Source organism: Oenanthe melanoleuca, chromosome 1 (assembly GCF_029582105.1).
Source record: "Oenanthe melanoleuca isolate GR-GAL-2019-014 chromosome 1, OMel1.0, whole genome shotgun sequence".
In the NCBI taxonomy this organism is placed as follows: domain Eukaryota; kingdom Metazoa; phylum Chordata; class Aves; order Passeriformes; family Muscicapidae; genus Oenanthe; species Oenanthe melanoleuca.
In genome coordinates, this window is record NC_079333.1 from 65,186,976 (window position 1) to 65,475,333 (window position 288,358).

Genomic DNA, 288,358 nt, shown 5'->3' on the forward strand with positions numbered 1-288,358 from the left:
AGCATATTTTTAACAACCAAGACAAAAGCAGAACAAATGAAAACAAGGAATGACTTCTGTGGTCTCTGTTATCCCAAGAGGACTCACAAAAAGTATGAATTAGGTCAGAGGAAGTAAGATAAAAAGCATAACATTAAACTGAGAAAATAAGTGAAGTAAGACTTTTTCTTTGAAAGGATGAGATGTGAATCACTGAGGTCAACAATTTCAAGATATGTTAAACTAGATGTCTGTCTAAACACCAAAGCATTTTTGTTAGCTTCTTTATTACATAAATATGAAACTGGTTTTGTTTTTAATCTGAATTCCTCAAATGGAATCTGAGTTAAATGATGCAATGTCAGCAAAATAAAGAAAACCCTTGACCTTTCCCAAAAGACATATCAATCAAAGATGAGAGATTTGAAAGTTCCTCTCTGAGATGATTTCTAAAATTTATTCCTGTTAGTACAGGTGTCTTATGAAATGCTTTTGTCAGAAAGGGCTTGGATAAGAAGTAGTATTTTGGTGAATCAGCTGAGAAAAGCAAGGGCAGACAGAAGTGGGAGAAGGAAATAAACAGAATATGCTGACCCAATGTTCACTGCCAGGGCTGAGAAAGGTGAGATAATTTGTCCATCATCCTGCTTTGGACTGAAATCGACTGCCTCTGGCAATGGGGTAAACTGACAATATTAGCACAGATCAGCATTCCACGAGTGAAATTAAATTAAATGAACACACACATACAGATGTCTGGAAGAAATACCGACCCGTCTTCAGAATTTTGTTAGCATTTTCAGAGAATCACAGAATAGTTACTAAGATCATTATTAAGTCCAACCATATTTTGTCCTTTCCTATTCCCTGCGTCAGTTATTACTGCCCTTCCCACTGAATTTTTCTTTTAGTACTCCCAGCCATGTATCATACTGCTGGATCAGGATCACGACAAAAATACATGAAGCCCAGCAGGGAAAAATATGGGAGATTCCCATCTGAAATAGAGGAACTGTTCATTCTACAATGTTTCTGCAAGCTTCAGTGTTCTCACACACAAATGGAAAGAAGATGCTAATGTTAAAGGGCAGAATGAGGAACAAGTTGAAAAATAAAGTATGGTGCGTGTCACAAGAGTTTGTCAGTGCAGCCTTCTGACTGGTTAGTTCACAGAGCAGTGAGGTCTTTTGAAGCTTCCTCTCCCTCTTTAATCAGTCCTTTTAGAACAAGCAGATCCCAGCTTCAAAGGCTGCAGAACTTGTCAAAGAAGAAAGCTGCCTGCTCCTCAAACTGAGAATGGCAGCTTAATGTCCCACAGTGTGGTTCCCATGTGAGGCTGCCCAGCTTCGCAGGGAGGGCGTGATTGCACAGCAACTCCTGTGCTCAGATGTCTTTGAAGGGTTCCTGTGCTCTCCCTGCATTAGTATCGATCCTCTCCATTTGACAGGACTCCCAAAGACTTGAAAAGATACTTGGTAAAGCATACTTCTCAGTTTGATCCCTCCCCCAGAAAGTCTAGATGAATCCCCAGACTTGCTGCATTTGAGCTAGTTTTGTCTAGTTCTTTAAATAATAAGTTTTCTTAATTAAAGGGATTATTATATTTTCTTAATAAATGCCTCTGCTTTTTCTTTTCTTGTTCTACCTGCAAGGCTTTTCCCAGAACTTACTTGCAGTAAAGTGAGTAGAGAATTTTGTATAAGAAAGCTGCAATGTTTACTCTGTCTACAAAACATTTTGTTAGAGAACATCAGTAGTAATGACATTTACTGATTCTGGGGAGACAGAAGGTTAAGTGCATTTCAGTATTTTCCAAATCTGTGTGTGTTGATCCCACAGCCTGTCATTTCTGGTAGAAGTTTTTCAAAGGAAAAAAAAAAGTCCCTAATACGGCACCTCTCTTTCTCATTTGATTTCCAATTTTCCATTTCTGCACTACTGTATTTTAAATGTGACACCAGTTATATTTGAACAAAACTTTACTGTTTGCTATACTTCTAATATATAAATAAAATTGTATATCTCAGCATATACATTTTGCTGTTTGGTGACCCTCCTCTTCTATTTACAACTGGATTTCTGTCATGCTTCAGCAGCTACTTGCAAGTGCTGCAACCCCATTTGCAGGACATATCTTTAACCTGGAAATCACCACTGATATGTGACTTGTTCTTATGGGTTTATTTTCATTTTCATTTTATTTAGAGACCAGCTATGCCAGCCTAGAAAGTTTTCCAGAATGCAAAACAGATTGTGAGAAGTGTGTCTGGTAATGTGTCCATGAGCAGTGTATTCACAGATACTTCTCTGGTCTTCAACAAAATATAAGTCAAACAGCAATATTAGAATCTGGCACTGTTCTTGTTAAAGCCATTTTTTCAAGCACTATTGAATTCTGTTAGAGCTAACTCAGACAGGATTGGCAAATCGTGAAGTCAGAAAAAAGGAGGGATAGAATGAATCTCAATAGATCATTCTCAAAATCCACATCTGCCCCAAGGCAGGATAAAAATCCTTGAACTAATCCTGGCAGATTAGGGTGATACATTGGTAATGATTCCAGTGAAGGAAATTCCACAATATTCTTACATACAATATTTTAATACCCTTCCTGTTGTAAAGGAGTTTTATCACATCAGTCAAGAATCTGATAAATATTTAGCAGATTTTTTTTTATTTTCTTTCTCAGGAGATAGAGCAAAGTTGCTCAATACTCTCCACTTCTAAAATATACAGATTGTATTTCTGTATTGTGTATAGAAATACACTTCCACATTAAAGCTATGCCAATCTCAAGGTCAGATGCTGCAAAATGAACCACCCTACATTTTTCCCCATTCAGCCAGCCCTTGTGATTGTGATGAACCAGTTCAGAGGATAAAGTGGAGAAGCATTCAAATAAATAATAAAAATTGTTTCCTGGTGATTTAGTTTGCTAGATTAAGCCCTAAGGAGGGCATCAGACAAGTGCCAGTAGTCAGACTGGATTAACTGTGATGTATGTGGAATGGAATAGTTTCCCTTTTCTAGGCCAAATAAACCTCCTCACACCTTTTTCACAGATCATGCTTTCTAAGGCTGTTATTGTTCTTAGGCTTCTCTGAATCCTTTCCATTTTTTCTGTGTCTTTTTCATACACGGTATATATAATGTATTTCTGTGTCTGAAGAATATTAAAATGTTTGATTCAGCTGTGAGGCCATCAGAAGCATAAAAGAGATCAGTTCTTCCTCATATACTCTTCTGCACAGTTTTCCCTAATTTGTGTTACTGTTACCATGACTTTGCCTGCCTGTGTAATAATTGTTCTTACAAGATGGATGGATAAACACAAGTGTGTCACCCTGTTCTGAGCTTTTTCAGTTTAAGAAATTCCAATTCCTTAAATTCAGTGCAGTCATTCCAATGTGCACCTTTCCCTATGTGGTCACTGCTCATGTGGCCATCTTATCATTTTCAGTTTTAACTTAAGACATCAAGAAGAACCTCAAGCAAGAGTTTCTCTAGATGGGGTATATAATTTTCCTCAAGTTTCCTTCCGTTTCACTCTGTGTGTACACTGACCTACATTGAGAGTAGGCACATGACAGATTCTCAGTCTTTCATGTAATCAGAACTCTTTTGGGGTTAATGGCTTTGTGCAAGTATAATTTTGTGGCACTCTAAAGGAATAAGATGTTAAGATTTGCTGTATTCTTTTAGATATTTATACATTTAGATTTTTATAAATAATTTATATTTCCCCCTATAGATTCACTCCTGATTCACATTCATATATTTCTCTCAATACATGATCTAGAATCTTGAAACATTTTTTTTCTTTTTAAGCCATCACCACCTGAAGCTATGTAGTCAACTGAGAATTTAAGTTTTTATTATAATAGTTTCTCATTATTACCATTGGAAAAATGGGAAGCATTTGATACACCCACCACCAGCATTTGATACAGCAACAGCAAAGTTAAAACAGTAAAATTCCAAATACATGCAGCCTTATAAATCTCATCAATTGTTAACAACTGTGAGGTTGGAGTTTGTGCTAGAGTGTGCTGTGGATGAAACTCACACTGTAAAGAAGGGTGCACCAGTTATGGTTCCATCACTGACTAGTATCCCACCACAGGCTCTGGTAACCTGGGTGTTGCTCCATCATTTGTAATCAGATCTGGTCTGAGATTGTTCAGAAACATTCTGAAATGCCTGCTCTGAAGATAAGGATTGCCAGGCTTGCCTGTCCTTCCTGTGAAGGCTCTCACGTGGTTCTGAGTACAGGAACAGCAGAAGCCTATGGGCAGATGCTGGATACACTGCCCTGCAGGCTCAGAGATGATGTGGGACCTTTGGGCAAGTTCTCTCCACTCCTGGCTTCTTTGTGGTGACCTGGAGGAAGGAATCCTGCTCACATTCATGTGCTGCTCACCCTCTTGTGAGAGCTCGGTGAGAAAGGAAAGGGAAAGGGAAAGGGAAAGGGAAAGGGAAAGGGAAAGGGAAAGGGAAAGGGAAAGGGAAAGGGAAAGGGAAAGGGAAAGGGAAAGGGAAAGGGAAAGGAACAAGCTGAGGGTGCCAGAGATCTACCAGTATTGTTCACCTGGACTCAGTGAACAAGCTCACCACACATCTGACTCTGTGGGTCAGTGTTTCTAGGGCCTTAGAAGAGAAGACCTATGAGCAATCAGGGGATCTTAGTGGATGGGAATATTTAAGGGCTTGGGATATCTTTCTTCCTCCTCTTCTCTGTCCCGCGATAATGTGCTTTTCTAGTGTCCTTGTGAGCCATGTCATGTTTTATCCCACACAGCCATATCTTCTCTTTTCTCTCCTCCTTCACTGTCACCATCCATCTTCACTAATTGATTTTGACTGGAGAGGCTTCCCAAATCTGCACAGAGCAGACAAGCACGGGGAAATATGCCTGGCCCTTACTAACACAGGAACAGAAGGGGCAGTGCAGGGCTCAGCTGGGCTGGGCAGGTCAGGGAGAGTCCTGTTGCCAAGGGTTGTAGGGTGAGATAGCAGGAAGCTGTGGGGAAAATCTGCTTCTCTGCATCAGCCATTGCCTTCCTCCTTAGGAGCCCTTTCTTTGGCAGAAGCAGCTGAGCACAGAAGCACAAAGCAGCAGGATCAGGCTAAAAACCACTCAGATTTATTTTTTCTTTCACAGGCAACACAGGCACCACCAAACTATCTCCTTCAAGTTGCTGCCAAAGGCAGCTTCCTGCTTTTCTTTTATGGTGAAACAGCATTGCATTGGCCCTACCCTGTGGATGGCTGGTGGCAGGGTGACTTACACCCCACTGCAATTGTGTTGACAGTCTAGGATGGGCAATAACATTTCACTGCTCCTTCATTTGAGACTCATTTAATTCTCTGGGGGCAAAAAATGTACTTCCTGTTTTCTTGGACTCCCCCAGCCCCCTCTCCTTGACTTTAGTAAATACTATAACCCATCAAGGAAAGGAAAAGGGAAAATAAATGCTCAAAGAAAACACAGACTTCAAAACAGACTTTAAAAACTGTCCAATTTGATAAATAAGGGAAATAGCCAGATTGCAGAAATAGGGAAATCATCTGATTGTGGAAAGGAGAAATAAGAATGCTTTATTTCCTTATTACATAAACCCCAAAGTCATAGTGATGGCATTGTGCCATGCAAACAAATTACCAAAGTGGGGAGGATAAGCTGTGTGTGCTGGTGGTACCACTACCACCATCTATTCTCCCTGAGTATGACCTTATTAAATAAATAAATGCAAGGCTCAAACATCACATTATTTTCCTTACAGCTAACCTTAGTGCTCCTGCAATAATTCAAGGCCACACTTGCAGGGAGGGAAAAGGTGAATAAAATACTGTCCACTACATCTGACAGTAGGTTTCATTTTTAGGTGAATAGTTTTAAACCCTGCCAGTGCTGAAGCATCAACATGGTTGATCATTCCTATCATTTTGTGAAAGTAGTTATTTTTCTTGATTTTTAATTCTTCCTGCATCTGGTTGAATCTACTATGCTGAAGATGAGTAATCATAGGGAAAAAATAGTGTCATTATAAATTCTAAAACCCACAATTCTTCAAATGCCACTTATGTAAAAAGGACCAATTTAAATCAAATCATTAGCTTCTGCTTAGATGCTCAATTACAAGTGTAATAATATAAATGTTTTATGTATTCACAGCTCTTGTGTTCAAATTTAACCTTTCTTCCATTTTTGCTGTTATTTCTCCCTTTTATAAATGTTGGTGTAATTAAGCCCATTTCCTCTTTAGAGGTGAATACACAATCACAGCTAGAAATTCCTCAGTATGTTTTACAGTCTGAAATATGTGATACTCAATCTCAGAGCTAATAACTACCATGACATGTTTTATAATTGCACCATAAATCAGAGACTGCTGCATTTAAAGTGTAATTTCAGGCTGTTTTGCAATATTTCTTGGCACTTTTAGGGTGGAAAATGCACGATCTAGCTGGGTACAGCCAAAAGTTTTTTTTGCAGTTGTTGGAGTGCCCCAAAAGGGCAGGAACATACTTGTCACAGATGGGATACCCAGGCTGCCTCGGGGATCTCAATGAAAGCATGATGTCTGAACAGTTTCTGTCCAGCAGATAGAAGGGATGGGTGGAAATTAACTCATGGCAGGAGTTTGAAGAATGGGCACTCCATTAGCATCAAGTACTCTGTGGCTTTTGTAACATGACTCATTGTTTAAATCCTTCCAGGAGGGGCTGTGTTTGGGAGGGACAAAGCTGAGAGCAAGAGAGAAAGCATCTGCTCTGAAAGTTGGAGGCACAATTCTGTTAACTCACACAGCATCTTCCAGTACCTGTCTCAAGCCTTCTGCAGCTGCTGCCAGGTAAAATGATGGACTCCCACAAAATCAGGTGACTTTTTTGTCCCAAAGCCTGTTTCTGTTTGAAGAATGCTGCTTTATTTTTCATTCTGGTTTTGCTGTATATTCCATAGGTGTTATTTTAGCCCTTTCAATGCATACAAAAGTTTGTAATGAGTCTTGGATAATTTCTTAGGGATTCCAAATCCCTAAGAACTAGTATAGACGCAGAGAGGCTCTTTTGTGCCTTAATTAATGGTTAAGCTTGTTGTATACTAGATCTTGATACCACATCTCCCCACTGGACTGCCACCACAGCCTTGCTGGGCCCCTTATGTCCTGACATCTGGTCTGTCTCTGAAGTGATCAGGAGCATCAGTTTGCTTGGTGCCTTTCTGTGTATGATGCACAGCCCAGCACAGTGAGTAATGCTTTGTTTGCACCACCAGGGTTCCTCTGATAATTTAATTAAAATTGCCACATCCCTCACATGTGCTCTCACTAGTTTGGTTTCTGCTCATCAAACTCTGAATTTATGCTAGTCAAGTTTTATCGTCTCCCCAAATAGCACAAGTCATGCAGTGATACCTGGCTGCATTTTGGACATAATATAGACATCATGGGCTGCACTTTGATTAAGAGAGCAACGTGTGCTACAGGCTGCCAAAAACAAAAGCAAGAAGTAGTTATGCAAACTGCAGGAACACAAACCCTATGTGATCTCCCACACCCACTGCTATATTCATGCTGGAGATCGTTGGGAGAGACATTAATGGTTAATGGCTCAAACATCTGGCCATTTGCAGAGGCACAGGGTGCTTTGCTGGGGTAAGGGTAGGGTAGATGAGTTTTGGGGCATGTGGTGGCAAAACCTCTGATCCAAATTAGACAGAGGGGGAGAACACCCACACACCCACCACCAGTGATTCTGGGGTTTGAGCCAGATAAGATAGAAGGTCGATAAGAAGCATGCCCTGTGGAGGGGGGTGATGTTTTTTACCATGCCAGTTATCCTCTCTCACACTTGTGACTTAGGTGTGAAACCTCCCCCCTTGGGGAAGATCACTTTCACATGTAAGCCTGAAGGTATTTATTCCTTCTGATGGGGCATTACTGGCTCCGCTGCATGAGGTGCAACTGTCCTATCTTAGAAGGTGTCAAACTATCTAAGACACCCCACAGCACCCCCAGACTCATTCCCTAGTCCTTCCCCCAGAGGACTGCATGTGATCCACAGTGTTGCAGCAGAGCCTGAGTGTGCTGCAGAGGACAGGGTTAAACTGTGTGCTGTAAAGGTAAAGGTTGTAGCATTGGTGAAAGCTAAAATGCACATTGGATCAACAGGAATTTCATGGAGCTGCAGTGTCTTCTCATATGCAGACCAGGTCTCTTCACTCTACTCCATAAGTAATGCTGTCTTGAATGTCATCCTAAGGGAATATCCCAGGTATGTCTGTTGCCTCTTACAGATCATTTAAGCAACATTACAAGTTAAAATGAACCTTGAGGTCTTGCCTTTAGGAATAGCCCTGCTAATTTAGGAAAGCAAGAAGGGTAGTGTAATGTAGTGCACTGACCAGCACACTGACTCCTAGCAACCTTTACCAGAATATGGCCAGGAACTTCCAAGATTTGCTGTGGGAACTTTGAAAAAAAACAAACAAGGGTGATAACTTCTCAGAGATTTCACTGCCATGGCCACTAGTTGTGCAAGGAAGTGAGTAAGAGAACTACTAGGCTAGAAATTTCCAGGATGATACCTTTCATGGTGCAACCATTGCCTGTTGCATTTGCTGTGTGTTTTTGCTGTCTGGCTCAGTACCCACTGTTGGGGTAAATATGGGAAGGTAGGCTTGAGGAAAAAGAAGCACAGGACTATAATGACAGTGACAACAATATTACAGCATCCCAAGAGTTATGGCTGTAGGGCTGCTAACAGGTTTAGATCAAGCCATCTACTCCAGACAATTCATTAAGATTCTCACCTTTTCATTGGAATTAAAACATCCCAGTAGAAGGAAAAGGAGCGAGTTCTGCACTTGAAGTTGTTTTCAGACTGTCAGCAACAGCAGTGTCTGTAAACACAACACACCTGTCTCCTGTTTCTCATCTAAGCACAGGCTGTGAACAAAGTTACTTCTTGAAAGCTGGCTTGGAGAAAAGGAAGCCTGGACTCCATATTTTGCCATAATTTTTAATATTTCCTTAGAATAAAAAGTGCATAAGCTAGGGCCAGAATTGCTTTCAGTTGCAAACATAGAGCTTGCAGGTGTGGGCAGAGTTTAGCCTAAAATAACTGGAGGCAAAAGAAGGAAAAAAAAGCAGCTTAAAAATGTGATGTCAGCAGGAGAAAATTGACTCTGTGGGGCACTGGTTTTCTAAAGCCTTGTTCTATAATCAACACAGCTCATTACTGTAGCTGCATGCAATGCTGCAAATGACATTTGGATGAACACATTTTGTCTTTCCACCACACTTGCTAGTTAACAAATTGTCTGCCCAAATTGCTGAACCATGCATATTGTGTCAAAGAAGAGGAAAGCAGCAGATTCCCTTTGTCAGGGTGGACAGGCTGTATCAAACTCTCAGTCACTGATTTTCAGCCTTTTTCTGTTTAGACCCCTAGGAATTCTGCTGTGGAGGTACAGGACTTTGCATAGATGCCTCTTCCCCCTGCAGTGATAATCATATTGCTTTCTTTTCCCTCACAGTCTACAGTGTACACCTGAGCCTCAGGTCTGCAGACCACAGTTTAGAAATTGGTTTCACAAGCAAATGTACAGTTTCATTTCATTCTTTTCTTAACAAAAAGTCACTTTCTCATAATATCTCAGTTCAGCCCATAAATAGTACTAATGTTCTTATTGCAATGCATGGGACAGTCCATCCTGCAGTCAAGATCACAGAAGGAAGTGGCCACGTATCTGAGATCAGCTGGGAGCATGTGACTGCACATCACTTTGCAAGGCACATCACAAGTTCTGGGTCCCATCCAAATTCACTTTGGAGTCTCACATTGGATTAAGGCAAGGGGGACCACTATCTCACTTGAGGAGGAGAAAGAATTGAGAAACAGAATGGGGTTATAATAATATCCCAAAGGTAATGGAAAAAGAGGATGGACTTTAGGGTTTGAATATCTATTTATCTGTTATTTAATGTGTAATTTTTTGTGGTTGCCTAGGGCGCTGTGGAGTCTCTGTCCTCAGACATCTTCAGAACCTAAATGGGCACAGCCTGCTCTGGGTGGCCTTGTTAGAGGTTGGACAAGATGGTCTCTGGGGGTCCCTTCCAACTGCAGCCTCTCTGTGATTCTGTGGTTCTAAATTTAAATATTTTCTTCCAATTTTCAGAAGAGAAGAATGAGCTGAGAGAACAAAAGCAAAAGTTAACAAAATCTTTCCCTTTTTCAGCTCAATAAGATTAACTTCTATTAACCTTTTTAACTACTGCCAACATTGTCAATGTGAGCAATCCCATTATGTTGGTTGGATTTTTATCAGCACTAAAGTTCCTCAGGCTATCTCTGAGGTTTTCCTCAGCGTGGAAATATGGGGGCCAAGGAAAAAGCACAGATGCACATTTTGGATCTCTGTCCTTATGGGGTCAGGATTTGGCAAAACATACCCAGGACCTAGGACAAGTGCTGGGATGTTTATTGTAGATGGAAGTTAGGGTGAGGAAACTGTGGCATACTCATAGAGGAATGTGTGGGAATAGGTTTAGCAGCCACACTGAACAGCTGCTCATATTTAAAAGAAAGACAGGACAAGGGTTTAAATGGAACCTTCAAATGATGCAGGTTAGCCTGTACAAAACTATATAGTGTTTGTAGGACTGGGTTTTTAGGAGTCCCAGGCCTCAGGCTCTTTGGCTGTATCCATGAACTGACTCATCACTGCTTCCATCATTTAAGGCCCTTTGTTACCCAGCACAATTTTTGGCATCAAATTATGCACCAGCAGATGATATCCAATAGCAGAACTGGCTAAAAGCCTGGGCAAAATAGGCAAATATCTTGCCTAGAGCTTGCTGGGGAACAGCTGATTCCCTCTTCTTTCATGATACCTGTCTGTGCCCTCCCAAAATTTCACAGAATATGGCTAGCCCTACTCCTCTCCCCTTCTGCTTGTGCTGCAAGATTTAATTTTGCATTTCTGAGGGAATGAAACTCAGTTATGCCTGATTGCTGAGAATCACAGAGCTAGCTCTGGAGACAGGCTGGACCAGCTCAGAAATGGGTCTGCTCAACACCAGGGCTGGCCCAGGGAGGAGGAGGAGCACATACCCAGGGACAGGAGAGGGGGAAGGACACAGCCTGAAACAGGACCTTTCAGTAGTGGTTAGAACCACTCAAATAGTTCAGCTTCACCTCTAGACTCATGCTGTTATCTACCTGGAAGCACTCAGGAGTCAGATAAGGCTTTACAAAATTATTTGGAGCTATTCTCAGTAAAGGGCTGAGGTTCCTAGACTATTTTAGGCAGCACTTTTCATGGAAGTGCAAGCCTGCAATTCTGAGATTTGATACTTCCCTAACCAAGGTGATTCCCATACTTCAGAATTATCCAGTGGACCCTAGTCATGCTCCTGTGGGGTCTGCTCCCTTCCTGATGGGATAGGCAGGAATTTCTCACTCACTATCTCTTGCTAACACACAGGGATTCGTGCTGTTAAAACACTGCTAAGTGCCAAGAACTGCCTTAATCCAATTTATGGTCTGAAATTCTTATGGCACACATTTCCCAAGGCTGAATTGTATGTGTTAGGGAGGAGACATATAGCAAAAGAAGAAAAAAACCCCAAAACAAATTAACAGCAAGTTGTTTAAGCTAAAACAGCCTTTGCCATCCTGTAGTCTAGTACTGGACTTTCCCAACTAGTAGAGCTATCCATGGATTACTGTGGTTCCACACAGCTCTCCATGCCACCTAATGAATTAGTTTATATCTGGTAATGAAATATTGTATGTATTCATTTACACAACATGTAAACATGACTGGCTAAGTCCTATCATGTGTCCCAGAGGTTCAGAGTGCAATTAGTCAGGGGAAAGTTGAAAGTGAAGCAAAAAGAACAATAACAGGCAGAAGAGGAAATGGGCAGGACGAGATGCATGAGTAGAAAGGCCTAATATTCCTTCCCCCACCTCAGAGAGACACATATAAATAGTGAGAGAGTGAGTTCCCTGCTCACTGGCCACCACTCACTTTCTGCATCTCTCTGGGACGTGCATCACCCAGCAGGATGTGGGCAAAGGTACTGTCTTGTTTCTTTGCACTGTAAGATGCAATTCTCTAGTTAAGCTTTTGTATCCTCACTCCACATGCTGCAGTAGGTGCTCATCACACCACGGGATATGTGGTTCATCTGCTTTAAACTGCTTGTAACTGCTTCCTTGGGATAGTCTTAGTGCTTCACTACAGGTGTGAGTGAGAACTTGTTGGTCATGATGGGTACAGCTCTGGTAGAGAAAGAGGAATGCAGTGTGAACAATTCAATGAAAATATATGAGCATAGCAGGGGTGAGTCCATATTGTAAAGAGAACAGCACAGTTTGGTTTGTTTACCTAAGCAAAATGAAGGTCAGAAGGAAATAATACCAGCACTGTGTGGATATGTGCAGGGGAGTAAAGGAAGGGGAAGGAAGAGAGGAAATTAAAGGAGACCATTCCCAAAGTGAGAGAGGATAAATATTCACTACTGCCAGTATAAAAAAGAAACTATGTGCCTAGACTGGTTGTAAATAATGTGTACCTCTACAGTGGGACATTTCTAATGGTCCAGGAAGGGAAGTTTTCGCTTATTTTCTAATACAGATACTAACAGCAGCTCACAGCCAAGAAGCAGGCTGAATTTGCATAATAGGTCATTGCTCAATAGGAGAAGGAAATAAATATGTATAATTCCCAGATCAGCAGGATCCAGGAACAAGGAGCCACTGCTTTTCAAAAAGGCAAGATCTTGTCTTGGAGAAAAGCTGGAACTCCAGCTGAGAGTGAATTCAATGGGAGCTGGGAGCTATGAGCAATATGTACAAGGTAGGGCTGCCAACTCCTGCTTCCCACTGAGCTCCAAGCTCAGCAAGATTTGGGATAGTAAGGCTGCCAATCAGCAGATTAAATCTTGCCTTCTTGTGTGGTAGTGGGTGCATTGGCTTGAAATGCTACTCTCCCACTGATTTCAATACCAACAAGTAGGTGGCATGGCAAAGACAGATGTTTTTATTTCTATTTGGGGGGTGGGTATGTGAGAGTGTGTGAATAGTCATTAGAGATGGAGATGAGATGGGGATGAGGTAGAGATGACTGAGATAATCTTGCATGGTTATAGCACTTGGAGTGCATACTCTCAAGGACTCAGGGAGAAAGCAGAAGAAATACAGAACAAAAAAGGATAATGATGAAAGAATAAATAAAATATAAATAACACAGTGACATTTCTGGGAATAAAAAGAGGAAGAATTCTAACCTTGGTTTTGCTTATGCAATTCATGTAAGCAGGGAAAGAAATGGCCAGTGTGCTAGACAGTAGCCCAAAACTGAAAGGAAAAAAAAAGAGGAAAGAAAAAAAAAGAAGAGGAATGAAAATAGTGTTTACTTTAAATATAGAGAAATATCTATTTCTTCTTTTTCTCCATTTTTTCCCTTCCCAGACAGTTACAGGAAATTTTGCCAAGGTGATTCATGGTTTGAATGCAAATCAGTTGACAGATCAAGTAATTCAGAGAAGTAAGCGAATGATTCTGGATACTCTTGGAGTGGGGCTTCTGGGCACCAGCACAGAGGTCTGCCACAAAGTGGCACAGTACAGCAAGGTAAGCTGCCTGGCATTTATAACACACCCTAAGGTTTAGCTCTAAGACAACAAGGGAAATCTTAGGCTAGGAAAAGGAAATTTTGCCATGATGGTTGGAAAGAAAGAAATTGTGTTTGTCGCGCTGAAGACAGTGAAATTTCAGTCCTCAAGTTGTTTTTCACTCTGGATGGGCAAAAGTCTGTGTATCAGTCTGTATGCTAAGATCCCTCTCCATAAACACAGTCAATTAAGAATCCCTTCCTTCCTTTCACCTATGATATTTTACTAAAAGCATCAACAAAGTAAGCATCATTTATCACCAGCCTTTCAAATCAAGGAACTGTTAAAGAACTGGGGAGTTAGAGTGGGTTATTTGCAGTCCATGAAACATAATTATTGTCTGCAGCATCAGCCATCCTTCTCCTCTAGTCTTGCTGTCCTCAAACTAGCAGAGTAATTGACCTTGAAAAGAAGCTTTCCCAGCATAGGAGTGCCTCAGTGAGGAGGAGTTCAGCCCACTGTTTTATCATTCAGACCTGTCTGGGTGGACTTGTGCTCCAGAGCTCTGTGTGCCAATTAGTCCCTTCCCACAGAGCATTCTTCTTTCCAAACCAGGGTAGTTTATTCCCTTTTATTTAGTTTGCAGCACCAGGAGGCCATCTATCGTTTACTCAGGATTTTACTGAAACACAGAAACAAAACCCTCTTCCCCAAAGAGATGATGACAGTCCTGTCATCATTTAGGTAGGACTTGAGGATCTCAGAGGTTTTTTCCAACCCAGATGATTCTGTGATTCTGTCAATGGATGGTGCAAAGGGGCATCAGTGGTCAGAGATTGTAAGTGTCCAGGTGGGTCGTGTTGGTCTGCCCCCAAGCTGTGTTTGGGGGAATAGGATACAAGCCAGCAGGAAGCTGACCTTCTTTTCAGGCTTTCTGAAAGAACAGTATTTTTCTCATAAAAGGGAGCAGTTAGGTCCCAAGAGAACATGGTCTGCTCTCAGTTACATCAGAATTACAATGCACATTTATCCTTAGGTTCAGGACTTTGAATTAATTTATGTCAATTTGTTTCAGATCTACAGCTCAGATTTATCCAGTACCATCTGGGGCCACTTGGATTTCCGACTGCCTCCTCTGTATGCAGCTTTTGTGAATGGAGTGGCTGTAAGGGATGCTCTTTTATTTGCTCTGAAATCATACAAATTGGTGCCATTCTTGCTCTATAGAGAACAGAATGTCCCAAAAATCTTAGCTTATTCTGAAGCCTGCTACAAAACTTTCCTAGACTATTCTCTTAATGTGCTTCAACTTCCATCCAGTGAGATTTAACTTAAGGTATAATATATGTATGATCCAACTCAGCAGCATCCCAGGGTACCTTTAATGTGAGACCTGGGACTGTTGTCAAATGTCAGAACTCTAAAGCTTAAAACCTGATAATCTTGTAGCAGGGCTACAACTTTGCTGTAGCTGCTAAAAAGGCACCCTCTAGCTCTAGCTCATTTCACTGGGATCTGAATCTCCTGCCAACTGGTAAAGTACAGTTACAGGAAAACACAGATGCACATATAGATACATACACACATAATATCACAAGGCAACTTAATCTTCAGTTACACGGTTTCCAAAAGCCAGTGATATATTTTGGATGCACACTTTGTTATTAAAGCAATAACTAGCTCCCCAGACATTTGTCTAAATTCAGACTGAGGCTGTAACCTGTTTGAAATTAAAAGATGCACAAGAGGTGGAGTAGACAAATTTGGCAATTATGCAAAACCAGGGAAGGTGACCAACCAAGGAAATAGTAATATTAAGCCTATTTAAATTAGTGTGACAACAATATCAGAGGTCCAATTTAACAGCTCATTTCCAATGTAGAGAAAATTACCTTGGAAATGAGATCTGGTACTGCTCAGCTCCTAGCAGCCCTTATGATATTCAGATCTGGCTGTTAGCATATATATGATCAGTTCAGTTTACATCTTGGTCACAGGTCAATTTAAGCACTTACTGAAGACACCAGAAACACGGCTTACAGGGTATTGCCCACAACTTTCCTTATTCTGTACTGCAGGGCGTCTTCCCTGATGGCATCAAAGTTTTTCAAGGCAGACACTGCATTTTCTTCTTCTATCTGCTTCGAAACAGTCCTCAAAAAACCACAATCACAGTATTACAGGGCAAAACCTGACTGCTGAGCCTGACCACCTTCCTTCCCACTTTGCTCTGAAGTTAAGACATGGATGTGAAAGTTCATTTTTTGAGGTGTTACTATGCTATATTGAAAAAATGCTGTCCCTGATGCTCTCAGGTCTTTGGGGGTTCTCAAAACTTTGCAGGAAGAAGGAATGTGTCTGATAAGCAGTACATTGCAGACACTGACTGCACTATTGGGGACCATCTGCTACCAGATCAGCAGCTGTATGTCATGCTGGGATCACCTAAAATCTTCCTGAACAGCTGGGCTCTGGGCATGGGAAAGAGAAGGCACCATTTGGGATTCTCTCTTGAGCCAAGCAGCTCATTCAGCATTGAGACTGTAGCTTTATCCTACTCCCAGCAGCTCCAGGGAGTCTGATTCCTTGTGTGACGGGTCTTGTTTTGGTGTGCTGAAAATTCAGGCTAAAGCCTCCTGTACATTTGCAGGCTTGTGCCTGTTACCTGTGGATGGTTGCACCAGAGAAGTAGCTCTGATGATATAAATTCCATTTAGCAGTATTTAACTGCTAGAGTTTTATGGTGCGAGTCCTAATGGCAGCATCAGTTGAAGCACTGGAGAAGTAATTTCATTGTGTTTATATTTATTATGTTTTGGGGAAAGTGAAAATTCACTGTTCACGTGGTGGACCTAGAACAGCTGCTTGTGGGAGTCCAGAGTATTCCTCTGGCTTCCTTGGAAGGTTTAAGACCCCCCTGGCGGGGTCCCCAAGGACTCTGGAATGGGACCCAGGTGTCTCGGGGGCTGGATTTGGCTCCTTGGAGCAGTTTGCCAACATTGAGAGAAGAAATGCAAGCCACAAGAGTAAATAGAGTGTAAATTAGACTGTTAGAATGTAGAATTAGCAGATTTCTAGAATTTTTGTGATAAGGGACACGTGGCCAAAATGGAGAATTGGGGGTGTGGATATTCTTCCTCCTTCTTCTCCGTGTCATCCATGCTGGGTGACACGCTGGCACATTTAGATTGGACAAGAACAGATCTGGACCATGTAACAAGATTGTATTGTATTTGGGGTCATTTGTAAATACCTAGTACGTAATTTAGACTATAAAAGATAAGTCCTGCCTCTGCCAGGCAGATTCTGCCATGGACGTCTGGCGAGCAGACTGCTGTTCGCTGGACAAAGCATTCCTGAGATAAGCAACAATAAACAACCATGAAAACCTCTAAGAACAGCCTCCTGCAGTCTCTCATCGGCGGGCATTGGAAAGAGCTGGGTTCCAGACCACCTGCATGTCCACCAGAGGTGATCTCAGGTCTAAGGAGACACCTCAGGATGTGACACTGCTTTAATTATACCAGTCTAATTAAGGCAGCAAAAGCCAACCGCAGAATAAAGGAATCATTGTCACACTGCTTTCAGGCTAGTACAAGTTGAATTAGAATTATTCTCCTTTGAGGTAAGATCTCTGTTTCTTTGCCACTTCTCAGACAGCCATGTTGGGAGTAAAGGTCTTTAAAAAACTTTTGAAATTTTTGCTTTCTAAGGAAGATCCAGTTCTTTGGTGCTTTTTTATACCAGTTACAGTAGTTTCATTTGGTCGAGGCAACCTTGCCAAGTCAGTTTATTTCTAACATATCAATGCCTCTCTTTCCATTAGGTGCACTCAATGGACTTTGATGACACCTGGCATCCAGCCACACACCCATCTGGGGCTGTGCTCCCTGCACTGATTGCACTCTCAGAGGCCTTTCCTCAGAAGAAAAAAATCTCAGGTCTTGATCTGCTCTTAGCTTTCAATGTGGGAATCGAGGTGCAAGGCAGATTGCTGCACTTCTCCAGAGAAGCCAGGAATATTCCAAAAAGGTACATAGAAATGTTTAAAGTAGAAAGTGGAGTGGAGGTGGTTTTTAATCAGTGCTAATATACATAATTAAATGTCATTTCAAATACAGGTGGGACAGTTAGTCGTATTTCCTAAGCTGTTCATCTGGAAATTTAGGGAAGGCTCATCACATACATACACTTGACTCCTAACTCTTTAGCTAATAGGTTTCTTTTTGAAAGCATTGAGCAATTCACAATGAGGCAATGATCTCCCTACTTTGAATTTTTATAGATTGATAATCATATATAAATTTAAATAATAATAGATATAACTTTATATTTGACTATAAATTTGCTTGGAACTATGAGCAACACTAATGTTTCTGTTGCTTTTTGGGAAGGATTTACTGCAAGCAGTACTATTCCAGTTTTACTTTTTCCTGGGGAAAAGTGACAACTCTCAGTTAGGCCTACACATGAATGCTGAACGTATGTTTCTTTATGGTCCAATCCATTTTCCATGGCAATGAATTAAAAGCTTTTGAAGATAGTGAATTTGGTGAATTTTTGAAATCTGGTGACGAAGATACTTTTGTTTCCTCAGGTTCCACCCACCAGCAGTGGTTGGTACAATAGGGAGTGCAGCAGCTTGTGCTAAACTGCTAGCTCTTGACCAGCTGGATTGTAAAAATGCCTTGGCTATTGCTGCCTCCTATGCAGGTGCCCCACTGGCTAATGCAGCAACTCAAATAAAGCCCCTCCATGTTGGGAATGCTGCCAAGCACGGACTGGAAGCAGCTTGCTTAGCTTCACAGGGCCTTCAAGGAAACAAACAGATCTTGGACATGGAGTCAGGGATGGGTGCCTTTTATACAGATTACAGCCCACAGACTCTGCCAACCTTGCAGTCCTACCCCTGGCTCTTGGACCAGCAAGATGTGGCCATCAAACGCTTTCCTGCTCATCTGGCAACACACTGGGTGGCTGATGCAGCATCTTCTGTTAGGAGCAAGCTTGTGGAGAGCACTGAGAACTTGTTCCCCCTTGATAAAATTGAGAAAGTCATTCTCAAAGTCCCTGAGGTCAAATATGTGAACAGACCCAGCCCAGCCTCAGAGCACGAAGCACGACACTCCTTCCAGTTTGTTGCATGCTCTAGTTTGCTGGATGGCAGCATGTCAGTCAAGTCCTTCACCAGTGAGAATGTTCACAGGCCAGCCCTGCAAGCACTCCTCTGCAGAACACAGCTGGAGCACCCTGCTGACAACACCCCCAGCTTTGACAGCCTTTACTGCGAAGTCAGCGTCACGCTTCGGGACGGCAGCACCATCAGCGACCGCTGCACGACCTTCTACGGGCACTGGAGGAAACCTCTGGAAAAGGAAGACCTGGAGAGAAAGTTTCAATCCAATGCACTCGGCACCCTGCCTGCAGAAGCTGTGGAAGGCATTATAGAGACTGTGTACAACCTGGAAAAAGTAGAGGACTGTTCTGTGTTAAGTACATTTCTATCAGGACAGCCAGCTAGAGCACTTCCAGAGAAGCTGCGCCTCCTTTGAATGCTCCAGCCAACAGCTACATGCTCTTCACAAAGCCAATGCAAAATTCAGGACAAACTCCTACTTGGTGACTCAAGCACTTTTAAATAAGACTCCTGGAACACAAGAACCATATTCAGTCCAATATTGTGGGCTTTGACAAAGTAAATAATTTGGTGATTATGTGCCCAGCTTAGCCAGGCTGAACAGAAGATCCTCTGCTGGCACAGCCAACTCCAGCTCTCTTTGTATCTCTACAGGCAGAGCACTCACCGCTTGCACATGGCACAAAAATCTCCCTGCTCTTCTGCCAAAAATCTGTGTTCTGCTTCTCCTAAATAACTCCATACAGGAAATCCAAATTCTGGAAGAATATGGAAGCGCTGTGTCTGTGAAAATCATCATGGTTAGAAGTACAGAGAACAAAAGCCTTTATATATTTATTTCTGTAGATTTATTTCTACAACCCCCTTGAAGAGGGCACCTGTTAGGTCTGAGCATTGACATTTGTGCTAAAATAAACACAGCACCCATAGGGAGGGGTAGCACTCAATACTCTACAGCGTGTCAGGTGTCACTGCAGCCATTGCCCTTGCACTGAGGCAGCAAAGGCCTGGGCCCAGCCTGATCACAGGAGTGCTGAGCAGGAGGGACAGCTCCACACTTATCATCATAAAGGTTTTGTTTCCCTGTTTTATATTCCACCTGTTGGCTCCTCTGTGGTACAGGTCTATTCCTGTTTTATTCCTGCCCCAGTTCCATAAGACACAGAACAGGTGATGTCAGTTTAGGTTCCTTCAGGCCCAGCAGTGTGGGCTACACTACCCTGGGCAGGAGTGACAGAGACCTGTGAGCACCAGGGCACTTCTTATGTGAGACAACCTGGTGTCCACAGTGGACCTTGATAATGAATTCTGGGAATTTTTCGTTCCTCCAGGTGTACAAAGCCTTACCAGATTGACCTTCTATAATAAGCTGCCAAGCCTTTGTTCACATTTGTAAGATCAAAGCACGTGCTCTAACACATATAAAATTTGTCTTCCTCAGGGCACTGAACAATGTACGCAAAAAAAAAAAAATCACAAAATAAATCTAATTCATTTTACCAAATAAATCTGAAATTATTTCATTTATTTGCACAAAATTTGAGTATTTTCCACAGGCAATGCATTAATTTGTGCTGGGTCTTGGTTTATAAAGTTGGTTTACCAAGGGGCTCTGCAAAAATTTTGGAAGTCCATTAGTAATACTTGCTTAAAGACTTGCAAGGGGAAAAAAGAAGCCAAATAACCACATTCTTTTATTTTTCCTTTCTGATTAGAAATCAGAATTTAATTACTATACTGAAGGTAAACAGACTGATTTACCCCATTGCCCATTCAGTATTTTAAAAACTGAATACATCTGGATTCATTATAAGAAATAAAAGGACTCCCCCAACTAACTTCAACATATGGTTTCTATTTTAAAAGATAAATAAATAGGTTAAATTCAGCAGTAACCATCTGATGTATTAAACAATTAAAAACACCCCACCATACCGAACAAACCAGGAACTGTGAAGTTTAGCAGTTGCATTATTTTATTAATTCAATCAAAGGAAGCTAAATGTTTATGCTTATCTACACTGATTTCCTCAGAGAAATCTGTACGCTTCTACTCAGGCAAGCTTCAGGACTTCTTGTACCATTGTTCCAATTCCATCAAAAATTTCATGCAGAGGAGCCTTGCACATGAAAGCACAGGTAGTAACTATTTTATTGGCTTTATCCACGTGGGATTCATTTACATTTTTGCAAATGTGCTTACATCCAAGCTCTGTTATAGCAGATGCCGTTTCAGCATCAGGAAATCTGTAAATAAAAAGACTTTAATTAACATAAAGCAATGATATAGCCATAAAATTCTGCACACATAAATTGACTGAAAGAATTACAATAATATCTATGTGACTCTTTAGCTGATGATGACAAGGGAGTTAAAGAGGCTGCTACAATCAGATTCTCCTATCCCCTATGGACACATCTAAATACCTTTGAAAACAAGGCCTGAAATGCAGAGCCACAATATGTAAGGTACAATAGTTTTTAACAATCTGTCCATAAGTTTGGAAGATGCTACCAAGTGCAGCCATAACTGATCTTTAAAAGCTTGAGAGAAGTCAACTGAACCTGCAACCTCTTCCAACTCTTCCATGTAAGGTGTTCCTCTGAGTTCTGTAGAGATTTTGATGGTTTTTCCCCCTTCTGATAAGGAAGGAACAGATGCAATTTGCTCTGAACAGAATCCCTCGCTACGGCTGCTGATAAATTTAATTCAGAAGTTTTATTGGGAGCTGACACTTGAAGCAGTACTGATTTCTGCCAGGCCCTGTTCTCATCTCCCTCCCCTAAACTGGCCCCAAACCACTACCACCAGAAAAATTTTATTAAAAATCCCTGAGTTAACAGCTAGACTCAACCATCCTAGAGACTCTTCCAACCTAAACAATTCTGTGATATCACAGATCAGTGTATATCTGGTTATAACATCACAAGTCACCTGACCTCATGGATTCATTCTCTCTGCCCTGTGTGAGTTCTGTGCCTACTATTAGTATTCTAGTGAAAACTGCCACTAATTTTTCTTAAAACTAAGTTCTCCCAGGTTTACTGGTACCAAAGAGACTTTTGAAGAGTAGCCTGTCCATTCTCCAACCTTAATTCCCATGTAAATCATATCCATCCATTTCCTTCTTACCTTCCATCTATGTTTTTATCTTGACCGACTGTAACTTCACAACCAGGAAACACTTTGGCTGCCAGGACTGGTGATATACAGCACAAACCAATGGGCTTCTTAGCACTGTGGAAGGCTTGGAGTGTGGAGTTCACATGCTCATTGACAGTACAGTTCTTGCCATCTACAGCCCAGGAACACAGATTCTTTGCCACACCAAAACCACCTAAAAAAAAAAAAAAAAACCAAAAAAACCCAAAACTAAAACCACAAAGCTCAAATATAAGGCACTGCTAAAAGCTATTAAATTTGATACCAAACAGAAGCTCTTTTTTACAACATTGTCTTGGTATCTGTGGAACTCTTTAGTAACTGTACTGAAAGCCTTACAATGTTACCATAACCTGTAAACGGTGGGTTTACAATGTTAAAAGTTTAACTGCACACTTTTTTTATATCATGTAGGTTATATATAGGCCAGAAAGCTTAACCTTGTTTCCAAAAGCAACAAATAAACAAACAGGAAACCTCACATTCATTTGCTAGTCACTAGAACAGCTGCACCATCTCTCCAATAAGGAAGAGGATCAAAAGACCAATACTAGTTAAAAGCAAAAGTACGGAATTCATGGGAGTAATGCAAACAGTGATTTGACCCTCTACAGTAATGAACTCTTAAGTTTTACTTTGATGCTTAAGCAATTATAGAAGAACTTTTCTTCTTCCCTAGAGCTACTTTTCAACTTTAAAAAAAGAGATTAACACAAGAAAAAAACACGGGGGATTTTACACAAAACGGACATTATAACATATGGTATACTGAGACCAAAAAACCCTTGTAAATGATAACATAATTTCCTATTAAAAACAGTGCCAATTTGTCTTTCTATAACTTAGTTTTAGCAATCCTTTAGGTGCATTAAATCTTCACTTAATTGTATAAGCAGATTGTATTTTACAGCTCCTTTGTCTGCTGGATTTATAACCATCAGAATAATCAAAGTAAGGTTATTCCATACGGAATGTGCACAGCATCAACTTTTCTCCAACCCGAATAAGGAAATTTCCACAAGTACTTCAACAAACAGCATCAAGAAGCTTTGCATTTTTAATATTTTTCCTTTCCTGGTTTGCTCACTTTCAAGTGTTATCTGAAATCTCTGAGGTAAGATTTTAATTTTCAAACTTAATAGGGTTTATTCCCCTCTAACAGTTATTACAGCAACCCCCTGAGCCTGAGTTATAACAGCATGAAATTAACGTGGAGAACATCTGTGAGCCTCTACTCCCTCCTGATCAGCCCTGACATCAGGGCTCATTCACAGTGCAGGCAGAATTGTTTGTGTTATACACACACTCCCTCTGCTGGCCTTACAACAGCGTGAAAACTTCAAAATAAACACTGAGGCCCAATCATGAAGGCAGTATTTAACAGTACTATGAATATTCTGGAAAGAGATCTTCAGCAAGTCATGATTTCCTCGTGATGCTCCAGCTTCTTAATTTCTAAAAGTGATTACAATTATCTCCATCTGGAAAGCAATTCTGTGGTCTCTTAAATAAAAAATTATCCATAAACACATTTTATACAACTTGATCAGCAGCTGAGTAGATACATAATTAAAACAGAATGTACTCCCATCTGACATGGAACATAATCTATCTGGCAACCTGCTACTCTGCCAACATTTTCAGAGGCCCAGAAATTAAGGCATTGCCATGTAACTGAGCTCTGCCCAGTTTTTGAACTGGGTCAGGGTTCTTGTCCACACATAAGTAGTGAAGTTTTCACAACCTTTAGTAAGAAGGAATGGAATACCAAAATGGAATACCAAAAGAACACTCTAGCTTAGTGAACTATGAATCAATAAATATATTGAGTGAAAAAATCACAAATAATTTTCTTTTGAAAGATGAGCTCAGCTGGTCAGTGCATGGTGCTAATAACACCAAGGCTGTGGGCTCAACCCCTGTGTGGGCTATTCACTTAAGAGCTGGACTCAATGATCCTTGTGGGCCTTCCAACACAGAATATTCTGTGATTTTATGGTACCTACCAGGGAAAATGACAGCATCAAATTCACTAGCTTTCAGTTCAGCCAAATCCTGAATGTTTCCTCTTGCCAACCTGGCACTTTCAACTAACACATTTCTCTTCTCTTCTGCTGGACTTCCTTTTAGGTGATTGACTACATCCCTTTGCTCAATATTGGGGGCAAATATCTTCACCTGGGAAGAGAGATGAAGCAATGTTGTGAATGTAAATAAAACTCATACATATTTGTCACAATAAAGACCAATTAATGAAAACAGGTTTTGTCCCTGAAGCCTCTTATCTAAGTTAAGCAAATCTAGCACATTAAATATCTAAAGTAACATATGATATATTAGGATGAGCAAACACAGCTATTCTTCCCATTCTATTCCTGCAGCATTTTGACAGGAGAGTATTCTTACACCAACATTAAGCTTACTGATTTTAGAACAGCAGATAAGCCCAAGGACAAACAGGACACCACAATTTATGCCAGCAGCCCAACTGGACATACAGCTGACTTTGAAGAAAGGTTGCTCTTAACTGTTATGGGATGAAAGTGTGCCAAAAGTTTGACATAAAAAAGTTACAGATGCAAACTGTACAAGCATTAGAGTTGCCAGCTGTCCTAAAACACCAGCAGCAGAAAGGAAGAACAAAACACAGGAGAACCAATTTTGGTTAGACACAAAAGGAGAACACTCCATCAGAATAAAAAGCTCTGTGACAGGTGTACCACAGGGTTGTCTTTCTGTGTCTGTTTTGAAGCTTCCTTTGCAAACTTCTCAGAGATGACAATTTTGTGCTAAATGAGGGTGCTGTTACCATCAGACACCTGAATGTGGATACACACAGACAGTGACCAGCCTCTGCCATCTGAAGCCACAGATGGGGCCAAAGCACACCACTATGTCCTGGCCCAGGCTCCTCTGACAAGTCCCAGTTTACCAAAGAGAACCCAGAAACAGTGGGCAGAAAATAAGTAGGTGAATCCCAGTGAGGGCTGCAAAAGCAACTGGAGGTAAAATAAAGAATTTTAACCCATCCTCAGCTCCCCATGGATCACAGAATTGTTAGGGCTGGAAGGGACTTCTGGTGATCACCCAGCCCAACCCTCTGACCAGGCAGGGTTACCTAGAACAGGCTACATAAAAATGCACCCAGGTGAGTTTTGGATATCTCCACAGACAGAGACTCCAGGACCTCCCTGGGCAGCCTTTTCCCATGCTCTGCCACCCTCAATGTAAAGAAGTTTTTCCTCATGTTGAGATGAAACTCCTTGAGGATTAGTTTATGACTATTGCTCCTCATCCTGTCACTGGGCACCACAAAAAAAAGTCTGGCACTGTTGCCCACAAAATTGGATTCATTACCTGGTGTGTGAATCAAATAATTACACTATCAAGAGAGACATCGGTTACTTATTTCAGAGTCTGCAAGCCTGGGTGTTCGGTGGTATTCCACAAATCAAGCACACCCACTGGACTTTTTTGGCATTGTCTATACACAGAAATTCAGAGCAACTCTCCAAGAGCAGCCCCTCTATTATGATTGTTTAGTCATTTCCATGCAAGTTCTGTAACTCCACTTAACTTCTACACACGCTCAGGGGAGCGGTCTTCACCAGGGGTCTCTTCGACCTGCAGGCATGACTTTCAGGATAATAACTGAGCTGTACTCATGAGGCCCCTTTTCAGTCTTGTGTCCAGCTGCCTGTGCGATCTCAACTCCCGTCAGGAGGCAGGGCGGGGATGAATAAAGCAGGAGAGGGGGCAGCACGAACAGGGAGATGATGGCTGAAGAGGCTTTGTAGGGCGCAGGGAGCACCGCAAGCCGGGAGGGGCTCCGGTCCCATAGACATGGGGACTCCAGGCTGCTGTGTGGCGCACCGCACGCCAGGCCACACACACACACACACATACACATATATAAATATACATATACACCCCACAGGCCGCCGTCCCCGCTACCTCCGCGCCGCCGCGGCTCAGGTGCACCAGCGCGGCCGACGCCTCGTGAATCTCGCTGCCATCGAAGACGCCGCAGCCGGCGAGCACCAGCGCCACCCGCTTGCCCATGGCCGCCGCCCCGCAGGCCCGGGAAGCAGCTGCGCCAGGCGGCGAGGCCGGGGCTGCCAGCACCGCCCCTGCTCCTCCTTCCTCCTTCCTCCTGCCGCTCCTCCCGCCGCGCCTGCGCCGCCGCGCCCCGCCGGCTCCATCTTCCGCCCGCCCGGGAAGCAAACGAGGGGAGCCGGAAAGCGAATGACACGTGCCTGCAGTTTTAAACAAAACAGGCTCAAGCGCATTTTCGGCGCCACGCCTGGGCTGCGGCTGTGGCGGGCGGGTGACCCTTGGTGGCTGCAGAACGGGCGCGTTCTGTCGCTACGCACAAAGTTGCCGCGGCTCGCAGAGCCTCAGGGCGGTGCCCGTGAGGTGGTTTTGTGAGGTGGGTTTGTTTTGCGCCTAGGGTTATAACTGTGTAATGAAAATCGGCTTTCAAATTGCTTGGAAAGAAAAAAAAAAAAAAAAATAAAAAATAAAAAATAAACAACAACAACAAAAAAATACAAACCGAAGTGGAGTTTGGTAAGAGGCCTGCGGTACTGCTGGGTCCTGATGCTGTTTGTTTCCGTGACGCCTCACTCAGCCCCACCTAGTCCCCTTTTCTCCCTTAATCTCATACCGGATTTTAAGGAGCTGCTTCACTTTATCAAGAAAAACAGAGACCTTTTAGCAAACCGACCTTTCTTCCTTGACCCACTCCCAGCTTAGGGCCTTTCTTTAGTGAACCAAAAGGGAAAGAATGCATCCCATGTCTCCTTAGGACTGTGCACACTAATGCCACACAGGGATCAAATGTATTGAATTTTAGTAAGATTTCTCAGCTCTTGTTCCTTTGTTTTTCATGAGCTGCCTCTCTTATAATAAGAAAAAGCTTGTGTTCATTAATGAAAACTTACTCTTCTGCTGGACCTGAGGACTGAAAAGCTGGATTTTGTAGAAAAATTAGAGTATCTTCTAAAAATTTGGAGTATGGGTTTTCTGTAGAGGACATGAGAGTGAGTAGACTGAGCAGAACAAAAACAACATTTGAAAGCAGAGCCTTTTCCTGCAGCAAAATGCATTCAGCTGAATCCTGGTTGGTTGGGAGTCTGTGTGTCATGATGGACAGGGAGATTCTGGAACAGGACAGGGCCAGGATAGGTAAATTCCTTGCTGAAGGGCGGACTCCTGTCTGCTGGGCAGTGTTTACTCCAAACAGGTGCAGGGCTTCAGCTCAGTCTACACCACAGCCCACACTCTGCCTTCTTAGGACTGAGCAGGACTACAGCATAGCTCCACTGAGAGTCTGCAGAGCTGGAATCCTGCTGGAATCATCCTTATGCTTGAGAGCTAGGAGAAAGCTTCTGCCTGGAAGGAGTTTAAGCTCAAGGCATGTTTGGAGGGAGGAGTGTAGTCCAAAATTCTGCTGTGTGTTAGGGCCTGGGTTGATGTTAGAGCTAGGGAAGTGAGCATCTTGAGAATTCCCTGCTCCTTGCTGACCTGACTTACTGGCTAGTCTTTCTGGATGGATCCCAGGATCCATTTGAATTGTCAGTAACCTCATCTCCAGTCTTGTTTCTGGCCCTGGATCTTAGATGGAACTCAGATTCTCATTATAGGTCATCTCTTTTCCTGGATGGACCCTAGACTTGAGTGGGATATGATAGTCCTATCCCACTTCAGGTTCTCTGTGTCACATCTCTGTGCTCTGTTCCCTGATCCAGCTCCAGCCTGCTCATGCCACATCCCTGCCCTGCCTGTGTGCCCTTGTCATGGCCCTCTGTGTCTTAGGTCCATGTTTTCATCCCAGCTCATGACATGTCCTTGCTCTAGCTCTCTGTAACCCTGAAGTAGCCCTAAGAGGACACTTCCCTATCCTGGGCCCACAAAAGCAAGAGCATTTCACAAGGAGTACAGCTCTGAAGCCAGATGTTTGCAAGGTGAGAGGTCACACCTTGATGGGAGAAGCAGCGGTGGCCAAGGCCCTCAATGCACTAGTAGCCCTGTAATTACCCTGGCCAGCCTCTGCTGTGGCCTCCACCCACACACCCTCCAGCCACAAATCCATGGGCACTTAGGCCTGGCATCCAGACATCACCCGAGCCGTGCTGCAGACGTGTCCTGTTTCCTGGTGTCCTGATGTGTGGGTCCCTCTTCCTGCATGTTCTGTGGATTGACCTTGGCACCAGTAGTGTAATCCCAGCCTCTACCCTGCTGTATCTGGGGCTGCTGCTGGATCCAGACACTACTATGTGCCTGTTCCCTTTCAGAAACTGAATACCAGTGAGGTTCCACCAAGACTCTGATCACTAGAAAAATCCATGGTGATGAGGCAATGAGAGGTTATGCTGCAATGACCTATGCATGGATTGGGTCTGCATTGGGTAGGGTACACAGCTGGCTTCAGGTGTGGCTGCAGTGTAGCTCAGGTAGGAGGCAGGAGCTTTGGCTTAAAAGCAGCTTGCCAGGAAAGGAGCAGGGAGCCTCTTCTGAGGTGTCTCAGTGGAGTAGAAGCAGTTTCTGACTTTCCTCACAAGTTTTTATCAGACCTTGAGCAACCAGCTGCACACCCTGAAGGGAAGAGAGCAGGTATTGTCCCCTCCGGACTTCAAGGGGTTCAATTACAGCTCTGTCCTAGACTCCAGCCTTTTTCCTGCTGCCCAGGATTTGACAAAGATGTTTTCTCTAGTGGAAATCTTGCTTTGAAGTGCCTTAGTTGCCTGACAACAGCTGTTATCTTAAATTTGAACTTGGACAGCTCTTTGTATTTCACAGGTACCCAGCTGACTCATTACTTCACTTATCCTTACCCTGCAGCAAATCCCAGAGGGTTCATCTCAGTTTAAAACTCATGATGAATTTCCTCTGCATCCTTATCCTAACCCTCATCCTATGTCTCAGGCTTCAGCAGACCCCCCCTAGAATTCCAGCTTGGAAAGAAATAATTTCCATTACCTGCCCCCTAAGCTGGCAGACAAAGGAGGAGCTTCCCTGCAATCCCAAAAGTTTACTGAACTGCACATCTGTCCCAAGCACAGCTCTCATCCTAGCTATCAGAATCAAGAAGGTCCTGAGGGGAAGTCTTAGCAGTATCTTACAAAGACAGCCCAGTCATTCCCTGCTCCTGTAAAAAGACATGTCTTTCTCCCAGCCCAACTCACAGTTCAGCTGGCATCTCAGGCTACGTAGCAAAGTGTGGGTGCACAGGAGCTCTGTTTCTGGCTCTTTTTCTTAAAATTCCTTTCTTGCTCCCCAAAGGCAGAGACTGTGCCTCTGACTGATGAACTCCTGTCTTTCAGAGCAGCTTCAGCGTGACTTCAGGTAATGTTTGTATTTCTCAATATGCATCCAACTGACTCAATAGCTAACATATGCCAGTGTGAGTGGGAAAAAAAACCCCTGTGATCAGTAAAGCTGTCAGATGTGTAGCTTTATCTGCTGTAATCCATAGATATAACTGTGACTTTCCTACCAAATGGCCCACTGCCAGTGTATGCATGGGCTGGGAGGTGTGCAGCTGTGGTGTAAGCACCATCCAGAGCAGCCCATTTTTGTGAGACAGGGGCTGTTATTTCAGGTGCAACATCCTCTCTGCTGTGACTTACAGTGTGATGACTCGAGTACATGTTCAAAGCCAAACTATCTGGTTAAACCCACGATTTCTGACTGAAGCAGCAGGATTTGTTTTCCCTTTTCTCTCAGTCCCTTCCATCCTGTTCTTGTCAAGGGTAAAGATGGAGAAGGTACTGATTTGTAATGAGAAACCATCAAGAGTCTGTTGTTTCAGGAAAATGTTGTTTTCACTAATCAAAGAAGAAAATACTCCTGGAGATAAGAAAAATTTAGGAAACCTGTCAGGTCTAGAATTTGATCTTTGTAGCCAGTTTCAGTATTTCCTCAGAGCCTGTTACTGGTCAAAGATCCAGATCAGCTCTGTGGGTTTGTAATGGGGAATTTGACATGCTTCTACATAATAAACTAGACAATGTCATTTTAGTTCAAGTTTCTTTATTCATAAATGTATTAGTGGTTTATTTTCTTTGTTCACAACATAACTTAGGTTGCATGAGAAAATAAAACAAAAATGGTACCTTGCTGCAAAAGTTTCCAGCGGGATGTAATGAAATGAGATATAAAAATGCTACTAAAAAAAAAAAAATTAACGCCTTCAGCATCTACATAGTGGAGATTTAATAATCCACACTACAACCATATACTGAGCCAGGACTAAGAACCTGTTTATACCACATTTCTAGTTTGGCTAGTGAGCAGGTATGGCACCTTCATTATGCCATTTCACTTCCTTGCATCCTGCTTTCAAAGAAGGGATAAATTAGCCTTCCTTCATTTCATAAAGCACTTCCAGAGTTACACATCCAGATCTCTAGCACTAGGAATTATTCCAAACAAACACATTTTTTTTAACAGATTAAGAAGCTGGTATATTGTACTACACTCAAGCAATGAAACACGCGTGATTACTGGCACACTTTATTTTCTAACAAATTAACCCAGAGATTTTATAAATCAGACACCATTAACATGATAAAAATGAGATATGGAAATATTAGTATGTAAGCATGATCAAATTAATGTATAGTGCTGAATGGCATGGATTTTAAAAATAAATACAATAGAATCAGACAGCAGGGAAGTGAGATAAATAAATGTTGCTGAAATTAAAGGTTTTAAGGTATTCTGAACATCTTTAGTACCCCCAGCATTACTGAACCTGATATTCAGAAGCCCATCCTGCATTTTTATGAAGGATGCAGGATTTTCCACCTGCAACTTTATTTGAACATATAGCCTAGCATAGTGCTGACTAGAGAACAGATTGTTCTTTAGGGGCTCACATGAAACAAGCTGGCTCCTGACAGTCAAAAGTCCACAGCACAGTTATTATTTACTCAGTGACGAGCATACACCAGTGTTTTCACTCTGGATGCCAGCTACTAAACTTAGCCTCCTGGACTCTGACACATAGCCAGTTTTGAACTCTACAGAGCTGGAAATAGTTGTGTTTTCTGCAGGGATGCTGCTGGCAAACCTATCTTCACAGTTTCTCTTAGTTAATCTGCAAGATAGTTCTCACTATTATTATAAAGATGAGAGAATAAATTGCTATATGATTCCTGTAATGTAAAGTGTTACAATTTGAAAAAGTGTTCTGCAATGGGTGACGGATATACAAACTTAGCTTGTAGCCCTGGAAAGTTTCAGACAAGACTTCTGGGCAGTCTGAAGAGGCTCAGGGTTACAGGGTTGATCGCAGCAGAAGCCTCTCTGCCCTTTGGTGGGGCCTCACATCATCATCCTGGGGCCACACCCAGAGGTGATCCCCTCAGTAGGTTCTGGATGTGAGGATGGGCACTTGATGTGACTTTTACAGAATCACAGAATCAATTAGGTTGGAAAAGACGTCTGAGAACATCGAGTCCAACCTATGATCGAACACCCCCATGTCACTACACCATGGCACTCAGCGCTCCCTCAGTGCTGCATCCAGTCTCTCCTTAAATGCCTGCAGGAATGGTGACTCCACCACCGCCCTGGGCAATCTATTCCAGTGTGTAATCTCCACTTCTTGTCAAGAAATTCTTCCTAAGGTCCAACCTAAATCTCCCCTGGTGCTGCTTAAAACTGTGTCCTCTCATCTTGCCACTGGTTACGTGGGACAAGAGGCCAACCCCGACCTGGCTACAACCTCCTTTCAGGGAGCTGTAGAAAGTGATAAGGCTCCCCATGAGCCTCCTTTTCTCTAGGCTAAACACCCCCAGTTCCCTCAGGGGCTCCTCGTAGGGTTTGTGCTCCGGACCCTTCACCAGCCCTGACACGTCTCCAAAGCAATGCGCTACTCCAGCTAAACAACAACACCGTGTAGTTGCTGTAGGACAGTAAGCACAGTCGCGGCTCAGCCCGCTGACTTTCTTCGGGCGATTCGGCACACGGCCGGTTCCCCTCGGGAGGAGGAGCAGCAGGAGGTGGAGCAGGAGGAGGGGCAGCCCCGCTGGGCCAGGCCCTGCTGCAGCCCGGGCTCGGCGGCACCGCCGGCCTCCCCGGCGCCGTGGGCGGGCGCGGGGGCGGCCCCTTCCCACCCGGCCTCCTCCGGCCCTCCGCTTTCCCCCCGCTCCGGGCCCGGCTGCGGCTCCGCCATGGGCCCCGTTCGCTGCTCCCGGCTGCCGCTGCTGCTGCTGCTGCTGCTGCTGTGGGGGCCGTGTGTGTCGGGGGAGCTCCGCTGGCCGCGGCGGCGGTGGCCCGTGCCCTACAGGTGAGTGAGCGCCCAGGGAGGGCCCTGCCTCCGTCTCTCTGTGTGTGGGACTGGAAAGGCCGCGGAGGGATTCCCCTTTTTCGGGGTGCTGATCAGTGACAGGGTGTTTGGCGTGTCCGGCTCGCCGGGGGAGCCGTAGTGCCATCCCAGGCAGAGAGCTGTGTTTGATCTCTGGGCAGCGGGAGGTATTGGTGCCCCGGGGATGACTGCCCGCCTTTAAACACGCTTTCCTTCCCCGGTGGTGATGAGGAAGTCAGGGTACGGCTTGTTTTGCTTTTAAAATGTAACTTAACGTCATACTTGGCGGCAAATGAACGGTACAAAATCCCGTTCGCAGCTGCGTGAGCTCCAGAATTCCTGGTGGAGTCGGGGGCAGAAAATTGCGACAGATCTGGCTGTGCCGAGGACATGAGCCCCTTCAGAGGAAGGGCTGCGCTTGATTGTGTGTTTTGTGCGGGTTTGCTGTTTGTAAAGGGAGCAGTTATCAATGTTTAACTGTAACTTAATGCACACCTGAAATTTTGAGAGCCTGTTGTGTAATTCCCAGTAGTTAAATTTGCGTCAGGTGATGCCTGAAGGAGCTGATCTTGCAGTCACGAGTTGTTGGGATTTTCCAGCAAGTTCAGGAGTTAAAAGACTGGGTCACATTTGGAGAACAATCCTGTTGGTGTGAGATGCTCAGAAGTGCGGGGTTTAAGTGTTTAACATTCTTCTTACCTTCTTGTCACATGCAAGGAGTAATTGAAAATGTGGAGTGCAAGCTAGAAGCAGGACTTGAATACGTGGTTAGCCTAAGTCTTTGTTTTCTGTTTTTTTCAGGCATACTTGTTAGAGTTTGGGGATTGTTTTTCCCTCTCTCTTTCCCAGGTTCTTCCTTCTCTCTCTAGTGGCAGGGAGATGGGGAATGGGGATCATGCTCATTTCATCAGATGCTGTTCCTGCCGCTGCTCAGGGAGAGGAGCCCTTCCCCTACTCCAGCGTGAGGTCCCTTCCACAAGAGGCAGTTTTCCATGAGCTTCTCCAACCTGAGTCCATCCCACAGGCAACAGGTCTCCATGGACTGCTCCAACATGGGTCACTCTTCCATGCAGTCCTTCAGGGACAGCCTGCTCCAGCATGGGCTCCTCTCTCCATAGGTTTACAGCCTGCTCAGTAGGTTCAAAACCTTCTTTAAGGGATCCACCTGCTCCAGTGTAGGTTTGTTCTGTGGCCTGCAGGGGAATCTCAGCTCCAGCACCTGCTCCTTCTCGCTCCTCCTTTGCTGACCTTGGTGTCTGCTGGCCTGTGCCTCTCACATATTCTAATCCTGCTCTTCTCTGGCCATAATTACATTGCTGCAGTAACTTTTTTTTACTTCTTGCATCTGTTATCACAAAGGTGTTGCTGTCATTCCTGATTGTCTCAGCCCTGCCCAGTGCAGGGTCCATCCTGGAGCTGGCTGGCATTGGCCTTGCCTGACAGGAGGCAAGCTTCTGACAGCTTCTCACAGAAGCCACCCCTTAGCCACCCTGCTACTAAAACCTGGCCACATACTCCTCATATACTTGTCAAAAAGGTTCTTTGCTATTTGTATATACTGTGATAAGGAAGCGGATTGGGCCTTTGGTTTTTAAATTTAATAGGAATGACATAGAAACAATGATCCCAGCTACATTCTTAGACCTCTTTATCTAAATTAGCATAGAGATTCTTTTTCTGATCTTGGCAATGCTGTAGAGTCAAACAGCTACAACTGGGGACTTCTTACTATAGAATAGCAGGAACAAATTGATCATTCCCTGTGTAAATAAATTGCCAGGAGAATGTTTTTGAGGCAGATCTCAAACTATCTTTTACCCAACATCTGTGTGTCTCTGATCTTGTATGTCACCCTTTATAATCTGCATTATTTCCACTCCTTCATGATCAGTACAACATGAATTCCATTTGTGAGACTTCAGTCCTGAAGTCCTGTTTCTGCAGATGTGCACCCCAGCAGCCTTATGAACTTGTGAACGTGTTGTGAACAAGTGTTGCAGTGTCTGGGTCACAGAATCTGTCTTTGGGAGTGCTGGACACTGTTCCCCTCAGGAAGCCATGGCAGTACCTCCAGCTGCAAAGTTGTGCTTGTCATTCCGTGTGCTTCTCTTTCTCAACACAGGCGCTTTGACTACCGGCCAAAGACTGATCCGTACTGCCAAGCTCGTTACACCTTCTGTCCCACTGGCTCTGCCATTCCAGTCATGAAAGAAGAGGATGTCATTGAAGTGTATCGATTACAGGCTCCAGTGTGGGAATTCAAGTATGGGGACCTACTAGGACATTTGGTAAGGTGATGTTTTTAACAAAGTAATAGTGACAAATTCAGCTGAATTTAACTGCAGGGGTCGAGAATGGGAGCTGTAAAGTTGGGATATGCTTGCATGGAAGAATATTAGAGCACACAAGCTAGGCTGGCTGTAGGGAGGATACTCAGAGAGCACTCAAAAAGGTTTCAAACAAAATGTACAGGATTTAGCTCAGCTAAAGACAAGAGCATGAACAGCATTGTTGGTGGGTTTGAACATGTTCCCCTATGTGGCTGCATGATGATACTTTGTATACACACACCATTATGTCTCGGATATCTTTTCTTCTGTGCTGTCACTGCATCAAGAAATTAATTTTATTTGTCCCCTTAGATAAAATAGTTGCTTGGTATTACTTTTTCTCTTGTTGAAAACTCACATATCTGCTTGGACATTGGTATCTGTCAGGAGCAGACAGCCAACTGGACAGAACAGTGGATCATGAGGAGCTGGTTGCTTTTACAGTTCTTTCTATGATCAGTATGGAATTGAAGTCTCCATTCATGGAGTCATGCAAATATGAAGTCTCAGCTTTATTAATATTTATAGTTACAGCAGTAGCAAAATTAATCTTCAAAGCATAATTCCTAATTAATAAAGAAATGTTGGTGGATCAAAACTAAGCACGAAGAGTCAAAAATAGAAATAGATTCAACTATTATTATCTCAGTTGTTAATTAAGTTTGGATTTATGTTTTTACTGTACAGCTTTGAAATTAAGTATTTATCTCATTAGTTTTACGGCATTCATTAGCAAGATCTGGTTTTGGTGACTTGGTTCTGTTCTTTATTTCTCTAATACCTCCATGAAGTTAAGGATTCAAAAGTCAGCTTGAGTCTTGATGATGAGCTTCCACTAAGTATCTGCCTCCAAGTGACAGAATTTACAATGGATGAATAGACAACCACTGAGACAGCATGATGCTCTGATAAAAGTATGTGTGTCATGCAGTCTGGTGTGCTGTGCTGTAGTGTTACTGAATCCAAGATGTTACAGGAACTCCCTCCCCTCTTCTCACCCTGTTACACAACAGCTCCTGAGCATCTTACCTTCTGTACAGGTCAGGCTGAAGTTGTTACGAAATCAAAGTTTTGGTGGTTTGGTTCTTTGTTCTTTTCTTTTCCAGAAAATTATGCACGATGCTGTGGGTTTCAAGAGCTCTCTGACAGGCAGAAACTACACAATGGAGTGGTATGAGCTCTTCCAGCTTGGGAACTGCACATTTCCACATCTGCGGCCTGGCATGGATGCACCGTTCTGGTGTAACCAGGGAGCTGCCTGCTTTTATGAAGGAATAGATGATGCACACTGGAAGGCAAATGGAACTTTAGTTCTTGTGACCACAATATCAGGTAGATTTTAGATGCTTTGGATATTGTTAATACAAAATATAGAGTCAGCCTTGTCTTGTGTAAAGCAGTATCTTTTAATTTATGTTCTTTATGTTATTTGCAGTGTTAGTCAATGATGCTAATTTCAAACACTCTCTTGAATACAGAAAGTGGCATGAAGCTGCTGTGTTTTGAACAGTTCACACTGGAGAGCTGTTAAGTGAGAGTCATTTGGTGTTGCTGTACAAAACCACTTGAGTCTCTTGAGTGTAAAAATAGCAAAACAGCTTATACAGAATCATTATGGACTCTTTTCACATGGCCTCACCAAAACAAAAACTTCTATTGTGAAGTGGCAGATGACTGCTGAGATAGAAAAACTGTTGAAAAGATGCTCATTACTGAGCAAACAAGGCATATTTAGAAACAGTCTCAAAGATAAAAAATATTAATCTCTATTTTTGTCCCACTCATTATATGTCCTAAAAACTATGGAAACATCCCCAGTAATAACTCTCTGTCATATGTTGTAGAACAAAGCTAGGCCTTACACCTCAAAATACATAGGTGATCACTAGGAGAGTTTCCTGGTATATACTGATCACTGCAATCCTAAAGTAAAAAAGTCACTCAAATAAATCTGATTGATTGCTCTAGCAATAGAGTGAATAACTTACAAAAAAAGTTCACTGAGGATTGGAGAGCTAATGTTTTGTGTGACCAAAACCACTTAGTTTCTGAAGCTGGTAGTGTGCAAGACACAGTGGAGAGTCAGCTTATAGCTCCTGTGATATGTTGCTTTGTGTGTCCCCACTTCCCCTCTTAGCACCTTTGCTGGCCTCAGTCTCTGCATAATCTATCCAGTGCTGCTAAGAAATTCTGAGCAGTTCTGTAAACAAGGAAGCAAAGTGGAGCTGCTTTCCTGTAAGTTTGTAGTTCGTGACTGAAGTATTTGATGCCTGATATGGTTGGATGCTTTTGTATGAATACCAAGTTAAAATTTTTAATACAGCTGGGGAACTTGTCTTGCTTCCTCTCTCTGTGGGTTATTTGATGCCCAAGAAAGGTGAAGCTGCACTGGTGCCTTGTGGAGGCACTGATACAGTCCTCCTCTCTTGCTTTCCACTTCCATGAAACTTTTAAGGAAATAGCATCTCTGAGAGTTTTCAGTTGTCTGAATTTCACAATAACTTTCACATTTCTAGTCAAAGATGGTGAGTGGATGCAAGCACAGATGAACAGCATCATGAGCTGAATGTTCTCCCTTCAGAGTGCTGGCAAAAAGCATCCCATCTTAGTGGTATTACATCCCACTCATAATTTGGCTCAATTCAGCTTTGCCAGCTGCAGAGCTGCTAAATCAGCAGGGTGTCTCAGTCTGCATCTCTTTTGTGAAGAGACGTGAAAATTTCTGCTCTGAATTTTTGAATTTAGTTAAAAAATGAAGTGCAGAAATGTCTGTTGGTCTGGTGATTATTTTGCCAGCATCTCTTGTAGATTGTACTACCTCTGGCCTGTTTGTCTGCATGGATAAAGCAAAATGAGAAGTGTCACTATTCTCTAATGTTTGAATGTTCTGGTGTAGTAGGAGGAAAAAGATCAGAAAAAGGATAGTTTGTTTAGTGGGTTATCCCTTGCCCCTCCAACCTAAGCCTTGTGTCTGTGTATGAGGTGTAGGTAAACTTTTGCAGGGGAGGCAGGTGAACCTTGAAATAGATGGAAAACATTTTGAATCTTGCATTTGTTACCTCATCTCTGCAATGATTATTTTCATCTCTTACAGGAGCCATGTTTAATGACATGGCACAATGGGTAAAATATGACAATGAGACTGGCATTTACTACGAGACCTGGACAGTTCAAGCAAGTCCTGACAAAAAGTCTACAGTGTGGTTTGACGCTTACGAGTGCTCCAAGTTTATACTGAGAACCTACCAGAAGCTAGCTGACTTAGGAGCTGTATTTAAGAAGATACAAACAAACTATACAAGCATAATTTTATTCAGTGGAGAACCTGTTTATTTGGGGAATGAAACATCTATTTTTGGACCACAAGGAAACAAGACACTGGCAGCAGCTATAAGAGACTTTTACAGTCCATTTAAACCTCATCAGAGTGTCAGAGAATTTTTTGTGGATATTTTCAAAATAATTGATCATGTTGTCTTGAATCATCAGTTTTACCTCTTCTACAACTTGGAATACTGGTTTTTACCTATGAAGTCCCCTTATCTCAAAATAATTTATGAAGAGATCCCCTTGCCTGTTGGAAGCAAAGCATCCTTTGGTGTATGACTGCCTACTGAAGAACAAAACTTGCCTTTAAGGCAGAATATTCTTAAGGATTTTGGTGTTGAAGAGTTGTTATGTTTCACTGCTGACTGTAAGAAACTGTGTCAGGAAGGCTTTGCTGTACGAGGTAGAAGACTCTGCATTGTGTTCTTACTACCTGTATAACACATTAATGAACGCTTCAGCATCTCTGACCTGGCCAGCTTCTGTGTAACCATGGCCCCCTGCTGCCTGTAGGGAGACTGCAGTGGCTCCTCTGGCTGAGCTCTGCAGTGCCAGAGGGGGAGTGGGGAGGCAGCTGCCTGCTCTGGGCAGGTGCTCTCCACATGCATGGCCACGTGGCAGCAGATGGCACCTGGCCACCAACAGAGGTGGGACACAAGTTACAAGGACTGACTCGCTCAATGTGAGTGTCTTGATGTGTCCAGTTCCTTCAACATGTGCCTTGCCCTGGTGTTCCTATAGTTCTTTGGTTTGTACAGCTGGGACCTATGAACCTTTCTCTGGTATTCTGGGGCAGTGAATGTAATGGAGGATGGCATGGGTGTTGGTTTTTCACCACTTTGCTTCCTTCTACTGCACTGTAAACACAATACAGATGGCTCTTCTTCAGATTCATGTGTATTCTGTGGCACAGATAAAAGTCAAACTGCCTATTTTGTTGTCGACTCATACATAATTGCAGTGTTCTACCTGTCTGTCTTAAAGTCTACTTGAGGCTTCAGTTGGGTCATCTTCATAGAACTTGTAAATATTCCTTTCCATTTTTTTAAGAAGGCATAGAAATCTTAATAAGCAAAAAGTAATGACAGGTTGTAGGGCATCAACATTGTAGTTAAAAATCCATGCTTGTCACACAGCTGCCTCTAAAGTGTGACTGCAGCCTGTTGCTGGCAGTGATGTTTGCATAGTGGTGCTGTGAGTCCTGTTCCAGACTCAGCCTAGAGCACTTTGGTAACTAGTTGGTCCCTTGTGTTTAAAGGGAACTAAAGCCAGAGGAACACTGGCTTTCTGGAAACTACTGTGGTGCCTGCGCACAGAAAAACCACAGCTGCAGCAGTGTAATCATCTCCAAGTGTTCACTGCTCATTTTGATTTTGTTTCTAAAACTAGCTGTGGAATGAATAGTGCTCCTGCAGAGGTTATTGCTGTCTTGTGGCCAAGCAGGAACACAGGAACCCAACTCTGCAGTTTCATTTGGCTTGAGCCAAACTAATAGCCAGCTGCAGCCAGAGAGCAGAATACACAGTGCTTGGATTCAAATAACAAGAATGGCAGAAAATTACCCTTGTATTCAGAAAGTCACTAAAATTAATTCGTTGAATTGCATTATCATGTAATGGGATGAGCGTGAGAGGTACTGAGAGAGGAATGAGGGGATGAGCATACCTCTCTTCCACTGTTAAGTGAAACTTTATCTTTTGCCTCAGACTGAAAGACTTGGGTCTTTTTAGCCAAAGTCACAGACCCTTGTGACTGAGCTCAGCTTTGGATTTTGTCATGCTTTCACCCCAGCCAGCAACCAAGCACCACATAGCACTACTAGGAAGGCAATGCAGGAGGCTCTAGGGAAGTCAGAGGGGTTGCAGCAAGCCTGTCAACAGAAGTCACATTCTCATTAACTCATGTTTTTATGGCTTTGTAACCCTCAGTGTTGTTAAACCCGCATTTACCTTTCCCAGGAAAAAGCCTCAACATCACAAACCAGCATTCAAAGCTCTGAAGGGGAAACAGGACCACAGAACCAAGCCCATAGATCACACTGCCAATGATGTGGGGATTCCTCCATGCACCCACATGTGTCTGTTTCACACTTTGTACACTATCCTCGATTTAAAGGTACCAATTGTCAATGTAGGAGTTGACCTTTATGAAACATACATGAGTTCCTTCTGAGTATTTATTCCTTCTAGGCACAGGGGTTGGAGAGAGAGTGCTCTCATTTTCTTTTTTTCTCTCAACTGGGTGGGGGTTTTTGTGTTAATTAATTGTTCAGACTGAATGCACAGCTGGGTGGGAATAAACTCCACCAGTACAAACTGCAGTCCTGAAAGAGGGGCCATCGTTGCAGTTAAACTGCAACAACTGCACTGGAATGAGTTGAAGTTGTTGAGTGCAGTGCTCTCTTGTAGGCAGAGTCCATAATCCTTGAGTTAAGCCTACAGAGTAAGATCCAAGCCCAGAAATAGATCCATAAAAATGACACTTTTGTAACTTAAAAAGTGTTAGATATTGCAAACAGCTTCAGTGCCCCTCACGATCTGTTTGACTGAAAACCACCTATTCACCTCAAACACTTAAGGATGGCCTCCTCCTCAAAGTAACACAGGGAGCAGAAATAGGTAGGATCTCATGTCCTTGCACTCACAGCCAGGTGGCATTAGCACTTGACCAACACTAGGAACCAGGGGACTGTCCAAACTGCCAGGCTCAAGAATAAGCCTGGCATTGTGTCACTGTCACTCAGTCTTTACTCACACTGAATACAGGACTTGTTCATCACTTTAGACTGTGCCTGGTTCTGTTCCCTGCTCTTATGCATATTGCACTTGAGGACAAAAATACAGAAGTATTCTGTGCTACCACAATTTCCAAGTTAGCACAGTAGTCTAGTGCAAAACTGCTGCATTGCTATGCCTGTGGGCTGCTTGGGGTTCTAAGCCACACTTCATTCCAGGAAGCAGATCCTGGCTCATCATCCATCAAGGTCAAATGGAGTGTGCTGCTCCTGCTTCCCAAAGGGCCGTGCAATGGACAGCACTGGTACCAATGCTCTCTGCCTTCCCCCTCACAAACCCACCCACAGACGTTCTGGATTAGGAGAGCCGCTGCCTTCAATATCCTAACTTGTGATTCACACTTGGATGCAGAGGTAAGATTTGTTACTGCACACATCAGCTCCTAACCAAAACTGGACAACTGAGCCAACAATGAGTTCTGTTATTCTGAAAATAAGAAATGAAGGTGAACTCAGGGAAAAGTGACACTATGAACACATCTATGACACTCATGTTCATGTTTCTAGTGAAGTTTGTGAGTCTGTGGTACTCTTTACCACTTCTGCCATGTTTTTAATGTATTTATTCATTTGCTTGAACATGTAGAAGACAAAATAAGATGTACAGAATTTGCTCAAAAAGCACTGTAGGTTTGCCTGGCAAGTTTGGATTATCTGAACGAAGAGTGCAGTAATTGATTCAATGTATAAAATCTGCTGATCGCCACTGGAAGAGAGAGACAACTGCTTTAAGCAGTTTTCTTGTGCTGAACATCTTAATAACTGGTATAACGTGGTGTTGCATTCAGGAAGGACTTTTTGATGTCGGTGCAACAACACAGCCTTCCCCAGTTTACTCTGCTGGAGAAGCAGTTCTGCTACAACCAACCCTGCCACCTTCAGCTCCCACTATGTTCCTCACAGCAGGGTCTGACAGAGGCCTCTGTGAGCAGCAGAATGCTGGGTTTCAAAGGTGGGAATTCCAGGAGTGGGATCTGGTATCGAGGTTGTGCCTTGCCTTGCGGTTATTCCCATGACCAGCATGGACTTGACTTACCTTGCCAGCATGAGGACACCTGCAGTCAAGGTCCAGAGATGTTTCGGCTCTGTTACTAATGGTATTATTTCACATGAATGTAGTGAAAACTAAATCCTATTTGCCAGACTACATGTGTTACTCCACCATTCTCATACCGGCAGTTCTGAGAGTTGGGTTATAAAAGACACAGAGCTTTTTTACTTTTACGGACTAAATATATTGACACCTTTTGTACAAATAAAAGCAAATTATAGTATTACATTAATTTAACAAATTCTAATACAAAAACCGTGTATTTCATAAAATGCAATTTTTAAATCAAAGCTCTACAGAAACATACAACTCCCCTATAAAGATGTCCAGTCCGCTGAGCATTGTTTGCCCAAAATATAGTTATGAACTTAAATACACTCATAAGTGTATTACACTAAATTATACATTTGGATAAACATGACTGAAATCAGAGATGAAGGAAATCCACTTACTACCAGCAGGGGCTGTACAGCTCAAGAGAGAAGCAGCCACCAGCTAAGCTCAACCCAGCCTGCGGGGGCAGCTCTGCCTTGCTGAGGGCTGACCACATCTCTCAAACATGCAGTTGTCTGGCAAACACTTCAGTGTTACCATCAGTAACTGAAGAGAAAATAACTGTTGGCAGTAAGAAATGAAGTCACAAGCCACATCCAGATCACAGGCAGTGCCTTGCCTACACCACTTACAAACTAAAAACTTTCTTTAATAAAACTGATTTATCAAATGTTCAAAACAAAATTTTGCCTATTGCTCTACTTCACCAAGTCTACTCCTTTTGGGTTGTTAAATATTATGAAATGACAGAACTAGCTGAATTAAAGGTATACAAAAATTATTATCTATCAAACATCCACTTTATACATAAACATTTCTGAAACAGATTTACAGTATACAGTTAGTTTATACAGCGTAAGCAACTGTTCCAACATCATTTCTGTCAAACTGAAAGCAGCCAAAAGGTCTAAGGTTTTGTGAAAAGGTTCTTGGTCAACATTCAACTTTTACCTTTCTCACCTCCAACTGCTCACACCCACGTCATCAGAATAACATTGCTGGGTTCATTTCACAAACCATACATTATTCCATCTGGCCGTATGCTGCCAAACCGGTTAATGTGCAAGAAAAGCTCATTAACTCCAGTGTGGTTTTAAATACAATGTATCTACATTTTTCCCCAGAATGCTTTCGCTTCCTGAGCTAGACATAAAATACCTTAAAACAGGTTTAGACGCAGATCTGAGACCCCATAAGCAAACTACATTAAAATGCATAGAGGGTGGAAAAAACCCCACACCGCTTTTGGTAGCTCACACTACTGGTCATTAGCGCTCTAAATACATTTTAGATGGATGTAATAATCTGCTGAATAAGGTGGTAAACTTACTGCTTTAGATGTCTAAACTTATTATAGTGTATTGCTCTTGCCTTTATGACTTAACAGAATGTGTATATTTTAAGGGCTACTAAATACTTCTTATCATAGCCATCTTGTCATCGAGGTGACTGGACTTAGAAATGCTACAGTCTGCAACAAAAGCATGCAATTTTGGTGGGGTTTTGTTTGGCTTTTTAAGAACAAATATGATTATGTCCAATACTACTAATCTAAATCAAGGAAAAACAGCATATCAAAACTGGTATTTTGCAAGTACATTTCAATATTTTAAATAATTTTTTTTTCATTTCCAAAAATTTGAGGTCACTTGAAATGACAAAGAATAAAATAGAAAGCTGAATTTTGTTTGGATGAAAACAGGTTTTGGAGCTGTGAACTCTATTTCTGGTTCGTAAGTTCCAAAACAATTTTTGAAAGAAAAATAATTTTTTTAATCAAACCATTAATTAACTTGCAGTAAAATCTATATTATTAAATAAGCTTATACAGGAAATTGCAATATGGTAAGCTTGGGTTTAAGGTGCTACTCCATTCGCCCTGGAGTCTTTTAAGGACTTTACCAAGTGGGCATCATATCTGGGAACCAGACTCTACCAAGATGTTTTGAAACCTCCCAGTGAATCTGCTCTAAGCTGTATTTCTGATCAGGAATCAAAACTTCCTCCATAATAGAGAGCTGAGAGAGGCGACCGCCACACATCTTGACAAACTCAACAAAGGCACTGCAAGAGACTTCACATTCCCCGAGGCCCACGGCCGACAGGTACTTGCACCGCTCGGCGATGCAGATGAGCTCCTCGTCCAGCGGCCGCAATCCATTGGCACACACCACCAGTTCCACCAGGCGCGGGCACGTCAGCCCCACGCGGCCCAGCACGTCCTTGCTGACCGACCGCCCGAAGTACAGGTGAGTGACGGGGATCTCGTAACGAAAGAACGGGTCAAACTCCTCCTCGTACAAGAAAAAGTACATGACTAGATTCACTTTAGGAGAATGCTTGATGAAAGCGTCCCAGCTGCTCTTCTGAATCGTGTGGAACTGAGTCTGTCCGGGATTTTCACTGACAACGTCAATGCGCAAGTGTTCTAGCCTGACGTGTTTCTCAGAAGACAGAGCAAGCAGCAGCTCGTCGCTCAGCAGGTGGTAGTTCAGCGCCAGCTCACGCAAGCCGTGGCACTGGTCAGCCACACAAAGGATACCTGCCAGAGGAGAACACTGTGCCAGGGGTTACACAGACAAAGGCACTGGTAACTGAACGAGACACAGGAGGGAATTTGTTCATGTGTGTCAGGAGGGTGCTATGGGCACCTATTTCAGACGTGCAGCCAAGACCTTAAAACCAAACCATACTGGACAACCTGAACACTAATCTTTTGCACAAGCAAAAGGGATCTTGGTACCTACATGTAAGACAGACACACACAATGTGACTACATCTCTATTTTGCTGGGAATCATAAAGAAGTGAACAAATACATAAACAGAAGTGTCAAGTATACAAATAGCATATTCTGATTGTTCTGTCCTGTTGTAAGACCACATATACTCAATCTCATTTCTGTAAAAGGTCCTCACTCATGATAAAAGTATTGTCTTAGCCAGCTCTTTAAGAACTGCTGACAGCTCTGTGGGTGACAAAGCAACTGTGAATGAAATTTGTCATCTGAAGAAAGCAAATGTAAAGCAAAATAAAATGAATGTCAGATTTTAATTCAATAGAGAGGCTGCTGCTGTCAGTAAAGGCCTAAATTTGGAAAAGCTACAACAAAAAAGAGGCAAAACACTAGAAATTTGGAGCAGTGATTTCTAGAACAGCAACTTTCAGACTCTGTAATGACTCAATATAATCTGCTGCTCACAGAAGACAAAAACATTAAAGAGAGAATTCGGGTCAGTCTAAGGTTTCCACTCATACTATTTGTAGATACAAGCAATGGTATTATACTGGTAACAGGGCTGAAAAAAATAAAAAAGCACTAAGAAAAGCATACAGTCCTCTGCATTTCATGTGACCCAGAAAACTGCATGAAATGTAGGATACGGCCTTTCCATTAACAGAGGGGATGAGAGCATAGCATTTAACGTGGAACTGAAAACCCTGAGCTCAATACACTATAGTTCTGAAGCAACAGGTAGAAATTCAGAAAACAGCAGCTATTTTAAGGTACAGCTATTAAGTTTAAGAGAAGTCTATACTGAGCATAGAAACACTTTCTTTAAAAAAAAAAATCACTGCAAAAGCATTGCATGAATCAGAAGGGTTACTATGATCACTACCTAAGGAAATTCAGACACGCTTCTTCAGAATACCTCGGTCTGTTGAGATATTAAGTATTTTAGGCAGTTTCAAGATCCACATGCATTTTCTCATCTTGACAAAGCTTCTTGTCCTGGCTGCCATCCTTCCACAAATAATCTTTGTTAACTTTAGGAGTACATTATAGACCAGTGGAATGCAAAAAGGGAAGAGCTGGGGTTCTATTTACTGTGATTTCTATGGGTCTAGAACTGGATAGGCACAGCCTGTCAATTATGCATCCCACATACAGAGCTGACAATGAATACAGTGTAGACAGCTACTAGAGGGCCTGCCTGAAGCTCATGTACTTCACAGAACATCCCTAGGCACTGCCTACACCTTTGTGTCACTGAGAGGTTAATGGTTCTGCTCTCTCATCTTACTGCAGAGTTCCATCAAAAAAATCCCAGACCCATGATGTCCCTGATGCAGGCTCACCTGACACCTGCTCTGCTTCCCACTGCCCACTCCAAGAGAAGCAGCCCTCCTATCCCCATGCCACAGCAGAAATACCACCTTTACAGGAACGCTTTCCATTCCCTATGTTCCAACAGTTAGTATTTCAGAGCAGAAACAACAAACCGAAGAAACTTCAGATAAGCTCACAAAGATTAGAAATACATCACTGCCTTTGTTTCTCCAGCCCAAATTCAAACATGCCTTTTTATCTCTGTACAGTAACTTAGAGCAATTCACTGTTTGATATCAATCTTCTTCCTTCATCTCTGCAGTAGTGGAATCTCTCTTGCTCTACTTTCATTACTCTTATCTATTCTTCACTTGAGAACTGACCTAGTAATGAGAATTCCTCCTTCCTCCAATCTAAAGACATTTTAACTGCATCTGCAAGTAATTAGTTTTGCAACTCACAGTCCTTTTGGTTCAATAGTCTTTCCACATTTATAGCAGCCTGCTAATTATAATATTCCCATTACAAAAAAAAAAAAAAAAAATCCAGGTCACATTTTCCTTCAAGAGTTTCATTTTTGCAGTCTGCCTGCTCCTGAAGCCAACTATCCACATACCAGCTTCTTACTTTTTGTTCCACTTGGTGGAACACCCCTGAACACCAAAGGTGTGCAGTCACTTCCTTCCCCAGCTGGGTAGGGGAGAGAGAATACAATTAAAAACTCAAGGGTGAAGATAAGGGTGACAGGGAGAGATCACAAACCAATTACCACCACTGGTAAAATAGACTCAACTTGGGGAAATCAATTTATTATCAATTTAATAAGAATAGGGTAATGAGAAATAAAACTGAATCTTAACACACCTTCCTCTCACTCCTTTGTTCTTCCCAGGCTTAACTTCCTCATGATTTTCTCTATCTCCTTCCCTCCCAGCAGCACAAGGGGACAGGGGATGGGGGGCTGTAGTCAGTTCTTCAGATATTGTCTCTGCCTCTCCTTTCTCCTAAGGGGTAAACTCCTCACACTCCTTCCCAGCAATGGCATGGAGTCCCCCACAAACTTCTCCAGTGGGAATCCTTCTTGGACCACAGTTCTTCACAAACTGCTCCAGCATAAGTCTCTTCCATGGCATGCAGTCCTTCAGGAATAGACTTCCCCACATGGTCAATTCCCACCATCAAATGTGCTACAGGTGTGGGCTTCTCTCTCAATATATGCTTCCAAGAGACTCTTCCAGCATAGGCTTCCCACAGGGTCTCAGCTTCCCTCAGGCATCCACCTGTTCCAACACAAGGTCCTCCAAAGGCTGCAGGGGCACAGCTGCCTCATCATGATCTGCACCATGGGCTGCAGGGGAATCTCAGTTCTGGCACCTGGATCAGCTCCTGACCCTCCTTCTTCACTGACTTTGGTGTCTGCAGAGTTGTTTCTCTCATGTATTCTCACATGTATTCTCACTCCTATCTCCAGCTGCAATTGCTCTCCTCCAATATCTTTTCCCCCTTCTTAACCCTTCCAGTTATCCAGGAGGCACTACCAATGTCACTGATGGGCTTGGCCTTGGCTCTGTTGGACATGGGGAAGCTTCTGGCAGTTTTCACAGAAGCCACTCTAGTAGCCCCGTCACTGCCCCACAAAACAGTGCCATGCAAATCCAGTGCATCCACTTTTTCTCCATCTCAAGGCACACCCATACCTGAATTAAGCAATTAAATTCTCCTACTGTTTGCTTAGCACTCCCTGGTTGTGTTAGTAATGCATCTTACCCCAATCTGTTCATCCTCCATGAAGGAAAATAGCAGTTGTGCTGCTTAAACAGGCACGACCATTTCTTACCCACTATTCCTTCTATTTGCAACCATGAAAGATACATCAATCAGAACACACCCATGTCTCCTCCCAAATTATCAAGTGTATGATGTTCCAATGAAGCCTTCTAGCAAGGATTATCCACAAACCAGCAAAGTCTGCTAGAGCTGACAGGTTACTCTTCGATCCAAGTCCAAGGAAATTACTCTCTCTGCCTAGCTACAAATTACTGCTGAAGCCTTCTCCTCTTAACAGACAGGCTCTTGCACTTCTCAGACACAAGGATTCTCAAAAAACAATTTTAAGTTGGAAAAGCCAGTCCCTTAAGCTAATTTAAACAACCTCCATCTATGATTAGAAAGCTTTGGAGGAGGCAATATTCAGTTAATTCTGTGAACACTTTGCTGGACCAGGCTGCTGCAAAACATCAGTCCTGCATTTTCAGGACTTATTTATACAAAACCAAACACAAGGTTTGTCTGAGAGCTACACTTTTTAAAAGTATTAACTTTGTTTTGTTTGTTATCACTACAATAACACCCTCTGCAACAGAACTGCTCTCCCCTTTCAGGAATCCTGCTGGTGAATTTGACAGATAATAAATCCAGCATTTACAGCTGCAATATATTTGCATGGAGAAAGTTATGGTGTCATCCTCATTCTCAAAAGAGGAATCACACTAAGTTGCCAGCATTTCATTTACAATTCCTCTTTTCAGTGGAAAACTCTAAGTGTTAAGATGATGGGCTGTGGATAAATCTTAAACCTGCTGTGCATTGTGGAAGTCTACCACAAATGTTAGTTCTGTGAACTTCAACAACCTTGAGTGATTTCATTCTGGTATGAGCTGGCTTCATTGTTACAGACACACTTGACAGTGTCAGAGAAGTACATTCGGTGACAGTAGAAGTTTTGCACAGCTCAGTCTCATCTCCCCTTTTTGATGCTGTCTGCAATTATTCACCAGCAATGACTTTCTTTCAGAATGACTAAATCAGCATCTTCCTAACCCATGGCACGGCAACAGTCAAAACCCACACACAACAACATATAGAAAAGAAACTCATCTATTCCAAAAAAGCCTAATTGCATTGAAATACTTTGTCATTGCACAAAAAATGCATGATCAATTTTATAAAGTTCCACATGAGGTTAACTATTTGCCCACACCAGACATGCACTATTTTATTAGTATCCCAGCAGTCACTGTGAAGTGATAGGATAGATGCATTGACCACCACCTGAAAGTACTTTATTCAGGGACAGTTGCTGTTAACCCCACCCCTATTTTTTCAGACAAAATTTAATGCATGCATTAAAAAATCCCAAACAAGCTAACACCTGTTAGTAGCTCCACAGTAGCTTACCAGCTGGAGAAACATGAGGACAACTGCTCATTTTCAACAGTTTGAGTGTGTCGCTGTTGTTAGCCACCAGAACCTTGAGAGATGGATCATCTACTGGTGTGTCATCAATCTTCAGTGAAGAGAGAGATTTAGAGTTCACAAACACCACTGTCAGTGCAGAAATAAAGTGAGACTGAAAAAAAAAAAGAAAGTTTAAATGAAAGAGCAATATCTGAAGAAAAATCTCAATGGTTTTACACTATACAGAGCAGTCCTAGTTTTTACTTCTTGACAGAATTTGTTGAAAAAGCATTCTTTTGATATTGCATAATTTAAAAATAATACTGAAACTTACATTTTTAGTAGAGGAAGTGTAGTAATTTTTTGCTATCAGTTTATGAATTGGGCAAATCAGAATGTGTAACATTAGATGTTAATCAAGAACCTGACCCTGGTAAATTCTCTGCACAAATTTAGATCTACAGAAAGACCACAAGCAAAGGGAAAGCCTAGAAGCTCTAATTTTGAGGGTGTTTTTAAAATGTCCTTTGAGCAGATGAGGCAAGTCACACTCTAAAAGAAGCATCTTGTAGAAAAGGAATTCCTGCATGGCAAGTTGTGCTGCATTGGTGAGATGCAAACAGTCAGGAGTGTTTGTATCCAAAGCCAAAGGACTGTACTGCCTGCCTACCACCTACACTTGAGTATTCAGAGTTTGGATGGATTTCTTGGAAAGCTAACTGGAATGGTCCAAACAGAGCCAAGGAGCAGGAAAGCAATTAATTACTGGATAAGCAGTGTAGATAAAGTAGGACAAGTGCTCAGCATTTTTGCATAACCACTGAAACTTATCATTTAAGACAGAGCCCTGGAAAACTGAGCTTGAGAAACACAGACTAAGAAGTAGATACAGCAGTGATTCTAGAAACCACTGGTGGTATTAAGTGAATAGCTGGTTCATCTTCATGATTTCTTACAAGACTGACCAAAAAGAAGATTTGAAAAAAGTATTTTCTCCATGTGCTACATTAAGTATCTTAAAATAAATTATGTGCTACTTGGATTTCAAGCCTGTTTCACTCTGAGCTACAGGCACATATCCTGAATACAATTACATGAGAGAAGGCGTAGCAACAATATTTATTCATTCTTAGGTGATAAATTTGTGATTTTTGATAAAACAGCCACACAATTTAGATTTAGAATAGAACTTAACTGCTTTCATAGTTACACAAACTTTCAAAGTCAGTTCATACAATTGGAAACAAGAAGTTCAACTCAGAATCTTTAAGCACTTAGGATTTAGGGACCACTCCAAGTATCCTAACAGTATGTTACTCATATATGTTATGTCCAGAAGAAAAGATGCTTTCATATTATTTCAACTCTGTAGAGTTAGTACTGTGGTTTTATTCTCTCTATTTAGAAAAAGAATGCTGTTAAAGAGAAAGGCAAAGAAAGTTAACCACTCTTATCAAAGAAGGTAACTTGAACCTTCCAGTTTGAAGAGCTAATGGGAAACAGGCAATATCCCAACATGTAAAAACTGGTCTTTTCAGTATTGTCACATCTGTAGTATGATTCTTTAAAAGATTCTACTCACCTAGAGTGTACTTCATGAAAAGAAAGGCAACATAAGTCTAAATATGAGTTACAGATATTTGCCACATGTCAGGTCACTTGACGACAAAAGAGAACTGATTAGGATAATGCCAAGTACTTCAGACTTCCTATACAGGCTGATAAAAAATCCCTATCACCCCAAAAAAATCCCAAAACCACAGTAAAGTATTAACAATTTTCCAAATTAATTCATCTTTGTCTCCTTCTCTTCTAACAGACCTGTCACTAACAACAAGAATTCAGTCATGGCCAAATTCAATTCTTTAGTTTCACTACTTGTCCCTTATGCCAATGACAAACTACTGAAGTTTAAACACCAAAAGACAAATTATCCTTAGAGCTAATTTTAGCTTATTTTGAATCTATTTTTTTTTAAAGGCTAAATGTGAACTTATTGAGAACAAAAAAAGGAAGCCTGTCTTTTATAAACCTTGAAGCTGAGTAAGAACATAGCATTCACAATCAATACAAGTAATTACTCAGCAAGCTAGACATGACCCTAATATATCCCTCCAGTAAGAGAGCTAAAGTGGCAAGAGCTGAAAGCACAAAGTATTTTTAACACACTGTTGTTTTCACTACATTCAGGTTTTTTTATCATCACACCTTGAAGAACATCAGAAAAGGAAAAAAATCAGAGCAAAACTAATTAAATATCTGAAAAGCCTCTTTGAAAACCATGGATTAAAATTACTTAATTGAGAGAGCTACATGATGTGGCAGTGACCACTGCAAGGATAACAACTCATCTGTAGCTAGCCTTACCTGCAGCCTACTTCCTTTCCTGAGGCTGTCTCTAGTTCCTCCTTGTCCTTACTGCCATCAACAGCCATGACATCACTGGGATCTCGCTAATAGTCAATTTGTACCCGGCCCTTCACAACCACTTCCCTCCTCCTTAGCAATAGTACACTTCCACCTCACTAGCAGGAATGCTTCTCTAGAAGCACATGTAAGAGATCTGTTGCCTTCCAGATTAAATGCCTTTAGCAATATCTGATTTTTGGTAATCATGCAAGGTAAAAATCTTCTGAAAATTTCAGAAATAGAGTGCACTCCACCAAATATGCTGGTGCTTGACTGCATGACATGAAGCCCTCCAAATTATGATCCTATTTCTTTCTGAAGAGATCGTGTAAGCCCAATGGCAAGTGCACATGGATAAAACTCTACCACTCATTTGACTGTAATTGTCTCCTAAACAAACGCCACAATACAATCACACAGACCTGAACTGTCTAGCCTCTTGCACCATGCAGCTCAGCACTACATTGAGGTGGACAGACAGGAGGACTTGAAAGAACAAGGTCAGGTCTACGTTCTCACATGATTCAGAGACTGAATGGAACTTTATATATCCATCACTGTACATATCAGCTCCTCCCTTTACTAGAGACCAGACCACTAATAAACTTTTCTTTCATAGAAGATTCATATTCCTGCAATACAATTTTTCATAAAATTACAGAAGTACTGTATAAAACACTGCAATACTTTGCAATAGAAAATATGCATAATCAAATACCTTTGGTAAATCCATGAAGCTTGGCCGGGCAGTTGAAATTAGCCCAAGTGTTTTCAGAGAGCAATTCACAAGCTGTGATAAAATATCACAAGCTGCTTCTGCAGATTCCTTGCTACTGTCCACCTTAAAATAAAATGAATTTCGTGTTCAGAAAGCACTGCAAATACACTCTTTAACTTTTTTTTTTTTTACTTTACCTTCTGAAATGCGATGTCAAAAAAAAAAGCCTCATCATGAATCCATCAATGTTATTCTTTATTCCCCAAAAAGTATGAACCAAAAATTACCAAGACTATTTGCTATAAATTTACTACTCTTGTAAACACTTTGGTAAAATATAGCATTGTGAGGGGTCAGCTGAATAGTTTGTTCCAAGATAGTCATTCCACATTAAATAACAAGCAAGTGGAGGGTCCACTGCCTATTCAAATTCCTCTTTACATTCATCCTTAACAAAATCCAAGAATTCTATAAAGCCTTTACTATGTGCAAAAGCCACTTCTTTTTACAGTGGCTCAGTTCATAGAATTGAGCTGCTGGAGAGTTAAGTGCATTAGCATATGAACCTGGATGACTGGCCCTTCACCGTTAAAACAACAACAGATGCAATACTCAAAAAAAAAAACCAAACCAACACAAACCCCAAAACCATCATTAGTCAGGTTGCTACCCAACCAAACCACTCAGTATGTCTCCAGTGGATCTCCCCTGACACTCAGGTGTGCTTTCTAAATAACCCCTTATGTACAGCAGCCATGACAGCTTTGCAAACCTACAGAACAGCATAGAGCCTGATCACAGGGTCAAATTTAACCCCACCATAAGCCATGCCACCTGGGCAGCAACAGATTAAGTCCAATGAACGTTCCTTTTCTGCTCAAACGCAAGCTGAGAAACCTTGATTTTCAACAATCTCATCTTTCTTTGCCTACAGAAAACACTCCTCTTATTTTCAGCCTTTACAGAGGAATGGTGAGCATTATGCCCACTTCCTTGTGTATTCTGCAGCACTGAGGACAACTGAAGCAACACAAGAAAGAAATTATGGATCACTATCAGTAAAGGGCATCCTAAATTCTTTGGGTGTAAAGCAACATGGACAGGAGATAAGACACTGGGAGGTCACTCCACTACAGCCCTAGGTTTTCTTTATTTGGATGCTGATAAAAGCCCTGCAAACCTTGTGGTAACAGTTTGGATCAGCTATTGCAAGCAGCAGCTTGTGATCAGGCAGAGGTGACTCAGCTATTGACATGCTGATGATTCCAGCATTAGAACTCCCTGATCTCAGAAATAAGAATGCTGAACTTGCTGCAGAACACATTTCCTTTCCAAATTTCTCACACAGCAGATTCACAGAATCCTTCCAAAACACACTGGTATGTAAGCCCACATCAAAGGTTTCCATCTGCCGAAAATAATTCCACAGTGTGAACAAAACCAATTCTCATCAAACAGTATTTCTCAGCCAGGCACAATCAGTACATGCAATCAGTACATCCTATGCAAATCCCACATATTTTTTCAGTCCCCTGAAACACGGTTGTGCTGAGTACAGAAAATCCCATACAATCTAATATTAAAACTGCTAGTTGATGACTAGCAGAACTGAAGTCACTCTCTGTGCATTAGATGATTTCTAACCATGAATATTAGAGCCAAGTACCTATAGGATGTGAAATGGGGAAATGCTCAACTTATGCATCCTGACCTTAATTCTGGGGCAGTAACGCACACATGTAGTTGTATCAGAACTATTTCTGTCCACTTCATGAAGCAGAATTTAAGCAGATAAACTGCTACAAAAATACCTCAAAAAAAAAACCAAAAGCAACCAAAAAACACACAAAAAACCCCCAAAAACAAACCAACAAAAGACCCACAAAAACAAACCACCAAACAAATGACACTACCAACCAAAAAAATTCCCATCTAATAGAAATAAGACAATGAAAAGGTATGTTCAGAACTGTTATTACAAGTTTTGGTTCTGAAAATATACTCAAACAAATTAATTGGGAGGTAACCTCCTTGTCTACGTGTCCATTTAGAGAATACATTTCCTCCATATATTAAGCCTGAAAACAAGGCCACTTACCACACTGGCAGCTGCCCTATTCCTTTCAGGATAAAAGTAACTTTTAAAAGCCTACAAAATACACTACCTTGAAGCTAACATACTGCAGGTGGTTGGAATGCCTCTTTATTATCTGCTTGATGAGTTCGGGGTGTGTAGTCCTCAGGTTGGATGTGGCTGGTTGATTCAGTTCAAACTCGAAGCACCTCCAGAGATCAGGCATGTGAAACACCTGGTTCCAGCTCCTGCACACCTGGGATGCATGAGCACGATCCAGAAGCGGCAAGTACTGGAACACCTGCAGGATAATGTCTTGGAGCAGGTTTGCCCAGTCAGGAGTCTGCCCAACTGTGGTTTTCTTTTCTATAACCTTGTGTCTCTTGGATTCCTTCTCAGTTGTGTCTTCAGATGAACTGCTGTTGGCCTCATTAGTTTTCCTTCCTCGTTTCATTCTATAGAAGTAATAACAACAACAAAAAAATCTATTTATTTTGTAAACGTAAAAAGAGACGGGAACAGTATTAATAGAAAACTGTGGAAGTGAAAAAGGGCATTTTATGCAATAACACCGTGGCAGGGTTTTTTTCCTGACATTTATAAAGGAAATAAAAAAATCCCAAGTAACAAACCAAAGTGGCAGTCCAGAAATAACCCCATCATCTAAACTGATATCTTTAATATTACTTCTTTAATCATTAACAGTGCCAACCCATTTATAACAGTCACTCTCCTTTCAGTGTTTCATTTGTGTGTTTTGAGAACACTTTGAACCTAATTTGTTTTACTGTGTTGTTGATTATTACTCTACTGTTCTACTAATGGAAGGACAATCTTCGAAACAATTCTTTGAACACCAACATAAATATTGCTGCCCCGGTCCTATTTATTAGGAACAACACTTGGAACTGTGGAGATAAAAATCAGGCAAGGAAGTAAATAATTACTGAATGCATGCTTGCAGGCACTGCATATTGCAGATGTTGTATCAGACCAAATAATTTTTTCGCAGAAAGGAAGAATTTTTTCTTTTAAATTTATTTACTTAAAATACATTACTTTAATAGGCCTCTGTTTTAAATCAGCATCCTTAAAAATATATTTCATCAAGTTCACTGGTGTGCTTTCATTTTTCCAACTTATTACTAAGTAGGGATTACTGAAGAGTTCCAGTAAAAGTCTGGAAGCTTCAGCCCACAAAAAAACTTTAGAGAAGGGGCAGAAAAATTTCTTCAAAACTGTATTAAATTCAGCCGAATGCAAAAGTTTGTAGCATATGCTTTTTCCCTAATGACATCACTTAAACAACTTCTACCTTATATTACATTATTAGAGAGAAAAAAACCCTTCACATATGTGAAATAAATGTAGGGCTCAACTGGGTTTTAATTCAGAGGTGCTCTTTTGTACATGCCATCTTACAACTGAACTTGGCATCTTACCATTTATTTTTAAAAGTCTCAGTGTGATGCACATCATGTCCTAAAGGGCTCTGCTACCTCATACTCAACTACAATGTGCTCAATTCCAGTCTCTGAGGAGTTGAGAGAATTTGGGGGCAGGGTGAGCCTGACACAAAAAGAACCCATAGCCTCTCGGATTTCTAGAAGATAAATAAGGACTTCATACACAGCAGAATCATCCTGGTTTAACATTCAAGTACAATTACATGCCTAGAATTATCATATGCCCAGTCCTTCTGGGATCTGAAAAGTTAAGTTTCCCTGCTATGTAATGTAACAAAGTTTATAAATACTTCTTAAAACAAAATGTCAGCTAAAAATTATTCTATTCATACTCCAGTGCATCACAGATTATTTTCTCAAAGCCGGCACCTCCCTATCTTTAAAAGGTTTTAATCCTAGCTACTCATATGTCAGAATCAAGCTATCACTTAAGGTCTAAAGCCACTAATAAGGTGATGGAGACAAACCTGAACATACAAAAGACTGATGAAGAAAATTTGTCTCGACTTTTCTCAACTCCTGTTTTTACTCCTAGCACACTTGGAGGCAAGCAGAGGATGAAAACAGTACTGGGCAAAAATCTCTACTTGCTTCCTGAAACTGTTTTCCATGATTCAGTTCCCGTCTATGGGACTATGCAGAACACAATTCCTGTGCTGGAACAAGCTTTCTGCCAGAGTTCTGTTGCTGAGCCACTTCACCAGAGAAGAAAAGCAAGAGAACTGAATAGTGACTCAGAACCATCTGCAACTAAAAAAAATATAAAGGAACTGGATTCTGCAAACGTGAAAATTGAATTCAACTTAAAATTAATCAAGAATTAAATGACAAATCCACCGCAAGCCTGTCGTGTTTCTGTTAAAGACAGTAACTCAGCACAGTACAAAAACAGTATTTATAAAAAGCTAGTCTGAAATGCAACATTAGTTTAGGCTTTAGGCTAAACAGATATTCCAAACAACTAGGTTACAACAAGCATTCACCACAGGCAAGCTATTAACTTGCCAAATTCAGGCTTGCCTGTTTGATGCTGTGTCTTTCCAAAGCCATCTGTAAAAAGCTACACAAGGTACTACTACATGGGGCTCTCCAAGTCTTCCTTTACAGAGATCCTGCCTCATCCTTTTGCTAGCAAGGTAGAAAATTTACATAAATGTTCCAGTCGGGTAGGTTACTTTTATTACTGTGTTAATGGAGGTTTTGGGGGGTTTTTCCCCCTTCTTTTTTGTCTCATTTTCAGAGAAGACCAGGAGGGAGCTGCCACTGACAAAACTGTATTCATTTTTCTTCTGGAAAAAAGGCTCTTGGATGTGCTGACAGAGCTGACCAGGTCATCAGCAGCACTCAATGTACATCTCTGAGCTGACTGAGAGGAGCTCTAAATAGTTAATATATGCTGGTTACAGACCAAAACCCACTCATGGAAGTTGTGGGATACTGTCCCACATTTTCATAAACAGACAACTTAAAAAAAAAGAGACAACATAGCTATCACTAGAGATAACTAGAAGGATACTGATGATGATTTTTTTCTTCCAAGAAAATAAGTTACATGTTTTAAATGCCATGACTTAAAGTAAGGGATGGGGAAAAACCACACCTTTCCAGACAACTTCTTCTTGATACTGACATCGTAATTAAAAGAAGATTAAGTATAACCTTTCAAAAATATTCCCTTGGCAAACTTTTTCCAAACAGGAAAAAGGTACCTAAGCTCAAGACTAAAAAATATTATTTTAAGAACTGCGTGACTGTTTCAGTCATCTAATTTTGAACCAATTTGTTCATCTAATTTTTGGTTTCTCGTTTCAGAACTCAAAGTATCAGAATAGTTTATTTTTTTAAATGTAACTTCATGTACCAACAATAAAACAAATACAAAATTTAAAGAATACATGTTTTCCTACAGAAGCTTACAGAGCTATCTGAAAATATATTTCTTTTACAAAGGCCACTTAGGAGAGCAAACTTCTTTGTATATTCAACATAAGAACAGCCAAACGCAATTAGAAGTTCAATTTACTCTGCTTTACATATACAGTAATTTAAAGATCTGACCATTTGAAACCAAGGCCAACTTTTCAACAAGGAAGACATGGACGCAAAATTCCATGCTAGCAAATTACTGTATGAGTAAAGCCTATTTTTCAAAGGACGATTGCTTATCACTTCTTAGCAATGCATGAACCATCGATCTCGCTTTTAACTCTTTCTGGCATGCTCAGGACACACACATATCACTGTTTTTCAAACTCCTGCTATAACCGACTTTGCTTTAAAAGCTAAGATCTTGGCAAAAAGGGGAAAAAAACCCAAAAAAACCCAACAAAAATATCCAGCTCTACTGGGGCAGAGAGATGGGTGAAAGCCGGGTGCATGACTCCTAAAGATATTACAAGTAAATTTCTCCACCTATTAAGGACTTGTTTCTGAACTCCGCACCTGGGCGCAACCCACGCTATCTTGTTTGCAATAGTCATGTCCAACCCTAATCACACAGTTCAGTCACCCAGCAGCGGGAGGAGGAGGAGGAGGAGCAAAGCACGTGCTTAACATTGTTTTTATTGCCGAGTAAGGTGCAGCCAGAACATCAACGGCAGTTAAAAAAAAAAAAACAAAAAAAAAAAAAAAAAAAACAAAAAAAAAAAAACAAAAAACAAACCACCCAACCCACAACCAAAACCAAACAAAACAAACTGTGCAGAGCTGTTTGCACCCGACTGATAACGCTTTCCCAAGAGCCTGCCCAGCCGAGCTCGCTGTGCCGCACCCCCGCACAAAGGCTGTTTTTCTAGGAACACCAGCAATGAGCTAAAGGGGAGCACGGGCTGACAGAGGGGGAGACCCGGACACAAACCCAACCCCTCCCAGCCGCAAACAGCCTGTTCGCTGGACACAGCGAGGGTTTCACGGCTTATTGCCGCTATCAAGGGAAGGCTGCGAGGCAGCGACCCCCAAACACTTCGGGCTAGGATTTAAGGACCGCTCGCTACTCCCGGAGAACGCTCCCCTCAGGGTCGGTTCCTTCCGGCCCAGCCCCGGCCCGGGGCGCGGGGCTCCGGCAGCCCGGCAGGCCCCGAGCCCCGCCACTCGGAGCCCGCTCCTGGGCCCGGGACCCTGCGGATGGTCCCCTGCGCCGCCCGCCCCTCCGCGCCCCATCACCTGGCGGCTCCCTGCTGCGCTTCGCATTAACCGGGGCTCGGGCCGCGCTGGCGCCTCCGCTCCGGCCACATCAGCTCTCTCCGCCAAAGCCGACCCCAGCGCCGCCTCCTCCGTCCGGTCGGTCCCGTCCTGCCCGCGTCGCCGCTCCGCTCCCTCCCTGCCTCGCTCTCTGTTTACTTCCAGCGGCGGAAGCGACGCGGACCAGCCAAAATGGCGGCGGGCGGGCGGGCGGCGGCCCCGCCCTCCCCTCAGCGCACCCGCCCGCGGCGCCGCCGAGCGAGGGGCGGCGGCGGCTCCTCCTCCCGCCGCGCTGCGCCACGGGTCGGTGCTGGGCGCCTCCTGCCTCGGCAGCGGGGGTGCGGGGGAGTGGGAAAGTCCTCCGAGATCGTCGAGTCCGACTTGTGATCGAACTACATGTTACTATACCATGGCACTCAGCGCCGCCTCAGTGCTGCATCCAGTCTCTCCTTAAACGCCTGCAGGAATGGTGACTCCACCACCGCCCTGGGCGGCCCGTTCCAATGCTCCGTCACCCTTTCTGTGAAGAAATTCCTCCTAATGTCCAACCTTAACCTTCCCTGCTGCAGTTTGTGACTATGTCGACTTGTCCTGTCACTGGTTACCTCAGCCTGGCGACAGCCTCCTTTCAGGAGGTGTAGAAAGTGCCAAGGTTACCCCCCAGCCCCCCCTTTTCTCCAGGCTAAACACCCCCAGCTCCCTCGGCTGCTCCTCACCAGACTTGTGCTCCAGACCCTTCCCCAGCTCCATTGCCCGTCTCTGGACACACTCCAGCCCCTCAATGTCCTTCTTGCAGTGAGGGGCCAAACTGAGCACAGGATTCAAGGTGTGGCCTCAGTGCCGAGTACAGGGGGACAATCCCTGCCTGGCCCTGCTGGCCACACTGCTGTGATACAGGCCAGGATGCCACTGGCCCTCCTGGCCACCCTGAATATTACCAGCAATGGAGCTGGATCTTCATCACCAGTACTGCCAGGTGATTTTCTGTGATTTGAAAGCCCCACGTGGGGCTGGCCTTAGGAAGAGATGTAACAGGGAAAGCAAACCATCAACACACCCTGGGGGTGGCAGGCACTGGGAATTATGTGCTTGGGATTTTGCCAGGCAGAGAAGACGAAGTGAGGTGTGACATTTCCTTGTCATCACGTGCCCTTCGCACACGTGGTACGCTCCAATACACCTCATTTTCCAGCCCTGTATGTGTCCAAACTCTTTACAGTTGTTGAGATTCACAAACCTTAATTATTCATTTAGTTTCTGTGAGAAAATGGCATCTTTTTCTCCATTTCAGAATGTCTTGAGCTTTTTACTAAAGCTCAGCCATGATAGTTCTATGCATATTTACGAATCTACATCCATTCTTCAGCTTTTCAGGAAATGCAACAAAAATCTGGAAATAAGAGGTGAGCTATCACCTCACTTTGACCAGACTGAGTATCTTAGACAACTTGTAATAGCAAATATGTGACTGTATAATTTGCTCAGTTATATGAGACAGCTACATAAACCTTGGTAGGTAATGAGACATGTTTATGAATTAAGCCAATACTGTCAAGAAACATGCAATAACTGTTTTGCCATCCCCATCTGGAAATGTTCCATGTCTTCCATTCTCATTGCTTAGGAATTCCCTTTTCAGCCTTTGAGTTCCAATTCAGAGGTGGTTTCTAATGGTGGAAAGATAGCAGCCCCCAATTACAGTTTCTAGTAAACACAAGTCACATTTGCAAGTATGTAACTTGAAAACTGCTGGAGATGTGTGAGGCAAAGTCAGACTGACTGCAAAGGTTGCAGCTAGACCTGGGCCTGGTCTGCGGGAAGAAGGATCTGTTTTTTATCAACAAATACACAGCAAGCAGCTGCTGCTTCTCCTGGTCACCTCTCTTACTGTTTTAAAGCAGCATTATATGCATTATGATGTGCTGTAACAGAGCCATGTCATGTGAAGTCAGTAAAAAAATATTTTCATCAAGATTCATGTTCTGATCAAATTCTGGTGTCTGCAGAAAAATAAAAAAATAAAAAAAGGAAGAAACAGCTTTTGACCAAAACAAATATTTTCTGAGTTTGTGTAGAAGTCCTGGGAGATGTAACAGCTGCAATTTTATAATTTTTAAGATAACATTACTTTAAAACCCTTACTTGCATTATCCGAGTTTCACTGTATTGACTTACTGGGAGGGACTTCTTACAGGGCCGAGCAGTTACAATTTGCTGCCTTATCTTTGGAGTAAACAAAGTTTGGCTCACTGCCTGTGCCCTTCTTTGCTTTGTTGTAACCGCCTGTGTGAGTTTTAGGCATCCTTTGTGTGGGCAGGAGAGGAGAGCAAGTGCAGAAAGAGCTCCCAGCATCACACTGTAAAATCAGCAAGGAAGTCAGCTGCAGCTCTGTCCTTGGGGCCAAACCAGGCCCTGGCCATGGTGCAGAGCACTGACAACAATGTCTGCGGTGTCTGTGGGCAAAGCACAAGAACGGGCAGTTTATCAGAGCTGAAGGAAAGGAAACCTGTGGGCAGCCGGTGGTGTGGGCTCCTGGTGACCCCCAGGGCTGGCTCTGGTTTAGCTGGCAGGCAAAGCCCTGCAGAGCTCTTGGACTCCCCTAGCTGGCACTGAGATAGGTGGCAGCACGTTAAGAAGGGGCCACGAGTAAAAGGTTCAAAGAACATCCACAGCTCTGGGCTGGTCTGTGTTGTTGCCAGCAGTGGTGGGGCACTTTGGAGCTTTAGTCAGTAACTTGGACACCTCTATCAGGTGTGTCTGCATTCAGTAGTCTCTCTGCCTTACTAATCATTTAACTAACAGCAGATGGGTTTTAGAGAGTGGAAATTTAATTTTTTTTTTTTTTTTTTTTTTTTTTTTTTTTTTTTTTTTTTTTTTTTTTTTGTGCTTTCAGTAGTAACAGAAAAAGGCCAGGGCCTGTGCTGAGCCCTGCTATGCAAAAATGAGGCTATTGAGGAAACTGCATTGTAACTTTTATTTTTCCAAAAGAGAAGCTCTCTGAAGTTTCGGTTTCTCTGGCGGGAGAGTCACTCCTTCATAGCAGAGATGTGAAGCAGCCCTCACTGTCACCATGTGAAGATGAGGAGTAGCCTATAGACGTAAAAGCCAGTGTCTAACAGGGGATCTCACCACCTCAGGCTGAGGTTGTACAGAACACCTCATTCCAGCTGGCAGACTGCCTGCCCGATGAAGCCATGGCACCTTTTCAAATGCCAGTCTTGATTGTAAATGCTGGACCTATTAGCACTGAAAGTCTCCTGTGCTGACTTTCTGGCCATATTCAAGTAGCTCTGAAGCATTCCTGAAGCAAGCAGCTGTGCTCCACCCTGATAAGCCTGGCTTGCATTTGGCTAGGATAAGAATGCAGAGGGGAAAATCACAGAAGCAGTTGGAAGAGAGTTAAGTAACCATAGCAGACCAGATCCAGCTATGATGAAAGTATGTCAGGCTTGCAGGGCATAAGTAGACCACTCTGAGTTAATGAAAATAGAAGCTCTGAAAAATATGGAGAATATTTTGTCATGAGTAGTGGCTGAATGACCTGGTCTAGAATGTCTGTGACAATCTTAATTCTCAGCAGATTGTGCTGAAAAAGAAAAAACAGAGGAAAGCTGAACCTGTTCTTTGTCAATGCCAAAAGAAGTGAATGTTTTTCATTCAGTAATAGATATCATTAAGGAAACTTCCTGGTTTTATTTCCTTAATATGCCTACACAGAAAGATTTTCTGTGGTGGGGAATTTTCTCATACTCTTAGAACGTGGTATTATGGATTGGTAAAATAAGTATATTCTATCCATCACAAGAAAGACCTTACAGAACAGGAGCTGTAACTCAACTCTTTTTTTTTTTTTTTTTTAACAGTACCTGCAAATAAAATGGTCTTTAAACCAGTGGGCCTCAATTTAAGGTCTCATGGCCACAGGAAAATAAAAAGATAAAACTAAGGATAAGCAACAGCAAGATCAGTGTTGCCTGCAACAGGCTGATTACCTGATGTTGTTGCTCATGGTTCAGTAGAAACTGGAGGTAATTCTTTTAAAAGGTTCCTCACTGTGTAAATATTGTTTCTGTGTCTAGAGGCTCTAGTAATTCTTTCCTGATGAATGGCTCCCATGGTTGCTTCACAGGTAAAAGCTGTTGTACCACTCTATTTTGTTAGTTAATAGAGTAAAAACTGCTGTGGTTTGCTGGACCCCTCTGATAGGGGAGTCTCATAGCCTGGACTTGGCTAGGGCTGCTGTACAAACAGGCAGAATGGGCTGAGCTATGTCCAGCAGCACAGACAGCAACTCATCTGTGCCATGGTGTGATCCATGGACAGGACAGTGCTGCTGGAAAGGGCACTGCCAGCTCATTGGTCTGACATCATCCTGGTAGAGGAATTCTTTGCAAGAATTCTCTCTGTGCTTTGTGTGGCTCCTTGCAGATCAGTTCAGCTGACTCTGCCGGTGGGTGAGGAGTTAATGTGATTAGCAAGCCACAGTGGTAAAAACTCCCAAACAGACTTATGGCTAAGAGGGGGCTGACATTTGTATTAGGATTGGCCTTAGTACTAAGGCATGGAAGAGGGGAACCTGATGTGTCATGTGAAATGTGTCCTGCAAGGACACTCTAAAGCTGGTTTTCAACATGGCTTGTTTTTAAGTCTTGTATCCTAGCACTAGAGGCAAACCCCAGAAGTTATTCACCAGTTTCTTGAATGTATGAGTGCTGGATGAAAAGATCCAAAATCCTGCCAGTGGGCAGGTATTCATGGCAGATGTCAAATTCAGTCAGCAGCAAGGCACTCAGGGTGTGCCAAAATGTAGGGTTTTCTTGGTGGGAGGTACATAGTTGTGCTCAGCCTCCATCAGGAGGGAAATAAAGATTTATGAACCCAGGCCATTCCACAACCCACTAGGAGTATGGCAAAACCCAAAGATGTAGAAATAGAGACAACAATCTTATGAGTAACAACTGGAATGTTATTGCTCAAATTCTCTTTGTATTGGAGAAAAGGGAAACAGAGATAGATGCAAACCAAGCATATCATCTTACATACATTGGTCCATTAGAGCAAAACCTGTGGGAAGTTTGTTTACCCTGCAGCCTGGATCATCCCATTGTAATTACTGCTCCGTGACAGAGTCCACTGATACAACCTGCCCTCAGGCAAATGCTTTTAAAAAGCTGTTGTTCAGGTCCCCCAGACAAGTTTCTAAGTATCCTTGTTAGGAATTGGCATTAGGATGGTGAGTTACTGCTAGATCATACCCCATTCACTCCAAACCACCTGAAGCTCTAACTTACAGTAATGTGACAATGCTGCCCATAATGGCTGTTCTGGCAGAGTATGTGGCAGAGGTGAGACTTAGGAACAGGGCTGGGTGGAGTGGGAATGCTCTCCAGGGCAGCTGAGTGATCAGAAAAGTTAAACTGTGCAGGGGAGGATGTATACAGTCACATTCAGGAAAGGAATATTGCTGAATGGACAGACAGGGAAATGGAAATATGAGATTAGCTGAGACCTAACATGGGCTGAGGATACTTAAATCACCTGGGATGCAGCAATGAGTAGGAGTACAGAAGTAATGCCACAGATGACAAAGGGCATTGTGTGTGCTGCACAGTGGATGACCCAAAGCCCAAGGTTTCAGTATCCAAATCTCTTTTCAGGTACACAGAAAATAACTTGGTACATCCAAAGGTGTATTTCAACGAGCAGCCCACAGCATACATGAAATATTGAGGCAAGAGTGTGGACACTGCTGAAGGCCTAGGCAAAATCTGCCAGGCCTTTTTTCTCAAGTTCTAAGTATTTTTCTCAGGCCATGAAACTTTCTCAGCTCCAGCCAAAATTTTTCCCAGGCTAAAGACTTTTCCTTTACTGTAAACATAAGAAAAAAAATCATAACAGAGATAAACACCTGCAAGGTCAATGGGAAAGCCTGAAACAAAAAGTGTCTCTTTCTCTGACCAATGATCTGTCTGTATTTTGTTTTGCACGAACTGCCTCATTTAAGGCAATAGCTTTCTTCAATAAATTGCTCTTTCTTGCTCTTTCCTGCACCAAGGAAAGAAGTGTCTTGTTGCTGTTTTTAAGCCGCTCCGTAACCCTTCCACAGCAACACAAGAGCAGAGAGTATTTCCTGAATCCGAAGAGACTGCAGAGGTGAGTATTACCTGAGAATATTCCCTGGACCAGCTGGCAGGGGACATCTTTGGGTGATTATCAATGACTCACAGTCCCTGTTGTATCTGGCTGCTGTGTAATCCGTGTGTTGTTCTGTATTTGGCTGCATCTCTGTAGGAATAGCTGGTGAGGAGCCAGATCCTGGAATGCTTGGCAGCACAAGCTCACTACCAGACCCCATCAGTGAGAGTGGGGGCTGTGACAGCACAGCCCTTCCAGTGCACTTTGGGCTGAGGGACAAGGCATCTGCCCCAGCACCACTGCACTCTGGCACCTGCAGTGTGTGGCATGGCTTAAGGAGAGGGCTGTGGAAAAACCCTGCAAAGTTTGAGTTCTATCCTGAATGACTGGGTGGTCCTGAAGCTCACTAGCTAAGCCCTGTCTAGGTGAAACATGAGCCTAGTATGATGGAATTAGCAAAACCTGTTTTGTAAGGACCAAGCTTACATGGCCCTGATGGTGATGTTAATTAGCTGTATCTTATTAACTTTTACTGTTCACATTGTGTTCAGTGGGTGGATACACCCATAGAAGTTTAAGCTATTTTTAAAGTAATGATCCAAGTGTGAGCACAGAGGCTTTGCCTTGGCCAGAAGCTGAGTTTGGTATAAATTAGCTGAATGTGGTGGGCTGTGGCAAACAGGGTGGTGCAAACAAGAACTATTTCCATTGCGTGGGCTGTGGATCAACAGCTGACAGAAAAACATGTGAGACTGCTGGAAAGGCATACAGCAATCTTATTGTGGACTGATCTGATTAGTGGCCTGTGCTGGCATCTGCTATAATCACCGTCAGAGATCGGCGTGGGGGATGCAGTGACGTGCATGAATGTCTGAGACAGTGTGAGCGCAGCGTGTCCAAGGTTCAACCATTACGTGAGAGCTGAGCTCTGTGCACGAGCCCGATGCTCACACGGGACCGTGCTGCCTCCCTGGAGTGGTGACAGGGGATGGGCAGTGGTGTGTGACAGAATCATTGCCACAGTACTGCCTATCCCTCACTCTATTAACATGAACAGTGTCATGTCCTTTCCATACCATAACCTCAACTTCCTAAATTAATACTCCTATTAATCTGAAGTAAAAGAGAAGGCTGAAAAATTAAAAAATGGAATTAATTTGTAAGGATGGTGCTACACTTGAATTTTCTAAAAATGAAAATGGGTCAGACACCCAGTACAGGAGCAACCACTTCCCTGGTTCTGCTGGCCACACTATTTTTGACACAGGCCAGGGGCCATTGGCTTTCTCAGCCACCTGGGCACCCTGCTGGTTCATGTTCAGTTGCTGTTGACCTCCAGGTCCTTTGTTGCTGGGCAGCTTCCCATCCCTTCCCCCAGCCTGTAGTGCTGCTTAGGGTTGTTGTGACCCAAGTGCAGGATCCAGCACTTGGCCTTGTTGAACCTCACACAATTGGCCTCAGCCCCCTCAGCCTGTCCAGATCCCTCTGCAGAGCTACAGTGAACAAGATCAATTGTACTTTGCAGGTGTGTGAACTATTTCAAAGTGAAGATACATATGCTGGTGAACATGTTTTAGCAGGGAGGTTGAAACAAGATGATCTCCAAAAGTATCTTCCAATGCCAACCTTTGATTCTGTGATAACAGATGAATGAAGTTAGGCAAGATAGATCCCATGGTTGCAGTCTGATCAAGATTGTCTGGTGTAGATGCCATCTATCCATATCTTAAATGTAAAAGGCAGTAACACACTTTTCAGCAGCTTCAAGACAGAAATGCTAGAAAGGAAGTTGAACACATATAAGAAAAAAAATCTAAAGTGAAAATCTTATAGAAAGAAGTTTTTACTTGAAGTTGTATTTTGCATTCATTACGCAGGTGCAGAGGACTTAGGACTGTTATGAAATGAAGGTTTTGAAATTCAAAAAGCTGTTTTTCCTAAAACTGGGAGTGATTAGAAGTATTCAGTAAAATAAAACTGTTAAAAGTAATTTAAAATGCAGTCTTCTTTTGTGTTTTAAAACACTGTTGGTAATTGAAATGGAAATACAATTCTTTGTATGAATGCTAGCACACTTACCCAACTTCTCTGTTGAGAAATGGAGCAGTGCTTTCTATATCTAAAGTACTTCCATAACCAAAAACTTTCCCAAAGTTTACCCAAAAAGCTTTCTTGCTTTGCAAGAGTTTGCTGAAATAATTAAAGGATACCTCTCTTCTTCCCCTTCCCCCCCACACTGTATTTTAAAAGTGCTTCTGAAAATGGAGGCTTACACACTTGTTAGACTTTCACTGTATAAAAATGTACAGTGGCTTTATTGACATGTACATTCCAATATGTTTACAGCTGCAAGATATGAGGCACACTCAGTATTGCACTTCATTAAAATTTCAGGCTCAAACATAACCCAGAAGTTTAAATGAAACTGCTGTTGTAATTTAATATTTCTTATACAGGACAAACATTGATACCTTTATATACAGTGTGATACTTGTTACATTTACGCCTTCCTAACACATTTTTTTATAACAGTCTAGGAAATAAACCAGAATATTCCTCTTTCCCATCCCCACTTGTGATGCGTTACAATTGTACAAGATTACAAAAAGTCAGTATACAATAATCAATATTTTTTTTCTTTCTCCTGAAAGCCAGCATCATTCATAGTCCACAGACACACAGATCCTTTAATAACAATTGTTTATTTGCAAATGTCCAATGTTTCCTAGCCGATGACTGTAATGGCCACATGCAAACACCTCACAAATTTTGATGTCTCGGTTCAAAAAATGTCAATATCTCACAGCAAGAATTATGTACATGGTATTTGGCATCCTTCTTGCACTGTAAATTGTTCCTTTTACCTGGGTTATGGAATGGTCCCATCCTCATCCCAGCTGGACTTTGTTTGCAGGACACTTGAGGGATGAGGGCACCTGTTTTGCTCTGGTTAAAAAAAAATGCTAGTCTAAAAAGTGTGTGCATTTCTGCAAACCCCACAACCCAGAGCAAATTCTTCACCAGTGGGTGGATGGACAACATGAAGTGGACATTCTGTTCCTTCAAGTTGTTTACCTTTGGGACCTACAGTGAATTTAAAGATGAGGGGAAAAAAAGAAAATAATAGATTAATGCTTGCAGACAATGCAAACAAACATATATTACATTTCCTCAAAAAACCCCCAAACTAATCTTATTCAAATGATGAATTGGTATTTTAAGAGAAAAGATCAAACTGCCATGTAACTGAAACCAATCAAATTCAAATTAAAAAAGGCAAGATGCTTATAAGACAGTCGCTTAGGGAAGCTTTATCTCATTAATGTTGTGGAAGTAATTCACACAAACGAAGAGAAAAATTGATAATAATGAACAAGAGTTATACTCTGCAGTAAACAATTTTAAGATTATAGGAGGAACTGTAATTTATTTGTTTACTTATTTTATGTAAATATCTTAACAAAAAGATCACACTTTTTACCCCAAATAATTTACTAATATCAAATCAATACACAGCACATGAACTTAGTAACTAAGATATGGGGGTTACAGTTTGCAGAAAATGGTTAGCTACAGATACCTCACCCAATAATGTGTTAATTTTATCAATATACAATTTTACACATCATTCTACATCTGGAGTCTGACTTGGTATAGGGAAATTAAAATGTCTTTCCTCTATCAAAACTGCTAATGTTTAAATGATCAGTGCAATAACATTGCCAGAAAACAAAAAAAAATATCACCAAGAAAAGCTAATATCAATTAGGACTTGTTAGTTATTGCAGAATTCAGTGTGGTAAATTTTCTTTGTCAAAGTCCTACCTGCAGGACAGTGTGGGAGCTCTTCTTTAGGGATGCTTGTCATTCTTTGGAAATCATCATGGCAAGCATTGCAAAAATGTGTTGTCCCAAAACAGAAGAAAACAGCAACTGAACAGCAGTAGCGGCATTTGTATTCTAAGAAATCTGTACCGTGTTTGGGACACATCTGAACAAAGGAAAGCAAACATCAGTCAATGAAGTAGCCATGTTCTAACAAGCCAAGCAACTCACTTCTACATTCTGGAGAATATATTAATAGTATACAATATTGTACAATACATGTGAATTATTGTACAGCCCAAGTACTCAGAGTTTCAGAATGAAATAAAAACATTATTTACTCACCTGAGCCCTTGAAACATCAGAGCATGCACCACAAATAAGCTCTCTTGGATCATAGTCATCTCCTTGTCCAGCCTCAGCATCACAACGAGCTTCACCACCAAAATATGCCTTAATTGCATACAGAAAAAATTGGATATTAAACAGAGACTATTATTCTGTTAACTATTCTTTTCAGTTTAACCAATTCCATTTGCAAGTGGAATATGATGAATGACTGCAATTTCAAGTTCAAAAAGTGGCCCTCACTATTCTGATCTCTCTCAACTCTGTCTGTAGGTATGTGATTTTGAGGCATTCAATGTCCCTCAGTCTCAGGATGAACAAGACCAAAAACTGCAACGTCCCCTGCTCTATGCAAGCAACTGTAAGGCTTCTGGAACAGTATTTGGATGCTCCATGAACTCTAAGTCAGAATTAGGTAGCAGCTTGAGGTGAACAGGTACTGGAGGAAGTAGGTACTGCACCTTCTTGTAAGTGGCCACAGACTCAAGGTGTGTCTGGTTTCTGAGCTACTCTGTATACACACTTGAGCTTTACTAGCTAAGATTCTGTGTACATCTCATTAGCCCAACACATGATTTTCTAAATTATGATTCTATGAACAACATATTTTCCTGCTTTTCTGCTCCATACACAATATATTAAACATATGTTCTGTTTTAAGAAATTACTTTTGAAATGGCAACATATATTTCATAAATAACATCATACCTTTTTGCACTTGTAGCAAACATAATAAGCATATCTGTTCATAGCGTAGCCAGCTGGGTCATTATAAAATCTAACACCTGGTGTTGTGATGGCCTCACTCTTGTGCAACCCTTCATACTCCAATCTCATTAGAGCTTTTCTCCTTACATCTTCATAGAGTTCTTTGATTGGATCAAGCAAATCTTTTAATACTGTGTGATTGATTTTGTTCTGAAATAAAAGAAATGCTGATTAAAGTATCTTGCATCTTTATCCCAACAGCTACAATAATTTGTGTTATGGTCAGGCTCAAATAGCATGATAGATGTCATAAAAACATATGGGCCTGGGCAATGGACACTTCAAAAAATGGCCAACATAGAATATTTACTGCAAAAATAGTATCCATGAATGCTTTTTCAATGGCCTGTTGTGATATGGAACATCAACCCTTCCAACAGACTTAACAGCCAGGGAGGTGGTGAATAGTATATGAAATACTCACCACAGCACAGGAATATTCCAATTGTGTATTTTCTGTAATTTTGGTCCTTTTTGCCTTACTGCTCAGCAATTAAGCATAATGACTGACAGTCCTATGGCAGCTCTTTATCAATTAGTGAGCACAAGCTACTGCCAAAAATTACCACAACACAACAGGACAGAAGAACCATAGCATGCAGAATGGCTGTCCATTCCCATATTTCCTAGGGGGGGTAAGGTGCTCTTCTTTCCAGTAGCTATCATATGCTTTTGCTTACAGCAATTTATTTATAGAGTACAAGAGGAATGGTTAGTAACTTAGCTGAACTAAGTACATGTATTCTTCAGCTCTGAAAAAGCAAAGCAGTTTTAAAAAGTGGTTAGCTAAATGGAGAACTGCTACTTCAAGATAGAGTGCTTCTTCCCCTTCCTACCATCACCAAAAACTGGGAATTTTCAAGCGGATGGTTCTAAGAAATAAACAATATGAAGACAATGTTTGGACTATGCTTTCTTTTTAAGAGGACACCTCAGAGAACAGTAGGAGAAAGTGAAAAGATGCATCACTGCTAGTTTTTCTATAGCAACATGTGGAATTAAGAAGAGAAGTCATGTAAAACTCATTTATACTGTAATAAGCGATACAGTATTAACAAAAAAAAAAAAAAAAAAAAAAGGAAAAGCAAAGTATCAGGTAAGTTGGTTGACTTTGGCAGGCACACAGCTCATTTACCTTGCAAATTGGGCAGGACATAAACCCGAAAGTTATCCTTGGCCCAAGCCATCTGTTTTCTAGTACTCGTTGACAGCATTGCAAATGGAAAACATGGCTGCAGTCCAGCTTTAGAAAAGAGTACATGTAAGTGAGTATCGAAGTTACATTAACCACTAAAGTAGAAGTAGTTTGCTTTAAGTGGCAACATATATAAATTGCAATATTAATTTATTTAAAATCCTATTTTCATCTTAACAACAAGAAAGAATATAAAATGGGCATTAAAACCATAACCACTCCAAGATCACCTATGGCTATATGAAACACACAAGAATTATATCCACTAATTACCTCAGTTACTTTTCTCCTTTATAAAATATCATGTATTTAATAAAGTAGACAAAGCAAACTAAATTGATCCAATCTGCTTTCTTGAAATACAATGACAGACAAAAAAGAATGCTTTTTAAGTACCTTAACCATTGTTATGATTTCTGTTTTCAAATTTTGAAGACCATAATTTGAAAGACTTTATATTTTTACTTCCTTCATACTACACGTTACAGTCATACTATAATTTCTTAAAAGGGGAAAAAAACAAACAAACAAACAAAAAACCTGGATAGCTGGTGCTGCTGAAAGTGCTTCAGTAAAGCAGATCATGCACATGTCATCAGCATCTTGTTTAAGAGTTGTAGCGTTTTTATCACAGCCATGCAGGCACGGCAAACAGTGCTCTTCGTTCTTAACGCCTCCACAGGGGTGACCGCAGGGGTGTGTCTTGCTGCAGGCAATCTTGGCATACTCCTAAGCAAATTTGAAGTGAAGAGTTAATCATCTTTTACCCTCCACTGAGTGGTCTGACAGTGCTGCTTTTTGAAGGACTGCTGGTCCGTGCAATAAACTGAGATGGAAGAATCATCATTTATATTGTCTGCTGCTGCCTCAGGTACTTGGGAAAAGCTGAACATTGTGTACTTGAAATAACAATGTTTCCTTTGTTTACCTGCATTGCTCCTGAAAGCAAATGGCTTAATGAAACCATAATTTAAAACTTTCAATACAAAGAGAACTGTTCTTTGATCCTCTGTGTGCTTTTAATATATTGAGTGCTTCCTGCATAAACATTGCTGATCCTGTATTAACAACCTTTAAGACATCTGCAGATTTTGGAGAAGTTTCAAGTAGCTTACTCATAAGAATACATTATAAGCTAATCATTAATCAGCAATTTTACAAAAGCAAATTTACATGGAAATGGATTTTTAACCACCTCTAATTCCCATCCCTAATAAATAGAAAACTTATAAAAGTTACCCAGAGGCTAACAACAATTGAACTGAATTTAAGTAACATGAATGTGTCTTCATAGGCTGGGAGAGAAAAAAAGATGACAATTTGCTTCACTTAGACAGAAATAAGATGAGACAAGAAACTGGTTATGATTTGGCCCTCTGCCAATTGTGCTCACTGTAGGTCACAGAAACTCAGGATACGTGGATACAGATGACAAACCTGGCCAAGTCTTAAATGTTGTACACTCACATGAAACATGGACTGTTGGGCAAACGCTTTTTATCAAGCTTTCCGGTACATTTGACTTTGTGCTGCCAGGGTACATATTACTTTGTAATGCCAAGACTGTTGTGAAAACTTGAGATACTTTTGAGGATAATAATGAAATTACCCAGTATGTTAGTTGACTATTAGTGTTCGTATTCTGTAATTAAAATAAACATTTACAAACTCATAAGTATTTGAATGGTAACATTCAATATTAGGACTTTTTTGTATGAAAGATCTGATTTGAAATGGACCACAGGGATAAACAAGGTTTATTCAAAATAAGCCCATTTCATCCTATGATCTCTTATATTTATGTAATTAATGATGACTGATACTTGCTAATACACACCTGGCAGTCTGTATCAGAACAAACACTTCCCACTGCTGATAATTCTGTTCCACTCCTGCATCCACAGAACCGACATGCTTCAGAACTGCTGGTGGTTGGTTTGCCTACGGCCACAAGAGAGAACAAGGCCAAAAATTTTCTAATGAAACACAAGGGACTGATACTCTATCAGACATCAAAGCAGCAGGCACAGAAAACAACCAGAAATCCAACGGTTCTTATGCAGCTGAACTATTCTATTTTCATTAACAAACATTTAAAAACATTGCCCTAAAGCAGGTGAAAATCCCAATAATCAGGATAAAGAGCAAGTAGTAACAGTTGTGTTTTACCTGTCTGTTCTCTGAACTCCACCATAGCTTTCATAGTTTTAGAATCTGCTAATGCCATCAGCCAGAAGAGTTTGGTCCTACCACAGCCCTCATGGAGATCAACTTTGATAGCTTCTTCTTCTTCTTTGAACACCTGTCAAGTTAACCAAACAGATACTAAACAGCATGTTTAGTTAGAGCATGGATGTGAGTCTGTTATTTTTGTTGCTCTCTCTTTGGATTTACACTAGGCATTTTATAGATTCTGTGGAGATTGTCCACTGCAAGCTGTTTTTCTTTTATATGTTCCATAACCTGTAGATATTGTGGATATGCATATACATATTGTGGATAAAGGCTTAATGTCTTTAGAAGTAAAAATGAATACAATTAACTCTTGATCTAAAATGGTGGAGAAACAATAGTGCAGCAATGCTAACAATAGAGCTGCACATTTTTTTCTTCTTTAATAAATACAGAGCTTGGACTTCATAATTCCTACCCAACACATCCAGTAGGCCACAGAATATTAAAAGCACAAGATAACATCAGAAATATCTTCACATAACTATGCTAGTAGTTTATCAAAGCAACATTGAGAATTAGGGTCTTAATAACATGTACTATAAAGTAACAATCATAGAAGTATGTAATATTAGTATTTTTTACTTCCATATAAATACACCGTGGCGACAATGAGGAAAATATGAAGTTTTTGCAAAATAAAAAAAAAACTGCATGAGGTCCTTAGGGAATTTCATGCGGCCTCTTATTTTGCTCCTTATCCCAAAGCTTTGAAGGCAGTTCTGTTTGCAATTGTTTCACCTGCAATGCAATAAAAGTTATAATTTTCCCAGCTATGGATGCATACAACTCACTTTAATTCTTACTACAACCAGAAAAAAAAACAAACCCTAACTGCTTCACAAAATATTAACATAAGCACAACTGAGTAACTTACAGGCTGTCCTTTCTGAAGGGGAGAGAAAATACATCAAAGAGGTATGTATGACTGAAGCTGGACAAAGAACAAGAAGCAAACAGAAAACAGGATAGAGGGAACATAACAATTAAAATTCAGATTGAGAGGTTTAACATGTGAGATGTAAAGGCAAAAGTGGTGAATAAGAGCAGAAGTTTAAACATGCTTTTAGAAGTAAATAGGAAAATCTGGTAAGTAGCTATTTTGGATAGGTAACAGGAAAAATGTGAGGTTTTCTATGAGATAAGAACTTACTTTTTATCAACTGTAATCTGAACAGGCTATATAGGAGAAATCAGAAAAATGAATGAGACTAGACTGTGCCGTGCCATGATAGAAGAGTAGACATAAAATTATCTTCTCAGGATGATGAAACAGGAAAATTTCAAAGGGGATTGCAAGGAGTCTGGCTAAGAAATAGAAGATAATAGACACATATGGAAGTGCCAGGCTGAGACCACACTTGCAAATGCTGTAGTACCAGAGGAATGTTTCACTGGAGAGTGAAACTCAGTACCAAAGGTCTGATGTTTACATCACACAGGAACTAGACCAGCTGATCCCTTGCACTGAACAACCATTAGCAATGTGTCTCTGCATTTATCTTTTGATTTGCTTTTAATTTCACCTGGAAGCAATCCAATTCATGCACTCCAAGGCTGCTCAACAACAGAAAACATTGTACTTTAAGGAGATATGATCATCTCCTTTAAAAGCCCATTCCTGAACATAAATAAAAAGTAATATAAGATGTATTGCAGGAGAGGGAGAAGAGGACTGAGTTCCATTGAAGTAACTTTATTAATGACATTTATTATTTTAATCTTTTTACAAATATAAGTAGTCAGAGGGGAAGGGGAAAATAAAGGATCACAAAAGACCCATAAATGAGAAACAGTGGCAGGAAAGAGGAAATGTTCAATAATCCCAGAAGGAAAGGCATCTTCAACATTAATTTCAATGACAAAAAGAAAAGATGCAAAGAAAATGTAGTTTCAGATTTAGAGATGAAAAGGATAAATGAATACCACAGAAGAATACTAATTAGCAGACTACTCAGCAAGTTACAAAAACTCTTATCTAGTCAAAGTTTCAATCCTAAAAACAAACCCAAAAGAAGTCAGGAATTTTTCAAGCTGATGGATAGGGCAAAATTTATCTGTGAAAACACAATGAAAGCTAGATGAATATTGAAAAATAAGAGAAGACTCATAGGGGAAACAGCAGGAATATTTACTGTCAAATCATCTTCCTGGACATTAAAAAGGAATACACATACATTAGAAATGAAGGGGTTGACAAGCACTGACTCATATAACAGAAGCAGTAAAGGAGATAAAATTTAACAGGAATAAAGAACCAACATATATTTAAGAAAGTCTATACAGCTTCTAAATTCTTCTAAAAAAGCATTCCTAAGCAATGTTAAACAAGAGACGAAAAGCTGATGTAGCATAAGAACTAGAACTAAGAACAACTGCAAGATTTCCTAATCTTTGTAAAAGATAAAGGACAGGAGAATGTAACCAAAACCAACTAAAGATAATTAACTGGAAGCACACCTATCCAATCTCCAAAATAAAATAAAACAAAACACCCTTTTCAGATTCAGTATTTGCTACTACCTTTTGTTTATATTTTATTTGGGGAGATGCACACAATGATGCAGTGCACACAACATGGGGCCATGTATACTCTACCTGTCTCTGGTGAGTTTTTGTTCGCCGATGGAGATGAAGGAATCGGTCACAGTCTGTGCACAAATTCCCACAGACATTACATAAAATGATTGCAGCAGTTTCACCATCATCATGGTTATCACACATTGGCTGAGAGAAAAAAAGAGTAATTTCTCATTATTAAGTCCTTCCTTTCAGCATCTGTTTTTATTCTACCCTCAGTCACACACCCTCACACCTCCCCTCCAATTTATAAAAGAGGATAAAGAGCTTGTTTGGACTATTAATGCTATCTTTAAAATAATCAGTATTTAAAGAATTATTCCTTGACACAAACCCCCTCAATTCATGATATCAGTTTTTCTGATACTCTTCATCTCATATTTTGTGTGATGCACCAAAAATGTGTTTTTCAACAACAGAGTTGAGACATCACTTTCAACTAGTCTGAGAAGAGGTTTATGTGGTAACAAAGGGTTACAGGCATGTCAACAGGAAAGTTCAGAGATATGATTACTCGGGTCAGTCAACAGGCATGATATTTACCCTTCATTACTTTAATATGGCATGTTTACTCTTTTCAAACATCTAAACAAAGCTGTAGGTCATCCATACCTCAGAGACAGTATGGTTGAAGTAACAAACTTCAAAATCCATCATAAAGTTAAGTTGCTCTACAGATAGAATTTTTTTTTAATTCAGCAGGGCTCTGTTTCGCAATTCAAATATCCCCAAAAATACACTTCAAAGACTGATTTTGACTATGCACATGTCCAAGAACAAGTTTCCATTGTAATACCAGAACATGTACTCTCATGCAACTTAAAAGAGAGTTCTTTCAAAGCAGTTCTGGTAGGGATACACACAGCTCACCTCAACATTTGAATATCCTAATGTGCAACAGGATTGGGGAATTTCAGGCTTGGTTCAGCAGCTTGAATACCTGCTTGACAATGTCTTGGCTGCTCCTCTGACATCTCCAAGACCCTCGACTTTCTTAATCACCTCAGAAACCCCTGTGTTTGTTCCTTCTCAGCAGGGGTTTATTCCTTGCTGCTGCTGCAGCTGTATGCCTCCTGTATTCTGCTTCTACCTATACTCAACTGCTTTGGATGCTTTTATGCTCTAAATATGCTTGGTTGCTATTGCACACCCTTCCCTTGCTTCTCACAGGGATCCACTGAACCAAGATATACAGAGGCCTGCTTCATTACTGTGCTCTTTTAAAAATGGTATTAAAACAAAAATCACAAGATTTTCATCATAATTAAAAAGTACAGACATTTTATCAACTGAAAAGTATGGACAGAATCATATTCTATATCAAATTTATAAATCCTCTGAGCCAATGGTAGTTTTACTAAATTCAGTTAGGAGGAGTTTCTCCCTGGAGTAATCATTCTCTAGTGAGATGGGGAAGAGGAAGTGAAATTACAAAGAAGTAGTTACTGAGTAACACAAAATAATTGATTTTTTTTTCATGACAGGGATTAAGACAAAAAGAAAAAGATCTGATAGAGGGTGCTGTATGAACTGAGTCAGTCTATTAGAAAACTCATCCCAGAGATGTTAGGAAGGCCTTGCTTCATCTTAAATACTGGCAAAATTGCAACATTACTGTTTTAAGTTGGAATTTCCGTTTTCTGAGCAGTGCTTATCTATACTGGGATTGAAGAAAAGGGAGAAAGGCCAACTTTACAATTTTCTATCATTATTCTAAATTCTTTGATGAGTGAATACATCAAAATAAACACAAAACCATATGATCTTCAGTCTCACCATCTGTTTCTGCTGCCCGTCCTTTCCCATCCATCTTCCTGAGGATAGTCTATCAACATGATCCTGATCAAGTACACAGAGGGATGCTAAGGCCAGCCACAGCTATTGAAAGGCAAGGTAGAATTAAATGTCTTAGACATATTAAAAGCAAACCAAATTAAAATCAAAGTGAAGAGAGAAACTTTTTCAGATAAGAAGGTCACCATTACCTGCAAACTCTAATGTTAGCTGAAGCCTGCTCATACAATGCATACTGATTTTCTAAAGTAAGTCAGGAACACAATAAAACTTATTTAACTTTTGAGAACTACCTTGTTTCTTTCAGGTATGTCATTTTATGATTGCAAATACAGTAGTCAGCACACAAGTAAGAAAAAGTAGAGAAAGATCAACCAAAGCACAATATGAAGAAATATGGCAAATGCAGACTTGCACATTGCTCTCAAACATTGCAGGCTTTGAGGAAGAAGAAATTCAAGGACACAGACTAATAAAAATAAAATCAACCCCAAAAACAACCACCCAAAAACTTCAGCTCAGTCAGACTGGTTTCCCTGTTCCCTCCTCACTGCACAGGGCAATTGGCATTACCTAGAAGGGGGTTTTGAGCTAACTACTCCAAGGAAGCTTTTCTCTCTTCTTCTTCACTGACTACAGTGAAATTCTGAACAGATGAGCTACATGAGGATGATCTATCAGTGAAAACAAAACTGAAAGGCACTTGACAGCCACTTTTTGGAACAACCTTTAATGAAACATTTGATTTAAATAAAATTGTTTTTGTTGAGAAACTTTACTGGACTCTCCCCAGAAACCCCACATCTCCAGGACAGAACTACAATCAGTCACAGGAGAGCTGGGCTGACATGTAGGGCTCCTCTAAGGCCTGGTTAAACTAATATGATTTCAGCAGAAAACAGTGGTAGTCTAAGACTCTGACCTCCAGAAAGCAGAGACCATATGAGTAACAAAAAAGATGAAAAGAACAACTGATACAGCCTTTTCAGATGGAAAATATGAGTGTCAAATACTTGCAGACTGCAAACTTTTTTTTACTTTTATATGTGATTATTAAGCTTGAGAAGCTAAAATCTGTACTCCCTACAACAGCAGGAATGTCATAATTAAGAAATATGCTTTTCATGGTATTTCAAACAATCTGTTAAGGTTAAAGTAGTCCTTAGTTCCTATAAAAGATTCACAAAGTAAAGGGCAAGGAAAGAAAACCACCAGGTTACACCATGTCAGTAATAAAGGGCTCAGCAAATATTTTTTGAGACAAACACCAGTGAAGCTTAGCTTAATTGTCCCAGAAAACATCTGTTAGAGTGTTTTCATAATAGCCTTGAAATGTGGCAGCTGATTACCTAGAAGTCAAACCACTTATAGTAATTGCTTGGAGATACAAGTTGTGCAATTTTCCACAAAGATGATCTCAGATTTAGTGTAATGAAAGTGTGACAAACTTCAAGCAGAATTATTTAAAGAATAAACTCCCAAATGTGTACAGGCATCACACTTCTTCTTCATTATTTCTGAGATTCCCAAGATGCACATCTAACTCTAATTAAGTTTTGACTTGTGTATTTCAGACATATAAGAAGATTCTTGAATGGGCTCTTACTGCATATTTACAATGAACTAATGATAAGTTTGGATAAAGTTCTTACTCTCGTTGTTGCAATGCACCTCACAGGTGATCTGTACTCTTCTTCCATTTTGGTCAGAGCTATGATGGTTTCAGCAATAGCATTCTTTGTCACACGTGACCAAGCTTCTGACAAATGACCCTGTCAAAGAGGAAAGAGATTCACTGGACTCTAAAAAGGAAGCTATAGTGATTAACTCAGATCCAGGTCCTACATACTGCAAATGGTGAAAAAGTTATGTGAAAGGAATCACATTTATAACACCTATGAAGAGGATAGTTAGACTGATGCCAACCTGCTGATAATTAGCATCTCTAGAAAGCCTCAAAACAGTTTTCCAACACAGGCAGACTTTAATTGTAACTCTTAACAATTTTGAGATTCTAAAATCTTGTAATCAGAATCAACAGTAGCAATTGCAGAGAACTCCCATCCAGCTTTATCAACTTTGAGAAGGAACCTCCTAAATCTAAGCACAGTGAATGTTTTAGAAAATAGGACTCTCATCCTGAAGATACTGAAAAACCTTTCAAAGAGTGTTCACAGAGAAAAATCTGGGTCATTTAGAAAATCTCACTGAAATAGGTGCAGAATTAAGGAAAACAAAAACAATGTCCCAACTAAATTCCTTTCCCAAAAAAAATATACAAAAACTTTTTTTCTTTTGTCAGTATTGTTTCTGGGAAATAGCTGAATCACTTCTCACCAATTTTTCTGCCAAAAAAATTGTCTGAAGCAGAACTATGGAAAATTTAAGCCCAGATAAATAAAGTAATAATTAACTATAAGTGTAGGTTTCAGTGACTGAAGGAAGTCAACCAGAAAATCAATACCCATACACTTACATGAAAACAATTATATTATTTTACTTCACAGATAAGTTTTACTTTTCAATTAAAGTTCTGAATGCTCAAGATTTAAAAATTAAACTTTAAAGTTAATAATGTTAGAAAATAACCCTCAATTAGTGTTTACCTCTTAAATTTCTAGTATAAGCAACTTATAAGCTTAAAAAGCTTATTTCAAAACTTGATTTCTGTTTAGAAGAATCAGAACTCAGTTGCTACTGTTCTTAACCCTAGACTGTATCCAGAAAACTGTTTTTTTTCTTGAGACCAATTCATGTTTAACAGCTCAATCTGATACTAACTGTAACAAAATACTTTTCTTTATCAGAAATATTTTAATATCATTTAAATGATAGACACTCACTGCTGCCATGTCTTTAATGAGTTTGATGATGATCTCTGAAATCTGTGTAGGTGTTGATCCCTTCATCCACCAATGACTTTCACCTCGCCGAATATAGCTACGAAGGATAAATGGTAATAGATTAATATAATATATATATATATAGGAAATAAACTCAAATAATTAGTAAGTATTTGTCAAAATCCAGCACAAAAAATAGTGCACATACTTAGCATACAGTAGGTTGTAGTTTGTTACATATTTTTAAACAAACCTGGAATTGAAGATCATTGGAAGTGTGACTGTAGTAACTCCTTTGCCTGCAGTAGTGCCAGCTGTCCCTGTGATAGTAGTTCCTTTGGCTTTTAGCTGTACAGTGAGAGCTTTGGCAATGCATCCCAAAAACATGTCCAAGATACCTAGTTTGTTCCAATCTCCTTTTTCTGTTGAATGAATTATATCACTTATATCCGCTGGTGGAAGAGACTTCACCCCTATAATACTTGCGAGGCGACTGGGGGTTACCTCGGGCAAAACACGTCTCAGTAATGATGTTACCTAGAGAAAAAAAAATCAGAACACCACAATTCTTAACAAGACACCTGGAGTTTTTAAGCAAAATCAAATAAAGTCCCTCTTAACAAGTTATTTTGGTTAGAAGGACTCAATCTAATTGCTATACTTAATTACTCCTGTAAGAAATTCTGCAATACTTCTATCTTATGATGAAGTGTTTATTTATGTACGCAGTGAGATAAGGCCAAAGAGTCTAAAACTGATCTCACTCAAACCATACTTAGTCTCCACATAATAACAAAACTATATTTGGTACTGGACTTAGAGTAACAGTGATGCAGATGTTTGTACAACTCTGATTTGCTTGCATAGTACAGATATGTCACTCACTTCACATGCATTATTAAGATGTCAGAAGCTGTGGTAGGACTGTTAGAGACACTTTAGCCTTCTGGAAACAATGTACTTGCCTGAGGTAATGAGAATTATAATATTCTTTTCTGACTCCTTTGTTTCTCCTTTTGATAGTCTAACTGGAATTTTTTGCTGTGCCAATAGCTCTGGGCCCAACAAGAGCTTCTTGAAATGACATAACCTTACCAACTGGTGAAGCTGGGGTTGATATTGCACATATCATGCAAAGATTGGTCCAAATCAGCATGATGAGAGCTTAAGGACTTAAGATTTCATATGTAATTTTGCAAGCCCTCAAAGTTCTCTTGAAAAGCTATTGCATATCTGCAGTGTATCACAATTACTAAGTATCTGCTTGCAGACAAGTTGAGATGTGAGATTTTAACAGTTCAAAATTGTAAAAGGAAGAATAAAGAGTATGAGACATAAAAACTTCTGCAATAGAAACTTGAAATTCACCTGAAGAAGGCATAGCATCTAGTAACAAAAGAGTGCATTACCTTTACGAAGGCAAATATTTTATATGTTTATATGTTATTAACATTATATATATATATAAAATATGTATTTATATATTATATGTATAAAGCTATATATATACTTAGACATCACTCAAATTCAGAAAGAAACAGATATTAAAACTCACCTTGAGGATATCAAGAGTAGAAAGGAGCTGTCTAGCACACTACTACACTTGGAGCCTAAGTGTAAGACACAGATGCTAAGGTCTCATGCCAGATCTGTAAACAGACTCTGGTAATTATAAACCTCTTGTCTTATCTACACAGGCTATATGGGCACTATATACACATAACATGAAATACTGAAAAACCACTGTGCTGTTCATCTGACACATATTCCTTTCTGCTTTACTTTTTAAAAAACACAACCACCCTAAAACCTAACACTTCAATTCCCAAAAGAAATTCTGCCTTTTTTTCAGCATGCGATTTTAGGATTTTGAAGACGCTTTTCTAGGCACACCAAGATTTGGAGGAGCGGTCAGCACTGACCTGCCTCTGCACCCTGGGAGAAGCTGTGTGCAGCAGGGAGAAGAGGTCCTGGAGCAGAGTGAGCTGCTGGGCCAGGTACTGGCGGCCCACGTTGGAGCCGCTGAGTGCCAGCACCATGGAGAGCAGCTCGAAGCAGTAGGCGTCGGAGGAGGCGTCCTCGTCGCTGGGCTGCGAGTTGGCGTTCTCCTTGCTGGAGATGGCGTGCTCCCACTCCTCGCGCACGCGCGTCGCCTCCATCCGAATGGCCTGCACGATGTGGGCGCACACCTGCCCAACGCAAGCCAAACACAGGTGTCAGCTCTGGAAACCTTCAGCACGTGCAAAGCGTTGGTCTAGGTACCTTCACAGGTATGGCTAAAATAGGAAACCTGTGAAATTTGGCCTGTACTTAAATTATTTTTTAGCATAAATTCAAATGATGAATAAAATGCTGAATTTGCTCATGCTTGTTCTGGAAAATTTAATTAAAATTAGTCTTTATTTTATTTCAGATCCTGTCTTTTCATTTACTGTTTACATAGAATTCAGGCTGAACAAAACCACTCCAGATAATGCCCTAAGAAATAGCTTTACTCAACACGCACAAATAAAAAGCACTTATTAAAACAGTCTCCTGTTCAGTTTAATAATCAGAAAACTTAAAAAAATTTTAGAAACAATAGCATGGTAAAAAGCATTTTTAGAAGACGATAATGTTTGCTTAGATGAGTGACAGAAGAGCAGATTCTGCTTAACTTACTAAACTAAAAATTTTCCAAATTAATAAACAGCTCTATTATTGTGAATATCTTCACAGCAACATATTCACTGAAGCATTCACTGAAAATGAGCTTATTTATTATAAGACACCAATATCTAATCCTGAAATAATTTCAAAAGCAACAAACCTGTTTCTGCAAATTTGTCAGTTTGCTCCGGCTGAATATGATCCCTACCATGTGCTCCTTCAGGTCTGCATCTGATGTTGCCTTCATAAAAAGCGTATTTAATATTAGATCAAAAGTTTCAAGAATGCTTCCTAATTAATGTAGCAGTTAACACGGAATGTACCAACAAACTGTGTTTTATAAGTTAGTAGCTTTTTTTACAGGAAGATATATAAGCAAGATCAATTTAACTATGCTTAATAAATACCTCTTTAATGTATTAGCTTTCTCTTTTTAAGAGGAACTTAAGCATCAAATGAAATAATAGGCAAAACAAGTAGAGTGCAGTTTCTTCATACTTTTTTTCTACATATTAACAGAGCCTCTCTTGTGGCAAAAGATAATAGCCAGGACTTTCAGGTTCAGATCATTACTTCAGGTGTTAAGTACTTCTGTAGCTGTGGGGATCATTTGCATCACCATTACTACGGTATTACCATTAAATGCATATGCCTCAGTTATAATTTACTTCTAAAAAAAGACACTACAGTTTACTATTAAAAATACACTATTATTTTTAAAAATAAGCAATTGCGACATTTTACTTCTGCTTTCATCTAAAAATTATTCACCATAAGAAATGGAACAAATATTGAAAATCATCCTGGATCTTTTTTTCAGCAAAGTATTATTGATAGAATACAAATAAATACATTGTGTACTTTTTCTTCTCCTTCTGGGGAAGACAACAGTGCTTTTTCTTCTTGTTCTGGGGTTGGCTCGGCATCTCCAGAGATAAGTTTCCCAAATACCTGGAAGAAAGACAATTATAATTAATTGAATCCACAATTGACAGTAACTTTCACTGTATAATACATCATTAAAATCCCACCTGGGATGTTATAAGTCGGAATACTCGCAGTGTCTCAGATTCACAGTTTCTTTGTTGAGCCACACTTGCAGAAATCTGGCCTGCTATTTTAATGCTTTCACCATCCTTCCATCCAAGAATTTTTACTTGTCGAACTCTTAGTGTGTTCTCTGGACCCTTCAATTCAATTTTGATGATGTGATTATCACCCCCAGGAAGTTCACTTGTTACCCAGCCAATATGTCTTGAATCCAAGTCTACCTATTAGAGAGGAATAAAAAGTTGGAAACTGACATTACATCAAACAAAAAGTCACCTATCTCATGTATCACTGTAACAAATACTATGCTTGCAATGAAAATCTCAACCTGAGCAGTAAGACTTATGTTTTTTATAAAAATATTCAACCTCCTGAGTTCAGATTAAAAAGTGACATAGAGCCATTTCTGTTTTATCTGTAAAGCTGATTAGAAATAGTGGCCTGCCTATCTCTTTTATCCTCAAAGCAACAGTTCATGTATTAAAAAAACAACTCTTAAAATAGTATTTGGTCACTACCTTAATGAAAAAAGAAAAAAATCAGCCTCTGTAATTTAACTGAAGATATGATGCATAATTATCATTAGATACTTTATTTCACATCTATTCACACAAGCTCCTGCCAAAGAAATTGTCATTCTGTGGAAGTCAGGATTTGCTACCCTTAGCAAGACATACAGGACTTAACTGTAAAAAAGGGAGAAGAATTGTTTCAAATTAAGTTTGTTTTAAAACAAGTACTTTCAAAAAAAAAAAAGATCATAAATTATGCTACACAAAATCATGTATCTCATATGAAACTGCAATTTCATTACTGGAAACTGAGCTCTGATGGGGCGCAGTGCCTCATATCACTACTCAGAAAAACCCAAGCCCTGAGCCAAGTGAGCCCTCTCTCCTATCCATGGGCTTATTTACAATCAAACTAATACTTGTTCTTTCCCATTTGTGTATTAATTCTCAGTGTCTGCATTGAACTGTGCTGCAGCAGACAAGGCTAACATTTTTTTTTTAATACCATGAGACAGGATAGAGTATATGGGTGTGCTGGGAGGTAAAAAGCTGTTGGAAAAATGTCAGAGCAAAGCTGAATCAGTGCCTGCCTGTGTTCTGGGAGTCTTTTTTTGAAGCTTTTACAGCTGAAAGGTTAAGTTACCATATAGTAATTAAAGCTAAATTAAACTAAGGAACATTTTACATAACTCTGTTCTGTTTCAGAAGAAAAGTAAAACTTGATCAATAGTCAGTCTACATAACTGAATTCTGTCATTAATAATATAGTATTTTCCAAGGTTTATTATGATATCTGATATTTACAAAGTAATTTATCTACCATAAGAAATGGAAACTATTGGCACAAAAAATGACAGCAATTTTTCTACTCAACTGTTAAAATGTTTACCTGCTTTATTCTGCAGAGATCTTCTACTGCCTTGCCAGTTAGGAAGGTCATAGAGGTCACTTTGTTCTGCAACAAACAAGCAAAATAAGAATGAAACACTGCAACTGAGACAGTTCTGAATACTTCTTTTGTATTAAGAGAGTACATACATAAAAGAGAAAAATTACTTCATTACAAAAAAAATCCCTATGATCTAAAGCAAGGACAATACAGCTCTTTAACACAGTCTGCTCTTTGTATTAAAAGTTGTAGCTGAAATACAGATATATATGTAACATTACTGTACAGATCAATAAAAAAGAATGTAGAAAGTCTAGAAAATTTGGATTTTACGACAGCTCCTTATTTCAATGCTTCTGCAGAAACCATGAGCAAGAAAAATAGCTTAAAATAATTAAAGGATTGAAAATGCAACTGAAATAGAACATGCTACTAATAATTAAGTATCCCATTTTCAGTTTTATGCAACTGCTTACTTAATCACAGGACTACGAAACTTTACTTTGAAATGTGAACTTCTGAATTAGAATTACCAACTGACAAATAAAACTGACAGGGCTCCTTGTTTGATAAACACATACAGCTTGGACTATGTACCTTCAATGAGAAACAGTTTAATTTTCCTCTTACCCCAAGATCTCTGGAATTGTCTACATGAACACAAACATAACGTGCATTGATTCCTTTTACACAGTTAATTGTGATGTTTTTAGTTTTGTTTTTGTCTTCATCTCCTGACTCCCAGAAAGTTTCTGTAGACCCATCTGTTAAACTACCAATCATGGCAGGTCGGCTTGATGTTTTAATGTCAACAATGCTGGTTAGGTCTTTCAGACAAACTACTATACACAGTTCCTGTGAAAACAAATGGAAATTTTTAAAATACTTGAGACTAAGCCCAAATACAGGCATGATTTACATTTTTTAAAACCACACAGGCATTTCTGTTTTGAAGAATGTATTCTCCAATACATTTGTCTTTTATTGATTCAAATTTTTCAGTCCTTTAAACCAAAGGAAACATTAATAGCTAAGAGTTGAATATATTAGCAAATGCCTAAATACATTAGTCAATGGGAGAAAATATTTCAAAAATATTAAACAGATATATTAATTCATGCTCCTTGGAATAACAGCAGGAAAAAGATGCAAGCAAGGAAGAACTGGAAGTACACAATATTTAAAAAGTTAACCAATTCCATGACATTCTCCAAACAAGCATAAGCACTGCACCAAAATTTAGATTTGAGTAATACACAGGCTAAGGTCAATATCTGACTCTCTAAAGCTAAAAATGAGAGCCTAAGTAGCAGGGACAAGATCCCAAAGTGAGTTATATTCAGTGAATTTAAAAATACTCATCAGAAGTACAGACTGTTCACAACGATCTCTGCTTCTGAGCCAGAGCTGTAATACTTGCCTGATTCATGACTTCAAAACCAGACTGAACGCTGATACTAAAACTCTCTTCACTATCTCCATCATCAGATTTAGACAAAATATTGTTGATATGATGAAAAACATTGCTCTGGTGCAGGAACTGGTGATCAGATTGTTTGAATTTAAGACTCCAGCATCTGAAAACACATTTAGTTGACTTTAAAATTTTGTATGTTGGCAAAAGACATAACTCACCCGTGAAACTATTAATTACATTTTTGCTTCTTGAAGTATTTTCTATAAACATTTAACTTAAAATTTTTCAGGATCTCAAGTGTTTCTAGTGCACCATTTTGAGGAAAGCAGAAACAAACCTTTCTTCGAATTTTAATAGTAAATGCAACCATTATTATTCAGTTTGGGTCTCTGAGACAAATATATAGAAGTTTAAAGATATTATCCAGGTGACAGATTTCTGAGCAAAGGGCACTACACTACCAGGTACATACATGCAGATCCTACCATATTATTCTGTAAGATGTTTTATTTTTCATAGTGGACACTGCATAGAATTTAAAAGAAAGTACATTCCTTTCTAAAAAGTCTTTTATGCTATTATTTATATATATAAACATGGAAGTGTCTTCTATATATCTTCCCTAGTGGTAAAGATAGATATGCTTCTTTTCACACAAAGTTTTCAAGCATCCTATATACACTGCAAAAGCTTTTAACCTGCAATTCTCCAGCATTTCCAGCCTTTTCAAGAATTTTCTTGATTTGTGCTTACCTTAAGGCCATTTGCTGTAATGCACTACCACTGGGAAGTGACATCATAAGATCAGAGATTGTCTGAAGAAGGCGATGGAAAGTGTGGGGTAAGGGGTGAGCAGCTTCCCCAGCAATCACTATATCCGACAGAGGGTGTTCACACACTCGTGTGTCTTTTTCCTACAGAGCAAAGCCATTCATGTGTTGTTACCAGACTTTCTGAGACAAAAGGTTAATGAACAAACACATTTCTGCTATTTGCTTTAAGGGTAACTGCAAAATCTTGCAATGAATGTGAATTTGACACAGCTCTTGTCAAGACAATTTTTACAGTAAGTAAAATGAGCCTCAAACAGGGAATTTGGGAAGTATATTGTATACAGCCACATATTTCTCATGATTTAAAAGATGTGAAAAATTTCATGGCAATAATTTGAAAACAAAGAAACAAACCAGAAATAAATAATATATTACAGCAGTTAAAACCAACTTTATCTGAGCAGCAAAATCCAGCCATAGCAAACTTGGTAACTAAGCTAATGTTAACAGTTGCTGCATTTCATTAGAGCTGTGAAAAAAATTCTTAGTTAAGGTGTGTCAGTATCAGAAAAACAGTGTACCAGGTTATACTGCAAAAGAACAACTAGTTTCAGAACAACTAATTTCAAATCTGGATTAGATTTGACGTGATATAGATGATCCTGACTTACTGACCGCACTAGCAGGACTTTTTTTTGAGCTATTCATGATAATGTTTTAAATCAGAGCAAAGTCTAGAAGAGGCTGTATAAAGATATCTTTTGGAAGCATGATATGTTAGGCTTTAGCATTTTGCATTTTCAGAACCTAAGATTTTTCTTAAATCACTAAATTAAGTAAACCTAGTGCACATATAATTGCTTATTTATATCTATATATACACATACAAAGCAGTACGTAAATTAACTATGCATTTTCACAATTAACTATGGACTTAGGACACAGAAAGACATACTAAACCAAACTACAGAGCCTCTCTAAAAAATATTTTATCTTCTGTCTAGCTGCAGGGCAAAGGAGGAATAAAAAGCAACTTTTTAAAAAAAAAATGGATTAGCAATGTGCTCGCGCCTTTTTTGCTTTATTTCCCATGAATACTAAAAAATAATGCTTTAGAAGACCTTGTAATACATCAGCACATAGGAAGTGATGATTCAGAAGAAAAACTAATCTATGTCTACAAAATGAATTCAACTACACCTTAAGGTTTTGTTTTGTAGGGGAAGGATTAAGGAATTTCTTTTTCACATTTGCCTACAAAGTCAGGAAAACCTCACTTACTTGTTCTGCATTTTCTTTATTTGATTTATTTTCTTCATCCTCTTCTTCTTCAGGCTCTACAGGTGCAGGAGTCAGGGAAGCCACAAAATGCCATAAAATATCGTGAAGAGAAGTTGTTTGAATGACATTACAAAGAAGCCAGTTGAAGGCCTAAAACAAATTACATACAAGGAATTACCAACTGGTTAAGCAAACCCAGAGTAAAACCATTTCCAAAACCAATTATGTAAGGAGGTTCACTGATGATTTGGACACACAAATAGTAATGCAAAAGTCTTCAAGTAAGACGTTATTGCTCTGTAGCTAACAGTTTATTAAAATGACAACTATATCACAGGGAACAAAGCGTAATCTAAAAAAAAAAATTCCACAACAGAATTTACAAGCATCTTATTATAATGATACAGGAAACATCAGCACATGAATACCTCCATGGCAAAGACTCGGCAAGCAGATTTCCGTAAGGCTTGTTTCATTGCTATTTCAAGTCCTTCCAGATCATGATGCTGGATTACAAATGCCAATACTGGCCACTGGAAATTTCTCTCTCCTTTGGAAAGAGAGCTGTGGGCGGAGATTAACCGAGAAAGTTCAGGTGATGGATGTCTCAGGAGAGAGGACCCCACTTCTATTCAAAAGCATAAAAATATGCAAACATTAGATTCCTTGTGCATTTCAATTTTATAACCACAGTAAAAATGAAAAGCAATAAAGCACTTTTAGAATTGTTTTATTTTTTTTTCTGAGAGACAAAAGCAATATGGAAAAATGATGCTTCAACTGAGAAAAATACCACCTTCACTTTTAGATCAGGCACAGAAGATTCACCACAAATTTTAGAATTACAGTAAATCCTAATGCAAGTTTTTTTTTAGGCTAATTCCGTGCTGATTATCAAACACGTAATGTTTACTATTATTTTGTTTTGTGACAAAAGAGTCATTACATGCATTTACAAAAATATATTTGTCTACAATTTTCAAGAAGAATTGCAAATCCTTGAATAATTTTTCCCTGCTTCTGATGTCTGCACTCTTACCTGCATCTCCACTGTTGACTCGTCTCCTGGGGATTGCCTTTACACGTGCTGGCAAAATTGAGTGCTGTTTGTCATACTCTGATGCAACAACTGAATATGATCTTTGAAAGACTGTGCGCTTTGCAAGGTCTGTATCTGTGATTGGACTGGTTTCCAAACTGCAAGAAATCAGTGAAGTAATACACTCATTAAAAATAAATATAGAGTATATCCAAATTACACACCAATAATTAATAAGGATACATGCATTTCATAATCACAATGTTATTACTGCATGGAACTTTGTCTTATGTACCTAATAACTGTTTAAATGCTGGAAAAGAAGGAGCACATATTAGAATTACACATGGTGAAAAAGCATGCAAGTGCTTTATAAATAAATGTAATGATGGACGTGATGAGTTCCAAGAATTTAGGTACTTCTTTTAGAGAGATACACACATTCAGATCATGCCTAAATTGAAGACCAAACTTCTCCTGAGAATGCATGTGAAAACATCTATGAAGTGAGTTTTTAATGTGCAAGCCAACTGAAATTTAGAACTTTATGTGAAGTAACAGTTTCTAACGTCATTAGCCTTTAAGCCAAATTTGAATTGCTACAGCTATGCCTCTGACACATTTTACTCCTTACCTTCAGTGGACTTCTTACAGTCTGCAGAAGGACTCCCAGCTTATGCTGTCCCTATAGGCCTCAGGAGACCATGGTGTCCACAGTTTTAATAAAGGAATATACCAATATGATGCACTCTTAAGGAGTTTTGTTAGAAAAGTTTTATTTCTGAAAAGACTACATTATAGATTGTAGTATTCCAATAAACTATTTGTGCAGTCAGTATGAAATACAACAAATTGAAATGAAAACAGATTAAAAGCAAATTTTCTCTTCATTACATCCTCACTATAATATGAGGAATCACTGACATCTGGAAACACTGAGCATCTAAGTAGTTTCTGGACTATTATTAACAGTAAGAGCTATTTTTTCCCTGGTGAAACCTGCTTGAATTAGATCACAGTAAACTTAATGAGACAAGAAAGTGGCTTAATCTGACAGAAACCATTTAACACTCTCACTCCTAGACAGCATTGTCATTGCTTCAGTGACATTTAAATGTCCCACATAACAAAGCAGCGACATCTACTTTGAAAAGTGTAAGGTAATGAAATTTCGTCCTGTTCAAATTTCCCTTTAGAAGGAAAACCTGAGAGGAGAACAACAGCTACTTCCTTTCAAAAGGGCCATTAATCTGTACTCAATCAGGTGTGGTAAAGAACAGTCAAAAAACCTGCTACATATTCAAGGAGTCTGCAACAGTTACAGCCCTTGGATTGTTGATCTTTAGATCACTTCTTCAGTTCTGTAGATTCTGGAAAATTTTTCTCTATGGGGAAATAAGCAGGCCTGAAATAGATGGATATATTTCTATGGATATCTATGGATATTTTTCCCTGTATGCTAAGAGTCTTTATAAATTGAACAATTTTTTTTTTTTTTTGTATTTGGGTTCTAAACCAAGAGAAGTAATTGGTTTGAAGTACAGTAAAAAGTTTCAGGTTTGATTTGTGCATTCCTTGCATATTTACATATTCAAACATTCCACTGCTAACAGTTGAAAATATACTTGATATGCTATGATTCACTGAAAATTTCCTAACTACAGCTTCATATGCTTTTGGCTTTTATGCTGCTGTTTCAGAGACTGATCTGATACTTCAGCTTCTTACTGCAGCAACGTTTTCCTTTTATTTCCTTAATTGGTGTTATGCTACAGCTTTAACATTTGCATGTAGCACTTGGAATTGCAAGGAAGTACCTTGGGGGCATAGATTTCATGTTACTCTCTGGCTCTTCAAAGACGTTAGGGCTTGCGTCAGGAGTGACAGAGATGTACGGTGCAGGTACTGAAGTTGAGCGCAGGTATCTCATCTCATCCTGGAAGAGGTTGTCATCCTGGTACCCAACAAAATTTTCATGATGCCTACACCAAATGAGATTTTTGAATTAGGATTAAAGATTAAGAATTGCTGAAACACACACATACTACACAAAAGTTGTTTGCTAATACAGTGTCAGCCAATGCTATTCAATTATTTTTCACCTATTAACACTTTTGAGTTGGTTGTGACTTTAAAATGTTTATGGAAGATATAGTGGCATTCTCAACCAACAGGTAGTGGGATCACCCTTTTCTAACTTTTAGCATTTTCATCAGGTATTTCCACAATGTATTTTAGGTCCAAACGTCTACCCAACATAAACATGAGACACTACAGTGAAATTTAATTAGAATTACCAAGAAAGCACAAGTCTTCTGATTTCCTTTTTTACTATTTTTTAAGTTTGAAGAGAGAAAAGTAGCACATGTCTGCAACTAACATGCTAAATTAAACTCTTCAGAAAATTCTGAATTCTATGGACAGAAACTGAACTGTTATAAAATAGTTAGCATCCAAAAGCTACTCAGGGCATATTTGACTCTAGGAGAAAATCTAACCTAAAAAATTGAACAAGATCACGGATCAAAACAGATAGAAGAAAAAAATATCATGAAGAATTAGGAAAATATGTCTTTTTCTATGTAAGTTTAGTTTACACACACATTTTTATCCAATACTCTACACAGAAGAGTGTTAAAACCAATATTCATACACTTCCTTTAATTACCTTGCTAATGTCTGTAGATAGAGACATGGCATCTTAATGGGAAAGTCTTCAGAAATTCCTTCTTTGAGACTGGGAAGTTGAGATTGGAATGCTTTTGCAGGGTTATAGCAGAGGATACTGGGCTCAGCAGCACTACTCAATGACAGCAAATACAGTGCATTGGCTTTAATCACTTGATGAGCTTCCATAGTTGGCAAGGCACGAGGTGTCTTAACTTGCATTGGTTTTCTCCTAGATTGTTTAATCTAGATAAATTTAAGTAAGGCATAATTAAATTCACCAGAGGAAAATCTGACAACCTAGCTCATAATACAGCTGCTTAATTATAACTGCTGCAAAATACTTTCTATGACAAAACACATTTCTATTACTTTCCTACATTTGCAAACTCTTAATGAACAGCTGATAGTTTTGACATTTGCCTCAGGATTAATTTTGCATGCAAAAAGTTTCAAAAAGTTCAGTTTAAAAAAATGAAGCTAAACTAGCATCATTAATATCAACATATATGCATACTTTATGCAACATTTTGAAATTAGTCCTTGAAGACTAGTGCTAGAAAAACACCTTTTGTAGTATTCCCATTAAAACACAGCACTATGAAGCAGATGGAAAGTTAAAAGATATGAGCTGAAAATACCTTCTCTCTTGCTGCTGCTTGCTTTTCACGGAGATACTTTTCTCTGCATCGATCGCACACCAAATACCACGTGCTCCCTCCAATGCCACCATCACCACAATTCCCAGCCCATCCTCCACAGAAGTGCCCAATGCTGTTGTAACCTTGGCCACCGGCATAGCGGCCACAACCTACATTGGGGAAAGGTGAGAACAAGTTATTTCAAAAGAAGGATCCTTATTCTATTATTTATTTACATAAAAGAGGGATGAAGAGGGGAGAAAGGAAGATGCTTGCTTTTTCCTCGCCTAATTTTCTACTTTTCTGGATGTCTGAATTAGTTACAAAACAAGGTTCTTGTCCACATGTCCCACTACTGTTCAAAGAAGACAAATGCACTGTAGTTTTCCAGTTTTATAAAGAACTTCTCTGAAGCACAAACAGCTCCTTATTCTGACCTTATTCAGCTAAGTTATGGTAAGGTCAGTGTTGTAAGTTAGCCAACAATATCTGTAATTCAGCAAACAATAAAAATCTTGCCTCCTAGCTAACAAAGCTTAAGAGGCAATGGAGGGTATTCTTTTGCTGATTAGTTTCTCAGAAAAATTCAGGATTTTAACTTTCCATACATAGAGCTATAAAAGTACATATCAAGTACATAATAAATATTAAGTCACTGATAACCAGTACTGACACAGCAGACAGAAGTTTTCTACTCTTGACAGTAGAACAGTAACAGAAAGCTTCTGTCAATGTAGAAATTCTAACTGACCAATCTCATTTTATATTTTCAATTTTCTCAGCAGTTTCAAATCCTTAAGTGTAAAACACACCATGTTGCTGAAGAGCTACTGTAAAGTCAGAGCATTATTTTGACCTTGTTTCAAACAACTTTGAAACTTTAGATCCCTAACTCCTTAAAATTATACACAAAGATGTGCAAATAATCCGTATGCAACTATAATTTTTAATTTAGTGTATATAATAGAAAGGATAGCCTGACACACTTTTGCAACAGTAACTAAATACCAACACATGTGTGAAATATACTTTATGGATGGACAAAGGAATTAAAAATATGGAGCCTTACCTGGATGAGCTTGTCTCATGTGGTAAGTCACTGGATATGGATGGGATTCTCCACACAACTCGCAGATGGTGTCTTTTTCAGGACCTCCCACTGCAAGCTGGGCCATCTCACCAAAAAGATTTCCCCTTGGCCTAGCCTCAACCTTTTCTTTTTTCTTTTTCTCCTTTTTGGCTTTCTTGTTGTCTTTGTCACTTTCCTTCTTCTTTAACACTGCACAAGACCCAGGACTTGGAAAAATCATGTTTTGGGAAGCTGCTTTAATAGTTGCTAAAGAAATATCTTCCCAGAAAGCTACTAAGTGCTGCAACGTTAATGGAAGAGGAGACTTGGATTTCATTGTGTGATGACTGGATGTTTCAAAGGAGGTAGTTTCAGTTTTTCCATCCTCACACTTTTCATGCAGAGGTGGTTCTTTTAACATTGAGAGGACTTTATTTTTATTGATGCTACCCATTTTAGATATATCTGGTCCATGAGGTGAGATGTTGAACATGTTAAGAGCAGAAGATATTTCCAATGAATGTCTATTTTTCAGCTTGGTTTCTTTTTCCTCTGCAGGTTGTTGAGTAAGACTGCTTCGTATGGGTGCATGTTCTTTGGACAGTTCTGGATTAAACTTCAAAAAAGATGAGCATGCCATGGCATCATGAACTATTCCTTCATGCCAAAGAAATGCAGCAAATACGGCTCGAGCACATTCTGCAACAGAAGGTGACATTGCTTGCTTGGCAGGCTCTATGGGCTTTGATCCATCTCCTTTGAAAAGGAAGTTGGATTTTTCCTTTTTGGGTCTTGTGTGCCTGCCAGCACATTTACGGCTCACTTTTGGAGACGCTCTCATGTCTTGCTCATCTTTCAGTGGTGCTTTTCCAATGCTGAAATGAACTTTATTAGAACCATCATCCAGACTTCTGAATTCGGTGTTGTCTTCACAGGTGGTATCTGTAATGCTGTCAGTCTTTAAAGTAGTCGAAGTACAGACTTCAACTACCTCACTGTGAAGATTTTCTTGTACGACATGAGGGGAAGGAGCTCTGTTTTCAGTTTCTGGTGCAGGTTTTCCATCTTTTGCAATAATTTTTGGTTTGGGTGAAGTGGACCTCCCCCTTAAAGGTTCTGTTAGTGGCACTTTCTTTTTGCGAAGGGTGTCTGGATCCAACGTGTAAGAATCTGATTTGGAGCGTTCTCGAGGAGGATCGAGCTTTGTTTTCACAGGGGATGGAGCTTTCTGAGGTAGAGTTTTGTCATTGGGTGATGAGGATCGCGGAGAACTAGCACCAGATCTAATGCCTGTGAGTGTCTTTGTCTTTGGAGAAGACGACCGGGTTCCTGGGCCTGGAGATTCGGCTCTCAGACCAGGAGTTGTTCTTCCGTCAGTTTTTAGTGTTTGCAAAGTGTTATGATTTGGTGACAAAGACCTGCTGTGCGAGTCTGACCGCAACTTTGCAGCATCTGATTTCAGCATCAGGCACTCGCTGGCGGATAAGCCGTCGGTATTTCTGGGTTTCTTCTGCTCGGCAGCAGCTCTGTTCATTCTCACATCAAGCTTGGGTGACCTGCAGTCAGCTCTGTGTTTTGATGACATGTCTGATTTTCCTGCAGGAGAAATCGGTCTAGCAGCTCCTGTGAAATTCATCCGGTCACCTGTACAAATTTCATAATTGAATTGTTACGTGTTGACAGTGACACCGTCAATAGTACAAAAGAAGGACTAAAGACCCGAACGCAAGATAAAGATCAAACACATGCTTCTGTCCACATCAAAATGAGAGGAAACATGAAGAGATCTTTTTCCCCCTAGAATACTATTGATACATTCCTTTTCCAAAGATACAGTGAAACAAGAGGTATCAAAAGGCACAGCTCACTCTTTCTAAGAAATACTAGTATAGGAAGCACAATTTACATCCTTAGGCAAAATTCCATGAGTTAACTAAGTTTACCACAGTTGCAACAGAAACCAGGGACTATTTATCTATTATCTCAACATGTGACAGGCTGACTGCAACAGGAGACTTGCATAGAGATCAAATGTATTGCCAGATTTTCTTTAATGCTCAGAAGTCAGGAATTGTAGGAAGTAAATACAGAAAATTGGGCAAGAGGCTTGCAAATACACTCAAGACTACTCAAATTGACAATTTGAGGAATCTACTTTTTAAAGACCACAATCTATCCATGTTCTGCTACCAAAACACTTAAAATCCCCCAAAAAGAACAAACCAACTCTTTTTAAGCTTTAAGTTAAATGGCCAGCTCTGGTCAATTATGTCCTCCTTCTTTGATGCACTAATTTATTGTTCCTATGCACACTGATTTTGCACATTATATTAATCTACAGAGCTGTAAGACTATAAGAGCTATAAGAACTACAGGTAGCTTAGTAAAAGTACATACTAAACAAGTATATGCAAAAAGTAGCTTATTATAGCAATCTGCTTCTGATACCTCTGTGAACCAAGTCTCTCTTGTAGAATCGTATTTTGAAAATTAATCTAAGCAATACGGAAATTACTGGCAAGCAATGCAGTAGTTAATACAGCTGTCTCTCCATAAGTCCTGACACTGCAAAATCTTGCATACAGAGTTAAATCCTTTTGATCTGAATGGCTTTTCATTAGTCAAACATGAGAAGTGTTTCCCTAGTAAGGCCTGCAGAATTAGGACACAGTACTTAGGAATATTTTACTTTTCTAGATATTAAAAGGTTATTTGCACTTGTCTGGGAATATTTGTTAAAAGCAACACTTTGTTAAAAAATAAAGTTTCAATTCATCAGAGAATATTTAAAGTGTAAGCCTTGATTTCTAATGCTAACTAGGACTTTTATCTAGTACCTTCAGTATTAGAAAATGTGAAATCAGTGTCTACTTCTTATGAATTATGGGATCTGAAGCAACTTCACGCAGTTCCAAATTACCAACCCTTACCATTATGCCAGAAATATATATAGATGCAATTTTTTCCTACTATCTCTCACAATATTAAAAAAATGCTGAGAAAAAACTAGAAAAAATTTGAGCTATATTTATCAACCAAGATGCATCCTCAGGTTACAAAAAATTATTTATTTGCTATTTCCATATTTAAATACCTTACAATAAAATTAAGAACAACACGAAAAAGTGAAGTATTGGGATATTTAACAAGCCTGAAAGTTAGAATACTCTCCCACCTTCCCACGACATGGCAGAAGTTCATATTTTTCTGAGCAGGGAAGAAATACTGCGTCTATCCGTCAGGAATAATACTTCAAATGTAAGCAGTAGAATATAATGAGAATATCTCAAGTATTTATCATCCTAATCAATTTTGAGAGTCTAATCTGTCTTTATTTTTACAAGTTCTGTAACTGTTTTTCACTTGGAGGGTGGAGGTGTAATAGGAAGGCAAGAAATAACACGGTACATTGTGGTTTATAAAATGACTGTTATTGCTAAAAGAAAAAAACAAAGAAGTTTCAGAAACATCAGTCCAAGCATTTCAACCATTCCAACTTAGTTATTCACCAATTTCACTGATGAGCTATTTTGAGATGCTTATTTTTTCATAGAAAAATTCTGAAATGCAAATTAGAATTACTTTTATACACATTCTTCCAAGTCTGCCAGATGAGAAAATACTTTAAATTGAAAGTTTTACAGAATGCCTCAGAAAAGAGAAAAAAAAAAAGTGAAAAGATGACAATAATTTTAGAAGACATAGAACACTTCAAGCTACTCAGCAAAGTATCAAATTTGAAGTACATGCATGATTAGCAAATACCAATGCAGAAAATATTACAGAACAAAACTGCTTATAAAAGCTATAGCCTAATAATATGGCTTCTAACAACAAAAGTATCTTCTTTTTTTAAAAAAAACAAAGGTTTGGATTTGCACATATAGATAAATAATCCTAAGTAGCGTTCAAGAGTACCAGCACAAAAAGAAAAATCTCCCAAAGGAAAATAGCAAGCTGGTTTGTCTGTAAGGAAAAAAGGAAAAAAAAAGCCAGATTTTATTTCCTGTTTCTTCTAATATACTTCTTTTGCCTACTGTTTGAAATTAGACTAACAGTCACTTTCCATTTTACAAAGAGACAGCCAGATTGTGTAACATGGAGTTGCTGCAACTCAGGAAGGCAACACTGAATGATTACATCAGATGAGCTCCCAACAAATACCAAACTTGAACATTCACTTTCAAAATATTATTTTATTACATGAATGAAATGAAAATGATTGGAAGGAGGAAAAAAAACAAACCCAAAACATTTTGCAGGTAAAAAATCTGAATAACCTTGCTATGTTGGCATGCATACCCACCCTTCAGTTTGTGAGAGAGAGATGAAATAGCAGAGGCAGGCCCAGCTACATCACTAGTTTTGTAAATACGCTCACGAGAAGCAAGGCAGCAGGATGGAGTTTCTACAGTGGAAAACAGTTGCACAGAAGCAGCACAGATTCAATGGAAAAGCAGCAAAGATAAAAACAAGCATTTCAAATGTTATGCATCTTCTTTCTTATGTATTCTGAATTCAGTGTTTAAATTCCTACAACAGTTTTAAATGACAGACAGTAATTTGTAGTAGTACGTAGTAGATCAGCTCCTTGATTTAAAAATGCTGCAATTTCAGTATTAGTTTCTAGGATATAAAAATGTAATATATGGGGGCTAGCTGATGAGATTTATGATTTATAATAAAAAACAGCAGTGTCTAGGTTAGAACAGAACCTAGGTTTGAAATGTTAACGTTTAATCTGTACATTTAGGAATTAGTTATTTAGAATGTCAATACAGCCTTCCAAATGATCGATTTACACACTCATGGAAGTTAGAGAACATCCATTTGTGTTGGAGTCTTGTTAATCGCCAATAAATGAAAAAAAAAAAAGCCATCAAAACTCTCCATTTTCAAAACGGAGTGCACCTCAATAATGCAATGTTTTGGTAATCTTCACTTATGTAATGATGAGCTCCTCAATAACTAGCAGCAGAGAAGTGTCAACAGTACATAAAAATGTTATCAGCTCTTAAAATAATTTTGACTGAAAAATAATTCTGATGTCATCCATGATAATTTCAGTAGAGTCTACTGACACCAAACAGAAGTACAGCTCTACAAAAATGAAACTTGTAGAAAAATAATGACTTTTTGTTTCGTCTATAATTTTAGTTTTCTAATTGTTCTATTTTTTTCTGCTTTTAATTCTAATTCTAATCCCTATTCCTTCCTTTGAAAAAAATAGTAAAATTCTTACTGTAACAGTAATTGTATTAGAAGACACTCTGTTTTAGATACACCCTTTTGTACAATGGAGTAAGGTAGTTGAATTGAAAAGAAATAATTGCAATCTCTACACAATTTAAGATATATTTTTGTTCTGATACTACACTTACTCATTTGTACACATCAATTTACCAAGCCTCCTACCTTATGCAATCAGCTATGGTTCTAGAAACTCTACAATGAGAAACTGCTTGATGCAAGAATTTCATCCTTTAAAAAAAGAAACTAATCCTTGATTTCTTAACACTGTATCAACACAGATTTAACACCATATCACCTACTTTTGATACCTACAAATGATTTGGAGAGATCCAATAATAACTATATAGCTTCTAAGTAACAGGATGTCACTGTAAATTTTTAAAGGTAAAAGCAAGACAAACATTAGAAGCACAAAACAGCAGTAGCAGCAAACCTAAAAATGTCAATTTGATACACTAGAATTCCACTCTAGGAATAATTAAAGAAAAATCTTTATGAAATCCACTTTCATGAATGCACATTTATCCTTCATTCTTTCACTCTGTGTCTGAGAACACTTATATTTTATGATGTTGTAATCTGGTGTTGAATGATGGACTACTACTATTAAATAATTTCAAGGGGACTGTGGGTCCAAGAGTATGACAATCTATGTATATCGAGGATAACTGGACAGCCTCAGGGACCAACATTTTGATCAGGACTCCCTCTTTCTGAAACAAAGACTACAAAGACTGGAAATAGAAGGCAGGCAAGGCCTGCTCATGAGCCATTTTATTGTGACAGTGTCTTTAGTAACTCTTTCCTCCAACATGGAAATAGCTCCAGCTTGAAAAGCTGCCCCATATGGAGACGTAAGAGGCAATTCCATTTCTACAGCAGGATGATCTTTTAACAGTTGTGCCTACCTCCTCTGAGGAAACCTAGGTAGCAAGACATACCACTAACTGGTTCATGTGAGTCTTCTTTAAACAAACTCTGTAACAATCACAAAATGTTACTGGAAAACAGAGGTAAGTTCAAGTTTCTTCAGAAATGCCACTGCTTTTCTGCATCATTATGAAGGAAAGCAGTGACCCAGCTTTGCTGTGCTGCTAAGCAATAGATGCATCTTAAAAACTATGTATTATTCTTTCACTCAGTTTTACTGGCATGGAAACTACAGTACAGCTGTTAGCTGAATTTTCTCAAGCACTGCAATCAATGTATCTTTTTTCACCTCCTGAAAATGCTAAATGTCATACTGACAGCAGGACTTGGACCTTTTTTAGAAATTATTTTTCCATGAAGTAAAAAAATGCTTGAATATTAAAAAAAGGAGAAAGTACTCAGTATGGTTAAAGTAGGGGTATGAGTGAATGAATTAAAGCAAAAGTTGAAATATGGTATCATGAGAAAAATATTGGCAATATTCTATACCAGTGCTGGGGTTTAGAACATTAACACTTGAGCCACATATGTTTATTAACTGAAAGAAGCATTCCTGTGCTAGAAAGGTAGATAAAAAGAATTCTATACTCTTCTAACTTGTAACTTCAACGTTTGAAGATGTGATATGAGGAAATTAGTTCTAAAATAACACTTGATACAATTTGTACTCTTTCCTCAACCCTTACCATACCAGCCCCCTGAGGATGGTTTTGGATTGACTGGGCCAAATGCATCTTTCATATGTACCCTTGCCTACAGAATCTGAAAAGCCTAGGTTATGAGACCATTTAATTAAACTCAAATTTTCAGGATCATGCCTTGGTAATACTCAGCATCTGAAAAAACCAGTTAGATGCTGCAAATTAGACCAGTTGTCATTGGTTTAACTGATGACTAAGTCACACAGAAGTGATCACCATGCCTATCTCCCTTCATTTCACTGAAACATTACCAAGAGACATGTTATGTGCTCCATATGTATGCTGGTCTTTTGTGTCCCCTCTACAGTTTTAGAAAATGCAGAGCAGCACTGTGGTTCTAAATACAATTTTACCAGCATCTAGATGGGAAAGGACCAAAACCAAAAAGAAACTGATAGGGATGATCAAGGGATGATCAACTGAAGGGATGTATCAAGGAACTCCTGACAAGAATGGCAGGAGCTGACCATGGATGGTTGGACTGCATCTCTGCAGCATGGATTGGAAAGGAAGTGGCCTGACAGGACACTGCATTGAACAGCAGCTCAGCATTGCAGCTTCTGCCTGGACCAGCTGGGGCTGCACTCTAAGAGGGTTAACATATTGGAAGGCACAGAGGTCCAAAGACTTTTAGCCCATTCACCATTTGCAGCATCAACTCAGGTGTAAGAAACATGGCATTAAGATCTAACACTAGTGACTGCAAAATCTCACACCTCCCTCCTTAATTTCAGAGCTCCACAGCCAATCATAAAATTTTGGTAATTGATGCTTGACAACATGCCAAGATCCTGCTACCCACACTTGCCATCTAAAATGGATGGAGATCTAAGGAGATTTATGACCCAGCACATATTGCGGAAGGTTGAGAAACAAGATCTTCCATGACCCTCTAGGCTTCCACACTTCCCTGACACTCAGAACTCAAACAGAAATTTGAGTCTTCTCTGCTTTTAACAAAATTCATCAACAAATAAATCAAGCAACCAGTAATAACCTTGTGGCTATTGGAGTGTGCAGTCACAAGCAAACCTGTTACTGATGATCTTACAAACTTGTCAGAAGCAAGCATAAGCAGGCTGCACAATTTAGCCTGTTTTGGCCAAATATCCAAGGCAGAAACATAAATAAACTTGTGATCGTAAAGGAAAAAAATTGCTAAGGTTCCAAGTCAATACTCCCGGTAGGTTTTGCCAGCTCTTCTACCTTTTCTGACCTTTTAGTTGCACACAAGACTGACAAAGAATTAAAATAAACAGCAAGAGTACCTTAATTTTGTCTGTCTCTGTGAAAAAGAAAATAATCTTTCTGAAAATTAGCAAAGGAATTAAGCAGGACAATCAGCCCTTCATAGAGTTCTAGCAAGCAACACAAAACTGAGTAACAGTGTTTCCCTTTTGTTTTTTTTCTAATATCCCTCCTGTAACAAATTCTTTGATATAACACAGAGTGCTGTTGTTACTTATTTATGATGTGAAAGGAGTAACAGAGACACTATTTATTTCTTCAAGCATCATATCTCAGGAGGTGACGGTCCCAAACTGTAGTATTTCTGAAAAAAAATAACCACACACTGTGTTGGAGGATAAGAGGTTGTGACAAGTCCTTTCCTTCTTTCTTAAATGAATTTACAAACAAAACCTCAAGGACAGAAAAATCTCCTGATAAACCAACTACCTACAAACACTTCTAAGAAAAACTATAATCTGTCACCAGCACAAAGTATGTTTATATCAGATCAAGATTTTTCTTCCTATTATAAAAATCTAAATTAAGGAAATAATTCTAGAGGGTATTCAGCAGGATTCAGCTTTCCTCAGAATTATGCTTCCAAACTAAATTTCTCCCCAGGGGTAGAGATATCTGAGGAAGAACAGAAAATGTAAACAGTAGACTGAACTATTAAGGTTGACTTGCAATTCAGATTGGTATTCAGTATATAACCTCTGCAGACAGGGAAATCTAGGTTGGCATAATTTATTTCAACTATTAGACCATCTTTGGTCCATTTAATTTAACAGTATACTTAACAGTATATTGACTATAAACATTCATTTTAATTTTAAAATATAACTTTACTGCAGGAAGCACTTAAGAATGGAGCACATAATTGGAAACTAAAACTAAGCATGACTAGGGCAAAAATTCAATTAACTTCATATGGACTCAAGATACGTTGTTTAATGGATTTAACTTTTAATTACATGTTTGGTAAAAGGATGCTGTAAAGTGATTTAGAAATAATGAATTAAAATTGCATACTTAAAAGTTTTTGTTACAGTTCTAATATAACTGCATAAACTATTAAATGAACAAGTATATGGATATAGTCTTACAGGCATACCTGACAATATGCTGAATTTGAATGAACTTTGAAATGGAGGATGAACAAGTTTGCAAAAGCCTAAGGAAGTTTAAACAAATCTCCCATATTATTTTTAAATTTTGTGAAAACAAATATGTTAATAATTCTCTCCTTTATGAATAGCTTACATTATTTGCATCAAACCTGACACTGGATAATAAACTGTTAGAAAAAAAACCACTCCTTGTATCAAATCAGAGTCAGTGCACCAGTTCAGGTCGACAATTTTTGCCTTTTTGGAAGTGCAAGTAATCAAATTAGTTGAGACCTTATACTAAGTTAAGATCCTAAATCAGACACAAATTTGAAAAAATTTTCTTCTTTCATTATTTTTTTTATTTGGTAGACCACCAGTGTTCCCCTGCTACCTGACAAAAAACAAAAAAAGTTTCCATTTGAATTGGATCCTTATTAAAACACAGAGCACAGATGTAGAACACTGAACAGTTTATCTACACGTCTTGGACACAGAAATGCACTGAACAAGATTTTGTTGGGCAGTCAAAAATGATACTTTTGTTTTCATACAATATAGGTCTCAGTGCTAAAGGAAAAATACTCTGAAAATTGAAACAAGACAATTAGGGTTATTTTTGATGCAAAGCTGAGTAACTATCTCTCTGAATAGTAGGAAAAAAACCTCCTAAAAGTGATGGGAAAGAATAAATATTTGACAAATTCTCAATGAGAGTGTGCTGATGCCACTGGCAATCAGCTGTTTTATCTGAGTGAAGTTTGGAATATTCTTCTTTCAGGATGTTGGTGTAAGTCCAGCAAAACTACAGAAGATTGCAGTCAAAATACTTCTGGACAGTCCTTGTAAAAGCAAATTAAAAATCTTAACCTAGCTCTCACATGAAGAACTTCACTGCACTTCAATAAACTGAGCTGGAGAGATGCAGGACTGCATATACCCAGACACTGAACTGACTAACAAGAAAGAGCTGAGGCACCCCAGAGACCCAGTTTGTGGGAGACAGGGATAAACTAGTATTCCTGTGATCTGTGCTGTAACTGTTCTGCTTGCAAGAGAGAATTTAGTGCAGTATCAGCTATCATCATGAATGCTGAGCTTTTCGTTTTCATTAATCAAAACAGTTTCCTGTCCTCCCATCAGTATCAGGTTAGCTGATATTCACCTCAACGAGCAAACCTGCATTACCGTGCCAATCCTATGAGCACCCAACAGAAAACTAACAAAACATTTCTTATGAATAGTGCCAAGTTGTTCCCACTGTCCAGCTACATCCCTAAAGTCAGGAGCAATGACAAAAATAAAAATTTAGGAAGTAAGAAAAGTTAATACCTATTTACTACAGTAAAGACTTATCAACACTTTGTACTACATGAAACATTTACCTTAATTATAAACCAGTGTTGCATAAAATATTGGAAATGAACGTCATGATTTGTCTACAGTGAAGAACACATACAAACCCAAAATACTGTCAACATAAAAATTAAAGTTGAACAAGTATACTTCTTTGGGAGCATTACCTCACATGCTTCTGAATCATGGAAAAGCTTAAAAAAACAAAACCAGAAAGGTGCGCTGTGGGATGATTAGCAGCTGGCAAGCAACTGAGAACAGCAATGTCAAAGCTGCAGGAATGGACTGATGAGGCAGGTAAGGCTGACAAACTTACTCTGAAGCTGTGGCTGAGGCTGCTGGAAGGAAAGGGGCTGTCCGAACACAAATGGACTGTGGACAAGGGAAGAGGGAGGTTTTGCAGCTTGATCAAAGATGGAAGGAGCTGGGAGATTTGGCCGTGACTGAATGGAATTCAGTATGGCACTCAGTTGGTCACCTGTAGTGGGCAAAACAGTCAAAACTACAACCTGTTACCTGGCATTCTCCAGAAAGGCAGAGCAAAATGGCACTCAAAGTTTAAATGATGATAATAGAAAAAGCTCATAAACTTCATTTAGCCACATACAACTCTGGTTGTGGCTAAACATAAAAATCTGACTCCATGCATGGCAATAAAATTACTGTTTTTTAAGGATCATGGATATTTTACTGCAATTATTTTAAACATTTCAAAATAGAGATTTGTATTTGCCTTGCTAAAAAATGAAGAGCAGCCAAAGAAAAAAACAGAAATCCCTAGCATTTACAATAATACACACATGCAACAGTACATGCAGAAAAAACATTAGAAAAACTGATGAGAAGGGAAAGCTAACATGTAATTAGGCTTTGGCAAATGTATTTCTGTGCCAATGCTTTGGTAAATATTTGCTCATTTTTGCAAATATTTTTTAAAGTATTCTGTCAAGCTGTTTTTTGAGGTCAGATTGAAGGTAATTTAAAAAATCTGTAAGTACCACTTAAGAACTGGAACTGGTTTTCTGAAGAACAGCCTACATTTGCTGGCAGGCAAATGAAGGCCTTCAAGAAACTAGCATGTTAGAAACAAGAGTTGTAATTTCTGAATGCCAATTTTCAAAAAACTCTATGTGAGCATTAGAAATACATGACGCCTCAGTAAGAAGGCCACACCATGTTTTAACTTGAAGTATACTTAGTAAAATGAGGGAGGAGACACCAGGAATTTGAGAGAATCTCAGATTTAAACCATCACCAGGCAACTCCTAACAATGGTTACTTTATTCTGCAAATTCCAATCTATATTTTGACAGCTTTGTAGAAAACCTAGTAAAAAAACTTTAGCAGCTAACAGAATTTACAACTTACAGAATTTACAAAATTTTTGGATTATTATCAATGGTCTTTTTAAGGAAATAGAGAAAGACCAGAAGATGTAGCAAACCCAGTATTACCTAAGAACTCCTAAGTTTTCTTGATATTTTGGGTTAAAAATTAAGAAGACAAAAATACCAGAAAATAGCTGGAATACCCTTCTAAATAATCATCTACAGGAATCCATGAATCAATTTTATTTCACTGTTTTGGAAGTAGCATACCTAAAAACTTCTGGAATCTGTACTTCAGCAGCAATCATTCCTACCTTAAAAACCTAGAAGTGATTGAACAACCAGGTTTAGGGGGGTTTGGATCTCTATGGTCCCTTCCAAACCCCCAATTCTGTGATTTACATGTCTGACAAACTATTTTTCTCAAATGCAATGTGCCTAATTCCTAAAATGAGTAATTATTTTAAAGGGAAGAATATCTGAGAAGCTGAAAGTCATCTGCTCACAACAATCAAATATGGAGGTGGGTAGGGTCAATTATGAAGAATATTAAAAAACTGCCTGTAACATGAAAGGCTGGAAGAGAGAAGACATAGCTAAATCAAACAGATTCTTTGTCAAGTCTTCTTTCTTGCAAGTAATACTGAAAACCTAAATTCAACAGTTTTACAGCACGAAACTCTGTTACCTAGTGTAAAACTACACACCTATTATTGGGATCTTCACATTTGATTAGACATTTTGAAACACTTTGGATGGGACTGATTTTTAATCAAAACTAGCGCATTCCTATAGAAGTACTTTTAATAAACAAGCCTCTCCAAAGGAAGTGCTTGCTTCAGAAATTCCCCTAAGAGATCATGCCTGTACCTTCCATTATTTATTTTTCACAAAACTCAAAGCTTCTTAGACCTGAGTATACAGAAGGACTGCATATAAGTAATGGTACAGCTGAAGAATTCTATTTTTGGGAAAGTAAGACCATTATTATCTCAATATAGTTGCTAACAACTCTTCACTCTTGGGCATTTCAGAAGGAAATACATCTAGCTGAGTTTTTCATTCACGCTAAACATCACAGCTTGAGGGTATGTTGAGAAAATAATGCATACAAAATAGTATGGAATTCAATGCCAGAAGTAGCTTCCAAATGTTTTCTAACTGGACTATCCCAAAGAAACACCTTTGAAACTGCTTAAGATATAGTGAAGAGAATCCCAATGTCTTCAGAAATCAGCATGTGTGTTAACATAGCATATTCATCTCTAAGATTTTATCTTTGGACAACACAGAAGAAAAAAATTGCTGTCTTAATATGTTTCTGCAGAAAAAAGAACAGACAATATTTCTGCATTATTACACAATTGACATTGAGAGACAAGCTCTGATACTGCCTCACATCTTAGATACTTCCACTTCTGTGATTCCACCATTACTCTGAAATGAGTATGGATGAACTGGGAAAAGGAGGTTTACAAGGCTCTATAAAACAAAAGGAAAATGCTTATCTAGCCTTTGTCCAAAAAAGAGGGTTTCCTATAACAATGCATGGACAAGTATGAACCACTCTTTACACAGTAAACCACTGTAAAATGATATAAAATTATTTCATGCTGTTAGATTATTTAGGAATAATTATTTTCCTAATATTTTCTCCTTTAAAATAAGTTTTAAGTTCTTTTATTTAGGATACCATGAAGAAATATATACTGGTGCTAAAAAACACACAGCACACCTTAGGCCCCTATTTGTAGTGGCATAGACAATGACAATATGAGAATACAATGACAGAGCTCCATGTTTCAGGAATATTTCTCAAGAACCTCTGCCTCAAGGAAAATCCCTTCTGTATTATTAAATCTGCTAGAACTAACCTAGAAATGAACAGAAGGCATGCAGATTGAGTTTATTTTGATGCCTTTTATACACATATATGTATTTATATAATGTATTTAGATCTTGTCAACAAAATAAGCCATGATGAAAAGAAACAACTATTTTATATCAGTAAAAGAAACTAGATTTTATTTATTTCCCAGCAGTTGTAACTGGTATCCACGTGACTGGAAGGTAATTTCAGTTTTACAACTCCTTTTTATAACTGCACAACAATTTTTAAATGGCATGTTTCATCTTATCAACCCATTAAAGGCACTTAAAAATTAGCACGACAGATGACATATGTTTCTAGACTTTTAAAAACATGTGCTTTCTAAATCATAGTTTTCTAATCTTGTTTTACATGTATTTTTTACTTCAGCATTTCAGTTTTCCACTACAGAAATCCAGAATTAACTTCCAAATCTTCGTTCATCCTTTTTATACAGAATACTTAAGACTGAGTGAAAATAAAGGAGAAAAAAGCAGTTTTATCAGCATACAATTAGTTATACTACTACTTTCGAAAGGACCTCTGGTGCTTAAAAAAGCAAAAAATGAGTAATAAAACATAAGCAAAGTTAAGATAGACATAATTAAAAAAAAATGAGTGCAAAAACATACCTTTGTTATTTCCAAGGCCATAATCAAACCCTTGTCCATTACTGCAGCTTGTCCCCTTAGTGAAAGCTTGTATTGAAAAAGGACTTGGAGGAGGAGTCTGCACATTTTGATCTAGAAGGACTTGCTCTGTAAAAAAACCACATCACTTAGGAGTTAGACTTCTCAGTAACAGATTTACTTTAGAAAGATGAGTCACAAAGCAAAAGAGTGATATTTATTTCCACTGATAGCACTCTTCCTCTTGACTAAATTCTCGTCAAAAAAACCTACATGTGCTCTTTAGAACTCATGCTCTTAAAATATAAAGACAGAGGACTTAATACCATGTAGACTTTTTTTTGTTTGACTGAGTTGCTGCCAGCTATGCCATTATTTGACACTTGTTTTTTTCCAATAACATCATTCAGCAGTGTTTATTCTTTGGATAGAAATTGTTAAAATCCCTTGGACAAAGCAAGGTGGAGAAAGGATAGTTTTCATAGTGGCAAACTCAAGAGTAAATAAATAGTTCCTTTTGGCTATCCCCGATAGTTCATGGGACACAAGACATTTTTTCCTGACACATTTATTTGTATCTGTAAATGTGCACTATAATTTTGCTTTCTGCAAGACACTAAAGCGACCTCCAACCCAAACCAACCTGAAGTATTTAATAATATTCAAAACTACAGTAGAATTATAATAAATGAGACAGAATCCACTTGACTATTTAGATTTACAGAGAAATTACTAGCAATGTGGTCAAAAATACCATTCCAACTGATAAGAAGAAAGCATTCAGAAGAAATATCCCAAATGCAGGTTTAAAAGCTTGAGCTGGCACCTTGAAATTTTTTTTTCTTGTCAATACACTAAAACTAACATGGATTAGATTAAAAAAAAAAATCAACTCTTCAAAAAGTAATTTTTAAAAAACTGCATTTCAGGACGAAACTGTATTTCAGAGTACAAACTTCACATAACATATTCAAGTTAAAAACAAATTACAAGGGAGAAAGCTGGAAATTTAAAGTCAGTTTACAAAAGCAAGGATCTAGAATTTTTTAATCAGAGGCTACTCTAGATCTTGCTGTAGTATTTTAACTAGATACCTGGCTAACAGATCCAGTTATTTAGACTTTTGCCTTGTCTGACAGAAATCCTACCTCATTATGGGAATTTAATTATAATTTTATTAAATAATGAAAATATGAATGTAATGTGAAAGACAGTGCTATTCATGCATAAAAAATAGACATTTGCAAATCTAGCTAGAGCTCCTGCAGATCCTTATTATTTCCCTCTAGCTAAAGCATTGAAACTGGTGATAAATTATTTCTCAATAATTGCATGGCAAATAAAAACAATCAATTTAAAATAACCTTCAGATATGGCTTAAGCACACTAAATTTTACATGGCACATGCACATTTACAGGTGCACTAGGAACCTAGAACAGGTTGAAAAATCTCAGTAGTTGCACTGCAACTGAATAAACTACTTTAGCTAGATGCACAAGAGGCATCCATCTTGACCATACCTGTAAAAAGAGACTCATGTGGAAAAAATTAAAAACTGGTATACAGAGGCATGGGATTCGGATCAGGAAGTTTCTAAGATGGTATTTCTATGAGCTGTATTGCAGAGTTTTGTCCTCAAAGCCTGGAATTTGCATTTCTGTTTTTCTGTGAGAGCTATATTTGAAGATGTCCTTCAGTAACAGTGCATAAATATCAAGAATTTAAAGACACACCTTCAAACAAGGGTCTTGTTTAAAGGCTTCCTGATTTGTGAATTCTTTCTTAGACCACACACATTGAGAAATTTAAGACAATATGAAATGATAGGTCAGTTACTGAAGATGAAAAGACTATTTAAAAATGCCAAATACTGTCAAGTTACTCAAACATATTTCTCAAAATAAGCACTCTGGAATGGAAATTTTTGCACACTGCTTAATTGATTAATTTCAGAGAATTTATTTTCTACTGGAAAAGGAAACAACCCTGTATAAAAATAGAAAATTATGAATTTATCAACCCTATTATTGAATACATGTGCTTTCAACAATAAGGTACTGTTCCAATTCACAATTATTTAGTTTCTGCAATCTACTTAGGCTATTTGAGCACCTCAGCACTTGACATTATCACACAACTAAAAATAGAAAAGCTATGACTTCTAAGGAAGTGTTTAAAGTATTATGTAAACATTTATATATTTAATGAAAAACTCCCTTCTTTGCAGAAGGTTTTATACTTGAAAGTCAAGCTGCAACAGTCTACAGAAAATACTTCTGTTTTAGCAAGGAATCGCTTTGTTCTAATACAGTAATGTGATGATAATTGTTAGAGTATCTATGTGTGAAATGAATTTCAGCCCTAAATGCAAAAACCAAAAAAATGGCAAAGAGTCTATTAAAATGAACAAATAAGAGGCTGACAATAAGTGTGACCTAAAAACACCAGCAGAATATGACTGCTGAGGTCAAAGCTTTTCATGAAGACACCTTTTGTAAAACAGACGCATAAAAATTACGCAGAGAGCTAAAAAAAAAGACAGTTAAAATTATTGACCGTTACCATAACCAGCACGGAAGAAATCGTAAGGAGATATTTTAACTGTTTTTTAAAAAAATCATTTAAAGAATCTTTATAAAAGCTTTTAAGTCTGACTGAGCAACATAACTAAAGTGAAAATACATAAGCTAATGTTATACCTGTTCAAAACTCAGATCCTTCTTTACTTCTCCTGTTTAGACTGCTTATTTTTTTCTAAGTTAATTAAAAACAAAAATAAAACAACCACTTGCCATCTTCATGTCGGAGGTACTGGTTTCCACCTCTGTCTCTAGCTAATGACCATGCCTCGCCTTCATCACTTTCACAGAACTCTACCATGCTGTTCTTATCCATTTGCACCCACGTACCTTCTGAATTAGTCACCTGATGCACACACATAAAAAAGCAAAATTTATTGACTTCTCAAACAAATCAGTAGTATGATTCAGCAACTACTTATAGTATTTGGAAAACAGATCAAATTTCAATCTTTCTATTATAAAGCAAATGTAAAAAAAAAAAGTTTCTTAAATTAAGGCCACAGGCTGAGGCAGACTGAAGTACCAAACCTATTTATGGCACATTTACATTTAGAAGTAATCCAAAAACTTTAGACCCATTCATGTTCAGAAGAAGCAAAACACCAACACCACAACTTCAGTAAGTCCACATAAGCCTAAAGAGAAACTTGAGGGAAATAGTCACCAAAATATACCTTCTAATTGATAGTGGCAACAGGAGAATTATAATACCAAAATATACATGAAAAGTTTTCACGAGTATTAATTTTGTTCCTGATATTATATTTAGGAAATAGCATGACACACTTCATCCTTAAGCCCTTCTTAACCATAAAATACCACAACTGGACAACCCAGAACAATGACAATAGTTCAGCAACTAAATGAATTAGTACAATCAGTACAGAGAAACAGGAATTAGTGAAATGGTTAAGTCTTAAGAAAACATTTTGTCAATGAAACAGAATTCTTTCAAAGAATAAGACAAAAAAGTAGATCAAGAAACAATTTTTAAAGAATACTGTAACAGAAATACATTAGCAAGCACAGGTAACTGCAGTGCAATTTTAACATTATTCCAATCAATGCAAAAAGGCAAAAGACATGACTGCATTAGTACTTATGATATCAACCAAGTTCAAAGGCCAGTATTTATCAGAGGAGGGAAAAAGCAAACCTGTACAGAGGCAGATTCTTTTGTTGCGGTTACTACTGTTATATACTGGTATCTATGAAGACATGAACTGAAGCTACAAGGATCCATACCTCGCCCACTGCCTTGACTTTGTTTCCCAGAACTAACATTCCAATTGGGATACCTCTAAGGTTAGGGCAGCTTCTGATGTTGTGACCTGATGGGCCAGTCTTCACTACCTTGTACACTCCAGGTCCACCTCGAAGGAATGGCATGTCTTGTTCTTGCATCACTGCTTCCTGTGGGCAGTGTGAACTTAGGTCTTTGAAAAAATCATCAGCATTAGACCTAGATTCCTGAGAAATTAAAAAAAAGGCAAAACAGAACAGAATAAAACCTATTAATACCACCTTTAAACTACTGAGATAACAAATATTTCAAGACTACAAAAGGTAAATTTCAAAGCTAAAGGAGATCCTAGTTACATTGCTAATTTTAGTGTGGAACAACTAACTATCATTAATTGAATTACTCCTGACATTACACTTAAAGCAGAAGTGGTAAAAAAGCAACCATTTATATAAAAATAATAGCTCATATCTAACATTAGGTAGAAATTACTTAATCTAACTGCTTTCACTTCATCCTTGCCAACATTTCTCAGGATACACATTCATTCCTCCTGCTTTATGTGCTAAATTTTGTAAAAGTTTGGGGCTATGGAAAGAGAATTTCAATATTACCTCCATAAGACATGCTTCTTTTTTTTTATTTCATGTTCGAATACATGTCAAGGCAAAATTATGACAAAGAGGAACAGCAATACCATAGACTTTTAAATGCACATGTAAGTATTAGTGTGAATTTATTGTTTCCATAATGACAATAAAAAGGGCCAGCAAATTCATTTCACCTCATACTTTTTGCTGATGAAATATATATCCAAACCTGAAGTAAGAAAACACTTCGAATTTCTAACCAAAACAAAGTGGTAGTTATTAAAAGAAGAGAATAATTAGCATAGATTTTTCAGCCAGCAACAGCTTAACTGAAAGGCTGTTGTACTAAAAACTGTAAGGCATGGGAGTAACAAATGTGCATTTATTTCAGAAGAATGCAAGTAAGAAGCAGGAGCAAGTTCTATTATACTGGAAGTCATAGGTGTTCTTAAAGAAACATCTGCAAGTTACAAACTACATCCTACTGGATGAAGCCAGTGGTTCATCTCACTCAGTCTACTGTGCTCAGCAAGAGGAGATGCTCTTTAGAATATGCTGATACTTTCTGCCTTGACAATCTCCCATAAAAACACCTTCCAGCAGCTCACTTCCTGCTAAGAGAAGAATACTTTTTTTGTCAGGTTTAAACCAAACTTCTGGTTATGTTATTTACTTTTAAATGAATGTAATTTCCTCTGATCTCTTTAATTATCATATTTTCAGCTTTTTTTTTTGGTATGGAAGTCTGTGCACTGTGCCCAGACTAACACTGCAGTTTTTTTCAAGAAGTCTTTATACAAAAATGATTATGTTATGTAAATATGTGACTTACAAAGCAAGTTAACTCAAGCTGAGATAAACTGGTTTGAGAAAAAAAAAATTAAACTTAGTTTAGATCTTGACATAATGAAGTCTGCTGTTCTGGGGAAAAAGGATCAGTGGACAAACAAGTTTTAAAAACTCTAAACCAAAATGCACAACACATTATCGTCTTCATTACAAAGTTAATGGAAAAAAAATCCATCTCAAAACTTTACAGATCTGGTATATAGATAAACACTTTTACAGTCAATTTAAACAGCTTAAATGCACATAACATTACCGTATTAAATAATTAAAGAAACCCAAACTTTAAGAATGGGCAGAGTATTTATTAAATATCTGCGGTTTTACTCACACAAATATCACCGTATCAGATGCTGCAACTTTATGTGGAGCCTCCAAACACTGAAAAAATTTTACCAGTAAATTCTGCTCTAAAGGAGAATGAAAGCTTTCTTATGTTACTGGGCCACCTCTCTGAATTTCTGATTTAGTTTGTTAAACAAGGAGAGTGCTACTCATGAATTAATAAAAATTCAATAATCTGCCGTGGTATATTTTTTTCATTTTAGAAGAAAGAGACAGAGATAAAGTACTGAATGCAAATCTGCTATTTCCTATAAAAAATACTTCACAGTAAAACAGACTTCAAAGAATATTTAGCATAAAGTTGAGTCATAAGGTGCATTCTGAAAACATGAGGTACAGTGTGACTGTTCCTGTAATTTAACTCACCTTAGGGGGTAAAGCTTTGGAAGTCCATGAAAAAAAGTCCAAATCCCTTACTTCTTGGCTAGCATTAAAGACATTCTGAGCAACAAAGTTTGAAAAAAAGAGACATATATCAACAAAGAAATGGGAACAAAGAAATATTGGAGGAAGAAGCTCAAGATACTACAATGCAAACTTTCTCCTGAAGTAAATTTACTGGTAGAATATTTTGCAAAAGGGGAAAGTTTTGTTTCCCTAATCAAGTCACCTGAGTCCATTGCTCACCATGGCAAATCATCCATTACACAGAAACAGTTTAGTATGTCAAAAGCTCAAAATGGATGTAGTGTGTCATGCCATTTACTGAAATTAAGAGCCAGACATCTCTTATAAAGCTTGAGACTTCACACACAGAAAAATCTCATTTTTGTTACAAAGAAACAGTAGCTGGTCCTATCACAAACCAGTTTTCTAGCGAGACGGTCTCCTGTTCTGAAAGATGATTTCAACCAGTGCAGGACAACTCACAGAATTTTTGTCACCCAGTCAGAACCAAGGAGATGCAGAAGGACTAAGCTCTCTGCTGCTGAAAGGAGTTTACTTGCACAGCACGGTTTTACCAGTTTGCACATGAAAATCATACTTTTTACCAGAGCCAAAAATGTCAGTGCTATATGGAGAACAATTGCTAAGATTTCAATAGGTTTTGTAAAACATACAATGCATTAACTAGCTTGCTATGAGTAATCATAAACCAAATACAGCTGCCAGACAGACATCACTGATTTTATAACCAACTGCCCACACTACAGAAATAAGCACTGCTGTTCTGTTTGACTTTTCCTCCCACAAAACAGTGAAGACAGCATTTTTTAATAACTGAAAAACATGGAAAAGAAGCCATCTTTTCTCCATAAGCTAGTTCCTACTAATTTTAAAGAAATTTTCACTGTTTCTGTCAAATAGAATAGTATACATATAGCAGTACTAATAATTGTATTTATGATGGAATCCCTTTGACAAAGTACCCATTTCATCTATATGAGCAGAAGTATCAAAATCTAATTCCCTATCCCATCCTGATATGGCAATCAAATGATATCCCTGCTCAGCAGCCACATTAAAATTTAACAGTAGCTAAGGCAGTAAATCATTTCAGGCAGATGCAAGTACAAAACACCTTGGCATGCTTAACCTGTATTTCTTGAAAAAGTACTAACATGTTAAAAGTAAGTAACTCTACACTTTTATCACATGACAGAAGCAAATGATCTACTATATACTGCTTGCAAACATCAAGGTTCAGTAATACAAATTATCTGCCATTTTGACAAAGAGAGGGAAATTGTCACAACACCAGCAGTTCTTTAAATTGAGTACCTTTATCCAGAACTGAAGGAGGTAGCTATGCACTAGTGATAGATGCTCTGGGGCATTGGGGAAGGTGGGAGGGTGTTAGACAGGGAGATAAGCAAAGTAAAGGCTTATCAATTTGGCATAAAACCATAGCAACTATAAAAAGCCTACATGTGCCTAATGAATTTACATCATAGGCATCCAACCTACTCAAACCACCTGATTGAATTACTTTGCAGCATCTCCTTTGCTCTGATGGACTTCCACTGAGAAACATGGACTACCCATACCTAAAATATTTAGGTATCATTCCAAAGATCTATTTTTCCACATAATATAACTCTATGTGTCAAACATATAAGGGAAACCAACAGTGAAGTGGGACTATGCTGGCTTAGAAACACTAAGAAGATCAAACTAGAAGCTCCCCTTTGCTCTGTGAGCTTGAGAACTTCCTGGCTATTATAACACTGTATACTAGTATAGATGAATAGATCAAGCATCTATTTGAGAACCAAGTTTTCATTCTGAAGAAACTACTAGACAGAAGCTTTGAATTTAGCCCTTATGCTATCATCTGTAGGTTTCATTAATGCTTTCCTTCAAGACTTTACTTTCCAAGATCTAAAACTAATTTTAGAAATTTGTACTTTTCCCAATAAATTTTAAGTTTCAGAGATTTAAAAAAAAAATTGATTTGTTTTGCCATGAAAAATCATTAGACCATTAGGAAATATTTAAACCTCATTAATTATTTTTCAAAACTAAGACTAATCTTAAAAAATTATCTTGACATTTTATCCAGCACAGTCTTACTCTCCAGTTGCTTTCCGTCATGCTTAAAACAATGGTAGAAATCTTCTGTCAATGTCCTTCAGTATTTTCACAGAACATTCAGCATTCTGAGTTTGTGATTCAGCACTGGAGCCTACATACTAATTTTGATTCTTTCTTCCATTGCAATAATGGTTTAAAAAACTTGCAGTTTCTCAATCCTTGATTGCTTGTGCTGGTTGGGGAATGTAATCTTGTAGCTAGGTACATCAGGGTACAATATTCCTTCTTATAAAGTTTTAAATTTAAAATGAACTAATGGGATCCTACTTAGAATGTGATTTTTTAAAAGAAATTCTGGATAAATTTCTAAGATAAATTTCTATTTGTTCCTAGTGTGCACTGTTTTTATCACTCTACCTTTCTACTAAATGCCATGCGTAAGCATGAATAAATAACTGTAGTAAATTCTGCATAAGGAATTTTACAAGTATTTTTTCAAAAACAGATACCTGAACGCATAAGACAGAAGGAAAGATAGATACCAGAGATGGAAATCGCTTATCCAAAGTCACAATCTATTAAATTCACAATCTCATAATTATATTACCCACAATGGATTGGATGTACAATTTCAGATCAGGGGTTGTAAAGTAATTCCTTGTGAAAGGACAAGAGCAACAGAAGAAGAGTTGAAGACTTTCTAAGAAGGTAAATGACCAGAGCTCAAATAAATAAAACCTGCTAACTACCATGGATTTCTCCTTTCCTATGATTACTCATCTTAATAGCTCTGATAAAAATAGAGAAAGTGCATTTATGAGATTCACAATATTCAGTGTTTGCTTTATCATAAAATACCTAGTTAATGCTAATAAACATATATAAAATGCAGATACAAAATACACACCAAGATGGAAAGAGATCACAATTAATATTGCTGAGAATCTGTACTGTTTTTCACCTGCTCACTGTTCCGTAGTACAGTGAAGAAACAGTATAACTAAAACTTTTAAATGAAGTTTTTACATGTTTTCTAAAATGTACTGAGAAATTTTATTTACTTAACAGATTGATTATAAAAAGGCTGTATATTTAAACATGAAAAAGCAATGCAATTGAAGATCAGAAGTCTGCACACTCACAGCCTAACTCAGGCATTTGATTTTCCCTTTGCATTTTCAGTCACACAGGAGACTTTCTCCAGTCTTCCTATCAGGCCAGACCTGGTTGAACAGCTTGGCTCCAAAAAATCTCATACAGTCACAATTTCTTTTACTGCATTCTGCTCATCATGTCATTCAGCTACTCAAAATAACAGGACTGAGGAGATATAAACTATATCACAATTAAATCTAACAAAACTTCAGCATTTATTACCTAATTGAACATCCTTTTTGACATAAGTCAATAATCTCTAGAGGACTGCAAAATTCAAATTTGACAGCTTACAAACAGTCCTTTTTTTTGGACAATTCAGAGAGAAAAGGTATAATTTGAAATATTTTCAACCTAGTCATTATCATAAAAAAGGTTTTAAGACTTCCCACCAAGAAAGCAGTATCTGTGCAGAGGAAGTATCTAGTAAGAAAGCAGTACATGCTAGACTAGAATGCTGTAAAGGCTTAAGGCATTCAAAAGTCAGCCTCTGAACCTTGACTTACGTTTTGTCACCTTTAAGAAAGAAAAGGTTAGAAAACTTTTTTTTTTCCTTTTTCTTCTTATTATGAATCAAACCAGCAAATCTTACTGCTTATATATTGTCATAATGAAATCAAATAGTTTTGGGATATGCTAAATCCTCTTAAAAACCTGAAAATGAGAGCCGTGCAAGGAAACCTTTCTGAAATTATCTCAAAACATGTTTCTTGCACATGCCTGCATTGTTTGAAGAGTTGCTTTCATAATCCTTTTGCTATGTTGGCTGCCACAGAGCAGACACTAAGAAAGCACGTGACTTTTAACTTATGTCGGTCAAGAGATGTGACTGGCAACACTAAAGGTAATTAAGCATATCTAACAGCTTCTAATAATCTAAATGGGAACAAAACTAATTCACAATAATGTTTAAAAACCCACAAAACCAAGAGAGAATCTTTTATCTGAACTTTATAGACACAGAGAATTAAAAGCTTGAAAACTGAATGTTGTTCCTCACATTTGATTGTACCTCACCTCCATATTCACAGGAAATTTGATTTCTCAAAATTATATTGTCAAGATTCAGTGTTCAGTTATTCATGGCAGACATTCCTTTTCAGGCTTCTCTCAAGGAGCACAGCATATGCTCTTCCCTAGAACTACATGTATACCAGAACTGTATGAAATATGCTAACCAATAAGTTCTTGCTAAGCACAGACAAACTGCTGAGCTCAAAAATATTCCTTTCAACAAGTAAAAAGATATTGAAGATTAGCTAAACAAAAAAGCCCCCAAAAAACCACACAACTACGAAAAATCTACCAGACTATAATACCCATCTAGAGATACAACATTTACTGAAGTTAGTTACCTAGTTAAGATGAACTCACTTTTACCATGGGTGAGCTGCACAACTACTGCACAGAAATATTAATATTTCATGGAAGTATAATACAGCAATTTTATAATAGCTACCAATTTCTAAGGGAAAAAAATCCAGGCAAAATTTTAAACAATCTAACTTTTTTCATGTTTTCAAATATTCTACAAGAGACTAGAAAAACACTGTGATGACAGTCATATTTGAGTGACTGATTTCTGAGTACAGAAATAATTTGCTTCCCAAATGCAAAATTAAAATAATTTCCCAAACAAGGACTCTATTGAAAGAAATCTATAAATAGAAATATATCGACAAATAATTTGTAGACAAGAAGACTGATTCACATCATGTAACAATGTCTGGCAGAACAGCCACAGGGTATTATGAATTTCCAGATTTAGCTACTAGCAACTAGCCCAATTTCACTCAGTTTTTGTATTACCAAAAAACATGAACAGCGTGATATTTATGGTTGCAGTGTTTAATTTAATGAAATAGCTCTCAGCTATCTTCAATATCAGCACAAGTCACTCAGATAAGATGATAAATCAAATCTAAATATCAGTATCAACTAGATCTAATTCTCACATTCTTCCCAGAAGAAAACAAGATATTGTCCACTCAGGGAATGCATGAAAACAGATGAGCCAGAAAGGCCTGCATTTTCAAGAATTTTTTGAGAAACACTGGTTTAGCTAATACAGTTTTTCCTTTTTTGTCTTTCACATTTTTAAAAAAAAAATTAATTAGTTATCAGAAAAGGCATAACCTTTAAACCGTAGTGATTATGATCACCATTAAAGTTATTCAAATAAATTAGGTTTTCTCTTATTATAAATTCAATGTTTGTCTTGAAGCCCTGGGATTCTTTGATTAACTAATGAAGTGGTAACTCAAGGATTCAGGTACAAAACTCACAAAAAACATGCACAAAACCCAGAGCCTAAAGAACTTTTTTGGTTGGTTTTTTCAAAAGCATCAATTACATTGATTCACTGAAGGCTGCAAGCCTCTTCTGAAATCATGGCACCAGTGGACCACTTCAAAGACAATCCCATCTAGCATAAGAAACAGCTGGTGCAGACCACAATCAATACTATTCCACTTTTGTTACAGCAGTCCCTGCACTTCTGTTTCTCTTCCAGGAGAAGAGGTTTCAACATAAAAAGCCTCATATCTTTCTACACTCCACCCTCATTACACAGCAGCCCTCCAAAATGCAAACATGTATAAAAGTGTATTTGATAAGTGAAATATTGTTTACCTCAGGACTTTTAGCAGCCTTAATTAAAGAAAGTCTTGTAATGAGGATAGAGTGTACTTTTGGATATTTTTCAAAGGCACCTTTTACTTACGTCAACAGGTACCAGAAGGCTCTTGCCAAGATGTTGGTTAAAAGACAGACACCAGGCTTCAGTGTAACCATTCATGTTAGGAACATACTTCTTTATTGTTTCATCATTCAGCCTCAGCCAAACACCATCATCATTGTGGATCTATGGGAAACAAGCAACAAGAACGAGCCACGCCCTCCTGTAACTGTTCTGTAGCTAGCAAGGATTAACAGACTTCAGGCAGACAACAGCAGCAAAGAAGCAATGAGCCTTACAATGCTGATACAACATAAGTAGACATAAAGAGGAATATTGACAAAATCAGAATTCCAAAGCAATGGGGAAGCACATCTTTTTATAAGTCAAGGTGTGAAGGTAAATTTAAATTGGATCATGCAGTAATAAGAACTGCTTTGAAATAAAAGAGCAAAGAAAGTCAAGCCTTCATAAGTTTTATAAATGCCCCACTTCTCATTTTTCCATTGCTGGTATGACGGTATTTTCCACTGCTGGTAAATGGCAAAAATATTCCTTGCATATGAAGTTATATGTTAAGAAAAATACATGCAGAGTAGTCTAACATACTAGTAGTGATCTTTCAGATCTCTAAGTGAAAGATGCATTGAGAAGGACATCTACATCTAAATTTTTGTGTAGAGTTATAGTAAGTAGTGAAATAGTTAAGTAGTGAAAAGCTAAATCTTAAGAGGTATTACTGTAAGATGAACTCTAGGAATTTTCTTTCCTTGTATCCATCTCAAATGTTTGTTACACACGTTTTGAAGTAAGTAAATTAAAGGAAATGACAGCTTGAAAAACTAAATTAGTAAATTTAGATTTTTGCAATTTATGATCGTAAGTTGTGTATGTCAACATCTAAATATGGAAAAAACCCCATTATTTGCATGAATTACCTTTACATCTTAGCCCAATTTTCAACAGGAATGTCTTATTGATTACCTCGTCAATGAAAGTGATGGATCCATTGACTTTCACTATGCCTATCTGCTCACTCTGAAGGGAAGGGTGGCTACGGATACGAAGCCCTGCACTGTCCTTGGCCACAAATTTGCGAACCTAAGAGAAGCAAAGAAAGACAGTAAGGAAGAAAAAAAATTGGAACAGAGCTCTCAGAGTAAAAAGAAATAGGTTTAACAGATTCTGAAATGCCAGTGACAAGACAGCAGTCTTAAGAGTTACAGTTTGTTGCTAGTTTCCCATGGCTGCTGTGTATAACTTCACTTTTTTTCTATAATCAATAAAATTATAATGTTCCAAAAAAACATAATGTAAGCATGCATTGGTTTGGAAATACTTCTATTATACCCTACAATAATCAGTACAAGCTTCTGATTTTTTTAACACAAACATTTCATTAGCTGCTGGAAATTTCGCCAGATTTGCATTTTCAAATTTGTTATTTCTCCTAACTGATCAGCCTGGGATTACCACTTCTTAGTTGCAGTATTCTGTACTATTCTCTTTAGTCAGTTTTTCTACCAAAATTTGGATATTTTCCTTAGCTGAAGAGTTTAACTAGCCATTTTAAAATAAAGTTATCTTTCTACTTCATCTTTCAATTAGCTATTTCAATTGCTTCTTTTTTTCACAGGAAGGTTAGAGCAGTCCTTGCTATTAGCTGCACTTACTACACCACCCCAACATCTCCTATTTGTTATTCACAATCACTTTTTTACCATTCAAACATTATCAGGCACCTGTCCTGAGAGAACAAATGTAAGCCAACCTATTGGTCTCTTAAAACCAGAGATGCATATATTTTATCCATATGGTATAAAACCATTTTCTTGAAATGTTATTTTCAAACTCCACAGGTAAAAGTGATAAAAACATCAATGGAAATACATATTTAATCTATAACAACATAAAGCACAAAATGATGTGTAAGGAACAGTGATACAAAGTGAAAGTTAACACCTAAGTGCATGAACCTTTTTTCCCCTAAAAAAATTATTTAAGAAATTATATTTATTCTGAGGCTAATTTAAAAAACAAAATATGAAACCAACAAAACCCCAAAGCCAGAAGCATGTAAAGGATTTCATATATAAATTACTCCAAAACGTGAAAGGTTTTGCATATTAACAGTCCTTGTACTCATAATACTTAGATTTTTGCAGCAGACTAAACTAAGACTTACAATGTTCTTGTAAAAGTATAAAGCTGAATCACTGCTGACAGCATTCTAAACACAGACAAGCCAAAAACAAAGTCTTGCAAATTAGGGATCCTTGCATCATGCTACTTCAGAAAATCATTGTGACAGTTTGCTAGACCTTGGATTAAAAACTTTAAAGGAAAAACTCATATTCCAGATTATGAGTAGGCACAAGCCTGGAAAGAGCCTTCTTCCTTTTTGCAACAGCTAACCTAACTAGTTAATAAAAAACTTCAACCTATAACTAGAAATTGCTTAAGGATCAGATCCACTGACAGACAATACAATAAAAAACAGATTAGGAAGATCTCTTATGCTGATTTCTGACCATAGTGAAAAATTTTATCATCCATGTCTTGTTTCTGATACAGCACCTCTTTGCTAGGAATATTTCTGTACAGCACAGTGGTTTTATAACTCTGTAACACCTCCACAGGCAGTTCTTCCATGGAGCATATACAAATCGGATTCCAACTGAAGAACTGACTAAGGCAGAAAGGCTTAGGCAATTAGGATGTACATCATCCCTACAGTGCACAGCAGTTTTCAAGAGCTATGTTGCTGTGCTTTTTTATTTGACAAATCTGCAAAGAGGTACATATCACACAAGAGAAAGGGATGTTGCATAGGATAAAGTAACCTTAACAAGGGGGTTGATCTTCTACAAAGGGGTGAGAAAACCAACCCCAGCAGAAGTTTTGAGTTTGGTGATTGTTTTTTTGGTTTTGCAATTGATGCCAGCTACTTGTTGTGTCAGAACAGTAGAAACATGTCAGCGACCAAACATTCTGGTACCAATCTTACACCTTCAAATTTAGCTAAATTAGTATAATTTTCTTCTAGCAGATTCGATTCCAACTACCCTGAATTACACCACAGAGCTTGCAAAATAATGTGTAACGAAGTTTCTTGCAAGTTCATTAATTTAAGCTTTGCAGCTAATAAGGAGACAGTAATTCTTATTGGTCATATACCCCAGGTTGAATACAGATCACTACACAGTCTCCTTCAGATTTTTCAACTGACTTCAAATAACAGAGAATGAAGAACACACATATAAAATCATAACACAGTACCCATTTTCAGATTGCAATTTAAGTAATGTTTGGCTACAGAACTGGAATGTTCCAGTGCCTCAGTGAAAATATTTTGGTGGTTTTAGTTGACAACAGATCACCCATGAGAATGCACTGTTTTGTGTGTTGGCTATAACTATCTGAAATTTCAGGCTGACAAAAATGATGAAGAAGCATTTAGAGCTCAACCAAGCCCTTCTTCTTAGCAAAACATGATTTGGTATATTGGACTGTCTCTGACTGATATATATCTAACCTGCATTCTTGGCTTCAGAAACATGGAGCACAGTACAATTATTACCTTACTGTATTACTTACAATACTGCTGTTGATACACAAAGAATTATCCTAATTTGTTATGTGATTTATTATGACACAGAAGAAAGATGACTAATTAAATGATTTGCCATGAAAGGCCTAGTTTAATTTTTCAGTAGGCTCTACAGACATTACGTACAGGACAAAGATGACTCCTTTTCCAGAGACACTAAACTTTGGAACAAGAAATTAGAAATGCACACAGAACACCACAAGGAGACGATTAAACACTACATAATGTCTCAGAAGACCAGTGACTGACTTCTGTCAAGTACTTTGACTGTTCCTTGACAAACAGAGTTATCGTGTATGAACAAGTCACCTCAATTTCCACTGTAATAATTGAAAAGAAAACCAGAACTTCTGTTCAGCAATTCATCTCAACTCAAACCACATTCTCTCAACTTGGGGACAGTAGAACAATACATATGATGATCAGCTTGGGTGGAGGTATCATTAAGTTGCACAAGATAAATCTCTCTCATTAGGAATTGAGAGTTCTAATTAAAATAATGAATTAACCAGGTAGCATTCCTTCCAAGAGAAAGGAGAAAGTCTAAAAACAACTTTTTGAGGAAAAAGTTAAAAAGAGACCCAGTGAGGGATAAATTTTGCATTGAAACTAAAAGTACATTTATTAATTTTAATTTGAGGCATAGCTGCAGGGGAAAAAAAATCTTGTTAGCAGTAGAAGCAGATGCTGGATGCTTTTAAAGACTGCAGAACCATGTAACAAAGTTACTGTCTCTGGATTATGCTGAAGTCTAGAGAAAAAAAGATCAGGATGCACTGCATAGGTAAGAAATTGTCAGAAACCTGATCCTTTTTGTAAACATGTATATCTTAACCACTTTCCCAATTTCAGTAGGAAGGAAAGACAACCTTGTGCTATTTCACAATTCCACATCTTTTAATACAGGTTTATTCCACACACACACATACACACACACAAATAATAATAATAAAAAAATTTAAAATCGGCACCTCACTTAATATTCCTTCTTTTGCATGCATCTAAGAGGAAATGCAAGGTAGTTCCCTCATCTGGGCATTTTCCTTATACCACTCCCACCCATTTCAGGTTACTTGCTCTATTGTGTCTATTTTAGTCCCTCAGAGTGGAATGATAAGGTGAAATGGGGATGTCAAAAGCTACAGAAAGGATCATCATGCCATTGTCTACGAAAGGAAAATATACTAAAGAAACTAATTATGGATTTTCTTTTATGGACAAAACAAACAATCTTTGTAAAATTTCATGCACAACTATATTCGTAGTACAATATGTAAGAAATAGAACTAATAATAGGGCAAAATTTTGTCTGTGGCTTTAATAATAGTGCAATGTTTGTTTGAGAAGCCAAGGCAAAGGCAGTTTCTGTAGAGCTTCTAACAGTTTATGAATTTATGTACAAAAAGAAAATTAACAGAATTTGTTTCATTTTATCCAGTATATTAATTTCATTTCATTCAGCATGTTAAAGTGATCTGCAAATATCCTTAAGTCTGTAGCATTATTATATGATAAATATATATTAAACAACAATAAAGTGCCACCCAAACATAACTATCTGTTTTGGGTTTTTTAGTTCTCCAAACCTTGTTTGGCTGAGGCTCCGCTTTTGGTTTAATAAGTTGGGTTCCAGGAGGTATCATTCCTTTTGGAGGATCTTTTACTTTCACTTCTAGTCCAGCATCTATAAGCAAACAAAGATTAAATTTAAAAAGAATAAATATAAGGGGATATACCAGTTAAACAGTAACTAAGTTCATCTGTGCTACAATTTAGAGTAGCAAACAAAATGACTACCTATCTGTCTGCCAAAGTCAACACTTGTAGGTGCTTCATTGTGAAAGGCATTAATTTTTGAACATTTCCATTTTCATATGTGGAAATTTACAGAGATGTGGTTTCACACTGTTATTAGATATCTGTCACAGTGTATGTACAAAGCACTACAAGGCAATTTTGTGTCATAATAGTGTCTGCAGGGTTATGTTTCAAAGAATGGTCAACATAAGTAATGTTTGAGAGGTACAAGTGAAAGCTTCTGGAGAGGCAGTAGCTTATACAATGCTGTACTGCTACAGAAGCTAATTGCAAATGAGACATAGATATAAGAGCCTGAAAAGCCACGTCATACAACCAGAAAAGGCCTATAATGTAAAGAATTGGCATATTTAATTACCAATGTTGTTACGAAACCTGAAGGCACTGGAAAGCAACATCCTTGTTTGTGAAGAAAAATGAATGTAAATACATCTAAAGACACATCATTTAAGCAACAGACAAATATAACCTGAGTAATAACCTTCAAAGACATTGCCTCAGCAATCACTGTTCAAAGCAAACTGGAAATTTTTGTGGTTTTTGTTTCATTTTTAAGAGTGACCCTCTGAAGAACATCATCTTGAAAAGAAGCATCCAGACCTACCAATAATACTCCTGGTTTCACTAACATCTTTTTAAACATGCGTGGCAGTAACAGAAGCAATCTACAAACATCAAGAATATAAAAGGTTCAAAACAAAGAGAAACTGCTACCAGTACTTAAGTAATCAAAGGCTGACAGAATTATGGGTCAAGCATAGGTATATGAAAGCTTCAGAGGGCATAGTCTAATATAATGATTTAGTCACAAAGTTCCATTGCAGAAAAATGGCACAGCTAAGCATTAAAAGTATACTCATACTTGTTTAATAATCAAGGCTAAGAGTTATAATTTCTAAAAGTTTACCCTATACAATGCTTGAGGATAGTAGAACTTGTGTAAAAGTATAAGAGCAGCTGATTTAAACTACAGTGTAAAGTTTTCTCCAGAGATGACACACCAGAAAAAATACAACTGAGTGCACTGCAGCTCCTATGAAAGCAAATGCTCCTCTGTTTGTGGAATAGAGATAACCATTACTAACAATACTTTATACGTCTTATCTTCTGTAGTTAACACATAAAACCAAGTCCCACTCCATTTTTATGTGAATTATGTGTACTTGTGAGTATCACTATGTGTTTAGTAAAGGTGCTGGTCAGTATTGGGAAAGAAGAGCTGCTGGTGCTTGTGAACCCGAACTGTATTATCAGATGTGGGTCTGGCTTCAGTGTTTCTACTACCATCTTCAACATATTACCAGTAAGGCTAACATGAGAGCATTCAAGACAGTATTTTTGGAAGGCCACTCTAACCATCACATGCTATAGTATCTCATAGCACAGTCCCCAAGACTGGCAAGATAACTAAAAGATTTCCAGCAAGGAACGAACCAAAAGCATTTAAAAATCAGTACAAATAATTAAGAGTTCAGGTAGAGTCTCATTTAAAACCACACCTCCTCAATTTCTCAGAACAAATGACAGTATGTATTTCAATACTGTCAGGAACAATTTTGCCTTTCCTTAGGTTCTTCAGTGTTGGGCTGGGTTTCTTCCTCTTTTATACTTCTCTGTTACTCTCAGCTAAAACAAGACATTCTTCTTTCAACACTGAGAGTTGATCATAAAAGAGCCTGTTAATCTGGTAGCCTAACCACATAAATATATGATTTCCAATGTTTAGTCCTATTTCAGGGTGTGGGGTTTTTTCCTCTGACAAAGAAGAGTGATTGAACTAGAAGGCTTCTGAATGAAAATCTGGTTGCTAAGTTTTGCTATGAACTGTAATATTAAATTTTATGAGCATCAAGACATAAATGTGTCAGTTTACAAAGTGGAAATAACATAAATTTATGCTTAAATATAGTGAAAATTCAGTACCTATTTCAATGCCATCTATAGTAACATGAATGGTATAGAGACCAACAGCTCCCGGAGTCCAGTTTGCACAGTATGTACCATCATTATTGACTCTGATCAACATGTTTTCACTGGGTCTAGGCATAAACAAAACAATTAAAATCAGTGAACAGTTATTGCATTTTCGGACATAATATATGTCAAACATATAACAATTAGTATAATGTTCAGTTTCGAAACTAATTTTTTTCCTAGCAGATCATCTAAACACAATTTTTCCCTTTCCAATGTACTAACCTCCTATTATTTACTATGAAAATTTAATCCTCTATTCCACATTTATTTATTTATAGCAAATGATAAAAGAAAACATTCAGAAAGCAGGTAATACAAATAAGGAAACAACATTAGAACAATTAAGAAAAAAAGAATTTAAATAAAATTGCTACACATACGAAAACATAATACTTGACTTCTGTGTTTCTACCTTCAGACACAATTACCTGTCAGTCACACTTGGGAGTCTGGGTGCAAGCAGAAGTGTCAGGACATGTTAATTTAAGTCTCTATTCAAAGGAAATTTTTTAATGCTTACCTCTTTGGTGTTGGTGAAGCAAAACGCAGTTCTTCAAAAGAATAATTTTCATATGCCTATAAACAGATTGAATTCAAACATAAACCAAACAGATATCAGTTATATCACTGTCTTGAATAAAAGAAAGCAGAGCAGTTTCGTAAAGAACACATCAATCTAACTTTACACACCCCAGAAACATAGATCAGGCAATCAGAAACAAATTTCAAAACACAGAAATATACATGCACACATGAAAGAGTGTCTTGACTGTCTCATTAAACAGCCATTATTTAGATAAGAAAGACTGCTACTGCTAATAAAAACCTTGTTAAGTATTTGAATCTCCTCAAATCTGACTTGTATGTGTGTTTTGAATCCACGCAGTGCACTGAAGACCATAGGAAGATAAGAAAGCAAATATGTTGCAGGTGAAACCTGCAAACCAGCCCAGGGGCTTTACCAATGAAATTTCTGATCCTTTTTCTTTTAACTCCGAGTGAAGATGAAATTCCCTCAACATTGAGGTGATACTTTCATTGACTTACACTACACAAAAGACCTGGTTCATTTCCACAGCATCTTGTGAAATCACTGCTCTGAAAAGCCCCATAAGAAAACAGAGTTAGTCCTAGAAGTGCACAAAGCAAGAATCTCCCTGGGCTGCAACAGCTGCTGAGTTACCAGATTCCTCTGTTAAGTCAAAACCAACAAAAGGTTGGATAAGAACCTCGAAACGTATATGCCATTTTGGGTCCCTACATAAGGATATAGTTTTGGGTATCAGTCCCCCAAACACGTGATAATTTATTTATATATTTTTATGAAGTGAGAAACTAGATTTTATCATCATATTTAGGTAATTGCATCAAGTACTGATACAATGTGCAGGCAGATGTAAAATGAAAATATCAGGTGATGTCCTCACTTTACACTGAAATGAGTGTGCTTAATAATGCAGGCACAGAAACAGAACTTGAATTCATAAAGTTTCGGATAGAAAGGACTCAACTTGAAAGGAGCTTTGGGAAGATTCTCTGGAAAAGCACTAAATACAGAAATCAAGCATATTTCAACAAAGAGAGGCTTTTTAAATTTAACCTTGGTGTCTTTTTACTTTTACCTTTATGAAGATTCATAGTGTTATTATCTACTAAGAGGATTTTCAATGAATCCTTTCATTTTCAATTCCCTTTGCCTTACTTCAATTAAAAAATGATTACATATTAACTAGCTGATATTAAGGACTCCTCACTTCATCAAATCTACAAGAGGCACCCCACACTTGCACCACCATCATTCACCCCAGAGCATGTGATGCATTACAAGGTATACCACCCTAAGAGTTGTGTGGAGAGATTTGACACCTCTCACTGCAAAGGAAGCAGGAGGTACCTGTGGACAGCAACTATCAGAAATATAATCTAAGCCCTAACTTAGGTATTAATAATAATGTATTTTTGCCTCCCCTCATGTCACTTTTTAAAAGAAGCATCAAACCAAGAAGTGATATTTGCAGTAGCCCAAATAAAAATACCAAAATCACACCTTAACATACACATGATTTAGCAGATTCTTAAAACATTTGTTGTACACTACATTTATTTAATAGTTCTTTCATTGATCGATTAAGACATTATTCTATAGCCAGTTGCACTATTTACACACAGGTACTATAGCAATATCCTTTGTAAAAAAAACCCTGTACCCTCCAAAAGGTGCTAGTTTGCTGGTTCTGCCCCCCTCAACAAATCCATACTGATTATGCTAAGTATTATCCTTCTCTACCCTCCTGGCTAATCCTGTCTCATTAAGCTGTGCAACTGTTAGTTGTACACGTCACATCTCTTAACTGGGTCAGTATGGTACACATATGTAAATTTACTCCATGTGCTATAATATACTCAATCAAGTCAACACTAGCTGCTCAGTTTTCACTTCTTTAAAAACTTCCCGTCAAAAGTATCTGAGCAGACCCATTTAACAGTGGCTCATTCCATGAGCTGCTGCTTAAGACATATGCCATTGATCTATAAATAATTTGTATATCTTTTTTTACTGTGCTTAGCTCTTATCTTTTCCTATGTTCACCTGTTCTAGTTTTAAATACGTATTGACTACAATCCTCCAACTCCATATAAATAAATCTACCGGTTTAGATTTCCCTCACTATTTCAATACCTGTTTTTATTTCTCCTGAGTGACTCAGACTAACTTGCTAATCTACCTAATCAAAATCAAAGACAACTTTCCTTTTTACGTTAATCCAATCTAACTGCTTTAGTGTTTAAGTAATTAGCCCTTTTAATTTATTTAATTTATTGTTGAACTAAAATATAATTGTATATATTGTATAATATATTTATATATTGTATAATATAATTGTATATATTTTCAGACTGGGACCGAAAGTAAATATACATTTTTCCTTCTCTCTTGCATACCCTTGCACACTTTGAATGCTGAATTCTATAGTTATATTGCCAAAATTGCAGAAATTACCTTCATCATTGTAATAGCAATATACCGAGCTTCTTTTACTATCATTGGCTCGTAGGAGGAATCAAGCTTTGGTGAAGGAAGTCCTCCAAAGGTCATATCACTGCTGGGGGAAACAGCTGTTGCAGGACTCCCTGGTATCCGCTGCACTTTTTTAACTTGTTCTTGTTGCAAAGATGTTTTTTTCTGAGAAACAGGAATAGCTTTGACTTCTACCTGTAGTAAGATGTGGAAAAGGGAGTATGATTTAGTGAGAATACACACATTACTTTAAATTTGACACAGTGCAGGGACAAAGTGCTTAGAGCACTTCCTGTGAATCCAGCTGTGTCAAAACCCAATGTATCTACCCTTCATCTGCAAAGCCAAGCACAGCATCTTGGAAAGATGCCAATGGGCAGGGGAGAAGCACCCAACTGATCCAGCACAACATTAGCACAGGCTGTTGTCAGTTCTGCCAGTCCCACAGCACTTCCTGGGAAGCAGCACACAGTCTGGTATGCCTAGGGAAGTTTTTCCCAGAGCAGAAAAGTGCAATCAAGTAGAAAGAAAGCCTTCCAAGTGGGTGCACAAATTTTGGAGTGAATCATCATGGCCACTAGATCTGGATCAGCAGTGGCCAGATTGGATCCTGGCCAGCTCTGCCACCTCACACCAGCACTGCACATTTATACTGTGCTCTTCAATGCATGTTTTAACTGACTTACATTTGTGAACAGTAATTAAATAATAAAACCAGCAGTAATTTGGATATTCTGACATATCCTTTTCCTGACTGATAGGATAAAATCATTACTGAGAGTTTTCCACTTGTTCTGTCACTAATTTAAGTCAGTAATCAAAAGTTTCACTCAGTGTTTATGACTAAGCTGATTCTTGTGTTATTGATGTAGAACTTCTGTTCATTAACAGGTTTACAGCCCACTGTAAGACAACTCTCAATTATTACATCATATAGAAAGAACAGATTTGAGAGCTGTTATCACAGGAATCACGCCTTTGTACAAGGTATTTCATCTACACCCGGGCTTGAACAAAACCAACTACTCCACAGGAGTGGGCTTTAAAACACAGAAGTAACCTAATTTATTAGAATTACATGAAAACCATTTTGTGTTTGTTTTGTTTGCATTGCTTTACTACTTCAAATCAAGCAGCCCACTTTTACACATTCCACAAAGATTTTACCCCAAATGCACAAAATTTTTCTAACTCTACCTGAGGCTGTCAAGAACACCTTTCCAGTACTGAAAAACACTGGTTAACTGAAGAGGCTGAAGGCAAACCATTCCTTGCCAGTTATTCTTATTAACTGCAAGGACTACAGGAACTTCCAAGTATTAGAAACAGAAAACGAAAGAGTATTGTTCTAGTTTAAAATAAAGTAGCTATAAGGTGGTCCATCATTGTGCTTCTGATTTTTCCCCCTCACAAACTCTATGGTTCATAATACTCTTTCCTGGCTTACAAATTAAAAAATTGAATTCTTGTCACTTTAATACATCAACACTGTCAAACCTCACTTATGACTGATTATTTATGCCACTACACGTGTAGTTGATTACAGGCAAGTTATGAATCGCATGAAATGGTGCTGGCATTATAAACAATTCAGCAGTTTTGTGGATTTAGTGGTAAGAAAGTCTGACTGCAATGAATTTATGAATGCCACTTTCTATCCTACATAGGAGTATCCTGTGGAATACCTACAATAAAAACTAAAAGCCAGGAAGATGAAGCAGAACAGACACGATGACCATAATTACCTTCATATTAGGAACATGAACAACCTCCCCATACTGGTCTTTTGTTTGTACTGTAATAACTGTTGGCCAACCACATCTGATGTCATCCTTGTTCAAAATCAATGATGTTTTTTGAGGATCAGCATATGAATCAGGCTGCAGCCACCTACAGCAAATAAAACCACCTAACATTAAAATCTCTTACAGCCTCCAAAAAAATGCGCACAAATCTGTACAAATATGACACAGAGCTGAGAGACACAGAACATCTGAATGACTACCTGGTTTCAACTTACGTATTATTGGAAACAATATAGCCAAACAGTTTTATTTAACTAATACTTCAAATAATTATGACAGTTCTATAGCCAGTTAAAAGGACAAGTAACAGTGCAGCTTTACCTTGCAAGTCGTCCACCACTGGATCCTGGTACACAAGCAATGAAATCTTCCAGGAATGACTGCTCGTTGCTTTGTACCTGCAGTGGAAGACTTCCTTCAAGAGCTTCCAAAATTGTTGGTGAGTGAGATAGTGCCAAGCCTTTCCCAAGAATGCCTGAGTGAGATTTGCACACCTTTTTTTTTTTTTTTTGGCAAAGTTTGGGGGTGAGAAGAGAGACAGAACAGATTTTCAGTAACATGTTTACATTTTCCTGTAACATGACACAATTGGTACAAACATTTTGGGCATTAGAAACCATTCAAGAAGAAAAAACCTTACTCTGATAAAAGCTTTAAATAAAGACATCTCAGTCTATTAGACAATAATGTATGCCAGAAGAGGTTTAATGACCTCTAGTTGAGGGTGATTCAGCATTAGCTCCCATTGCACTCAACAAAAGCCATCAGCAAACCAGAACAATTGCAATCATTATTTGGGACTCGATTAACATCACTGCTCAGCTAAAAAAATGATTTTATCTCTCTAATTACAAAGACATGTAAAAGATTGCTTTTGGTAACATTTAAAACTTGCCAAATACTGCAACTTTAGCCAAACAGATTTTGAAGTACTTAGTCATCTAATGTTCTGTGTGACACTATATGCGTTTTTTTCCAAGCAGATTCATTATAAAAATGATTTCATGTAAATACTAAAATTCTGTATGATTTTCTTAAACTATAACATAATAAGCTGGATTCCATTCTACTATAAAAACCTTACAAATTACTTTCTTTTGTAGCAGTCAGATAGTTTGAATGCAATTATGTGGTACAGTACATTGCAATGGATAAAAAGCTGCAGCAAACCTGTAAGGCAGCCTCTTCAAGTATCTCAAGATCCTCTTCAAACTCACTACCTGCTGGAAAAATATAATAGTTACATGGGCAGCTATCTACATTATTACAGAATATGAGATTCAATCCTGTTTTGTGAAGCCTTTCATATACAAGTTGCAAGTTTGCATAATGATGTGTCATACTATTCAATCAGCAGCTGAAATATTAATATTTTCAAATGACATAGTAAACATACAGTATTGTGTAGTTCAGTGCACACACAAATGAACAATGTAGGTTACATATAACAAAAATTTGGTGCTTATCTTTTTATCTCCAACAGTATATATGGCAAGTCTTGGGATGTGACTAGATACTTTCAGAAATATTTTGAGAGGTCAAGATTGCTTCTGGGAAGCAGCATCTCTAAGTATGCAACAGCTGCTCCCTTTTAAGAGCTTACTTTTGTAAAATTATTTGAAAACCGGATAAACTCTGCACAATTTTATGAATTCTGATTCCTCCTAAAACACAAAGCTCAAATACATACTATTACACAGTATTTTTCTCACAAATATAACTCAAAAGTCTGATTCCAGAGTGAACCAGAATTGCCAAGCACAGTCTTTTGACAGAAGAGTGAAACAGATAAGGTCATCATATTTCTACTCTCTTTTACAAACATGTCAGGCGATTCTATTAGTCAGAAGAAAGAAATAAGAAAAATCAAGTCCCAAGGCACTTTTTAAAATTCAAAGAAATAAAGAAATCTAAAACTTGCCCTCAGAAATAAACTACTACCAAATTTGATACAATTAAGAACGTAGTAATGTTAAATACATCAACCAATTTCACACTGCTGTTTAAGTCAGATCTTGGTCAGAGACCATATCTCTCTCTTGGGAAGAAGCATCTTAAATTTAAGTTTTTAACTGGCAAAAAGGAAGAACAATCTTTTGAACATGGTAAGCTGAACAGTATTTGGTTGTTAACTAAAAGACAGTTTTCCTAATATGCAAAGAAATCACTTTCTGGTCCAACTTCCTCTCAAGCAAAACAGGCTTAACCTTGTTAGGTCCTTCAAAACACTTTCCTTCCTAAAATTTCTAAAGGAATAGTCACACAAGTATTTGATTGTTTGCACACTGAATATACCCATTACAGCAACTACTAAAAAGTAAAACTCTAGAAATTATAAAGAAGTATGAAAAGTCTACTAAAAAGGGCCTTCCTGTGTGTATGCATTACAAGAAAGTCTTTTATATGACTAGTGATTCTACAGATTCTGTTATTCTATGCAGGTTTTTCTTAAGGGACACTCTTCCACAAGTAAGATGACAGGGCTCTGCAGATTAGGCATGACAGCATTAAAGAACCATTTCACTTGAAGCAAAAAATAGAAGATACATAACCCAGGATGTAAGAAAAAGAAAAAAAGTCTGATATTAAGGCATTTAAATGTTGCTCTAGAAAACCACAGCTTCACCTCTTTTTCTGCCACAGTGTTTTTCTGAGACACCAGGCAAAATACTCAAACAAAGCAAAATTACACACAACTGAAAACCATCTTAAAAGGCTGCACAGTAGTTTCCATTTGCAAATACTACACTGTTGACTGTAATTCACCAGTTTTGTTTACTTGGTGGGTACAGTGGCCTTGTAGAGAAACAATACACTTAGAAAGCACAAGCACTGTAATCTTACCAGAAACATTAACAGACTTGGTTCAAGTTATTGAGCTGATGTCAGATAAACAGTCAGACAAATCAATTGCCATTAGATCAGTAATCAGGAAATTCCTTATAGGCAATGCACTTATTCCTCCTCTCTTGCAGATCATACACAATCACTTTTATACATAGCTGTGACTGCACAGGTAACTGCATATTATTTCAAACTTCTGTGGGATAGCATAAAGCCAATCCATGTGTCACCCTTCTTGTTTTAGGCATTTAAACAGAACAAACATATAAATCTCCCAAGAGAAAAGTACAAAGTATTGTAAAATATGGGAAATTAAGATACAATGATTTCAATCTTTTTGTTGATGTTTTATAGAAGAACAGCAAAACCAAGAGAAGTCAATGAACTAAGGAGCTTGAGGAATAAGAGATGAGGGCACTATTTAACCTGTAGAATTGCCTGCACTTTGGAGAGTAAAACATAGATCTATTAGTTCCACTGAGGTGCCTCCTTACAACACAAAGTAAGAAATTTCTACACAATCCAAATATGCAAGCAAATACTGAACTAAAAATAGAGAGTAAGTTTCATGATTATAACTCCACACAGATCGGTGCTCTCCTGCTCATTAATCCATGTTTCCATTGAAACAGTATCTGAGCTTTGATTTGTGCTCCTAAATTAAAATGATCAGAGATATCCTAATATTATGACCTATTTTACCTATATGCTGATGCTATTTAAGAGAAATTATATTTCTCATAGTATGGCTGCATCGTTAGAAGTTTTAATTTGACCTCCATATCCATTAATTTCCACCAGCTCATTTTTCCTTACATTTTAAATTGCAGTTGGGTTACTAGAAACCTTTATTTGCAGCATCTGCTGTAGAAATATGTGACTTCTTTTCTGATTGTAAAAAAAAGCTATAGCAGAAATATTTTTAGTAATAAGGTCTACAGATGAAATAGTCACTTTCAACTTTAAAACAATAATTTTAAATTTTTCAATTCAGTGCTGCAGGTGTTTTTTTCATTCAGAGAGGTGTGGAGTGTGGGGAGAAAAAAACAGTGAGAGAGAAATACAAAGATGATACCTGCACATTTATGAAGTACCATGAGGAAACTGTGGGACACAGTTCATACAGTCATACACTACCTGTAGATGGGGTGAGTTCATTCAAATTTAAATGACCAGGTCTCCCTCCTCTCCATATGCATACAACAGGAAAACAGTAAGCAGAAAATACTGACAACTTCATTGTTTGATTAATTGAGCTTAAATACTCAATTTTGTATTACTATCTCTAATTAAAAGATTTAAATGTACTATTAATTCAGAAAACATAGATAATGATGAAATAATGAAATATGCTCTTACCAATAGGAAGTGCTAAATCCTTCTTCATCAAAGCTGCTGCACATGATCCTCCTAAATTTGCCAGTTCTTTCTCCAGCTGAATAATACCCTTCAAATAAAAAAATTTTAAACATAATTAGTCTCAGAAAATAGGAGAATAAATACATTTTCCTGACAATATTTTATCTTAAGAAAAACTGTGTCCCAGTTTTGAAGCTTCTCAGTAATGTATTTCTGTTGTACAGCTACTGTCATGTTTTGCGGTGACATAGGACAGTGTACCAAAATTTTTAGAATAAAAAAAAGTATATTTGAAAACAATTACCTAAAACTTTTCTTAAGATTATAGACTTAAGGCATTGGCTAGCATACTTTAGCACTGGCCATCCAAAACATGCCAGCAGCTCTGTTTGTCAATGCTTTAAAGAAAAAGAATGACATGAATCTACATGTTTTTTTTGCTTTAGCAAAAGTTATTTCTATTCAAACACTGACTAATTAGATCATCTGTAGGAATTCTAAACTTGATTTTGCTTAAAGCCAGTGGGCCCACCATAGATAATAATCTTATGGTATTTTCTAATCTGCTATGTAAAGAAATTCCAAAGAATTTCTGAAAACCTGAAGACATGATTTAGCTTGAGCAAAAGCCAGGAATGAGGTAAATCTTCAGTGAGGATTGTAGTGCAAGCAAGATGCAGACCCTGCCAAGACCACATGAAGCAACAGGCCCAAAGATTCCCCGGATAAGGGAAGACTTATTTTTCTGGATTTGCTATAAAACATACTAAGTGTTTTCAGTAATTTCCTAAAATAAGCCAAAAGAAAGAACTGGGTCAAGGACATGAAGAAATTTGATCTTCCCTTTGCAATAAACAGCAGTGGAAATGACTCATGTCCTCAAAGGCAAAATGAGGAGACCACTGGGTAAAACCTGAGGTAGCCTAAATGCTCATAGCATTTTCAAGGAGTTTGAGAGTTCTGGTGTAAGTGAGCACTGTAAATAATGCAAGTATGTAATCCAACTGGCAGTGACAGTAGTGCCCCACGGCTTTGGATCTCTGATGCAAGAGTAGGCCAAAATTGCAGGAAATCTTATATCCCACTGACATAGAAGATAAAATCACACTATGTTTTTGCAGAGTGCCACAAACCATGCAAAAGCCATTTCAGTAATATCCTGATTTAAAAATTCCAGATGAATTACGTCTATCTAACAAAAAATGTTAGAACATCTATAAAATTAATCTAAAAATATTTTGCTAATGTCACTTAGTCATAAGTGGAAATACACATGTTTTTACCCTAAATTTTTACTCTGAAAAAACTGATTAGGTGCATTTATTAGGAGATTTATTAGGTGCAGCAGTTACAGCTTCTCACTTTTTCCCTTACCTCATCACTTCCTGGACTAAATTCATATCCAATTGCGTAACATTTGAAACCATAAAAACAAGCTTTTTCATCTTTCACATAGTCTGATGCAGTCTCCAGAGAAAAAAGAGCTTCATTCCCTTAAAAAAGTAAAAGGATAAATGAAATAAATCATATATTCCTCCTCTTTTTGTGTGTTTCTTTTACGTAAGTATATAGGAAACCCAGCCTTTATATGTAAAATGTGGATTAAAACCATGGGAAAAATAAGCAGATCAATAATTCAAGCAAGAAACCTGCTACAGACCTAATTAACTTGCCAGCTTGGATAAAGACCCTTCTTTAACCTTATCTGGCAAGATAATTCTGCAGAAAAATCAAACTTCCTTTAATTATTGTAGTAACTCACATTTCTAGTAAGTACATCAGTATCTCTGTATTACCTGGCAATACTAACACCATTGTAGGCCATCCTGAAGATCCAGAGAACTTTTTTAGTTCTATCCATGAATTAAGATTTTCATGAACAGAGGTATGCTTTGGTCCAAATCCCAGGCTCTGTGCAATTCTGACAGGAATTAGTAAACGAAGAACATCCTCTGACTGAGCGGTGCCACACTGAGTGTCAAACTCTATTGTTATCCACCTGACACACTCAGGAAAAGTCACCTATAACAAAGCAATAGTTTAATTATGTCCAAGCTTTTGGGGTTCTTGTTTTTCTTTCATTTACTTCTTCATTTCTATTTGGTCTTACCTCTAATTTAGTCTACAAAAGTGATTTAATTATGTAATTCTGCGCAATTGTTTTGATAAATAAACATTAAACTAATTTATTCTTTGAAATTCATGTCCATCTGAAATGCTTTGCACTTTATTCAATTAGAATCCTGTATTATAACTTAATATTCTTATTAAGTATTTGCACTGGCACCATTTTGTAATTGTTTTTTAAGAATTCCATACAGTTTCATTAAACAAAACAACCACAGACTACTACAAACATTGAACTCTCAGATACCTTTTTCAAACTCAAACTTAACAAACATAATCAATATCTGTTTTGTGCAATCCCAGAAAAGTACAGAGCAGCTGAATCACACTTGTAAATGAGGCCTGCAGTACAACAGCACACAGCTACAGAAATTCAAATGCAGTAACTACTAAATTCAAGGCTTTAGATATGCTCTGTAAACTTTTAGGAAAAAGGTAAGCATTACTGCATCAGGATGATCACATGGTAACTACATTTTCTGCAGTGGATGTCTTGCTGTATCACAGGACAAGCACTGGAATAGCAGAACAATAATTTATGCCATCTTCAGGCTTTTGATTATAGGTTTGCCTGGATGTTAATTTGACTAGAATTGACTTTAGGTATTTTTACAAAACATTGTTTTAGCATTACATAAGACAGTCTGATATAAGATTATATACTCTGTATGTAAAGACTTTAAACTTTTACCATCTGTACAGTTAGAGCAAAGAAACTCTGTATGACAGCAGAAAAATCTAAGACTATGCAAATTTAGGAACTTAGAGCAGATAACTGAATTAGGGGGTTAAAACTTCACTATTTTTCACTGTACTTGATGTAGGAATTTTGCCCAGAAAGCAGTAAATCAATAATATAAGGAACTGTCTTCCATATTAGACAATATTAATCATGCACAGTGACAGCTTTTCACATAGCAAACACTGACTCAAGAAAACTCAAAGTGTCAAGCTTTAAGAAGCAGCATGTGCACTTGGCAATGGTGCTCACCTTATAGTGCGTAACAGAGGCAGGCTTATAGGGATGCTCGCTTTCTACAACAGCATAGTGATTGGAGGTAGTACAAGCTGAAAGCCCTTGCTCTGGCTGGTTTCCAGTGGTGCTGTCTGTAGACTGATTTGGGTTAAAAGCTGGAGGGGCGTATTTCTGATTCAGAACTGCCACTGAAGGAAGTAGCTGTTGTACCAGGCCAAAGACCTCAACAGCAACCTGTAACGTAACACCACATGGGTTACTACAAAGTATATTACAACTTGATGAAAACATTACTTCCAAAACTAAACTCTAGTATTGCCATTTCTCTTCAGTGCTTGTTTCTCAGAATATCACTAATAACAACTCATTCAGTCATTTTGCAATTCTGCATCTATACAATCCTGACAGAAAAAGCACCAATACTTTAATCTCCTCTTGGAGACTGGGCAAAGGTGAAACAGCAATCTGTATACAACTGTGACATCCTTTCTCCAAAATAGCTTCTACTAAAACCTTGAACATTAACAAAGAGTAAGCACAAGTTAACAAAAAGTAAATACGATACTAAAATTATAATTCAGGTATACTTTATAAACATATTAATATTGGGGGATTTTTCAAATATTCAACATATTTTAATGCATGAAACCTTAAGCACCACACTGTTTCCTGTAATCTTCACTACATTTTCTAAGCAGAGGAACAGCTCTACAGTGAAACACTTGGTTGTTTCAAATCCCAGTTCCATGAAGAAACAAGGTAACTAAAATCTGTTCACAACGTGTCTGCTAGATTTTAAGTGGTCAGTTATATTTCCTCCCCGTTCAAAAAGAAGTCAGATAACATCTTAGAGCTCATGAAAAAGCCATAAAAGACAGTAGTGTCTACTAAGTAAGCATTACTGACATTTGTAGAGTGTCCCAGACCAGGCACATGCAGGAAATGCCATGGCACTAGAAAGAAATGTTCTTTTACTTATAGCTGACATCTTTAAAACTCTAAATTTGACAGAAAAAAAATCTTAGTTTTTTGTTATATAAATTTTATTTTTACAGTAAAGAGCAAAATCATTTGCTCATTAAATTATTTCATCCTGCCAATGTACATCAATGAGTTGCAAATTACATTCTTCTCATTCCTTATCTTTTCCTACTGCTAAAGCCTGTCCTATTTCTCTGCCTCCTTAAGGTATGCTTTCAATGGAAGTTTAAAGAAAGGTCATTACATGTTTTTAAAATTCTTGATTCATGGAAAATTCATGAGTCATGTTATTAAATACAAATCACTAATTCACAAAATAGTAAGAAATCAAGATGCTTAAATTTTCAAGGTAAACCTTTTTCTTGTGTAACAGTCCTACATTTCTTCAGTAATTTCTGCTGAGGAGCATACCTTGGGAATAGCTGCTGCTACTGGTCCTATGTAGGCTATGATGAGGGGAAGCAGCATTGAAAACAGACTGGAAGAGCTGAGTACTTCTGGAATGTCTTCAGCTAAATAACAATAATTAGAACAGAGGCATTATAAATAAACATGCTATGGTTCAAAGCACATCTTATTTTTCTTGTTTGCCCCTTGTGAGTTAAACTTATTTTTCCTAAACTACTTTTACTTTAAATTGTTTTCATTATTTAGGCACTGTTGAATTCTGAGTCTGCCAAGTCTACCATTATATACAGTTCTCTGCTGAAAAATGTCCTTCTCCTAGAGCATTATTTCATTGCATTCTTTGCCATTTTGTGAAGCTGCATTCATATTTTCTACAGTATAAAAGTTAGCACAACAGTCCTCCCAGCCCTTCAAAATTAGTTTTATAGCACAATGTAATATTCTGGACATTTTGGATACAATGGCTGATATCTACATTTCTCAAAAAGGGATGTTAAAGTGCTTATGTATTAATTACATTAACCAGTCCTGCTGATTACAACCTCTGTGCAAAACACTCATAAAATTTGCAACTAACCCATCATGGAACATCTTCTGGAAATAAAGAATCTTAACCAGCTTTAATATGATACTTGCTAAATTGAAAAGCAAATTTATATGAAGCATCTGACTATGGTATCACAAACATAACTCAATAACATAAAAGTTACTTCACAATTTGATACCTACAGGAATGAAAGGTTAGAAAATATTCTTCGGAAAGCAAAAGAGATACATCATAGCTTTTGTATTCAGGTGATATTCTACTATTATGATTTGTTAAGCAAAGTCAAAAGTTTTGAAAAGCAAAGTAAATTTTCTCAAGCCTTACCATCTACAGCAAGAGCTCTGTGCAACAAGTCTTTGGCTGCTCGTACAACAGCACTCACAACAGAAAGAGCCCTGCTACAGTTTTTGTCTTCTTCATTAGCTTTGTTCAACAGCTGTGACTGCAGATCCCCATCATACTCACTCCTGGATAGTGGATTAAGTTAAAGTTAAGTTAAGTTCATAAATACAAAAAAACATTTAAAAAAAAAATCTGACTAATTTTTGGCATAGAATAACCAAAAAAAAAAAAAAAAAAAAAAAGATGAAGCAGTAAAAAAACGCAAAGAAACCACGGAAGATATTCTGGAGGAAAAGTCTCCCTGTTAGTACTTCGCAAGAACTTTGTCTGGCAAAAAGTACAAAGAGCATTTTTCTGAAATGTTTCTTATTTCTAGATGCCTTTTAAATCACAGGAAAGCATTAACTGCTCTGCTCTTCCAACACCAGTTGCCTGTCTTGGTAAAAAAAAAAAATATGCTAAATGCTTCACAGAAACAAGTAAAACTTTCTCAATGGATATTTCTGCATTTTCATAAGAGACAAAGAGTCTTCCTTCTTATTTCAAAGATCAATTAGGGCTTTGAAATACAGTCTTGGGCTCACCCTTAACAAATCTTTCTTTTAAATCCACTCAGGATGTCAAATTAGGCTCTCCTAAATAACATTATGTGTTACAGCATTTCAATAAGGTTCAATTTGCTTTTTCAAAGCTATTAAATGACAATTAAAAGCCAATTCAAGCCTTCAGTATGATAGTGATTAAGCTTTGGCACAGAGAAATTAAATCACTTGGTCAACATGTAAAACAAAATCTACCATTCTCTTTTGGATATGTTTGTCCAGTAGAATTTTGAGGACTAGTGCTTCAGAATATTCAGAAATTCTACTTTGAGTAATTCAGTGAACAAGGATCTTTCTCCTTCTCTGTGATGTGAATCAACCACTCTTACAAAAAGATTGTTTTTTCAAAGTATGCTAGAATTGCAGCTTTGCTATCACCCTCAAACCTTTTCTATCTGAATTTTTTAGCCAATGATGGTAGGTGCAATTCAACTGAGTACTTTTCCACCAAACCCCTCCAAAACTTTTCTGCCCTTACCAAAAAGTGTGTTAACTTCTGTATGTGGCCTTTCTTTGCATATGCCTAAGAAACAATTTAATTGATATCTGAGCATCCTCCAAACAAAACACAGTGTGACTTTTACAAGCTGTTCTATAATAGCTGACTGAACATTTATTTGCTGTAGGCAAATTAAAAACTTTGAATCACTATGCATCAAACAGTGAGTCCATAACCAGAATCATGCATCAGAGAACATTAAATTTATCTTGTCCATGCAAACTACAAAAGACATTGTGACTACAGCACAGCAGCTGCAATTTTTCTCAACACAATTTATCCTGTAACAGTTCTGACTTGTACCACTAGTCTTGCGAAAGCTTCTTTGAATTTCATCAGTTGAAACAAAAAAACCTGAGACTGTTCTGATCTGGAGACAGGACTTTTTTTGTGGGCTTTTTCTTATGTTAATTTATCATTGTTAGAATGCCTTGAAGTTTCCATTACTGAAATTACTTCCTTTGTTTTTCTGAAATCAAAGAAATTGTTAGTCCTCTTTAATTTTCTCTCTTGCCTGTATAAAAGCAGACAATCTAGGAGTGAAAAGAGAATTTCCATGTCTTTCATCCTTCTTACATAATGTTACTTTCCAATTACGATATTTAAAAATAAAGTCCAAGATTTCAGGAGACTAAATCAATTAAAATATAATGATCTGCCCCACTGAAATTCCATTCTTTAAGCAATTACTGTTTTTACTGACAATCTGGATCTTTGAGCATAATCTCATGTTTTAAAGTAGTTTAGTGCTATCTTACATCTTCAAATAGACTATTACTATAATTTAGCAGGTCACTTTATTTCTTCATATTTTACCTTATTTAAAATCTTCTTAAGAGCAACATGTTCATGCACCTGTTAGCCTAAAATACATCAGTTAGTGTAGTATTATTTCTTCATATCTATTATTTTTGGAAACTGAAGAACTGAATAAATTGGTGAGAGAAACATGCCAGTGAGTCATCTCTCAGATATCTCTTATGGTATAGAAAAAACAGAAATTGAAATAGTGTATCTTACAAATTCCCCACACTTAGAGCTTTTTAAGGTAATAAACAATGGACCTTGTAAGAAGTCAACCATCACATTATTTGTCAAGTCAAAAAAGAGAACCTAAAACAAGACTAGAAGACGAATCACAAACATTCTGGATGCATTTATTTCTACCACTTCTTAAGACCAGATGTAGTACAATAGCACTGTGATGGTTTCATTCACTGTTCTTAGAAACGAATCATTACAACACACAAACCTGTAATAAAGGATCTGCGGGATTTGACCTCGTGTTTGGTTGGTGCCATTACTGCTCAGACTGCACGTACTAAATGTGAAGGTTACACCATCTGGACACTGAACTGTGGTCATTCCACCATCTCCGTTGGCAGTCCGGCTTCCATAATTCCTCAAACGAACTGCGTATTTCACGTTTTCCTTAGAAAGGACAGCAAAAATAGGTTGCAGTATAAAACAAGTATCCAATGACTACATGGTATATGAAAGTCATTATGTTATATTAACACTGGAGAGTCTGAAAAGGCCTTCAAAGCAGTCTACAAACGAAACTGAACAAAAATCCCACAGCATTTAACAAAAATCAGAGCTGTTCCATGTTCCCAAACTATTAATTACTTGAAGAGTAAGCAGATATCCAAGAAAATTAACTATCAAGTTCCACAAAAAAAGCTGCACTTTTAAAAATACTCTAAAATTACTAAGCAACTACAGTCTTATGCAATTATAAAAATTGGGATTTAATTTTTTTCTAGCTGACAGGATTTGGAATATTTAATTTATAGGTTGAAACTGAGACTTTATGAAGCACACGTGTCAAGATCAACTTGTGAATGGGCACCCAAAAACCCAAACAATTTACACTGACCATTTCAATTCTGTTATTTAAAAGGTTTCATGAAACCTACAGATGTGCTTTTATTTTATTTACCTTCAGTGGCACAACTTTGTCAAGTCTGATTTCAGCTATGTCACTAGGAGAATCATCCGTGGTGTAAGTTCCTTTAACCAATTCTAACGAGGTCCATCTATGAGAATGAGTTGCATCTCCAGTATGATCACTCTGATTCAAAGGAACAAAGTACTTTTAAAACATTTATAATGTAAATACATGACACATGCAATTGTGCAACTTATTTTTCATTGTATAAATTGTTACACATGGCATTGCAAACAAAAAGATGAAAAACCTGTTCAGACAGGTTCAACAGTAAAGCCTTTCCCCTAGAGAGGAAATTACTGAGAAGAGAGGTTTATTTCCCCTAGTAACCTATGCTTGTCCTTTGGAAGAGATCAGAATCTTCAGTTATAGTAAACCACTATGTGCAAAAGAAAAGTTTTGCTTCATTAGATGATCCCACAATGCAGTTTTATGCTGCTTCTAAGAGAGTACATCAATAGCACATGAAACAGATGTAGGTACAGCCTGATCATGCTGGTAGGCCATTACCTTTTTCTGCAATATTTGGTTTTAACCTCATTTCTTATTTTCATCCATGGTTTACAGAGAGATTACTGGTACTAATTTACATTTAGCTCCAGAAAGTGAAAAGCCCCCGATACCTCAAATATTACTTGTAATAAAGGAAGAGTTCAAGACAATAACAAAGATAAAGACCCTCCTAGATATGGTATGAAGCTTGTGGTAACACAAAAAATCTTCACCACAAACAAAAAACCCTATTACCAGTGCACTGTTTTACTGGTAGCCTAGACTGAATAAGAATATGAAAATATCACATTGTAAAACATACTCTAAAAAAGCCTGAGGTTACTTCTGTTCAAATTGTTTCCCCAAATGCAGTACTTACATCATCGACTAATACCTCCAACTCATACTCATGAATTCCTCCTCCACCATAAACAGAAAATCCTACTACAACTACACCAGGTTTGTCAACAGAGAAACATATTGCATCAGGAGATCCATTCCCAGTATTCCAGCTTCTTCCCTGGCTTGTTTTAGTGAATCGATTTGGAGTGGATTTGACAGAATGGAGAGAATTCAGTCCATCAACCTGTGGAAAGTTAAATACACTTGTCAGAAAATATTAACTGCTAAATGTTAGGCAACTTTGATAAAGTGAATTAAAGGGGATTTTTCAGCTGGATAAATTTTAAAAATCAATTCCTAAATCACAGAATATGCAACTACTTAGCCTTCTAGTGAATACTGACTAAAGAAAAAAGAAAGTATTTCTGATAATTAGAAGGAAAAATTAGGAATCCAACTTTGCAAAAAGCAAAGCATTCAAAAATTTGCCATTTTAAACAACCTGCAGTATTCTGCAGCCCTAATGAAATAGCTGATTATCAAGAGTACTTCCCTAATACAGTGTATAAATGCTTTTAAATTTATGCAAAACATCTGTACTACTCAAAACAGAGAATTCCAGAATCTCTGAAAGATGTGTATACCTCTAAAAAACCCATCCCAGCCTGTATTACATTCATAACATTTTTGTCCTGAAAGACTTGTAAAAATGATCTTAAAGCAGCTTTACCTCAGATCCTAATGCTGATGCTGTAAGCTCACTCACAATACTAGCAAGCAACCCACAGGTATTAGAAACCAGATGGGAAGAGAAAAGTTCATTTTCTCTTCTCAGGCTGTTCCGTACTGGTAAAACAACAATGACCAACATCTTTTCCAGCACTTCCCGAAAGCTTGTCATCCCTGAAACATTTTCTTCACTCTGCAGTATGAACAAAAACAATGATTAATGACATGGTTATTAAAAAAAAAACAAACCAAAACAAAACAAAAAAAAACTTTCACATATTATAAGTATCAGGCAAGTGAAATATCTGTGACTTCATAAAGATAAGCACTGTCTAGAAGGTGGAAAAAAATTGAAATTCTCAAAGCTATCATAGCATGTATTCCTTTGTCAAAAGTATTGATTAATGTTCCTAATTTCTCGAATGAGGTGGTGACAAGTTTTTTATTGCATTGGAAAAATGCCATATACAGGTGTCTTTCCTAGCAGAGTTCTCTTCTTTGTCTACTATAAAGCCATAAAACCTGAGGGCTTTAAAAGCAAACATTAAAACACGGTGGATACGTCTCTTTGAAACTGCTCATATAATTTTCTTATGTAGTGTTTAAAAAATAAACTTGGAAGCTTTATTGTTTTCGTGTTAGCAAAAAGAATCTTCTATCCAAAGACAAAACCAGTGGTGGGATGATTATAAACACAGGTGCTCTTTGATGAAAGAAGACTATGAAACAAATCTAAGCTTAGGCATCTATTGTGTCTTCTGTTTAGCAGTGACATCCACTGTTTCTTATAACAGTTAACCATGCTGAAAATAACTTCCAATAAGAAAAGTAAAATTAGCTCTCCTGATGAAAATCCAACGTTTATCTCTCACCCCTTTGTATCCCCAGAAAATATCCAAGTAGTGAATAAATATGGAAGTCAATCAGGTGAAGCAAACCTGTACAGAACACTTTTCCCTCTTTTACAGTCAGGAGGCTGCTATATCCAAGACAAATATTATATTTACTTTTAATAGTGCCTGGTTGGTTTTTTCCTTCATTAATTTGCACTGGTGCTTTCAAAGTCCATGAAAGCTTTCAGCACAATACTGGCCTACAGGAATATGTCCCGCAGCTTAACTGTGTATTTTATGAAGAGCAGAAAACTTCTGACCATACCTTTTGCTCTAAACTTCCAGTAATGGTAGACCTTTATTTACTATTTATATCCTTTATTTACTTTTCTTGCATAATTCGTAATTTCATATTATTTTACCCCTGTTGTCTTCCAAACTGAAGTCCCATTTCCCTGATTATTATCTATACCCTTCTCATTCCTGTAAATCAATTCTAAAATTACAGAACTGCAACAATACAGCATTTTAGAGCCTTTGATCAGGAAACTGTTTAAAAATCTTTGCTAAAACAGCATGAACTGGGATTCCCTTAATGATCCCTTTAAAAACTCCAGTTTGGGCCATGACTTTTTATTACTCAAGTTGTGTTGACTCTTCCTCAAAACACCACATCTATTTACATGCTCCTCCTTGTGATCACATGAAAAAGCTAAAAAACCACTGCAGAAAACACTATGCAACGGAATACTACTCCAAAGGATATTTCTTCCAATTTAATATTCAAAGATGAGAACCATGCTGCTTAGACATTATCCAACAAAAAAACAGTTGGAATATTTCAGATAAAAATTTGAAAATTGTAAAAAAAGAAGTTTCTGAAATAAGCCTTTCAGAAAGGAAACACTTAGGCAAATTCATGTCCATCTTTATCAAGCAAAAACTTGCAGGTATGTAACAGCTTTTTGTTGCAAAGTAAAAGAAATATTAAATTTTTAGAATACATCCTGACCTGACTCAGCTTTTCCATGTGTGCAACCAGAAGAGGAAAGCGATGGGCCAGAGCAGAGTCGTTCTCAGTGCTGACTTGTTTGACCATGGAGCGCAGCAAGGCCTCTCCATCGTACGCAATGGGAAAGATGGAGGTCAGCTTCACCGACGTGTGGCACAGAGCAGACATGACAGCAGCAAGGAGACGGCTACTGGAGGTCTTGAAGTTTGCTTCCTGGATATCCTTAGGACAGAAAAAGAAATTAAAAGAATGGCACTGCACTGAAACAACAGAAAAACTACTTTTGAAAGGAACTTTCCAGCTTTATTGTAATTAATAAAAATAATTTAGAGAAAGCTTTCCTATGAATTTAAGATTGCCTTCTCTCATAAGGTTGAATTTAGATCTTCAAAACTGAAGTAATTAAAATATCTTGGTTGGCATATTCTAAAATAACAAACCTGTCTAGTATTACTTTTGAAATGACGGTATCCTTTGAAGATAAGGCTTTTCTTATAATTAACAATTATAATTAACTTAATTAGAGTAATACATTGAAGAACAGATTCTTCCTTGAAACTGTATATGCTAAATGAATTTTCATGCAAAGCAGCAAACTGCTTACATCTCACCACAAGGAATGCAAACAACCAACTACACTGTTTGATGTGGGATACTCATTCTCAGTAAGCAAAAGAAAAAAGTTGATTATAGAATAATATTTCCAGCTGCTTCTCATGTACTTGGCTGGATCAGAGCACTGTTAAATGCTTAATAATGAGGAATTACTCAAGTATTAGTGATAAAAAATACCACATGGATGCTTTTAGGCAACATGCAGCAAGAGTAAGCACATATAAGGCATGGCCTCAACACTGGAAAAGCAGGTGCTGACAGTTACCAGCACCACAAATTTTCATCACTGTCCCGCAGAAAATCTTAAAAGCTAAAGACGACAAAGTTCCTAGGCTCTTACTGAACTAAATTTAGAGAACACCCCAAAGAAACAAAACCAGAAATAAATCCAATACCCAGTCATTTAAAAAAAAAAAAAGTCCAAAGCACAACAGAACAACAGAACTCAAGTAGCAAATCAGGATAGGTGCAAAAAAATCAGTAACAGTTTTAAGTATTACTGGGCTTCAATTTCAGCAAAAGAGCAAGCTAAGCTGTAGTATTTACTTGTGCCATTTTACTGTACCTGGTCCAAACAGTTCAGCAAGTCACAAAGACATGCCCACTGGAGAGCTGGTGTTGGATAGAATGAATGGAAGCAAGCTGTGAATGTATTATGGCATTCCTGAAGGACAGCTTCTAACAGACTGAGAGGCTGACTGAGATATCCTTGTGGATCATTGTCCAGCTTCACCATGCAATGGTCAACTCCTTCAGATAAAATTTTTCTCAGCAAGGTCCTAGTTTTTCCAATGCAATCTGCTAGTTTGCTGGTTTCTTCTACAACTGCCTTAGCTGTAGCTAGAAGATTACACAAACAGAAGCATTAAATGTACAATAATGAAATATTTTCATGTTAAAATGCGCATTTTACATGCAAATAGAAAAATTTGGAATTTAGAAACATTATTGAATCTACATACAGAGAAGTAAATTCAAAAGTAAAACAGTGAAAGGGTGTTAAATTCTATCAAAGAAACCTGAGTATTAAAAACTCCCACTTTTCTGATCTTATTATAATATATACTGTGTTTTAATGAGCATTGTTAAAGTACAGGCAAGAAAAACATACAATCTTTCAAATTCACACTGTGCTCACCACCACAGCAAACTATGTCCAGAAATGGAAAGAAAGAAGAAACAAATAGTCTAAACACAACTCAACTGACAAATCAAACAGGAAATTAAGTTTAAAATACACTGGTTACAGTGTAAACATGTGGTACTAGGATACTTAGTTATGCAGACAACTGAAAATTTCCTGTTCCTGACAGTAAGTCTTTTAATTGCTCTAATAAAACCATCTATGTGAGCAAATCTTTTACATCATATCCTACATGAACACTTAGATCAAACCAGAAATATTCTGCAGATTATTTGCTAATAAATATGAAACAAGTGAACTGAGAGGAATACCTGATATTGGATATATTTCACAGGTGTAGACCCTCAGCAATCTCAGGCAGCAAGTGCCCACAAAACGCAGCCTTTCTAAATCCAGAAGAGTAGCAGTGTATTGGAAACCCTTAAGCCCACGAAGTTCCTCAACTCCCAGCACCAGTGTGGTCCAACTCCAGTGAAGAATGCTCAGTAAAGATTCAAAGCATTCCTATTTCCAGGTATGAAGGATACCAAAAACAGATTTAGTGTTAAAAAACAAGAAATTACTGTTCTGCATCAGTATTACACAAAAGGCAAATAGCATCTATATCTATGTTTATTATGAAAACACATTATGTCTATACATATCTACCATGCCACACACAAATCCTAATCTGCTTGAGAATAAAAAAACCCACTGAGAATGCAGGGAACACTTCACTGTAATACTAAATAAAATCTACCTATAACCTAACTAGAATATTATGTGTGGAAGCCTCTCAGTTATTTAAGAACTAAAAAATACATTCACCTGTAAAGGAGATTTTTCAGTAAACTTTATTTACTTTATCTACAGAAGAGAGAAAGACCGACTTTTGACATAATACATTCCTGCCATAAAGTATTATTTGGGCTGTCTTCACATAATTTTTAAACAGTTAAGATCTGCAGGACCATGGCCACTACATGACATTTACAGTACTTGAAAGTTAAACAGAAGTGCATGATAGATCACAAAAAAAATTGAGGATTTAAAAAGTTTTGTTTCTACCATTATTATCGTATGTGGTGAACTCCATGAAGTTGTACTTTAGAAAGCAAAATAGAAGTATTTGGTGTTGAACACCAAAATGAAATCTTCAGAAAAAGTGAAAAATAAAATATGCTGTCACTGTACCTAACTTCTGCTTGAGAAAGCGAGCACAAAACCATCATTATTTCCAAATTATCTCTACATCTTTCAGTTTCCTAACCATGAATGAACTTGCAGGAAAGACAGAAGATTCTTGATAGTACTCACCACAGAGACAGTTCTGGCAAAAGATCTCTTTAAAATATGTACGGGTTCGCTAGTTTGCTGTTTTCCTTTGGATGCACTGCCATCACTTGTTGGCAACCTGGAAGAACAATTTTAGAACTTACTTAAAATCTCCAAGTTTTACTTTTAGTAGAGTTCTGGGTTGGGTTTGGTGTTTTGTTCTTGTAGTTTTTTGTTCAAGTGGGTAAAAAAAAAAAAAAAACCAAAGTGAAAAAAAGTTTTAATTCTCAAAAAAAACTTCAGTTTCAACATAACTTCTTCCAGTTTCCTAATCATTCTAGACCAGTAACCAAGTATCTTGAATTCTGTTCAACTGGCAGTACTGTGACAACTGAAAATGAGGAGGAGATTTAATTACATGCAACTATTACAAGTATCTACTGTATTTCCTCAGATGACCTCATGACTAGAAATGTTACTCGTTAAAAAAACATTTTATGAAGGGAAAATACATGTGGAGGTTAAAAATGCAGACAGCACCTATCACCGCAGCACCTTCCCTTTTGTGCTACTCATTGACCTTCAAAGGCCTCAAGGCTTGTTTGCCCTTTGGCTACAGCCATCTCTCCATAGAAATCACCCAAATGATGATTCTGTCATGCCAGGACTTCATATACATCAAAATGAAACCTTCACCTGGAGGAACAGGGCATCTATGGACAGAAAGCTTAATGGCAGAAGTAAGCTGTTCTGTGAAAGAACTTTGAAAAGGACATAGCAAGAGAACTGCTATGAAAGAATTCTAAGTCTCAGAATTAGCACGGAGGCCAGGAGAATTATATACACACACAAAATATAAAAATTATGTCATGTATGTATCTGAGAAAATCTGTAAAATATACTATCAATACAGTGAAAGAGTTCCTGATCATTAAAACACATAACATTTATCACGGTAATTTTAAGTTTATGGTACCTTACTGTAAAGCACAGTTCATTGTTGATTTTGGCTTTGTTTCATTAACATTGTCTGCTCAAAACTATACAGTTCCTAAACTGAGGACAATCAAAGAGAGTACTTCCCAACTAGCAAAAAAATATTACTCATGTTATATGAAATTGTGAGGTTCTATGGATGTAAATGAAAATCTCAAGACTCATGCAGGATGACTGCAAGAAAAATAAGAGGAAGTAAATGTGGGCATAATTTCATTACTTTTCTCAAAGACACTAAGCTTTCCCCACATTTTTCAGATACTAATTCCCTTTGCTTAATACAAAAATACTTTCACAAAATACAGTTAATTTAATATTTGTATTTAAAAAACATGTCAGTAAACTGTTCCAGAAGTTGAAGTATTACCGGTATAGTAGTTGCGGAATCTGCCCTGCATTCACATCTGTACCATTATTTGATTTCTTGGAACTCTTAAACTGAAATACAACACTGAAAGAGAAACAACCCAGTTATTATTCAAGTCTTATTAGAGCTCTTCCTTTCCCAATTAAAAATAAAGAAAAAAAGTATATACCCATCATCTGTAGTAATAGAGGCTTGTCCATGAGATCCACAATCACTGCTAGGTCCTGACACTCTTGCCCAGGCTACGTACCACCAGCCAGCTTGCAGGAGTACTGGCTCATCAAACATCATTGCATATTTCTCTCTGGGAGAAGTAAATTTTGGAAAATGTTAGATGTGAATTATTTTCTACATTAACTTAACAAATTACACCCTAATCATAAAAGAAATTGAGAAGTAATGGTATTAAGTTGTACCTATTTATATTCAAAACCTAAAAGTTTTTAATCCAATAATATAATAGTAATTAAAAAATAATAGTTCAGAAGGACCTAAAAATGACTAAGACACGCTTGATCTTGAACTGTGAAAATTGTAACAATGCCAAACAGGGTAAGGAGACATTATGTTAAATTAACACACATAAACCAAATTACATTTAATATATAATACTACAAGCAAAGTATTAATTATAAAATGCTATTTAATATTGATTTCAGAAAATGTTTGTAAATTACAAGAACTTATACATAAATTCTTAGTAATTACAATAATTATTAAAGAAATTAATAGAATATATATTCAGGGGACTGATATGTAAGACTTAAACCTGAAAGAATTAATCACGTATCATTTGAAATTTAAATTACTTCTTTACAGGGAATCCATGTGGCTAACCCCAACAATATGCACGAAAGAGGTGCTGCAATATTTTATCTTGAGGTCTCAACACAGGAAGATAAGATTTGACTTGGATGTATACAAGAGCAAGAATTTGATTATTTTTTCTTCTTTTAATTTAAATACCATAATGGTTTGGGGACATACCTGGTGTTTTACTATTTTCCTATATGCTTCAAGTGTTTTACTTGCTGCAAAATTCTAATGATGTAGACCATCTCTGTTGATATTTAAAGTGATACTGAAATGTGTTGGGGAAGCAAAAATAAAGACCAAGAAGCAGGAATGAGTAGGTAAGCTTAACATCTTACCTGGCAGCACAATCATATGCTAAGACATCTGTCTCAGCAAGGAGGTCTCCATCTGTCTCATGATCTCCCCCATCTGGACCCAATTCAAACAACTGGTGAAGTAATAAAACAAGGTAAAATTATGTCTTAGATGTTAGAAACTTCATAACACCATTTTTTCTTGTCTGGCATTCTGGAAATTGTATACTACTCTTCCTTCCAAAAAAATAACTAGTACTTAATATCACTGACAGGCAAAACCCCATTTGGAAGTCAGGCATTAACTGTTAAGAAATAGCAGTTAACAATGACCTCCCAGCCTTGTGTCCAGATATATTTTTAAGTGGATAAACTCCCTAATCTTGCAAACAAGACAAAAGCAGAGCATCTAAAAAAGGCAAAGTTGGGCAGAAGTTTCAGGTTTTCTATCACTGACTGAAATGCACTATATAAACAAAAGATACACTCAGCTTCTCTGGAAAGGGAAAGCTTGACAGTTTAGCAGAGACAGTCAATAGTGTTATAAACAGTTGGTGACTGGGACAAAACATGATACCCAAGAGAACTTTGTTTTCTTACTTAAAAATAATTTCTACAGTGTGATGATTTTGAAAAAGGACCACAGTACGTGTCTATGGCTTCTCTTGCAAACACCTGTTTAATACACAGCTTAATTCTGGCAGTATTGGCAAATCTTATCTTGGCTATATCTTATCTATATCTTATCTTAGCTATAAGCTAATACTAAACAAATTGAAAATATAAAATTAAAGTATTATCACAACGTTATTACCTCTCACATTTAAAAGGCATGACTAACATTAAGTTTCTTGGCTGTACTTAGTCACTTGCAATTCTCAGTCATTATGTTAAACTAGAATAAACTGCAACTACTTATTTTGGCTCTCCTGTTGACTTATGCAAATTTTACTGCTAAGCATGTGTCATCCATTTACCTAGAGCAAACCTCAATACCTATTCATCTGAAAATAGAGGAAGAAAATTCAGTAATTCACTAAATGACAAGTAACAACAATAACATGTTCTGAATATACAAACACAAACATCTAATAGAAATCTCATATATAACACCTTCTTTTACCAAAATCCTTATTATATATAGGAGCAGAGAACACTTACCCAGAACCAGGGTTCTGACACCACATTGTGTGTTTCTGTGAGGTTTATTTATCCAAAGCCAGATTTATTTATTTTAAAATAATCAGCACACATGTTCCTCCTGTAATCATGCCTACATCTGGCATAGAGTTAATTGCAATTGGTGCCATTTTCTCTCAATTGAAGAACCCCAGCCCAGAAGCTATCCAGACAGCAGACTGAGAAAGAAGTAGCAGGGAAAGTGGAAAGCAATAGCTCCTGATAAGGACTCTCTTTCTGCTCTTTGAGAACAGCTCATCATGTATCACATAAGATGTGATTTTAACCTGAAGACCACAACACCACTTTTCTGCTGCTGGACCTTGGAGCTTTGTGTGAACAGATCACAGAACCATTCAGACCACTAAAATACCTTCCCAAGATATCTCTAAGATGGCACAGCATTTAGTGAAGGCAAGAATGGGCCAATTCATGAAAAGTAAGGATGGTAATTTTCAGTTCTCTGCTTCATCCACTGTGCCTGCATTATGCTATCCACATACAGTAAAACATTAATCAAGAAATAAAACTAATCATGGTTTTAGATAGCTTTACTTAAGTTGTGTTTTTGAGACATACTATTGTTTAAAACAAAACAAGAACTCCTACCTTTATTTTAGCAGTGTATTCACCTCTACCACCAAAGAGACCAAGACCACCTAGCAATATATCTGTATCAGCACAGAAACGGATGGCTTCTACTGAATGGGCTGAATAACCCCAGCCTCCTCCATGACCTGCAGGAAAAAAACCCAACAAAAATATATTAATCTTAGTCTGTTGTTCTGCAAGCTGATCAGCTTGTGCTATAGAATTTTAGTATGTACATACTTTCAAATCTGTTAACAACACTATAGTCTTCTTTAGAATAAACTTTCATTACTGCTTGAGTCTCTTCTTCTGTATTTGCAACACCCATTTTTAAGTCCTGCATAGCAGCCAAAGTATCAAGGCAACCTAAAAGAGAGCAAAAACAAATAGAACCCAAATTCTCTCACTGTTGATTATAATCGTTGAAACTGAAATTAAAATAAAAGCAATCAAACCTAAACCACACATATGCTTCTGTTAGGGGTTAGTTTCTTTCCTTTTGCTCCTTTTTACTTATAGAAATTTTTCCCCTAAGTTGCTAGGAAACACTAACAACTGGGTACTTCAGAAAAATGAAATGGCCAAGCTCAGGGGAGAAGGGCATCTGGTTGCACTCCTCTTATCTGGAGTTTCTCTCCAAGGGCCAGAGATACTGCGAGAATTGGGCAGGTAAAGAACAGGGGCTGGAGCAGCTGCAGCTCTCTCTCTTGGCTTTGGAAGAGGATTGAAGCTCTTCCTCAGGGAAGGGAATTCGCTGCTGCTGCCAGAGCCCAGCCCAGAGCTGCTGCTTCTGCTGTGGGGTAAGCCTCTGCTCATGAGAGCAGCCACTGATCTGGGACCTTATGATCACCTACCTCACTAAAAGAGGGACCTATCACCCTCTGCTCAGGTGCCCAGGATCCTGAGCTCACCTCTCCCTGCCCTGCTGGGGGCCAGGCTGCCGCTGCCCACTCCTGCCACTTCTTCGGCACTGCTCTGAGTTTTTCACTGCACTGTAGCCCTGCACCCCCTGCTTTCTGAGACATCTTGCTGGCCCAGCTTGGTGCATCCAAGAGTCCTGCTGGGGCATTGGGATCGAGTGTCCCAGGGGTTTGTGAAGGAAAGCCTCTCTCCCATCCCTCCATCCCACCTGTGTGCTCCCTGAGCCCGCACCACAGCACCCCCTGCAGGCGCGGGGGAATTATCGCACCTGCCCTGCCCGGCCAGGAGCCAGCAGCGCCCCTGATGGCCGTGCCCAGAACTGCACCAAGAGGAAAGTGCCTGCAGCCAAGAGAACTGTTATTGGGTTTGTGTTCTGGCTGTTGTTAATTTCATAGTCGTCATTGTTTGCTTGCTTTATTGTACACAGTAGTAAAGAACTGTTATTCCTATTCTCATATCTTCATCTGAGAGCCCCGTAATTTCAAAATTATAATAATTTGGAGGGAGTGGGTTTACATTTTCCATTCCAAGGGAGGCACCTGCCTTCTATAGCAGACAACAGTCTTTCAAACTAAGACAGCTATCGACTAGTTTAATACTTTTGATGAGGTAAAGGGTCATAGCTGCAGAATCTCAAAGCTTGCTACTTAACATAAACTTAATTTATTATCCAGAAGAACAAACCAATGTGATTAAACCTACTTTGCAACTTTTCCAATGGCAAATAATATGCCAGAAATAATTTTTTTCCTTTTTACACTTACAATATTACCCAAACACAGTTGAAGTAGGAACTGAATTATGAGCAGATCTGAAAGTCTTCACAAAAGGTGTTTTGTTTCATACACATAAGTACCTAACTTGCCTTACTTTGACACGGACACAAAAAAGTACTGTTCAAGTTGAAAGCTATCACATCTCTAGCACACAAGGAAGTGAGCAGGTCAAGGAACAGATGACTTATCATATTCAGAGGACAAATGAGTTAAAACAACTTCCAAAGTGTGCTTTGAAGTACTGGGTGTGTTGCATGTGGCCAGTTTATACATGAACACAGTATACTTAAGTTTTGCATTTTTAGACCAAAAAAAAAACTACGAAAGGAAATAATTCTGCTCTTAGTGACTCATTATACAAAACTGCAAAGATTCTATTTTAATTTTATATACTGCATTTACTTTAAAATAAAAATAACTTATTGAAGATCAGTTTTTTTAGGTCTGAGTTCTTTCTTTTTAGATTCCAACTTTACAGTATTGACTTTATTCTGCAGACTTTCCAAAAAGGTCATCTAGGAAGGTCTCTTACTTGGTTATGCAGGCATCTAACATCAAGTTTCACCAGAACTCTAAAATGCTCTAACATTATTAAGATGGCAGAAGATAACTTTTATAATTTGTCTGATGTAGTTAAGAGCAATGGTGAAAGACTGCAAAGTAAAATTTTAACTGAAAAAAGTCAGGAAGTTTTTAGATTACAATTTGTTTATACATGAAGTTATGCTACTTCATTTCATCTAAAGTTCTGACTCAGGATCTGTAAATGTATACCTAGGATATGCAAAGCTGCATGAGATCTGGTGGTTAGAGCTTTGGAACCTGTTGGCAGAGCAAGTTCTGGACTCAAAATACTACACCGGGATTGCATGTCTGGAGCTGAGGGAAGCCTGGAATCGGCAACTACTGCGTTGTAACTCCACAGTTCCCTGGCATTTGGGCGAAACCTAGAGCAAGAAGAAACAAAACCTTTCATCTACTGAAAAAATACATAACCTAACCAATAATTAATTTTTAAGGTATTTAATGCAAAATGTAGACCTGCTGGTATAAACTCTTGAAATTGATCATCACTATCATAAATACATGAAAACTTCACTAGCATAACACTACAGCAAATGAAAATATAATGAAATATGAAAAACATTATTATACTTTAAGTCAAACAGTCATATTATGGGTTTAGAAATTTCAGAAAATGTTAAGACATTTTTTAAAGCTAATAAATGTTAAAACAGTATTATCTATTAAGAAGTATGAAGTAACTAGCAAAGTACAAAATAGAATGGCAGATGTGCTCAAAAATTTTAAAGATGCCAAGTGAAATTTATAGGCTTACCTTCAAACAAGAAAAAAAAAATCTTGAGGAATTCAACCTATTTTGTTTGGGCTTTTTAAAATGGGTAACATTGCCTCATGAGTTTTTAAGAGATTATAAAAAAGGGCACTATAAACAAGGGTATACAAAGACTTTCTATAATATAGATTAACACATAGAAAAAGAAATCTTTGAAACCATTATGTAAAAGGAAAAAACAGCAAGAAGACATAAGTCTATGGGAGTGTTCTGAAGAAGCACAAAAGGAACTTTCACTTGGTACGCTTTTAAAAATCTAATGGAGAAATAAATAGTTTTAACTAAAAATATTAAAGGGCACCATATGTATTCAGAATTTTAGCAAGTTAGCAACGTTCAAATTTATACACACATGACATTCCACAACCACTTGAATTTCACTAAGAAATTAAGTCACAAAGCTTTGAAGAAATGTTTAAGCTGCACGTCATCAGAATGCTCTCTTGTACAAGAAACTGAATCTATCATTTAAATAGACATGAATTAAGATGTCCAGAAATAATAATATACCAATTATTTAACTATTACTAGGCATATTTATTAACCTGTCTCTTCTTCAGACTGTTTTAATATTTTCTATTGAACAAGAATGGGATACAAAAGATAAATAAATCTGCAGTCTCAAAAGTCCACTCTTCAGTTAAGTACTTAAGCTCTAGACTTAGTTCTACAGTTCCCAAAATACTGCAAGACAGTAAAATACCTCAATTCATGTTCACTCATAATATCAGACATGTGACTTTGTACTTTCTCAAGCTGAATAACTATTTTACTGTCTTCCAGTTGAGTATCATTGCCTTGCCTCCCCTGAAATGTGCTGTATTCCCATGGCCATTGGTAACTGGTTTATTTCACAAATTGAGTCTTTCAGTGGATTTAAACACACTGAAAATAGAGAACTCTATGAGATGTGGGTGCTACTCTTTTTTCTAATCACCATATAATTTAAATAAGAACTGAACCAGTGAAATTCAAACAATCCTGCAGATGTGCAAAATGCAGAACTACAGGCATTCAAGGTATTTCCTGTGTCATACAGAAATGTGCCTGGTGAACATATGCTTCAATGTTAATTGGCTGTTAAGTTCTTGAATCTCAATTTTGGATGAAGACATCCAAAGTAGGATGCAAGTACATTTTAAAGACAGGATCCTATGAGATACCATCTTTTCCAGATGATTGCTGGCTAGGTGGGGTTCCCTCCATCACTTTAGTTTGTTTTGTCTTCAAACAATTTAAACATCATCAAGCTCTTGAACTCAGATGAAAGTTCAGATTTCTCTCCAAATCTTAGCTAACACAGTTTTAAAATTGTTATAGAAGAATTAGATGTCATGATTCTGTGTTGGAAAAAAGGCTTATTATCTACATTTGCTCAAAGGCTACATTCCAAAGTCTGAAATAAATACAATTGGTCTGAACGTCTGTATCATCTAAACAAACATCTTTATTTTGACCTCCCAAAATGTCAGAACTGAAAAAAACACCATTGCTACACCCCTTCTCTAGCGGTCTTAACCACTAAGCCTCACAGAAGAACAACAATTTAAGACAGACACATATGGCAGCTGAATATGGCAAAGAAGCGACTCAGTCAAGTGTTAAATAAATGGAGAAAAGGGAATTCTAAGAGTAAAGAAACAGATGTGAATCCCCAAAATATTATGAGACTGGAATGAGAATAATGCAAAAAAGAAAATAAATTTTAAAAAATGCAGGCAAGACAACAAGTTTGTTTTGGGGTTACTTGAACAAACCATCCAAAAACACGTGAAAAATATTTATGGAGGACTAAAAATTCTTTTTCATTTACAGGAAAAATAAGTGTAATAAATACTTTGAAGAGGATTTCTCTATTACTATTTTAATAGCAATAATCCACACTTGCCTCCAAATAACATCATAGACAGGATCCAGACACACACCAGAACCTTGAAGGTCTTCCTGCTCAGAATCATTGAATGTTTTGCAACTGCCATCTACTTTGTTTATCAGAAGACATTTAAAAGGAGGCGGTTCTGATATTGAAGCTGGTACCAAACCTAGATCAGGGAGCAAAAAGAGCAAAGAAACATGAAGACTCCACTCATTAATGCTTCATGCTTAGAAAATGCTACAATACAGTAGGGAAGAACAGATTTACCGTCACAACAAAAAAAAATACTAATAAGATTTAAATGCAAGTTTAGATTTTTGCATTATTATTTTTAATAAAAACCATCTTCCTAAAGAAAGGATCATGATATGCAGTAAAACTAGAAGGCTGAAGTATTTTCATTCATTCATGTTTTTGACTTGTTGCTCTATTGTTTACACAACCGAACCCACTTTCTTCTCCAGCATATCTACAAGCATTTAAAATAATACAGGAGTTCTTACCTATTATATGCCTGCTTGCAAATATCTCTGATGTAGCAAGAACATGAGAATTAATGAGAGCTTCGTCGATCCGGAGAAAAGTCTGGTCTCCACTTGCTCCGATCCATGTAGCTTTGCGCCCATATTTGGAGCCTATGTTAGGCATAGGTGCTGGTTTTGCATTCCAGTAGGGCATATCCAGAATTGGTCTGCCAAGCTGACCTTTCTGCAGAAAGAATGCAAGAATCAGTGACAGTAACAGCCTCAAAGACAGATAAATTACTTCAGTAGTTCTATCACACAAAATTGGTAGGCTGGAAGAGAATTTACCACAAAACTACCTTCAAAATACAATGGCTGCTCCAAGTGAAGCGTTACATATTTAACTACCAGGAAGGAGCTACTGACAGATATATTCCTCCCTTTTCAGTTAGGTTTTTGAGTGAAGTTTTTGTTAATTACAACTCAAACTCTCCATGATGGATAACTCTCATCTCCATCTTCAGAATCAAAAATAAAAGTATTGTTTTTCTACAATGTTCAATATCTGATTAATGTCAGCGCTAAATAAGGAATATATTCATAAGAAAAAATATCTATATTTAGACAGATTCACATATATTCAGATACAGTCCAAGTTCCATTGAATTCTGAATTTATATGGACTAAGTTTTATAGAGCAAATACCTCTTCAAAGTACCTAGAAATCAATCAGCATATCAAACTTGAGCTAAAAAAAGCATAAAGTGCCTCAGCAAGCACTTTTGCACATGTTCATTAACAGTTATCTGGAGATCTAGGGCCTTACCTCTATATACAACTAGTTACTGAGACAACAGTTCTTCTACTGCGCCCAAGTATGAAAGAACTGCTGCCAGAAACTGCTTATGCTCCACCTACCTCACTCAGGCACAGAAAATGCATTGCATGCCAGTGAAGTCAAAATTTTTAGAGCAAAGAAAAATTATATACATCAAATGCCTTTTGTTCAGCACGTTACTCATCTTTACTTCTTCATAACAATATAAGTAAACCTAGTGAAGACATCTTCAAGTAACATGCTTTGTTTTGATTTTGTCTTGACTTTATGAAGCTTTCAGCAAACTTTCCAGTACTACAATATTAAAAGCAGGCACAAAAAAATCAAGTGGTCTAAATACAGCCCAAACTTATTTTTTCTTTTAGAGAAAGGGGACAAACCCTCAGTCAACCGACAAGCTTTCATAACCCATTTCTGAGAGGGGATTTGGTTTTTCAGGGTTTCAGGTTTTCAGCTTTCAGCACAAGACAACAAAGCTTAAACCTTTACATATCCATGTCAGTCTTGAGAGGAACACAGACATCAAAGCTCTTGCTTAAAGTTTGAAAAGCAACAAAATATTACTCACTTTTAATTCAGGATATTACTTTCTACTTTCAAAATTTCAGTCTTCACTTGTAAAAAAGTATTTTTTTTGGTAAAAAAATTTCAAAGGTTGAAATTTCTCTCCTGTTGTGTTTGGCAGTACGTAAAGTAAGCAAAAATAGGTCAATACCTATGTTCTAGCTTTTGCAAAAAAAGACCCCAATAAAAACACTGGAGAGAATGACCCTACGGAGATCGCTTTAAGGGGAATCTTCGCAAACACAGGGAGGCACAGCGGGAAGTAAACAATATTTAAATGCTTGTTTAGTGTATATAAGGATGGATACCACATGGACATGGGAAAATATACACCATGTAGATATGAAAGAAGACTACTGGAGTTGTGTTGTGTTATACTAAGCAATAACCCCTCCCCTCAATTGTAAGCAGAATTTCTGCAACTCACTGCTGTTTCTATGGAAGAAACCAAGACACTTTTTTCTATCAAATGGAGACAGGTAAGAGAATAGACAACATTTACTTAGAACCAAGCTTGAAACAGTAAGAGTTTGAGAAAACTGGTGCACCTTACAAAATAACACTGTTGTAAAACACCATCTTCATTAATATATAAAAAAAAATCCCAAGAATTCCTGGCATTATGCTTTTCTAACCAGAACTTTATAAAAGGCTACATTTTAAAACATAATGGGCACTGAAGACATGCAGAAGTCATGCACAGCTCTGTAAGAGCAAGTATAAGCAATCTTCACAGGTCTCTGAACAACACAACAATATTATCTTATTCCCATAAGCAAATAACATTTCCTTACTGAGAAACTCCCAAATGTGAAAACCTGGCCATCCATTAAGAGAATAGCTGTGTGGTTGCTCCCAGCAGTAACTTGTGTACTAGGACCTGGTAATGCTTGCACCAAAGTGGGACATCCCCTATATAAAAATAAATTAATTCTGTATCAGTACATGGTCATGCAGCATTGAAAACATACATATGTACTATAAGTATTTTAATCACTGTGAAATATATTCACTAGGTTCACATACTCTAGAAAATTAGAGCCAAGAAACATATTACACATTAAACTAACAAAGGTTTGAAAGACTGCACCAGATAGATAAGTTTATGCTCTTCTGGGGAAACAGATCAGGGACCCTCTCTTCATTTAAACTCAGAAATTAGCAAACAATAAGAATTATTAATTTAATATATAATTACAGAATTACAGTTGTGTAGATACAATAACGTAAGTGTGTATTTTTTATGAATACAAAATATATTGCAATGAAATGTAGCAGTAAAATATGTTCTGAGAACTCTACCTAAGCATAGAAACCCCAGAAGCAATTGAAGCATTGTATGGCTGATATTCTAGTACAGTTACCAGAATCAATGTTGCTACAGCACTCTCAAGATCACTGTCTAGGGAATTACAAAAGAAATAAAGGCCTACTCCTCACCCATCAAACTCAGGCTCAATAAAGAATAGACCTCTCCAAACGGTTTTCCAGAGAGCTTTGAAAAGGTCTAACCCTTTTGTCTCCCAAATATGGACAGACAGAAGAAAATAAGTTTTCCATTTCAGCAAAAATGAAGGGAAAAAAATGACAGGGTGTTCGAGATGCAAAGAAAGAAAACTTGAACTGATGACTTGGAACAGAAAGAGTACAAAAGATAAAAAGTATGAAACACTAAAATTTTTATTTCAATCCCAACAAAGAGAACAGAAACCTAAAAGACGTTGAATCCCATTATGAATGTCTACCTAGACTTAATGTTTCCTGTAGAGTTAGAAAGACCATGAATTTGAAGAACAATTTATTCCCACATAGTTTTATGTTTGGAAGCTGGGCTCAGAGTTATACAGAGGATGACAGCACTATGTGAACTTACTTTCAAACAGAGCCTTTCTAAAGGAGGGCAACCTAAAATAAGAACAGGTTGTTTTATACTGGAATAAAAAAAGGCCAGCTCATAGTTAGCTAGTGATTGTTTAGCAGCTGATGTGCTAAAAAGATGGTTCCTCTCAAAGTCCTGAGTTTGGCTGAATTGCAGGTAAAATAGAAGTCAACAAAGTATGAGGAAAGTGAAGCATCATGTTCAGCAGAAAAAGGGTAGATGGGAAGATGTGAACATATGAAAATGTGGAACAGAGGAATGCAGAATGAAGACAGGTTGATGACATGAAGAAGGATGAACATAGGTATACAGATGGTATATGAAAACGTACGGTGGTAAATGTAGATTTCAGTGGGTGACTAGTAGAGATGGAGGGACTGAAGGGCAGAATAAAATTAAGTAGAGAACATGACATTCAAATTTCGGCAATTTTCTTGGTCTACAGACACATGGATTTGGATATCACTATGATTATGCAGACACAGAGCAAAGTTTATTTAGCAGCACCAAAGATGACATTTTAAAAAAACCCAAAACTTCACATTTGTTTCTCATTAACTTTAAGGAAGCTCAAAAAAGCATCAAAACATAAATAAAATATAACTAGTAACTAATCCAAAAGCAATTCTGTTAAAAGGAAGTATTTTTATCAAAAGGCTTTTCTTCCTCTCCCACAAAATGATGACAGCTGCAGGCATGGAATGAATACATCAATCACACATTTATATATTATAAAAAAAAAAGTAGTGAATATTTCATCTTATTAATGCTTAAAAACTAAGCTAATACTATTTATCTTTCTGTTTTTCCAATTGAATCTATCAGCAATATTATATGAATGCTGTGTTTAATAGTCTCTTGGCAACAGCAAAACAAAATCAAATAAAGTCCCTAATACAGAGAGATTAAATACATGACCTGCTTAAATAGTTTTTTCATTAAGATCACCCAGCTTTTGGAATGGCCAGCCACAGTCTATCAGTTCATTCAGAAATGAACAGAAAAAAAATAAGATACTTAACTATATCATAAAATAAACATGAATTGCAAGAAATTACTTTTCACTTCATAAAAGGAAGAGGAATTTCAAAAAATACATTAAGCCAGTTTGACTATTGCACATGGAATTTAAAACCTGTGATACTATTGAGTATTTCGTTGTCCCTCTGAAACTCAAAATCGAAAAGCTCAGAATAGACACTGAAGAGTCTGAGAGACTCTGGGCAAAGTTTTAACAACCAAAGTTTCTCCATCTGAATCAAAGAAAACAAGGACTATTCTTCTGGGATGGAGTCGAAAGACACACTGGTGTTAAAATCACAGAATGTTTGCTCAATCACAAAAGTCCAGCTTCAGCTATAGAGAAAATATAACCTGAGATCCCTTGGGGGAAAGTAACAATTGCTGAATAACTGAGCAGTTGTACATGCATCAGCAAACTCAGGATCCCGAAGAAGGTCCAGATGCATTCTGGCTGTCCACATGGAAACGATCTTCCATCCCAAAGGGTAAGCACTTCTGAGAGCAGTTGCAGTCTTTGGAAATTCATCATGCATGACCTGTTTGAACAATCGCTGTCCATGGTACTTAGACAGCAAACAGCTGCCCGCCTGGTCCCCAAACATGTCACTTGGGGCAGCTGACCATGGTGCTGTAAACACAGTGCACCGGCAGCTGTTACTGTGCAGTGGGTAAGAGGAAACCAGGAGCAACTTCTGTCCATAGCAAGCACACTTGTAACTTCATTACAGAAAAAATGGAGGTTTTTAGAAGTGACTACATGTTAGAGGAAATCTGGTCAAAAGATGTAAATATGACATGCACTCCACCACTGGAGTCAAATAATCAGAAAATATACCTAGAAACATGGTCCTAACAAACAGAGATGATGGAACACTTTTTTTGCCCCCTGGAGTTATTAATAGAATACAGTCTCTAGCCTTTATCTTCAGGTGAAACACAGCTGACCATCTACGGAAGGCCTGATCAATTTTGGTTTATGTTATTGCTGAACCTTTGGAAGCAAAATCCTATGAAGACTGTATCATTGCAGTCATTCCATTTCTGGAGCTTGACTGCCAGGTCATGTACTTGCTACTGGAATGCTGAAATCAAGAGTATAAAGAAAACATGCAGACAAATTTTAAACAGAAAGATCCTGGAGTTTTAACTTCCAGCTTCTTGAGAGAAGCATCAGCAACAAACAGGCCTTTGCTTACCTGAGCACAATACATGCTATTTTTCACCAAGACTAGACATTGCAAAGTATTTCTTGCTTCCACTAAGCACAAACTGACAAATCTTTCATGTAGTGAATAGCTCATCAACATCTGCCACTGTGGATGCTACAACAAAAAGCCTACACAGTCTAATTTAATGGTTCCAGCTTACTGATAGGGCATGTAATCTATTTCATTCCTACTGAAGTAGAGGAAGAATTTGTGATGTTTACAATATTCTAATAGAGGAGTCCAGAATCCTCTTAATTAAGGAGAAAGGCATGTCTGAACAGTTGTTCAGAATTCGAAATACTTGAATATTTTCAAGACTTTTAAAAATATAGTCTCACTACTAAATCTTTACACTGCAAGACAAAAGTCTCTGAAAGGATGCCTAAATATTACTTTTTTTCCCCTCTTCTCTCTCTTCTTTCTCTCTCTCCCAGAAACACAGTAGAGTATCAGTTCCTGGATTCAGAAGACGATGCTCTTCCTGAGGTCAATACAGGCAATGTGACACACTGCATGACTGACATACCACTGACCTGGCAGGAGCTGGCCATCTGAGCATCACTGCGTCCCAACTGAGGTGGAACTCTGCATAAGGATTCCCTGTTTCCTTCTCTGAATCCCTTACTGTGAGGACAGAGGAGAGATCTCTACTTAAAGCTGGAAAAAGAAGTACATCAATGAAGAAATTATAATTTGAATGATGGTGCTAAATAGCAATATAGTACTATAGCCAGTTCTCATGCATAGGACATAGTCCAAATTTCTTCAAGGCTTTTTTCAGACACTTTGTAGGGTCTGATGTAGAATGATAGAAAGGTCTGTGCCAAGTCACTTGCACCTTCTCAGCTTCTACTTCTGGTCAAGCACTATCCTTCAGCACAAGATTTGTCATATTCTCCTTTAGGATCTCACTAGGAACTACTATTGGTCTTCATCCAGTTTCTATCTAAATAAGCAACAGATGTAGGGTTTACCACCTGAAATACTGACAAATACATCAGATAGCTCCAAAGCCTTCTGAAAAGCCACATCATTTCATCAAAGTTGGAAACAGGTGAATTAAGTTACCAGTACGAATGTCACTGCCGTGTGTAGCTCTTCAGTCTTTAAGACAAGAAACTGGCCTTATTCTAATAGCAACTTGAATTGCTACTTTAAGCCATTGCTCCTTGGAACAAACACCCAAGAATTTCCAGGAAGGAAAAACAAAGCACTTGTCTGTGATATGACTATCATAGACAGAAACCCAGACTGCATTCATCAGTCTAATGCAAACTGAGTAGGGGTAACAGTTCAGAGACTACTATGAGGCACAGTAGCCAACACATGGCAGTATTTCCAGTATACTCTTTCTTTCCTCTCCCCCTTTGGCTTAGTGAATCCAATGCAAGTTTTAAGATGAAGATTTCTTCAGGAACTTGACAAAAAGGGTTTTGAAGTCTCCAAAGAGATTAGGAGGATAGATGTTCAGTAATTGACTGCTACGAGAGAAATGAGAGAACTGAAGACAGGTCATGGATGTTCTGCTCTGTATGCCTTTTATGTAAGGATACTGAGCATTACTGGACATCAGTAGTCCAGTACATGAAGTCTAAAAGATTCCTACTATAGAAACCCCATAGTGTGCATTATATGGCATATGTACACGTCCAAAGACCTAAATAACATCTCCTTTTATGGCAGGACAATGATTTTCTACTTACTTGAATGAATAGATGAGACTCTAAGCATGAGATCCTAAGGGTGAGATTGAGCTTCACATTAAAGGGATCTATATTTAATTATATATGCTCTCACTGTAGTCAGTGGAGATCAAGTTTACAGAGCTACTAAGCACACCTAAAGCATGTAAGCAGTGGCTGGTTAGTCAAATACCTCTCCATGCTCTGTTGACTTTTCTCTTTCCACTGACCACAGAGAAAGCACACATCACTCTTCTGCCAACATCCAAAAGAAGTGACTGCAAAATGCAACTGAGACCAAAGCTTAGGGACTTCATTTAGGAGATTACTGATGAGCAAAAAATTACATAATAACTGAACTGAGATGAGCTCAGTTGGTCAGAGCACAGTGCTAGTAACACCAAGGTTGCAGGCTGGATCCCCATACAGGCCATTAAAAAGTTGGACACGATGATCTTTGTGACTCCTTGACAACTCCAAATATTCTGTGAACTCTTATCAATGATTTAACAGGAACAGTTTTATTGAGGTTTACAATATCATATTTTAATTATTGCACATGTAGTATATTACAGAAATAATGAAATCTCAATAACTTCAATGTAATTCTCGTATATGTAGGGAGAATTAAAGAGACAGAAGTACTTCAAACTATTATCAAAGCAACGCTAATAGCTACGCACAGAAGCTTTCATGCATTAATTAATTACTTAGACAGTACAAGAATACTGTTATTGTATCAATATTCAGGGGGTTATGGGGAGTAAGTGCAGAACAAGAGCTTTTCAACTTTATTTGGTCTATATTTGAAGTTCCACACTTGTTAGCTACAGAGAATCAGAAATGCAGCCATTTCTTATACAGCAGTAGAGTAATACACAATTGAGTTCTTTGATTATCTGCTTACCTGGAATTAACATCACCGTGTCCAAGCTGACCATGCTGCCCATATCCAAACGTGTAAACATCACCATTCTCCATCAAAACCACTGAAAAACAACAGAATATTTTTCTGACATACACCCATGATATGGCACTGCACCAGTGCTCACTACCCTTCCGTGTAGCAGTTACTGATTCCCAAGAGATCCAGACCAGATTCCACAACCCGAAACAACTAGCACCTCTATGCAAGAGTAGAGCTCTGCCTCTGCCATGCAGATGTTTTAAACTGACTCCAAAATTGCTTACAAGCTCTGATGTAACTCAGTATGTGATACTTATAGTCCTTTTCACTGCTGAAGGACACCGAGCTGCCCTTCATTGCTGGAATTGGGGAGGTAATGTGAGGATTTGGGTGGTGATCTTACTTTAGCCTGTAATAAAATGGTATAAAATATATCAGGGAAGGTTTAAGCTGGATATTAGTAAAAGCTTCTTCACCCAGAGGGTAGTCGGACATCACAATAAGCTCCACAGGGAAGCAGTCACAGAAGCCTGACAGAGTTCAGGAAGTGTTTGGACAAAACTCTCAGGCACGTGGTGTGATTCTTGGAGATGGTCCTTGGACTTGGACTCAATGATCCTTGTGGGTCCCTTTGAACTGAAGATATTCTATGTTTCTATGACTGTGTAGTAGGTTACAAAATGAACCTGCCACATTTTCAACTTTTAGTACTCCTGCATATATTCACATTAAAAATCAAACACAAAGCAGTGAAGACACACATGACAACCTTGAAAAAAAACAAAAAAAAAAACCCTATCGTAATTAACGTAGATTTATTTGTTTTTACCTGAATGGTGAAATCCACAACTGACTTGTACAGCTCGCAGTTCACAGTCAAAGCGAACAGCCCCTGGTGGATATGTTGTGATTTTGCTCGCATCCTTCTCACCTCTTTCTCCACTTCCATCTATAAACAAAACTTACAGTTATAGCCTATGCATTCTAATAAAGTTATATTAGAAAAAATAATAGAGCAAGAACAGTAAACAACTCCCCACTCCACCACTTGTAAGGTAGGAGAGAATTCACAGAGTAGCAAAAGAGCTCAAAATGTAGCATCAAAGCAGATGTGGAAAATGACAGAAACTCTATTTTTAAACAATGTTCTATAAAGGTACACATTGGAAAACATCCTCTAAAGCAGAAACGTCCCAAAGAGCAGACAAAAAGAACAAGTTAAGCAGAAAATTCAAACTTCAGAAGCTTTGCTTAAAAGCCATCACTTTCATTCCTCAATAACATAACATGAGAAAGTAGGCAACACTGTAGTTTAAACTTAACACGCATAGCCTAGTCTACCTTTTCCAATTACTACTCTTTGAGAAGTTTACTTGACTCCAACTCAGCCACAGCCTGTTTTAAGCAGCTGACAATTACTTACATAGTACATTTGTACCAATGCAGACAACTCACCAAGGGCACGTCTGTTTCCTGTCTGCTTCCATGCATTTTTAGACATTTCTGTGATTTTCTTTAGTAAGTATGTGTTTAGTAAGTATGAAGTACATTATTGGTTCCTGAAGTCAAACTGCCTCCACATTCCACAAAAGCACTGAAATGCAATGTGTTATTCCTAAATTTCTTGCAAGCTACCATCTTTTCCAGAAATCAGAATGTTTCCATCCTCTATTTAACTTTAGTCGCTCTCTAGCATAGAGAAATTATAGAAATTCATGAAGTGAGAAATAACTGTACATAGAAGACTGCACATTCTCTCTGTGATAAGTCTGAGTACTGCTCTTTTAACAAAACTGATACAGGAAAATGCTATTATTCAAAGAATTCAAGGTACTGTTGATTTAGATCTGTATTTATAATTTCTACATGTTTTCCTGAATAATCATCAGCAGAAGTCTGAACTTCAAGATTTCATTATTCCCTCTGTGAAGCACAGCAATTACAGACTTATTATTTTTTTTAATATAACTCTGCTTTTATACTGCTGAAAAATTTCTTTTTATTACAGAGAAACTGCTGATACAGTAAACTCATTTCACACTTTTATCACATGCCAGTTTAAAAAAAACTGTTTTAAGAATAAATCTGTTTTCTAGTGATTACTTGAATATAGAAATTACATGAATCTGCATGTAGTTCACACCTGTAAAGAACAGTGTGAATAGGTTCTAATGGTTTTGAAGAACTAGGTTTAAAAGCATAGGGAAAGTATCCCGTTGAAACCTGCATTACATGCTGGATATGTGTGAAATGGAGACCTAATTAAAAAAACCTGCCTCTCAGAATTGCCAAGGGATTTTTGAGGTTGTGTACTACCATACTACACACAAATTAGAAGAAATGTCTCTGAAGGTCTGTGTGCAGCTGGGGTTTTTTGGTATTAATAACAAAAGTAAATATAAGGAGGTGGAATAATAATTTAACAACAACCCCTGCAAAATTAGTTTTCCTCTTAGTCCTGCAATTCTGCCTTGAGCAGCTCACATTTCATTAAAGTTTTACTACTTCTCGAATACAGTACCTTTGAACTTTTTATTTTACTTTTGCATTAAATGCTATGTGCCAAAGTAATCAGGAGGTGGTTCTAGCAGCTGATATTGCCACCAGAATTATTTATTCAGCAAGCAGTCTGGTTACTGCTTCCCAATTTCATACAAGTTTTTTGGACAGAGCAGAAAAACAGCTGATTATTCTATAAGTCTTCCTGTGGCCCCTGTCTCCCCTCCTCCCTCAGACACTGCTGAATAATGAAAAATATGAGCTCTCCCACTATGTAAATGCACTTGAATAATCATCTGTCAGAAATACACATGTCCAGTAAGAATGTGTCATGGCTGCCTGCACTTCCAATGATGCACACTGGGCATACAGCAACTATGTCACCTGCACAGTCACATTAACAAAATGTAGCAGCAGGTGTCTTCTGGTCATGTAACAGCAGCATTATCAAGTGATCTGCAGAAACTTAAAGAGGCATATGTGCACTTTCTGCCTCACTGTAAGAAAAACATTCTGCTCTAAATAGCTTCAAAAACTACTAATAAAAAGTAGGGGATTGCTGTTTTCTCAGCGGATAAATTTGTCATACTATCTCTCAATAAAACCTGATCCTAGATATATCCCCGTTTTCTTCAAAGTTGTAAGTGAAAGCATTTCCCTTGAGGAAATACTAAATATTAGTTGCAAGATGTGGAGACAAGTACCTTCACATGAAGCAAGTTTTACAATTACTTATCTGAGAAAGAATTGCATTTTAAAGTATAAAGATTTACAAAGTTGGCATTTTCAGTTTCCAAAACTAACTCCTCAAAGGCTCTAAGAATGCAGTAATAGAAGCAACTGTCTTTCATACATATCTTACTTTGCTCAAGCTTGAAAATTTTTAACAGAAAATGGAATTTCTCTCAACCTTCTTTGTATGTTAAGTAACTGTCTCAAGAGTTTTGAATAGTTTGGTTCTTCAAAACTTGATACGCACTTGATAATTTGTATGTGGTTAAGTACAAAACCCTTGCAAATAAAATAGTTTTGTTTAAGAAAAAAAAGTCTTTTGACCAAAATATACAAAGCCAAATAGAGTATCATTACTTTTAGAGCAATACCTCTGGACTACACTGTTTATCTATTACTTCATTACATGGCCAATATATATCATATTTTTACAGCAGCACTGGCTTGGAGAACTTACACTTAGAGATAAGGCTGCAAATAAACTGGGCCATCCCCTTCCATTACTTTCAAACAGTCAAAGTTTTTTTTTTTGTTTTTTTTTTTTTTTTAAATGTGAATCAAAGGCAGATTCTCAAAGCTTATTTGCACATTTCAAGGAACAACTGTAACTAGGAAGACACACTTAGCTTTTCTTCAAAAAATTGTGCCTTTTTCATCATTTCATTAGAAGCAATATCAAAATAACTGTTCCTAAAAGGGAAGCATAAAAACACTACTGAAGCAGAGACTCTTCTTGCTAGATGCATGAACCTTGAAGCAGAGCAAGTCAGTACCTCCAGTGTTATCCAACTGAAGTACCACTGAACAGAAACTTTGACTCCATCTCTCTGAGAGAGAGGAAAGCCTCAAGGAAAGGCTGCGCAGCACTTCTTGATGTCAACACTGAGAGGTCTGCTCCACGAACAAATTCACAATGATGGGTTTTCATCTCTGATATCTCAAAGTTGGGGAAGGAAAGAGAGAGAGAGAACCGCAAATACAACCCACCAATCCCCACTACCACTCCATTTTCCTCAGAACAATTCCTAACTCCTGAAGACAATTTTCTCCTCCATTAAGCATGCTTAGAAGTTCTCTTGCTGCCACAAAATTCCCTACCTTCCAGGAACAAAGGAAAAGCCCATTCAGTCCAAATAGCAAGTGAAGCAATAAGCTGTAAATGAGACTTCTTCTAGTAAAAAACCCAAACTCAACATCATTACAGTAAGATATGGTGGACCCTTGCTTGGCGCAGAAGAGAGGAAAAGCATTTTATTAGCATTCTCCAGCAGTAAGGGTGGTGATATTCCATTTCTCACTTACCATTCATCTTTGGAGAAGTGAAAAAGCATTTCTAAAGATGTTAAATACCCCATAGGTGAAAAGCGTTAATGGAATATGACTGTACATTAAAAATTCTTACATTAACTGTCTCTTCAGACCACATTACATGCCAATAAATCTTGGTTCTGTTCAGCAGCAATTACCCAAATAAAGCAAGTTAGTGGTTAGTCTCTGTGATGCCCAACACTCACAGGGTGTTCTGAGTGCCATAATTTACTGACTTCATACACAACATTAATCAGCCTGTGCCTGCAGCTTCTTGCCTGTGTACCCCAGGCTGCAGCTGAAATATCTGTAACCAATTTTACTGCTACAGTGCAGGGGGAAAAGGGATATACTCTGATTGTGAAATTCATCCATTCTATGAGGGCAGCACAAAAAGTAAGTATGCTGGATTCTTTAGAGGTTGCTACAGAGCTTACTTGAGCTTATAGGTGAAATATGATATGCAGAGTCACAAGTACATAGCACATAAAATGATAATAAACTCTCATTCTAATTATAAACTCAGTCTTAGATGTAGGTTTTTCATTGTCAGCTGTCTCACTCCAATGAGTGCTTCAAACTACTCTGCCCTTCACATGGTATCTTAGCTAATAATTTAAAAAGCAAATTACAAGTACATTTTCTTGAATATCTGGTAATTTTGTCTTGGCATTTGCAAAATGATTGATCTATATCTTGTTCCATCCATGCAGGTTCAGATTCATCTCATCTTAGTCCTTCTGAGGGTATTTGTTTCATATGCCTTAGAACATTTACCACTACTTCCAAATACAGGAAAAAGGTGGCATTCAAACTGCTTACTTTGTTTACTTTGTTTTTCATTTCATTTCATTTCATTTCATTTCATTTCATTTCATTTCATTTCATTTCAGGGTCCATTTCTGCAGTGGAGAAAATTTTACAGACTTTCATTAATCCTTTTTACTCCGATCCTCAGTTATGGGAATCCACAGGGATTGGAGATGTAGACTGGAAACTCACTACCTCATTAAAGAATAAGGATGAAGCACAAGCTCATTTTTCTTAGCGCCAAACCACTCCATGAATACAAAAAATGTTGTACCTAATCCTTTCTATAAGTAATTGTGAAAGACACAGAAGACATAGATCAGGAAGAATATGCTTAATTATGCAGTTTTTTGCAGCAACAAGTATCTTGCTACGCAGACCCTAAAAATGTGAAAAGAGTAAACGGCAATGGTGAGATTTCTAAAAAAACGGCTTTTTCAATGAAGGAGTTTTCAACTGGATAACCAATAGAAGAATTCCACAAGTGACAGACATATAGATTATTATGAAAAAAGTCTTTACTAAGAGGGTGATGAAGCATTGCAACAGGTCACCCAGAGGTATCAAGGATGTCCCCCCCTGCCGGTGTTCTAGGCCAGACTGGATGGGGCTTTGAGCATCCTGATCTAGTGGAAGGTCCCTGTCCATGTCAGGGGGTTGGGACTGGATGACCTTTAAGGTCCTTTTCAACCCAAACTATTCCATGACTCTGTGGTTTGACAATGTTTACAAGTACATATCAAATACACTTTTTTACTAGACCACAATCGTCTGAAGAAGTCCTGAGGAAGCTGTCCACACTCAAGTTTAAATATCATTATCAAGAGAAGTTCTGCAGCTGCAAGCAGAACTACCTGCAACAGGTAGGTACCAGCAAGTTCAGTACTGGCCTTATCAATATTGCCAGCTGAACTAAATGTTCCTTGCCCAAAATCCTTGAAGGTCTGTTTGCTATGAAGAAGACTACTACAGCAGAAACACCTGCATGAAGGAGGACAATTTGGAAAGCATCATGTTCAAAAATAAAAGAACTGGCTAATTTAGATGTGATAATGTCCTTTTATCTCTGCTCTATTATTGCTTTTACATTCTTCCTCAAGAAGAGAGGCATGCTTTCTAAGGTAAGAAATATACATAATCTTTTTCATAATTCCCACCTTGCCTACTACTAGGATAACAAGTCACTTCACTTTTCCTTTTTCCCTTTGAATCCCTGTTACAAGTTAAGGGGTATTTCTAGTTCCTAGTGGAATTTATGTCTGTCTTTTGAAAGGCAGTCTTCTGAAGCAGAGAAGGGTCTAAAGTTTACTTGTAAACGTCCTTATCTGTTTACCACAATATACAAAGAACTAAAACTGAGTATTTCCTTCCATATAGACTTCCTTAAAGAAAAAGAAATGTTCAGTTCTACAGGGTGTATCTGACAATTTAACCTTTAACACTGTTCTTACAATTCTTACAACTTCAAGAGGCAACATAAGCCTCAAGCTGACACACCTCTTGTAAGGAGATAGTTGACCTGAAATGAGCTCCAATGACTAACACATTCCAAAAAAAGCACAGATGAAGGCAGGACAAGCATAGTCCTTTATGCACTTGCCTGCAGAGTCAAGGGTTTGCAGTACAAGTAGAAGTAGCATCCAGCTTAAGAATAATAGCCATCAGCAAATTGTCACTCACGTAACAACACTTAGATTCAGTAGGTTCTCTTTCAGCATGCAGTCTCTCCAGTGAGATTACAATAGGTTATTCTACTAAATCCATCAAGACTTAAAGCTCAGACAACGTACCTTCCAAAAAGACTGAATATTATGCAGATTCAAAGTATCAGATTTTGCTTTCATTTCCATAAAATAAACTTAAGATGATTTCATGATCCAGTATGTTCATAACACTGTAAGCCTATCACCTTCATACACTGTAGCTTTATCCCATAAGGCTTCAAACTGACATACAGTTTATTTGCATACATGCCAAACACAGTCAGTAACTTCCACTAACTCAACTGAAATGCCATACTAACTTTTTAAATACTTAGCTATTCTTCAGAAAATAGTTGAAGCACTTTGGATTCACAATTTTTAGGAGCTTCCTACTTTGATCAGGACTGTAACCTCCATTTTACATATCTTCTATATATAAATAATGTATGTACAGACATATCAATACACAGATATATACAAACTACGATGAGATTTGAGACAGCTCAACTTCAGTAAGTTCAGTTAGTAACAGACTACCACTTTCTACAAAACATGTAAGTCTGAACAAATATCTGAGTAGTATCTGAACAAATGATACACTTAGAAATTGAAGATATAATGAATTGGCTTGCCAGACATACAAAAATGTCCAAAATATCACCTCCGTACCTGTACTTTATAAAACACATTTTACTCAAGAATATTGCAGAGAAAAAAAAAAATTTTGATTTACATTCTCTCCGTTCAAAGTTAGCAAAAAGTAATGTTTACATTATTTCAAATATCTCTCTCCTAAAAAGGGCTTGTTGAAAGACAACATACAAGAAAAGATTTATGCTAGAATTAACAAGCCTGGAACCGATACGTTTAAGTAAATACTCCAAATACACAACATAAAGGATAAAAAACACAAACAGTGCAACAGTCTTGAGTCATTCTAGCATGTAAAATTTCCTACAGTAACAATAAAGAACCTCAAGAATGAGATAGTATTAGAAATGAAAGAAGACAGGAAGACAGTGCATATTTCACTAAAAAAAAGGGGAAAGAAAAACAAAGATGATGTGGACTAACGAACATGAACACTTCTAAAGAAAGATCAACATTTAAATGCATTTTCTTTCTCCTCAGGTAACAAGATACTAACAGGAAGAAAAGCAGAACTCATTTTGTGCAGTTCTTTGAAAAGACAGATGCAGCATCTGGAAGAAGTGACTGGGAGGCCAGGTTTATTTCCACCCTAGTCAATAAGGAAGACCAAATACCTTTGTGCTTGTCCCGTTTATGCTTTAGCGGTGCTGGAGAGAGTCTGATTCTGGCTAGAGCCTGTTCTCGATGGTTCATAAAAATAGGACCAGGAATTACAAGGGGGCCTGAGGAGAAACATTTTGCACATGCATAGGAAAGCTCACAAAATGGAAACAGTGTGTTAAACAAAATTCAGATTAAAAGCAATGAAAAAACAAAAATAATGATAATGATAACCTTGTCTTAAATTCAAAAGACCTTAAAATACAAGAAAGTTGCCATTTCTTGATAACTTAAGCAAAAAAACCAATAAATACCCCATAGTGATAGTTTTACCTGAATTTCCAAATATGCAACTGCACTGCAAGCAATGGAAATATAACATATGCACACTAGAGTAAAATTTGACAGCAAATACTCATTATTATCTTTAAAAGATAAAAATAATAATTATAATGTCTCAAATCCTGCAATATAACATTCAAAACACTGATTTGGAACAAGATCATAATATAAATGCTCAATTTAAAAATCACCACCATAAACTGGTTTGCAATTACTATGTTTAAGATGCAGAGTTACAACTTTCAAAGAAAAGGTTCCATGTTTCATGAAGAAAGTTATTCAAATCATATGACTCTTATCTACTTAATAATTTTGAAATCCTTTTAAAAGTATTTTTTTCAATCAATTTAAAGGCCTTCTCTAAAGAGAAGATTTGATTTAAAGAAAGCAATGATTGTATTTAAATTTTTTTCCAGATTGCTTTTACTTTTTACAAATCTAGACTTAGGCAGTGAGGTACTATGCTTAATTGAGGCTGAGTATAAGCAGGTAATGGACAAGGAATTTGTTTATTAAATCTATATTTCTACTGTTTTATAGGTTAAGTATGTCACCAATAATTTTTTGGACATTTTTTGTCCTTTCAGAAGACTCATATTCATTAGAAATCATTAATCAGGAGCAAATAATTCTGCCAAGTAACACTCAGTTCCACAGGTTCCCAAATCCAGCCCTTCTATGAACAGTAAACAAAAGCACCCCAAATCAGGCTGTGGTGTTACAAACCGCTTATGCAGAACTTTGAATACAAATATTCCTCCCGCTTCTGCAAATTCATTGATATTTTCATTCCTCTTTCATTAATACTAAACAGCATGGATAGACATTTAAGCAGAAGTTAAGCCAAATCTATGTAGCTTTAGAACCTTCAGATGAAGAAACTTCCTTGACAAAGAAGCTTCCAAATTTGAGGTTCACTTAAAAAACAGAATGAAAAATGTTTTAAAAATACACTACTGTCTAGATTAAAGGTTCATACATGGGTTAGATAATATAATGGCACAAAACTTCCTCAATTATGTTTGTTTCTGCACACAGCATAGAATTTTTATTTTTGTTATACTGTACTTATTAGGACTCTATTCCAGAACTATTCCTCTTGCTAATTCAGAGCATCATTTGCTTTTGATTTGCCTTCATTTTGCATATTCTTCCTTCAATTGTCTTGCTATTGTGCTCCCCCTTTTCAGTCTCCTCTAAATTGGAATCTCCATTTAATAGATACATTTTGTAAATATCACTTTCTGCCAAACCATTTGCTGTGTTTAATATTCTACTTTCCAGAGTTTTGACTTACACAAAAAATTACACCACATTTTGCTTCTTGGCAAGTTGGGGGGATATAGTGAGGAGTATCCTGAGGCATACCAGGAAAAGGCAAAAAGGGGAAGAGATGAATGACAAGCAGATTATGAAAGCTAAAAATGTCTGAAGGACAAATGATACAGAAGAAAAGTGAATGAAGAACACAGGAACATAAGGCAAAAGTAGTGAGACTTACTTACTGAAAAGTTTCTAATGAAATTAAAATCAGAAGAAATAGAGAATGAACAGGACAACACAACAAAAGTGAAACTCAGATTAGCAAAGTTGCGAAAAAGAGATACAAGGACTGCAAGGAGCGTGGCTTGAAGAGTGTAGAGCTAAAATATTTGTGGGTGACTGAATGATCTCTAGATAACTCAGGCAAACATTCTGAAGTTCCAAAAAATGCTTGCACAACAAACAGTGCAGGGAAGGAGATACAGCCCAGAAGGCAGCCTTCGGCAATTTAGTGCTAAGAGCAAAGAAATGAGAATTGCAGCAGGACAGAAGGAAGTGAAGTACAGTAGGGTGAGCAAAAGAACTATAGGAGATTTTTAAGACAGAGGATGTTTAGTAAGCATAAGAGGCTGTCAGCTCCAGCATGGTGCTAGCACACAGCTGCCATTAGTTTCCAAGCTACTCATCTGAATCACACTGTCCTAGACAACATGACAATTCTGTGACAATCTAACCTTCTGAACAATGCAGGATTTATCTTTGCTTCTGGATATTCCTATATACTCTACATTTACCATTGTGTAAAGAACTTGAATCCAAAATAAAGTTAAATACAACAGATTGCCATTTCATAGTAATTTGTACCCAAATCCATGTAACACATGTCTGTTACCTTCTTCGGCTTTTTGTGCATGCTAAATCTGTAACATTATTATAATAGAATAGGAAACAACAAAAATGAAATCAAAACCTACATTTTGACTGCATTATAATGTCTGCCTCCTTGGTCATGTGCTGGCAAGGTGCAAAGTACCTCCCTCTCCCTCCAAAACAACACAGGCAACAAAACACTACAACAATTCATGGAGAATTGCAATCTGCTTACATCTGGGGTGCCTCTACAAAGGGAGCAAAGTTTAGGTGCTGAGAATATTCTGGTGGAACAATTCAACCTTGCACTAGATATTTCCTTTAGTTTGTTAAAAAATGCCTGTTTCAGAAGCCTCTAAGATAGATCTACATGGAGTCCATCACTAGTCTCCACTTTAGAAGATCAAGTGACAGAGATAAGCAAAGAGGAGTCACTAGTAGATTACAGAGCTATTTTAAATCAGTAGCTATATGATGCAAAATGACATTCACTCTCTCCCTTCCCAGACTGTTTTTCTACAGCAAAGCTGAGATGCTGAATAGTCCTAGCTGAAATGTCAAGACTAGCTTTCCTTTCTTGGTCCAAACTTTCCAAAATGGACATCGTTTCTCAGGGAATTCAAAGCATAAAAAATATATATTTAACTGTAGAAAATTTCATTTTCTCCAAATAGAATGCGTTGATTAGATAATGCCGTGGACTTTGGAAAAATGCATACAATTATTTTATCCTACATGCACTTATGTGCTTTTTTGATTTTATATCAAAAATACTTTGATTTCTTCTAGTACCTCACCCTAAACAAATGCTATTTGGCAAGCTGTGATTACAGGAGACTGAAATAAATTATCTAAAATGCTGACACTTCTGCACCAGTGCACTAAACACAGCAGGCTACCTGAAAAAGTAGTACATGATGACACATACATACTGGAAAGTAGTATAAATTCCGACTGCAGAACAAAATCCTAGGTTGGATCATACCCTCTGCTGTCAAAACCTATTTTTGGCTTCTCGAAAGACACCAAGCGGGCTTTTTTAGTAATGAAATAGGAAGATAAAACCCTAATACAGGAAACCAGGCATCTAATAAGTCAACAGGTTACAAATTTTGAAGAAAAATATTTTAGAAAATGGAACTGGGGACAAATGCTTCACTTCAGTTCCACTAGAAGTAAAAAACATTATAGCGAGATAATGTCCCACCTATAAAGCCTTAAAGGAAACAAAATGTAATATTCTTATGAGGCAGGGCTAATAGTTATGGTGCATGTAAAACCTGTATTTTTCAGACTCTTACTAGCAATTTGTCATTAAGGCAAAAGTATTCATGGAGAATGTCATGTGGAGGCACTAAGGTTAATTGCAGTTTGCTTCTTTTGTTCAAAACACTGAAAATAAAGGCAGGATACATGTCTCTTCCTGTAGTCTAAATGCAACATTTGAATTGTACAGATCAGTTGTGGAAGAAAAATTAAGGCCTTTTAAACGGGAAAAAGAGATGGACAAACAAGCATGCAGGGAAGTAAGGTTTAAGATAATCTTAATTTTGACCCTTTCTCCCTTCTGAATAATTGACTTTGTATGTTAAAATATATGAAAAATGCATTTCCATATAAAAACACATGAAGTGAATTAAAACAGCAAATATTAACCAGAATTGTTCTCATGGTGTCTACTACAAATCGGACTTATGAAACTATAATATTTTTTACTTTAAACATCTGTTTTAATAACAATAATTAGCTCTTTCAGAAAGCAATCGCAGACTCAAGTGCAATAATGTAACTACACAGAACCATACCTGATGGTCATTAGGGAGAAAAGCCTCCAGCTTTCTCTTGAAAGAATTCTTAAAAAGTCATGTGTGAGTTCAATATTGTTTGAAGTGAAAAGGTAGGGGGCTTTGAGTGGTTTCAGTTTGTTTAAAGAACATTGAAACAAAAGTAATCCTGAAAGCATCAAAATAAACATTTAACTCAAACCATAAAAAGAAGCTGCACCATTATTTCATAAGCAATATTGCACTTGTACAGATAGCATAGTTCTGCTGTATATTTAGATATATGTTCAGCAATGAACAGACAAACTGATTCCCAGCTCAGAGTGGCTTGAGCAGATGTTAAACAGATTTATATGATACTTAGCCTACCATGGTAAAACTAATCACTGAATTAACTGAATCAGTTACACTTCAGAAAAATGAAAATATGCCCAAATCTAGGCAGCCTCAGATAATATTGTCTTAAAACAGAGCAGCTTGGACTAAATTTAATCAATTTTCTGTGGATTCTTTGTTGTTGCAAGTAGGATAAGACTGATGAAAATTAATTTCCCTTTTGTGTAAGGGCATCAAAAGCTAAACCTTGCTTAATTACACATCAAATCTGCATCCCAGTAATGATCATCTAGAGGTTTTTACATCATAGGCTGAGAAAGAGTAGTAGTGAAATACCAGTGGAGCATGAGACCATTTATTATTGCTGCATTGAGAACCACTTCTGTATTTTTTAGCTTACTAGTTAAATATTGTTTAAAAAGCTATTTCAACATTCTCATCGCCTTCTGAAAAAAAACCACAGAATTATCTTCAAGTGATAAATTGAAATCTTTGACTATTTCAACTTCTATTACTTCAAATACCAATCTGAAAAAGTCTCATGAACAGTTTTCAAGATTAGCTCTCTCAGAAAATGCTTGTCTTAGGTTCATTAATATAATAATGTAATTTCATTACATTAATTGTACAATGTGGCCCCACAGATTTCTGTAATTCAGGCATTTAACGTGCCCATGATGAAAAAAATTAGTTTCATGGATAAATAATTAACCAAGTTCTGAACATTCTAACATACAAAACTTCCTCATTGCCACAGAAAACAATTAAGTTCAATTATTGCCATATTAATCTCTCATCAAGTCCCAAACCAGACTGAAAAACAAAAAACACTTCACCATATGGAAAATCAGCTCCTTCACTTCTCACCAGATGAACAGGGACTGTGAAGAGCTGAGATAATTCCTTCAATAATTATGTTGAGATATGATTTAGCATAGAAGCTGTGATGAATAAGCTGGCTTTATTTCTCAGAAGGTCATACACCTCCTCAAAAATGTCAACTCAAAAATGTGGAATTGATTTTGAGCCCTCTTCACCACTCTCCACAGCCACTTTAAAAAATAGCAAAGAACTATAATAAATATTAAGGAACTTAAATTTTTTTTTAAATAGTGGGTTATCCCAAACAAACACTTTTTACCCACTATTAATTTAAAGGATATATTTTTTTCACTAAAGCAGAATTTCATTCCTGAATACAGGAATATGAACAACTGATTCAAAACATCAAAATTATTAGCTGGTTACAATTCCATCAAGTTTGTGACTCATTTCAAAGCAAAAAACAAAGAAATCTTCAGCATAAGTGCTTAAAATTTCTGAAGCTTAGAGAGCTGCTGAGCAGCACGCATACAGGTCCCTTACAACAGTAGCAGGCTACTTGGGTGATGTGTGAGAAGTGAGTTAATTGTTTGTGACAGTAATATTGAACCAGGTCATTGATATTGCTGCTATTAACAATGACTTCAACCCAGAACATTTAAATTCTGAGTTTGTATTTTCAGATAAGTGCAAATAAAAATGAGCATTTTCTTTTTCAATACAAGAGAGCACAGCTGATCTTGTGAAGGAATTAAATGACAGTCATACCTGCAGACATAACCATCACTTCTTAATTCAAGTGGACCTTAAGAACATATTTATAAATCAGGGACCACAGTAACAGGACTAAATCTGGAGCTTTGCTAAGGAAGCACAAAAAAATTAGACAACTTAAAAATCAGTATACTTCCACCGCTTGTACTCTTACACCTCTCTCCTAAACTTTAGTCCTATTTCAACATATTTAGTGGACAAATGGGCGAGATGTTTCTTTGTGATTTTTGGTTTTATTTGTATGACTATTATAGGAATCAAAAATTCCTGTATTTTTAAAGCTTTCATAGTCCTCTTGTTTACAAGACATTCAAGATTTACTGAAAATATTTGTATTAAATAAAGGCCATCAATTGTAACTAAAGAGTGAGCAGCACTATTTAGCGATGGATCCTATTCTTGACTATCATAAACTATGCATGCTTTATTTCTTATAAAAGAACAAAGGACACACATTAACACACTAAATAACCCAGAAATCAGAATCCTGTCAAACTAAACACAGTGTACCTTAAGGAAAGGCCCTAAAGAGCTGGTCTGGCCTTGAACTGATTAAGCAGTGTTTTCAGAAAATTGAAATGTTGGAAGTTTTCTTTGGATCTCTAAATAGCCATTTCATTGGCATGGACTTGTTCAGTTACAGATACTAGAACTCTTGGGAAAACTAAGCTACAAGTAACCTAAAAATCTAGTAGATTATTTAAATGCTCTCATTCTCTCTTATAGAAAGAGTAGCATCATAAGACTTGTCAAGAATGGTGCCATTCTTTGCATCAACTCATTAATGAAAAACTGCAGCATCTGGATGGAGAAGCAAAAAAAAAAGCTCTTTAATCTGATTATCTGCAAATCAAGACAGATTATCAAATCAATTATTCATACCTGATTATATAAAAAAAGACCTCTAAGTATTTGTGAAACACTGATTCCAGCTTTATCATAAGAAGTAATTCTGAACCAAAACAGGAGACTCATCTCCAACCCTTTCAGACTGGCATAAACACTACCTCCCACAGCCACACAGGTATGGGATTGCAACGCTCTTTAGATACAGAATGCAACACAAATGTGTGCAGCAAGCTGGCCAACAGTATCTTTTTGCCTACAGTCCCTACACAGAATCAGTTAGGCTGGAAAAGACCTTGGAGATCATCAAGTCCAACCTATGATCAAATACCCCCCATGTCAAGTAGACCATAGTACTAAATGCCACATCCAGTCTTCCCTTAAACACCTTTCAGGGATGGTGACTCCATTACCTCCCTGAGCAGCCCATTCCAATTCTCAGCCACTCTTTCTGTGAAGAACTTCTTCCAAATGTCCAGCCTAAACCTCCCCTAGTGCAATGCAAGACCTGTGTCCTTCTGTCCTGTCAGTGGTTGCCTGGGATAAGGGACCAATCCCAACCTGGCTACAACCCCCTTTCACCCATACAGCTATAAAACCAATCATAACTACATTCCTGATACAGTTCAACTGATCTTTTTTTGCTTCTTGAAACAGATGGCATACAGAAGGGATAAGCTGCTCTGGTTCTACTTCTAACCACAGAAACAGAAGCAAATGTAAATTTTTCTCTGCCATTCTTCTTTTTCTTTTAACTGAAATTTACCTCCCAGCTCAGTCATCACTGATGGGCTGAACAGTGGCACCTTTCAATAATGCCTGGGTATTTAATTAGGATTCAAGGAAAAATTGTTAGCTGCACCTAACATTTGCCAGCAGCATGCAGCAGCTCTGACATGACCCAAACAAAGGCTTCCTCCTCTCTACCACACAGCTAAAATAAACCACAAAGATGCAAAGAAAAATAAATATTCCATCCTTTTCCACATGCACAGGCAACTACAAGCTTTCTCTTTCTTGTTGCTCCTTATTTGTGGTTAAAACCAGCAATTTCTTAATGCAAGTGAAATGAAGACAATTGTCAGGATGCACTGCAATCTAGGAAATAATTTGGATTAATAAGGCACATTTTGTATTCAAGTAAAACCAGTACCTAATTCATAAAAGAAGAATAAAAGCAGTATTTACTTACACTGCCAGAACTTAAAAAAGCATACGTCCCAATAAGTTATTCCTCTTCCCAACACACAATAATCTTAGCAACCACATCATCATGCTTTACAAAAATATTACAGTTTACATGTCTAAATTTCTCAAATTTATTTTAACAAGACACTGAGGTATTTTAGAACACAGAGTACTGAAAAGTTCTTAAGGTACAATGAGGTAGATAAAACATAAGAAATTTTGAAATGTTGCTATTTTGTTTTTTTAATTCAGTCCGTGTCAATATTCTCATGTAATGCAAATACAGAAAAGTTCATTGTATAAAAGAAAATTCTGTCTATTATACAACAGAAATGGAATAATTTATAGTAACTAGATAATTCATAGAACAGGTAAATAGCATAGGACAGGCTTGAAGTTTTCTTCATATAAATATGTTTTAGGATCTATATTTTAAAAAAAACAATTATTCAACTACGAAACAGAAAAAAAAAAAACCAACCTGACCTGTGAAAGTGATATAAAGCACTCATTTTCATCATTAAAAGTATGATTCTTATGTGTAGACTTTGTTAAATACACCGATTTTCAACTATTTTCTAAAAGCATGCTACATAAGCTACCTACTTAGGAACTGATTTAGTTTTATCACTGTACAGGCTTACTGGAGGAAGACTATTTTCATTCTTAGAAAACAGACTCAGGCTATTCAAGCCCTTTCTCATTAAGTCACTCACCTCTTCCTTCTTCCAATCTATGTCTCCTAATTACACGTTGCCGCTTTTCTTCTTGTCGTAGCTGAAGGTGTTCTTCAATATTAACTCCAGGGACAGGGACAGCTAAATAGATGAAAAAAATAAAATACCTAAAATTATCTTTAAAACCCTTATGGTGGCAATAAACCCTAAAAGAAGTAAAGTAAATGAAAACAGAAAAACAAAAACTGAAAACTAGCTGCTCTTTACGTGGCCCTGACAATAAACAAAAAGGATTTGAGTAAATTTGGAGGAGTTCTAAGCTTTACCTCCTAATTTACTGGTTTTCATGTATCTGACAATTCCAACACAATTAAGTAGTACTTAGGCATATACATATATAGATGTACTTAAAAATATACATATATCATGTGTTGTCATGGTTATCTCCACTCTCCCCTAAAAATTTTCAGAAAGCATTATTAAATCAGGTCTACAATTGTTTATATTTTTAAAAGGCTTTACATGAATTAGTCATGTTTTAGTTTAAGAATGCTTAAATCCTGATAAAAAAACATCATAGAAAAATTTTCAGGATTCCAAAAAGGACAAGAACAACTTAGTAGTATCAACATTAGTGTAACTGCACAGGGCACGAAGTGGCACAAGTGACTATAATAAGGGTAAGCTTAGAACCGTCCACTGAACAGAATGATCCCACTTTGTTATATCACCAATAAATAAATCTGATTGTTAAACATCATTTTAACAATATTATACTAAAATTGTCCTGTAGCAATAAAGTGCGTAAACAAATTTACTGGGGGAAAAAACAGGTGCTGTAAAAATGAGAATTAAAAGCAAATTTGCTAATTTCATATTACTTACCCAGCAAGAGATCTAAAGGTATCATCTCTTTTACAGCATCAAGGATTCCTCTTTGCCTTGCTTCCTGGCCATCCAGTTCTCTAGCACATGCCTTGCAGCAGCCACACACAGCACAGCCTGACTCACCCGAGCCACAGCCACAGATTCTGCAGCAAACAGAGTTGCTTTATCACCATCTTTTATTTTTGTGCATTACTGATGCCTTTGTAATTAAAACACACATTATTACTTTGTTCTATCTGTGGACATGCAAGTTTTCCTGAGATAAACAGGAGTAACAGCTAGTTTAAATCCTAACTGCTGTTGCATGATGCCAGGACCATACACTGACTGCCTACTAAATTGACTTCTCAGCATTAACTTTTCTTTATTTAATTCATTGTACACCACATGAGAACACGGACAAGGAAACAATGAGCACACAAAATGCTGAAAAAATAGTAATGGTGACACAGTGGCCCTCTGCAGCTCAACTAAAATGTAACAGATAAAAGCAACTTAAACAGCAAGATAAAAAACTTCCATCATAGGATGAAAAAAAGCTTTTCCTGAGCCAGCCGCTATGTCAAGAGACGGAAATTATACTGGTGTTCATATCCAACAGCTTCTAGTAAAGAACTACATGCTAAAGTAAAAAACAAAGTTTTAACACTAAACCACCTGCAGCCACAAGCTATTTATAGAAATTTTAAGCTATTCCTGATTTTAAAAGCACACACAACTATGTATTTAGCTACAGTTAGCTCACATGGAAAGTTCACATTCAAGAAGTGTTATAGCCATCACCGTACCACCCACATTCCCACACATGTGCTTACCCTCCAGGTACTCTATCAGGACGCCCGCTACTAACACAGCTGGCTCCATAGCCTGTGCAATCTCCACACACAGTGCACACCATGCACTGCTCCAGCTTCCATTTATGCATGCCTGGAGGACACATCATAGACTTCTCATCTTTTTCATCCAGTTCCTCTTCCAGGTCTTCATCCATTGCCGTTGCCATGTTTTCAACTCCAAAACCTAATTAAGATATTGAAATAAGAAATATTTGCTGAGGCCAACAGAGAGGGTTTCTGATTTACCCAGAGAGGTAAGGACAGAGGTTGAACAGGGCTCTGAGCAACATGTCCAGTTGAAGATGTCCCTACTCATTGCCAGGAGGTTGCACTAAATGACCTTTAAAAGATCACTTCCACTTCAAACTATTCTATGTGTCTATGAACATTGGCTTACTGCTGAAGCTCTGAAGAACACTCACAGATCAGGTTCTAAAAGGAATGACTAGGAATGCCTGATTTGCCTGCTCAGCCAGCACAGTGACTTTTTTGAGATCTCTCTGTGCATGGGCATGCATGATTTTTTAAATTGCATGTATTTAAGCTTTAGTGTTGGAATTACATTTTATAACAAAATGTTCAGCTCTGTTTTCACTTCTGGTATTTGCCAGCACACAAAAGGAAAAAAAAAATAATCAAGGTCCCACACCTTTTCCTCCTTGGCTCATAGAGCCTGTGTCTCGTCCACACTGTCCTTTATTATTTACTCCAAATGTCCAAACTTCTCCATTCTTCATTAACACGCAGGTGTGAGCTTTGCCCATGGCTACTTGAGTCACAAAATGGCCTTTCAAATCTGTTACTAAACCTGTAAGACATAAAACACTTGAGTGACAAATTGCACTTTCTAGCCAAGAAGGAAACTGAATGATGTAACAAAATTGCTGGTGGATACTGACAATTTTCAAGTTTACAGCAAGGGAGAAAAACAGATATAAAAAACAAGTGCTAGAATAAAAAATGAAAAGAGAATCAGGCCTAGGTCACCTGTCCCACAAAAAATGAAAAGCCAAAAGTAAACCTACATCTGCTGCAAATCACTTGTTTTGAAAAATAATTCTAAAGGAGTCATAAAGCCATTGGAGTTTGTTTCATTCATATTTAATTGAAATTGTGGTGTACAGGATCACCTGTTACCTTATGAGCAGAGAAGCACATAAGGCCTGGTTTCCAGCAGCCCTCGTTTGTAGCAAAGCACATCTTACTTCTGTGACTTTTTCCTGTGTGGCCTTCTTGTGTCAGATTAATAGAAGTGGGTTTTTTTTTTTTTGTTCTCCTTAGTGGAAGAACGAGTTTGGATATTTGTCACCACTGATGCTAAATTATTTTACAGAACTTTTGGAAACTGCCTTTTTCTACGCTTCTACCATATTTGTCTGAATCAACAGAATGTCAGAAATATACTAGGAAAGTAAGAAATACACATACAACATTTTCATGGGCTAAAAACCTTCACACTAATTTCAATTACTTAAGCTGAAAAATGATTTAAAAAATATTAACTTACTTGTACTATCAGAGTAAATGGCATCTTTTCCAAACATGTAGAGTTCTCCATCTTTGGAAATTACAGAACTGCTTCCATTATTGCACGCTGTAGATATGACTATCTTTCCTTCCATTTTAATAATTTTTTTAGGCTTATATGGTTTTGATTGCCGTCTGCTTTTAGCTTTAAATAAAGAAATAAAATACAAGTAAATCTACAAAAAAATCCCCAAGCCATCACAGGCATAACCATTAGTTTTCAGACCGCTAATGAAGAACATCCAAACTAACTATATGTACAATCTCCTGGTCTAATTTTATCTGGATTATACTGACTCCTCTCAAAAAATTCAATGCAAGCAAAGACATCATTAGATCAGTATCTTTTAGAAATGATTCTTCAAGTATTTCAAAACACTTTAATTATTCTTACTAATCTACCACATCATCATCTATCATCTGTTTCCTAAAGTGAAGTATTAAATTTAAAATTACAGCAGATCACAGCTTCAGGGCACTTAAAGCTATCTTTAATTGTCTTAAAAAGTCTATTTCAACCTACACAAGCAACTACAGTAATCAAGACTAAGAAACGTGTTAATTTCATATTGATGACGCATTTGTTGGTCTGAAGATCAAATTAATCTGTCTTCTTTAATGTCTGAAGAATTCTGCTTAATCAAGCCCAGAATATTTGCTTCTACAAGTTCTCATCAAGGCACCTCTCCATGACCCAGCAAAAACATCCACATCCAAAGCTCAATAAAACAACAGTCAAGAGGCAAAAAGTTTGACTCCACTTGGCTCCATTTTGAAGTTCAAGGCAGACAGCATGGCCTCTTGACCAAATTTATGACTGTCTTTTTTTTTGGGACAATTCTAAAATAGTACTTCCACCACACAACCCAAACTGCGGTAAAACACAGACAGGATTCTGTAGCTGCGAGAGGTTTTCGCACTGGTTGTCAGGACTTGTGGCCAGCATAATTTCCAGTACAAACGGCATGCTTACATGTTCCTGGAAAATGCTGAAACTTCTTTTCAAATTAAAAACTCTTTAAGAGGCTTTTACCAACCACTGGTCAAGCAAGCAATGATACATACTTGATTCACCATCCTCTCCTTTACTAGCAGAACCTGTAAAGAATATGCTTCCATCCTCAGCAACAAGTAAGGCATGTGAGCCATCATGTCCAACAGAAAACTGAATAATCTTTGGAGATTTTGTGATTGGGAGTTCAACCCATTTGCCAGCTGAAGGGCCACCTTGCTTGATTCCAAGGCTCTGATATTTGCCAGTGTAATAAATCTAGGAGAAAAAAAGTTTATCAGTTTCAGCAACACCACAGCACTCCAAGCTTACATAATTTTCAAAGTTGCATTGTTTTTAAATCCTTTCATTTCAAACCACACCGCACCTCTTCTTGACTTTATTTATGCCATTTCAGTATCTCTGTCTCAAACCCATCAATTCTGACTTAATGGGGGAAACATTCTGGTTAGATTCTTAGATTAGATTGTTTTGAAATGTGCTTTCTACAGTCACTAAGTGAGTTTTCATATATATAATTGTTTGGCTAGATGAGTTGAAGACACAAGAACAGAAGAAATTACTCAGAGGAAACTAAACATTTAAAACACTTCACAAAAATGTCTGGTCCATGTAAAAACAATGAAATCAATTTAAAATAACAATTTACTATAAATTTTAATATGCTTCAACACATTTGTAAAACATGTTTAGCAAATGTACAGTGGCCACTGACTATACAAATAATTGAATGAAACATTTCACGTGAACAAACAAAAAAATTGACATGGACTAAAAGGTTTCCTTTAGAACCATGAAACTCAACAGCTCTATAAAATTGGTATGTCAACCTATGGGGCACCTAAAGCCATTTTACATTGCCTTATATATTGTATTTTCTACCTTAACAGACAACTTTATAGACCAAACCCAGGAAACCTGTTAATTTTATACTGCACAGGAATTTCTCTTAGTTGAATGATAAAGTTAATCTGTCTTCCCCAATGCTGAAGAGTTCTATTTGACGAAATTCTGTTACATACCATTAAATTTTCTTTAAAAATATTTACATTTTCAACAATCTCACTGCTCTGACAGCAGCAGAGCAAGGCCTTCATTCCAATAAAACAATACAATTTTGAACAAGTTATTAGTAACTATGATAAATAGCATTAGTTTTTCATACTGAAATAAAAACACAGTAAATAATGTAAAGAGTCAGTGACAGTATTATTTCTAAATTTCCATGAATATGCAAATGCGTCTAAAAAAGCTCCACTGAGCAGAACAACATATCAAATCATCAAGAATTGGTTTAAAGAAATCAACTGAAAAATTTACATAGGGGAATCAATAATTCTTTAAAGGATCAGAAAAAAAAATCAGGATGGGATTTATTTAAATTACTATGGTCAGATTGTGGAAAGTTATGAGGTGGTAAAATTTGCAAAGGTGTTAACACATTATTTTTAGACAGAAGGCAATTTTGTTTCCCAAATTTAAAACAAAGCCCTTCTTTGTAAGATTGACTGTAGAAATTCCTATAAATTCAAGTCATGGATTTCTCATGGGCTCCAATTATCTGTTGATGCTTTTAAAAAACTATTTGCCTTTTATGTTTTAAAGCAGGCTCTGAAAAATATATTTGAATACAGTCATAAACATACATTCTAACACACTGAAAAGGTGAAAAGAAATTATGGAAAATAATGATTAAATTAAAAAAAAAAAAATCTATTGGTGCATTTTGCTATTTACTACAGAACATTTTCAGTACCTTTCCACTAGCAGTTTTCATCAGTGCAAACTCTCTCCCAGCACCAAGGACAGCTGATTCCTCATCAAACCCTGTACCTGTGCAAGCAAGATTGTGTTAACTGAACAGTTTAACCAGGCGGTTTCACAGACCAGAGTTATCTATCCAACACTGCTGGTCCACGTCGCCAAATACGTTTTTTTCATTCTGACAGAGCCAGAAACAAACTCCACAGAGCAAAAATACCCCAAAGCAAAGGTCAAGTGATATTTTTCAAAGTACTTTCATAGATACTAATGATTCTTAACCTCACATTCCAATGCAAATGTGTTTTCCAATGTAATAATTTCTCCCTTTAATCCACTCAGTGATCCTTGCAACTTGTTGACTTTGACCCACAGCAAGGAGTTCCACAGCTTAACTATGTCTTATAAAGTCCAAGCTTCAAACAATTATATATTTATTATACAAGTGAAGGAAAATACTGGAAAACTATGAATAGTACTAGAGACAGAAAGGTGGTTCAAAATGGGTGTATGGATTTGACTCTGAGTTAAATAACACTTAAATGGTTTCAAACACCTCTCCATGTGTTTACTATGGAGCTATACCTTTCTGCACATAGCAGAGCCAAAGGAAAGTGCAGTTTCTGCTCTATTGTTTGAATTACCAGGCTTGTTATTAACCTTCAAAGAAGATAACTTACTGATAATGTGCAAATCTTTCTCCAGATCAAACAATGAGATGCCACAGGCATGTAAGCATTTTCTTGCAAGCTTAAGCTGCAGTTCTTGTTGCAATACTGGCTCAGTACTTGTGGCAAATATTCGCACTACAAAGCCATCCTGCAATAAATACAAAAATCCACTTTATACTGTGTAAGAACTGCATTAATTTAAATTCCAAGTCCTAAGTGCATCAACATAGTATTATTTTAGAATAAACTATAAGAGGACACATTGATAAAGTAACATTTATTATAACATAACATTTACTACAGAAGAGAAAAGAAGAACATGACCATCAGGACAAGCTGAATTAAATATCTGACACCTTAAACATATATCAAGTTCTATGAAAATGCTATGACCATTATAAAAATAGTGGACTGCTGTAGATATCTTATTTTTGCAACTATTCACCTCTATCTTTTAAGCCCTTGACTTCTCCTGACTCATAACCCAAAATTCTGGAGAAAGTGACTGCTGTAACGAGTAGCTAGAAGAGTCTTCTGTTTAAAAGTACAGAATATCTTCTGGCCACGTTTAAAAAAAAAAAAAAAAAAAAAAAAAAGTAAAACAAGTAAAAAAAGCAACACTAGTTCTGTTAGGAGGGATAAATCCTGGTTTTCTTACCGTTGATATTTGATGTCTTTTGACAACCCCATCACACCCCATCCCCATTTTACAGATTTCTCACTACCAAAAGCCACACCAGAACTAAAAAAATAGTAACTGTCCGCTGGGAAAAAAACCAACAAAAAACATACAAACATTACTACAATTTTGTCTCTAGTAGGAGCACTTCTTTGAGCTTCCACAGCTTTGGCCAACAGGCAATTTTCATACAAAAATAGTCTGGAATGTAGCATATTTCCTATCTCTTCTAATAAAACTGGCTGAAATGCCCCAGTAAGTTCCAAAGCAATTACAGGAAATTAGATCAAGGAAAAAAACCTTATTCTTAAGTTCCAAGAAGCTTATCCCACAAAGAACCTGTAGAACATGTTAAAAGGACATTATTCAATGTAGAAGATTTTTTTTCCTGAAAGGGCAATGGAGTTTTTCTAAAAACTTATCTGAAAAAATAAGAAATGCATCAAAAAACAAAATTACGTGAATAAATACCAAAATACTGGTTTTTTATGCTCAAACATGACAGTTTCTCATTAGTTCTAGTTGCATGGATTTCTTCCTTAGTTGTGTTAGCGAAGAAAAAGCCAAACATGAAGCAAAAAGGAAGCTATAAATACTGTAAAATAAAACCCAGTTGAGAGAAAAATAGTTTACCCATCATTTGTAAAACTTACATCTCTAGATGCTGCTATTTGATTAATATATTCTCCATCTGTAAAAAGGATGTTCTGTCCTTCAGTATGACAATCTGTGAGAGAAAAATGAAATGCACTGCATCAATTTATATTAGCATACATACGCACACTAATTAATCTCTGCTTCTGTCTAATTCATTCTCACTCCAATCAGATTAGGAGAGCTCTACTTTGTCTCAAGTGAGATGACACTGTTCTGATAATGTATTATTTTACATGAAGATGTCCTATCTCATCAAAAGCATGTCATTCTCCTTAGTTCCTGGAGGAGTTATTGCAGTACTTTCCATTGTATGAAATGAAAATGGTTACACCCCAATATTTAAATGCAAAAAAAACACCACGTGGCAGTCACCTGTGAGGCATATTCTAAACTATTACAACACAACTAAATTCAAATTTTCCAGGACTATTAAGTCTTTTTCCTTCCCCAAAGCCTTTTTTCTTATATAAGTACCACTATCTTTAAAGATATATTTCCTCAATCCAGCATATAAATCCTACAGAAATAAATGAATCATGGTTTTTGTTACTAATCTCATTTTTAAATTATTTATAAATTTCACCAAACTATTAGCTAAAAATCTGGGTATTTTTTGAAAACTATTTAGTAAATATTTGAACACGTAACTCATTTATTGAAAATAGGTCAGCTAATTCCATGAAAAACAGTAGGGAAAGAATTCTACCTGAATTAGGAGGGAAAAAAAACCTACCACTTTCTCTGCAAGTTTAAACCTACGTCCCTACACCATTTCTTCTTCCCTTCCTGCACTTTGATGGAGCTACTGGCAAAGAGATTGATGTCATATAGTTTCTAAGGTGTTTGTCTCACTGATTACACAGAGGAAAGAGACCTCTTCCAAAAATACTACAGAACAATAACTTGACAGTCCCAAGTATTTGCTTCATAATCTGAACAAAAGATCCAGTTAGCATTTTATTGAATAAATTTAATGCTAAATGAAGCACACAATGTCTTTCTAGCATAATCAGCAAGTTTGCTATTTTTTGCTACCTAGCTAAAGAATTAAAAATAACACAGCTGAAAACACCCCACAGAAACCCATTGTTTACTTTTTCCTGATACACTGTCCTTACCAGGAATAGAACATGCATTAGAAAGCCTCCTGTAACTCTCACATCAGGAAACAGAATACCAAAGGTATACAACTTCCCTTCCCCTTAGAGCACAAAAGGTATGCAGCAAGCATGATGGAAAACGGCAGAAGAAACACTGAAGTTTGAAATGCTGCTCTCTCAAAAATAATCTCAGATTTAACAACCAAAGGTAGTTTACATTACTAATTCTCTATGCTGCAAAGAAGTATCAGTAACTCTATGAGAAGTTGCGAAACTAATCTAAATTACATTTCTCCAAAGGTTACAGGAAGCCGATAAGCATGAAGTTTCCTTGAATGACTGAAATGACATGCTCACACAAGCAGAACAGCCAAGGAAACAGTCCATTCTGCCACCAGTGGGCCCATATTGCACTATTCAGCCTATTGCTTGAGTCACTTCAAGAAATGTGAGTCTCCTTGTAAACATTTCTGGGGGTTGTTCCTATGTTTCGTAGATCTGTTCAAAGATGAAATCTGGAACAGGCATGGGGTTTTTTTAAATACATGCTCTCCAGAAGACTTCCTAAAAATTAACACAGCTAACAAACAGGCCCAGCATTAAAAAACAAATTAATGGGAAGACTGAAAAATGGAAGGCAAACGGAGTATCTAGAAAAACTAGTATAGTGTCTCAGCTAGGAAGGAGCTTGTATGATGAATCCTAAATCTTATTCAGTCTGACTTTGTATGTTACTATGGAGGTGAGGATAACCCAGCTTTCTGTCTGGAGATGGCTATAAAAGAATGGGTTTATATATTACTAAAAACACATAAACTACAGACATCTGTTAATCACAGCCTACTTAAAGGCTTCAAATGAAGATGACTGTGAAGCATCACCTTCCACATCCATACTGTGCATTCTGCACCTGCTAATAATGCAGGCATTGAGGTCAACTAGGCTATCCTCAGTTAGCAGGACTTTTCACACTAAGGGAATACTCCTGAGCCTAAGATACTAATTTGCAATTTCAAAGAACAATAAAACCATATACCAACATGACTTCAATTTCTCCAGCTGAAAACACAAACTGTTTCAAGGTATGCAGGAAGCACTACTGTTGGAAGAAATGGCAAAGATGAAAACTTCTGTAAATTCAGGTCTAGTCACTTAGTAAATTCTTATGGAATTCAGACATTCTTTTATGATATATGGACTGAGAAAACAAAAGCATAACTCAGGTACAGTGTATAAATCTGGGCAAAGGCATCAGACAGAAGAATGTTGACACACAGCCTGATAATTCCAGATACAAGGCTGGATTTGCAAGAACATCTATCAGAGTGGAAAGACTGCCTTTTAAAAACAGACGTTTATGGCTTCAAGAAGCTGACGGATCCTACTGTCTGAGAAAGGAGAAAATAATGTTCCACAGTTCTCTGACCTTTGTGACTTCTACCTAGGATCAACTTCTAATCACATCTCCTAACCTCCTATGCATCCCCTGTATGAATAAATCCTAATACCTTTTTTTAATGCACTATAACCGGCCCAAGCATTTGAAAGAGATTAATTCCACATAGAGCCAAGTCTGAATACCATACCAACTAGGAGCAAATATTTGCTGTATTCAGCTGTTAGCAAGGTCACTGGCCTCTAGTTCTATCCAGCATGGCTTTTCAAAACTAGAACAACTTGCAAGTCACTGTAAGATTTCAGTGAAGCAGCCACTGCTATTCAGAGTTAAGTACCTACTCAGTTTTCCTCAGGTCAGATACCTTCCTCCTACTTTGATTTCATTTTTTCTAATGGGAAAGGAAAATAACCACAAGTAGACCCCCTGGAATTTGTCTAGGCAAAAGAACAAGGTCATATCTGCTCACAGTAACACACTGAGATAAATGTGTAGAAGTGCACAAAGCAAAACAGCAAAGTTCAAGGACTGAAATACAAAGCACTGGAGTTACAAAGAACATCTAACTTTGACACCACCACAAACCATACAAAATGCAACTGTGCAGATAGTTTAAGAAATTTCTGAATGGGTATTCCTATTCAGATTTGCTTTTGCATTTTGTTGAGACAGCACACTCCCATTTAATTTGTGCCTTTTTACAGTATAAATACAAGGCAGTCTTGCAGAATGACACTTGTCACTGCAATTTGCAAATGCAAGCTAACAGCACCGAAGAGTAGACTTTAAATGTGCTCAAACCTCTCTCAAGACTTGCATAAAGAACGCTGATTTGTTTACAAATGGTAACACAATTAAGGACATCAATGAACCCTACTGTGTAAGAAGCTGCCCTAAGGTGAAGAAAGTTGAAATACCACTCTGGAGGGCATTTTTTCAGGTCTTTGAATGTGCTCTCACTGAAATATCTCATAGAGCCCCCACAAAGAGCAAGAACAGATGAAAAAGACATCATGCTTTAAGGATGTGCAGAAGATTGCATGGACTAGATCCAACATTGAGAACTTGTTAAAAAAATTGCTGTTTGCGTTTTAAAGACAAAAATCCTAGAGAACTTTTCTGAGGTTTCAGTCAGTGGTTTCTTATTTATGTCAGGATGAAACAAAATCTTTCTTCTAATCTACAAAATAAGCCCGTCATTGCTTGATTAAAAAACATTCTTGTTTCCTTCTGCTATTTATGTGTATAGCTAAGAACAGATGTATTTCACAAGAAAGCCATTAAAGTATGCTCCAGGAACATCCTCATTCTCTAAACAGACTGAAGTTATGAGGCTCCTCTGAAAAAGGACAACAAAAAGAAAACAAATAACTCCCCACAAAACAAGCAAACCGCGCCCAAAAACTCAAAATTGAAAAAAAAATATTTCTGAACAAATGAACCAAAATCCACCACCAATATAACATCAGAAGTACAGTCCATCAGTGTTCATTAGCTTCCTTTGCTTTTTGGATATATTTTTACCCTATTAAAAAACAAAATGATGTTGTTCACAGTTTACAATTGCCTAAATGTAAGAGATCTTGGAAACAAAGTCATACATGAGCCAAACATTCGAAGTTCAAATGAAAAAGAAATTAAAGTTCTTAGGAAGGAATTTAAGGTCTTGTAGTCTTTAATTAAGATGATCACATATTCTAAAATGCTGCAACATTCTTCCAGCAACTGGAGTAAGATGCAAGTTCTCTAAGGGAAGCTGGTCTGAGGTGAAGAAAAGTCATAAAGCAATTTATTTGTGACCTCAAAATCTCTCAGTTTATCTTCTGCTTGCCTGGAAATACATAACATGTAAACAGCAAACTACACCAAATTTCTCTCATCTGGAGGTTCTTACCTGGCAAAGCAACTGTACCGTCTTGTTCCAAGGTTTCAGGGTTTATTCTTATGGCTGTCATACTGTGATTATTTGTATCTCTATATAATAAATAGCCCTGGCAAGAACAAAAAAAATATATAGGGAAGTATGAAAAATGAAAATACTCTTAAATATATTAACAGATGTTTAAAGGGAAAAAGCACCATCATTATTTTAGATATTGCTTTAAAATAGTGTAAGCCTTTTACATCAAATGATGCTCAACATTTTTTCTACTAATCAAATTCCACATTAAAAAATGGGAATTTGACTCCCTTCTTCCACTTTCTATATGCCATAGGTTAGCATGCTGGAGCTTGTACACAACTTTTGAAGCCCCATATGTTAATTCTGTTATTTATATCTGTATACAATTAGAGTTAAAAGCCACAGCCACAGTAAAAACCAGTGTTTCTGCCTCCACTTTTCAAATCAACAAAATAGTCACAGGAATTCCAGAAAGGCGATAGATAATGTTACCCTATACAGAAGGGCAATCATTAATTCATATTTATACATTAAAACATTATACATTTATGCATTAAAACTTAGAATAAAAAAAATTAATTAACTACTTTGACTCCCACACTAAGACGTTTTCTTCTATTGAAACTACAGGATAAATAAATCTCAGTGAAATGAGGAAAACAAGCCCACATAAATTAAGCAAAGAGCATTAAAGAAGATAGAAAAGCTTCATTTTAAAAATAACTAATATGATGAAGAAAAATCACTTGAATTTAAGTAAACCAATCACCTGAAGGGAAATGACACTAAGAACACAGTTTCTCCCTCTCTAATGGACACAAAGCTAGCAACAAGTGCAAGTCACACACCTTTCTATAAATACAGCCCCAGCATGACACTTGTCCCAACTGAAGTGCCTTTGGCGACAGTCATTGTGTGAGTGCATACACTGTACAAGCACTCAAAAAGCATCACATATTTACAGTTATGTAGAGAATGTCCAACATGTAACACTATATAATGAAACCACATGAATCCTGTTCCTTTCCAAACTGATAAAACAGAATGAATGCATCCACACCCATTTGTTTTGTGCCAGTGTACCTTTTGTGATCTGCTTTTTACATTAAATAAAACGAGATTTCATGTGTTTTTGTGTATACACACACACATACACACAATAACTGCAATGAAAGAACATGTATTTGTAATGGACAATTTAACTTCAAAGGCATGGCAAGGAGTATATTAAAATTCACATTGGGACAATGGGATCACTCAGCTAATAATATAATAAATTAAGTAAAGTAATTGTTCTCTGAAATGTAGTTTTTGGTATGTTTTGAGGGATTTTTACAGTGAATAATAAAGATGTAAGAAAAAGTGGTTACTATTCCAGAAACTAACTCTAAAAACCCAAACCACCCAAATGTAGTTAACTCTGCAAAGACAGTGTCAACAATTATCTCTAACTATTGCTTACATATGCTCAATCCTACCCAACCAAAACAGCATTTCCTTATTTTACTGCAGATGTTTGAAAGTCAATTTCTTTTCATAAACAAGCACTTCAAATATTTTTTACATGTCTGTTGCAACAGCACTTTTTTACATCCACTGACATGCACCTAGAAACACATATCAATTGACTGCACAGAACATAAACTCATGTGCTAAACCATCATATCTGCAAGTCTTTATAGTGACTACACAAAGCAAGAACACTCCATTATTTCTTTCTATGGGCCAATACAATCACATGTCCATCATCTTCCATAATTTAGATGCCAGTACCAAAAATTTTTTTAAACTACTCATGAGGGATAAGGAGGGTCATACATTTTATATTTTAAGTATTCACCTACCTGAGCATAGCCTAACCAAGACTTTTTTTCTTTTCTGTTTTTGATGCGGGATGTAGAATTGTATATATGGCCCTGAAAAGCAAAAAACTTCCATCATTTAACAAATACCAGAGTGAAAACTTAACACAATCATTTACTATCTAAGCAATGTCTTCAACTACAAAAGTGAAAATTGTAAGAAAATGTTGTCAAATTGTCACAGAAATTATGATAAAAATTTGCACAAATTGTAATAGAACTGATTATCAGTAAGCTACATAAGATTCTCCATGGAAACAGGACATCATAAAAGTTAAATTAAAATACTAAGTATCACTCATCAGAAAGGAAGCAGAGACATTACCCTCACTGTCCCGCTATATCCAGAGCCAATTTTATAAAGTCCATCTTTACACAAAAGATAGAGAAAAAATCCATCACTCTGAAGTAGGCACTGGTCATCTTCATCGACAGATATTTCTTTCAATGGCCATTTGTGCATCAAGGCTGCCTTCTTTATTCCATTACTGAACCAGTCCTGGATTTGGATTTTGCCCACCAGAACTGCCTGTACACTCCGCTGAAGAGAGTTTAAAATGGTTGGCACCTAAACAGTAAAAGAACTAGTGAGTTAAAAAGATAACAAATTTTTTAAATGTTGTATTTTCTGTTCTAACTCCAACTCAAGAGAGACAAATACCAACTCATCTCAAAAATAGTGAGAGGGGAAAAGGTAACTGAATTAAACAATACACCTTCCCAGAATTCATGAGAAGTACTCATTTACATAAATTCCCAGAGAAGTTTAATTCCCAGAAGAATAATACAGAGAAGTTTTAGTGCAAGACCTGAATAGTCTGACAAGCATGGCTGCCATTATTGGTGAGGATCGCAGAGATTGCTTGCAATGTCCTTCCTGTCTCTCCCCAGGCAGCTACCAAACTGAAGAGGCAAGCGCAGGAAAGTGCTGTCAAGGACTGTCCTGTACTGTCATTCATTCCTGTGCTACGGACAGTTATTTCCAGAAGCAGCTGGAACAGGGATTCTGGAGATAAAACACAGCCATTACACAGAGAAGTCACAAAATCATACAAAACAATTTAACTATTAATGGGAAATTAAACTAGGAAAATCCAGTGTATCTTTCCTCAGCTATTACGTTTACAGCTAATTTTAGACCGAAAAGTATCTTAAATAAACCTAAATTATCCTCAGCTTTTCTTCTTTTCATCCAGAAACATCAAGTCTGGATAATCACTATGGCCAAAAAAGAAAAACTACAAGTCCTTCTGTCACAGCTGAACACATTAACAAGAAATGGGCCCAGAAGTGTTATTTTACCTGCCTATTCAGTCTAGCCCATCACTGAGATGATGTGTAGGTCGTAACCAAACTTATCAACTCTTTATGACTGTTACCCATGTTGAAGTACAGCCCACTTCACAGAAATTAGCATTTCAAATTGAGGCTTGAAAATTATCACATGCCTCTTTCCAAACAGTATTTGGTGGCTGAACATATGTAACAATCTAGGTGTGAACAGAAATCCACCTAAATTTTCTTGAGAGCATATACAATTAATCACTAAGGCAGTAATTAAAAAGTCTTCTTTGTAGATTTTTAATACTCCATGCATCAATACAAAATAAAAGTTTTCTGTAGCAAATTACTACCTTTGGAAATGGAATACTGCTAAGTCTGAAAATATTAAAAAAATACGTGAAGTCTAAGGACTTATTTAAAATTGTTTTTAAACAACTCAGGCTATCTAACAAAAGATAATGAGATTTTAACTTAAAGGATATAGCCAATCATGTTCTGAAACACATCAGAAATTCAACTTTGATTTTTAGTACCATTAAAAAGAAAATTAATTTTCAGTGAAGCTTTGAGGTGGCCAGAGAAAATAAAAAACAAGAATCCTGACACTGTTCAGCAGCTTCATATAAATAACAACATAAAATATCTAAGCTATAGACCCCAATAGCAGATTGCAAGAGAAATTCACCCTAGAACTGTATTCTTTCTAATAAGACCAAGTATTTTATGCTTCAGTATTAAGTGAATCCCAGTTTGTTAGGCTGTAATGTTTATGTCTCAGTGAGGAAGTACTGTGTACTTCCATAAACACCATAAGGAGTTTATACTCCAGAATGAAGTCAGGCATTTGAGAACAAGCATGGCACTATCTCACAAATACTTGCAAAGAACCATTTTCTTGTGTCCAACAAAATAACAGATGTATGTTAATAAAAATAGAGTAAGAGATGAGGTATTACCTAGGACTTCTGGAGGCTCTGATTGCAGGCCTTCTGGTTGCTGACCTTGGAGCACATTAAGTAGGGCTTGTAGGCTCCTGAGACACAAGGATGGATGAGAAAATCTTGTCTCCTTTATCAATTCAAAGACTTCACACAATCCAACTTCAATGATCTAAAGAAAAGATTTTTCAGAACAGCTGTCAATAAAATATTTTTAGATCTTCACCAGAAAAGGTATATCCCAATGTTCACTGAACAAGACAATTACTCAAATAGAAAGTCATAATATAAGACACAGTGTTAAATCAAACGAGAATCAAAATCAAGAACCCACCTACACAACTATACTAGCAAATATTACATGTAAGTCAGCCACTACATAAAAGAGGATCTCTAAGCAGAATAATAGTTTCCTGAAAGAATAAGGAATATTAAAACTTTTTGCACAATAAAAGGCAAACTGTGCCTCTGAGCCCTTCTAATTTCTATCCAGTTCACACTTTGACACTTTTTTTTCCTTTCTCATTAACATGAGCCAACAAACTAGAATGGTCTTGCAATCTGGCTTCACAATGTGAATAACAATACCTTTGACACCTGACACTGGCAGCTCTAGCACTTTTCTCTCTAAAGCCTTGGAGAATGTGTTTTATATTGTGACAAAAACAAAGATTAATTGCTTTTCAACTAAAGCTCCATATGTAATCATCACAGACATGCATTAAGACAACTAACATAACCCTGTTACAGCCACCTTTAACTTTCCATTTTAGAATTCCTGACTATTCTGAGATTACAGTCATGCTTCTCTCCACTGCCTGCTCCCTTGCACTTCCTTCTCAAACTCTGTATTTGATAACGATGAAGACAAAAGAAAAGAAAGGAGGGTTAGCACATTACAAATAAGCAACTGTACCTTCAAAACTTCACTATGTGTTTTGAACAGGAGAAGAGCCCCTATGTATAGAGTATTTAACAGACTCACCCCTGAGTAAAATCTTAGGAAAAAGACTAAAATGTGAAAATAAATAACATCATTAATGCAACTGCCACTCATGTTTACAACATATATATTCGGGCAGTCAGCTCTAAGTTCTACTGGATGCCTTGTAACTATCTCTGCTGCCTTATAATTTGATTCCTGTCCTTCTGAAATTATTTTACCATCTATTTTATTCCTGAAGGAAGGATAAAAACAGAACCAAGTCAAGTCTTCAAATCACAACAGCAATTTTATTGCTAACTACACCTTACATTTCACATCTGCAATGGAATAATGGGAAACAACATGCATGGAATCCACAGGGAAAAAAACTGTCAACATAATAATGGCATGATGGTTTTTCCAGGATCTAAAACTCCCCATCATCCTAAAGGCTAAAAAATAAAATACATTGTAGTACATTTTTAGAAATGCCCTTTTTGTCCAGTTATAATGTCTTTGAGAGAAACTAAGTCTATTTTATTCTTCACAATCTTCAGTCAGAAGACCTCATCTAGGAGCTGGAAAAGGCAGGTAGAGAAAGCAGATAACATAACACAGTGGAAAAAGTTTGGTGAACTTCCACTACAGTAGGTATCAATAAGAGAGAGTTCTGCTGAGATGCTGTCAATTCTTCACAGGTTTTGGGTTGGTTTTTATACATCTGAGATCAAGAGACTGGGTAGGCTTCATAAAATAGATCTATTCACCATAACTTCATGTATATATATATATATATATATATATATATATATATGTGTGTGTGTGTGTCTCTCTCTCTCTACCTCTCTCCTCCAGACTGTGCACTGAAGTACAGAATAAGCATATAGTTCTTTTCAAGACATCTTAACCTTGTTCTCACTGCTCTCTGAAGGGTTTTTGAGCCAAAACAAGCACTGCTCTGCCTCAGCTTCTGTGACACAGCCTGCTCTTACTGATGCTCTCTGTGCAGCCATTCTCCCATTCCCTTTGCAACACCTTTGAGACTTCAGATCAAAACTTTAAGACTGCTCAACAAAAGATACCCAAAATTCTAACCTGGATGCAGGCATTGTGACTCCTAACTAATTCCTCCTATTTAATCTTGAAGTCTTATCTGTGCTCATGTTTTATTTCCTTTATCTTTCCTCTCATAGCATTGTGAGCATTATATCAAATGCCCACGCTTCTATAATTAAAATCACACATCACTCTGAATTAATTTATATTATATACATACACCAAAAAAGTACATTTACAAAGATAACATTCTCCTAATGAATTTTGAAAGACTTAAAGTCAGTCTCTAAAGAAAGTAATTATTTGTCTTTTTTGTTACAACTTAAATTTTATTTTTGTTTAAGCTTATTAGTAAAACGTATGCCAGTGCAGGAACAAAGAATATTTAAGTCAGTTAATTCCACCTTAATCACTTCAATCCAGTATTTGTTCTTTTTTTGTACAGAGCTTCTGTGGATCATTTGTAACTCAGCATTAAGTTTAAAACTAGGGAGGGGTGAGGGTGAAGGGTATGGAACATACCTCTTCTTTACTCTGCAGATTACAAATCTTATCAACAGAACTGAATCTACTCAATTTTAAATAGTGAGAATTCCCCATCATTAGCTAAGGTACTAAATAAATAAGGTATTAAATAAATATAAGGTATTAAATAAATATAAGGCAAATATTTCTTGAGAAACCAAAAACATAAAGCTATCAAAGCAAGTACTAAACTATCTGAACTCAACCAAAACACAAATTTTTTGTTATGTTAATATCTGACAAATAGCAATTTCTCTGTCTCTGTTAATGTTAAAAACAATTGTTCTCAATCTTACTATAGAAATTGCATAGGACAACTTCTGATTCCAAAATAGATTCTTCTCTAATAAACCTGACTTCCTCAAGTTTAAGATCTGAAAGAAAAATACTTCAATAGAACACTTGAAGTCACCCTAAGCTACAAAAAGGTAGAATGATTTCTTACTTACTCTCAATTAAACAAAAAACCATCAACACACCAAGGACTATACTCTGGAGAATCTGTGAAAGCACAAACCATAGCCAGACTTTTTTTAAACTTTCACCTCACTGTCACACTCAAAACACATCAGTATTTTTAATAAACTAATTACTATCAGAAACTTGTCTTCTAAATATTGCAAACCTTAGAAACTTTATATTAACTTTCTTCTTTACAGTTAACAAACTAAGCCCAACACAATATTGTTCATTATCATGAGACAGACACCTGTATCCAGGATACCAAGGCATTTACATAGTCAGTCCCTACAAGTTTTACTACATGTGACACAGCTCCAAGCAGATGCTTTTTTCAAAAATCTGTATGCAAGTCCAACTGTTTCCTTCAAGTGACCTAAACAACCCTATATTACCTGGATAGTTATGAAAAATACTGAGGTTGTATCAGGCATGTAAACCTATTTTTGAACTAAAAATTCCCAAACTTGGTATTTTGTAGATTCTTTACTAAAAGTAAACAGTTTGAAAACATACTGATTTTCACCAGTTTTATATTTGCTGTACTGAATGCAACAAAATCTGAAAATTCTTCTATCTTGAGAGAAGTTTGCTACCTACAGTTTCCCTATCATTTGTTCTAAGCCACCATCTTTTTAAAACTGCTACTTTTCCAAGTCTTTTTGTAATAAACTGTCCAACACAATACCAATGTTTTGGTTTCCACATGCAAGTCTTCTGTCCATATCACTGATAAATTCCATCCTTAATGGAACCTCTTAATTTCAACATCTCTTTTTAAATGCCACTCCATTCGCTATAAATGCTACACTTTTACTTTAAAAAAAGCATCTATAAGCATTTGCTGATTTATTTGATACAATCCAAGAGGACTCAGATGTAGTTCATAAACAAGGCTGACTTTATTTCTAGCGACCACATATTTTGCAATCATCAATCATGAAATTTCAGTTAGCTGACTTAGTTATGCTTCTCAGCAATTCTCGACTACTATTTTCTAGAGTGCCAACTTTGCCCTTCAGATAGTAACACCTAAATGCAATCATCTATAAAATCCTTATTTTCTAAGCCTAATTCAAACATTCTACATAACCACAGCTGCAGCCACCTTTTAAATTCAGCATTTGTATTAGTTTTAGGGCAAACATATAAACAAGGGAAGTTAACCTGAACACGCTTTTTAGATTCAGAAAAACAATATAAAGTACGATTCATAGCATTAATAAGGTAGCAATGAATGAAACTAAATGCATAGTTTTGTAATACATAATAAAAAACAAGTGAATCAACAAACTGAAAAAAAAAAAAAAGAAAAAAAATCAGTAAGTCCTATATTTCTGACTTTCCACCATTAATCCTACTGTAAGCACAGAAGCAGCCAATAGTAAAAAAAAACAGTCTAACTGTTCAACTATAGCATCAAAATCTTAACATGCATTAAAATCTGAAGCTGTCGGTACCACTAAGCACACTAAGGCCAAAAAAAGGAAAGAATAATTGACAGTTACTGCAATTACATGCATACCCAGCAAAATATCTTAGGAATCATTCCTCCAAAGTATTTCCATTATTAAAAAGATTTCTTCTTTTTGGAGGGTAAAGAAAAAGAAAGCACTCTACCATTATGAGCTGGTAGCTCCTCAGAGATATAAGAGCTGCCTTATTTGCATTATTTCTGTATAGATTTTGAGGCTGTAGGTGTTCAAGCACCAATACTTTTAAAGGAGCACAACTCGAGTGTTTACCTGATGTTTAATTGACTTTAATTTGGGCAGGTTCATATATCATCCTAATTTATCAAATAATTGTGAACTAGATGAACTACAAATAAAACTACAGCAGTGTTTTAAGCAGCTGCCTTATACTGCTGCTCTTTAATCCCCAAAAAGAATATACCAGCCTTACATGACATACATGGCACACCAAGTGGTATGAGTTACTTGCCTTTGGAAGTTTAATAGGTGGTTCTTTGGGCTCCTCTTCTTCATCACTGTCCGAATCCCCACTCTGGACACTGTTCTTTGAAGCCAAAGACACAGACGCTTCCTTTTTCTGCCACTCCAACACACAATGGCGGACATTGCAGTAAACATTAAAAGCTGAAGGATTGCTATGCAATCTGATATCTGGTATGGTTATTGTACTCTCTAAGTTTTCAGTCTGAAAAACAAGATTGGTTTTAGTTTATTAGTTTAGTAAAGTTTCACGCTTTGCTAAATATAAATAATCTCAACAGTTTCAATAATTTTCTCAGACCAAATTATTCCCAAACTTGAGACAACTTTGCTCTTGAAGTACCAGTTTTATTTCATGTAGGGAAGAAAGAAAGAAGAGGAAGAAATTTCAATAGATTCCATCTAGCTTTAGTCTCTACCTCTCTTAACTTGATGAGAACACTGGGACTAAAAGTAAAAGCAGCTCAGGGTACAGAATGGTCCAAACCTGTGCCACAGTGATAGGAGTAGCAGAATCAAGCTTTATCTTCTCAACATCAGTGTGTTTTGGGCGTTTTAATGATAACTGAATTTTGAAATGCTTCCCTTGTTATTCTAGTTGTTAGTTTTAACCTGCTGGCAAATACTATAAATTTAAGCTGTTTGGTAAACATACACTAGAAATTAAAATTTTCTTGCTTTGCCATTGAATGAAAACTGATGACAAGTTCAAAAACTCCTGTCAGGATGCTGCAGATAATAGTTTTGAGAATAATAATCTAATGGACTAATTCCTAAATACAGGAATCAAGGCCTATGACTTAACAGGACACCATTCTGTTTTCAGAAGCCCTGAGCCACAAAGGATGAGCTGGGAAATTGGTCTGAGAAGCTATCACTACTCTGGCCAACCTTGGTACCTACTACTTGTGTATTACTGTCAGCCTTGGCCAAGACACCAAGTAGCCTTCACGAAGGCTGTCACTGGACTTGGAAAAAAGAATAAGGAAAACCATTTTTAAAAAACATTTTTAAAAATCTGCTCTGTACTTTCCCAGTCTGCAACAGTAAGATGGGTGAAGAGTAATGACTGGAAAAAAACAAAACTCCACAATAATTAATTCCCAGGCACGGCTATTCTTTCTATCTGGTTGTGTACTAGCAAAGACCAAGCTGGTTTGTGCATAGGCTTTGAAAACTGGATTTCAGGCATATGGGAAGAAGTAATTCTCTCTGGGGACAGAGGGCACAAAGACCATGTAAGGAGAGATGTCCCAGCTTAAGAGTGCAGGACAAATCTGCTTGACCATGCAAGGCAAAATGTGGGGGATTACTAGGCCAGACAGATTCAGGGTCAGACAAACTTCACAAGGTCATTTTGGTTTCTTTCTTGTATTCTTGAGGGATAAGGAGAGGAGGGGCACAGTGAGAATGAAGGCTGTCTTTTTTTTGTTTTATTTATAGGGTATTAATATTGTTCATTGCCACATTCATCTAGCATGAAATTATGCAGGGAATTATACTACAGTGATTTGAAGCAGATGACTGAGAGCAGTGATGGGAAAGAGAACATTAAACTATGAGAGGAGGGGCAAAATATTTGAGAACCAGTGAACTGGATAATATTTTAATGGGGTGATTTATTTTTCTACAATATGGTTGCCACAATTTTCTACATCAAAAACATTTTTATCTGCACATACATTTTTATTAATACCAGAAATAAGACAAGACTCTAAGCTAGACCTTTTAACACCACATGCTACAAAATATAACAAAAAAAATGAAAATTACTTGAAAATATTTTGTTGCTTACATATTCTCTACTTTTGACTAAAATATTATTCTGACTGTACTGGTATATATTTATCTATCATTCCTTTCCATTAATACTAAAATTACTGCAAGGTAGAACATTAAGAAGCAATGCTTTAGTGTGCAGACTATTTTATCAAACACAGATTGTGTGTTTATTTTTCTCATCTGCATTGGTGTTAGCAGTAAGCACAAAAATATAAAGATAATGAAGGAGGAAACAGAAAAAGTTCCCTACACACATACTCAAGCTTGGCAGTTTTTTTTCTTTAGCTCAATATTAATGTCTTTGAAACAGTAAAGCTCCTCTTAAAAATCCCACAAAATTAATCAGTGCAAGAACCCAAGGTAAAACTTCATATGTTATTCCAGTACCAAAATAAATTTGGATTGACCCCACTGACAATGAGCTTTTTTTTTTTTAAAGTTTATTTAACATCAGAAAACTCAATAGTTATAACTCTTCAGTACAGCTCCAGTTAAGGCAAATACATGGTATAAGCTTTCAGCTTTAAAGCTAGCTCAGTTGAATGGCACAGGTTAAATTCCTTAGTAAACTTACTTTACTGAAGTTTTTTACTGACAGTTACAGGAAGATAAAGAGATATCTCAGAGGCTCCAGATATTTATCTGAAAGTTCACTTATCTAGTTAGTATCACATATTGCAACTTGTGTGAAGAGTTTCCATTCCAATTCTTTCCTGTCAGCTCTGCTAAGTCTTTGATCCAGGAGCCTAAGTTCTGTAGCTTATATAGTCTCATTTGAAACAGACTGGCCAAACTGTTAAACCAGCACGGATGATTTTAAACATTACAGTGCTAGATAAAATCAATGTATGTTTTCTTGCCTGTTAATAACAAGCTAATTTTCGGAAATAAACTCCTTATTCTCAATAATTTACAATTATTAACCAGAAAGCACTTTAAGTATTCGCTGTGTTCAGTGTTTTGCTTTTCTACAATATGCATGAACAATACTTACATACAGTAATCTCCTACCCAGACTTCCATACAGCACAACATTGTCCAGAAACTTCATCATAAGGTAAAGAACACTGATGTGATTTGTGATGGATTTGCTCAAGTCTAAGAGGTTTAACTATAATAGTTATAGTTGCTAGGTCTTCAGAACAAACATCTGTTTAAAAGTGGATGTATATGAACACACCTCACTTTCTTAGATTTCCTTTACATAAGGCAAGAATGCAGCTGACAACAACAACAAAAAAAAAACCACTAAAACTTTCTGCCCCTCTAATGCAAATGCTCAGTCAGTGAGTAGCTTTTCTTGTTTTCTTCTTTCTTCAACATTGGTAGAGGAAAGTAATGAAAACAGACATCAGTTTTTTCCATAGAAACAAGTGTTTTTCCTTTCCAGATAACAGATTCCTAGTTTCACTGAGGTCAGATACACTGAACAAGTCAGAAAACTGGGATTTAAGTTCACCCCATCATCATCTGAAAGTCTTTTCTGCAGCTAATGGGTGCCTTCTACACAGTTCTCCAATATTATGAGTCTCATGATATCACCTGCACAATCTTGCTGCTGACTCATAGATTTTGAGGTAGAATACATCAGTAAGAAAATCTAACCAATATCCGTACCTACAGAACCTCACTATCAAACTAATAAAGTCTGCTTTAACTTACAATTCTCTTAATGATACTGCCTTTCATGTTGGCACAAAATATATCTACATTGCCAAGAAAAACAGTAGAACATAAAACCAAAATGCTAATCAACTTCTAAGAACCCACTAAAGCAATTCACTAATTTTGCACAGATCTAGAATTATTAATAATCCAAACAGACTGCTCTTGAGCCACAGGTTAAATTATTTCAGAAAGAAACAATGCCTTACAGCTTGTTTTTGTGGTGTTAAGAATATCAAGATTCCCATGACACTTGTGAATAAGGTGAAGATCAGCAATCACTTTTTCTGCCTCTGAATGTCCAATTCTTAACAGCTGCTGGAATATTGTAATACAAAGCACTCATTAAATTTGACTACAAACTCAGCTTCTAGAGAGCCTAAGTAAAAGATGAGATGATAGCTTCTACATCAGCTTTTGTCCCAAAGCATCTGGTTTCTCGGAAAATGACATTGCTACTGCTTTCAAAAAGAAGAGAGCTTACAGACTGGAAAATAGAATTTTGCTGTTTGACTCAGTAGTTTTCATATGAGCTGTAACACAGTGGGAACATAGTTCTGAATCTTCATCTTTGCTGTTTCACTTGGCATCATCAAAAATTAAATGTGCACTTTCTTAAATCAACATAATTGGTGAAACATACATTGTAAAACTTAAATATCTACAATTGGTGAACACAGTTCTAATACATAAAGATTTTATCTCTTGTGTGTTACTTTTTATTTTCTGAAAGATGGATGCTAACTTATGAGAGAGAGAGAGAGATCAAAGCACAGATGCCCACACCCTGATGCCTGGCTTGCTCTTGTAAACATACAGTCCCTGCTAAATGGAAGAATGAATTATGTAGGAGAGGGTAAACAGCACAAGTTTGGTTCAAAAGATAAGAGCAACCTACTACTAACTGCTCTTCTCACTCAGCCTTTTGTAATGCTCCAGTACATTCTCCTCAAGGAAAGGAGTGGGAAAAACCAAAATCCTCTGGTCACCTTTACACTTGTCTCACACATAAAGCAACTGTTTTCCCTAAAGATGAAATCCATACATAGCTTATTTTCTGACCTATTTTTTTATTCCTCTTGAATCAGATGACTGTAGTAATGGTTTATTCTTAAACATGATGGAAATAGTCTATAATCTAGGAGAGGAAAGTTAATCTGCCGTTAAAGATGGGTCAGGTTATAATAACCATCTGATCTAATCCATGTGTAACACTGAAAAGAGCAGCTCACCAAATTCTTCCTCGGACAGTCAAAGATCTCTTAGAAAGAGATGCCCTCTTGAGGTTGAAAGACCAAAAAATACAAAAGCCACTGAAAACAATGCCAAATTATTTGAGAACCTACAGGTGTTTTTAATGAGACAATATTCATCCCAGTCAATCTGTTTTATACATCTATTAATTAAATTACAATTAATTTGTCTGCTACATGAATCTCCCCCTTGAAGTTACATCCCTCCCATTTGTATAAAGCTAAAAAAGTTGTAGCTTAAACCTGCTGCATAAACTAAACATGTAGACGCCAGTCATTTCAAGTACAAGCTATGTTTGGTGGACAACAATTATTCAGTATTCTTCAAATAACATGAGGAAAACAGAAGATGGTGAACTGTGGTTTTCTGTCTAAGTCTCTCTTTCACACAAGTGTCTTAAGCAGCACTTTGCACAGCAAGAGGAAAAATCCAGGGTGTCTGAAAGGGAGAGGGGGGGTTAGCAGCAATATTTGTAGCACTGGGGAAAGTTACATGGACTTAAAATTTTCTGGTGATATTTTTTGCTAAAGGAAAAAAATAAAGGGGAGAAGGCAGGTAGGGACTAGGATCCAAGGTGCTACACCCATGTCTAACAACCAGATAGCTGTTTTCTATGTAAGTCATTTATGTCAGCAGTGAATTTCTAAAGCCAAAATAGACTGCACTACATGGAAAACTTTTATACCTCCATTAAAAAATAAATACTAAACCACAAACCCAAAACTTAGTTATAGTTCAAATACCAGTGATCATAGCACAACCCAGCTTAGAAACAGAATAAAGCTCAAACTACTGGGCTGTGTTAAACACTAATTAGCTTTATACCTAAAATGTTCTAATATTTAATGCTTAAATGGTGGAAAAATTTTTCTTCCATTTGCTCAACAATTACTTCTTTTAAAGTTCTCTTCCATTACTCAACCACTTTTAGTAAGCACAGGATATAAATAACAAATTTTTGGGTTTCTTTATCTTATTCATGATTGAAGGCCCTCTCTGCCTCTACTAAGTATATTAAGAGAAAGCTTCCACCTCTGATCAGACTAAAAGACCCTTTTTCTTCAAAAAATAAGCTGATGTACACAAACTCTACTGCTCAGAATGTCCAGGAGTAAAAACTTTTCAAATTGCTCTATTTTAAATCTTCCAAATGGAAGTTCATATTTTCCTGACAATAGACACATCCATTTTCAGACCTTCCAGTGCAAAAATAATCACTGAGCTGATTCTGCCATGGTAAGCATTCTGATGCATTGAAAAGTATATAAAAAATCAAGAACAAAAAAACCCTCCCATAACAAACCAACTAAAAAAAAAAACAAAAAACAAAACCACCCCACTTTGTCAGTTTCATAACCTCAAGATATGAAGCTGGTTTTATCTTTCCCTTCTCAGCTATATTTTTCAAGAAAAACACAATTTTTTGCTATCATGCAGAAACAAGCTGGAGTGCCTTTCTGTACCAGAGTCACTTTGAATGAAGACCAATGTTCTAATGGTCAACCTCAAATGGTCTGCCTCAAACACTGTCTAGAATAATGGCAGCAGTGAAAGACATACAAAAGCCCATTATGATTTTGAAAGATATAAATCTCAATGCTTCAAGTAGAAACTGACTTAGACCTGGAAAAATCTTAAGAACAACCTTTCATAAGGTGAGGAGAGGAGATTATCAGTAGTGCCATATCCACAACTCTTCAAAGAACTAGTATGTAGTAGTATGTTCACATTGTCTTGACCAAGGATCCTGCCATTCCATTTATCCAAACTTATGCAACTAAATCTAAGAACTACATCCAACTGTTAAGCTTGTGAACAGCCATTCTGTATTTAGCTTTCTACCTGGCAGTAAAACTAGAGCCCCACCAACTAAATGGACAAGGGCCCCTTTATACAGTAACAACGATCAAAGCTTATTTTAAAACTTTATTTTAAAAGCACAAATTTCTGTCACCAGACAGAACATACAGACTAATTACATTCTGTGAAATTTCTCTGAATTTCTAACTTGGTTTTCTTTCTTGACAATGGGTTGATAAAGTCATGGAGAGTACAGAGCTAAAACTTCTTACAGCAACTGAAGAAAGGACTGAGAAGTTCAGTTTGGACCACAAATATTTTACTGTACAGTGCTGAAAACAGAAATGAAGATAAGCTCTTTCTATACCATAGTCTGAAGCTGCACTACTTGAGATAAGCAGAATAATCTGGTAAATTTCCAAAGAGTCAACACCAAATGAATAGATAGAGCACTTACTTCACCCTCCCAAAGTCATCTGTCTTGAGATACAGTAACTACGTGAGGTCTGGCAAATAGGGATAAGATGGCCAAGTGGCTCTACAGAGCATTTGTACTATAAGGACATTCAGCTGACTAGAAAGTGTTTTCACTGGATATTTCAGTGGTTCTGTCCTTCAGAACCATTCCAAAAATGAGCTTTCTCTTTACTGACTACAAGCCTTCATGCCTACAGCAAGCCTTCATGAAAATCCCTCCAAGATTCTAGCTTAAATAGACAAATAATAGCTCTCTAATAGAGAAAGTATGCAGCACAGCAGTAGTTTAAAATAGCACTACTTCTGCATAAATTTATGCTCTCTAAAGACTAAAGATGTAAACATTTTTATTAAGTTCACTGTATGGTTCCCATGAATTTAAAGTGATGGAAGGCAGGGGCTACATGGGGAGAAGACATTACTAGAAACACTCAGGTATCATTTATTACATTTTCCATTATTGAGGAATTATCAGAGGTAACTTTGGAGTCCTTAGAACGCTCCCTTTTCTCCTTCAGCCAATATGGCCAAATCTTTGCAGCAGTAGTCTCTAACTGTTGGCTAGACACAGATCTCAAAATTTACCTCTAAGATCAATATGTTTAGCTACACTTAGGGTTTAGGAACTGGAGAACTAAAAACACTGTTCATATTATTTCTTGTTGAATGTTAGTAGCAAAAGCAGCTGAGTAAGGTTCACATTGGTATCATGGTCATGTAGGATACAGTACACAGACAATACTGGTCTGCTATTAACTCCTCTAAACAAACAAATTGTTAGTCACACTTAGGTTTTCTTGCATTTCTCTGAACTGAAGTTACTGTCATTTTTGAGTCAGAACGTTGTCAGGTTAGTTATAGGCTTACCTTATTGCGTGTTTTTACTTTCAATTTAGTCTTCTGTTTTCTTTTCAACTTTTTCTTGCTAAAAAGTTTCTTACTTCTGAAAAAGAAGAAAAAAAAAGCAATGAGAACAATAAAAATAAACTCCCTTCTGTACCCCGTGCTAAAAATCACAGAGGGAAAGAAATATCAGAAGCACTCTAAAATTTTTCTTAGGCAAAGGGAATAACCACAGGTAAAATTTCAGAATTCTAAACAGAATACAAAGCACTTGAAATTATGTTTTCCTAATGTTCCACTGAATTATGGGCCTTTACTCTCATCAATTTAAGCAGAATATACGCTAGAAGAGAAACAAGTCCCTGAGCTCTCTACTGGCTTACACTATTGTTTCTATTACAAGTTCGTTAGTGCCACAGCAATGCTAGAAGCTAGAATTATTGACAATTCCCAGTAATACAACCTGTTAGTACAGAACATTGCTTTGTGAAGTTGTTATCACACTAAGATTCAAGCCTTCCAAGACAAACGAAAGCTTTAAAAATACATCATTAAGCAGAAGATTCAGCTGGTGGAAGAAACTGCATTTTCTTTACCTTTTGTTTGGACTATTTCCAACCTCACTTTATAGACTTAATGTCCATCCCTTTACATTACAGATTTAACTAACACACACTTCTCTAAGATCTTTTAAACCTCTTCTGCCCACACTCTTTTTCTCATTTTACTACCCAGGGGAAAAAAAAAAAAGACATCACGGAAAAAGACACCATATGCATATACGCTTGTTCTGTCACCATCACTGAGGTTACTCTGAAATGCATGTTTTTTAACCTACTGCTTCTTCAAAAAAAAAAAAAAAAAAAAAAAAAAAAGTCATATGTTACATGTGCAGCATACCTTATATATAAGGTTACCTTATACAGGACTTCAAGCAACAGCTACTAACATTCCTCTGTACCACAAACTTTACTCAAATAGCTTACAGTTCAGATTAGTTGAAAAATAAAGCTATTACATCTGAAAATCACAGGCAGTGAGAAGTTGCATCTTCAGTAACAGACTGAGAATCAGAAGAATCTTAATATTTTATTCAAACTACTTTGTTCTAAATAAAAAATCTGAGGTTCTAAAAGCATAGTTACTATCCTGTACAGCATTCAGACTGCAAGAATATAGAAGCCTCATGGTCCAGCAGTTAAAAGCTGGAAAAACTGAAGCCTGACAATAGCCAGCAGTGAGCATACAAGCTCACACAAAGAATTCCTGCAGAGTATGCCAAGAAAGCTGCCTCCTAGAAATTTCCCCACTTTTCCCCTCTTGACCTATACCAGAAGAATGTATGTTCCTCAAGACACTTCCTACAGAAACAAACCAGCTCACTGCTTTTCTTACGAGAAACAAACACCATTATCCTGGAGTTAAAAGAACCGTTTCAGTGAGCAGTGAACAGGAATGCTCCCACCATCTCCAGAGACTTAAAGCTTACAAACAGAATGGAGATGACTGCTCAAGGTTCCCCCAACAGTAAAGCTGTACATATGCCAATTAAGAAGCAAGGAAAAATGCTTCATAAAACCTTTACTGCTCAAATTCAACAATCAAACTCCATAGTCCAACTCACTATTTAGCTTTTCTTTAATTAGACAAGTTTTTTCTTCCTTATTAGCATTTAATGCAGCTTATTCTGCTGTCAAACATTAAGAACAATGCAGCCCCTTCCATTCTGTAGCCACTCAATCTGCTCTGGACCTAATAACCTTCTGTGAAACTTACACCCTAACCTTCAGTTTAAAAGTCCTGACGAAAGCATCTTCTGGGCTCTCTCAGTCCATACCACACCTAAACCACACGTTGACTAAAGCTGAAAACAATACTTCTTGTTTGCTGTTAGGAAGAGGAAGAAGAAACAACTCATATGCCTCCAAGGTCAAAGTTTTAATTGCATTCCAGGTATTCTTTGGCACCTTCACAGTAATATGGCATAGCAGACCTATTTAATCCAGACTAGCACGAAAACATTTCCCTGCAAACCTCAAAATTGAGCTTCCAATACTCTTTATCTATCTGCTCTAATAATTATGCCTCTTAAACACAGTTTGATTTGCAACCACCATAGACAACTTGATATGACTAGCTTCCTTCTTTTTGTTTTAAAAGATACTAATTCAAGTTGCCAGGACATTTCAAATTTCATCCTTCCTGCCAAAATCCTTGAAAACTTTCCAAATTTGTTACAGTCTGCAAACATCATAAACACCTTTTCACCTTGTAAATATTTCACTGGACCGGTCCCTGTAATTTTTGCAAGTATTTCTTTGTGTTTACACATACATCTGAAAAACCCCCAAATTAAGCCTTTTCCCTCCCCCCAAGATTGGACTCATTTCCATAGTAACAAAACCTCTGCCATTTGGCAGATTACCTTCATTTGTCACGACACCCACACAATGTTTTTTCCAATTAACAAACAAGAAAGGTCAGCAGTGGGTTTAGTGATGGTGCTAAGATCTCCCTCATTCATACAACAACCATTAAAAATGCTGCAAGGAGTAGCACAGTCTGACTGTTCCACTGTGGCAGTCTTCAGCAAGTTTTGGGCTTGAATAATTTTACATGTAAACAATTTGGGATAGAAATGCCATAGTAAGAATCCACAATTATGTTCCTATATTTTCTAAAAATGAAATCTCAAGGAGATGGGAAGTATACTTTCTTCCATATCCAAACAAACCTTCAGAACAAGTAAGCAATTAATAAGAAATACCTCATCACACTAATTCTATAAATAGTTCTGAGCAACCTACAATTACTATGCATAATACTAATATATTCACAATGTACCTGCCCATAACAAAGATATATCTGATTGTTCACAGTTCTACACTAAGATGCTTTAAAATTCAGAAAAAAAAAGTATAAAATGTGGGCAAATATATTTATGAAAAACAATGTTAAGCAGATTATGAGCAATTTTGTTGGAAACAACATGTGTTAATTATAAGCCCAACTCTTCTACTGCCTGAAGATTAACAAGATCTGATATGGCTCAGCTGGATCTTTTAGCTAAATTATTAATTATATTTCTGGTTAACAATTGTAAGCTGCTGCTGGCTGTTATTTCTAAAGGTCTTGATACTCAGCGCTAACAATCAGCTTCTACTGGCAAAAGGCCTTTAGCCTTCAACTTCTAACTCAGCTGTTGATACCATTTTGTTTACAGATAACAAACACTCATTATCAGCAAATCTCAGGCAGGCTTTCTGCAAACTTCTTCTAGACATTATAACATTGGAGATCAAGTTTTGAACTGGACCACAAAGGAAGTGCAAGTCAAATGAGCACAACCATAAAGACACATTGACAAAAAATACTGCAGCAAATGGACACAAAAAGAGTGAATGGTGCTATTACAGCCTTTACAGAAAAATCTGTTGAGAATAAAATAAATACCTAAAATGTTTAACCCTGGAATACGAAATAATTGCCTCAAATCAAAGGCAGAGGAAAAGAAAAAAAAAGGAGGGTAAAGGGGAGGGTGGATAATAACCAATTGCTTGACAATTTAAAACAGGTAGAACAGCTATTAAATGACATGACTGAAACTTCCAATCAGGCTTGCAGCACCTGCAGTAGGAGGAGTAAAAAAAACCAGAAGTAGCATTAACTAGTACTTGAACTATTTGATGCATTATTAGGGAGACATTGTTCAGTTGTCTCAACACCACTGCTCTTAGTCTGTTTAAATGAGATGAAGAAATGCAAACAGAGCATCTTCCCTCAAGGTGCAACAGTCTTGAACTGCAATTCATAAGCTTAAATTTGAGGATAGCTTTACATGTTGAGTTTGTGCTCCTTGCCTCAATGCTGCTACTGAATTACTCAATATGGATTAGCATTATGTTAGTGTTACACCTACATAACATCTTCCAGACTGTATGTTACACCAAATGCATGCCTAACAAATGGAAAAAATATTATTCTCTCTCTGCTGCTGAGGCAGAATAGGAACAACAAAAGTCTTATTTAAGTTCTGTCTGACCTAAACCCCTCGCTTCTGGAACATGGCACCAAAGAGCCACTGTAGCTAGTACAGTATTAGACACAGTTGTTCTGCTGTTGTACCTTTGAGTACGCTTTTGAAAAAAATTTGAATTTAGCAAACCACATGCTAAGACATCCTCAATTTTAAAACTTCCAAGGAACTTTAACTCAGAGCATTTGTCTAAACTTGCTGGCTCTGGTTCAAGAGCTACACATCTTTGGGAAGAAGTATACCGTTGACAGGGCAGGTCTAGCAAAGAGTAGCTGTGTTGAGATAAATGACAAAGATATTCTGTTACTCTGTTTCCGTAAGTGCTTACTCAACACAGTTAGCTTAAGCATTCAAGGGCTTGTGGAAATCCCTTAAGAGGCAGCAGCCATTCAGTCAACACTGAAACAGTCAGGTTTGTGGTACCAAACCTTTTGTTTGCTCCATTAGGTGAAATATTGCTGCTGCTGATCAGCCTGGTTAGACAAGATGCAGAAGCATTTGCTTCTGAACAGCCCAAAGTGAAATCCCCATCTCAGATTGTCAAGGAGACAACAACAGCAAGCTATTATCACTCATGTAGTCATCATCAAGTTTGAGGGCATTTCATCACAACATCGTTTTTCTGAACGAAGTGACTGCAGGTGAAGTTCAGGAACCTGAAAGAAGGGAGCAAGACCAAAGCAGGAAAACAACCCTAGACTTCCTAAGAACAGACTTCATCAATCAAGAACAGCCTGTTCATCAATCTGCTTTGAAGAATCCATGGGACACAGTTCCCTGGAGAGAAAGGGGTACAGAAGAGCTCTCCGACGCCAGCCGATTGGGGGAGTTGACTCATGTTCTACACACAACTTGCAATGCTGTATCTGGAATACCACCACCAGCTCTGGGTGCCCCAGCACAGGAGACACTTGTTTACTGGAGTGAGTCCTGAGAAAGGCCACTAAGATGCTTAAAGAACTCGAGGTTCTGTCATATGGGGAAAAACCAAGCAAGTAGAGATTGCTTAGCTGTGAAAAGAGAAAACCTGGAAGAGTAGAGGTGGAATCTCCACGTGAATATCTCCACCTCCACCTGATGGGAGAGAGCAGAGATGATCGAAACATACTCTTCTAAGCAGTATCCAGTGACAGGCCAAGAGGCAATGGAGAAAAAAAAAAATAAATAAAGGAATTCCAATTAAACCTAAGAACTGCAAAAATAGTCAGACTGGAACAGGTTCCCCTGAGAGGCTGCAAATTTTCCTTCCTCGAAGACACTGAAAATACAATTGGACTATGATCAGAGTAACCTACTCTGGTTGATTCTACTTTGAGCGCTCGACAGCTTCCAGAAGCCCCTTCTAATCTCAACTATTCTGTGATCTTCACCATGCGCTTGTAAAACAAAGTAAAATTTGACTGTACAATAAACATGCTTCTGCATTGTGGAAAGAGTGTATTTTTTCTCATTCTGAGTTTTGCATTTCTCCTGGTGTCATGCCATGTTTCTGATTATGCTTCCAAGTAGAGACATACTGAGCTTTTCATCTGCTCGCCATCTGGATCAGCAAACAGACATCAAAATCAGGCATAGGAGCAACTTCTATGGGAATTAGTCAGCATAATCAAACCTACAACAGTACACAAAGCTAACAAGAGAATAAGGGATGAAAACTACTTTATCACACTTAAAATATATGTCTGCATTAAGACAAGCCAGTCACTTGAATTAATCCACACTTTCTTGGATATAACCAACACTCACAGGTACACTAAGAAGAGCATGCATGACAGAGAACATGCTTACATTCAACAATCAAGAGCCTCTCTCTGCAGATATGCCAATATGGACACTGTACAGGACCTTTTACAACACTTTTTCAAAGAAAGCTTGTGCACACAGCATGTCACCCAGAAAACTAAAACATAATTTGTCAAATGGAAGGTACTCTAGAATCAGTAAAAAGAGTGTCTGGAAAGAGCCCCAAAAGGTCAGCATTTCCATTTCCTGGTCTATCATAGAACTGAGGGTCCTGGTCAATGACAGGCTGATTCTGAGTCAGCAATGCCCTGGCAGCCAGGAGGGCCAGCTCTCTTCTGGGGGGCATCAGGCACAGCATCACCAGCCAGGCAAGGGAGGGGATTGTCCTGCTCTGCTCTGAGCTGGGGCAGCCTCACCTCCAGTGCTGGGGCAGCTTTGGGCACCTCAATATAAAAAGACATTAAACTATCAGAGAGCATCCAAAGGAGGGCCAAGAGGATGGTGAAGGGTCTGCAAGAGGAGCAGCTGAGGTCACTGTTCACCTCACTGCAGTTACAACTTCCTCATGAGGGGAAGAGGAAGGGCAGGTACATATCCTTTACTCTGGTGACCAGGACAGGATTTGAAGAAAAGGCATGAAACTAAGTTGGGAGGTTTAGGCTGGATATCAGGAAAACATGGTTCATCCAAAAGGGTGGCTGGGCACTGGAAGAGGCTCCCCAGGCAAGTGGTCACAGAACCAAGCCTGACAGTTCAAGGAGTGTTTGGACAATGCTCTCAGGCACACAGTGTGACTCTAGGGAATGGTCCTGTGCAGGGCCAGGAGGTGGACACTGATCTTTATGGGTCCCTTCCAACCTAGCATATTCTATGATTCTAGTCAAATTCCACTGCATTCCCAACATCTTTTTTCCGTGGAGAGATATTAAAACACTGCCAATGATCACACTAGCACCATGTCCTATGAAATCCAACTAAAAAACTCTTTTTGAGCTCTTTTCTAAATGGTCTTTATAGCAATCAAATGCTATTTTTCACAGAAAAATCAGTTTATTTTTCTCTTTCTCCGCAACTTGCTTGATTTTTTTTCAAGTCAGAGCAGAAATTAGTCTTCTGACAATTAAGCAGTCTCAGTTCCTTCAGCCTAAATCATACTCATTTACATCACTACCACCTAATTTCACTATTCTCTCATAGTAACCAGTCCTTCTTCAGAAAACAACAACAAAAAAAGGAAGTGGGAGAAAAAAGGTCCCACGATCCTGAAATGCAAACAAAAGATCAAGAATTACTTCAGGTTTCCTACACAAAAGAGAAAAGAATCTCTCACAATTTGAAATAAAATTCTGCAACACTCCAGTAGCATAGCTGCTTCTGAATCACCATCACTTTATGATTTTATAGAATGCACAGAATCACTCATGAGGTACCTTTCATTCATTGCTGGTTTTACATTTTTGCTAACTGGTTTGGTAGTGGGATTTTCTGAAACTAAGAATTTACAATCTTAAATATATCTAGTCTTCCACAGTTTTACATCCTCTGTTAACTTTTTCATCTACAATCTCAACTGCAACTCTGAAACTCTCAATGAGAGACTATACAGTTCAGGACCTAGGACAGATCCAAAGCAACAGCTACGGCCTGCTCTCACATGCTTCCCTTTTGACAGCCATTTCACAGCATCTCTCCAGGATGAGCTCCTGTGTTGTTTTAAATCTACTTTACAGTTGTTTTATCTAGAACAGAGGCAGCCAAATCATCTGGCTGAAGGCAACACACCTAAAAATTCTAGCTGAATTAGTACAGTCTAGACAATAAGACAACAGGAGCAACATCTGCTTTTCTTACTTGCACCTGCTTGAAAAATCATAAAATCATTAAATGCCTGATAGATCCCAATTAAATCACTCAAAGCCTTCCCTTTTCCAGGCTGAACAATCCGTTCTCTCAGCCCTTCCTCACAGGAGAAGTGCTCCATCCTTCTAAACATCTCAGCTGCCCTTGCTTGAATTCACTCCAACAGGTCTATGTCCTTCCTGTGATGGGGACTTAGCTGATCACGTCCAGCCTCTCACCCACCAGCACCTCCAAATCCTTCTTTGTGGGGGGCTGCTTCATCTGTTCATCCCCCAGCCTGTGTTAATAGTGAGGATTGTCCCAACTCAGGTGAAGCACCTTGCACTTGGCCTTGATAAACCTTATGAGATTCCTGTGGGCACACTTCCTGAGTGCTTCCTGGTGCAGTAAGGGCTCTGATACACTCACTGATCTGGTATAATAAGATCCATCACATCTGCATCAGGTTTTCCTGCTGTACAGAAAATCAGAAGGTACTCTTCTGATGAAATACAATGAGCATTTTTACGGTTTTTTCCTTGTCTTCTGTAAACAGGTAATTTATTTGACACTTGATCACAAAAAGAACAATACCATTATGAAGACCAACTTAAAAGCAACCACAACCTCTGCTGGAATTCCGTATTTCCCAGATCATTTACTCCATCCTCTGAAGTGCTCCAAAATAGTTCTTAAATTTGTAATCCAGCTTCAAGGCAATTTAATATCAAACACAGAACTACAGCTGATAAGCATCAGTTCACTTGTCAGCAAGATACTTACTATACACTCATTGCTACAGAAGTTCTGTAGAACTATTAGAGTTTCAAAATAAAGGAAAGGCAATACTAAAGAAAAAAGGATTATCAAGTCTGCTCAGAAGATCTGAGATCTCAAAATTGTGAGACCATCTTATTTTAAAGGACATTCTGACTTGCTATGAACAACTGAGAAGCATCTGGCATAGAGCCAAGGAGAAACAAAGAAAAGAAGAAGTTCAAGAGAAGTTCGGAACATACAAGCAACAACTCACCTTAAGGAGCTGACAACGATAAGAAACAGAACAAAGGAAGTGGGCAGAGCTTCAATGGCCTAATCTATAGACACAGAAGAGGTTTTATGACCAGAGAACTCAGTATCAATAAAACTACATGGAGCCCGCATGTTGGCAGAAGAGGTATCATGAGACAAAATGCAACTGACAAACTTTGCTGTAAAAATGTATTAGAGCTGCTACCTGCATACTCCCTATTTTTGTACCTCTGCACACATACATAAGCTTCAGTGTTCAGCAGCCTTATTTCTATGAACTGGATGGAGGGTTACATTTTTTTGAAAGCAACTACTTCTTTTAAGACCCTCTACATACAGTATCTCCCATATTTAGGTATGTACTGCATCCTTGCAAACAAAAAACCTTTTGATTGCTTCTAAGTTTCAATGTAACTTCTGCACTGTTATTTCAGCTGCCAAGAATTCTAGCATCTGTAATGAGAAACAGCCTTACAAAAAGCCCCATAAAGCAATCCAAAGTAAACTATTCACCTAAACAAAATGCTATACACCTTTTACAAAGCTGGCACACAGAATACGTACTTTAGCATTGCATCTGTAACTGTAAAATGGGAGATGCTCAGAAAACGGTTCTAACATTAGGTCCAGCCTATATCAAACACCTAATTCTGTTCTTGCTTTTGTGTTTCTCCATCCAACTTACACCCACACAAATCCACCAATTAGTGTTAAAGTGGTACAAGTCAAGAGGACCAAGCCAAGCATTTCATGACATTTAGGAGTTGCTGAAGTACCCTGCAACTGAACTTTCCTAAGGCTTCCCATGCTTAACTTTCCGTCCTTGCAGATACCTTCCATTGATAACTAAGTAGCCAACATGTTTATCCTTTCTTCTACTGCTGAACATCCAGCACACTTTCAATCATGGGGAGGGACAGCATCAGCAGGTTGCACGAATAAAGAAAGAAAGTAAATATCACTCAAAACCCCCCAATCTGCTCTTGTCTTGATAGACAAAATGTCTGCTTACAAACCACAGCTACAAGAGCTTTTTAAAGCTTCATTTTTCATATCACCTACAGTAATATCTATCAAGTTCCCAAAAGGACTTGACATAAAACAGTTAACAAGGAATAAAATACATACATATAAACTGAAACCTGGCACACAAATGCCTATCACACAAATACATAAACTCTTAGTGTAATGCCAAACTAAGTAGTGGCAAGCTTTATGAAATAAACATGCACCAAGTATATAACAAACTGACCCAAAATTTTACAAATCACAGATAGAAGAAAAACAAGAATATTGATTTCTGAAGAAATAAATGCACTGAATCTTTTCACTGTGATTTGGCAATGAAATCTACAGAAAAAGAGGAAAAAATGCTTTTTGCAAGAACTAGTAGTTAGTATTCCAGGATTTTAAAGTATCTCTGAAAAGAAAACTATTGCTTTGTAAAATACCTCCATGAAACAGTTGCTTGACCTTCCCTTCCTCTTTGCACAGTTGCAGGCAGGATAGGAAAAATAAGATACTGCTTCTGCCAAAATCACAGCCAAAGTAGCTCAGTTGCATGACAGTTGGCTCACAAACCTTATTTTTGCCTGTTGTGATATATTGCTAGTCTGAACACAGTATTTGCTCCAAAAAGAAAAAACAGTGGAAGGCTGCAGAGAGGAAAGCTAAGATTTTTGCAGTAATATCTCCAAACTGGGGACTAATTGCAACTAGACAACAGCCAGAAAGACTTCAACATAAAAAACACCTTAAATTCAAAAATACTCTAAATAATAAATTACTTACATTTGGATTTTGTTACCATGCAGTTCTTCCTACAAGAATGCTTGGACAAAAATGCTGCTTTGCCTTATCTAAAACTGCAACTGTTCCTACCTTTTCAGTTCCTCGGATATTCCCTTTACTAATATCAAGCTAGAGCATGAAGATCCAATACATATTTCTAAAAATATGGTTACAAGAAAAAGAAGGGCGAGGACAATCTCCACCCTGTAATGGACAAGGAAAATCTGAGGTACTCAATGCCTTCTCAGTCCAGTTGTGTTCTCAGAATATTCAGCCATCATCAGGCAAGGGGAAATGATCAGTGACTTGGTGCACCACTTAGACACACACAAGTCTACAGGGCTGGGTGGGATCCACCAGAGTGCTGCAGGAGCTGGCAGAAGTGCTCACTGAGCCAATTTCCATTATTTAGCAGCAGCTCTGCTCAACCAGGGAGGTTCCACCTGCCTGAAAGTCAGTGAATGTGCCACTCAATTACAAGAAATTCTGGAAGGAGAATTCAGGGAACTACAGCCCTGTGAGTCTGACCTCTGTGCTGGGGAAGGTTATGGAGCAGATCATACTGAGTGCCATCACATGGTATATACTGGATAACCAGGTGACCAGGACTGCCAGCATGGGTTTATGAAAAGTAGGTCCTGCTTGATCAACCTGATCTCCTTCAATGACCAGGTGTCCCACTTAATGGGCAAGCAAAAGGATGTGGAGGTTGTCCACCTGGCCTTTATCAAGCCTTTAGACACCTTCTCACAACATTTCCTTGGAGAAACTGGTGGCTCATGGCTTGGGAGGAGACTCTTTGCTAGGCTGAGGCCAAATGTGTGGGGTTCAACAAGGCCAAGTCCTGCATTTGACAACGACTTGCAGCACTGCAGGCTGGGGGAAGAGATGGAAAGCTACTCAGCAGAAAAAGGTCTGGGGGTGCTGGCTGACAGCTACTGAACATGAGCCAGCAGAGTGCCCAGGTGGCCAAGAAGGCAAATGACATCTTGGCCTGTATCAGAAATAGTGTGGCCAGCAGGGCCAGGACAGTCATCACCCCTTGTACTACACACACTGCTGCAGGCACACCTCAAATCCTGTGTTTAGTTCTGGACTCCTCACTTCAAAAAATGCTGGAGTGTGCCCGAAGAAAGGCAGCAAAGATGGTGATGTGTCTGGAGAATGAGTCTTACGAGGAATGACTGAGATAGTTGGGTTTGTTCAGCCTGGAGAAAGGAAGCTCAGTGGAGACCTTATTCCTCCACTCAACTTTCTGAAAAAAGGTTGATGCAAAGTGGAGGTCAGTCTATTCTCTCAAGTAACCAGCACTAGCACAAGAGGAAACGGACTCAAGCTGGACCAGGGAAGGTTTAGAGTGGTTATTGGGGAGAAATTATTCAGCACAAGGGTTTTCAAGAACTGGAACACATTGTCCCAGGAGTAGTGGAATGACCACCTCCAGAAGTATTTAACACGTGGCACTTGGGGACAGTTTAGTGGAGGACTTGGCAGTGCTGGGTTAACAGTGGAACCCAGTGATCTTAAAGGTCTTTTCCAACCTAAACTATTTAATGGTTCTGTTCCTAGTACCATAACAACCACCATCTTACAACACAGCTCCAATGGAAGATCTGATTGTTCAGCACCATGTTTGTTCCCTGTGCCACATCTCAGAGGACAAATAAACTTCATACTGATTCCTACTCCGCCTGGTCTTTTTTCTTAAGGATTACAGAATCACACCATTCAGGTTAGAAGGGACTTGTTAAGGTAACTTTTTTTTATTTTACTGTGAGGGTGACAGAGCACTGGCACAGATTGCAAGCAAGGTTGTGGAGTCTCCATCCTTGCTGATATTCAAAGCCATCAGGACACCGTCTCGGTCAACTGGCTCCAGGCAGCCCTGTTTGAGCAGTAGGGTGAACCAGACGAATTTCAGAGGTCATTTTCAACCTCAACCACTTTGTGATTGTCAAACTTCCTGCTCAAGCTGTGTGAGAGACAGTAAGCTGCCCACTACTATGTGCAGTTGAATTTCTAGTACTCCCAAGGAGATACTAAACCTCTCTGGACACCTGATGATGATTGGATGCGTGACCTTTCCCACAGTGAAGAACTGCTTTCTTGGGATGCACTGGAACTTTGTGACTTAATTTGTGCCACATCAGTGCCATGCTGGGGTGGGGGACAATACTGAGAAGCATTTGGCTCTCCCTTCTTCCCTCAGTTCATTAACAAAATCACTCCTAAACCTTCTCTTCTCCAGGCGAATAGTCCCAGCCCTCTCAGCCTTTCCTTACCAAAGGATCCTTAATCACTGACATGACCCTGGCACTTAACTCTCTGCAGTATCTCTTCTCCTACCGGGAAGCTCAGAACCGGACACTCCAGATGCAGCCTCACCAGTGCTGAGCAGAGAGCACCTCCTTCAACCAGCTGGCAACCCTCTTCATAAAGCAGCCCAGGAGGCTGCCTGCCACCTTTGCCATGGCAGTGCATTACTGGCACACAGATGGCTGCCAACCAGTACACCAAGCTACTTCTCTGCAGAGCTGTCCCTGATGCAGGATTCTGCAATTCCCCTTGCTGCACTTTAAAATCCCACTCAGCCCAAATCTCCAGCCGGGCTGCATACCTCTGAATGCAAACCCAACCATGTGGTATATGAGGAACTTCTCTCTGTTTCGTACCATCTGTAAACTTGCTGGGGGTACACTGTCCCAGCATTCAAGCCATTAATGAAGATGCTGAACTGCACTTGCCCCAGTATCACCTTTTAGGGTACATGACTGACGACTTGATTCCAGCTGGACTTTGTGTCACAGAGCACAAACCTCTAGGCCTGATCATTCAGTCAGTCCAAAATCTACTTCACTGTCCAGTTATGTAGCCCATCCATTGTCAGCCTGTGCATGCTGTGGGAGGCAGTGTCAAAAGCCTTACTTGAGCTGAGGTGCAGCACATCCACTGCTCTCCCTGCCTGGAAGGTATCTGTAGATTGCCTACAGTTATTTTTCACAAGGGCTACAGGAATTCTGCTGTGAGAATCATTTAGAGTAGGAAACTGTTCAGCTTGATGGATGAACCTCAAAACAGCACTGAGAGCACAATCAGTATTTTCCCAAAATTATAAAAGCTTAGTATTTTTTGACTGCTGACAATATTATCTCAGATGACCTCAAATATTTAAAATTATTAGTATTTTTATTTAGTAAGCCTAAAATTTAACATTTTTAGTGAAATGCACAATAAGTCAATTATCATTCAAAGAGCCATGAATATGCTCTCCAAGCCATTACCAGCTTACACACTATCTTCTTTAAATAATTAATCAAGCATTCTGACATGGATTTTCATCCATGCCAACAATAAAAGGAAAGTCAGGGCTTAAGCAGCATATCTACAAATGGAAAAATCATCAAAATCCTGCCCCCTAAATCCGTAAATCAGGGTAAGGAACATCAGCTGCAATCCAATTACCACAGGCTTAGAGGAAAACATAGGCAGACTAGTAGGACAGGTTTACATTGGGCTTCTAAGGCATCTGAAAAGAAAAGGTTAAAAAAACTCAGAACAGAAGAAAAAGGCCACCCTACTCATTGATCTTCCAGTTGGGATTTTTATGTGCTATTATTGGTAAGCTGAAATCACATGTCTTTTTAATCATTACTTTAATTTCCTAACTGAGGATCATTCCACTCTGACAATAACTTTCTTAATAACTACCATTTTTCTGAAAGCCAAAATTCTGGAGGCTTAAGAAAGGGGTTGTTCAAGCTGCTGGAATGCCCTAAGGCCTCTCCAATAATGACAGAAACAAATACTACAGGTTCTAAAAATGAAATAAAAATCCAACTGCACAAGTAAAATGGAACTGATTTGCATTTGCCCATGACAAAAGTGCAAAACAGTATCGGATTCCTTTTGTAACTGAAAAGGTTTCCAAAACAGCATAAATCTGTCTCAAAGTATCTCAAAAGAAAGCATCCCTCCAAAGTGTTCTCCACACAAAGAGAATGTCTCTCAGTACAACCACTGACACTTGGACTTTCTTTTCCACAATTACCTGATTTTCATTCTTCACTTAAATGCTATCTATGAAATTAGATCTGCAAGAACACATGCAAGGAAATCCTCATTCCTCAAATCAAATCAAATCATCAATGCAGATCAAAGCATTTATCTTTATACATTTCTAAGACTTTTTTTTTTTACAATAGGAAAGTCATTAAACCATAGCAAAGATGACAAGATCTGCACCTTTGGCCACTCTCTAAACACAACCACCAAAATCAAGTGTAAACAAAGCTATCTTACACAGAAATCATCTCAGCAGACTTTTAATTCAGAAAATATGGAAGAAAATCTGTACTTAAGAATAAGCCCATTACCAGTGGTTAATGACAGTGTAACATCACTGAAGTGATTACTACCAAAAGCACACCAAAGAAATTCTTAGTCTGCAACAAATAGCAGAAGACACAACTGCCAAGTCCAAACAACTGTTTATAGCTGTCAGTGGTCTATCCTGTATAACAGTGTAGTCTAGAAATAAAAGGGGATACAGAATTGATTGGTTTGAAAAGGAAGAGAGACATGACTACCCTGAAAACACACAAGCATAATGAAGACATATGAGCACATCTGTTGGAAAGAATTATGCATTGGCTAGTGGGAGAGAAAAGCAAGGCCAAATCAGATAGGAAAGTCACAAGTGACTACACGTAACATGGTGAAACAAAAAGAAGAGGCTGAAATAATAAAAATAGAATAAGATATTTATTTAACAACAAGCTCATCTCAGTGTAATGTAAAGGACTGCAGATCTATATAGACACAGCAATAGAACAGATGAGTGATGTTACCAACTGCAAGAAGGAGCACAGTAGAGAAGAGGAAGACTTCTGTTTTAACCCCACTGAGGTTAAAACTCTAGCTAGAAACTTTTCTAGACTGACAGAGATCATGGCTAAAATAATATAAATACCATGGCACCTGTGAATTTAAACTATAAGCAACAGACCTCTTCTTTTTGACCTTTTTGGGCTTTGGCTACAATAAAGTCAATTTTCTTCCAAGCAGCTTGTATCATGCTTGCATGTTTTGGATTTGTGATGGAAACAGTGTTGGTAGCATACCTGTGCTTTATCAGCTGCTGAGTAACAGACAGGGTCAAGGCTTTTCCAGTTTCTCACACTGCCCTGCCAGCAAGTAAGCTGGGGCTGCACAAGGAGTTGGGAAGGGATACAATTGAGATAGCTGAATCCAACTGACCAAAGGGATATTCCCTACCATGTGACATCATGCTCAGTATATGTCCCACCCCGAGGGTCTCTCTGGGCGTGAGACCTCCTCAGAGAGGACATGCAGGTGGTCAGGAGTCTGGCTTCTCTCGGAGTTCCCAGCAAGAAAGCTTCTCGAGACGAGCTTGTGTTGTTGCAAAGCTGTTTATTTATCTTATCTTCTGAAAGGTTTCAATCAGCCTGACACAGGTCCGCTCTGCAAAGCGACCATCACAGAACTGCCCCCAGGCGGGCTGTGCCAAATCTTTTATACCTAAAACTACGTATACAATGTTTACAGACTCTTTCCAATGCCATGCAATCTCTTTACAATGTCCAGTTCTTTCCCCATCCAATCTGTGGTTCCCAGGATGCATCCCCAACATGGATGACATGAAGAAGGAAGAAGGAGCCCACCACACCCAGGTTCCTCCATCTTGACCACATGGCCCTTAATATAAACAATCCAAAAACCTACTTATTCTACATTCTAATATCCTAATTTACATTCTGCTTGCTCTCATGTTTTGTGATTCTTCCCTCAGTGTTGGCAAATTCTCCCAAGGAGCTAAATCCAGCTCCTGCAGCTCTTGGGCACCATTTGGGGGTCTCAGAGGGGTCTGCCATGGGGGTTTTTGCATCCCCAAAGGAGTCAGGGAGATACCCTGGACTCCCACAAGTATATAAGGCAGGGAGGAAGAAAGAAGTGGAAGGACAATACATTCAGAGTTATGGCATCTGTCTTCCCAAATCACTGGGAACATGAAGCTCTGCTTTCCTGGAGATGGCTGAACATCAGCTGCTGATGGCAATTAATGAATTAATTCCTTGTTTTGCTTTGCTTGGACACACAGCTTTTGCTTTACCTACTTAACTGTCTTTACCTCAGCCCCTGAGTTTTCACACTTTTATCTTTCCAGCTGTGCTCCATCCCACTGCAGGGGGAAATAACCAAGGAGTCAGCTGTCCACTGAGATTACACCACATACACCCTTTCATAGCAATTATAAAGCATTTTCCAAGACTTTTAAACCCATTACATATGACAATAATGCTTGGGAACACAAGCATAAAAAAGTTAAGGGAAGAAAATGAAAATAAGAAACAGTACTAATCTAACCACACATCTCCAGTTTCATGTGGGGACAAGGAAACTCTGTTTTTTATTTTTTTTATAATGTGTACAACAGGTATAAATTTAGATTTATTATACTAATAACAACAAAGAAGTTTTCTCAGGCCAAAGTGGTCATAGATATACTAGATGCAAAGAAAGAACTATCATTCACTTTAAGTTCACCTAAGTTCATCAATACATTCATCAGTGTGAAGGGGATGAGTTATAACATGCTATATACTATGATACAGTAAGAAAAAGATCATGTAAGGCACATTAATATGCTTTGAAACATATGAAGCACTAAATCTCAAAGTACAGAAACCATCTGCCTTAATGCAGTCACAGCATAAGAAGCCTACTCTCCTGCACTAACTTCTAGCATTCATCCTTTGAAGGGCCACAAGGGTAGGAATTGACTGTGAAAGACCAATAGAATAGATCAGCTCCAAAATATATTTACAAGATGAAGTTATTTATTGGAGTACTATTCCACTTAGCACCTCAGCACAACACAGTTTTTATGGCAAGCAAGGTAAGAAAGAAAAAGACAAAAATGTAACCATGTGTTCAAGTAATGCTGCAAGGGATCAAGTTTTCAAAGTAAACTAAGGATTAGGAAAACAGTTTGCATAAAGTACCAAAAACTGTACATTGACACATCCCATGTGCTCTCTATAAAAACATAAATAACCTTTAAATCATGGTTTTGGCAAAACATACCTAGTCATATGTCAGAAGGAAAATTCACTAAAAAAAAAAAAAAAAAAAAAAAAAAAAGAAATCTTCAAAATATTTTGGCCAGAAGGAAGATCATAATATGGCATAATACGGTAGGAAAACCAAAACTAAACCCTGACAGCTGATAGTAGACATAACATAGTAGAAAAACAAATTCAACATCAAGTTTAAGTATTCAGGAAACATATTTACTACATTTAACATGGTTAGCAGTGAGGAATGGTAACTTATTAAATTTTTCCAGCCCAGCCCTAACTGTCTCAACTTGCCACCCAACAAACCATCAATGTGCCAGAGCAGATTGTGTAACAAACTGAAACTTCAAATAACATGTCCTCTCAGTTTACAATAAAAAAATACAACATCCCAAAAACCCACCACAAACAATGGATTCACGTTTTAATTTTTAACATTACTCATATAAATGAGGATAATTATCTTTTATGTATATACACAAATAAAATGCCCATCTTAAGCCTCTCAATGTAATATTATTTGGGTCTTTCCAGCTTCTATTATGTTTTCTACAACAACATTGAATAAATACAACCATGTTAAATTAAGAGATGACTAGGTGCTTTTAAAAAAACTACTACATAAAACTGTTTTCCATAATACAAGGTAAATAAGTAAAAATACACTATTTTAGTAGTTTTCTAATCTCCATTAACCAATAGGACAGTGCAGTATTAAAACATTACTATGCTGCAGCTAAAAAGCATAACAGCACACAGCAACTCTCACCAGCTCTTCTAATGCACAGCTTAATCTAAGACTCAACAGCACATCAATTTCCCAATTAAAAAAATTTAGTTTACCCAAGACTTGAACTTTGTTTTGTAAATTCATATCTACAAAACATAAGAACTGAAAAGTAGAGAACATAAACTAGACTAGACTAGAATATTTCAGTTGGAAAGGGCCTATGGAGCAAACCTTTGCACAGGAATAAGCAGGAAAATATAGTAGGTAATGATACACCACTATGATTTTGCTAGTCTTTATATACACGACCATTATTTTTTTTAAACTAAATAAATGCTTCCTAACTCTTTGCAATTATTATTCCATATTAAAAAAGCAACAAGTTCCAAACCCAAAAAAGCTAAGAGCTTTTGCAAGGGCTCTAGATCTGAAGAAATTAAGGCTTTCTTGTCCAGAAACAATCAAATTAACACAAATCTCATATACCTGAACTTGCTTTAAAATAGTTTTCACAAAATTTTTAAATCCTGGCAAGATGAAACTGAAGCTTCAGTAATATTTCTGCACTAAATTTTCAAGTATATATACCTGAAACACCCCAAATAAGCACTGCATGACCAAGCATAGGTAAGGGTATAAGGGACGACTGTCAATTTTGAGAAGCCTAAACACTAACCTAATGTCCAGAGAATGTATAATCTACAATTAGAAGTGTTAATGAGTGGACTACTTTCAAAATTTTATGTAATCATCCAGTTGAAACAATCAACATGAAATAAAGTTGGCTGGCTTGTCTTCAGCCAAAATAGCTAGAAAAAAAACCAGCCATCTAATTTCTGGTTAATACAAGAAATCTTACATTCCCATGATCACTGAAATATTCCTGGTCTCAGTGAGACCACAACATCAGAGTCCACAACACAAACAGAAGCTCTTCTTCTTTGAATGATCCAAGTTGAGAGGCAACTTTAGAAACAAAGTAATTGTTATTTTGGCATGATTATAAACTTAATGTCATTTTAGAGTACATTGCCATTGCGATATAACAATTTCAAGTTAGTCCAAATTAGGTAGCGAACACTTCCACTACAAAACAGGTCACACTAATGCCATTATGAATTTATATAGCTATCCATATTTGACAAAAATTCTCAAAGAACATACTGAGCCTGACTAGTAATTCTGGTAGTACACAAATAGGTGAAAGAAAAGTAAAGAGTCTGGCAGTTCAGGGAAACCTCCCAAGATGCACAAGCAATAATAGCAGCAATTCAGATGAATAGGGATGCTTGTTAGGATTAAGTTAGACCACAGAAAAAAGAAGTGTATTTGAAGACAGCAATAATGTGAAAATCAGAAATACCTTACTTTGCAAATAAAGAGCTTTGGTACAGTACTAAAATGAGTACACACTTGTAGTTTTGCCCACCCAGAAACCAGCATACAAGACAACAGTTTAACAGGAATTTTGACTTGCCCTCTGAAGAGGGTAATAGTTCCTACTAGTGTTTTACACACTCTAATGGCTACACTAGACATTATGCAGTTGTGTTGTATTTCACATTTTGTTTTCACACATTCACTGGCCACAAAGCACAGACTATAAACTGAGACATGATCAGAGTAGACTTTTATTCCAAACCAATCTTGAATTGACAGCTAAATTTCCCACTGCTGGTGGTACTGTAGCAGATCCTTAACATTGTTATCTGCACAAAGATGTTAAATTGCAGAATTAGATACTTTTTTCTGCTTCCTTTCATAAAAAAAATTAGGCTGGCAGGAGTGACAAAAATAAGTTTCTTTGCTCCCGCCCCTCTGTACACAAAAATCTTTGTGCAACCCTTCACCTCCTGCTGTCACAAGTGCAATCACAAGGTGAGCCAGATCAGGGAATTAGTCTGGATTACAAGAAACCAGTTTTGCCAAGTTAATTTTAACCCAGAGTGAGTCTCTAATCTGTCACTGCAAGACACTATATATGTATTATGTCAGTGTGGCAGGGGGAGCAAGCACACTGACTGACCCATCTCCTGTGGAGACCAGTGTTTATGACACTGCAGCCCGTATCACATGAGGAAATGCAAAGCACTGCTGGTTCTGTTTCAAAGCCAATTACTGCATCTACTCAACACGTGATATTCATCCCTTCAGATGACAGCCAGCACAAACACCTTGCAAATGTGATACTAATCTTGTGACTTTCAGATATCTCCACAATGTCTGATTTCCTTGTCTACACACAAGCATTTCCATCCTGCTTGCCAGTTCTTCATAAACATTAGTTAGGTTTAGGATAGAAACACTAAGACAGGCATTGGTCACAGCCCATGAAGTGCAGAGTACAATTTTGCAGACTTGAAGCAAAAATTCCACATCAACTTTTTGCAAAGAGGTTGCACTACCATTCTTCACAACAGTCATCTTGGAACACAGGAGGGATTTTATTACTGTTGATAAGCCAATTTTATTAGCCTTTTTTCAGCTACTTCAAGTCATTCTTCTAGTGACAAACAATCTTTAGATTTTCCATATATATAAAAATCAAGTTTTATGTCATAAAGTATATTATCTTAAGCTCAATTTAATTTATTTGGCACTGTTTTCCACCATAGCAACTAGATGCAGCCACATTTAAATTTAAAGGATCTCTTGAGAAAATATTTGGAATTTTTATTATTTTTGTAAAAAGGCATTATGGACCATTTCTGTTTAAGTCTACCAGGTGGCTGAAGTATTTTGCAGTATTTTGACACCAAGATAGAGAAAGGGTGGAGATCACAAGCAGTATCTTGGCTGCCATCAGTCCTCCACATAAGATAGTGGGGGAAGTGATAGCAGGAAACTAGATAATTATTAAATATTCCTCCTCTCAAAAGTCCCATACACACTGGCTGTATTCACCAGTATTAACTACCTGTTATTTACTTGCTAAAGCTTAATATAACCTGTTTGCCTTGTACAAGGAGCCAATCTTCTTTGACTTGACCCCAAAAACATCAATTAAAAGAAGCATTAACATTTACACCCATCTAAAGCTAGTGTTTTCTTAATTTTAAGTATAAGGGATAGCAGTTGAATTATCCTGAAACCAAAAGACATGGAGAACACGACTAATGCAAAACTAGAGCTTTAAAAAAATTTTGCCCCTTAGGGCAAAATTCAGACAGGTATCTGAGCACTGAGGGGCAACTGTACAGCTGATTTCCTTGCATTTAGTAGCATCCTTACATTTAGCACTTGCAATCCCAGGATTAAACAATACAAAGCTCAAAAGCAAGAAGAGATTTAATAGCAAAAATTGTAAACACTGGACTAAGGAATATGTAGAGTAAGAAAACAATTGCAGGTTTTCAGGGGGGAAAAAAGAACTATAGTTTCCCTATAATTTCATCGACACTCTGAAAAGAAGTCGGAAGCTGCAAAGATGTCAAGTACCCATGTTATCAGTCCACGTTTCCAGCATTTTCTATAAGCAAACTGGGAAAGGTATGTGTTTTATGTTAATTCCACTCCTAGACAGCTTTCTGGGGCGAGGGGGGTAGTGGGTAAGCCCTGCCGTCAAGTCTGACTAACAAAAACCTGAAGAAGCCAAGCAAGCAACCTCCTCGTGCTTTACAACCGTTTGCAAACTTAACACAACCGTGACTCAAAGCTCTCCATAGGAGCCGGCCACCCGCATCACGGCCTGAAGAGCAGCAGAGGCTGACAACACAGGAAGGTGCTGGTTTCATGGCATTCCCATCCCCAGCGACCTCCGCAGGGAAACAATGGGGAGCGCCCGGGCACGGCGGGGGAGCCCCTCACTCACACAGCGAGAGCGGGCACCCCGCCAGGGCCGGGCCGGGGTAAGGGCAGCCCCGCACCGCCACAGCCCGCAGCCCCCTCCCGCTCGGGAGCAGGGCAGGGCGGCATTCCCGGCCGGAGGAGCAACAGGCACCCTGCTGCGGCCCCAGAGCCGGCTGACAGCACCGGGAACGGGAGCCCGAGGGGCATCACCCGCCGGGGCAGCGGTGCCCGGGGACCAGGTGGGACCAGGTGGGGCCACACCGCACCCTAGATCCCCCCGGCTCCCCCCGCAAGGCGCTGCCTTCCTCCAGACACCGAGGCCGCCTACACGGCGATGGCAAAGGGGGAAAATGACCTAAAGAGGAGGAAGAAAAATAAGGCAGGGCAGCTAAAGGCAGCCCCGGTACATAGGAAAAGCGCCGCGGTCTCTCGCTCGGTAACACGGCCGGCGGGACCCGCGGGTGCCCTGCGCAGCCTGTCTCGGGAGAGAACAAGGGGTTCAGCCCGTTCCGGCAAGCCTGACCCGAGCGGGGTCTGCCCGGGGGCTCAGCACGGGCATTCTCCATCCCCGGGGGGAGCTGGGCCGCACACTGGGGCGGGCACAGGTAACTCTGCCCGGAGGGCCCCGGGAGAGGGGGCGGCAGCGCCATCTGCGCGGTACCGCCGGCCCAGCGAGCGGCGGGGCCCGGGCGGCACCTGGGCAGCCGCCGGGTTACATCACCGCCCCTTCCCTCCGTCCGTCCCCCGGGGCGCGGCGGCGGCCACATGGCAGCGGGGACAGCCGCGCTGCCCGGCACGGGGGCGGGGAGGATGAGGAGGGCGGCTGCCGGCAGGGAGGAAGGTGCACGCGCCTCACGGGCCGCTCCCAGCCGGCGATGGGAGGGGTGGCGGGGACTGCGCGTCTGGCCCGGGAGGGAGCGCGGCGCGCGTTACCTGCCCGGGTGGCTCCCCAGCTCACGGTCGCTCAGAGCCGCCGTGTAAATCCTCCGGTATCTGTCGGCCAGGGCCTTCCCGGAGAGCAGCAGCTGGTAGCGGCTCCGGCAGCCCGGCGGCGGCGCGGGCAGGACTCCCAGCCCGCCGGCCGAGCCCTCCTCGGGCCCCATGGCCGGAGCGGCGCCGCCGGAGGAGAAGGAGTAGCCGCGTTCGGCCCCGGTGCAGGCGGCGGCGGCTCCCGCAGAGGCGGCGGCGGCTGCGGCGCTGCTCATCCCCCTCCCCGCCCGCCCGCCCGCTGCTTGCGCGGCGCCGCCTCCTGGCGCGGCGCGGACACAGGCGGCTCCCGCTGCCTTCACCGTCGGGGCCCGGCCATGGCGAGGCCGCAGGAGCCGCCGCAGGAGCCGCCCTTCAGGCTGCGCATCCACTCGCGCTGCGGGAACACCCCGCTCCTCCCCTCCTCCAGCGGCGGCTCCAGGCCCCAGCCACCCGCCGCTCGCCTTCCGCCCCGGGCGCAGCGCCCGCCGCCACCAAGTCCCGGGAAGGACCGTGCACCGCCGGGACCGGGCAGGGGGGGCGGGCCGCTCACTTCCCCCTTCCCGCTACGGGGTGTGTGTGTGGGGGCGGGGGGCGGAGGCCGGCCGTGCCGCTTCCCCTCCGGAGTTTGTGCTCGGCGCTGCCGCCGCCCTCTCCCCGCACGGCCGCCCCGGCCCCGGCCGCGGCCCCGCCTGCCTCCCGCGGGCAGCGCGGCCCTAGCGCATGCGCCGCCCCGCCCGGCCCGCGCGGCCCTCGGGAAATCCGGGCTGGGCGGGCGGGAGCACCTGGAGCCGCGGCTGGGGCTCCGCGGGTGGCCAGGGGACACCGCCACCACGGGGGGACACTGCCACCACGGGGGGACACCGCCACCCCCGCGGGGACACCGCCACCACGGGGGGACACCGCCACCACGGGGGGACACCGCCACCACGGGGGGACACTGCCACCACGGGGGGACACCGCCATCCCCGCGGGGACACCGCCATCCCCGCGGGGACACCGCCACCACGGGGGGACACTGCCACCACGGGGGGACACCGCCACCCCCGCGGGGACACCGCCACCACGGGGGGACACTGCCAGCCCCGGGGGGACACCGCCACCCCCGCGGGGACACCGCCACCACGGGGGGACACCGCCACCACGGGGGGACACCGCCACCCCCGCGGGGGTCGGGCTGCGCGGGCCCGGGGGCGGCTGTTCGCCCGGAGCTTCTTCTGCGCCCTTTGGGAGTGCGTATCGCAGGATCAGTTGGGTTGGAAAAGACCGCAGGCATCGTCGAATCCGACCTGTGACCGAGCCCATCACCTTGTCAATTACACCATGGCATTAATTGCCGTGTCCAGTCTTTCCCTGCACACCTCCAGCGGCGGTGACTCCACCAGCTACCCGAGCAGTCCATTCCAATGTCTACTCTCCCTTTCTGTGAACAAATTCCCCTAATGTCCCCTAAACCTCCCCTGGCGCAGTTTAAGACTTAAGGTTATTCTGTTCTTAGCGCCCAAGAGAAGAGGCTGAACGACACCTGACTTCAACCTGCTTTCAGATATTTGTAGAGAGTGTCTGTCCATCGTATTTTTTTGAGGTGTCCAATGCCTCACACCTTGTGTGTGTGCTATGTAATGATACCTAGGAGGGATCTTTTCCCAGGAGCAATATCCTCCCTGACTTGAGGCAGAGTCTGCGAAATCGAGTTGCCGCATTAGGCAAAATTTTCCTTAAGTTGCCTTCACAATCTCCAGGACAACTTACCTGCTTTTGGAGGATAAGGGAGGCATGGCAGCAGGCCACTTTCTTATCTTCGGGTCACTTATATTATTGCTTTTTATCTGTTGGAGTTGTAGCCCTGCAATTTTGCCACACTTTATACTGCTTTATACAGCTGAAAACTTCAAGTGTACAGGCCAGAATATGTGTAATAAACAATAATAAAATTAAATTTATAAAGCCCCCATGCCAAACGTGGTTTGGATCACAGTCTGCAGAAAGCTGCCATCCAAAGAAGATATGTGCTGTCGTATTTTCTTACCTTTAATTCTACATTCCAAAGAAAGGCCCTAAACAAAGCCTGGCATTCCCCTGCTTGTAACTGCAGATAAATATTTTTGCAAACAATTTCTGCATAATCATAGAATCACAGAATAGCTGGAATGATGTGACCCACAAGGATCACCAAGCCTCTTGACCTGCCCAGGACAACCAGAATCATACCATGTGCCTGAGATGAAATAATAGCAAATATATGAGTGCTATACAATTGCGATCTTTCTTAAGGTTGTGTGATGCCCACCAATGCTTAATCTTTCAAGCTAAATTTCAAGTACCTTCTTTTAACAGAGAACTAGAGATGTTGAAACCAGGTTTTCACAAAGGTAACAGAAATTCAGCCAGAGTAGTTCTGCCACTGAAGAAAAAGCTACTTTCTAATGCACTTAGAGTCAACTAGAGACCATTCCAGAAATATTTAAAGCACTAACTACATAAAAAGCTTTCAGTTATAATTCTTATACTGTAGTGGGTGGGAGAAAAAAAAAAAAAAAGAAAAAAATAATAATCCAGCAGTAATTAAAAGGAGCCATGAAAAAACAAGTACTATGTCTTATGGTGTTCACCACCACCAAAGCACATTGCCTGTAAGAATCAGAGTGGTAAGTTTTTCTAGCTCCTCTTCTAGGAATTACCTTGAATCATTCCTACAGGCAAGATCCATAAAAACAAAGAAAGAAAAAACAAATAAACCAGAAAAAATATGCACCCCAAATAAACAAACACTCTCAGAAAAAATGAACATGAAAACAGCAAAACCAGCAAATCTTTTTAGCTCTTTTAGCTCATATTTTTTCTTGTAAGCTGTTACTTTATATCAAATAGAAATTTTTCCTTCACCAAACACACTGCTTGACAAAAGGGTTATGTTCTGATATAACATTATCTGTCTCATCACAAAATTATTCTGCCCTGCTGGCACTGTAGCTATCTTACTGCATGGGCAGTACGTGCTGACAAACTTTTATGAAAGTGATGCAATTTATTGCAATTCTTGCATATTGCTGCAAACTCTAAAATTTGTCTGGGCTTGTGTTGTAGGTGAGCATTATTTGCAAGCTGCAGCTGCTAATCCGCATCTGTTTTTATCTTAAGTGTTTTTAGGTTTGGGTGAACCTTGCCAGGAGGTGGGAGTGCAGAGTCCACCTTCCATAAGCTTCAGTCTATGATGAACAACAGAGTTTGACAATGTAAGTCAGATTTGCCAGGCCAGGATAACACCGTAACTTCCTCTAGTCCACTTCCAACCTGTCTTCACTGAAATACAAACAAGTGTCCAGCTTGTGAGACTGCTAAAGGAGTGGGAGCTGAGTGTTCAGTCCTCATTCACAGCCATATTTTCACTTCTTGCTTTGTCCTCCAAGGAAGCCACCTTTTATTTTCCTTTATTTATTCATTCATTCATTTATTTATTTGGACTGTGGTACTCTGGTTTCACATTCTGACACTGTTTCATATTCTGAGCAACAATATCACTGCTCTGCCACGTAAGAACATTCAGGAGTACACATTTCATCTGAACCAACCTTATGCTTGATCTGATAGTGACTATACTCCTGTAGTCAGCATAAAGCGTATTCTGCAGTTCTGGGATAAAATCATTGCCAGCTCAAATTCATTTCCTTGCTTATTAGTTGATGGTGTTTTCTGTTGTTTGTTTCATGTATTTTTTAGGGGTGGTGTCATTTTGGAGATCGTTTGCATTGGATTAGCCCTTTGCTTTCTGTGACTGCAGAGGTCTAGCAGTACCTGTTTGAAAGATGGATTTACTATACAGGACAAACTCAGTCAACTGAGCAAAGCTACTTTGTGCAGAATATGTCTTACTTCTGATAGGACTCAGCTCTTTTCCTGTTTGCAAACATCTTCCTGCTGACACAGAAAGAAGTGCTTTGTCCATCGGCCTCTCCCTTCTGCTTTGAGGTGGGGCTAACCAGCAGTTCTGTTCATTCACTTGGCACCTTTATAAATAAGTTTTAGCAGAACAAATTGTTCATGTGTCATCAAGAATCAGAGTCTGGCAGTCTATCTTATTCACTCTCACAGCTTACACAGATCAGCATTGTATAAACCTGAGTTTCAACACAGCAGAACTAGAATTTCCACCAGGTAATTCCCATATCTGCATGACAGAATGTAAAGTAGAAAATTCCATGATTTCATAACCTAATCCTTATACTATTCAATTGTATTTCCAAGCCATTTTTTAAGCTTTCAACATACTATACAAACCAACACAGTAATTTTTTCACAAAAAAACAGTGAATTTAGAGTAAGACAACTTTAAAATTTATAAACTAGACAGTTTACATATCACATTGAAGCCAGGAAGTTATGAACCATAGAATTCAGTACTTCTGCAGTAAAACTTGCAGTTTACTGCAGTCAGGTGAAGTTGCTTGTTTCCTGAAGCAACTAGCTCTTACCAACACATTTGCTCCTGAAACAAGACTTAAATCAGTCTTAAATAACATAATAAGACTTAAATAACAGAAAAAAATATTTTGGTCATTAAGCTTATGCCACTGTCAAGATGTGAGGCTGTTAACATGATTAGTTAACAGGACCATTTTTTACCACATAGTTCCAGTGAAGCTGGAAATCTATTATTATTAATTAATTATTTAAGTTGTCAACATTTATTTTGAGACTTCTTTATTTTTGGGGACACACACACACACGAGCAACAAACCCCACAACACTTCACGGCACAATTCCTATGCTTTTCTATTTTAAAGAGCTCTTTAATGATAAAAAGCACAGGACAGGCACTCTACTGCCTCCCTATTGGAGACAAGGCTTTCTTCTCCATGCTGCTGTGGAGGTGCTTATTCCTCCTTATCCAATTGTTTTCCAGGTCAAATAGTGGCACTAGCTTATGCTTAACCAGGCTTAGTTTTCAAATGAAGGAAAACAAAACTCACATATTTAAAAAATAAAAATAATTTTTGAAATGCAACTCACCACATTTATTTACTTTGTCATGGCTTTTTTAAAGTCAAGTTTTTCCATTCTAAATTGTAGAGATATGCTAAAGCAATCAAATAAACAAAACCCACTTCATTTTTCTGCCAGCTGTCACAAATACCAGAGTTCAGTAGTCAAAAGGTACCTTTATGCACCTCTGAACCAACTTTTGTCTTTATGCTATTTACTGTGTCAATGTTTAGACTTTATTTCCACCTTAGAAAAACCCTGTTGTCTTTTCCTTTAAATGCTTTCTTTAAAATTTATTTTGTATGCACAAAAAAAAAAATTGTGCTAAGTGAAAGCTTACAGTTTAAAGTTGACAAATATATAAGCTCTTCAGTTAAGATAATTATTTCTTTTACGTGGGGATATCAACAAAGAAAACCCAACAACTTACTTCTGCCTCAGTAATATAATTGGCATTAGTCTTAATAAAAATAGGTACACATTGAAGTAAAAGAGGGTACTAATGAATAACTTTTTCCTTTCAAAATTTCAGTAATTATTATTTAACAGCATTCCACCACATTTCTCCTTGTATAGAAATTCAGTATATATATATATATATATATATATATATATGTCTAAACCAGCTAAGCACAACATGAAGACAAACACAGTTGAAGAAATATTACCTGAATATTATCTTCAATCACCCTGAAAAGCAAGAAAATGTATGCAGAACTTTTTAGCAAACAGCACTAAAGTTTGTGAATGAAGTGGCAAAAAGTCAAAAAACAAACAAACAAAAGTATCAGAAAACCACAAAAATACATATTAGCAATGTATTATAATGTATTATTGCTTTGAAAATACAATCTATGTTAAAAGGAAGAGTTAGTATGGCTTAACATTGAAATCTGTATATGTCAGAAAGCTTTGAAACTGGACCCTGAGCTGAAACTGGGCTGAAACTTGGAAATTTCAAGTCCTCTTCAATATAATATATGGAATAATGTTCACTGGACTGTCACACAGGATTTTGAAACAAAGGCTTGAATGTAAAGCCATTGAAAAGTCCTACAATAGAAACACAGGATTGGAAGAATCCACTTGTATCATCAAGACCAGTCTTCTACCTGAAATGATGCTATGTACAGGAGAAACAATAAATCCTGCATCCTTTACAATGTGGGGAACACCTGAACTCTATTGAAAAGTAGATTAGCTTGTCAGGGAAATAAAAAACCCTAGCAGTTCAAACATGTTAATCTGCAAGCAATAATCTTCAGTATCCCCAAATCAAAAATGGAATCAGATTGTTTTTCCATTTTTTTCCATTTCTTTATTTCTACACAAGACTGAAATAATTTTATTGAGTATTCTCGAAAGGATAAAGCAGGTCAATTTTAAATTCAAATTCCAGACTCAGAGCAGAATGCCAGGGATATATTTAGAACAAATGCATTCTCGGTGAAAGCTTTGGAAGTCTAGCTAAGAAACTGAAGGGATGGTGCTGTGATCACAGGGGGAAAAAAGCTGTCTAGGATGCAACAGCTTAAAACCTTACACACTTATCCACGGACATATTTTTAGTAACTGTAAATCACTTAAAACAGTTTTCTTGAGCAACTGTAAATTACATTAATAACTTTCAGGATTTGTGTTGTCTATTAAATGCAGAGTCCAGGGGTTCAGTTAAATTAATAGCTCAGTAAACTTTCTCAGCTCTTAAGTTCAAACACCCAGAAACTTTCTACATGTGAATCATCACATTGAATTTACTGAATTCTGAGTAATATGCATATACCTGTTGCTGTACTAGCCATATCATTCCCTGTGGGATTTCTTTTTCCTGTAATCTTATAATTACTAAGGACTACTACATTAGTCACTTAACAGGTGATTTTCTTACAAATATCAGTAAGCATCAGTCAGGCAGCCAAAAGGAGCTTTCCAATTTCAGCTGGTTCTAAGGACAAGCACTGATCCAAATATTTCTAGGAGCATATATTAAACAGTTGGACCAAGAGGCAAGCACCCAACACACAGTTTATTATTCTGCTTACATTTTAAGGTTTTTAGATTTTCAAAGCACTTGGGCAAAAAATACTTGGCCATTATTTGTGGGAGAGTCTACATCTCTGTTGTTTCCTCTACTAGACTCTGGATCTGAAGGTATGGATTTTGATGTACTGAAGTTTAGTAACATGCTTTAGTAACATTAAGAATTGCATCTTTGGACACTTGTGACTGACCTGATAAGACTAGGAATGGATGTCACTCAAATATTTCTCACTTGTTGCTCTCCCTTCTGCTCTTATTTCCACCTAAAGATAGAAAAACAAGAAATGTACCAAAAGAGGGGTCAAAGGAAAAACAAAAATTCCTTCAAATGGATAAAAATCCCAAGGAATAAATGGCACTATAGTAACCAGAGTTATGACAAGCAAGAAAAAGTAAGCTGCACTTGCACAAGTAAGAGTACAGTGGCACACCATCCTGGTTTCAGCTGGGATAGAGTTAATTGTCCTCTTGGTAGCTGGTACAATGTTGTTTTGAATTCAGTATGAGAATAATGTTGATAGCACACTAATGTGCTGAGTTGCTGAGTGTTGTTTTCCCAAAGTCAAGGACCTTTCAGTGTCTCATGTTTTGCCAATGAGCAGGTGCACAAGAAGCTGGGAGGAGCACAGTCAGGACAGCTGACCCTAACTGTCCAAGGGGGTATTCCATACTCAGAACAGCATGCTCAGTATATGAACTGGGGGAGCTGGCCAGGAGCTGCTGACCACTGCTCAAGGTAGGGTTGGGCATCGGTCAGCAGATGGTGAGCAATTGTGTTGGACATCACTTGTTTCTCTTGGGATTTACTCCTCTCTGTCTCCTTTTCATTACTATTATTATTGCTGTTGTTACTATTACAATTATAATTATTATTATTATTATGTTTTAAATTGTTTCAATTATTAAACAGTTCTTATCTAAATGCATGAGTTTTACTGTTTTTTTCCTGTTTCTCCTTCCTAGCAGGACAGGGCAAGGGAGTGTCTATGTGGTACTTAGTTGCCAGCTGGGGTTAAGCCATGACATATCCATACACTCAGAAAAATGTCTTCATCCATCAACATTTCTCACTTATTACTCAAATGCCACTGACCCACTTACAGAAAGTTATTTTTTTGAAGTACTTGCATTACCTTGAAGCAGCCAGGCACTTTTCATTCCATTAACACTTAAGACAGGTGTTAAGAAAATCCACAGGACTACGTTTTTTTAAAACTAACTGATCACAGAGGTGAGCCACATCAAGAAGTCTAAAACCTCTTACTACAGATTCAAAGTTTTTGTTTTGTTTTGTCTTGGTTTGATTTTTTTTACCCCCTAGAACTGTCCTGTACTTAGAGATCTTTTAAATGAATAGAACTAGAATACTAAATTTGTGCTGTTATTTGTGTTGTAATGACAACAATAATTACTCTTTATTTATTTTAATGTTGCTCCTTAGGTAACAGAAAGGACTGCAGTGCTAGACAGTCAAAGATGAAATAGCTTTAGTTATGTTCTTACACAAAAGTAAGTCTCATTATGTAAATCTTCCTTCTCTCTTTGGCAGAAATACAGGTATAGGTTTCTAGGTTAGTACTACACAATATTGTAACTCTAACATCAACACCACATAGAACATAAAATGAATAAGTTACTGATTAGATGATGAAAAAGTACTTTTTGAGATGTATCAGTATATGTTCTTTATCAATATTAACTGAATTTACTTCTGCCTTCTTCTGCAACTGACCAGTTTCCAATTCCTTGTGCACTACAGAGTAACTGAAAGATTAATCTTGTACAAGAAAAAGCAAATACCGAAAAACCCACAAAAAACCAAGAACAAATGCTTTAATTTTTACAATCAAGTTATTTAATATTCACAGGCAGCATATGCTTTGTGATATCAACATTAAGAAAAGCAGTCATTTCCTTTCTCGCACTTTCGGGGTTTTTTTGCTTTTTGTGGGTTTTTTTTGTTTGTTTGTTTGTTTGTTTTTTGTTTTTGGAGTTTTTTTTGTTTGTTTGTTTTTTTTAAGAGAAACAAGACCACAAAAGTAGCATAGCTGTGACAACTTCCAGCTCTGTACCACCACTGCTATTAAACAGACTGGCTTTATTTTACAAACTCAAAAAAAAGTGCTGTTCAGTTCATTCAGTTGCCAAGCTGACAAAATTCTCCTACTAGTCTTCAGTTCACACACCACCTCTCACCTTTCTTTCCTTCATTTTCTCAGCCCCAGTAACATCATTCTCTCTGAGCTTGGACTGCCTTTGCGATGGGACTGTCTTAAACTGGGAATCATGTACCTTATCACATTCACAGCTGTGTGCTACTATTTCTGAAAGTGAAGGGGGCTAATTTCCTAAGTCTGTAACATCAAAGCACAGTGTTATCAAAAAGGACTAAATGAAATTTTTGATTACAGAATGGAGAAGTGAGAAAGAGGAGAAGTAGTTGTCTTTTAACATCACATTTTTGAGTTACACTTATTCCTTCTGCCATAGCATTGAGTAGAAGTGCTCCTAAATGAGTTAAAAATGCCATAAAAATGCTTGGCTAGAAACACCCTTCAAGTTGCAATACAAAGGTGCATATCTGGAACAAGGATTACACCTGACCCTATCCACTGTCCATGCCCCAAGAGCCAGTGAAGAAATGCAGGTTCTTATAATATTGTTTACTTATCAGTATACCAAAACCACTATTGATGCATATATTTTGTATGTTTCATGAAGACATTAAAGGAGTATTTAGAAGCAACTGATTAATCAGCAAGCATTGACATTGGTGTCTATGAGGTCACAAAATGTAAGGTTTTAAAAATAGCAACTTTCAAAGTAGCAACAGTGTAAACTACAGTAAAACTTGTTGTGGTGGTGCAATAGGAAGCAAATATTTTGTGGAAAGAGTATTCACCAAACTGCATTCTTGTTATATAAATTTAATACCAGGCTAATATTCTGTCTAGTAGAAATCATTAGACATCAGGAAAGGAGCAGCTGAACTTTTTAAGTAGAGACTTCTCTCTTTGGATTATATCTGTATCTGTTTACACATCTTACATTTTTATAGTCTACAGAGCAAAAATCTAGAGGGAATATTAGAACTTCCTATTCTTATTTCTTACTGACTACTGGGTGCGTATAGAGCAGGTGGATTCTTAGCTGATTTGTTTAAATTTGAATTTTGAATGTTCTCCTTTTTTAAAACTGGTATAACACTTTTACTAACTAAAAATAAATACACCCAAGGAACAAAAATACAAGAATAATATTTAGTGGGGCTTTACCCAGAAATGAATCATCAGTTTTGTGAATCTTATATTTGTATAAATCCACATAGGTACAGGCATTTGGAGCAACATACAAAATAAATGTAAGCATGCAGGTGTACTATCCCCATCTCTTTCTTCCAGAGCCACTTTACAGGTGTTGTTAGATTAGGATTGCTTGCAGTGTAGTGCTCAGGCATAGTCTGGAAGCACCACGTGTAACTGTTGGATTTAGGACAACCTGACAACCTTCCTACCACTCCACCCATTCAAAACAGCCATTGGAATAACAATTTTAAAGCAATGAAGTGTAACATAGATTTAGTTAGTTATATTTTGATGACAGTTTCAATTATTTTCTGCTCACACCTTGGAAGGATAACCTATAACCTCTTCTTTAGAGTACTTATGCTTGCCACAAAAAGGAAAGACTTACTTTCTTAATAATAGTCATCTAAAAGTTAGGCATCTCAGACCAACCTGGCTTAAAATCTAACAAAGTACATATCTCAGTCTATCACAAGCAGCTAATAATTGTTGTCCTTCAGGATTAGGCAGGATTCCCTAATTTTAACCACCTCTGTGTATGTTAGCTGTGTTGCCTTCACTAGACAAGCTCTTTCCATTGTAAATGAAAAGACATTAGTATCTCCAGATAGGACTTCATCCTGCTTGTTTTTATGGTGGAAAGAATTGCCTTTCAGATGTGGCCACCATATTTTAATTAGAACTTGAAGCAGATAAATAGCACATAAAACCTTAAGACACCTCTTAATCAGGCAGTTATGATGTGTTGCATACTGATAAATAAGTTATCTAGCAGAAGGGCACAGTTGTTATTTAAAAATCTTACTCAATGGCTAGTAAGAAAATGAAGGCTGTATCTTTATGAAGTTGGAATGTCTTGGATGCTTAGTGCTTTGTATTTGAAAGCAGCCAAGTTTGAAGTTAAGTTACTAATATAACTTAGCTATGGTGTATTGGTAATAAAAGCAAATTCAGTTTAAATGAGTGTAGCAGTAGATAATCTAATATTAATATGCCATAGAAGTTAGTGTGTTTGGTAGTTTAGGAAGTTTAAAAGGTTTGAAGAGGAGAGAAACATATTTCTCTAAAGAAATATGTTTCTCCATAATTTGTTTATTAACATGAAATTATGCTTTCTTTATTAACATGAGGTTATGCTAGGGCATTTTAGAGGTAAACAAGCGATGAAGCTGGAACTTTGATTTTAGTAGTTAAATAAATTTAAGATTGCTTTTTCATTTTTACTGAATGAAATCTATTATATCCTCTAAGAACACTGAAGAGAGTAGCGTGAATGTAGACTGAATGCAGCAATGAAACAAGTGTTGACTGAGTCGTAGCTAGTCAATGTCTGAACTGACAGCCAAAATTTTAAAGCTTTAAACATTGTTCCTGGAAAGAAGTGATCAGCCATCACTACACTCTGGGAAGGTAGCCTCATCAGAAAAATAATTTTCTACTCTTTGTATTCTCATTGTGCTAACTAATAGCACATTGGGCAATCTAAACTGTAGAATGTGAGGATATGTCCCAATGTCTGAGTCCAGCTAGAAACTCCAGCTGCATATCAGTAGAAAGCAAACATTCATCCCTTTTTCCTTCTTGTTTACGAAAGCATAGGGAACAGGAGGTGACTTATTTGTGCATCAACCACACAGAAAGTGCTCACAAATTCTGACATGAAGGAATTTTTTTAGAAACTATGAAAACATGTCTTGCAAATTATCAGGCAATAACAAGAACTAAGGGCACACTATAAGAAATAACAATTAAGGACAGAGAAATGGATCAGTAAAATGTTAAGAATACTAGGAAATTAAAGAGAGAGTAGCCAGTCAGTCTCATAAAATTAACCAAAGAAATATATTTGCAAATGTGATTATCTCATCTTCTTTGGGCAAAACTGAAAGCAATCACATTTTAAGAAAACCTTGATATCCTAGTTATGGTATTTTAAGATTGATGGTGATAACAAGAATGGAAAACTCTTAGGACTGTCAAACTTGAAACTGTACTTCATCTGAATTATTTGGTTTACTTATGTGGAAGAAAAGATATTTCTGCTTTTCCTAGCTCTGCTTTCTGCTCTGCAGATTGCAGTTCATTCTGTGAGAGTCAGCAGTAGTTTAACCAGCCAGTGTGTTGAAACATTTTAGAGTCCAAATTTTTCCAAACTAATTTTAGGCAAATGACCAAAGATCCAGTATTGGGAATGTAATTACTTTGACTCTAAGCTTTCACTGGGTGACTCAGCTGGAAAGGTGGGCTAGCCTTTGCCATCTGGAGGTGCTATGGAGAGTACTTGAGTCTTCTGTCTTCTTCCATGTCTTTAAACAGAAGCCATGATGTCATAAATTGCAAGCCTAGTAATAGACACAAAAAATTCATAGACTTTTATGGTGTCATTCGAGCTACATTAGCAAGATAAAATGTTTGTCTGATGAGAGAGGCCTTTCAATTAGTATCACAACAAAAGTCATCTTGCTGGAATATTTCCCTTGAAAGAAGACTTCTCTTTCCAGTCAGAGTTTGAATTGATGAGGAAATCTGCATGATGAATCTACTCTTCAAAACCAGTGATACACATGGGGGATTCCAGCTAAAACATGCAAGAAGTTGTGCTTCTTGCAAATGTATCCAGCTTCTCACAGCTTATATCTATCTATATCTATATCTATATCTATATCTATATCTATATCTATCATCTGTATCTGTATCTATATCTGTATCTGTATCTGTATCTGTATCTGTATCTGTATCTATCCATATACTTTTGTATATATCACTTTACATAAATTTACATACATTTACATAAATTCATAAGCAATATCTGGAAACTCTTTCTGGAGCCAACAGATCACTCAGCATCACTCAGAGGTAGGGAAGCTGAAGTATGGCTGAGTGGCTGGCATTGAGATAACTATGCTACTGGCAAGGTGATTCTTGCTGCAACTCTTATCTGAAGGATGATGGAAGACTGTGAGATAAGACGACTTAATATTGTGACTGGATCTATGAGCCTTATTCTGTGCAGGTTCCTCCATAGTTGAGTGAAATCTGCAATTTGCCAATGAAGATACAGAATGGACTGCTTTAATGGATTTGGGTCAGTTAAAAACTGAAAAGTTAGACTAATTGTATACTAATGATCTCATGACAATCATTTATGGAGAATCCCTTTGTCCCTGGCAAGTTTAACAAAGAATTTCTGACACTGATGAGTCTGTGTGGAAATAGCACCTCAGCTGTGCCTGTGATGGGATTTAGTAGTCCAAAAGCAGTTTACTCAATATCTTTTTCCATTTAGTGGGCTGAAAATGTCAATCTGATAATTTTACCACAGCCGAAATTATGCAACAGTTGTCCAGGAATGCAAAGAAGAGGAAACTCACTCCATATACCCGCAGAACCTAAGGTTGAATTTGGTCATGTGGATGCATATGCTATGTCTACATTGCCTGCTGAGTCAGGAAGCTCAGTGCAAGCCATGCATCTTGCAACTGCTGCAAGCCAGCTCCTTCCTGGCTTGGCAATTATCTGCATTGCTCTTTAACCCAGACAAGCAGCGTGGAGTTCAGCTCAGGGATAAAGTTCAAACTATCTCTCTGGACTTTTAAAATCTATCCATATCTTAAGGGACATCCTGCTGAAAGACTTGAAAAGTACACAACTAAGCTCTTAGTAAAAGAATTAATATTACCTACACACTTACTTTTTAACTGACCTTGATGGTTTAAGAAAAGTAATAAAGAAGGAAGACTGCATCAGAGTTTTAGAAACCTTTGAAAAGCTGTTGTGTCCAGTGACACAGAGCTTTCCAATGGAGTTTGTCTTACAGGCAATCACTGCAGAGATAGGAACAGCACATTATCCCACAAGGTTAATAGAGAAGGGCACCTGGTCCATTTGTGAATCAGAGGCTGTTCCCATGGGAGAATACTTTCTGAAGGAGTGTTTAGATATTAAGTGAGAAAAAAACTGGTGTAATATTTTTACTGAGGATGTAAATTCTTGTCCAAAATAACCGCTCCCTTTCCTGAAATTAACAAGTGTGATTAGGACATTAATAACCAGATTAATAGGCAGTGTTAGGAAGGCTCCTGGAAGCATACCAAGTATTGAGTATACAACTGCACATTCAGTCAGAGAGAGCTGTCAGACTATATGGGCATTTCAAACAGGAGGGCAAGGAGTGCTTTGGGCCCTACATGTAATGTTAAGAGCAAAGAGACTACAGAAAACTACTAAAAATAGTGTTGTTTTGCAATGTGCTTATTCTGTGTGCCCCACTTGGAAGGCAGAGATAACACCAGATATCTGGGAGCCAGCTGGGAACAAATTGCTATTTCTTCATAAGAACGTAAATGGGGAACAACAGGGAGGCTGATGCCAATGTCTGTGAAAGTAACACCTCTGGAGTCCAGTCACTGTGGCTTACTTCAGCCTCAGCTCTGTTCAGAACCTGAACCTGAACTGAATTTAATTTAGATGGTGTGTGAAGATTGAGTTGAAGCTTGTAGCTTTTCTGTAGTGAGGAGTCAGATGTTGACTCTGTACTTCTGATTTGGTCTAAACTCCAGAAATCAAATAACGTTTCGACATCTTTATAAGTTAATTGGTTGCAATTTTTTTTAAAGTCTGTCTTATAATAAAAAGGACAAGTTTCCTTTTTTCATTAGGAGATAAACTTATTTAGGACAAGTTTTCAGGGTGCTAGGTTCTTTGGAGTTTTTCTTTTCACATTTCCCTTTGGGATTCATTAATTCACAGCTGTTAAGTGAATCTTCCCCATGACTGGACTTCTGGGTAGTACCTCCAAGAAAGACAAATAAACAGCTGTTGTCACTTCTTTTTTTAAAGTACAGGTCATATTTTTTACATTTCTCTACAGCTTTGTTTCCTGAGAGAGCTGTCAGGTAGATTTCATGTTCTATTATGCCTACTACATTTTTTATTGCAAAAGTGATATCCCTTAGCCACAGAAAAATCTCAGCTTCTTCTCTTAAAAGATGACTGGGAAGAGATTGTTATTCTAAAAATTGCATTAGATTTAAAACTTGTGAATATGATGGTATAAATTTAATGGTGTAGTTCAATGTAGTTCACACTGGCTCATTATTCAGTTGCTTTTCCGAATAAATGAAATTAAATTTTTATGTTATCTTGAGCATAAATCAAATGCAAACCATAATGTTTTCAAGATAAAATGAGCCTAAGTGAATATAGGTTTCAGTGTAAATTTAATTTGCTGTGTTTGTACACACATCTGCCAGTTGCCTTTCCTGTTACAGAGTTTAGGGTAGTGTTTTCCTTGGAAAGAAGAGACATTCAGCCACCATCTAGAAACAAGCTGTGAGAAAGCACCTTCTCTACCAAAAAAAAAAAAAAAAAAAAATATTTGGAAGCAGGGGGTCAACTGATTCCAAAAACCACATTAAGAACTCTCACTTACATAGAAAAGAAGGGCAAGTGAAAATTTTGCACGAGAGAGGACTGCAGAATGAGATGTAGAGATGTTTGTCCAGCATAATGGGTTTTAACCCATGACACACAGACTTCTGGGGATTGTAAATTCCTTCTAAATAATAAAAACCCCGGGATAATTAAGAAATGCAGGATGATTATTTCCCAGTGAGCTTACTTTGTTCTATATGCTACTGAAAAATAGCTAAGTTTCCAAAAGTAGAAAAGGTTGAAAACGGCATTTGAACTGATCCTGTCTTTGGAGTAGCTGTATTCAGTTACAAGGTCATCCTTTGACTGTGAAGCACTTTTATGAACCAGAAGGCTCTGAGTTTGTTCCAGGTAGGACTGCTGGTTTTAAAATAGAATTAAGAGAATAAAAAAAGAGAAAAGATAAGGATTAAAATAAAATCTAGAAAGTTTCTAAAATTAACTCTTCACTAAATACTTTTGGAGCCTTTAAAAGATTTCGTAAACTTTGAGAAAACATAAACAGTAACTTGTATGTGTTCTTGTACATCTGTGGTGAAATGAAAGAGGGCCACAGTGATCTTGGCCGAGCTACTTTAATGTTAGCTCAGTCACAGTGTCTGTGGTGCATTGCCTGCACATCAGACAGATCTGTTCATCAAGGGGCCAGCCCTAAGCACTGCAGATTCGAGGTGGTTAGTGCCACTTGCCCTTAGCTTCCCATCCCTGTAGGTATGAACAGTATGGGCCAAGTTATTGTTTAAATAGATTTATTTAAATGCTGTTAACAGCAGTGTTAAATACTCTTCTCTTAGTGACCAGGCCAAATACATAACATATATATTTTGTGGCTGCTTCTATGTTTTCCTTTATCATCTTATCCACTTGCAGTAAAATGTATTTAGCAGACTGAAAGCTTACAGAGCAGCAGAGATTACCTGAGAAAGCTTTTACTTGAAAGTAGGCACCAGCAGTCTTTTCCATAGAGAACTCTGCTGGGTTCACATTTTTCTTTCATAGAATAACCTAATGATTAGCACAGTTGCCAAGGAAATGAGAGCCCATATCCCATTACCTCTTCCAGCTGAAAGAGCTGTAAACCAAAACTTCCTGGGAGAATATACCAAAAGACTGGATATTTGGATAGCCATCAAATCTGTCTTTTTTTCTCTAACTTCATTTTTCTCAAGAGCCACATGAAAATAGACGAAGGCTATTTAATTTTGGGGCCTAAGGTATAAGGCACCCTCTGGTATTGCAGAATACCACAGATCAAGTTGTAGGATATTTTCTGTATTTTCTTTAATAAGTGTTTCACTGAAACTTCATGTCTTGCAACAGAAATGCCATTTTGTGGATTTTTTTTTTTTCCATTTTTTTCCTAGAATATATTAAACCTACTGAAACAGTTTAGTTAACTAAAAATTTATTCTTTGAGTTCTGCATATTGGGCTTGAGCCTCAAAATCCCATGATATTTCATTTCTCTTGCTGTGATTGTCTCTTGATTTCTTCCTCTTTGTCTCATGTCTTGGATAATAACTGAGGAGAACTTTGGAAGCCAACTCCCATTCTGAGAGTTCCAAATGCTCTGAGCTTACTCACATAAAATTCACTACTATAGTGAAGAGTTACATAATGTCACAGAATATTGCAGCCTTTTCAACCTTTGTCTTAACTATGAAGGTATAGATTGTGTCCAACTCCCTAACTTGGGTCCAGAATATATAAAAGATTGGGTGAGTGGTATATATCCCATAGTACTTGCCAGCAGTTATGAAGAAAAGTGTCTGGTAACTAGAAAAGACAACATTGATGATGCTGCAATATTAGCAGTTTACAAGAATATGTTTTCAGAGTGTTTTCATAATCCAAGTAATTACAAGCAATGGGAGTGGAGTGTTTGTTACAAACTTTACTTAATTGCAGTTTTCTTCTATTCACATGCACATTATGCCCTAGACTTTAGTGAGTTTTAATTAACCAGAACATTTAAAGATTGCAGTGAGTGTTTTTGAGAAAATTCCATTAAGGAATGCTGCTTTTGAGAAGGCTTTTTCCTTTCCATAGTTTCAAACTTGTTCATAGGTAAAATGGCAGATCTTTGCCCTTTTGGAGGATAGTAGAGGAATCAAGAAAATGGCTGTCTTTGCTAGAATAATTGTTGTGTCTTTCCTATCCAGTACAAAAGAACACAAAAATTCCTAAAAAAATAGGTTCTTCAGTGAATTCATTGGGAGATATTTTTCTCTCCATCTGTTTTAAAGAAGTAACTAAACATATGAAGGAGAAAAAAAAGGTATCATCTGGAGTATTTAGGTCTTTTAATAATGCATAAGATTTCAGTGAATTTTAGCACCCTGGAAAGTTTCAACATTCTGCTGTTTCCTTGTTAACATAATGAGGAACAGGGAAAGATGAAGCAGTGGGTGCTGTGTTTCTTAGGGTACCCATTTGGAATAATTTTTTGTCTGCAAAAAAGCCCTGCCTGCTTTTCCTTTCCTCACAGAAACTGTTAAGCTCAGAGCAAGCATTGCTATGGTGATAAGGTATTGACTTTTTCTCACAGAGCAAAGAAATGGAATCCCTCCTATGTCTGAAAAAGATGCATTTTTTTACTGCTTACCTGTGACTGGTGCCTTCAGTCCTTGCCAGGAAAGAATTCCAAAAACAGTAATAGTTATTTTTTTTTTTTCACCCAAGAAAAGTTACATCAGAAGCAAACAAAACAATATTATTAGCAATTTTAAATATTAAGGCCAAGAATAGCTGTGAATAATGAAGTGGTAGAAAATATCACTTAAATTTTCAGGTTCCACTGTGAGTCATTGTTCAGAAATAAAAAAAAAAGAAAAGAGAATAAATCAGTTTATGAAACAGATAATTCATTTCGATCTCAGGAGAAAATTACTTTAAAAAAGACAAATGTAGCAGGGAAGAGGCATCCATTGTGTAAATGGGAACTCAGCTGCTCTCCATCTTCCTCATCAGGCCTGTTTCCATCTCATATCAAAATAATGAAAAACCACTATGACACAGAGAGGACTAGGAAATGTGTGTTTGCCACAAATATGTTCTTGGCAGCTGTGTAGCAGTAGTTTTTGGGCTTTGTTATTATTTCTCATTTTTGCCAAAGCCAGAGAGATACTTTTGTGCTATACAGGAAAGGGGATGTGCAAATTGTCATCTCAGTGGCTATCAAGATTGGTGTTTCTGCTCCTGAATTTTCCCACTGTAAACCTGCATTTGAAAATTACTTAATATAAAGGAAGAGCACCCTGCAAAAAACAAGAAAAAATAAAGAAAAAGACAAAGAAAAGAAAAAAGAAAAGAAAAGAAAAGAAAAGAAAAGAAAAGAAAAGAAAAGAAAAGAAAAGAAAAGAAAAGAAAAGAAAAGAAAAGAAAAGAAAAGAAAAGAAAAGAAAAGAAAAGAAAAGAAAAGAAAAGAAAATTCTACTATTTTAATCTCTTTAAATTGCTTCAGAAACTGATCTACCTGTAGAATTTCCAGTCTTATGCAAAATGATTTACGAATTTGCTGTTTGTTGAATTGTGAGAGGAAAGACATATTCCTCGTTCCTGCTAATTTCTACTAAAGTGATAGTAATGGTCTTCTTGATGTTATCAAATACAGATAAAGTATGGTAATGTGTAGTTGGAAAGACTGTTTAGAATTAAAATTTTGCATTTTTCAGAGCATTCTAACTATTTAGACAATTTTGAAAATTCTAGATGGGCTTTTATATGATTATAGAGGATATGGACCCAGGATATTTAAAAAATGCAGAAAATCCTTGAGATAGCAACTCTATATCAAGTTTCTCTCACCTGCAAATAGGAGAATAGATAAAAAGTGGTGATCTTATATTAGTCTATTTCAATATAATGTAAAATATGATTCAAACTATTTCTCATATTATTTCCTTTGAAACAGTATGAGAGTAGAAGATTGGAGGAATAAACCACTGTAGAGTTTGCTTCTACACCTTAAATTTAAAAAAATTCTAGAGATCATTTTATTGAAAATGAAGATCTATTTGAATATCATTTTGGTTTTCATCTGATAGTACATTTGGAAATTAATTATTTAGAAGTAAACATGAAAGTATTAATATCTGAATTTTACATGACCTCATTAAAATACAGTGTAGATTAAGCTTTCTAATAATTTTCAAAGCACTGATCGTTCTTCATAAATACTCATGAAACAATTTTTAATCACAGTCAAAACTTGATTCCCCAAATTTAACATTTGAGGCAGAGAAGAATTCAGTCAAAAAGTACTTAGAAGTAGTTGTAATTATGGAAGAATCTATAATATTATCAAATATAATATTATTAGCAAATGCATTTCTTATTTATCAGTATATGTTCGATTTTAGCATAAGCATTTTAAAATGCATTGTCAAACCCATCTATAAGAAGGTCCAAAGTGAAGACCTAGGAAACTACACTTATTAGTCTTACTTCAGTTTTTGGGCAAGTAATGGATTTTAGTCCTCCTGGAAACTACTACCCTCCAAATGAAGCAGGTGATTGGGAAAAATCAGCACAGATTTACCAAAGGTGAATCACACCAGATTAATCTGAACACCTTCTACAACAGCATAATATTTTCTGTTAATATGGGGAGAGCACTGGATGTTGTTTGCCTGGACTTCAACAAAGCATTTGACACTGTTTCCCACAGTTTTCTCCCAGGCAAACTGGGAAGATGCAGATTGATGTGTGATCTGTGAGATGAGTAGCAAAGTGGCTGACAGGCTGCACTCAGAGGGTGGTGATCAATGCTTTTTACCCAGGCTGGCAGTCTGTTACCAGCAGGATCCCTTAGGGATCAATATCAGGCTCCAGGCTGGTATATATCTTCATAAATTATCTGGATGAAGGGATTGAAAACATGCCCATCAAGTTTGCTGATGGTGCCAAACTGGATGGTGAGGTGTGCTTGTCAGAAGGGAGAGCCCTTTGTCAAAGACAGAAATAGCAGGAAGAGTGGTCCAGCAAGAGCTGTATGAAATCTAACAAAGGCAAGTGCTGGGATGACATAACCAAAAAACCTAGTGCAGGCTGGGATCTGTGTGGCTGGGAGCAACCCTTCTGTGAGAGACTCAGGGGTCCTGCTGGATAACAGGAAGAACATGAGTCAAAGCTGCAGCAACAAAGGCAAATCAAATCCTGGGCTGCATCCATGAGGGCTTTACTAGCAGAGATAAAGGTGGTCACCTACTGTATTCAGCATTTATTAGGCCACACTCAGAGAACTGTGTCCAGATCTGGTACTCACCATTCAAGAAAGATGCAGACAGGCTGGAGAGGGTCCAAGGAAGGGCGAGGAAGATGATAGAAAGGCTGGAGAACCTGTCCTGTTGGAAATGCTTGAAGGAATTACATCTTTTCATCCTGGAGAAGACATAGGAGGGACCTCATCATGGTATTCCAGTACCTAAAGTGCAGCTACAAAGAACAGTCTCTCTTTTCACCAGGAGCCACATGGAAAAGACCAGGGGCAATGGGTACAAGTTACACCAGGAGAGGTTTCATCCTGACACAAGGAAGAAACGTTTCCAAAGAGAGCAGTCAGTCACTGGAACAATCTCTGCAGGGATGTGGTAGAGTCCTCATCATAGGAGGTTTTTCTCCAGATGCAATGCAACAGAATTCTAGACAATATCATCTAGGCTCCCTTTGCCATGAGAGGCTGGATCAGTTATATTTCATGTTCCCCTCCTGAAGACTGTGACAGCCTGCTTATTTATTTGTCTGGTACAAACATCAAGCCAAATTATTTCCAGGTATCTTGTAACTAATAGTATGTTTCTGTGAGGAATCAAAATGCTGTTTTAATTAGATGGTCAAGTGAACATCTGAAGTAGTCAGCTGTAGAGTGAGGATTATAAGTTCCTTCCTTCCTTTGTTTTGTTTTGCTTTGAACATTTAAAATTTATATTTTATAAATGTAGACACTGGAGTTCAGAATAAGTGTTTAATATTAGATGCAAAACTAACTAAAACAGCTACTAAAATACTTTTGCAACCTAGTTTGAGGAAGAAATAGAATATTTCCACATTTTATGGTAGGACAGACATATATAATGAGTTGAATATGACAAGTGAATATAACAAGTAAATTATTTTTATTAGCTCATCATTAGTAACTCTATGTCAAAAAATTCTTGGTCAAGGACACTGAATCTTATCATTCTGATCATGATGGATGCTATAAATCATGAAATCTCACTCAATTCAAAATATTAGAAACCTGAATCTCTCCTGAGAGAAAGGCATTGCCTGGTAATATGAGCTTTTTATTATGAATCAGAAATGTCTTTATTTTGCCTTACTGGACTTCAGTGCTTTCCACTTGGTGTGAAATTTATTGTGAATCAAAAATGGAGCATTTATCAACAATGCAATGGTGCTTTTCATGTTAAAGTGTAATGGTATGTAGTAGTATGATCACCATGTCCTGTGCTGGTCACTGTGTTCTTCTAAAATTTAGATGAACTGAAAAGTGTTCAGAGGAAATCAAAAGAATGATAAGAGGATTAAAAAAGTTTAACTATGAGGAAAGGTTGAAGGGCAACTGTGAGGCCACTGTTGGTTATCTCTGAATGTTCATGGTGATAGAAGGAGGTCCCTGATGACAGGGAAAAAGCAGATGTTACATGCTTTTCAAAAAGGGCAGGAAGAACCATGAAGTGAACAACAGGTCACTCAGTCTTCCTCCACTCTCTCAGAGGATTACAGAGAAAGACCTCACAGAAATTGTTTTCAAGCATTTGAAGGACAAGAATGTGTTTGGGAACAGACAGCATGGATTTACCAAGGCCAAAGTATGCTTGACTGATTGAATTCTTGGATGCTAGTGACTCTGTACAGGCTGGAGGGAGTGGTGCACGTCATTTGCCTTGGAGCAAGCAAGGGCTCGTCTCCCATAACAAACATATAGCCTAGAAGAGGACATGCAGACTGGATGGAACAGAAACTGGATAAAAAGCTGCCTGAAGCTCTAGAATCTATGGTAGTGGTCAAAATATGGAAATCTAGCTGGCAGTGATATTCCTCAGCATTGTGATTTAACCCCAGCTGGCAGCTCAGTGCCACACAGCTGCTTGCTCACTCCCCCTGTTTTGTGATCTGGAGACAACTAGAAGGGTAAAAGTGAGAAAACTTATGGATTGAGATAAAGGCAGTTAAATAGGCAAAGGAAAAAACTGCACATGCAAGCAAAGCACAACAAGAAATCCATTCACCACCTCCCGTGGGCAGGCAGGCATTCAGCCATCCCCAGGAAAGCAGGGCCCCAATATGCATTATGGCAACTTGGGGAGAAAAATACAATTATGCCAAACATCCCCCCTTCCTTCTCCTTCCTCCACCTTTATATGCTGAGCATGGCACCATGTGGTGTGGGGTATCCCTTTGGCCAGCTGGGGTCAGCTGTCCCAGCTGTGTCCTCTCCCAAGTTCTTGTGCACCCCCAGCCTCCTCACTGGGGTGTGGAGCAGAAAAAAACCTTGGCTCTCTGCAAGCCCTGCTCAGCAATAACTGAAACATCCCAGAGTTGACAACACTGTTTCCATCAGAAATCCAAAACATAAGCCCAAATCACCTACAACAAAAAGATCACCCCAGCCAAAACCAGCAAAATCAGGGGCCAGTATTGGGATGATTCTACTTAATACTTTCATGAGATGAACCTCATGGAGTTTGGCAAAAGCAAATACAAAGTCCTGCATCTGAGACAGAACAAATGCATACAGCAATACATGCTGCTGAGGTGGCAGTAGTAGAGAAAAGCACCTTGGGGTGTTGGTAGCCAAGAAATTGAATGTGAATCACCACGTTAGAGTGCAAGTAGCAGGTCAAAGCTGTCAAAGCAAGTATTTATTCCCCTTTACCTGGCATTTTGAAGGCTACATCTGGTATATTGTTCAGCTTTGCATGCCCCAGTACTAAAGTTAGTCCAGCAAAGTGTCATTAAGAGAATTGAGTGACTGGAGCACATATTGTATGAGATGGAGTGAACTGGATTTGCTTGATCTGGAGAAGAGAAAGTTAAAAGGGGGTCAAATTTCTGTCTTCAGTGACCTGAAAGTCCCTTGTAAAGCCAGACTCTTGTAGGAGGTGAACAGCAAAAAGACAAGAGTTATTTACTTGTCACGGGTTGTGATAAAGAAAATTTTATCTGAATATGAGGAAAAAAATTTAATTGAAAATTTCTAGGCACTTGACTAGATTGCCAAGAAATATAATGAAATTTTCATCCTTGGAAGTTTCCCTGAGCAGCCCAATATACTCTTCCATTCTATTCACACTGCTGTTAATGCTTCTAAAAAGACAAATTGGTCAATGTGTTTTTGGTTAAAAAAATAAGATCTGCTCTTCCCTAGGAGCACAAGAAAGATCTCTGAGGTACTTTCCAGAACTTCATTTCTATGAATCATTTCTATGAATTTTTATGAATCATTTAAGACTAGCCCTACGAAACATAAATTGTGTTTCGCAGCAGGTAGATGTTGGGTTCCTTGATAAATATTAAAATTTATGCCTGCAAATAAGACATAAGGAATAAAGCTTTGTCTGGAGCTCTGGAGTATTTGGGCACCTAAGAACTGGAGTTACAAAAACCACAATGTGTGGTTGCACATTGTGAAACATAAATAAACATAAACATATACATGACAGATAAATCCCTTTTTAAATAAATAAATAAATCCCTGAGGAATTTATTCAGCCTTGTTTGAACTTGTGATATGTTCAATTTCTGCCCATAGTAGGAACCTATTGCAGAGTTTTGTGCTTATGTAAATATTACAGAGCATTGGTAGAAAGCAGACATAGGGTGTTCTCTCTTGACCTTTTCTTTTTTTTAATTTTTTTTTAATCAGCTATTCAATTGTTAGTGTACTCAGCAAGGTTAGACAAGACTCTGTGAGAATTAATGCCAAGTCAGCATTTCTAAAGTGCTTTGAAGATAAAATACAATATAAAGCACTAATTATCAGTACTAATTAGCATCCCACCAAACATGACTCACTGACTGGTTTTTCAAGTCTTTGAAGGGTTGTCAGCAATCTTCTGGAAAGCTTGAAAACCTTTTTCTCACAGACAGAAAGTGAGAGCTGAAAAGCATTGATGTAAAGCCAGTGAACAGCTCTGGGCTTATCTGACTCCAATCAGAGTAAATTCAGTGTCAGGTGAATCTGAGGCTGTCCTTTAATTTGGGACCACTCTCCAAGCCATGTAGGTAATCATTAAACAAAGGTATGGGGTCAGGCTCATAACTCATACAATTCTATGAAATTAAATATTCTTTTTTCCAGGATCTATACCCAGTGAGTCTGCTCAGTAGATACAACTCCCTGGCTCCCTGGCTTCTATCCCTGAGGATATTTTTCAGATGAGAGTGTTGAACTTATTCTCATGCAAGTCCAGTTGCATAAGAGAGTCCTGTCTCTTTTTCATCTTAGATTTTTTATGCAGCTAAGGTAGGAAAAACCTATCAATTTTGGGGTGTTTTCTGTGTGTGAACCAGATGCTTTAAATCTAATTATAGTTTATCTAGAGCTAGATATGATTGATAGCTATCCAGAGCTGGAGATGATGAAGTGTATATGTTCACCACAGGATGAGATCAACAGCTTTCTCAAGTCCAGTGACTGGGCCAGTTATCTCTCTGTCAAAGTAATAGAAGTCCTCAAATTTCTCTTAAATGTAAAACATCTACATTGAACAAGTTGAATGCCATCTGTGTCTGTCAGGCAAGTTTATGTTTGATGTCCCCATTGGCCTAATCAATTACAATTGAACTGAGCAAGCATGTGAGAAGAATTAATCCCTTCTCAAAATATGATAGAAGGATCTTAATGAGACAGAGCTGTTAGTGATGCCTCTCCTTACTGTATTGTCAGAGTGTGCTGTGTGATGTTACTCTTCCACATTGGAGCATTTGGGAAGGAGCAGCTGGTAGCCTTGAATACCATCCTCTCCCTGAGGGATTCAAATCTGTATCTCTAGAGAGTCAGCCTCAACAGCGGATGGTCTGTTTTGAGAGCAGATGTTTTTCCCAAAGAGGTGCCAACTATTGCAGCAAGAACCTCAAAGTTTATTGCACCATAAAAAGGTAATTGAGTTTCTTCCTGGGCAAACCATATAACCATTACGTTGTCTTACAGGAAATGTCATTCCATTTTGTGAGGAACCTTATCCCATAATTTATCACTTGGCAGGTATTTTTTTAATCAATTAGCTATTCCCTGATATAGCATTTGATAGCCTGACACTTCCACTGACCTATTTCAAAAGACAGGGATTGCCACACCTGCATTTTGTGTCTCCACCTAGCTTTCACTGCCTTGGAAAGCCTGTCAAAGACAAAGACAGAGGACAGCTTAATTGCTGGTCACAGGCAGGCTTGGGCCAAATCACTTGGCTTCTAAAGACTGTTGCTCTTTTAGGCATGCATTTAAACTCAGAACATTCAGAGTTTGAACAGTTATGCAGAAATGGAGGAAACATTATGAGAATCTCAGATTTGGATTTATATGTACAAGTATATATGCAAGTGCTTTTTAGGCTTCTGCCCAAGATGTTATCGTAAAATACTAAAAATAATTCATGACATCTGTCTGCAGGCACAGTTTTAAATTACAGCTGCTTCTCATTCATAAACTTCCACGTGTGTGTGTGTGTTCAGGGCAAATAGATTCTTCAAACCTTTATTGATTTCTGGGATGAAAAGATCTGACAGTAAGAGGAGACACAGCTGCTAACTTCTGCAAGCTTCCAAGATTTAATGTACTTTCTATAATCCATGAGAGTATGAAAAGACCAGCCTTAGCCTGTTAATTATCAGCATTAACACATAAGATACAAATTAAAAATCACAGAATCACAGAATGGGTCATGTTGGAAGGGACCACAGCGGGTCATCTGATCCATGTTCCCTGCTCAACAAGGGTCACTCTAGAGCACAAGATATAGAACTCAAGATATAAATCAAATCATGCATTTCCTTAGACAAGTGTTTTTTCAGAAAAGTTAAATTTTTGGCATCGTTCCTGGAGGAGAAAATGGGAGAAAACCCAGAATTACTGTAATAGAGGAAGTTCAAAAAAGAGCTCACAATGTTAAGACTCTAGAGGCTTTGAAAGGAAATGCTGTTACAGGCGGAGGCTGTAGGCAATAAACACCCTAATTGTTTAGAGTTGGAGGTCTTAGATGCTTTTAGGCATCTGTGACAAGAAAGCTGGGCTGCTGACCTGGACATCATGTGCTTGGAAAGGAAGGAATTTGGAGCTTCAGAATAGGAACCAGTGTTTCTGACCTCATGGAGCATGTTGCTACAGAGTAGAAGGCATTTAGAAATGTACCTGAGTTCTGCCCTTCTCTGAAGCTCTGGTGCTTTCAAAGGCTGCACAGAAATGTCTTCTTATGCTACAAATGCCCAGTCTTGAGATCCATGTAAAAAACAATGTCACAGTGTCCTGTGCAGGGCCAGGAGCTGGAATCAATAATCCCTGGAGGTCCATTCCAACTCAGGATATTCCATAGTATCTATTTTCTTATAACAATCAAGTAAGTAAATTTTATTTAAATATACATATAAGTTGAATTATTTTACTTTATCATATTTTAACCCATAATTTGGGATTATATCCAAGGCCATCTGGAACAGGAAAATTAGAGTTGGATGGATTTATCTTCATAGATTAATTAGTGTATTTTTGTATGCAGCAAAATATATACATTGTTTTTGTGATGGCCACCAAAATGAAAACCAAATGCTACAGTACCAGCTTTGTTGTCACATTTGCAGTTTCTATAACTCACAGCCACTCATGTTCCTGCTTACAAGTTGCTAAGGGGATTCTTGGTTATTTTGTTGGTTTGTTTTTGTTTGTTTTGTTTGTATTTGTGATTGCTTGTTTGTTTTGTTTTTGTAGTTGTTGTTGTTTTCTTTGTTTTGTTGGGGTTTCTTGGGGTGTTGTGATCCTATTTTACCATAGTTTTGAGCATGTCTTATCTGAGAGGCTAATCAAAGAAGGATGAGTGCAGTAGACATTTAATTTACACAAGTTCTCATGGTGCAAGTGTTGATACAGATTCCTGACAGCTTTTTTTGGAAACTGTCTGGATCTGCAGTCATATTCCAGTTCGGGATGCTGATTGAACTTGAACAAGATTAAAATATCTGTTGGGAAAACTGAAAGTAAATAAACTACTTGAAAATATAGAACATAAGGTGTTGAAAGGAAGAGGTGGGATGATTCTCCTGATGTCGGTGAGGCTGCAAAACCATATTATCATGCATAACATTAAGGGGCAAAAATAATAGTGTCAAAGGATTGTTCATTAGTCACTTGTTTTGAAATAGAAGGAGCTGTGTACTATGAATGGCTGCAGTCATCATAAAAGATGTTCTAGCTTACCTGGAAGTGATAACAAGGATTGACCTTATAGCAAAGCAAAGCTTCTTTAGAGACATACAGAAGTAAACTGCTGAAGAATTAGTAAAAAAGAACATATATCTCCAGTATTAATTAAAAAACGGCTAGTTGAGATATGAAATATAAAATACAGTACAGAATGAGCAACTCATTTACCTTAATTAAAGAAAGATGACATCTGAGATGGGCATCTTGCTGCAAAGACCTTCTAATACATATAATGCACTGCCATAAAGAGAAAAACATGATATTCATGGTACATTGTATTTTTATTTCTTCAGTTTTCTACTTAAAGAAAAAAACTCTTCCCCAAGAAATGCAAAGACATTATATTGCAAACACATGTTTATATAATTATATGTATGCACATAAATATCTCCCACCAGAAAGGAAAGTGAGTCATTTAGATGCTAGTATTAGCACTTCTGAGCAAAAGTTTTAGGTATGTATGTCTTAAAGAATCATCATCAGATTTCACTATCTTAACTGCTACTGCTGTCTCAGATTTCATGATCACTGACTCACTGATTCAAGCCAAGAACTCCTATTTCTGAGGGGTGACCTCACTGTTGGGATGTGAGGAGGATGGTGGCAAAAGGCATTTCTTTCAAAGCTCCACTATTTACTTGGCAGAAGATAGTTCAAGATTTATTATGCTGCTGAGAAATAAATAAAAGAGAAATTTTGAATTTAGAAATCTTGTTAGGGCCTGGAAGGCAGAGACTGGTATTCCAGTGGCTGAACTGCTCCTGTGTGCTAAGTAGATATGGGCCAGGTGTTTATGCCCCTCTAATAATCTTATGAGCTGGGAGATGGTGCTGCTTAAAGAGAAAACATTATTTTATTCCATTATTGAGATTGAAGATGGAAGTATGGAGAGACAGCCTACTGTGAATTGAATTAGAGTGGTTTGGGAAGTTAGCACTGAGGCCTAGGAGCAGCAGTGTATCCTCCCAAGGTTTCTTAAAGTGAGCTTAAAGAAAGGCTAGCTCAAGTAAATTAGAATTCAAGTGTGTTTTCATTTCTTCTTAAACAATTAGACTTTTTTTTTCTGTAGGATTGCATATGACAGTCTGCAAACTTTTTATAGCATCGTTATCAAACAAGTATTCATAGCAAATAATTAACACCAAGAGCCCTGACCAAGACTTATTCAAATATGTCTCCTCACCCAGGTGTTGGAAAACGATCTTTTTCTTTGGCTATATGTATTAGGCATTTAGCTCATGTATTAGGCAAATTAAGCCTTTTAATTTGGAAAAATATTTCTCAATTTTTCACTTGATATGAGGATTTCATTCATCACAGCTAGCTTGGCTGCCTTGGCAACATTTGGCAAAAAGATCAGTATACTTTCCTAAATAAAAGTTTTTGTGCAAGTTCTTCATAGTTCACAAAGAGATAAATAATATGCATTGCAGAACAACAGAAAATACAGAAAATTGTAGTTCTGTATGACAGGAAACTTCACCTTCATTATGCAATATGTTTAAAAGTTAGTATTAAGTTCAATGATACTAAATTTTGGGTTCTGAGCAGGATCAATTCACAACCTTTTGTATAACCAACATTGGTATTTCAGATTTCATAAAAAATACCAACAAAAATAAATAATAAAAAAAAAGTTTCTCAAAATTCCTTCATCAGTTCTGATTCCTTCAACCGGAACTGATTAAGGCCACTGGCTCAGGATTCTTACATGTTCATTAAACCATATGATAAAAAATTAAAAATTTATTCCTTACAATTAAAACATCTTGCTAATTTTAGTGTCAACTCATTTAATAGAATAGATTGGATCCCTTCTTCTTGCAGTTCTAATTACTTTCTTTTTTTCCTTTACTTCCTTGCATTTTGAATTTTTTTTTCTCTCAATCACTCATTCTGACGCATCTTATTTTCCCATTCAGAGTCTATTTTTGACCATATATGTCTTCCTGGCAACCCCTCAACTCCAAATGAGTTATTGAAAGCACATTTTAGCTTTATTTGTATTTTTTAATGCAAGTCTGATACCCACTTTTCTGTGTAAAGTCCTGACTTCATTGTTACTCCTTTCAGTCCCAATGACCTTGATATGTGCAAAATTGGTTCCTAAAATTGAAAATATGAACAACTCCATAGACAACCTGGGACATGGGGAAAGTACAGAATAAAACTTTTCTCTGAGAATAACAATGAATGAGTACAGTCAAATAGCACTGGTAGAGAAAAGTGGAAGAAAAAAGGCACAAGCTCAAAACAAAACAGAAGGTGAAATACACATTTTCTCATTCTTTAAGCCAGTAGAAGGATAGTCTACAAAATATGTTTAGAAGAATAAGGAATTTTAGAGTATCTGTGAGAACTAGAGAACAGTAATTTCAATAAAGAAATAAAATACTGTACTTCACTCTTCAAAGTATTTTGGTACATTTTCTTTATTCTGTCATGGCTTAACCTGAGCCAGCAGTCAAGCCTTATGCAGCTGCTTGTTGACTCCCCCACCAGGAGGAGAAAATGGAGAGAGAAGTGAGAAGACTCATGGGTTGGGATAATGTTTAATAGGGAAAGCAAAAGCCTCACATGCAAGCAAAGCAAATCCAGGAATTAATTCACTGCTTCCCATGGGCAGACAGGTGTTCAGCCGTGTCCAGGAGAGCAGGGCTCATCACATGCAAGGGTGACATGGGGAAACAAACACCATCACTCCAAACATCCCTTCTTTTCCTCCTTCTTCCCCCAATTTATATACTGAGCATGGTTCCATAAGGTCTGGAATATCCCTCTGGCCAGTTTGGGTCAGCTGTCCCAGCTGTGTCTCCTCCCAACCTCCATGCATCCCAAACTCCCTCACCAGTGAGTCAGTATAAAAAGCAGAAAAGGCTCTGTGTAAGCCCTGCTCACAATAACAAAACAGCTCCATATCACCAGCCCTGTGTTCAGCACAAATCCAGAACCCAGCCCCATACCAGCCACTGTGAAGGACATTAACTCTGCCCTAGCTGAAACCAGCACAAATGCCTAAAGAGATACGTGGAGACTTGAATATTTTATGTATTTCAGAGCCATGAAATTAATTCAGAAGTTTGTCAAGCTAGGCAAAACTGACCTGCTTGAAAGAGTTTACATATGTGAGAATGATGAAAAACCTTACATAACTTTAATGTTACGTAAAAAACAAGATTTTCCACTCTTTAGTACTTAGTTTTTAATTGTGTGTTTATGATAATTGGTGTTCTACAAGATGTTAGTTCTGTTTGGAACTACTAGATGTTTTATTATTAGCCTGTATTTTAAAACTTTAATGTGGAAATTACTTCTTAATTTCTACTGTCACTGTTTTCATCAGTCTCATCTTATTCTTCCTACTTTCTCATATTCCAAGTAAGCCTCAACAAATCTTGTGCACATGATAAAAAATACAAGTTAGCAAATACTGGAATAACAGAAGTATTCCTGCTTATTTTTACTTACCCATGTTCTGAATGGAAGTAGTTCACAATGTTATCATAAGTAAGACTCAGATATCTGTGTTCTACAGTTTCAAAGATTTGATTTATTTTAAAATTAATAGTTTTGTTTCCTCACAATTCATGGGTAGTTGACATAATACTGTTCTTTTCATCGATAACATAAAAATAAAGTTGTTGTGGAAAACATAAGTAGAACTCCAAAGACATCCCCATAAATTAGATAAATATGGTAGACTAGATAAAATTATGAGCAACTTAAGTGCCTGAAAAACACCTAGATTCAATGTTTTAAATTTTTTACTTTTTTTTTTTTTTTTTTAACTTTCTAATCCTCATTTACTGTCCATGCATCTAAGAAGCCCATTCATGGGAACAGGACAAATTGAACTATTGATAGTTAACATAGTCCTGATTTTGTTTTAACAATGCAGCAGAAGACGTTTGATCTTGCACCATCTAATCATATGATAGAATTGCATCTGGTCTGTACTCTTGTATTAGATTGGGATGAGAGCATAAAGGCATAAAAGTGCATAAACTTTTAGTTCTATTTTTATTTCCACAAACTAGCATTGCAACATATTTTTACTTGGATAAAATTGTATGCAAACAAGTGGAGTTTTTTTGGAAACGTTGTATGTCATAGCAGCATTAGAATAAAAGATCTGAATTTTAAATATAGATAACTAGCAACTTGTCACTGGTGTCTTTGCTGGCCATTTTGTTTTCCCAGTGATAACAGAAATTTCTGGTGAGGAAATGAGGGTGACAACCCCTGAAAATTGACAGTTGTATAGATCCTTGACTCATAGAAACCAGGTGTGGAAAAGACCTTTAATGGTGAGTCGTCTAGCATAGTTTGCTGTCTGTTAGAACTTTTAAAATCTTTAATGTTGCAGCATTTTAGTGTGTTAAGTGAAGGAGATGATTGTTGGCTCCCTTGGGAGAATATTTTGAAGTAGAGATTTTATTTGGCCTTGTTTTGTTTACATATGTAATTGCTTGTTTTATTTACACATACAATAACAATGAAAGTAACAGGACAAGATGTGTTTGCTACCAAGGAATCTTTTTCATGATATTCACTGTCATTGCTACTCTTCCATTTCAACTGTTTTTCCTTATAATTTTTGCAAATTGAGACATGCGCAATTAGTTACCACTTGGTGGGCTTTTGCCTTTACACAAAAAATTATATAGGCAAGTTTTGAGTTTGCACAGTCTTTGAAAGAGGCTTGAGGGAGGAGACATTTATTCCTGTCATTTCCCAGGGAACTATATAGAAGGTAAATATATAGAAGTTACCAGATTTGAAATTATTCACTTCCTTTATTTCTATCCCTGCATAGTATTTTTCCTAATTTTTCTTTCTTTAACATTTCTTAGGTTATCAAGAGCTATCCAACCGCTTCTTGGTGTCAATATTTTTAATCCCTATACAGTTTAGAATCTGTGACTATGTAGGTGTCTTATTGTGAATATAGTCAATATGAGCTGATGCATGGGATAAAAGAAATCTGTCTCCTGAATATTTTTATCTTTATCACATTCATTCTTAATTTTCTGTATAGTTTTGTTTTTGTACCTTCCCTAAAACCATTCCTGTTTTATCTCTTTGCACTTTTCCCCAACAAAGCTGCAGGTGACAGTATATTGCAGCTGCAAGAGAAACAAGGAAAATATTGCAATAAGGCCTCTGACCTGCTATTGGAGACTGATACCTACATTAGCCTCAACAGCTTTGGGAGCATGTACCTGGATGACAGAGTAAGAGCTGTAAACCCAAGTAAAATAATTATGAAATAGAGAAAAATAATTTCTGAGAGTGATTTGAATTCATGAAAATATCATGGATGACTGTGCCCAAGAGAAAAGTGATCTATTCTAAAAATGCAGCAGGGAAAAATGCATTTGTCAAGTTTGAATTGCTAACAGAGTCAACTAATGAAAGGAGTTGGCCAAACAGACTCTATAAAAGCACATTTCCAGTCTTACAATTGAGAAATCATAATTTTTTTAAGATGTGGTCTTATTTTCATTCATTTCTATTAGCACTAGATGAATGGATACAGCCTGTTAGAAATGCATTTGGAAAGGAAAAGGCCATTTATACATATGCCATTTCCCTTTGGACATATATAATGCAGAAGTCTAACCATGTAAAATCTTTGGGCCAAATATTTATGCGATAATCCTGAGAGCTTTTTGGGAGTTCACAAATGACAACAAGATTATACTCTAAAAATAGAGAATTTAAATGAGATCAGACTGATGAACATGAGCTAAAAATCTGAATGAAGGTATGTTGCTCCAGTAATTCTGAGGAAAAAAGTTACAAAAAAATCAAGTAATAGCTTTGATCAGTGGGAAAAAAGAGGTGCAATCTTGAGGTAAAAGTTCTTGAATAAATCAGCTACAAAGAGATGTTACAATCATAACAGAACAAGGAAGTGATATCCCACTTGGGATGTGGAGTACATTTATGTGCATCAGATAAAATGAAGAGAATAAATGTAATTAAGAGCAGGATGGAGCAGGCAGGTGGGTAACATTTTTCAAATTAAGTAGGAAATAGTGCTTTTCCAAGGGACAAGAGAGAAGACTATGTGCTGGAACCACAGAGTAATAGTGGTGGGAAGGCAGATTAATTCATTTACCCAAAGCCCTGGCACTGATAGCCTTATAAGCCCAAGTTATGGGCTGTATGGATGCTGTCAGGAGTCATATTAGGCAGGCAAGTGGCTGCATAGCTCCTGGAGTAAAAATGAGAGCTCAGCTGGAATCCCCTTTAGTGCCCATGGCTATTGGTAACAGTCCACATAGGTATAGATAAATTGAATAAAAATGTGTAACTGCAGATTTATAGGCAGGATGGCTTTGTTCTCATTGCCCATGGGTGATGTTTTTAGGGGGACAACTGAACTGAACTGAGGTGAGGTTCATTTCTTCCACTGGACTTTTCACTGAGATCATACCAAACATGAAAGTACATTCTCAAAGCTATGAAAGAGAAAAATTTCAGTCTAGATTAGCAAATGATGGCAGCAGAAATTTACTGGTCAGTCTTAAAGGCTTAAAATAGAAAAGAGGAAAGTTACTGTGCCATAATGGTGATAAAAAGGATAAAACTGTATGTTAAAGATTTAGAGTGTTTCATCTAACACAGAATAATAGATTTAGGTGATTATTGCAAATGACGGTCTTGATGTCTTAGTACACAAAAGAAATAATGTGTAACTTTCATTATGGAAAATCAGTTCACAGATTTAGGATATTGATAGTATTGTAAATAAAATTTGATTTTGAATGGAAAAGAAAGAAGATATTGCCTTTCATATAAAAATATGTGTGAAGGTATTCACACATGCTCACAGAGCGTGTTGAAGTTAATTGGTGTCATGGGGTAATCCCAGCTGGCAGCCAAATCCTACGTGATCACTCATTCACTTTCTTCTGGTGGGATGTTGAAGAGAACTGGAAGATAAAAGTGAAAATACTCGTGGGTTGGGAAAAAGACGGTTTAATAGGGAAAGCAAAAGCTGCACATACAAGCAAAGCAAAACAAGGAATTCATTCACCACTTCCCATGGGCAGGCAGGTGTTCAGCCATCCCCAGGAGAGCAGGGCCCATCACACATAGCAGTGACTTGGGAAGACAAATACCATCAATCTGAACTTGTGACCCTGAGATGAGCTCAGCTGCTCAGAGCATGGTGCTCATAACACCATGGCTGGGGGGCTGATCCCTGTAGGGCCATTCACTGAAAAGTTGGACTCGATGATCCTTGTGGGTCCCTTCCAACCCAGAATATTCTGTGATCTGGAAATATTTACAGAACATGCCCCTCTTCCTCCTTCTTCCCCTAGCCTAATATACTGACATGATGCCATATCTTGAGGGATACTGCATTGGTCAGCTATCCCAGATGTGTCCCTTCCCAAGCCCTTGTGCAGCTTCAGCATCCTTGCTGGTGGTGTGGTGAAAAACAGAAAAGACCCTGACCCTGTGTAAGCACTGCCCAGCAATAATTGTGTCATCAACACTGTTACCATCAGAAATCCAAACCACAGCCCCATACTGCTGTGAAGAAAATAATGCATCTATCCCCACCTAGCCCAACCCATTCAGGGACCAATGGCTGAGGGTTATTTACTATTGTGTTCAAGGTCTCCAGCAGATATAAGCAAGTGTTGGATATTGTGCTTTTTAAAAGAGAACTGCCAACTAAAAACAGGAAGGTTGCTTTTTCTTTTATGCAGTGAGAAGCTTTCAGCTCTTCAGCCATCAGCTTGCAAGGAAATAGAACAGACAGGTTAAAGTGAGGTGATGGACAGTAAGACTTGTTTGAACTTGGTTGTGGCCAGTTGGGAAGACCTTACTGAGAAAGTGAAAGTAGATGGATAAAGGTTAATATGAAAACATTAATTTTGAAGTTCTTTTCTCTTAAGATGGGGAAAGAGACTAATATGAATTTTTTTCAGGAAAGCTGACTTTCATGAACTCAGAGAAGTGATAGATAAAAAGCTAGGGGAAAGCGAAGTTAAAGGAATAAAGACCACAAAGTCTGACAGATTCTTAAAAGCCATTTATGGGTCACAAATAAAGAACTCAGTGCAAAGAAAGACTAGAAAGTGTGCTATGCCATGAATTTAACTATGGACTCTTCAGCAACCTCACACACCAGAAGAGATTTCTCAGAATTTATTAAGAGTGAGTAGAAAAGAACAACATGAAATTGTAGAGACAAAATTAAAAAAATATAAAATGAAATGCATTTATCAGGAGGCAAAAAGTAGTCTGCAAGCATAGTGTTATTTAGAAGAGTAAAGAAAGATCTCTACACAAAGGGGTAGGATATATAACAGTGGAATATCCTGGGAATTCTGAGTGTTTGATATATATATATTTTTTTTTTTTCATTCTTCAGTAAAATACCTAATTGGTTAACACAATTAAGACATATGGAAATAGAGGTAAGAATAACTGTACTGTAAGTAAAAAAAAGTGGGAAGAGACTCATGAGTCATTTTCAAATCTGTTCAGCTAAGTAAAATTCCCAGCAGGAGATTCAGCAAACTGAAAGAGACCATCTCAAAGCATTTATATCTGAGAACTCATGCAGAATGGATGAAGTTCCAAAAAACTGTAAGAAGGCAAAAATAGTACTAATCCTTGAAAACTTGGGGGGGGCGTGGGGGGAAGTAAACCAAGATACTATATACAACTAAACAACTTAAATTCATGTAAGAGCACAATAACAAATAAAATTATTGAGAGCAAGATGTAAAGTAAGAGGTCTCATCAATTTTTCCATTGCAGATCATGTCAAACCACATTATTTGTCTTTTTGACGAGGTAATGGGCTGATGGGTAAAGAAGGAGCAGATATGATTTATTTTGACCACTGAAAAGCTTCAGGCACCATTTCACACGACAGCTTCATGCAGGAGCCAGGGATCAAAATAATCCTACTGTAAGGCTGCACAACTAGGTGCAAAAACAAAGTTCAGGAGAATGGTTTCAATGGCTTACTGTCAAACTGGAGGGATGGATCAGGAAGAGCAGCACAAAAGTCTGTCTGAGGCTGGACACTACTTAGTGCCACTCCTAATGTCTTCTCTCAAGGACAGAGGGTGTTTTCTACTTTTGTAAGCAATATAAATTTGTCTATGAGCACTAAGGATAGCTCAAAGTGATATTGACTGACAGGAGTCAATCAGACTGAAAAACTTATGTTTGAATTGTATAATAAAGAATGAAAAAAATAGAAAAAAAATCAAGTGCAGAAATATAACATGGAAATGGCTGTCCTAGCCTTAATTTTTCTATAAACAACTTTTTTGCTGATTAGAAACTAAATGCAACTTCAAATATTATTTCATATGTTAGTCAGATATCTCCTCTCCTCTCCTCTCCTCTCCTCTCCTCTCCTCTCCTCTCCTCTCCTCTCCTCTCCTCTCCTCTCCTCTCCTCTCCTCTCCTCTCCTCTCCTCTCCTCTCCTCTCCTCTCCTCTCCTCTCCTCTCCTCTCCTCTCCTCTCCTCTCCTCTCCTCTCCTCTCCTCTCCTCTCCTCTCCTCTCCTCTCCTCTCCTCTCCTCTCCTCTCCTCTCCTCTCCTCTCCTCTCCTCTCCTCTCCTCTTTCTCTCCCACCTATTTCATCATTTAGCAGTGGATGGTCCATTTCTGCTGCTGTCTTCTGATCTGTATCATAATATCATAAGCTTCATTTCTCTTTTCTTCAAAAAAGCTGAAGTGAAATGAAGCAAAATCTTTTATTCTTGGATGGCCCTCCTTCACCAATCAGGAAAGGTAGCTTGTATCAGAAATCCAATGTCCTATTTATTTATAGTTGATGGTTACTGCATTTGCTTGAACCTCAGGCTATTAAACTGGTGATACTTGTGAAGTACTGCTGAGAATATTACTACTTTCTGTCTTCAGGACAGTGGAGTGTTGACTCCCTTGTCAAACATGTAGAATGAATTAGGCTTAGCTGATCATTTCTTGGGACATAGGAAAGGATTAGGCAGTTGTTTGAGGTCAGGTCCAGGGGCCTACCCCTCCATAAAGTTCCAGACCCTGTCCCTAAAAATGTATTTGTAAGAACAAACAAAGAAACAAATAAATACCTGCATATTTATAAGCTTGTACGATTTCTAGACATATATGTAATTTACATTTTCATATATCTGGCAATGCAGTGTTTAAAATCTAGGAGTTTGGTATCTCTAAATATCTGATTTAAATCTAGAGACAGAGTTGCTCATCAAAACGAAGAAAATGAATTAAATTTAAGAAGATTACCTGGAAAAATGCTTAGGGTTTGAGATCTATTGTACTATAGTGATCATTCTTAAATTAGACTAGACAGAGTAGTCATAAAAGCATTTTAGCAAAGTGTTGAATGCTTCATGTTAGGTCCATAACACATAAATATGTAAGACTAGTGAGAGGGTATGAGGGAACTGTGAAGTTGCCCAGCTGTCATTAGAGGAATGAAAATGGGTTTGCACCATAGATAAGATTTCACAGAAGACAGACTGCCTATGATCTCAGACCAACAGACTTAGGATTAAGCTAGATCTTTATCTATTTCTGGAATTAAAAGTCTGCTCTTATGAAAGCTGTCATGTATTTAAATGTCAGGCCTTTGCTACCATAGCAATTTTACTCCTTGCATTGATGTTCTAGTGAGAGTTCTTCCTAGAAAAATTACTTTGCTCCACTGTGAGTCAAACAAGAGCCTGAGGAGTGTAAAATATTTAGTATGAGCATGATTAGTTCTGTATACAATGACACAAAGATGAAGGTGAACTGCACACAAATTATTTAAATTGTTTTAAGGCAAGTAAGAAGTATTAGCATTTTCTTAGTTAGCACAGATATCGTATTTACATAATTTGTCTTGATTATAAATCTTCTAACAAGGCTCTGGGAAATGGTATTGTACCATCTTCAGAAATGTTTTCACTGTCTTAGTATTGGGAGGTACAGTAGATAGTGTGAGTTGGTTTAAACAAGATATAACCTAGACAAGGTTATACAAGGTGAGGTTTTAGCTTTTATTGAAGTTTTAAAAGATCTATTATCAAGAACTGCCAAGATTGGCATATCCAAATAATGAACATTTCATATTCACAGTTAACCCAAATGGAACAATACTGAATCGTGATTGTGTGAAGCATATGCATTTGTAACTAGGATTGAATGGAATCTGTGAAGCCTGCTTTGTTCCACTGATTTTCTTTGTAAGCATGTTTTAGCTAAATTCCAATGACAGGTTTTTTAATGAGCAAAACCTTTCCTTAAACAATGGCATCATAATTAGGATCATATGTACAACATGGTAGTGTTTCAATTCTGATATTCTTTTTACACCTAACTTCTGTGTATAGTTACTAATAATTTTTTGTGTTGACACTTGCCTGTGAAGTTGAAACTAGTCAAATAAAGTGCAAAAACTGAAAAATTATCTAGAGACTACATTCCTTAGTGAAGTCTCTGAAGCACAATTGACAGATTTGTCAATTTGAAGCATTTGACAGATCAGTGACTTTTTACTGGTTTCTGGAATATGACATGAAAGGAAAATGATGGTCCATTGACTGCTTTTTTTTGTTTGTTTGCTTATTTGTTCTGTTCTGTATCAACTTTATGCCACTACATTTTGTGAAAAATCTGAAGAGAGAATAACTTTGCTTTCCATACAAGGAAAATATTCTAAACATATTCTAAATATAAGCATAATTATTGTGTGTGTAGAAATAGTACTTGTAAGTCATAATCAGTGCCATGGACAATTGAGACTGTATTTTCCCAAGGCTTGCCCAGCTCCTAACAAGAGCTGAGTGAAATTTGATGATACAGGAGCTCTTTAGAAAACGTGTTACCCAGAACTTACATGACGTCTGTGTCTTTAAGCTCCCTATCTAATTGAGACACTGGACTGTGAGGTCACTAAACTCTACCTAAGTCCCCTAGAGAAACTCAAGCATTCAAGCTTTTTAGTCAAACTTAATCCATGCCAAGTGTACTAAGGAATGCACAAAGGTCTGTTTTCATTCTTAAAAAGCACAATGGGCACAACAGTGCCCTTTTCTTCACTGAAGGCTCATCACTGCAACACACAGAAAAGAAATGGGAAACCTGAGCTCCTGTCTTCTCCAGCCTGAGGTGACTCATTGGCACATAGGTTCTTTCATGAGGACATCATCACCCCTATCAAAGTGCCTTAGTTTGTCTGGGGAGTGGTGCCTCCATTCTTCTCAAAACCAGGAGATACTGCAGCCAATGGGAAATGGGAAAGGTATAGAAGATGACAGCTCAGTAATCCAGGGGCTGGAGGTGCCTGTACAGTTTTTATAATCAAAGACTTATCTAAAGGAAACTGTACTGGTGGCTAAGTCCTTATGAAAAGGCCAAGTTTCCTATCTAATTAACTGACTACTCTGTAAGAAGAGTCAGATTTTCTAGGTCCTTAGTGGCCATATCTGTCTAATCTGCAGTGTGGAAAACATCTTTTTTGTGTGTGCCTTTATATGATTGTCTTTTCACTCCTGTGAAAGTTACTTATTCCCATGAACTGCACAGCACCTATCTCACCTCTGGCACCCTGAGTAATTCCAGTTGATCAAGTTGCTTTAATTGCTGGACAGTATCATGCCAAAGCATCTCTGATCTCAGGCACACGGGAAAAACCAAGGGCCTTCTACATCTTAAAGGCTGTGTCTGAAAGGTTAATACATAGAGACACACATTGTTGGAAATACTGTACTGTTAATATGAAGGTCTGGACTGTGAACCCCATATGGATGCATGGGATTTCATGCACAAAAGAGCAGGGTTTAAAATATGCAGCTTTTTTAGGATAGCTGTTCACTGCTCTAAATTCAGGCCCTCTGCATCAAAGTCTGAGCTCTGTTCTACTTAAGCCCTTCCCCTGAATCTAACTCTAATTCCTTTTCATAATATAATATAGTAAATATAATATAATGAATAGAATAGAATAGAATAGAATAGAAAGAATAGAATAGAATAGAATAGAATAGAATAGAATAGAATAGAATAGAATAGAATAGAATAGAATAGAATAGAATAGAATAGAATAGAATATTCCTTTAAAAGGAGGTAGTAGAAGCAAAGAATCAGTGAGGCCTGTTCATTGCCTGAAACTATTTCTAGCTGCCTTTTAAAAGTCAACAAGATTTTCCATTAGCAGTTATCAATTGCTCAGATGCTACTATTTTAAAAAAAATCAGATGAGATAAAAAACCAGACAAGGAATCTTAAAATTTTTCATAGAATTTACCAGGGTTTCTAATTCTTTAGGATTCGACAACAGGCTCAAATGGGACTGAACACTAGGAAAACTACAAAACAAAAATCCATAAGGCTGAATACATGAAACTTTCAAGGGTATTGCTATTAGTCGTAATATTACTACTAATAATGCAGTAAATGCACACTGTATTTGGTGATGCATGCAAAAAATACACTCGTAGGTTGAAGTTATTACCTAGTAAGTTAATTTGTGCCACACTGTGGATATCTCATATATTCGCAACAGAACAAAGACATATTTTATTGTTCTAAATTTTTATCTAGTATTTAGATTTCACAAGTTTAGTCTGGTCCTGGCACCTCTCTCAGTGCAACCAATTCTGTCCCTATTCCTTTGATTGAAAGAAGTGGTTGATTGTGTTATCCATATGAGCAGCAGGCTGAATAACAAAGATTAAAGGGCACATGATTGTGCTCTTGCCAATGATAACAAAAGAATAGTGGCATGTTGCCACCTTCTATCGTTATAAGCCTGCCTGTGCTTCTCCCCACTGCAGTTTCAAAAGAGGAATTTTAGCTTTAGTTAAAGCACAAGGTAAGTTTTTGTGGACTCATTCAGTAGTACCAAATGGTAATGATTAATGTGTTCCAGAAGTTGCTTTATTTTCTTTCCTTCAAATTAAAGATATTTTCTTACAGTTTTAAATCAGTTTAAACAGAACATCCTGTTGGTAAGAGATTGAGCTGCTTTAAATGGAATGTAGTGCAAAGGAGATGGGATTGGTTCCTGTAATCTGGTCAAAGCAGGTGGAATTTTTTCAAGATCCTGTGGATGCTACAGCAGGTAAAAGACTGTAAGACTGTATGTATAAAATATATTGATACTTGCAATAATTCTGCCTCAATCCAGCCTGAATTAATTTGAATTCTCTCATGCAGTACCGATAATTTCCAGAATTTATGAGATGGGACACAGCAGATTAGGGTGTTCTTGGCATGAAATGATACACACATTCCTGGTGTGATATGTGGTTTGTAAAGTTTGTTAGGAGAAAGGTGCCATGTTGATATCAGATTAACATGTTCTGATGATCCATGTATCACCCTGTGAAATGAGTTGATATTTCTGTCTGCTATAAATAAAGGTTTGTGTGTTTAGTTAAACATTTTTGTTGCATAACAAAAGAACATTTTTCTTTCTCATGGTTTTATTTTATTAATATATTCTTGGTTGATATTGATTTTTATTTATATAAATTGTCTTAAGCAATTAAATTTTAGGTGAAATTACTCTTTTTCTCTTGTTTATTTATAAGCATCATCATTTGCGTGAGTGTATCAGCCAAGGTCAGCCAAGCTACTGCCAAACTGTCTGACTTGCTATTCATGATTGTCTATGATGCTGGCAACTCAAATCATAAGATGTCATTTTCATTTCCTAATTAAAGTCTCAGAAGTAACAAGTAGTTGCTGCCCACAAATTAGGTTTTCTCACACATGCTTTACTGCACTTGTGATTAGAGGACACGTGTCATACATACAAATATCCATTCTAATAAGAAATCCTCCATGAAAAGCTTCATGAACATTGAACCATGAGATAAAAGCTTGACTGAGCAAAACATCTGTTGATGAGCTCCTTCTAGGCACTTAAAAATATTTGACTGAACCAAGCATCCACTGTGAGATCTAATTTGCAAGAAATGTAAAATGTAAATAAGGCTGCAGTTTAATATGGAGCTTGCAAAGAGACTGTTCTTCAGTAGCTGAATAGAGTGAACAGACTAAATAGGGCTATCTTCAGGAATCTGAGCAAAGTAAAAACTTTGGTTAAATATTTCTTTTTCTATGTAATTTTTTCCATGAGTTACTATTTACCTGTTAAAGTCTCAAATTATAAAATGTGTGTCTATCCAGCTGGATTTGTGCTCTTCTCTACTGTTTTCTGATTAGATAAGGGAGTGGTCCCTAATATTTAAATATCTGTTGTGCTAATAACTATTAAATAATTTCCTTTCACCTTTTATTTATATAGCTCCGAGCTAAAAGGAGAGTTTAAAGAACAGTAGAGTCCAACAATGTTAAGATAAATTATTTGCTAGTACATCTTGGAGTTGAATAGACCAGAAAATATAGTTACTTACTATCACTCCTTGACTTATATCTGATATTCCATGTACAGGGCATACTCCTGCTAGGCTGGGAACATCAGTATTTAAGTAATATCTTCAATAATTCTCTTGGAACAATCATTGCATTAGCAGTTAGAAGCAAAAGGTGTGGGAGTTAGCCCTTAATACCCAGCTGGGGTGAGAAAATGATGAAGAGCTGAGCTGGGAGATTTGTGGGGTCCCTCAGGCAGTTCAAACCTGTATCTCCCCTTTTAGAATAAGGCTCACAACACCCATCTAGGAGAGTGAGCAGACCTGTATCCCATCATAATCCCTGATGCTGGGTCAGAATTACCTTGCTGGTTAAAGATTTGCCTTAGGAGTCCTTGTACTAGGTATTTTGTGACAACACCAAAGTTTAGGAACATCTTTATAGCTTTGCCATTCCCAAAGCTACATTTTTTGATTAAATAGATAGCAGGACTTCATTAATGACTTGGCAGCTGAATAGCTTGTACCTTTCTCTAGGAATCACATTAATAATGAAAAAAACCAGAAATTATATATACAAGATGATACATATTTATATTTTATGTTTCAAATCTCTGAAAATCTGATGCCAAGTTTCAGCAGAGAAGCTGAATCATGCTGTTGAAATAAGACTTGCTGCATGTGGCACCCCCTGGTCAAATAAAACAAACCCAAATGAAAATATAAAACCAGTAGTTTATATTCATGGATCTTATTTACGTTCATTTATCTTTAGTGAGAATTTTGCATGAAGTGCAGCTAAAAAGCTGATCTTCTGGAATGGAAATCATTGGTCCCTACAGAGGAGAAGAAGCAGAAGGAGGATCTTTTAAAGTGACAGCTGATTTCTGCAATCTGTTAGTGATTCCCTTGGAGAGTTTTTGAAAGCATCCTGGAGACAAATGAATAAAAATTACAGCATCAATAGTTTTTTCTGGGAATGTACTGTTGCTGCAAAATTCCTTGTTCCAGGCAGAGTGGGAGGTGTAATTTTCAAGCACTCTTACTCCCTGCAACCTGAGACCACATAATGTGGACCACATTAGCTGAGAGAGAATGCTCACATCCCTGTGTACTGAGCTCATGTGTCAGCAATTACTTCATTGCCAGTCCATTCAAGTTTGGAACATAATAAAATAAGCAGATGTGATATCTGTGCTTTATTCAAGCTTGCAACTAGAGGCCACCCTGCCAAGCATCCTTGATGGAGCTGAGTGAACCAGCATGAGGGTAACAAACTGAAAATTCTGATGTAATGAAAAACTAAGGTTCTTTTTCACACTCTGATTTATTACAAAGCATTTCTAAGATGTATCAAAGACCACTGCTAAAAACCATTTAATCAAAAACTATAAGAATGCAAAAAATGAGGCCTTTGGATAAAAGGTGGGGGAAAAGAAAGGCATATCTATGTTGAATATGTTCTAGGGTATTTAAATTCTGGAAGTTTAATAAATAGATAATTGTCACATCTTGTTTTTATCTATCTTCCTGAAAGGTACTGTAGTCTAAAAACTCATCTGCCCATCACTTGGGGAAATGAATTGTCACCTTTATCTCATCTAGTTTGTCAGATTTTGCCCTGTGGGTTTTTTACGAAGTTTTCCACCATTAATAATTAAACAATTGCATGTATTTTTTTTCTGGGAAGTTTTTGACATGATGTTTATGCAACAAAATCACCTTGAATTATCATAGTGTGTGGGCAAGGTAACCTAAATAATTTCCAATTTATTTTCAGCATCTTTTTCAAAACTTGCAGATGTCTTTCTGTCAGGATTCTGCATTATGTTCTACAGCAAAAGTTTGTGACATTTGAGTCCCCAGTTTAAAATATTTTCATGCCAAACCTGACAAAACTAGTTTTAAAACTCAGCTGAAATGTTCTGCATGGACCTAAAAATCTGTTTGGGGTATGAGATCATTTGGAACTGCATAGTTGAAGTAGACATTCTTACAAAAGTGGTCATTTGTGCACTTGTATTTTGTACCATAATTGGTCCATGTAGAACAGCCTGTCTTTCCTATTTTCAGAGGGCTTTCATGTAATCCATGTAACAATTCCTCCTCATTTTCAGCTAGCAACTTGAATTTAAAATTTATATAAAATATAATAACTTTTTTTTTTTTAATTAATTCAATGCAGATATTAAGTAAGACAGAGAACTTCTTTGTGATTGTAACTGGAGACAAAAACATCCACAGGATTAATCTAGAAACCAACTAACCATCTATTCACAATTTCTCTTCTAAAATATAGGTCATATTATTAAACACTTTGCTTATGGTTTAAGTTCCAAGCTCTAACTCAACAGATTACTGAACTTTTAAGAAGCTATCAGTAAATTTGAAATATGTTTTAAATATGCAAGTTCTGACTTGCCTTGGGATTTCAATATTCATATTAAGACTGAAAATGGAAATTATTTCAAATACCTAATTTAGATCTATGAATATTTTAGAGACTAATTTAATGTGTAGGTTGTAACACAGTGCTTAAGACTGTTTGCAGTGAGGTTAAATGAGATGGTCTCTGTATTTTCTCATTTGAAATTATTTTAAAATACAGGTAATTTCTGTGGAGTACCACATGGAGCTTTTTAGCTTATGTTTTGTTAATTATAGCATATATATAGATATAGCATTTAAATAATACAAATTACTTAGCATTTTTTATTTTCTTAGCACAGTAAACTGATGAATCATGTCTACATGGGGCTCTGGTGAGCTGTTTCAACCAAAAAATGAACACAAAAGCACGGACCATACCCATATAAAATATTATTAATAATCATACATACAAAAATATTTAAATACTTTTTGACATTAACATGTTAGGAAAAGGCACAGGAATTGGGGAGTTTATTTTACATTTTTTTACTGTGAAGGCCTCAATCATTCTCCCAGGTTGTTACTCATGCTGTGAATAAATTAATGTTTGTCTGTCACAGAAATTGTTAAAATTACAGTCCCAAGATTTTCTTTCAGAACTGAAATAGTGGTATATAATTACTATGATTGATAGACTTATTTCATGAAATAAGAAACAGAAATCTAAAGCTAGACTACTGAATTGCAAACATTATATAAAACATTATGAATTACAATTACAGTAAATAATAATCCAGGTATTTGACTTTTTTTTATCTGCACAGCTGTAAATGCTATCAATCATGATGGCATCCATGTACAACTGTGAACACAAGGAAGGAAATAATGATCAGCCACAAAAGCATGGGCTTTTCCAGCTGCTGAGCAGAGAAATGGCTGTATGGTATTTCTATAAACTCGACCATGCAGGTGACAGCACTGTGCTGAGTACAGCTCTGGTACTGCCTGGCTTCCCTCTCTTGGCCTAGCAAATGCTCCCCTAGGAAACTCAGGGGAATGAAGTGGTTTGGTTATGGTGGTGAAAGCTCTTACCATGCACACCAAGCAGGAGGATGCTCTCAGCTAACCCACCCTGCCCTAGCACCTCCTTTCAGCCCCATGGGATTCTCCCTTCTTTGCTCATAAAACAAGCCTGATAATTTTCCATGCTGTTTATTTTGTTCTTAGTTGAAAAGTTCTGAAACCATGAGAGTACTGCATTTTTAAAGTATGAAGCCAAAAGCACGAATCCAAGCAGTCCTACAGAAGGCTTTTCAAAATGAAACAGCCTTCCAAGAGGTTTGTGTCACACCTACCAACCTGATGTGGATGCAGCATAAAGCATCTAAATCATCTAAAAGGGCTCTACATGCTAATGATTGTGGGTTCAGTACCAAATTCTCTTTTTTCTGAGGGAAAGCATGTCCTCAAAACTGTGTTCTGAAAACTGGCATACTGCAGGAGCTTATTTTTGATGCAATTAAAAAAAAAAAAAAAGGAAAATAAATCAAAGGATAGCCAGTAAAGTTTGTCTTTTAAAATAATGATATCATACTTAGTAACTTGCTTCATTAACCTTGAGATATTAAGAAAGGGAGAACTAATAGCTGCAGCACAAAATTTTTTTCTTCCCTTCCCTTCCCTTCCCTTCCCTTCCCTTCCCTTCCCTTCCCTTCCCTTCCCTTCCCTTCCCTTCCCTTCCCTTCCCTTCCCTTCCCTTCCCTTCCCTTCCCTTCCCTTCCCTTCCCTTCCCTTCCCTTCCCTTCCCTTCCCTTCCCTTCCCTTCCCTTCCCTTCCCTTCCCTTCCCTTCCCTTCCCTTCCCTTCCCTTCCCTTCCCTTCCCTTCCCTTCCCTTCCCTTCCCTTCCCTTCCCTTCCCTTCCCTTCCCTTCCCTTCCCTTCCCTTCCCTTCCCTTCCCTTCCCTTCCCTTCCCTTCCCTTCCCTTTTTCCATCAAAATTCGATCATATAGTATGTTAAAAGCTGTAATGGAGCTTTTCAAAGGTACCATTTCAAACATGAGTGATTTAAACATTGATAGTCTCATATCAAACTCAGATTTCGTCTGCCTTTGTATTTGTACCCCAATAAGAGAAAACACGGAGTGTAGTAAAATTAATTGAATGAATATTGAATATTTTCTTGGTATTAACTGGAATGCATACATAAGTACAAACATGGGAGTCTTTTAACTCTAAGTTAAATAAATACTAGAAAACTATCATTGCAAGTAAGCCGTACATATAACAAATATTATGAGCAGGCATGTGTTTCCCTTTTTCTTCTTCCATTTGTGTCAAATTTTCTTGTATCTTGTAATATTCAGGATGCTCTGTTCTGAAATTAATATAATTGAAATATTGCCAGTTTTTTCAGAGATAAATATATATCATACCCTTCCAACATAAAGCTATTTCAAAGAAGATCTTCCAACTTTTTTTAAATGCAGGTTCACTATTGCACATATCTAAATGCCTATACATATATTCCTTACTCTCTACACTTTTCTCAAACCATCTGATTAGACATGTTTTCCATTTAAGATGCATTACATCTAGCAGAATTTATTACCTTACTTAGAGGCCCTAAAAAATGGGTTGTCTTGTCCTTTGCATATCCACTAACACACAAGTTGCATATCAAAAGAGCTTTTGGAGTAGTTCCAACAAACATCATGAATCAGGCTTCTCTTAAAACTTAGCTGAAAATGTCTCTTTTCTTATTGAAGAGAGCTAGAAGAAGGAAATCGTTCTTTTCACAGTAACCCAGAAGAGTTGTCATCCACCCAACCTGTGTGACTCAGTGGTGTGTTTGAAGGAGGTAGAATTTATCAGTTTCATAGCAATGTCTTAATAGCAGGTTCTATCCTGCCCCATGTCAAACCTGACAGTTCAAAGCTTTGGGAAAGAAAATAGCAGAGAAAGTAACACTACAACATAGAAATGCCAAGAATAATCATTGAAGGCTCAAAATCTGGCTATTGTGCTCTAAGGCTGACATGATTTTACTTTTAGCAGTCAGGTAAGTATGAGTCT

At 37.8% G+C, this 288,358-nt stretch overlaps 5 protein-coding genes across 26 annotated transcripts; 2 read left to right on the forward strand and 3 right to left on the reverse strand.

Annotated features, from left to right (window-relative positions):
* Nucleotides 1-11,994: 11,994 nt before the first annotated feature.
* ACOD1 (aconitate decarboxylase 1) lies at nt 11,995-77,675 on the forward strand. The gene is made up of 6 exons (XM_056491462.1): nt 11,995-12,068; nt 13,465-13,626; nt 14,683-14,772; nt 17,434-17,639; nt 18,205-20,520; nt 77,666-77,675. Exons 1-5 carry the CDS (start codon nt 12,057-12,059, stop codon nt 19,157-19,159), a joined length of 1,425 nt encoding a protein of 474 aa, XP_056347437.1. The 5' UTR covers nt 11,995-12,056; the 3' UTR covers nt 19,160-20,520; nt 77,666-77,675.
* On the reverse strand, nt 20,698-26,079 carry LOC130253171 (glutamine amidotransferase-like class 1 domain-containing protein 3, mitochondrial). The gene is made up of 4 exons (XM_056491508.1): nt 25,862-26,079; nt 23,914-24,085; nt 21,878-22,082; nt 20,698-20,991 (listed from the first exon to the last, which is right to left on the reverse strand). Exons 1-4 carry the CDS (start codon nt 25,967-25,969, stop codon nt 20,799-20,801), a joined length of 678 nt encoding a protein of 225 aa, XP_056347483.1. The 5' UTR covers nt 25,970-26,079; the 3' UTR covers nt 20,698-20,798.
* On the forward strand, nt 31,967-38,769 carry CLN5 (CLN5 intracellular trafficking protein). The gene is made up of 4 exons (XM_056491493.1): nt 31,967-32,204; nt 34,345-34,510; nt 35,659-35,884; nt 37,647-38,769. The coding sequence occupies exons 1-4, from the start codon at nt 32,089-32,091 to the stop codon at nt 38,156-38,158; spliced, it is 1,020 nt and encodes a 339-aa protein (XP_056347468.1). The 5' UTR covers nt 31,967-32,088; the 3' UTR covers nt 38,159-38,769.
* FBXL3 (F-box and leucine rich repeat protein 3) lies at nt 42,540-59,026 on the reverse strand. Of its 2 annotated transcripts, XM_056491474.1 has the most exons (5): nt 58,835-59,026; nt 54,298-54,661; nt 52,133-52,255; nt 49,006-49,177; nt 42,540-44,320 (listed from the first exon to the last, which is right to left on the reverse strand). In XM_056491474.1, the coding sequence occupies exons 2-5, from the start codon at nt 54,658-54,660 to the stop codon at nt 43,677-43,679; spliced, it is 1,302 nt and encodes a 433-aa protein (XP_056347449.1). In that variant the 5' UTR covers nt 54,661; nt 58,835-59,026; the 3' UTR covers nt 42,540-43,676. The 2 variants fall into 2 exon arrangements, with proteins under 2 accessions (XP_056347449.1, XP_056347456.1); XM_056491481.1 differs by lacking the exon at nt 52,133-52,255 and having other exon boundaries at nt 58,835-58,925.
* On the reverse strand, nt 67,284-240,086 carry MYCBP2 (MYC binding protein 2). Of its 21 annotated transcripts, none has more exons than XM_056491451.1 (85): nt 239,353-240,086; nt 216,387-216,462; nt 208,531-208,746; nt 203,640-203,793; nt 202,209-202,405; nt 201,725-201,967; nt 201,382-201,453; nt 199,529-199,625; nt 195,135-195,208; nt 193,812-193,950; nt 193,127-193,203; nt 191,424-191,628; nt 190,339-190,503; nt 189,481-189,639; nt 188,811-189,015; nt 187,993-188,138; nt 187,147-187,248; nt 178,220-178,327; nt 170,732-170,851; nt 169,903-169,984; nt 163,998-164,115; nt 161,841-162,045; nt 161,350-161,503; nt 158,879-159,051; nt 156,648-156,773; nt 156,426-156,553; nt 154,680-154,771; nt 153,698-153,832; nt 153,529-153,612; nt 152,208-152,304; nt 151,223-151,415; nt 150,333-150,607; nt 149,153-149,365; nt 147,309-147,500; nt 146,616-146,822; nt 145,736-145,867; nt 145,046-145,224; nt 142,675-142,817; nt 141,807-141,907; nt 140,430-140,648; nt 139,108-139,333; nt 138,686-138,804; nt 137,312-137,399; nt 134,279-134,328; nt 133,430-133,602; nt 133,049-133,193; nt 131,286-131,498; nt 128,805-128,860; nt 128,231-128,346; nt 126,076-126,173; nt 121,864-121,980; nt 120,925-121,065; nt 114,939-115,013; nt 112,794-113,018; nt 111,759-111,891; nt 108,969-109,094; nt 105,455-105,616; nt 94,560-96,203; nt 93,491-93,660; nt 92,851-93,095; nt 92,000-92,164; nt 90,183-90,340; nt 89,572-89,771; nt 89,144-89,293; nt 87,843-88,003; nt 87,093-87,249; nt 86,303-86,527; nt 85,673-85,738; nt 84,253-84,492; nt 84,083-84,172; nt 83,382-83,462; nt 82,495-82,761; nt 80,826-81,109; nt 80,573-80,669; nt 79,382-79,501; nt 77,712-77,813; nt 75,954-76,082; nt 73,293-73,425; nt 72,961-73,064; nt 71,664-71,852; nt 71,064-71,171; nt 69,869-70,078; nt 69,158-69,265; nt 68,813-68,978; nt 67,284-68,071 (listed from the first exon to the last, which is right to left on the reverse strand). In XM_056491451.1, the coding sequence occupies exons 1-85, from the start codon at nt 239,622-239,624 to the stop codon at nt 67,956-67,958; spliced, it is 14,223 nt and encodes a 4,740-aa protein (XP_056347426.1). In that variant the 5' UTR covers nt 239,625-240,086; the 3' UTR covers nt 67,284-67,955. The 21 variants fall into 21 exon arrangements, with proteins under 21 accessions (XP_056347426.1, XP_056347294.1, XP_056347285.1 ...); XM_056491319.1 differs by having other exon boundaries at nt 84,074-84,172; XM_056491310.1 differs by having other exon boundaries at nt 84,074-84,172; nt 134,279-134,331.
* Between the last annotated feature and the right edge of the window lie 48,272 nt (nt 240,087-288,358).

Excerpts from the sequence above, each read along its gene's own strand:
- FBXL3 (XM_056491474.1), bottom strand. The coding sequence starts at position 54,660 with ATGAAACGAGGAAGGAAAACTAATGAGGCCAACAGCAGTTCATCTGAA. Across the intron at positions 52,256-54,297 it reads TGCAGTATGTTAGCTTCAAG|GTGGACAGTAGCAAGGAATC; the intron begins GTAGTGTATTTT and ends TTTTATTTTAAG. Across the intron at positions 49,178-52,132 it reads GCTTCATGGATTTACCAAAG|TCTCACTTTATTTCTGCACT; the intron begins GTATTTGATTAT and ends TTTTTTTTTCAG.
- ACOD1 (XM_056491462.1), top strand. Across the intron at positions 13,627-14,682 it reads AAGTGGCACAGTACAGCAAG|ATCTACAGCTCAGATTTATC; the intron begins GTAAGCTGCCTG and ends AATTTGTTTCAG. Across the intron at positions 14,773-17,433 it reads CTTTTGTGAATGGAGTGGCT|GTGCACTCAATGGACTTTGA; the intron begins GTAAGGGATGCT and ends TCTTTCCATTAG.
- MYCBP2 (XM_056491289.1), bottom strand. The coding sequence starts at position 239,624 with ATGAGCAGCGCCGCAGCCGCCGCCGCCTCTGCGGGAGCCGCCGCCGCC. Across the intron at positions 201,454-201,724 it reads GATATAGCGGGACAGTGAGG|GGCCATATATACAATTCTAC; the intron begins GTAATGTCTCTG and ends TTTGCTTTTCAG. Across the intron at positions 83,463-84,073 it reads GAGAAGAAAAAGTACACAAT|GCAACATCAGATGCAGACCT; the intron begins GTATTTATTTGT and ends CTTTTTATGAAG.
- CLN5 (XM_056491493.1), top strand. The coding sequence starts at position 32,089 with ATGGGCCCCGTTCGCTGCTCCCGGCTGCCGCTGCTGCTGCTGCTGCTG. Across the intron at positions 32,205-34,344 it reads CGGTGGCCCGTGCCCTACAG|GCGCTTTGACTACCGGCCAA; the intron begins GTGAGTGAGCGC and ends TTCTCAACACAG. Across the intron at positions 35,885-37,646 it reads TCTTGTGACCACAATATCAG|GAGCCATGTTTAATGACATG; the intron begins GTAGATTTTAGA and ends CATCTCTTACAG.
- LOC130253171 (XM_056491508.1), bottom strand. The coding sequence starts at position 25,969 with ATGGGCAAGCGGGTGGCGCTGGTGCTCGCCGGCTGCGGCGTCTTCGAT. Across the intron at positions 24,086-25,861 it reads TGAGCCGCGGCGGCGCGGAG|GTGAAGATATTTGCCCCCAA; the intron begins GTAGCGGGGACG and ends CTCTCTTCCCAG. Across the intron at positions 20,992-21,877 it reads GATAAAAACATAGATGGAAG|ATTTCCTGATGCTGAAACGG; the intron begins GTAAGAAGGAAA and ends TTTTATTTACAG.